At 41.2% G+C, this 208,798-nt stretch overlaps 1 protein-coding gene across 3 annotated transcripts; it reads right to left on the minus strand.

The window, feature by feature from the left end:
- Positions 1–13,138: 13,138 nt before the first annotated feature.
- ANO6 (anoctamin 6) lies at positions 13,139–200,140 on the minus strand. 3 transcript variants are annotated; one of them, XM_045523605.2, is made up of 21 exons: positions 199,502–200,140; positions 154,954–155,016; positions 123,831–123,910; positions 94,019–94,147; positions 78,737–78,802; positions 77,551–77,838; positions 77,221–77,334; positions 74,883–74,998; positions 69,742–69,876; positions 60,917–61,022; positions 57,337–57,397; positions 47,924–48,066; positions 45,580–45,657; positions 41,019–41,244; positions 39,802–39,971; positions 39,499–39,596; positions 33,041–33,171; positions 26,302–26,507; positions 22,314–22,516; positions 20,984–21,089; positions 13,139–16,259 (listed from the first exon to the last, which is right to left on the minus strand). In XM_045523605.2, the coding sequence occupies exons 1-21, from the start codon at positions 199,572–199,574 to the stop codon at positions 16,053–16,055; spliced, it is 2,799 nt and encodes a 932-aa protein (XP_045379561.1). In that variant the 5' UTR covers positions 199,575–200,140; the 3' UTR covers positions 13,139–16,052. The 3 variants fall into 3 exon arrangements, with proteins under 3 accessions (XP_045379561.1, XP_045379562.1, XP_010962470.1); XM_045523606.2 differs by lacking the exon at positions 199,502–200,140 and adding an exon at positions 156,396–156,537; XM_010964168.3 differs by lacking the exon at positions 154,954–155,016 and having other exon boundaries at positions 199,502–200,131.
- Between the last annotated feature and the right edge of the window lie 8,658 nt (positions 200,141–208,798).

The following is a 208,798-nucleotide window of genomic DNA, read 5'->3' on the forward strand; positions in this document are numbered from 1 at the left end:
TTATTTCTCACAAATTAAATCTCTATACAATGTATATATATTTATTTATCTAATGTATAAATATATACTATGTGTATATATTATATGTATATGTACATATAATTTATGTATATTATATGTATAAATATATAAATTTATACTATGTTAAATCTTTATGTAATGTGCCTATTAACATAGATTCATGATAATTTTTGTGCATTTTCTTTTAAATCTGTAGAATAATAAAAAGTAGAATTATGAAACAAAATTTTGATAATACTGATTTTTATACTTGTCCATGTATTTACATTTAGCAGGACACTGTATATTTTTTGTGGCTCTGAGTAACTGTCCTTTTGTTTCAACTTGAACTCCCTTTAGCATTTATTGTAGAGCAGGCCTAGTGGTAATGAACTGCCTCAGTTTTTATTTATCTGGAAGGTCCTAATTTCTATCTCCATTTTTGAAGGATAGTTTTGCCAGATATAGAATTATGTGTTGACTGTTTTTCTCTCATAGCACTTTAAATGTATCATCTTCATGTTTTCTGGCCTGTTTCTGCTGAGAAATCTGCTGATAATCTTGAAGATCCATTGTATATGATACCGTTTTTCTCTTGTTCCTTTTAAGATTCTCTCTGCATTCAACTTTAGACAACTTGATTATACTGTGTCTCAGTGTGAATATCTTATGGTTTTTCCAACTTGGAGTTCATTGAGTTTCTTATATTTGTATATCTATGTTTTTCCTCAAATTTAGGAAATTTTTGGCCGTATTTCTTCAATAAGCTATCTGACTGTCTTTCTTTTCCTTCTGGGGTTTCCATCCTGTATATGTGGTCCGCTTGGTGGTATCCCAGAAGTCCCTTAGGCTCTGTTCATGTTTCTTCATTTGTTTTTCTTTTTGTTCCTCTTGATAATTTTAAATGACCTATTTTCAAGGCTGCTGTTTTCGGTCTATTTGTTTGGGTCCACTATTGACTCTCTAATGATTTTTAAAGTTTCATTTATTGTTTTAAGCTCCAGAATTGGTTTCTTTTACATAATTTTCATATCTTTGTTGATATGCACATTTTATTCCAATATAATTTTCCAGATTTCCTTTAGCTTTTAAGCATACTTAGGACAGTTGTTTTAAAGTATTTGTTTAGCAAATCCAAAGGTGTTTTTCTTTTTTTTCTTTTTTAAACACAAAGCTGTTTTTCTTTAGGGTTGGTTTCTGGATATTTATGTTGTCCCCTTGAATGGCCCATGTTAACCTGTTTCTTTGGGTTTTTTTTTCCTTCTTACAGTTGTGTTTAATAATTTCTCTACATGATTTATAGAATGGTCAGAACATTCAGTGAGAGTAATGTTATGAACTTGGAGAGCCAATAGGACTCCTAGAACATCTTTCTTATTTTTTCAGCTTTATTGAGATATAATTGACATGTAACATTGTGTAAGTTTAAGGTATATAAGATGTTGATTTGATATGCTAATATATTATAAAATGATTACCACCATAATGTTTGCTAAAACCTCCATCAAGTCACATAATTACCATTTTTAGTTGTATTGAGAACATTGAAGATCTATTTTCTAAGCAACTTTCAATTATATAATACAGTATTATGAACTATAATCACCATACTGTACTCTAGATCCCCAGAATTTATTCATCTTATAACAGGAAGTTTGTACTCTTTGACCAACATCTTTTCACTTCTCCCACCTCCAATTCCAGCCACTGCCATTCTGACTCTCCATTTCTATGAGTTTGGCTTTCAAAAAAAAATTCATAGATAAGTGATATCATATAGTATTTAACTTTCTCTGTCTGACTTATTTCACTTCACATAATGCCCTCAAGTTTCATCAAAGTTGCCACAAGTGACAGGATTTCCTTCTTTCTCATGGCTGAGTAATATTCCATAGTAACTTTATACCACATCTTCTTTATCCATTAATTAGTAGAAAGACATCTAGGTTGTTTCCATATCTTAACTATTGTGAATAATGCTGCAATAAACATGGGAGTTCAGATATCTCTTTGAGATCTCACTTTAATTTCTTTTGGATATATACCCAGAAGTTGGGTTGCTAGATCATATGATAGTCCAATTTTAAATTTTTTGTGAATCTCCATACTGTTTCCCATAGTGGCTGCACCAACTTACATTCCAACCAACAGTGTATGAGGGTTCCCTTTTTTCCACATTCATTCCAATACTTGTTCTTTGTGTTTTATTTTTGCTTGTTTTTTGTGTTTGTTTGTGTTTGTGTTTGACAATAGCCATTCTAACATGTGTGAGGTAATATCTCATTTAGTTTTGATTTGGATTTCTACGATGGTTAGTGATGTTGAGTACCTTTTCATGTACCTGTGGGCCATTTGTATGTTTTCTTGGGAAAAATGTTTATTCAAATCCTTTGCCCACTCTTTGATTGGGTTTTTTGTTTTTTTAATATTGAGTTGTATGTGTTCTTTGTATATTTTGGATATTAACCCCTTCTCTGATACATGATTTGTAAAGATTTTCTCCCATCCCATAGGTTGCCTTTTCATTTTGTTGTTGGTTTTCTTTTGCTGAGCAGAAATTTTAGTTTGATGTTGTTCCACTTATTAATTTTTGCTTATGTTGCTTGTGCTTTTGGTTTCATATCCAAAATATTGTTGCCAGGACCAATTTCAAGGAGCATTTCCCTACGTTTTCTTCTAGAAGCTTTCCAGTTTTAGTTTTTAAGTTAGCCTTCAATGCATTTAGAGTTAATTTTGTAAGTGATATAAAATGAGGGTCTTAATTTCATTCTTCTGCCTGTGGTTATCCAGTTTTCCTATTTGTGAAGAGACTATTCTTTCCCCATTGAGTGTCTTGGCCTCTTTGTCAAGTATTAGTTGACCGTCTAAGTTAGAGTTTACTTCTTTTTTTTTTTTTTAAAGAGCTTTATTGGATAAAATTTTTCTATGGTTTAGCCTATATACTGTGCATTTTGAAATATGGTACATACCTGAAAAGGATTCTGAGAAAAATAATCATTGTTTCTCTACATACATTTAAGTGAATGGGATTTAAAATAAATACTGTCATTCTGATTTCAAAAATCAAAGATCAAATGCAAGGAAAAACAGCCAGTAAGTGACTTTCCTACAAGGGAAGAGTTTGATGATGACTCCCATTGACAGGAATGTGCTTGCTGTCCTCTTGCCTCCTTCTCTTCCTTTTTGTCCTCTTTATTCTTAACAGTGGTTCAGGAGTTTATTTCTTCTTATTAGATAATTACAGTTGCCCCTTGGTATTCCCTCAAGTTAGGACTTACTTTCAGGGTCTCAATTCTGTTCCATTGGTTTATGTATTCAGTTTATCCAGGACCATACTATTTTGATTATTGTAGCTTTGTAGTACAGTTTGAGGTCAGGAAGTGTGATGCCCCCAACTTTGTTTTTCTTTTTCAAGACTGCCGTGGCTATTTGGGGTCTTTTGTGCTTCCATACAGATTTGAGTGGGTTTTTTTTTCTATTTCTATGGAAAATGCCATTGAAATTTTGATAGGGATTGCATTCAATCTATAGATGGCTTTGGGTAGTATGGACATTTTAACAAATTCTTCTGACCATGAACACTGGCTGTGTTTTCATTTGTTTGCATCTTCATCAGTTTCTTTCTTTTTCATCAAAGTCTTGTAGTTTTCAGTGTACAAATCCTTTATCTCCTTTGTTAAATTTATTCCTATTAATTTTATTGTTTTTTATGATATTGTGAATGGATTTTTTTTTTTTTTTGCAGTTAGATTGTTTATTAAGGTGATATTTCTCAGGATCAAAGAACCTGTAACAATTCTCAGTGTGTGGTTGTGATCCTGAAATTGTTGGCTATGTTAAACTAAGAAACAAAATCGAAAGGCACAGGTACTTGGCAGTTCTTTTCCCTGACTTCCTGTACTCATTCTGTATCTACTGTTATCTTCTTTAAGTTGGGAATAACTAGGCAAAGTCTGATGGTAAACTAAAACCTGTATGTACTAGCAACCCAAGAGAATCTCTCTGAAAATTTATTATTCATTTCTTTAGTGATGTTCACAAGGTTGAGTTATTGTTTTCTCACTTGTTAAATGTTGTTTAGTCATGTGGCTTATGGAGAATTATGGGAGATCTAAATAGGTTTTTTTGCATGTTTAAGTCTAGTCATATTGAATAATCATTATGTGTTTAGTGTGTGCGATAAAGTTCTAAAGCTGTGAGAGACATGTAAATAATACATTTTTCTGAAAAGGACTCCTTACTTCACCTCCCAGTCCTCCCTTGAATGGAATTGTTTTTTCTTTCTTCAGATAACTTACTCTTTATATATAGAAACATTACTGAGTTTTGTATATTGATTTTGTGTCCTGATATTTTACTTAATTTTTTGACTAGCTCTTAACAGATTTTTTGGTGGAGTCTTTAGGATTTTCTATATTTAAGATTATATCATCTGCAGACAAAGACAGTTTTACTTCTTCTCCAATTTGGCTGCTATTTATTTATTTGCTTATTTTTCCTGATTGCTCCAATTAGGGCTTCCACTACTGTGCTGAATAGGAGTGGTAAACAGGAGGGTAAAAGTGGATATCCTTGTCTTGTTCTTGATCTCAGAGGAGAAACTTTCAACCTTTTACCACGGAGTATGATGTTAGCTGTGGGCTTGTCACATATGATCTTTATCGTGTTGAGATACTTTCCTTGTACTCAATATATTGAGAGTTTTTTTTATGGAAGGATGTTGCATATTGTCAAGTGCTTTTTCTGCATTTATTGAGATGCTCATATAATTTGCATCTTTCATTATATTAATGTGGTGTATCACATTTATTAATTTGTGAACCATCCTTGCATTCTGGGGATAAATTCTTATTGATCAGAATGTATGATTCTTTCAATGTACTGCTGAACTCAGTTTGCTAATATTTTGTTGAGAATTTTTGCATCTATATTTATCAGGGAATTTGGTCTGTAGTTTTCTTGTAATATTCTTAACTGATTGTGGTATCAGGTAATGCTGGCCTTGTAAAACTAATTGGGGACTGTTTGCTCGCCCTCATTTTTTGGAAGAGTTTGAGGGGGATTGGTGTTAATTCTTTCTTAAATGTTTAGTAGAATTCACTAGTGAAACCATCTGATGTTGGACTGTCCTTTGTTGGGAGGCTTTAAATCTCTTATTCAGTTTTATTGTTATTGGGCTGTTTAGATTTTCTGTTTCTTCATGATTCAGATTTGAAGATTATGTTTCTAAAAATGCATCGATTTCTTCTAGGTTATCCAATTTGGTATATAATTGTTCATAGTAGTCTTATTCTTTCTCTTATTCTTTGTATTTCTGTGGCATTAATTGTAATGTCTCTTTCATTTCTAATTTTGTATTTTTGAGAGTTCTTTTTTTCTTAGTCTATCTAAAGGTTTTCAGTTTTGTTTATATTTTCAAAAAAGCTCTTAGTTTTGTTTATCTTTTAAATTGGTCTCTATTTCATTTATTTTTGCTCTGATCTTTATTTCCTTCCTTTGTTAACTTTGGTCTTTGTTCTTTTTGTAGTTTATTTAGGTATAAATTTAGGTTGTTTATTTGAGATCTTCCTTCCTCCCTTCTTCCCTCCTTCTTTCCTTCTTTTTTCTTTCCCCCTTTCTTTTCTTTTTTTCTTTCATGTAGTATTTATCTCTTTAAAGTTTCCTCTTGGGACTGCTTTGCAGCATCCAATAGGTTTTTGTTATGTTGCTTGTCAATTTTCGTTTATTTAAAGATATTTTTGGATTAAAAAATGTTGTCTTTGACCCACTGATTATTCAGAAGTGTGTTGTTTAATTTTCACATCTTTGTGCATTTTTCATTGTTCCTTTTATTGCTGTTTGCTAGCTTCATATCACTGTGGCCAGAAGAGATATTAAGTATGACTTTAGTCTTCTTAAATTTCTTAGGACTTGTTTTGTGACCTGTCATGATGTATCCTAGAGAATGTTCCATGGGAAATTGAGAAGAATGTGGAATGCTGCTGTTGAATGGAATGTTCTGTACATGTCTGTTAGGTTCATCTGATCTAAAGCATGATTCAAGTCCAATGTTTTCTTCTTGATTTTTCTCTCCAGATGATCTATCCATGATTGAAAGTGGGGTATTGAATCCCCTACTATTATTGTATTGTTTTTCTCCTTTTAGATCTGTTAGTATTTACCTAATATATTTAGGTGCTCCAATGTTGTGTGCATATTTATTTACAATCTTATCTTTTTGATGAATTGGCCCCTTTATCATTACATAAATGACCTTCTTTATTTCTTATTACTCTTTTTGGCTTAATGTCTGTTTTGTCTGATATAAGTATAGCTACCTATGCTCTCTTTTGGCTTCCACTTGTATTGAATATCTCTTTCTATCCCTTCACTTTGAGCCTATATGTGTCCTTAAAGCTGAAGTGAGTCTCTTATAGATGGCATATATAGTATACAGAAACTCTTCTTGATATTATGCAATTAAGGTCAGACGATCAAATATTAAATGTCACAACATTTTATCTCTTAGGTAAGAAAGAAATTAAACTTAAACTACCTTTTAAGTATGAGAGTAGCATAAAGGCATTTTAGACTAAAAAGTAAAACAAAACTTAAACAAACTTAGAATGTAATAACCACCACACCAACAAACAAACAAGAACTCTATATGTAAAAAGTATGGGTTGCAGCTCAAATGAGATTTAGAAGGAAACTTAATGGTCCTAAATGCCAGTATTAGAATATTAGTGAGCCAAGCAACACTACTCTATCTCCAGTATGTAAAATAGTGCCTGTCACACAATAGACACACAAATATTTGTTGAGTGAATTGTCTAATGAATCTAACTTAAGAGATTAGATAAAGTAAACCTGAAGAAGATAGCAGAGAATAAAATAGATATATTGAATAGACAATAAAGACATAATAGTATGAGTCAATAAAGTCAAAATTTCCTTCTTTCAAAAGTCTGATTTCATGAACAAACATATGTTAAATATGGCAGTCAAATCATATCTTGCATATCATGGTACATACTGTTTCCAGCTAGGCTGGAAAAATGAGAGCCAACATTCACTTTTTTTAAAAATTGAAGTACAGTCAGTTACAATGTGTCAATTTCTAGTGTACAGCACAATGTCCCAGTCATGCATATACATACACGTATTCATTTTCATTAAAGGTTATGACAAGATATTGAACATAGTTCCCTGTGCTATACAGAAGGAATACTTTTTTTAAAAAACCTATTTATATATATATTGGCTAACATTTGCAAATCTCAAACTCTCAAATTTATCCCTTCCCACGCCTCTTCCCAGTAACCATAAGATTGTTTACTATGTCTTTGAGTCTGTTTCTGTTTTGTAGATGAGCTCATTAGTGTCCTTTTTTCCCCTTTTTTTAGATCCCACATATAAGTGATATCATATGCTATTTTTCTTTCTCTCTCTGGCTTACTTCACTTAAAATGACATTCTCCAGGTCCATCCATGTTGCTGCAAATGGCATTATTTCATTTTTTATGGCTAAGTAGTATTCCATTATATAAATGTACCACAGCTTCTTAATCCAGTCATCTGCCAATGGACATTTAGGTTGTTTCCATGTCTTGGCTATTGTAAGTAGTGTTGCTGTGAACGTGGGGTGCATTTATCTTTTTGAATTAAGGTTCCCTCTGGGTGTATGCCCAGGAGTGGGACTGCTGGATCATGTAAGTCTATTTTTAGTCTCTTGAGGAATCTCCATACTGTTTTCTATAGTGGCTGCGCCAAACTACATTCCCACCAACAGCGTAGGATTCCCTTTTCTCCACACTCTCTCCAGCATTTATTGTTTGTGGACTTTTGAATGATGGCCAGTCTGACTGGTGTGAGGTGATACCTCATTGTGGTTTTGATTTGCATTTCTCTGATAATTAGCAAACAGTTGAGCATTTTTTCATGTGCCTATTGGCCATTTGTATGTCTTCATTGGAGAATTTCTTGTTAGGTCTTCTGCCCATTTTGGGATTGGTTGTTTGTTTTATTTTGTTATTAAGTTGTATGACCTATTTATATATTCTGAAAATTAAGCCTTTGTCAGTTGCATCATTTGCAAATATTTTCTCCCATTCCATAGGTTGTAGTTTTGTTTTGCTAATGATTTCCTTTGCTCTCCAAAAGCTTATAAGTTTAATCAGGTCATATTTATTTTCACTCTAAATTTTATCCCCTGGGTAGATTGCCCTAGAGAACACTGCTGAGATTTATGTCGGATAATGTTTTCCCTATGTTTTCTCCTAGGATATTTATTGCGTCTTATCTTATATTTAAGTCTTTAAGCCATTTTGAGTTTATTTTCATGTATGGTGTGAGGGCCTGTTCTAACTTCATTGATTTACATGCTGCTGTCCAGTTTTCCCAACACCACTTGCTGAAGAGACTCTTTTTTTCATTGCATATTCTTGCTTCCTTTGTCAAAGATTAATTGACCATAGGTCTGTGGGTTTATTTCTGGGCTCTCTATTCTGTTCCATTGATTCCTGTGTCTGTTTTTATGCCAATACCATGCTGTTTTGCTTACTGTAGCTCTGTAGTATTCTCTGAAGTCTGGGAGGGTTATTCTGCCAGCTTCGTTCTTTTTCTTCAATATTTCTTTAGCAATTCTGGGTCTTTTGCGATTCCATATAAATTTTAGGATTATTTGTTCTAATTCTGTGAAAAATGTCTTGGGTAACTTGATAGGGATCACATTAAATCTGTAAATTGTTTTGGGTAGTATGGCCATTTGAAAAATACTGATTCTTCCAATCCAAGAGCATGGGTTATTTTTAAAGTCATCTTTAATTTCCTTAATCAGTGTTTTGTAGTTCTCTGTTTAAGTCTTTCACCTCCTTGGTGAGATTTATTCCTAAGTATTTTATTTGGATGCAATTTTAAAAGGGATTATTTCTTTACTTTATTTTCCTGTTATCTTATTGTTAGTATAAAGAAATGCAACTGATTTCTGTATGTTAATTTTGGATCCTGCTACCTTGCTGAATTCTTTTATCAGCTTTGGTAGTTTTTGCGTGGAGCTTTTAGGCTTTTCTATATATAGTATCATGTCATCTGCGTATAGTGACAATTTTACCTTTTTCAATGTGAATCCCTTTTATTTCTTCTTCTTGCCTGATTGCTGTGGCTAGGACTTTCAAGACTATGTTGAATAGAAGTAGTGAGAGTGAGCGTCCTTGTCTTGTTCCAGATTTTAGTGGGAAGGCCTTCAGTTTTTCCACTGTTGAGTATTATGCTGGCTGCAGGTTTGTCATAAATAGTTTTTATTATGTTAAGATGTGTTCCCTCTATACCCACTTTGGTTAAGTTTTTAGCACAAATGGGTGTTTAATTTCATCAAATGCTTTGTCTGCATCTATTGAGATGATCGTGTGATTTTTGTCCTTTTTTTGTTGATGTGGTGTATCACACTGATTGATTTGCACCAGTATTTACTTCTGAGTGTTTGTTTGAAGGCCCAAATTCAAATGCTCATGTGCTCAGATGGATATAAAAAATACATTTTCCTCCTTGTTTGAAGGAAATATATTTAATGGGCTTGCTCCCTGCATATGGCTTACAGGAGTAATGTACCAGATGTCTTTGCACTGGGCCTCTACACGGCACCAGGACTGGTAGTTCCAACCGCTGTTTTGCACGCCAGTCCTCTAATAGTGCTGGGTTACCCATCCTCCTTGGGGAACCCAGGATTTCCAAGCAAACAGCCTGGAATGTGAAATATATACACAAATGTGTGCTAACTGGGTTAAAATATACAAAAGAAGCTGTAGCAGGCTTCATCAAACTGTGCAGCCTAGGACAGACAGCTGGGGGTAAAAATGACTAATAAGAGCTCAGCAGGCTTCAGGCAGGGATGAGGGGTTTGTTGGAGCAGAAGCACCAATGCAGCCCTTAAGCTGAAGTCAAGCTTCAAGAGAGGTCATTGATATTGGCCAGAAGATGAATTTTACATGCAGCTGAGAGTAGAAGGGGCATATTGGTCTTTCCTGCCACTGTCGCACTTGGAGTTTTATGGCCCAGATCCAACATGAATGCAATGGTAGGCTCTAGTTCAAATTTTTATTATGATAAAATAGAGTTTCTTATACTTTTAGTCAGTAACACCCTTCATACTGTTAAAGTATTGAAAGCCCCCCAAAATGTTCATTTATATGAATATTACTATTCAGTGTATTAGAAACTAAAACTAAGAAAATGGAAACATTTACTTAATTTAACAATAACAGTAAACCCATTGCATGTGAAACATAAAATGCTTTAATGAAAAATAACTGTTTCAAAATGTGAGAATAGTGCATTGTTTTATAGTTATTTTTCATTGTTTTAGTTTTAATATCTGGCTTAATAGAAAGCAGCTGGATGCTCATGACTGTTGCTGTGTTCAGTCTGTGGCCATATCTCACGTTATGCAGCCTCTGGAAACTCTTCTGTACACTCATAAGAAAGTGAGAGTGAAAAGGGGCAAAAAAAAAGTCTTCATATTATTATGAAAATAGTTCTGATTTTGTGGACTTCCTGAAAAGGTCTCAGGCTGCCCCCCCCCCCCCCACCAAAGGAACCTAGACCACACTTTGAGAACCACTATTCTAGAACCTCATGGCTGAAAAAGTGCTTTCAATGCATGTCAATATTTCACAGATGGGGGAGGGTATAGCTCAAGTAGTAGAGTGCTTGCTTGGCATACACAAGGTCCTGGGTTCAACCCCTAGTACCACCTCTAAAAAATGAGTAAGTTAATCTAACCACCTCCCACCAAAAAAAAAAAAAAAAAAAAAAATTGACAGCCTTTTCCATCCAAGTTCCAATGAAGAGAGGAAAGCAAAGGTTATCACCCAGGGGTCTAGATGAGGCAGCTCACCATAAACATACAATTCCTTTGAAGATTGTTATTTTGTACTAAGGATGCGCTCACGTTTGGCATTCAATTATGTATCTGTGTTTGTCTTAATACAGTCATTTCTCCCTTAATCATTGAAACACCTCCAAGAAGATGCCTCATGTTCATCCTGTGGTCTCTCATACTTCCTGGCACACTGAATGCAGTGTGAGACATTAGGGACTTCAGAATGACACTGACTGGTGGGAACTGTGTAGCCCCATTTCACAGATTAAGAAGCTGGAGCTGAGAGAGGTAGAAATGAAGACCAACCAAACGAGAACAAGCAAGGGCTATGTATTCTGAGCTTGCTGTCGTGAGGGAGCCAGACATTTGTACTGTGGCAGACTCCAAGGCAGGCAGAGGAGTGGGAATACTTGCTAGTGGGCAAAAGGGAAGGCTTCAGGTGTGCCCTGCTTGGAGACTGTTGTTGTGGGGAAGCTGGAGGTGGGCGACTAGAAGCAGTGTGTTCAGTGTGATTGGTGAGAGGTGCATATTTGGCTTTCTCCGGTTGGTCCTAAGTTGGAAGTACGGATAAAAATTAGGGATGCTGTCTGTTATTAACCAAGTCCTGGCCATTTGGAGCTGATTGTTTTGGGGGCTATCATTTGGCTTCCTGGACTGAAGATAAAACAGACTAGGCTTCCTACCAGTGTGGCTGGCTTCTTGGTCTGATTATTACAGATAAGGGGCTGGTTTCCTGGGCTGGTCGCTGCAGGTTGTGGGTCAGAGTTCTTTTTTCGTATATAGTCTGGCCACTGTCCACTTGTATATTTAGTGTCCCAGTGATGAAGGGTGACAAGGGAGCACATGGCCTAAATGGCTTTGTCAAAGGTGTCCTCTCAAGAGAAGAGCAGGACAAAGTCTGCATCTCCTCCACTTGATGGCCTCTTGGCCACAGTTGGTTAGAAAACAGGAGTACTTAAAAAGGAACTGGAATGGACAATTTATAACTGTTAGCTCAGATATTTTAAAGCATTTCATTAAGTTTGCAAGTGGTATCAAACATTCAAAGGCTTTTAAAAAGTGGTAAAATTTGCTAAATTTATGAAAATAGGATGTGGGCTCAACTTAAAAAACTTAAGGAAAGAACTAGCTTTTCTGCTCTTAATATACTGAGTATAATTATTTAAAAGCAAAGCAGATCCCTGAAGTTTCTTTTGGGCTGCCCTTGATCCCTTAACTCACACATCCTGGGACCTCTGGGGACTGGGCTGGGCTGGGGTGACAGCAGGACCTAGGTTTCCTGCACAGTCTTCTTACACAGCTGGGGATTTTTAAACAGGTTGCATTTCTTTTTAAATCATATATTTTATCATTTAAAAAAAGTTACTTAAAATTTCCTTGCAATAAAATATGCTGGCAGTGAGATCATGTGTAGGTAGACACCTGGCATGGGACCTGTGGGGTCAGATAAATACCAATTATTTAAGACTTCATCATCCCCCCTAAATGAGAAGGGGGTACTCTGCTCAAGAAACGAACTTCTTGTGGCTCCTTTGCTGGATTTGAAAATGGTTTAAATCCATTTCTTTGTTTCTTATGGAGGGAAGAACAACAGTATTAGTACTCATCCCAAGAGCATCATTTATAGATCAGAAAATGCTTCTTCCTGTTGGTCCAGCTATAGACTATGTTTGACTTAGTTTTACTGGAAGCCTAATGAGGTTTAAGCTGGTCAAAGAAAAAAAAATTCACAGGATGGAATGAGTTAAAATCTGGATTCTATGTTATCCAGGAATTTTAAAAAAGAGGTTGGTTTTTGTAATGAGATTTTCCCCTTTATATTCTTTTCCATTATGTCCCCTTTCTGTACCTAGGGCCACAGCAGGTCCAAACAGAGCCTTCTGAGCCTTCTTAGAGATGTGCCCTCTCTGGGTGACAATGCCCCATGTCAGGTGACATGCCCCAGGTACCACATGCAGAAGCATCTTCATGCAGTTAGAGAAAAGGACCTCTCCCCTTCTGGCTGATGCAGCCTGACCCTGGCACGCCCGGTCTCCAGGCCTGGTGCCCTGTGCAGGCCTCTATCCCAGCAACTGTAGGCAGCAGCCCTGGCTGAAACTCTATCCCCAATTTTCCCCAGAAAATACATGTTTCAGTATAATGCAGGCTATGAAAACTTTCAGATCTAATCCACATAAAAGTGCACATCTGTTATCTGAGTGACACATAATTGGTAAATAGCAGATATACATTTTTTCTTTCCTAAAAAAAACATTAAGACAATTACAAATCCAACCATAGTATTTTTTAAAATGAATTTATTAAAATGCTTATAACTATAAAAGAATATTAAAATGCACAGAAACTTGCAAAATATTACAAACTTTACATCTTATGCCACAGTGTATGAAAAGCATCATAAATATTTCAGTTGTGTTTTCGTTAAGCCGCTCATACATTTTACCTTTTCAAACATCTTATAATACGAATGCGAGAAATAGTATAAGAAGTGTTTCAACAACAGAGCCCATTCGGCTCCCCCAATTGTGAACGAATGTTTTCTGAAATTCAAGATGCACGTGCAATTCGAGGAGAAGGCTTTGGGTGACAAAACAGTTTAAAAGATGGTCTTGTTTAGTTTCCAAACAAAAACAAAATCTTTCCCTTCCTAGTGACATAACTAAAATATCTGTGGGATATTTAAAGGAAGATCCCCTGAGTATTTTGGTCTGATGCTTCAATCCGTTAAAATTCACAGGCATCACAAAAGGATCAAAACTAAAATCTCTCTAGTGGTTAACACCAGGCAGGTCTAGGGCCAGATTATCCTTTCATCGGTCACCCATCTCACCCAGCCAGTTTTCCAGGGTGCAGCCTCTGCTCCCATTTACTGATCCAGCCCACAAGTGCCTGCAGACAGCCCCACTTCCTCACCACCAAGTCAGCAATAGACTTATGTGAACACTGTCAGTGCCACAACCTGGCCATTTGGGGACTATTGGCAGTGTTCTACATCACATTCACTATCTTTAAAAATGTAGAGGTTAATTTTTTTCCCTCCTGTCCACAGAAGCACATTTTAAACTATGAAGGCGGTTTATGAAGGATGATTTATGAAAACGTAAATGCACCATTCTTTTAAAGTTGTATTGTATACACAAGACTTTCCTAGGAGTCCAGAAACAGCAGATCCAACACTAGCAGATAGTCCTACACATCAGAGAAGAGGAGAGGTAACATGAGAAGCAGCAGCCCCAATTCCAGGAGCAGGATCCCAGGTGAGCAGGGGAAGCGACAGTGGTACCCATCTGGGCTGTGGTGGATGAGAACATCTCCCCATCGGGAAGAAATTCATTTGTAGCTCCCTGTGCAGCCCGACCTCACGTGACCTGTTGTGAGCACTCTCTGATCACATCCTTACCATTATCAGGAAAGTTAGTGAAATGCTGTCCCTGATCCATTGGGACAATTCCAAAGTCCAGAATACTGTTTTGATGGATCCTACATAAATACTGGGATTTTCAGGGTTTTTGTTTGTAACATTCTTGGCAGGCATTTAGAATTCTGACCTGGAACTAAGCTACTCTATTACTACAAGCCTGGAAATCTCACTTAAAATTCAGTGCCTCCTTTTTCTCCGCGGCTGGGAATCCGAGTGGCTTGGCTCTTGTGGCACCTGGGCATTTAGCAGCATCCCAGTGGGTGGCAGCCCACCTAGCGAGAGCCCAGCGCCAGACACCCTCTCCTGTACCCAGTCCTGCCCTGTTACCAGTCACACGCAGTAAAGACTGTCCAGCTGAATAAATCGAGGGCAAGGTGTGCATGGTAGGGCAGGCGTTCCGCAGGAAGTTACCTCCAGCTGACGGCAGGGTTGGTCACCAAACCACTTTCTTTTCTCACCCTTAATTGCCTGATTAGCTTGAGGGGAGGCTGGAAATTCAAATCCAATCCAGTCTCTTTTCTTGACTGGGAATAATCTGGGTATATTCCGTCTCTCCCTCTCCCTCCCTGGAATTCTCCTCTGGTGCAAACATGCAATTAGAACAAGTTACTGGGCTTGTAAGAGAAGGGAGTAAGGTGCGCTGAGCAGATGCTCTGCTGTGCTGATCACTCGGACGGACGTGCAGAATCCCCACGGAAAGGCAAGGCGCTCTCCACGGTCACACTGAGTGCTGTTCTCCTGACACGCGCAGCACTGTCCGGTCACAGCGGTGCTCGTGGTTTGTAATGCTCTCCCTTTCTGGATCCGATGGATAAAGGGCAACTGGTGGGAACTTGATGGGCTTATCTTTTCCAAACTGTTGATAAATACGGAATTTTGGGAAAGAAACTACAGATCTTTAGAAGAGGTAATTATCCTGATCGGTATGAGTTACAATCCTATTCCAACCTGTAACCTTCCCTGCTTTTGTTGTCTTATTCCCTGGAGATTGGCAAAGCAGTCAACATTGAGTAGGCGCAGGACATTCTACCAGTGCTCCTGGAAGATGAAAGGTGTCGCTGTGAATTAGCACAAATATGCCTCAGAACCTTGCTATCTTTATCCCAATCCATTATGAGTCTTTCTCTGAGATGGAAAGATAGGCCAAGATGAAGACTGAAACTATTTGCTCTTATTACCTGAGGTTTCCTTTTCTGTAGGGATGTGATAATACACCTAAATATTGTGAAGTCTTGAGTCTATATGCCACTTAATACAGCATTCAAGCTGAATTCTGCGTTAGCTGTTTTTAATCACATGACAGCTAGCATGTCTAGTCTTTAATGATGGTACTGTAAGGGAAAGATAACTTTGGAACAGATCTTGCAAAAGTGAAGAACTGAAACACTGCCTAAAAATAAAAAAGATCATGTGCTTGAGAACAGAAAGGAATGGAAGTCATCAATGGAGGAAAAAAATCCATTCTGCTTTGGTAGGGGCTGCTTTTAAGCAAGCGAAGAAACTTTTTTTCTGTATTGCTAAAATACCAATTTATCAAAAAAAAGTAACATTTCAGGTTTTCCAGGTGATTAGCTTTATGCCCTTCTTGATCTAAATTTTGCATTTTTAGTTCCTGCATCACTCGCTGAAACTGAAAAGTAACCTGCATGAAAATGGCCATTGTTAAGACTCATGTCTGCCAAAGTGATTTAACTTAAAACATTCTCATTAGTGATTCGTAATATATTTGGACAGAGCTACATTCTTTAAAGTGCTTCTCAGAACATAAAGCTCTTAGTCTACTTTTGGTCGTAAATTGTTGTCCACCACTTCTACCATCCGCTCGGCTATGACCCCCATATTTTTCGTCATATCTTTGAGGTGGTTCTCATGAAGGAGCTTTTGGGTTAGGTATTTTTCTCTCTTGATCTTGCTCTTCGTGCTTTTCGAGACGTCGGGAATTGCATACGAAATGAAAAATTTCACAGAGTAGATGATATGCTGAGGGAGGAGAGAAAAAAAGAAAGTCACAAAAAGATGGAGGAGAACGCTGAGTTCCTTCCGTTTATTTTTGTCGGTCACTGCAGCAGTAAATCAGGACAAGGTGGTGGGCATTACACATGGACATCCAGTCTCTCCCACCATGATGTGGCTCTGCCAAGGAGCTGCGTTTTGTTACTTTATAAGTTTCAAGAATACTATTTGATACACAGAAGAGAAGATATCCAATATCTGTAATATACTCACCATGACACTGACAGTGCTTTAATATTTTCGTGTTGCTTTCCTATCTCTTTCCCAGGCCTATTCCCCAAAGATAAGCACTAACCCATGTTAGTATGTATCATCTTCTTTTATTATATGTCCATATCCCCAAACAGTTATCTTGTTCAGTTTTGCTATATTTGAGCTTTATAAAGGTAGTATGAGACTATATAGTACAGTCTTTTGAAGATTACTTTTTTCACTTGAAATTAGTTTCTAAGATTCATCAACGTTATTGTGCATAACCGATGTCCATTTCTTACCACTTCTGTATACTGTTCCACCGTGTTAACACGCTACGGTTTGTTCCCCTATCAGAAGGTACTGGGTTTGTGTCTAGTTTTTATATTAGAAACAGTGATGCTGGGAATGTTTCTTGCACTTCGATTCTGGAGAATTTCTGGGGGAGTTTCTCAAGAGCGTGCACCTGGGAGTGGAATGGCCAAGAGCCTCTGTTACGTGAATGCTCAATTTTACAAGATGGTACCAAGTATTTTCCAAAGCAGTCATGCAGGCTTACACACCCATCAGCAGTGGGTAACAGTTTCAGTTGCTCTACATCCTTGTCTGCACTTATTATCATTTTTTTAAAATCCAAATTGTGATTATGAAATGGACTCTCACTTTGGTCTGACTTTGCATTTTCCTGAAGACTCATAAGGTTGAAAACCTTTTTATTTATTTACTGTTCAAAAATCTCTAACCTAGCAAGATGACAGAGATAATATAGAATTAACATAATGAGAAACAAATTATACATAGTGTTCAGAAGTGATAAGAGCTGTGGGAAAAAAAGTGCTGTGAGCTAAGTAAAGCAGAGTAACAGTTATTCATGAGTGTTATGGTGGGAGGTAAATTTTATATTGATTTCATATGGATTAGTCTGGATATGCCTCACTGAGCAAAGACTTTAAGGAGGTGAGGGAATTAGCTATGCAGACATCAGGAGGAAAGACATTCTGGGCGTAGGGAACAGCCAGTACAGAGTCCACAGGGTGGAAGCCCGCAGGATGTACTCCAGGAAGGCTGAGAGAAATGACATCAGGGAGGTAGCGTGGCTGGATTGTGTTGGGTCGTGTATGTCACTGTAAGGACTTTGGCTTTTCCTCTCAATAGGGGGTCCAGTTAGGAGACTGTTGCCCTAATTCGGGCAAGAAATGATGGTGGCTCCAATCTGGGGGATAGCAGCAGAGTTGGTAAGAAGTGGTAAGATTTGTGATATATTTGCAAAGGAAAAGCCAACAGGACTGCATTTGGAATAAGCTGGGGAGAGAAAACAAGGAGGACTCCAAGAATTCTGGCCTGAGCAACTGCTGAGATGGAGCTGCCATAATTGAGGGGAGGGGAGAGTAACTGTGGAGCTAGGGAGGAGAACATTAGAAGTGGATTTAAGAACATATGGGAATTGAGGGCAGTCAGTCTGAGGTATCTGTTAGATAGCCAAGCAGAAGGGTCAAGTATGCAGTTGGATTGATGGGTTGAGCTCAGAAGAGAGGTGTTCTGGAGATACCCATTAGTGAGTCACTTAAGGTAACACTTAGAGCCTGCGGACTGCATGAGATCACCAAGGCTGGGAGTATAGAGAAAAGAAGACAACCAAGGAATGAACTCTGGGGTCATTAAGGAGAAGAGAAGGAATGGACAAAGAAATGAAGAAGCGGCTGCCTAGTGAGGTGGGAAGAAAGGCAAAAAAAAAAAAAAAAGTGTTTTCTTAGGTGCCAAGTGAGGAAGAGTTTTGATGATCAGCTGTGTCAAGTGTTTTGCATAAGTTAGGTAATGTGAGAGTGGAGAATATTCTGAGATGACAGAGAGATTAGTGAGTATGAATGATGGAAATTACAGAGTAAAGAGGCAAAAGCTGATACAGGAAAGGTCCCCCCCCCCATCTATTTCTGAGGTAGGTGACACTGATAGACATGCAGATTTTCTGTGTTACACCACCCTTGCATTTTTGGGAGAAAGCCAGTGTGGTATGGTGTCATCTTTTGAAAATATATTGCTAGATTCAGTCTGCACATTTTAGAAAGATCTTCGCATCTATGTAATAAGTAAGATTGGTTTATAATTGTCCTTTCTCTTTGTATTCTTGCCTGATTTTAGGATCTGAAGAGTTGGTATTTCCTTTTTCTGATCTCTGGAGGAGTTTGTATAAGATAGAAATGATTTGTCCTAGAAAGTTTGTTATCACTCTTCTAGAAAACCATCTGGCCTGGTGTTTTCATTGTGGAAAGATTTTTTTCAATTGCTCAAAAAGTTTTCCTCTAATTTGAGGTTTCCTGTTACCTTCCTTATCAGTTTAAAGATATTAGACTCCTCTCTTCTGGCTTCCATGTTGCTATTAAATCTACTCTCATTCTAATCTTAATTTCCTTTGTCAGTCATCTGTGTTTTTTCTCTGGTTACTTTTAAGATCTTATCTTCGGTGTGCTGCATTTTCCCTATGGTCCATATAAATGCAGACTTCTTTGCTTAATATTTGTTGTGCTTTCTGCTCTGTGAACAGATGTCTTTCACTGATGCTGGAAAAATTTTAGCCAATAATTCTTCAGATATTGCCTCTCCTCCATTATCCATTTTTTTTGGAAAGTTAGTCCTTCTCATTCTGTCTTCTATGCCACTTTTCTTATCTCCCTGTGATGTGCTAGTGGTAATTTTTTTCAGACCTGTCTTCCAGTGTACTAATTCTTTTTTCAAAAACTATAGCTTTATTTCTAAAAGTTCTATTTAAATATTTTCAAAACTGCCTTGAAATTTTTATAGTTTATTATTTCATTGAGATTTATTACTTTAAATATTTTCATATATGGTTAGTTTATTCCTTACCTGGTAATTCAAAGTTATTGAGGGTCCAAATCAATCTTTTTGGATGAATCTCATTCCTATTTTAAAAAAAAAAAAAACTTCCCCCTTTTCTTTGTTCATCTTTGATTGTAAGCTCATATTTGATCATCTTGATCTGAGAAAAACCTGAGGTCTAAATTGAAGACACTTTCCTCTAGAGAAGATAGGCACTTCCTTCTGCTCTGAGACAAGTCTAGCCCTTTGTGGGGCCCCTGGCAGAACCCAGGAGTCTGAAGCTCAGCCGTCCCACCTCACTGCTGACCCCCGTCTCGGCCTCCCTGAGCTTTGAGGTGGAGGCATCATCTTTTTTTCCTCTTTGCAGTTTTGAGCTTACTGGAAGGGAAGAGAAATCTACAAAGGAACTTATCTTTTCAGCTGATTCTAAATAGTGACATGGCCTCTCACAGTATCTAGTCCACCATGATAGCAAAAGGAGACATCTAAACGTTTTGGCAGCTTGATACTTGAATATGAACAAGTGACTCTTGCTGGTATATTGGATACTGCACTTCAGGAATCCATTTACGGTGGTGAACTAATGATTATTTTCTTCTATAGCTGTTAAAAAAAATACTAGAAAATTTATCAAAGCCTGTCCCACTCCTTTCTCACTAACAGATTTTGATTTTATTCACAGCAAACCAAATACCTCTCATTTCATCCTACTTCGCTGCTGGGAGCAATGAGATGTGGGTGATAGTCTGCTCTGGGGGCTCCTGGCAGAACACTTTCTTTCGTAACAAATAGGAACAGGTAAGGCTAGCATCACCTTCTCCTCCTTCTCCGCCCACCCGGAACTTATAATTGTTACCTGGAGTTGTGGCAGTCACACTGCGGTCATAAAGTGACATGCAGTGAGAGAAAACCGAGAGAGTTGGAGATACGGTCCTCACATCAGGGAGCTGGTACTGATTCAGGAACCACCACCTACCTCTAATGCAATTTGTTATGTGAGAAAAATCAGCCCTTATTTGTTTAAGCCGCTGTAGGTGGGTTTTTTGTTTCCCGCAGCTAAATGTAATCCTAACTGACCACATCCATCAAGTAGCTTTTGAGGTTTCAGAATTTAGTAATAGTTATTCAGTCCGTGGAAGAAGCAAAGTTGGCTAGATCAATTTCAAACATACAGCTGCCTTAGTCACTTTCCAGAGCTAGTAAATGTAGGGGCGTAAAAAACTATTGTAAGAAGGTATACTGTGAATGTGCAATAAAAAATAGTAATAATACAAATAAAACTGATATAGCAGTAACATTTCTTCAGGGTAGACATCACATCTTATTTGTCTTGAATAAGCCCCTTCACAGCCTAGTGTGCAGCCCAGTGCCCTCCATACTCCCCCCCCTCCAAAAGGCCTTCAATTAATACTAAATTGAAAGGAATTGAATCCCCTAGTACACAACATGCTTTTACCTTTTAAAGCAGATAGCCTTCATTTAATTACTGAGAGCATTATGGGTATTCTCAGGTCAAATCTGATTAGTAAGTGCCCTAAAATAATTATTAGCAAGAGATAAGAGCATCCTGTATATTTTAAGTCAGAGTCGGCAATACTTAAAGCTAACAAAAGGTCTGCCCGTATATCTGCCTTGTGAACTATTTCAGAGGATACTTTTCCTACCTCCGTGACAATGATGAAAGCCAGCTTGGCTGCGATCACATGCCAGTAGTAGATGTTGTGTTTATACTCCTGCGGGTGTCCGGGAGGGTGCCGGAAATCACGATACCTGGAAACAAAGTGGAGGCGTATCAGGAGGTGATTCTTTTTGATCAAATGCTGTAAACAAGGACCCATTAAAAAGTGTATATTTAATGCACCTCTTTTAAATAAAACATAATATACATTTCATCCAAGAGTTTAGTTTGATAACGAAGACTCCAGTAACACTTCATTTAACTTACAAGAGGAAGAAGAAGATGATGGATAATGATGGATTTAAGAAGTATCTTAAATTTTTTTTTGGGGGGCTGAGAGTTTTATCCCTGCTTTCTCAAGAGTAAAACTAAAACTGAGCACATTTTCAGAAACATGCTTACCAACGTATTTATATAATGCTGTCATTAGGGCTCACTCAGCTGTGGGGCTATACTTCCCCACAGAGAATCCTACCTACTTTTTATAATTTCCTTACCTAATTTCCTTGTTTCAGATGTCATGTGCTTCAGGTAGCATAGCTCTGATTTTCTACCCGTAACCTATTAGACTTAGAAGTTTAATTAGTCTTTAGAATTATGTAAAGTAAGAGTAAGCAGAGGCAATGTGGGATTCTGACGATGCTCCACTATGTGTAACTTGGAAACATTTATTTGGGGCTTATTTCTGGTTTCTTACTTGTGTTGTTGGAGAGTTTGAATCAGAGAAGACTTTGAGGAGATGAACTCAGTAATTTTAAAGCCTCCATTAGGTTTAAGACTCTGATTGGAAGAAAAAAAAAAAAAACCCTCTAAAACACGTAGTCGACAAACCTCATCAGTTGGTAATTTTGTTGATGTGCACCGTCCACAATGGATCTTACCAGCCATGACAATAAATGCAGAGAGCTTTGGAATACTTGTAGAGAATGCTGCTAGGCTAGGCTGAGGTACTTACCTTGTTTGTCCTGGTATTGCTTTGTTAAGTGACTGCTCGTTTGTCATCATTCAGGATCATCAGGGTGTGCTTAAATAACACATTAGTCATAACAACTGAGTAAGAGTTTTCTCCTGGATCCATCTCCCTGTAGTCGCTTAACTCTCATTTTAAAAGGTTGCTTTATGGTTTGGTTTGAAGGTTCTAACCCTAGTCTGTACTAACTTTTATATCTTACCCTTTTTTTTAAGTTTATTGAAAAGAAAACTAGGGAAAAAAAAAAAAACACCCCTAGCAGTTGTGATACCAAACAGAATTATATTACAACAAAAGTCCTATAAAAGGTGAGGTGCATTTTTAAATACCAGTAAACAGAACTTGCCTGCACGAGGTATGGTCACCAAGTCCAGTGTATGGGTTGTCCTTGTTTTTGTTTTTGAAGTCCACGATGTTGAAGTAGGAGAGGGTGTTGTTGATGTAGCCCTCCATGGTGTAGTTCAGGTGGTCCCCATAGGGCGGGACGGAGAAGGACCAGTAATACACCAGGCGGGGGATCATTTCTGATGTGAAAGCGATGATCATGGCCTATGGCGGGAGGAAAACAGTAAAATGGAGCGTTAATTTAGAGCCTTTATAGTTATGGTTAACAGACATGCCAGAATTACATTTTCAGCAGTAGATTTTTTAAAGATTCAGAAACCTTAATTCTTTCTTGTCAAATGGATATAGATAGTGAATGTCTTAAAATCTTTGAGCAACTGCTTTAAAGTAGAATAGTTACTTTGCTTTTGGTCTTTAACCTAAGGGAATATCCAGAAGTCCAGTGGCAGTTCAAAAGCAAGGGCCTGATCCTTGCCTATTATGTTTGTTAAGTACAGTAAGAATAACTGTCGACTAGGGTACTGTGGATAACTCAAGAGCTGCTTGCATATGTTAACTTCATTTTCAAAATTTAGAATATAATGAAAAGCAATCAACCTTGGAGATCTATTTGATATAACTTAATCTTTAAGAATATAGATTTAGATGGCCCTTATGTATATGTAACACTTATGAAAATAAGTTGGCTTTATAGAATTCCTTTGTCGATAAATAACTGATTAAAAAGCTTTTTATCATTTGCTTCTTAAAAATAGAATATTAATTGCATAAAATATATTTTCCTTCAGATTCATACTTTTTCCCTATAGTATCTTGACTTGTTTAGGTAAGTCAACCCATAGTCTGATTTATTTTAAAGACTCAGTATGTGCTTCTGTATTAGCAAGAATTCTTTATTACTTTTAATAAAATGTAGCAGCAGGAGGCTGTACTGGGATTGATCCATCCACACAGTCAAGCAATGATACCTGTTTTGTGAGGTCTAGGGTCTAAGCCTCTCAACTTCTAGAAGATTACATGGATAAACTTAAAAACATTATAAATTATTAACTAACAAAGTTTAGTGTGTTCCTGGATTCAAAGTATAAATATGGGTCAGTCTTAAATTTGGATGTGAAACTCTTATGAATTACATGAATTTTCTCCAAAATTCTTTAATTTGCACTTTAAACTCTCCAGTAAAAAAAAATTGGGTTGAAGGAAGGAGAAAGTTGAGAACAGACTTCAATCCGAATTCTATGGGAATAAACAAAGCTAAATGTTTCAGTCATTTTTTGAAGCAGAAGAACAGACATGTTCTCTGCACCACATGATTTTAATAGTCTTCATCTGAACATATGGTTTAGACACTGTGAGACCACAAGCCAACAAACAAGATCTCAGGCAAAGCAAGAAAAACAACTAAGGGGCTTTTCTATTGCAAAATTTCCCCCTACTAGAACCAGCTTTGTCATTTCCTCTAATGTGAAATCTCTGGGTGTATGTGTGCTTGCCTGGTGGTGGTGGAAGGCAAAAATATTTCACTTTTCCCAGATTTCAATAGATTAAAATTTCCTGTTATCATTTAATTCAACTCTAGCCTTTTGCAGAATCACCTGCAGATGTGCTTCTGGAAGCAACAAAAATTCCAACAAGGAAGATAATTCTGTTGTCTCCTGACAAGATACTTTCCCTCCCAAATTGAGCAGCTCTGAGACACACTGCAGGAGTACAGATAGATGCAGTGTGCTTCTTTTCCCATGCTGTTCTGACACAATTTTCCATTTATATCAAAATAAATTAAAATCGGTCTTCAATAGCAGATGCTCTGGCATGATACCACAATGTCATTTCCGCTTATTTATCGAGCCAGCGCAGCTTTGGAATGAATGATTTTATACCAAACTCCTGCTTGATGCCCTGTCGTCTCCCTGGTGGCTATTCCCTTCTTCCTAAAAGTTCTCCTGTTATGGGCAGTTAGCCTTTGCTCTGCACATTTGATTGGAAAGGCACAAATTAAGTATGTGAGGGGAATGACACACTTATTTAATTCTTACTTACATTACATATATACAAACACACAGGACCTGCATCTTCTAAGCTGTAACTTCCTAATATGGGCAAAAGGATGGTCTGTAGTTTAATCAGTGATTCTAATAAGCGGTTTTTCTAGGGTGTAATAAACCAATGCCTGAGTTATAAGACAGAACAACTGGATAAGAATCAGTGGCACCCATCAGTGGGTGCACGTGTGCCTGTGTGTGCACACACGTGCCCATGCACATGGAGCAGCCTTGGAGACACAGCCAGCACTCCATCTGTGCTGATGGAGCAAAGCCGTGCTGGGGAGATGAGGAAAAGGTGCCTAACACGATCAAGCCAGGACGCTTGAGTAATGGGGAGTAGGAGTCAATTGAATTTTCTGGTTAGCTGAAGGTCAAACAAAAACCCTTTTAGTTTCAAACCTCATTGCAAAAAATTCTCTGAAAACGCAGGAGCCCGCTTTCCTGCCTTGCTTAGTGTCGTATAGCATATTGAACATGACAGATTCATACTTTACTGACTATGGAACTGGAAAGGCCTCACTGTCATTTCTGAACATCAGTCTATGTTTTGCAGCACAGTGGATACTGAAAGTAGGGTGATTTGAGTCAATGGAAACGGACATAACCTAGCAGTCATTTTCTGTGTGTGATTTGCCAACTTTCTCCAAGAAGTAGGGATAGCAAGCAAATCAGATAAATTGAGGGTTCTTGGGGTGGGGGTTGGGTTGGGGTGACAGCTGGGTGGTCCCAGGTAACTTGTGTTACTGTGTAAAACTGTGACTGTGATCCAGACAGTGACACATTGTCAAGTTCTTGTGCCTCTAGCTTTGATACCTGGCCAAGTCTATGCAGCCAGTGTTAAAGATGGTAACTAACATTCCCTGAGGACGAGGCTCTGTGACTTCCATGCATTAACTCACTGAATTCCTTAAGTACCCTTTGTGGTACATAACAGTCTTAAAATATGGGGCAGGGAATTATTCTGTTTGTAGAGGATGAAGTGAAGCCCTGAAATGTTAAAGCCTGGCCCGAGATCATGCAGCTGGGAAGTGCCCAGCACGTCCCCTCACCCAGGAGCCTGGCCCACAGCCACTGCCGGACTCTGTTCTGTTTGTACGAGTGCTCGTGGGAAAAGGCCGGGGACTCAGGGCCAGTGTGACTTGATTAAGAAATTCAAACTGGGATAGCCTTTTGTTGGGGACTGTGACCCGGGAGTGAAATTGGCAGTGAAGTAAGGGAGGAAAGAGCTCTGGTTGAGCTCCCTGCTGCACTATGAGGGCAGGGAAGGAGGGAAACTGTTCAGACTGGTCCATAATCATTACAGGTTGTAAACAGTGAGTTCTGTTCCCTCACAGCTCAGACACACGCAGGGCATGAGGATGCTTAGCTAATGACCAACAGTGGGGTGGGGAGAAGGGACCACCTCCTGGAAGAGCCTCTGCCCCAGGGGACCAGGAAGGTAACGGACGACTGGGGATGCACAAAGTGTTTCTACCCCATCATCAGGTAGTTCCTACTTTAAACTGATAGTCTGGAATACATAGTAAGAGACGGTGGAATGACTGCTCTTGTTTTAGGTTCTTCAAACTCTAAGTGGATAGATTTCTATCTCCATTATACAAGCGCTACTGGATAACTTTTATAGTCATGTAAGGATTAAAAGAGTTAGTACTTATTAATGCTGTTACCATGTTTCTATTGAATTAACACTTGAGCAATAGTATAATGGTCATGCTTCTTAGCTGCCTCTGTAAGAGGTCTTGTAAGTGACAAATAATAATTATAAAGAAAATACATTCAAAGTAGTAACAATTACCGTTCTAACAACTATGTTGTTTATAAGGATGATGGTATTAGCATCTCCCTCCCACATTAAACAATCCGAACGTTGGATTCCTTAGGAAGCAACGCAAATGCATTTTTGGACTTTTCAAGGTCTCTGCCCCGTGACGCCTTCTTACTCACATTGGTCACCACAGCCAGAATTGCTATTCCTTGCATGATGGGCTGCCAGGCTCCGATGTCCTGCGCTTTTTCTGGCACCATGCGTCTGTACTGGGTAGTCAGTTTCCACGCGTCCACTCTGATTTCCAATATATTGTTCACCAGAGCCAACAGAGGGGCCAGTGGAAAAGAGGCCACAAATAAGGTGACGAACCCAAACTGAATAACTGTCAATGGAATGGACACACATCATGGAGCGGTGGATGGATGGAAGGACAACACACATTCCTTTACTCTTGTAAAGAAAGAGAAAGGCAAATGGCGAACTAAATCCCAAAGAGAAAAGACATTCATGGCAATAATAATGTTCAACAGTGACAGAATCCAAACAAAAGACAAATATAAAATCTCCGGGAAGACAACTAATTACAGTCTGTTTCTTTCACACATATATGCTTAAGGGGAATAACATACTTAAAAATCTTTAACCAACCATAGTTATTTGCTGCTAATAAACTAGGGATGCTCGAAGCATGTTATTCATTCTCAGTGTTGAAATATTACAATCTTGGAAGATGATTTGTAATTGAGGATTAAAAAAAGGAATATTGTGGCAGTATCTAACAATTTAAAAAGAAATAGGAAATGTACCTTTGGGAAAGCTCTGCGTAGAGAATGTTGGAAATACGCTGAAAATAGGCAAGTGAGCAAGCTCCCCTGAGTCTGGGAATGTGAGTGCAGCACATTCAGAGTCTGTGAAGTTATTACAAGTCACAGAAATGTATGCAATTAAAGTGTCTTAATAAGCAAAATATCCTTTTTCAGGAATTTTTATCTTGATACTGTTGGTCTGCGTGGTTACAGGAAGTCAAAGTTGTGGTGGTGGCTTAGAGGTTCTTACCTCTGTCTGTAATTTACACGGCGTTGCTATAGATGGAGCAGCAGAGATTTGGGGTAAGCCGTACCACGGGGTGGAGGAGGGGTTAGAAATGATCAGGCCGGAGACCTAAAAGGCGTTTAAAGTAAACTAGTACAGGGATGTAACTAAGACAGTGGATGAGAGGTAAATTTATAGTTCCTTTAGGGTTGTTGCTCAGCCAAGGGACAGGGACCACTCTGGCCAGGAAGGGCAAGACTGTGGAGGGGGTGGTTGGGTAGGAGAAGCTGACGTTTGCTTCTGACCTGAGAGGCAGGGATGTGCTGCAGAAAAGCAGACAGGCAAGGACCAGAATTGGTGATGCCATAGAGTCAGCAGCATGGCACCAAACAGTGATGTCAATATCTGTGTCCATAACCCACCTAACCCTACATGAACTCATCCACCTACAGGGGCCAGGCAAGTAACAAATGCGTGGAGTGGGTGCAGTAACCGGCAAGTGGATATTCTAATGAAACGCACCACTCCCAGTCACCATATTGGAATTACAGCCCCAAGCTGTCAGATCTCCTCATTCAAGAGAAGCCAGAAATTAGGACTTTCTTAGCCATCAACCCAGTTCAGAACCCAGAAAAGACACCATTTATAATGACAACAAAGGCACACACTATTTAGAAAAAAATTAGTGAAAAATGTTAAGATGGTTGTGATAAATAACTTAAGAAAGAAAAACGATGATGACTGGATGAACGGTAGGATGCACCATACTCTTCACTGAGCAGACTCAAGTTTGGGGACCGTAGCAAATTTATTCTCCAAAATAAAATTTAGAATTCAAATGCAAATTTAGTTAATAATCCCAAATGGATTTAAGAAAAAAAGCTGAAAGGTGATCCTAAAGTTCTTCCAGAAATATACACAAATATACAAGTAAAATAATGAGGAGGGATGTCTGAATTCGTAGTGTTAGGGACATTCTGAAAAAAGATAAAATAGGACCAGCTCTAGGAGGTATTAATCTATGGTCATGGAAACAGCTCAGAAATAGTGCATTGACAGTATGAATGAAATAAAATAGATTTCAAGAATAGATGCAGATATTTATAGGATTTTAGTAATATTATAAAGCTGACACTTCAAATCAGTGGATTCAAGTATTGGAGTAATTAGCTAAATAATTGGAAGACCTGGTACAGAGTCCTCACTTTTGACATTAAAATAAATTCCAGATAGATTTTTTTTAGTTAAAAAAATATCAGGAAAAACCCCAACATGGTTTAATCTGTTCAGATTTTCAAGTGAGAAGAACTTTCTAAAAAACTTTTGGAACCAAGACCAACAACAACAAAGGCCTATCAACTCAGCAAGGCCAGAAACACTCACTGTAAAAACAAAAATAACCCTCGCCTGACCCTCTCTCATGACCCTGTATTGCTCTCTGATACTTTCTACACTTTCTTCTTCCCTTTAAAGTCACGTTTCTTGGAGAAGTTCCTATACCGATGACTGAGCCAAAGCTCAAAGCTGGACATCCTCCGTGGCCCTCACTGCGGCACTCAAACAGGAGTTGCACTGTCGGTGGCTGCGTATTCCAAAGCCAGTGGACATTTTCAGTCCCTGTTTATTTGATCACCAGGTAGCTACTGATATGGCCAAATATTTTCCTCTCTGTGGAATGTTTGCCCCCTTGATTTTTGTTTTATTTAAATAATTTTAAACAGCCAAGGGAGAAAAGTGTGTGTGTACATAGGCATACACACAGATCTGGTTTTTTAAAGGCTACCTAAGTGTAGTCCTCCTTCTCTTTCTCCCTGCAGTCTTGGCAATTAAAGGTGGGCTTTAGCTCTTGCTTTTCTGACCCCTACACCCACCTTTCTCATTATGCTCCTTTTAATCAGTGTTCAAATCCCTCTTAAGCCAGGTTGCAGCCTTCCCTGTGTTGGCACGAGTCTCCACTAGTTTTCTCCCAACTGTTCTGCTATTCCTCTTTCTCTTGGTGGATTTCTCTTCTCCCATTTGCCCTGTACATGTCCCTTTTCCCCAGGTCCTCATCGTCAATTCTCTGCTTAGCATGCCTGAATCACCCCGGGGCCTCACTCGCTGCTCCTCTGAGCTCCTGACTGAGAATCCAGCCTAACAATGGACATCACCCCTCAGATGTCCCACAGACACCTCACACTAAAAATATCCATCATGGAACCATTTCCTCTCTTTATATACCACCCTGCAGATTCGGTCTCCGGAAGGTTAGCTCAGCGACCCTACGCCTCACCTGCCATACCAGTCACCTCTGCAACACTTACCAAGTCTGTCTCCTGAATCTCCATTCCTGTGCCCACAGCCTCTCTGCAGGTGTGCATCGCTTGGTGTCTCCGTTACCTGGGGTGGCCCCCTGAAATATCATCTTCTCCCCAAATATAGGCCTCCTCCCAAAACAGTCCATTCTGCTTCCGGAATAATCGGATCATTTCAACATAAACATCATGCAATTCTCTTGCTCACAAATATTCCAATATATCCCTGTTTCTTTAAGGGCAAGTTCAAGTCCCCCGGCTAAGCACACAAGACCCATCATGCAGAGGCCTTGCGTACCTGATCTTCCCACCTATGGATCCTTTGTTCTAGCCCTACTTGTTCTTCAATATGGCCAAGCTGTTTCATGCCTGTGTACTCTTGAATGTCTCTACCTCTCTGCATGAAGCGTCCATTCCCTCCACCACACGTTAGAGAGCTAACTTCCATTCACCTTACAAAATCCAGTTCAAATATCTCCAGCTCTAGGAAGGCTGATTTGTTTTCACATGCTTAGTGCCACCAACTACTCACCATCCTTCAGTTGGCCTGGCAAGTGCAGACACCAAGTCTTACCTGTCTCGGGTCTCCCCAGCAATTGATACAGTGTTTGGCACAGCAGGTGCTCAGTGTTGGATGGATGGATGGATGGATGGATGAATGAGTACAGAGATGAGAGGAGTACAAACCCTCCCCAGTTACTCAGCTGCCATTTTGGAAGGTTCATCGTGCAAAGACGAGGAAACGTCAGTGCAGGTGGTGGGCAGACGCAGAGCAGAGGTGAGGGTGTGGGGGAGACAGGCCTGGTCCTGGAGAGCGCAGGGGAGGTGTGGGTGGGGCAGCACTGGAGAGACGGAATGAAGGGGGTGGGTGCAAGGAGATGCTGAAGAACAATTGATATTAGCTGGAGAAAATTAAATGGAGAAAATACTACATGAAGGGAAGATCAAGTGAACTCAGCAAGGGTGGAAGAGGCAGTACCAGAGACAAAGGGGGCTCACTTCATCACTCACTGCATTTCACTTAGGGCACCCGCCCGCTGGGAAGGCATCACCAAATTCTCAAGAGACTGGTGTTTGCGCTGTGTAGTGAGTGCTCTAAGTACAAAACGGTATCTTATGGCTTCCAGATTTTAAGGCTGACAGACTATTTCTCTTATGTCCCATGTCTGAGTTCTCAGAAGTCAGGATCATTCGCTGGTGGAGCTGGGGGGAAGCAATTTTGGTTAATACCCCCAGGGTTACTCTAATCTCAAAGGATGGTGAGGAATTCATTAAAAATAAAAAAGGAATTTCACTCAAAAAAAAACATATGCCATATGGAACTTGGTGGGGGCCGTGGGGGCAATGTTACCATAAACTCGGCTCACAGTTGTATGTGTGTGTTAAATCTCCAAGCTCAAGCCGCTTAAACGTGTATGAGGACTAGGGTCCAGGCAGTGGTGCTTTGGACAAGGACTGGAAGATGCCAAGGCCTGACTACTGTCTCCAACAGGATCAGTCTAGCCAGGGAGCACAATGGACACAGGGACAGAATCACACACCATCAAGACAGGAGTCAAGTGCGATTAATGCCTAGAGAGGAGAGCAGAAAATCTGGGTAGAAAGTGGAGGGTTCCTGCTGAGGCTTGGCAGGCATCCCTCCGGGCAGAAAAGAGAAAGGTAATTCAGGCAGAGGAGACCAGGGCTGGTGGCTGGGTGTGAGGCCTAACTCAGCAAGGGTGGAGGGCTCCTGGGTTCATCTGTCTGAAGTGTTCCCCTTCAATAGCTAAGAGGCATAACTAAAAAGGCAGGCAGGGGTGTCATTAATGATTATGGGGAAAATTGGAAGGAGGAAACTGTGGTCAGGAGATCACCACCAAAGGCACTCTATTTTAGAGGAACAAAAATAATTCAAAAAGCACTTGGAAATTCTATCTCCCACGAACCAAAAGAACAAAAAATAAGTTTCACTCTGGTGTTGAATACAGAATAACTCAGAAACTGATTAATTTTTCTAGTTCATTAGCAATTATTTAGATAATAGGAAAACAATTTAATAAACCTGAAAAATCTCTCTATAATAGCTGTTATTCCATCCTTTCTTGCAGGGTAGGGGGAGGCTGACTTACTTAATTGGTAATTATTTTCATGAGACTCTGAAGTTCCAAAAGTCCTATCAGTTTCTCCCCAAAGCACAGAACTTCCTTTCAGTACCCTTTATTTGACTAACTACAGAACAATAACTTTTTTCCAAGGCTCTTTTTTTGTGTGTGTTAAGATAACAAATGATATTCTGTCTCCAGAATGTTGTTATTATTAATGCTGATAATCGGTCCAATAAGAAATATTTACAATTATGACTCATTTTGGAAAAACAGGTCATTGGCTTACAGTCCTTTTGAAAATCAGCAGAATAAACAAATAGCTTCTACACCCTTAATGGAACCTGGTCCCAAAAAATAACAAAAGCAAAAATGAAATTCAAATCAGACTCCAGGCTGCAAGGCATTGTTGACTGAAGACACTGCAAGATGAACCTTTCACTCACTGAAGGAAGCAGATGCGTTTCCATGTATAATGTATATTTTTAAAAGCAATTATTTTATATATAGAATGTGATTTAATAAAAAAACAAACAAAACCTCCCTCTATCTGCAGACTTACAAACAGGAAACACAAAGGGATGTCTTTGCAAACAGGAACCCCTATGCATAAATGCAAAGCCTGTCAACCAAAATCCTTTCCTGTTCTCCCAAGCTCAAAAAAAAAAACTGTAATTCAAGGCAATGGTGAGCTGAAAGGGCACAGATACAAAACACGTACATTGTTAGCCTTCTGGTAGATAAGAGCGCCATGCATAATAGAAAAGATGACGTTTACTATGGAAATCTATTTTGAGATGCATCCATTTAAAGGCAACCGAAAGCTCAAAAACAAGTTCAACCGAAGAGAAAGAGAGACCAAGCGAATAGTACAGAAATGGACAAAGACGTTGGAGAAGGAAGGGATCTGTGCTCAACATTAATTCCAGACCAGCAAATTCGTCCTGAGTTCAAGCCAGTGATGTGCCATGAGGTCACTCAAGGAACCAGGCAGAAACCATCAGCCAGAGGAAATAGGAACAATGTCAAAGGCAGGTGTGAGATGTGGAAGGGTTGACCCTGTGACCCTTGCTGCCACGAGGCAGGCTGCTCCCGTGGGCTTTCTGCACAGGCTGGCGGGCTCACATGACTCTGTTTAGAAGGGTATCAGCCAACAGCTGTGCTGCATGGACTCCAGCCCGAGCTGAGTCACGGCTAATAATAGTTCTGAGTTCATTCTTAGACAACATGGTCAGAACGCTCTGAGAATTAACGGTGGAGACGTACCTCAATGAATATTCCATTTCATTCCTTGGCAATAAATCTTCAGCTTTGTACAAAATAAATATTGACAGAGATACACACAGTCACCTTATTTGAAAGCCTGATTGTATAATTTTATCTAACGGAGAAAAACGGACTCCATTTAGCTATGCTAGATAATTATTTGGCTCAATGACAGATGCTTCTGAGATCCAAAACATATTTTAGTATGATGGATAGCACCAAAAACTTCACTAATGACTTACTCATTTCAAGGTATTCATAAAATAATCCCAGCTTGCCCATGGGCTGCAGATGGTAGTCCTGTTCCCATCGTGGGGTGTTCTTTTCTGCTCCCGAAACTGTGCGATACCGTCCAATGAGATTCATGACCCAGCTGCCAGAAAGATCAAATTATAAAGCAGAGTATTACCAGACCAAGGTCATAAAAGTATTACTGCTATTTCAAGCTGAACACATCATCTTCCCAAGAATTTAATTTCTTGTTTTCAGGCAGAATTTCTTTTTATTGCTGCCTCCCTACCCCCAAATACTCTGAAAAGCAGTACTGACTACGTACCTGGGTTTATCAAAATTGTAACGACTATTATTTTATCTCCTACCTCCTTTTCAGGTGGGCATTTTAGTTTTTAGAAGATACTTTTCCTCATTTGATTGTCTTTTCCCCCCCTGTTTCTCTGCTACTATCCAACATGGTCTTTCCAGTCTGAAAATCATCAGAAAAAAATAAGTAAAAGGAAGAAAGACGGGGTCCGTGAGCTGGTGGTAAGTGCTGTGGGGGAAAATAAACGGGGCGAGGAATGGAGAGTGCATTTGTGGTAGGGAGGAGTGGGGACGGGGCAGTGACCTTTGAATAAGGCAAAAGAGGAGGCAAAGGGGGGTGGGCAGCAGAGGGGGAGAGGGAACAGTGATCACAGGCCTGGCGGCCCCTCACGCTGGACAGACAGCACGTAGGCAGGTGTGGTCCAGAGTGAAGAGGAAATAAGTCTGGTGGTTTTGGGGGGTGAAGCCTAAGAGACTGCAGTGAGGATATGGGCGTTGTTCCCTCGTAAGGAAGTAGGGAGCCATGGAGGGTCACTGAGCAGAAAGGTGATACTCCGATATTGGATCAAACAGGTCCAAGACCCTAAGTTAAGCTGAACAAATCAAGGGCCAAAGAAGTCACGTGCCCCCTCGAAGTCAGCGCAGAGCTTGGAGGAAACACAGCCTCGACTCGCAGCCCCGCGCTCTGCCCCCTCCTGGATACTGTCCCGCACAGCTGTCAGGAGTCTCTTAGGTTATCTTTTTTCCTCTCTCAGAGGCTTGGAGGCCAAGTGAATGCTTCCCCCTTTTTCGAATGGCAATTTGTCCTAAAAAGAAATTGGAGTTGGCAGTGAAACAAGGCGCGCACCTGTAGCCTACACAGCCGTTGTCCCCGAAAGCAACAGCTGGCGCGTGGTTTCCTCGCGGAGTTCAGCAGAAGAGGCAGAGCAACAACAAACAACTTAGCATCGGCTGAGCTTTGGCTGATTGCACCGCACATGTGTGTGGATTTCAAATTTGTACAATGAGGAGGCTTCACACGAAAGGCAAGTGTATACACTGTATGAGCACACACGTGTGTATACAAACACACACAGACACACAGAGTGTAAGCTGTGACTTGTAAACAGCTGACCCTGCTGGTTTCCTGCTGCCTCTGATCTCAGCATTAACTGTTCACTGACTATGCCCCCAGGTTTGCTGTGGGGAGATTTTTCTGCAACGGAACATGCCCTTGGCTTCACAACTTGCCCCACTTCTTTCATTGACATTAGGGGAAGAGCGGGGGGGCTCTGGGAAGTGGCGGGGAAACGGACTCAAGACACCCCTGAATCTGAATCCACACTTCATGGCTTATTCATTATTTGACTTTAGTTATGTTCAAAATGCAATTGTTGCAAATCTCAAAAGATGATTTACACTTACTGCTAAGGCAAAATTTTGGTAGTTAGTAGACCCACCACTGTATCCTCTAATTTAACATGTTCTTCCTGTAATTCAGATATTACTCTATTACAAATTTCCATTTCTATATTTTGATATCTGCTTTTCAGTACAATCACCTTCCTTTTTTACCCGCTAAATTTTATGATTTTAATACACTTTTCTGAGAAGGGGTCTGCAGGCTTTCTACCTACGATAAATTGATAAAGACATCCAGGAGACCAAAACCACATTTAACTTCTGAGATAAACTCAACTCTGTCATACATACGGCTAGATTTAGTTTGCAAATACTTTGTTTAGAAAATTTTTGCATCAAACAGCAAGGTCCTACTGTACAGCACAGGGAACTACATTCAGTACCTTGTAATGGCCTATAATGAAAAAGAATATGAAAAGGAGTATGTATATAGGATAAAGGAATATATAGGAATATATAAAGGAATATACACATATATTCCTGTAACTAGTCAAGTCTGAGGCTTGGCCGGGAACCCGCAGCTTGATACACATTCCAGGGGTCCTGAGGACCACACCTGTCCATCACCCTCATGGCACCCAAACTCTGGAGTCTCCTGGTTGACTTTTTGCTCTGCCTCACATTCCTGCCTCAGTCTCTTGTGGAATCCTCTCCACGCCCCAGAGAAGCAGGTCTTTTACTATCGGGGACCCAAGTCCATCATGGTTTGGATTCAGGATGAAACTTCCATCCTGGCTTACACGGCTAACTCATCTGGCGCTTCCTTCTTGTACTGAACTGCCCTTCCCCGCCAACAGTATTAGGTCGTATTAGAAGTCCTGACTGGCTTGTTTTCCTGAGCTGCAGACTCTGAGCCTCTTGTCCAGTCTTGCTGAGTGGGACCGCTCATCTATGGCAGAAAATCTTGGGTTGTCGTCTACCCATCATTGTCCTCGGTCTTTTGGGTTTTCTGATGGGTTATGGTTCTCATGCAGGGATATTAATTTGCACATGAGACTCATCTATAGACCTTTCAAAAAAAATACAGACACTGGATCCTTCCTCCCCTGGCCAAGACTGGAAGCGTTCTCCCTCTAGCAGGGGTTACAAAATCATTTGCTTGGGAATTGACCACACATATTAGCATAAACACAATAAATTGCCTTTTACTCAGTACTTACCGTGTGCTCCATACCTCATTTTGTCTTTGTACCTTCACTATCACATTTTATCTCTATACTATAGATAATCAGCATTTCTGCTGAGGACATTCCCTTTTGCTAATCTTGAATACAAGTACCCTTGATTCTCTGAATCTATTTCATTCCTGAGTTTCCTGTTCCTGAATTTAAAGAGTGGGCGAGGGACACCTGTGTTTAAGATTTCTCTTATTTTATATGTCTCTGACTCATCCTCTAACCAAATCATATCTGGAGAAGAGAGATTTTCTCTTTTAAGCATTTGCCTCTTCTTATTATGTAAGTAGTGATACCCATTGTGGAAAATGCAGAAAACACAATAAAGGAAGAAAATTACAGCCATACATTATAAACACCAAAGGACAATGCTATGGCATTTTGGACATTTAACTGTTTTTCTTAACATTTTATCATAAAATTTCTCCAGGGCAAGTTGCTTAACCCTGAAATTGTACTAGCCTTTTGTCAAGTACAGAATAAAATTCCCAGAAATGGCCCTAGTATCAAAATAGTATGTGAGGCTGGGAAGGCCAAAGGACTCTGAGCTTATTCTGAGTCCAACAAACAATGCTATTAATTTACTAATGTTACACGTTCGATGCCTGTGAGTCACTCATTCACTCAGCTGGCTTGGACTGAGCACCTACTAAGTACCAGGTGCCGATCCAAGTGCTGGAGAGACCCCAGAGGGAGCCTGGATCACAGCATCACTGTCCTTCATTGCCCCCCGAATCCTAGTCAAGGACCCCATGTGGAATTGAGGGGTGGAGGCAGGTGAGTTTATGGTGAAATTCATTTTATGTTCCTTTGGACATATTTAAATGGCATGAAAATAGTCGCTGACTTTGATAAGTTTTCTTTTCCCTTCCTTTGTATTTTTGAGGACAGGTGTAGTTTTGGGGTAGCAAGTTACTGACAGATCTTTGGTATGTCAGGATTTTATATGAAAAAGTAAGAAGGAAACTGGCACCTTATACAAAGAGAAGAGGCAGTGATGAGAACACAGGCCACCCTCGAACTTGGCTAACATTCAGCATTCCTGGTTTTCAAACAAGGGAAACATAATTCAAAACATACTCCCTAAATATTTTAGGCCCCAGTAGAAACATATGGAGGCAAAGTCCAGCTCACTGGAACCTACAACAATGTGCTTACTTAAGTGAAGGTATAAACAGACCACAGATACTATAATATATCCTTTACTTTAAACTATTTCATGTGAGCAAGTTTCATTTCACATGAATTTCTCAGGGCCAGTTTAGGAAATATATCCTTCTCCTTGATTGGTTAAAATAGCTCACTGACAATCAGAGTCATCAAAATTTAGTGTTAAATAATTAACCTGTTTCCTTCAGGAAATGCTTCTGAGTAATCTGAGTTAAGTATTTCCTCTATCTGATCTATTTCTTTTCACATAGAAACAGAGTATTATTTGCACACAACCTACTTTTAGTCCTCTGGAAAAATCTGACTGTGAGCTCAGGGTAAGGGTTGTCTACTGCACAGTAGGGCAAAAAAAGATTCATTTCACAGCCAAGATCACAATCTTTTTTTTGCAGGGGGTGGTGAGCTGGGGGACAAGGGAGACATCATTGTTTAGAGACAGACCCCAGTAATTCATACTGAAGCTGGAAGATGAAGCCCTTGTGAAGAAATGTGGAGGGACACACTGACACCCAAAGGTGTTTACTCTGCAGAAACAGAAAGAAAGAAAAAGAAAGAAAGAAAGAATTTAACTGCTCTGTAAAGAGAATGGGCAGAAAATTGGTAATGAGGGGGACAGAAGAAAGGTTAGGGAAGGGAGGAGAAACAGTGAAAGGGAAGTTGGATGTGGTGGGCAGAATCGCAGGACTCTGGAGCCTACAATGAAGGGTGATAAGGAAAAAAAAGTTCAAAAAGTTTAAAAAAATAAAAAAGTTAAAAATAGTTTAAAAATATAAAAAAAAGTGGAAAAAAAAAGAAATAAAGAAATTCCCAGGTTTATAGTGGCACGAAAGACTTTAAAATGGAGGGTTTTTTTATTTTACAATTCAAGATGTTTGAGTTTCTCCTCCATGCCCCGAACATCAGTAAGGCCTGCTTGTGTGAGTGGCTTTGGGGGACACCACGGAGAGGGCTGTGCTCTGCGTTCAGGTTGGCCAGGAGCAGAATGCTGGTGTGGAAGGCAAGACAAGAAGAGAGATTAACAGTTTTGTGAGAATAGAAACTCAGAGCCAGAAATTACCTTAAAAAGGTGAGCGTGGTAGGCAGAAAATGGTTCCCCCCAAAGATGTCCATGTCCTAATCCCCAGAACATATGAAGATGTTAGGTTCCCTGGCAAAAGGGGACTGTGGTTGCAGATGTGGTTAAGGTTGCTAACCAGCCGACTCTAAGAGAGACGAGCTGGATTATCCAGGTGGGCCCAATGTAATCACCAGGGTCGTTAGAGGAGGAAGAGGGAGGCAGAAGAGGGGAGAGAGGAGTGAGAGGAGACGTGACCACAGAATAAGAGTCAGAGGCACACAACCTTGCTGACCTTGAGAGGCAGAAAAGAGGTCACAGGCCAAGAGACACAGGTTGCCTCTAGGAGCCAGAAGAGGCAAAGATACAGATTACCCAGGGGCCTTCATAAAGAAACAGCCCTGCCAACACCTTGACTTCAGCAGACTTCTGAGTTCCAGAACCATAAGAGATTAAATTTGTCTTGTTTGGTGGGGACTTTTCCTTTTTTCTTCCCACTACCATAACGTTTCGGGATGTTTGTTACAGCAGCAATAGAAAACGAATACAGTAAGCTGCTTGAAATGCGCAGAAACTGCAGATAACATTGGACTGTCCACTTTGATATGGGATTGGGCTTATGTGGAATTAAAAGGACAGTGTGACCTTAGCAAATATCTGTTTTTCTCATTTTTAGGAAGAGAACAGTAAGTCAAAACCTCGTAGTTATTATTTTAGACAACTATCTCTTAAAATGTTATGTAACCCTGAGCCTTAGGACCCCAAGAGAGCCTCTGTCCTTAGAGGCCACATGGTTTCAGAGAGATGGGGTCTTACATCTGAGTCCCACAGTGGCCTCTTATTGGCAATACGAGCTTGGGCAAATCATTTACCCTCTTTAAGCCACAGAATATTCATCTGCAAAAGGGGGACAAGAATAAGGATTGTTTGGATGCTTAAATTGCACACACACACACACACACACACGTATAGCACTTAATACAGTGACTGGCACATACTAGGCACTCGACAGATTCCTATTACTGATTTTAAATGCGCGTATAAAAGGAGGAGAAAGCTGTGGGAAGTTGTGGAAAAACTTAGTTCATGGCCCCAACAAGGGCCATCTCCCAAAGGGCTCTGATCAGCCACCAATGAGCAATAAGCATTAACTGCAGCAGTTCGGGATTTAAGTCAAATATAAAGAGGGAAGTTTTTAAACATAACTGTGAAACACTGGGTATGTTTACATCTGGAGACCTTTAAGAAGCAGAGAGTGTCCCCTGTTTTAGAGATGGGCACGCAGCTACATGGACACGCAGGGAAATGACTTGGCTGGGTGGGCCGTTCTCACCCCACAATCACATGACTCAGTACTCACGGAAGTAACACCTCTTGTATGTTGTTCCAGATTGCTTTTCCTCCCATGATTATTGTCAGCTGTGTCGTCAGTTCAAGGAGACAGCCACCTGGGTCACACTGGAATATTAAAAAGAAAATCTCATTTAAAGTTTAGATAGGTCTCACATGAAATAAAGTCATTAATTTTATTTTTTCTGATAATCTTGTTTAGGCTAAAAAATAACCCCTAAGGAATAGACAATGAAGACCCTCTTCAATGGACAACTGAGAGAAAATATGAAATAGCTTAGACTGTCAACAGAACACAGTGCTGTATGCACACCTCTTCATTTCTGTATTTTCCCAGCCAGTACACCGGATCTCCCGGATAACCCACAAATTTGCCCTTAAAGAACGCGATGTAGAAACACGAAGAGTAGTAGTTGACAAACTGGAATAGGAACATCTTCATGGTCAGGCTGTTCTCATAGTCAGTCTGGGTCCTTGGGAGCTCTGTAATTAGAATGAAGCAAAGTTAAGACTGTAAAACACTGATCAGCTTTGAGACCCTAATCAAAGCCACCGATACATGGTTAACATGGTAAAAAACAAAAATACAATTCACACTGTTTCCATTTAAGCTGTTTTGAATTCCTTAACATAGCTACTATGTTAATTCCAAGTGTACACACTGTTGTAAGAGTTTCTCCCCACCATGAACACCATATCCCCTGAGGCAAAAAAACAGTCAGCTGTTCCTTAAAATTTATAAGCACAATAGTATCCAATGGGCAAAAACTGTCTTCTCTCAGGTATAAGCTGACAGAAAATTACTTTTGAACATCCTGCTAAATGATATTCTCTTGTCCCCCGAATGGCAATAAGGTAGGACTGTTCAAGAAAACAAAAGCAAAACACGGGGCAACTTGTTAGAAGCATTCGGGGAAGACAAAATGGCTCATCCTCCTGGTTTAGAATTTAAATCGGTCTTAACATTTTCAGAAGATGACCACGGAGCAGACCTTTTGGAGAACGACCCAGCCATATGCAGCATGTGGGAAGCACTTAACTTGGGCCACTAAGCCGCTGCCTGGGATACAAGCCAGAGAGAAGAAACATTTATTATAAAAGCCACAGCTGATGAGAATGGAGCTATATTAATATGAACAGCATGGGGGAAAGACACGTAACAATGTGATTACTTGTCCTCTCCATAAGGCCAGAACACATTTGCCACTGGAACCATGACCCTCTTCCACTTATTTGCAATAAAGAGACTATTTACTTTCAACAATAGGGTACATGATCTAATGTAATTGAAAATATTATTCAGCACTGATCTGTTTACACAGAGCTTGGACATTATAATACTTGCTTTGTCCCTTTTACTAATGCAAAGCTGGAGCTAATTCACTTCTCGTATAGAGAAAATATGTTTACACTTGAAATTTTCTAAAGACTGTAATATACTGGAATGGAAGTGCCTAAAAGATACAGTCTCTGTTTTGACCTGGTTCTAAAACTGGCGTAGAAATGACCTCGGCTACAGTAGGAGCTTACCAAAGTTAGTAATCATGATTGCCACTTTCTCATATATGGTGTTCAGGATCATGATGATGATAAAACTGATGAGGGAAGCAGTGATGGACGTGGCCATCTGCGGAGTCAGGTACTTCTGGATGGGGTCTGTTCCATTCAGGTTCTTGGGAAGTTTGGCAGAAAATACAATGAACACTGAGAGCCTGTAGACAATGATCCCAATAACTGAAGCAATGATCAACAGGATCTGAAAGCACAATAAACACAGCAGCATGAGACTCACCAGTGATCATATTTGTACACAGAAAAATTGCCCCCGCCCCACGCTTAAACGGACAACGTGCGTGTGCTGTAAATCTCACATAAATGTGAGAAGTGATGTAAATCTTACATAAATGCCACAAGAGACGTGAATATCAGGCATGTTAAATTTCAAAGGAGGAGGAATGATGGACGTCAGAAAGAATTAGTGCATCCACGAATGTAACACGCTAACATCAGGAGCAGCTGTGTGCAAGGCATGGGGAGTATGTGGGGACTCTCTTTTCTGTGAATTTTTCTGTAACCTAAAACCACTAAAGAAGAAGTCCTGCTAGAGTATATCTTCCAATGGGGTGAAAAAGGAGTAACGGGTGGCATGCTCTTTTGGAGACAAGTCTGTGATAGCAGAACCGATGAAAAACATCCCTTCTGCATCTATAGAATTACTTAGGTTATGAATGAGTTGTAACCCATGAAGGGGATATGCTTCCTTTCAAGGGAGAACCTATCACTGATTTGGGGGCCAGCAGGTGCTAGCTGTCATCTTCATTCTGAATAGGACCAGTGAAGCTGCAGAGATGCCCTGAGGGAACCCCTGGAAATGGCACTGGGTCTCTGCTGATAAAAGCTTCACGTGCTTTTCATACTCCTTGAGATCTTAAACTGGCAGCTTATTCATAATACCTGCATTTGCACAAGATTCAGTTCCCTAATCCATTGTAGTTCTGACTGCGTAGACCCAAGGGCAGCAGGGGTGTCTGAAGCATAATCTGCATGTGGCTGGCAGGGTTTCACTTCCTCAATAGGCACTTTTTTTTTCTGGCCACTGAAGAATGAACATTAAAGGTTTCGTTTTTAAACTGTTTTCCCTCCATCTACCTTCTTGGTCATAGTCCAGAAGCATGTACTCAGTGTCCCTGGCTGCTCCTGATGGCTGCCCCGAGAGAAAGCTACAAAGAATGTGAATTTCAGGACTAAGGGAACCTCATCGTGTTGTTTACAGTAACAGCGGGAGGCTGGCTTGCACCTGCAGGGAACAGCAGAGGGAGTGTTTACAAGCCCCTCCTGGAGCCACACTCCTGCATCTGGATCCCAGCTCCGCTGCTAGGCTGCTAGTTGTGGGACCTTGTGCAAATTACTTAACCTCTGGGGGCTTCAATCTCCTCACCCATATAATGAGGGGATAACAATAGCAACTTACAGGATTATTGTGACTAGTTGATGAGTTACTACAGGTGAAAACAATTAGAACATTAACCCCAGGCACGTGAAAAATTCCACCTAAGTATTAGCTACGATTATGGTGACCAAAGTGTTAAAAAGGTGTTTTTCTTACATTTTAAGCCATGAGTTCGTAGAGAAAGCATTTTATTTCCTCCTCTACTCTCTCTCGTTATCTCCTTTTCGTCACAGTTAAGGCTTCATGCTTGTGAAAGGAGTAACGTGTTTTTTTGGTGTGTGTGTGTGTGTGTGTGTGTGTGTGTGTGTGTGTGTGTGTGTGTGTGTGTGTGTGTGTGTGTGTGTGTGTGTGTGTGTGTGTGTGTGTGTGTGTGTGATTAAATGTGAAAATTAGTTAAGGCTGAGAAAAATGTATTACAGAAGGTATATCGAGCCTTCCTCTCTTGTACAACACATATGGTCCATTTAAATAGTATGTATTTTTTTAAAAAGTCTGCATAATAATTTTTAAAATTATATATTAAGTCATCATAATAGTTAAGATTCTTTAAACACTTACTATTGCTTCAGCACACATCTATTTTTTTAAATCCTCACAATCACCCCGTGGGGAAGGTAGTAATATATCTTTTACAGATGAGGAAATAGAGCCACACAGAGATGATGCAACTTGCCCCAAATGAAGCAACTATTAACTCAAAGAACTGAAATACAGAGCCCAAAGACACATTAACCTCTGTATAGCACTGCCTCCTGCATGGTCTGTGAAATGAATTCTAATTCATTTCAGAACTTTTACAAACTTAACATGTTTCCATTTTTCTTCCGAGCACTTAATGGGTTCAATATTTCTTAGGAGACACAAAAGCTTTTCATTCTCCTTCCTCAAGTTTCTTCTTACATATCATCTTTTCTGATCATAACTTTAATATCCACTCATTATAGAAAATTTGAAAGTACCCAGTAGTGGACAGATCTGCTGTCCTGGATCTGTCCTCAGTCTCAGAAGAGGACCCAGATTTTTCTTTAGGATAAATAACCTCCCTTCTGTTTTCAGTCCTGTGGTTTGGGCTCAATTGCCCCACCCTTCCCGAGGCGCCAGAGGTAGATCCTAGTTGGTTTCAGACAAATAGGTGTCTCATTCTATTGGCCTTGGCACATGATTTGAGGATTGGCAAATAACCCAGTAAGAGCCCCTGCGATGTGAGGAGATATATGCTGGTGCCCATGTGAACGATAAACTTCCTCTGTCAAGAGAGGAAGCTCCCAAAAGAGACCTTTCTTGGCTTGGATGGATGTGAGATCTGGGATGCTGAGTTCCTAGAAGCAGCACGCTGGGACACCATTGGACAAAGAATGAATACAGGACAAAACCAGCCCTTGACATCATCTGGGCTACAGCATCTCTCCTTGCCTGAAGCCAGACCTCAGACCTGAGGTTTTCAGTTACAGGAAACAATAAATCCCACCCATCCCCATTTTTTGGTGGTTGTTTAAACCCATTAGAGATTGATTTTCTGTCACCTACAGTTGAGACTCCAACTCTGAAAATGAAGAATAAAAAATAAAAATAAGAAAAATGTATCTACCTATAGGCATAATCCCTTCAGAACTACCCATTGTTTGCATATTAAAAATCATTTTACATAATTTTATTCTCAAGCCTATCATAATCATAAAACTTTGACATGTCATAAAATATTTTTGTGGACACACTTTTTCATGGCTGCATAATATTCCACTATAAGAAAGGTTGGAAGGAGAATATTTTGGCTGAGATTTTATATATATAAATATGTCTGTGATTTACATCCATACAGACTTTTCCCTGCCACTTTGAAATACTTCCTGATTAAAAGTTTTTCAAAGCTGAATTAGTAGATTAAAGCATATGAATATTTTTGACTCTTGATATGAACTGTCAGACTGCTTTCTAAGAAGGCTGGAGGAGTACACCAGAAACTAACACAGCATTGTAAACCAACCATACTTCACAAAAGATACCCAGTGGCCCAGGTATGAGAGCTGCTCATCACTGGCACTTCATCGTCATAAACACAGAGCCTTATCACTTGAGAGGTGAAAAACTGTATTTCATTTTGATGTGCACTGATTGAATTACCACTAGGGCTTGACATCTATTTTTCTCTTTGTAAGTGTGTATTCATCTTCTCTGCCTTCTCCGCTCCTGAGATTTTTTTGGTGTTATCTTAGAAGTGATCTGAACTCTCTGTGTTGAAGAAATTAGCCCCTTGTCGGATTTGTTAACAAATACATCCTCTGGTGTTTTGTTTAAACTGAGGATGCTTCTGATGCATGGAAATCTTCATATATTTTTTCCTCCAAAACTTCTCCCACATCTAGAGGTTGTATATTCATCCATATTTATTTCTAGTTGTTTTCTTTTTATCATGTTACTTTTTAAAATGTTTCTGGAATTTATCTCAGTATATGGTTCAGTGTATGATTTCAATCTTTAGTTTTCCTGCCAAATAGCTAACAAGTGTTCCAGTTATTGAATAATCTTTATTTCTCTCCCTTATTTGTAACGCCTTCCATCTCATATATTAAGTTATTATTGCTATCAGAGCCCATATCTGGACTTCCTTTCCTATTCTCTGATCTGGCTATTCTTGAGCTAGTAAAACTCTCATTGTCTTACTAATTATTACATTACTAATATAATTTTAACAGTAAAACCCAAATTAATTTTATAAGTTCTGATTTTTTTGAGATATGGTCTTTTTATCTAGAATCATGTGTTTAAAGCTTTTTTTTAGGTCTTTCAGTGGTTTTTATTTATTTATCTATTTTTTGGATAGTTCCTACTATCCTTTTGTTAGGCTATTCTTAGACATTTTACCTTAGTTGTTACTCTTGGAAAATTTTAGACTTCTCAATGCCTCCCATCTGGTCTCTCCATCAGACACTGGAAAATCCTGAACCACTGATCTGATTTAAACAAATGTGGTGGAAAAAACTGGGAGAAGCACTGTGAGCAGAAGAGACTGTGAAACCTCCAGAGTGGCTCTGATGTTCTCTGGAAACAATTTTCTCTCTGAGACTACATAGTTTCCAGCTTGACTTTTAGTTTTCTCAGCACTTAAAATTAGATATTAAAAAGCTCGTGGCAGGTTCTTACCCAGAAAAAGACAGCACTTGCACAAAGGGTTATACGTATACACTTTCCCCAGGTGGTAAAGGGAACACGCTCTTCTTCCTAATTAAAACAAACAACAAAAAAACTTTAGTCAATCAATGGATTACACCAATGAAATGATTTTTCTCCTAACTGGTCACTAAATCCTAAGCTTAATTTAAAAAAAAAAAATTAGTTTTCAGACAGCCTCCTTATTCATAACTGCGTGGGTTTCTTTTTTTATCTGTTAACGATGTCAAACATACACACAACAAAACACGTACAGTGTTCATTTTAATACTATTTTTTGAAAATGCAAATGTGAACAGTAAACTGTTTACCTGCCATGGTCTGAGCTTAGGGGTCTGGGTACCTGATGATGCCAAGCCATATAGCTCTATTCCTGAGCTTGCCTTAGATTTCAGAAGTGAGTGTAATGACAGCCTAGAGTCCGTGCAGGACGGAAAGTTTCACAGGTGTCTGCAGGTAACACTGTGTGTTTCTTGGTTGAGCTTTATGTATTAAATAGCTACAACTCGCAATTTTTAGCTTCCACTTTAGAGTTTAGATTTTTTGTTTTTAGAGATGAAATCAGTAAGACTCAAGATTTACCTGGATTATAAAAGCAGCTATAGTTTAATAGCTGTAAATAAGTACCTGGCCTTAACTCTGTGCCAGGTAGTCTCCCAAGTAGATTCTGTACATTAACTCGACCCGTCCTTACCACAGTCATAAGGAAGCAACTCTCTTAATCTTATTTTATAGGAAACCATGGCACAGAGAAGTTAAGTTGTCCAACATCACTCAGGCAGCAAGCTGCTGTGTTCACACATTAATTTTGGCAATTTCATTCCCAAGGTCTCACTACCACACTGTTGGCCTCTCTAGACAATGGCGCATGCATTCACAATTAAAGTAAAATACTTAAATTAAAAAACTAAAATATATATATATACAAATAATTTTTTAAATAAGGAAGAACAATAAAGAGAAATGAGCCTTCATCTTCAATTTTTCAACAAGCATGTCCCAATGGAAATTTAAGCTTATTAGTTGGCAATTTTAAATTAAAAATTGGCAGTTTAAATGACCAAAATGGTTTTTCTTCAGTATTTTTTGTATGCTGCCAATGTGATACATTTTTGTTTTTCACTACTCAAAAACATTACGAACATGTAATTTTGTCTAACTTTCAGCTTTCATTTCTGAATGTACAGTCTTTCACCAATACATGATTTGACCCCCATCTTCAGTCATAAACAATGGGCACTATTCATAATGGAGATTGTTAGAAGCTTGTTACCCTGTAAAAGACAAATGTCACCTTCTGTTGGTAACTGAACCTCATTTTTTTCCATTTATAAAAAAGAGGAGGTTGAACTGCTCCCTCCAGACCTTTTCAGTGCCAACATTCTGTAAATCTGTGATTCAGTTTATAAAATCTATAGTTGGAGACATTTTCAGATGCTCCTGGTAAAAGCATTTTCTTTTCAAGAGTTATTCGTACTCACAACATACTGTCCTGCTGCTGCTGACTGCAAGTACCATCAGCTCTGAATTATCTTGGCTGATGGAAAGAAGCAATAATGCAGATGACTCAAAAAATCATCTTTCACGGCTCTGGAATGCTTATACAAAGATATGTAGTTTTATTTTTTTTAATTTTGCAGCAGCAGTAAATTTACCTTTCCAATAATATAAAATGTCTAGCTCAGTGCCCGAACACAGTTGGCCTCTCAACAAAGGTTTCCCTACTTCCTCTACCCGTATCTCCGACTTCAGGATGAGAGCCACGCTGCTCTGTGCACATCCCAACCAGAAGGGGGAGCAGTGACCGAGGCTTAGTTCAAGACAAAGGGGCAGCTAGTCTACGATGAAAAGGGGGCGGCAATAATGAAGGCACATGTGAAAAAGTGAGAATCAACTATAAAAACCGTGTCTTTCCTTCTACATCTATGTCATAGAGTCTAATTTTTTTTTGCGTTTTTTTATTGTTCTTATGAAAGGACACCAATCAATGCCTCTTTTCTTATACATTTATATCAGTCTTTTTTTTTTTCTTTTCGTTTTTACTGTTATTATGAAGGAAGGACCACACTTCTCTTCTGTGTCCGCCATTCTAAGCAGTGCTCCTTCACCTTGGCTGCACATTAGAATCACCAGGGGAGCTTTAAAACATTCCCTGTGCCAGAACACACCCCAGGCCACTAAGTACCGTCTGAGTTTGTAGTGATGGAACCCGGGCACCAACATCTTTTAAGGTCCCCTGGTGATTCCAATGTGCAGCCAAGGCTGAGAAGCCCTGCAGTCAACAGACTAAAGTGTGTCTCAGTAGTGCCCGCTTTACCTGGGTAATCTCATTTATCACCACGTGTGTACACCGCGCCTCGTATTCTGGCCGGGGTTGTTCTTCCTGCTGCAACTCAACTGTGTCCCATTCGTACTCAAGTTCCGCCTGGCGCCGCTTCCAGAACTCCAGAAACAAGGTGACTGACGGAGAGACCAACAGAATGTGGATCTTCAGTGAGGGACCGATGCTTCAGACATCTGTACTTAATTATTACCCTTAACACTTCGGTACATAGTTAATAAAATCACATTTTATTTATAGGCAATACTAAAGAGAAAAGCGAGTTAATGCTTTTTTAAATTTTTTTTAGAAAAAAGAAAATGTAGATAATTTATTGAACTTGTGAAAACAGACTCTACCTCAGGGGAAAGGTAGTAATGTGATGGTCAGAGGCGGGTGACTGTCTAATGCTAAAGCATCTGCTACCAGCACATTATTGCCCACTAACAACACAAGTATCAGGGGAATGGTGGGTATAGCTCAGTGGTAGAGCACGTGCTTAGCATGCACAAAGTCCTGGGTTCAAGCCCCAGTACCTCCATTTAAAAAAAGCACAAGTAACTGTCATAATTTAAAAGCGGTGCACGGTCCACCCTCCAGTCTGCTCCTCCTCACGTCCCTCTCTCTCTTCTGTCCAAAGGACCTGAGGTGGGGGGGGGACAAGAATGCTTTAGTAGCCCCTGCATTTCTGTTTTCCACCACCCCAGTCACCCCAAGTTAAAATAATATTCTTAAATATGGAAAACTGCCATTTTTCTCAATCTTCAGTAAAGTATGAGTAATTTTTAGAAATCGTTTTTCTGTTTTAAGACTTGTAACTTCAAATAGTAGATAAAAACAACATGAAATGTTCGTTGAACACGTGGTTTCAGGGTAAATCCCTTAAGCCCTTCTTCCAACCAGACTGTTACCCCTAGGCCCTTCCTACAGAGAAATTCTGTAATAACCACTGCCCCCTCCATCATTATATGTGAGTCTCTACCATGCTCTGAGAAGAGAGAAAAAAGACACAGTGCCCACTTCCAGGAGCTCCTGGGCGCACAGGAGTCATAGTGAAGTGATGGTTATGGAAGCGTGTTAAGAGGGCTTGGATAAGAGTCAGCACAGGGTGCTCTGGGCACAGAGAGCCAGAACTGTATCCAAGGCCGTCCTGGAGGAGGGACCACTGTGCTGAGTTCTGAGATGCCCTAGAGGTGATCAGGTGAAGGTAGAATGTTAAAGCCATTTCCCCTGGGGAGCTTGCACATGCAAAGGCGAGAGGCCAAAGAGAGCCAGGTCCCTTCCAGGAACCGCAGATAGTCTAGAAGTGATCGCAGGGTGTGGCAGGCGGGTGAGGCAGCCAGGTGGAGAGATCGCAGGCGCACATCACAAAGGACTCTGTGTGCCTTCAAGGTGGAGGAGACATGGAAGGTGGTCTAGAAAGAAACTAGACAGAGGCAGGGAGACCTACTGGCAGGTACATGGCGAGGCCTGCCTCTGCTCGGCCGGGAGGAGAGAGAAGACAGCATTTCAGCAGGCGGACGGATTGGCCGCAGGTGTGATGGAAGGGGGAGGAAGAGGTCAAAGACACCGGCCAGCTTTCTGGCTTTGGCAGTGTCCTAAATTCTGGTGCTGTTCCCTGAAAGAAGGGCAGGAAGAGGGGCAAGTTATGAGAGGAGACAACTGATTCAATTCTGATCAGGTGCCTGTGGGCTCCAGGACAGATGTCCGGTAGGCAAATAAAAGTCTAGAAATCGGGAGAAAGTTCTAGGCTGAGCCACGAATTCTTCCTGTTTCAAGAGATCAACTGAGGCGTGAGTGGACAAGCTGGCGAGATGGGGTGTGGAGGGGGCCTTTGCGTTGTTTTTTGTTTTCTAAATACTTTTCTCTTTTTGTGGGGGGCAGTAATTAGCTTTATTTATTTATTTTAATGGAGGGCCTGGGGATTGAACCCAGGACCTTGTGCATGCTAAGCACATGCTCTACCACTGAGCCATACCCTTCCCCAGCATTTTTTTGTTTTTGGAGATTAGCTCTACTGAGTGGTCTGGGTTGAGAATCAACCTGTAAAGAGCAGAGAGCCTTGGAGCAGAGAGCAAGGAGAAGCCGCCTGGGGTCCTGCAGACCCCGCCAGGGGCGGCCGGAGCCGCAGGGTGCCTTGGACAGGCTGTGAGGAACGTGGACTCAACACTCCCCGGTGGCGAAGACAACAAACATGTTTAAAGTACCCGCTTCCCGGCAGTGTTTGTTCTGACTTTACTAATTTTCCAACGATACTGAGTGAGAGTAGAAATAATCTGGACACTGTAACCAAGTTCAAATGCTGGTTCTGAGCATTTTTAGCTGTGTGATTACTGGTTAAGAGGCTTCAGCTTTCTGAGCCTGTCTGCCATGTGTAAAATGGGGGACTAGGACCTTCCTCATAGGCCGTTGTGAGCTTAATGACATAACATCTACAAAGGCCCTCCCGACCCTCGGAGGTCACTGCTGTTACTGTCCCCATCTGGGACACCAAGAAACAGAGGCACAGAAAGCTTCAAACATTTGCCCAAGATTAAGGTTGGGATCAGGAATCAAACCAATTCATCTTCTTACGAACGACATGGCACTGCCCACGCTCCCTGCTCCAAACACCTCCCCTTGGCTCGGTCCCGTGGCACCTGCCCTGCTTAGATGTCATCACTGCCTGCCCACCCGGTGTCTGACCCTGGCATTCCTCCCTTGGTCCCACACACCGCCTCCATGGGCACACCAGCCCTCCCGAGGCCATTGCTGTGGCTACTCGGATGTTTACAAGGAAACACAGGTGGCAGCCCAGCTTTTTGCTATAGATGCTGCTGCCAGTGGAGGCCAAGAGCTCACAGTTAGTGGGGGAGGCCACTTCTGGTCTCCTCCTTGGCTCGGGAGCTGGACGGAATCTAGTCCCCCTCTGCAACTTTGAAATCCAGTATGAGAGCTATGTAAGTCCATCTGGCCTCTTGACATAGAAATGATGCCCCTGCAGTTGTACTGAACATTGTGATCTCCTGGCTCCACCAGGGAGCAGAGGCCATGGCCTGTTGTCCACCAAGTTCCGTCTCCTTGCACAACAGCTACAGTGGGATGAGTTAACGCTGGACCGGGAAATCTACAAAGCCCTTGGGTATTATTTCCCGACACTCTCAGGTCACCTAAATGCCCCAGATCCTCCAAGTAAACAACTCGTAAGAGAAACTGAGCTGGCTCGCCTGTCAGACCCCTGATGGCAGGACTGATCTGGCTTCTCCTGCTCTCTGGACGGTCCTCTTTCTCCTCCTGTGTGCCCTTTCCTCATTGAAAGAGCCTGTTCTATGTCTATGCGTAAGGGAGTATTTGTGGCTCCCTGACCATAAATAAAACCCTCAAAAATGAGCTCTTGGTGAGAATGGAAGCGTGGCACCCACGTCTCATGAGCTCAGCAACCCCACAGCCTCATCTTGCCAAGACCGCAGCCAATGCCAGGGGCCCATGCTGTTGAGCGCGGGGTCTGGAGAGCAATGCCTCCACCACTGAGAAGCTGCCCGCCACTTGCGCCCTTGGCCCCATCGGGGGGGGGGGTGATGCATCCATGGGCTGAAAGCCTTGAGGGCACTAGGTGACGGTGGACCAAGCTGTGACTGGCCGGTCCTGCTCCCCACATGACCCACGTTAGCCTCACGTGCAGAAAACCCCCAAAGAGGCCCCACCTATAAGCCAAATGTCCTCAGGCCGCCTAGGAAGCAGCACATTATACACAGTGCGCCACCCACTCACTGAAGTCCCCGAGGCTCACAGCTCCTTCCTGTGACACTAGGCACCCCCATCCAACAGAAGACCCTTACTTTTCAATTGACTTGAGAATTCTACTGCTGACACTGCCTTCCATCCTCCACCCATGAAGTTCTTTCCACTCTGTCCCCTGCTCTGCAACTATGAAACCAGTGCAGTGCTCCTTCATGAGACAGGAGGGAAGGGGGCCGGGCACGGCCATTAAAAGGACACAGCAATTAGCACCAAGATGGTGGAAGATCTGACTCCCAGTAGACCTTGAGCTTCAATATACACTCACTGAAACACAACAGGATGCTAAATGGCACTCCCACGGGTGCCAGGACGGTTCCAAGGCTGACCATGCAAGGTCAAAGGGTGAGTGGTGACCCAATTCCTGGGAACCCCAGCGCCTGCCCCAAAGTGGTTGGAATATTCCTCCCACTTGCCAGCATATGAAGTTACCAAGCCCATAAAAACTTATAGCCCCACGCCTCGTGGCTGCTCTCCCTTCTAGGGAGACGCCCGCACTCAGTCTACAGAGTGTGTATCTACTTTTACTTTAAACTGGAGCACCCAACTCCCAAGCTTGTGGCCTTTCTCTTGCCTTCTGAGACAGCCTGCACTCTGTCTATGCAGTGTGTATCTCTCTGAATAAATCTACCTTTTCTGAACTGTGGCTCGCTCTTGAATTTCTTCCTGTGCGAAGCCAAGGACCCACACTTGGTAAGGCACATCCCAGGGGCCCAGCTGAGACCTGGGATACGGCCATCCTCTCCCCCACATTTTCCTGTATCACACGTTCCTCCCCAAAGGGCAGGCTTTATCCTTTATGCTGACCTCACCTTGTGTGCTCCGAAATAGACAGCACTCATGCGTCCTGACCTGGATCTGCTTCTGCGTGTGTCATTTCTCATGTCCACTAGAACGCCACCTTCATGAGGGCAGGGATTTGGTTCTGTTCACAGAGGAAGCACCAGCACAGCACACATGCTGGAGAAGTGTTAGCTGAATGAATGAGCTGTGGGAAGTCCTGGGAATTCCACGTGGGACTCCTAGCCACCCAGGGGGCCCAGCTGACTCCAGCTGCTCTCTGCTCTGCATGACAGACCTCTAGCCACCACTCTCTGCTCTGCCCATCACTTGGGCCGGGATGAGCTGAGATGAGGATATACCCTGGAGAATGTGATGGCTGGTTAGTGAGGTTGTAGCAGCTCTTGCCCCTTGACTGCTGGGGGTTATTCAGGACGGACAGACTGAAGGAAGCGCCGTGTGCACCGCCCCACCCCACGAGTCACTTTAAGCACCAGGACCGCACACCAGGGGAAACACTGGTCCTTTCCAACCTAAGGAGAGGGACGACGGGTGAGAAGACGGTCTCTGTCTATTAACAGTCTCTTGACGAGCCCAGCCTGGAAGAAGCTCTTTAAGCCACTTTGAGTATCTTCCTTGTGTTTCCGTAATCCCTCCAGATTTTGTCATTTTGATCTAGGTATTAGAAATACAGGTGTTCTTGAAATTTGTATTGATTTTCAATGAAGAAAATCCTCAGTTTCCTTCTCTGCTAAGAAAATTACTGCACTTCATGTAAAAAAGCAGCTTCCTTTCATTGTTTTACAAGAATCTGTGATGCGGGACGTGAAAGTTGAGCTGTGCTATAGCACCAACAGGTGGGCAGGGACGAGACGACAGGACTGAGCTCGTGCGGTGGGAAGGCTGGGGCTGTCTTATTCCTGCTACAGAAGGAAGGGTCCGTATCTGTGAGGGGGAGGTAGGACCAAGGATGAGAAACCAGCATTTTCTAACCCGTTTCTATTTTTCAGAGTCCCAGATAAAACACTGCAATTATATCAATAAAAATAAGTACGTCTGCATCCCTCGAAAAGCACGCTGTGACTTTATTACTACACATGGCATTTTCTCACTGACCTAAGGGCTGATGACAGCCAAATCGTTGGCACGGCTCTTATTCTGTGCTCATCCCCTTTTTGTCTTTGGAGCCTCAGGTAATTTGCCTCCTCTCCCTGAGTGTTATTTTCCTCATCTTTCAAATTGGGAGTGTAACTGCCATTCATTGGCTCAGCGTCTATCCAGCAACAGGAGATGGCTTATGAAAACAAAAAAAGCAATATAGCAATTCTAATCTGTGTTCCCTTCCTCCTCCTCCCTGAACTTGGACATACAGGGTAAAAAATGGCATCTTTTACTAAGTCCTGAACTTAAGAAGGAGCAGTTCTGATGAGGAAGTCAGAGGAGTGCCATGTAAGCGAGAAATGACCTGGTGAAAAAGAATGAGCTGCCAGCAGATCCTCAAAACCCATAAGGGTGCAAACCCTGGGAGCTACAGGCATGGGTGGGAGTTTCTTAGTTCCCCATTCTACAAAGCTGAAAACTTTGCAGGGTCCATGAAAGACACTGATAGCCCAGTACAACCGCGCCATGTCTTGGAGTACGCCGGGGCCACATCGCCGCGACTTACAATGCTGTGTGTCCCACAGCGAGAGCCCTGGGGCCGGGGGTGACTGTGTCTGAGGCTGGACAGGAATTTCCTGTTCTGTTTCTTTTGCTCTCTCTCTTCCTGCAGCAAAACAACTGGGAGGACTCCAGTGGGGAGCACTGCACTCACGTTCTCTGGCAAACCACACACCATGCAGCTCTAGCTGATCGGAGAGAGGACTGTTCAATGAGCATATATACACCAAAGGCAGGCAGAAGGCTGCCTGCGACCTTGGGAATCCAAATCAGCTTGTCCTCTTAATCAGGACATTAGACATCTAAAGAAAGTATGCATCAGATGAAGACGATGCCCATAGACGGCGTTGCTGGTTATGTCCAGCATAAGTCCAAGGCACACTCTGGTAGATGGGAGCGTTCTGGTTGCTTTAAGAGTTTGCTGCTGAAGGGCTGGGACATTTCATCGGGCCTTGAGACTCTCCAGACCTCTTTACTCACAAAGGCAGACAAGGTAGATGACCCAGCTCAGCCTTTATTCCAGCTTCCTAACCAAAAGGCTACGAGGTTGAAAACACATTTGTCAGACTCTCCTGCAGCAAGGGTTCCAGATGTGGCTTTAAAAATGCCCATCAGAGTTCAACATTTGCAAATATTAACTACCATATATAAAAATAGATTAAAAAATAAATTTCTTCTGTATAGCACAGGGAACTATATTCAATATCTCGTAATAACCTTTAATGAAAAAGAATGTGAAAATGAAGTCATATATATGTATGTATGACTGGAACACTGTGCTGTACACCAGAAACTGACACATGGTAACTGACAATACTTCAATGAAAAAAAATATATATATCTATTAAAAAAAATGCCCATCAGCGGCATCTGAGCGTCACTGAAATCAGAAACCCAGATGAATGGAGGCAGAGGTGGTTGGAGGAGCTATGTTATTTTGCTAGGGTGGATGCAGCTGGCGCGGGAGAGATCTAGAAGGAATGGCTGGCTGCAACAGCCATTTACTGATCTGCAGGTGACTTAGGGTAATTGCTTCCTGAAATCCTCCCCCCCTCCTGATGAGCCAGGTGTCTGGCGTTTTTCTGGAAATCACTAGGCCCAGCCTAGAACACAAAGGTAAAAATTAAAAACTGCAGTCAGGCAGTGAAGAGGCTGGCAGGAAGCATCGGACAAAAGTAGGTCAGAAACAACAAGGAATGGGGAGGGGAGAGAACGTGTGCTGAGAACCCTGACTTCAGCGGTGGGTTGTCGGTGGTGAGGACTCTGAGTCAGTATGAGAAGATGGATTGGTGTGGGTTAAAAAGGTGGCCATTGTTCAGATAAAGTGTGCGATGTGGACTATATTTATTAGAAGAGGTTTTTTTCCCCCTTCAACTTTGATCATTTCTAGGGAGCAGAAAAACACTCTGCCACAAACGTCTAGGTGCAAAAGAGGTGCTATGGGATGACAGTGGTATGAAAAATTTCAGTTTTGCAATTTCAGGCTTTCCTTAATGAGGTTCACAGCAGTAGCTCTCATAAGGCAGAGGTAACAAGAAAAGCAATATAAGGTACTTAAAATAAAGTCATCATCATACGTACATATCCTTGAAGATACACATATGGTGCTATGAGCGGGGCCGAAATGTTTTCTGCATTCTAAAATCCGATGAAATAAAATCACTAGCTCATTACGCCTGGCAGTTCTATAAACATGATGTAGTTAATGATCACAGAAAGCAAGATCGGCTAGGAAATTTGAGATCTGTCTTTTTCAGTGTCAAAGTTAATGTTTTTTGTTTTATTTAAAAAGTATTTTTTTAAATTAGGGCTGTCAGCATCCATTGGTATATGGGGTTCAACAGATGTGTGCAGGTGTTCTAGACTGAATAAGAGCGAAGACTGAGGTTTAGACAGTAGTTAAACATCTCGCCCGTGTGATCGGCACCCACGCTCTTACTGGAGATTAAAAAAAAAGAATGATGTATTTTACAATGGAGGAGTACAAAGGATATTAGTTTTTAGACTTGATCTTTATTCTTCAGTGTGGCAAATATTAGCTAGTGTTTTGTCCTCAGCCAAAGCATGCTAAATGTCTGAATGACACTGTGACTTGTTAGGTAAGTTTGGCCATCTTACAGTTTACTCCGTGCAGGAGTGGCAACTGATAATCTCTTAAAAGTGTCCAAAATAATTGGCCTGTCTGTTCTGTGATTCATTTGGGGACCCTTCCTGGGCATAACCACTGCAGAAGAGAAATCCCATCAAGGACACCTAGAAAGACCGGTTATCCATACGTGTTGTGAGGGTTGATGTCTTGTCTTCTCCAAAATAAGACACTTGGTTCTGTTTCTTCCCCGACCTAGCCACACCCTGAACTCTATTTTCCCCTTGACTCACACAGTGAAATTGGAAATGCATCTATCTTTGAACCTGGAAATTTTTTCTTCAGTGGTAGGACATTTACATCAGTTAAACATGTAAAAGTCTGCATTTAAAGAAGATGATTATTGCCTTATTACATTAATGATGCTCTTCAAAGTAAATCCTATAAACATAGAATTAAAGCTTCTATATACAAATTACATTCTTTAGGATCCTATCTGTTCTATGTATTAAACAGAATGTTATTATGAGAGTAGCTGCACACACTTATTAACTATTCACTCATATAGACGTGTATAAAGAAGAAAGCTTACCTGGAATCCTCGTGTTGCTGCTTTTCCCGAACCCCAACCCCACGAAAGTTAGGTTGGATCACAGCTATGGGGGCTGTTCCAATCATGGTTCCCAATAAACATGGCCTTCCTGCATCCAAGCCCTTGGGCAGTCCCCCCACCTCCTATTGTTGGGTTGACCATGATTTGTTTTGGTTGATGGGAATTTTGCAAACTTGATGCAGTCGCAGGCTTAAAAGATGCCTGCACACTGGGGCTCCTCCTGTCTTGCTTCTCTTTGGAGCCCTAAAACCCCCCTGTGGAGAATGCTGGGCCAGCCCCCTGGGGGATGAGCGACCGCGTGCAGCAAGATGAGCCAGGCCAGTCAAGCCCCACAGACCAAGCCGGGCAATTCAAAGTACTAAAACTGGGTTACTTTGACAACCTAAATAAAACTATACAATGCTATTGAGTTAGGTGCTTGTATGATCTTAGGGCTTGTTTGCTTATTTTTGGTTAAAAGGTGAAAGAAAACTGAAAAAAATGAACATAACTTACCCCAGACCCCCATAAATACTGCAAAGACTAGGGTTCCAAAACTGTCAAAGATGCACAATTTCTGGAAAACACAATAATGACATATAAATGAATCACGTCCTTCACTTACTAGAGTTCAGCAAATACGCAACGCCTTGTATGTGCTACAGTCTGGGAATTTCTTTTAAAGCTGTTTCCTAGTTTGACAACCAGCATATCTACTACACACTGACAGATGGGATTTCTTATTTTCTTGAAAGCAAGCAGCCTTTGTTGTATTTACCAGAGTACATTTTCCAAAGGAATCTTTCCATATCATGATACAGAAACAGGCACAGCTGCTAAGATTCCACTCGGTTTAAAGCCTCTCACAGGCTTTTGAATAACAGCCTCTTTTTACAGACTATCATGGTGAATCTGAGGAAATAGAATGGCTTGATGAATACAATCAACTCCAAGCAACTTTTCGATTTACGATTTGTACCTTATCATCCCACCCTGGTCAGAGGGTAAGTTCCTGAATTCCTCCTCTTCACGAAGCTGGGGTTTGTTTTGAGATGGCTCTCTCCCAGAAAAGCTCTTTCCCTCAAATCCAGTGATGAGTTTTCTCCCATCACTGACAGACACTTCCATTAGAATAACGGTGCACGGGCGCTTTTCTTGACTTTGCAAAGACGGCAGTGATCATGAATGTGCCAACTACAAACCAGCACTTGCCATCTGCCCCCCTACAAGGACTGGATCATGCTGGCACTTGCCTTCTACCTCTGCTTGGATTAAATCACGAGCCGCTGCAGCCTCTGACCTCCAACACCCTGAAAGGTGTTCAGGGTGGAGGTCAGGAATGAGGCGCTCTGTGCTCTGGGAAAGCTGGCAGAACGTGCCTTCAGTTAGATATTTTCAGGAGAAGATTTTATAAGCCCAAATTCTTCTGTCTCCTCATATCTAGAAAAGCACTAAAATTATTAAAGGTGACATCTGCTCCTGGTGACCAGCAGCAAGCCTCTGTCTAAATGTGTGCTTAACTGTATGCACCCCCCCTTCACTAAAATCATATATTATACTGAGTTCCCCCCACCTCTTCAGGGCAGCTCCTCAGAGCTATCTGAGATGCTGTCTCCCGGGCTAGAGTTCTCATTTTGCCCCAAATAAAACTTAACCCACAACTCTCACGTTGTGTGATTTTATTTGTCAACTGATGAATACATGACATACTCTGTTTACTAGTTCTGCTAAGTTTCATCTTTTTGTTAGTGTACAAATAGTCTATCTCCCTCTACAAATGCCTGGAAAAATCTTTCAATTAGGTACCAATTTTTCATGAGTGAGCATTTTTATATCTCCTAAAATAGTCCATAAAGTTAATGGAAAAAAGTAGCAAACAAAATATCAACTTTATGCTAGATCATATAAAAAGTAAAGATCACATGGTAGAAAAAGAAGCTATAGGCTAAAAAAAAAAAAGCAAACTTTTCAATGTTAAAGAAAATTCAAAGCTGATTCTAAGGAAAACTACTTTTTTAAGGTAAACTTTACACTGATGTAAAATGAGTAAACATTCATCTATGTAAAATATTAGTTAAGTTATTTTTGTAAAATAATATCCACCTACCCATCTTCTCATACATTCTATTTCCAAAGCATACAGATGCCGCTCAAACTTCCACTTATATCCTGGGCAGAAAGCACAGTCCCAGATTGTCTGTCATCCAATTATTCCTCTCAAAACTCCAGCTCAAGGAAGACAAAATTAACACACAAGTGACCTCTCCTGGGAGCAATGCTCCCCACCTATTCCTTCAGCCCTGGGACTGCACGGAACACAGACTTCAAATCTTGCAGCTTGGACTCTCACGGAACCATCTTTCCTAAGTCGTCATTTAATGTCATGCCTCAGCCCTCATTGAAAATTATTATAAGAAAAGTCCTATGAGACACAGTTCTGCATGTCGTAATTTATTGAGGATTCTATCCAGTGTTACTCTTTAAGGCATCAGTGCAAGCCTCTCTCTACTCGATACCTCCCTTCTTGCCCTGATACGTCTACCCACCCACTCCAGAAAGAAACAATCCTACTTGTGATTTCTTCACCCTATTAGGCTGAGAGGAAAAAGAAAAAGTAAAGAAAACCAAAAACTGGAAGCACATCTCTCAGTGCTGCAGAGAAAAACAGGAGCCACAAGAAAAAAGAGGGTTTACTGCCAATGCCAAGTTCCTCCCAGCTGCCAGACTCAAGACGAGAGGTATGCCCTGCACTCTGATGAAAGGGAGTTAGGGGGCCTGGATGGAGTCACCGTGTTTGCCACATGTGTAAGAATCAAGGAACCAAGAGAAAGAATAAGGTGGTCGACCTTTCTGCTCTACGTGCCTCAGAAGCAACATGGAGGCCAGAAGTAGGAGAGAAGATAAGCAGGGAGCTTTCTCGGTAAGAGGCTGAGCTTGCCTCCTCGGCAGGATGGCAGAGAGGGAAAGCCAGCCGTGGTCACGACGGCCCCAGGCAGCACGCTGGTTCAGTCAGCTGGCAAGGAACACGGTAATGGCAAGGAATGCCGATTTGCTGTCAGCCTCTGACTCTGTCAGTTACCAGGTGGGCGACCTTGAGCAGATTATTTCATCTCTCAGATCTCAGTGTTTTAATCTGTAAAATGGAGGTAACACCTCTTCTGCCTGTCTCACAGGATTGTTTTTTGTGTCGAAAGTGATAATACAGTCCAAGAATTTTGCTAAGCATAAACCACGAAGTGGCACCACTGTAATAGCAGTGTATCCAGTTAAAATGTAAGACTTACATGGATTGAGCTTCTGATATGCTGAGGTCATAGAGAGATTCCTCAACTTTCATGGCAGAACTAGGGGACGAAGAAAGATCAGGACAAGGGTGTCTACCACGTATGTCAAAGTTGTCAGGAAAACTCTGAACCAAGCGGGCTACCTTTCTTCCTGTCTGGAGTTTCTGGCGTGCCTTTCAGTAAGCTCCCTCCAGTCTCAGTGCTTTTTCCTAAACCTCCTGGATTCCAAGAAGTCCTCTAGCTCAAGGCCATCTGCATGTTTAAGGGGAACCAGATGTGTTTTGTGGGAACATTTCTGAGACAAAGTGAATAACTGTTATCATTTGTAGACAAAAGCTTTCTTACGCATATTTATAAATTCAGTCTAAATCTGACCAGCAGCATCTTTAAAAATCCATGCAGAGTTTCAGCACGCTTTCAAAGAGGGAAAACACAGTACAAATTTCAGGTTTCCATCCACCCGAATTAAGGAAAATACTTACAATAGTAAACCTATTAAATAGTACTTATGAGATAAGACGGGTTTGAGATTTCTGCTTTGATTATTTGAAATACTCAAATAGTTTCAATTCCACAGTTCCTCACTGACCCTCCAGGCGATTTTAGATAAGCCTTTTAATTTCAATTTGTTGTTTTTAAAAGAGGAATAAACACATGCATTTCATATCTATCTTTTCAAATCTATCTTTCATATCTCAGTTGATAATTACCTTTCTAAATTCCTCAGAGGAAAAAATTTAATCACTATGTTGTGCTAAAGTTATTAGAATAAAAATCTTTCATTACTTGAAAATGTTTGGGGAAAAAAATACCTTTGAGGACTCGCAAGTAGCATTGAGCTTCCAGAATGGACAAAGCCTGTCACACTGAGGACACATTATGATCTTGCCGCCAATATCAGGATCACAGACTTCTTTGCTAAAGAACAGAGAAAAATAAAATTTAATTTAAAAGAACTTTAATGAACAGGACTTTTCACCAGCAGGATAAAAATCCAACATCTCTTCATAAGAAAACTAAATTCTTGTAAAACTAGGAATAGAAATGAACTTCATTAACCTGATAAAATCTTGCTACATAAAACCTATAAAAAATTATACTTAACAGTAAACTGTTGAAAGTACTTCCTTTAGATCAGAAACAAGACGATGGGTCCTGCTATCCCCACTTCTTTGCAGTGGCGGTCCCTGCCAGCGCAGTAAGTCAAGAAAAATAAAGATAGAAGGAATGGCAATGAAGAAGAAAACCTGCTCTCCCTAACAGATTCCATAATTGTCGACACCGGACAACTCAGTAGAGCCTGCAGATAAATTATGAGACTAAGTGAGTTTAGTAAGTTTGCAGGACACAAAGTCAGTATACAACATATATACAGGGTCACAAGAAGAAACTGGGTCTCGAAAGATCTGCAACAATGAGGAATTAATTTTTTAAAATACCATTTTTCAATAGCTTAAAAAATATGAAGAGCCTAGGAATAAATCTAATTCAAAATGTATGAAATTTATATGGAGAAAAATGATAAAACTGTTCTGAAAGAGTGAAGAAGACCTGTATAAATGGGTACATTATCACGCTCATAATTTGGAAGAATCAATATTTGAAGATGTCATTTCTCTCTTATTTGAGCTGTAAATTCAATAGACGAGCAAAGGGCTCAGAAGGGTCAAGACGCTCCTAAAGAACAAGGCGCTCCTAAAGAACAAGGCGCTGTGGGGATGGATTAAGAAAAACCGACCTAGAGGGCAAAATCAAGAGTTCAGAAAAAGACCTCTGCATCCCCCAACACTGACATGAAACAGGCAGAGTTGGCCCAACAAATCAGTAAGGTGAGAACTGACATTTCAACAAACAGGGAATGGAATACCCATACAAAAAAAGGTGAAACTGAACCCCTAAATCCTATCATGTACAAACCAATTCCAGGTAGAAAATAAAAATGCAACAGTACCAACTTATCAAAAAAAGTAGATTATCTAGATAACCTGGGGGTAAGGAGAAATTCTACTAATGGAAAACAAAAAAAGCATAAATCATAAAGGAAAATATCGATACACTGAAAATCCTTAAAAGTGATAACTTCATTAAAACACCACAGAGAGGAAAAAAAAAATAGCCACAGACTAGTAGAAGTTTTGCAACATGTAAAAATGACCAAGGGCTATTCATGAGAGTTGTTCTAAAAAATTGTAGTCTACAAATTAATAAGAAAAAAAACAGCGAACTGACAACAGGTTGCACACTGCTCCCTGTAGGAGAAGCCATGCAGATAGACTCTTACGTGAATGGGGCTGGAGCTGTAGGATTAGTTAGCCTTGCAAATAATTCAGTTAAAAACAAATGCGCATGGGATACACTTCTAGATTTACTGAGTAAAGATCCTGGAAAACTTGCTCCTCTAAAAAGCAATGACACTGGCAAAATTTGTCAAAATTAACCTCTGTAGAGCTCTGGAACTTAAACAAAGGCTTCCAGCAATCCAAGGAGTGTTTATGTAAGGGAAAAAAGCTAAATCTCCATAAAGATACTGAGCTTTGTGGCATTATAACTTGATCTATCGCCATCCCCATATCCTCACCTAAATGGTGGCCTTTAAAAGCAACAGTCTCACAATCAACGCAGCCTAAAGGCCACTAAAGGGGCAGAAGCGGTTTGAAGTAGTACAAAAAAACCCATCCCCAGTGAACTGTTACTATTTGACCTATCTCAAACTCATGCTGTGCAAACAGCCCTGTCCCCAGAGTGTCTGTTAAAAACAATTAGCAGAAATTATTTAACATTACAATTGCCTGAGGCAGTGATACCAGTAGAGACTAACTAGATTCTGACTAGAAAACTTAGAAGGCAAAATTCAGTAATGAGACGTTCTAGGGGTGGAGGTAGAGTTAAAAAGCTCCAAAAAATTCTGGGAATTGTAGAAGGCCATACGCATGTGTGGCACACGCCAAGGAGAGACCTGAGAAAACCTTAAGCCTTCAACTCTGGCTGACCTTGAGGTTCCGCATAAGTAAGAAGTAAAGGCTACGGAAGAGCTGTTACGGAAGAGCTGTAGATGCCTGCTGCTGCTGAGGGCATCCCTCAACATGCAAACACAGAGCCACCTGGCAACAGCTCAAACAATGATTGGCCCCAGGCATTTAAAGAAATCACTGTCCAATCGTTATTACAATGATGACAACCAGGCTTTCTGCACACATACAGATCTCATGGCCATGCATGATAAAGAATACAGACTTTACAGAATTTGTTCAGGAAAGTAACTAAATAAATTGCAGCAGCAGCAATGACAACGGAAGCCACAATAAACCCTGAAGATGAGGAAAATCTGGCTTTCAGATCTGCCACGTTATAATATTTTAAATGCCCAGTTTTCATCAGAAAATGACAAGGTATACAAAGAAACAGAAAAGTTTGGCCAAAACACAGGGGAAAAAGCAATCAATAGAAACTTCCTGAGGATGTCCAGACACTGGATTTACCACACAAAGACATGAATAAGCAATTATACATATGTTCAAAGAACTAACAGAAACCATGCCTAAAGAATTAAAGTATGTGAACATCTCATTGTACAGAGAATATAAATAGATAAAAATTATTTAAAAGAAATTGTAGAGATACAAAGAAAATGACTATAATGAAAAATTCACTGCAGAGTTTTCTCTGTAGATATGTACTGGTTGAAGAAAAAGTCAGCTAACTTAAAACTAGTGAGATTATCCAGTCTGTGGGAACAGAAAGAAAAAGGAATGGCAAAAAATGAGCACAGTGTCAGGGATGGGTGGGACACCATCAACAATATCAATACACACATAATGGGAGTGCAAGAAGGAAGGAGAGAAAAAAAAAGGGGCAGAAAGAATATTTAAAGAAAGAATGGCTGAAAAACTTCCCAAATTTGATGAAAACATTAATTTGTACTTCCCAGTAGCTCAACAAATTCCACGTAGAATGAACTTAGAGACATCCAAACACAGGCGTATCAGACTCAGTGTGTCAAAAGACAAGAGCAAAGAATCTTGGCAGCAGAAAGAGAAAAGTGACTCAGCATACACAAAGGCTCCTCAGTAAGACAAACAGTTGATTTCTCATCAAAAACCATGGAGGCCAGAAGGCAGTGGGATGGTATCATCCAAGTGATAAAAGGAAAAGATGGTCACCGAGTATTCTACATCCAGCAAAGCAATTCTTCAGAAAAATTAAAGGAGAAATTAAGACACTCTGAAAGAATCCATTGCTAGCAGGCAGGCCCTACAAGAAATACTAAGGATAGTCTGGCAGGTGTAAATGAAAGGACACTCACCTGAAAAAATAAAGAGCACTAGTGGAGGTGACTACATGAGTGAAAAAATAAAACAGTATAAATATAGTTTTACAGGTAACTGTTTTCTCCTATTTGATGTAAAAGATAACTGCAGAAAACAATACTTATGAAACTGTGTGGACAGGCTTATAAATGCATGAAGATGTAATCTGTCTGACAATAACAGCACGAGGACGAGGGACAAGACTGACACCAAAGCAAAGGTTTTGTGTACTATTGAAATTAAGCTGGCATTCATGTGAACTAGATTGCTTTAAAACAAGATGTCAGTTATAATCTCCAGGGCAACCACTTAAGAAAATGCCAAAAGAGAAGAAGAAGGAAAAAAGGTAAAATTAACAACAAATTAAAATGGTATATTAGAAAATGCCTATTTTGTACAAAAAAGGTAGTTATAGAGGAATGGGGGCGAAAAAGACACAAGACATATGGAAAACAGATAGCAGATGTAACTTCAACCTGATCAGAAATTACATTAATGTAAATGAATTAAACATTCCAATCAAAATACGAAAGGCAGAAATAAATGGAATAGCGAATAGATGAACAACAGAGAAAAATCAACAAAAAAGAAAAGTTGGTTCTTGGAAAAGATCAACACAATTGACAACTTTTTAGCTAGTATTGGAGAAAAAAAGAGAGAAGATTCAAATTGCTAAAATTAGAAATGAAAGGAGGGACATTACTACTGACTTTACAAAAATAAAAAGGAATATAAGGTAATACCATGGATGATTATATGGTCAACAAATGAGATAATCTAGATGAAATGGATACATTCCAAGAAGGACATAAATGACTGGAGCTAATTCAAGGAGAAATAGAAAACTTGAACAGCCCCACAGTAAGTACAGTGACTGACTCAGTAATCCAAAAACTTCCCCCAGGGAAGTGCAAGGCCCACGTGGCTTTGCTGTGAGTTCTATCAACTACTTAAAGAAAAAAAAAATCAACACTTCACTAACTTGTCTGAAAATAAAGAGGTGGGAACACTTTCCAATTCATTCTATGAGACCAGTGTTACACTGATACCAAAACCAGAAAAGGCATCACAAGAAAACCACAGACTACTATCTCTTATGAATATAAATGCAAAAATCCTCAACAAAATACAAGCAAATCAAATCCAGTAACACACAAAACAGACCACAATCAAGTGGGATGTATCCAGGAATGCAAGGGTAGCTCAACATATAAAAATCAACTCATGTAATATGCCATATTAATAGAATAATGGACAAAAACGAGGAATGGAATAGAACTTCCTCAACTTGGCAAAGAACGTCTATGAAAAACCTAGAGCAAAGATCACACTTAGTGGTGACAGACTGAATACTTTCCTCCCAAGATCAACATTGTACTAGAGGTTCTAGTCAAAGCAACCAGACAAAGAAAATAAATTAAAGCCTCTAGATTAGAAAGAAAGAAAGAAAATTATTTCTATTCCAGATGACATGATATTGTATATTGAAATCATAAGGAATCCACCAAAAAAAAATTAGAATTAATAAGCCAGTCCCCCAAAGTTGTAAGACACAAATCAATATATAAAAAAGTAATTATATATCTATACAACAGCAATGAATAATCTGAAAATAAAATGAAGGAAATAATTTCATTTATAATAGCATCAAAAAGAATAAAATATTTAGAATAAATTTGAGAAAAAAGTGTGAAACTTGTGTATTGAAAACTATAAAATACTACTGAGAGATGTTAAAGATGACCTAAAATAAATGGAAAGCTGTTCTGTGTTCATGGATCAGAAGCCTTACTATTGTTAAGACGGCAGTCGTCCTTAAAATGACCTATAGATTCAATGCAATTCTGGCTTTTTTGCAGAAATGAACAAGCTGATCCCAAAATTAATATGGAAATGCAAGATACCCAGAATAGTCAAAACAATCTTGAAAAAGAACAAAGATATGACGTTTCTAATTTCAAAACTCACTAACAAAACTACAGTAATCAATATAGTGTGGTACTTGCCTAAAGGACAGACAAATAGATCGATAGCAAAGAATTGAGAGTCCATAAACAAACTTTTAGACATAGCCAATTAATTTTTGACAAAGGTGCCAAGACAATCCAATGGGGAAAAAATAATCTTTACAAAAATGGTGCTGGGACACCTGAATATACACTTGGAAAGAAAGTTAAATCTTTACCTTATACTGTTTACAAAAATTAACTCAAATCATAAATCTAAAACTCTAACTTTAAAAAGATGAACACTGAGAAAACCTTCACGACTTTGTATTACAAATGCTTTCTAAGAAATGACACCAAAAGTACAAGCAACAGAAGAAAAAAAATCAGGTAAATGGAACTTCATTAAAATTATAAACTTTTGTGCTTCCAAGGACATCATCAAGAAAGTAAGAAGACAGTCCACAGAATGGGTGAAAATACTTGCAGTATTTTCCCTAATAAGGGACTTTTATCCAGAATAGACAAAGAATACTTAAAACTTGACAACACAAAGACAAATACAATTCTTGTGGTAGCTCACAGCGAAAGGGAATATGACAATGAATATATGTATGTTCATGTGTGGCTGAAAAATTGTGCTCTACAATGCTTTGACACAACATTGTAAAGTGACTATAACTCAATAAAAAAATGTTAAAAAAAAGAATAAATGTAAAAAATAATTTAAAAAAGACAAATACAATTAAAATGGGCAGAGAATTTGAATAGATGTTTCTCCAAAGAAGACATACGAATGGCAAATAAGCCCATGAAAAGATGGTCAGCATCAGTAGGCATCAGGGAAACAGAAATCAAAAGCACATACCACTTCATACCAACTAGGATGACAAATATATATGATATATAAATATGTAAAAAAAAAAAATATATATATATATATATGTAAACCTGGTAATAACAAGTGTTGATGAGGATGTGGAGAGACTGGAATCCTCATATATTACTACTGGGAATGTAAAATGGTGCAGTCACTTTAAAAAATACTTTGACAACTCCTCAAAATGCTAAAAGTAGAATATCTCCCAGCAATTCCATTTTTTGATATATTCTCAAGAGAACTGAAAACATGTGTTCACACAAAAAACTTGTCCATGAGCATTCAGAGCAGAATTATTCATCATAGCTAAAAAGTGGGAACAATCCAGATGTCAACTGATGGATGGAGAGGCAATGTGGTGTATTTATAACAATGGCGTATTATGTGAACACAAAAAGGAATGGTGTACGGATAATACGCTACACCATGGATGAGCCTTGACAACGTCACACTAAATGAAAGAGGACCATCACAAAAGGCTGCACACTGAATGGTTCTACTCATCTGAAATGCCCAGAACAGGCAAATCCCTAGAGACAGAAAGTAGAGGGGCTAAGGGAAAGGAAGGTTAGGGAGTGACTACTAAAGGGTACTGGTTCCTTTCGGGGATGATGAAAATGTTCTAAAATTAGTGGTGATGGTTGCACAACGCTGTGAATGTACTTAAAACCCCTAATGCACACTTTCAAAGGGTGCATTTTATGGCATGTGAATTATATCTCCATAAAGCTGTTATTCTTAAAGGATGCATAAGCTTTAAACGGGCCTTTTATAAAAGAGGAAACACCTCTGTTACCCTCTGCTTATGCAAACGTATTTTCAAAAGCACAGAAAGTCAGTCATATTTTGTAGGGATACAAGTATATGTGAAAAAGAATATACAGTGTATGCTAAGGAATGATAAAAATCAGTATTTAGTGTGGTGGTTACTTCCAGAGTGGAAAGTGAGGGGATGAAATTGAACAAAGCACTTCGCAGGTAACAGGTATGTTCTTTTTCTTAAACTGGGTGATGGATCATTATCCCTTACAGCTTAAATACATATTCTATTCTTGTGAATCTACTCAGTATGGAATATTAACTGAAAATTTTTAGCAGGTAGAGCTCAGCAGTAGCATGCATGCTTAGCACACACAAGGTCCTGGGTTCAATCCCCAGTACCTTCATGAAAAAAAAAAGATTAAAAAATATTTAAAATGCATATATTTTAAATATTTCAACGCTACTTAAAAATTATATAAGCAGAGCCCAAATAGTTTTGAGCACAGGGAGATTATCCCCAAGACACCCCCACCTCTACCCCCTAAATCCTCTGTAAATTAATCTGTGTCAAAGAGTAGGAAATTTGTGGTGTGACTGTCATTTCCTAAAATGAATTATAATGAGAACAACTACCATGCAAGAACCTTATAAAAACACCACCTTTTCACTTTGCCGCTGTATTTCTGAGATGCCTTTTTCTGGTTGGAACAACATACGAGACAATGGAGAAGCCAAAGACAAATTTAGGCAAAAGACATCAACATTCAGCCTTTGGCCCTAAACTCTTTTTTGGTGAAGAGAGGAGAGTACTTCCAACACCATCTGCAGCTTTGTAGCTAAGAAGCCATACTGGGCACACACCCTCAGAAAACCTGTTAAATAGAACAGATAATGATGCCTATACATCAGAGCTGCCGTGCACGCTTCTGCCTCCAGAGCCAGGCTGATCGGCTCAGGGCTAGAAAAATTTGGTAATCAGCTCATCGCTGGTGCCCAGAAATGTGGATCTGGCCGTCACATCTGGACAGAGGCCAAACAAGAGAAAATGCCTGGTTCGGTGCTGCACCCCTCTGGAGGTTGAAACCACCAAAAGCAAAGGACTAATTACACAGTTGAGAACAGCGATGGTGAAATTCAGTGTTCTGGCATCCACGTATTTCCCTTTAGACAGTGCAGCTGGTGTTTTAATTTCGACATTAGGCACAAACTAATTCTTTATCACTTTCTTCCTCTCCTAACACTTAAGGGTTATCATTTTGTTTTTCAAGTAAAACAAAAATATTGTTCATTTGAGTTTTTCAACATGTATTTCTTCGTATATATTAAGAAGTCATTTCTAAACACATAAAAGCACCAGTTTGACCAGTTTTGCCATTGAAACCGTGAGGAAATCAGAGCTGCTCTTGGCCCACATCTGTAAGGGCTGAGTGGAGCATTCCTCTGGGGGCCAGAAGTTCAAGGATGATCCTCCCTCGAGACCTCCTTTCTTTTTCAAACAAAGTCTTATCTTAAGATATTGGAGTGTTTCCTAAGGGTAATATTCCTGTCAGAGGTTGGGCTGCGTTATCTAAGAAAAATTTTTTTCCACTTAGTTATTATGCTCAGGACAAAAGGGATACATCATACAAAGCAGAAAGTGCTCTGCAATGAGTCTTCTTTTACTAAACCAGTCGGAGACCCTGAAAATCAATTTATGTCTGGTCAACTTTTCAGCACAGTAACAAGGAATAAAGAGAAGTTACCTCCAGGTACAGTTATTTTGATTAAAATATCCGTAGAGAAAACAAGCCACGCCCACGACTGCTGCCAGGAGGAGCATCTGAGTGTAATAGCCCAGCCAAGCAAAGTAGATTCCAATCTTCTCTCCATAGTATTTCCTGCAAAGACAGAAGGCAGTTTCAGAAGACACATAATCACTCTGTAGCTTCATCCTCGTATTAATTTCTTTCTTTTGTTTTTTTTTGTTGTTGTTGTTTTTTCTTTGGGTGGGGGGCGTAATGAGGTTTATTTATTTGTTTTTTAAATGGAGGCATTGGGGATTGAACCCAGGACCTCATGCATGCTAGGCATGCACTCTACCACTGAGCTATACCCTCTCTCCATCATATTAATTTCCGATTCTAAATAAAGGGGGCTTTAAGCTTAAACCTCTGACTCAATTCACACTTAAAACGCATGCGTTTTCATAGCAGACCCCGAATTCTACTGTGAAATAAGAAGTATTTTACACATCACGGAAGTACTGATCACTGGTTCGCGTGTGGAAGCAAGATAAATTAGAGCAGAGCGAAGGCGGGGACAAGGCTGACTATGGAGCAGATACAGGGTATCGTCATCACTCGCTGGAAAGACTGGCACATTCAACAAACTCCCCCAAAGACTGTTCTTAACAAGTGAACGTCAACAACTGGCTCAGTTATCTGCTTCTGCTTTATCTTGGGAACTTCCCTGGAGCAAATGCAACGTAAACCACAGATAATAAGAAAAACGGCTGATAATGACAACAACTAGGAGTGCAAGGTCTCTCTGAGCAAAATGTTTATAAGACTCATTGTGAGAATGGGAGAGGGCAGGAGGGATGTGATTGAGGAAGGTACTGCCCTGTATTCTTTTTATCTAGCAAGTCTATTGTTCTAGGTTTTAAAAACTCTTGGATGTTTCTCAGTTAATCTGGAGTAGATGGAAGAGGCCAGGTAGGCAAGATTAGAAGAAAGGAGGCAGGGCATGAAGTGGCGCCAGGCTGGTCCTGAAAGGGAGACAGACACAGACAGGCAGACACAGAGGGTTTAGGGATGAGGGGGAATAATTACACGGCTGTTCAGGTATCTTAACTGGTTCACTTCTGACTCAGCAGTGGTTGGTAAAACCTGTGGATTTCCTCAGCTTTGAGGCCTCTCTGAGGCTTCTGGCTCAGCCTGGAGCTGGGCTGAGCTCGGTGGGCTTAGCCTCGGGGGGACTCAGCTCTGAGAACAGCCTGGAGTCCTGGGACACTTCACGCAGGAACCCCCTTGGGCTGGACCAGCGCTCACAGGGCAGCTGTGAGACCAGCTCCATCTTCAGAGACCTGGGCGTGGACCATTCCATGGGGAAAAGGGCTGAGCCTGATGCGGAATCAGGAGATGGGAGGGACAAAGTGTGTTCATTCTCCTATGACCGGGGCTTTGTGGCCTGGCTCACAGATGGCAGGCTCAGGATGGTGTCTGGGAGAGAAAACCCTGGCAGTGGCTTTGAGATGCCTTGGACTCTTTCCTGATAGGCTTTTTGTAATACATTCTTACCAACTATCCGCCCTGGAAATGCCACATTCAAAACTGAAAGCATGTTAGAAGTTGCCTGCTCCAGCTGCCCAATGGTAAACACATCGTGCTACAGTTAGAGAGCCGGTCAGGCAGCCTCTGCCTGGATACGTACAGTGACAGGGGGTTCATTACTCACGAAGGTTACATCGTCAGTACGAAGGTCAGAAAGAATTTTTGAATCTTAAACAGATGCCTGCCTCCTAAATCCTTGCTGAAAGGCTGGGAATGATGAGGATCCCTGCAAATGTAGTTCTGTCTGATCATTCTCTCTCTCTGCCAAAAAAAACCCCAATTCTTAACACCAATTTTTCAAAATTCAGCTTTGATTTCTTTTTATCAAAGTTATACCGTACATTCATTAAAGAGTCCAACAGTTCTAGAACACCGACTGTAAAAAGGAGCAGTTCCCAACAGCCTCCCCCACTTCCCGGCCAGAAGCAACCACGTTCAGCTCCTACTGCTGACTCTTGGAATACTTACCCCCCTATCTCTAAATAATGTACTTGCAGCGTAGCCTACGGACTTTTTCAGTTCTACGTATGACCTACGTGACTTTCTGTTTTGGAAGATGAGGATCAAGCTCTCTTTCAAACCCCATCTCCCATACACACCCAAACCTCCGTTCTTCCATCCTCTTAACACAATTACATTATGATTTCGATCAGCTCAATATCTTTGCTCTACACTATTAGGACTCGGTGCAGACCGTTCACAGCTGTAGCAAGCTGTCTGCTAGGTTCACTTTTTTTCTTCCCTACTTCGTTTTTCCTGGAGTTAATCATTGTCTTGGTGGTTCACAGCTGAGTTTTCTGTGCCCTTATCAACAATTCAACCCCAGACCTCCCCCTAATGGATAACTTTCTCGCTGCTTTCTAACACATTGTCTACAGATTTCATCTCCTTGAATAAATCTCTTCAGATCTCCTTCAACCTGGAGTAATGACATGCTAGTCTTGTCACAGAGCTCAAGGGTCACTGGTGGGAAGCAACAAAGGGAGCACGTGGACCAGGAGCAGGGAACAGTTCGATGTACTTTCCTTAGCAAAATATACTTAAAATAATGGGAAAATTGTTTTCTTTACTTACAGATACACACACACACACACACACACACACACACCCTGAAAGACCATAAAGAATGATTAAAAAGCCATCAAACTCATCGCCCATCAAATACTATATAACATAAAACAAAAGTAACAGAATGGAGACATCATATAAATATGAACCTCAAGGGGGATGGGGTGTAGCTCAGTGGTAGAGTGTGTGCTCAGCATGCATGAGGTCCTGGCTTCCATCTCCAGTACCTCCATTAGAAAAAAAATAGTTAAAAAAGAACAGAACAAAATATTAACTTCAAATATTTACATACGTACAAACACCCTCTTTTGAAACTGTATTCTACAAGATAACCCGAGTTCATGAGAGAAAGTGCCTCTTCATGACTGTGATCCTGGTGATAGATGAGGGAGGAAATTAGAGTATGACCACACGAAATAAAATCCCTTACGAAATAATGAATCTAGGTGACAATCATTAATGGCTGCTGTCTTCACGAAAAAAGAGAGACAACGGGACATCATGTACCTTGTGACAGAAGTACGAAACGCCACGTAACAAGTATCCTCGCACAAAGTTGAACCTCAGTCAGATCGAGCTTTTAGGGGAGGATGAAATCACTTAGCTAAGCAAATATGCAGGATGGAGAAACCAGTCTAACACCACAAAGGAGAACGAAATCAGCCAAACAGAAAATAGAGAAACCCCTCAACAATCGCAAGGAAAACAAGAGAGAAACAGGAAAATGACAGATTAGAAACCATTTGAGAGATGTTAGTTGCGACATCTGAACCTTGTCTGGGTCCTGATTTCAACCCCAAAACTACTTAAAAATATATTTTTTTTGTGACAATCAGGGAATTATTTCATAACCCTTAAAAAAAGGAATCTTCCAATTGTATTTAAAAGAGATCTTGTCATTTCACGAATCAAAGGTTAAGCTGTGTAGGATTTTCTTCAAAATGATCCAGCAGGTGGGGGAGCGGAGGAGGTGGAGATAAAAGATGCAACAACAGTGACTCTGAGTTTATAATTTCTGGAGCTGAGTGGCTGATACAGGCAGGCTGGCTGTGCTGTTCTCTCTACTTCTGTACATGTTTGAAACTTTCCATAAAATGTGAAACAAACAAAAACACTTCACAGTGTTTTAAAACTCTCACTTTGAAGGTTAAGAGGTTTGCCCAGGGAGGTGGGCACCTGCATGGGGCACTGAGATTAGAACAGGCCCCTGGCTCCAGGCCGACCTGGGGCTGCCTAGACCCTCCTCTTCTCCTCCTCACCGTCCACATCCAACCCATAACCACGTCCTGTCAATTCCACTCCCCAAACGCATTCCACACTGGCTCCCACCATCTCTCATCTGGCCCGCTCCCAGAGCCTCCTACCCGGCCTCCCTGCTTCCTGGGCCCCTGCAATCCATTTCTCCACACTATCTTTGCAAAATGTGAGCGAGAGAAAATGACTGAAGTGCTTACACTATCATGACTGCTTCTCACTGCACTCAGAGTCTACACTCCTTTCCGGGCTCCCGACACCCTTCTAAACCTCACGTCTCATCATTCTCACCAGCGCTGGCTTTCAACATCTCCTCAAACCTGCCGAGTGCATTTGTGCCTCGGGGCCACTGGACAAGCTGCCTGTTTCTGGGGTGACTTTTCTCAGATCCTCAAAGTCTGGCCTCCTTTTCACCATCCACACCTCAGCTCACAATGTCACCTACTCAAAGATAGCTTTCTCGACTCACTTCCCCCAACGTCTCCCCATCTCAACACTGTGTTATTGCCTTCATTTCAATCAGACATTTCATTCCCTTATTTGTTTGCTTATTTTTGTTTGCTCAGTTGTTCTTGGTCTCCCGGTCCCCAGCAGCCTTGTCCAAACAACATAAGCTCCCAGGGAGCAGCCGACACTGGTGCTTTGAGAAGACACATGCTAAGCGCGATGTTACAGTCACTGGCACAGTGAAACGGTATTGAACAGCAGACACAGCAAAGCAGGGAGAATTGCTAGCTCTTACTATATAATTTAAGCAAAATGTAACATTTACTTCTGTTTAATGAAGAATTTGGTGGGTCTTTGGTTCCCAGTTCCTGGAAGGTAACCTCTGAAGCCTTGAACTTTCCCAAGGTAGGAGTGTCTTTGTTATTTGTGGCGGACCCTTGGATGGCCTGTGCTCATGAGGTGACTCAGGTTGGGGACTGGCCAGCCAGAGACACCAACCATGTGATTAGAGGGTTGGGGCTTTGAGCTGTGTGATATCTGAGCGACCACCGGGAGAGGAAGGGGCTGAAGGGTCAGGGTTAAGGAAAGGTTCGAGTTAGGGTTAGGGTTCGGGTTGGCCGTGTAGGTAGTGACTCAATCAATCGTGCTTTTGTAATAAAGCCTCCAGTAAAAACTTAGGGCAACGAAGCTCAGAGCTCCCGTGAGCTTCCTGGTTGGTAACACTCGTGGAGGACTGTCGCGCTCAGACACCACAAGGGCAACCCTGAGCCCTTCCCACTGGAGTGCTCTCCACAACAGCTCACCTGATGAGATCCAACGGCTGCTTCTTATATATGCTTCGAGGGTGAGCCCATTCCCTGTACAGAAGGTACCGTTCATTGGGGCAGCTGAGGTCCTTTGACGGAGTGCTGAAGTTGCACTGGGAAGCAGAAGCAAACAGGTGAGCGTCACAATCACCATGTGTTCACATGTTCCATTGATAAAACGTGGTGCTAACAAATTATAAGGGGCCCTCATTTGCCAGAAGGGATGGAAGTACCATATAATTTTTCATAATTCTCAACCAGGGGTAGTATTAACCCCATGAGGGTCATCTATGAATGTGGGTGGAAAGGAACGCTTGGACGTTACACCACAGGTACCTGGTGAGAGCCGTGCAGACGCTTAATGTCCTACAATCGGGCCGGTCCTAAACAGGAAAAAAATTAGGCCCCCAAGTGCCCAAACTGCCACAGTAGAGGAACACCTGATGGCCAGCCCCCTCCTTGGACACCCAGGGGAACCAGGGACTCTGGCTGGTTAGGGGCAGGGTCAATTCTAAAACCCAGGCTTTTTTGCCCCACAATTCAGTAGTTATTCTGTGACAGCACATGGAATATAAACAACAAAGAAACCTGACATGATGTTATACATTTAGCTTAGTCAAGAAACAAAGCTTAAATCCAGTCATTCTCCTTCCCACCTGACCTACTTTCCTTCCTCCATTACTAGAACCAGATTATCACCCGCCCAGCCTTCACAGGGGTCCTGACCCCCACTTACCTCCCTCCCAAACACCACGAGATTATTCCTTAGCCTAGACGTGGGACCAGCAATTACAAGAGGCATTAGTGGAAAAGAACTGGTTGTGTGCAGACGCCAACTAAATACCATAGAATCCTGGCGTCCCATATGACTAATCATGACAGCTCTCTGCAAGTGTCCCCAAAGTTCATTTCAGGCTCTCATTGCTAATTTTGCTGGGATACAAATATAAAACACGTGGACTGCCAGGCTGGACTGCTATGCTGGGTCTCTGAGCCAGAAAGCTCAGGGTCTGCTTCTCCACCCAGCTCCCTGCTCTCTGTTCATGCATGTGTATCAAGCAGCTGTTTAGTGTCCTTGTTTTAATCGTGTACAGTCCATTTCAGTACTGTTTTCATCCACAAATACATGTACCACACAGTAGTAATGATCAATCTCCGTCTTTGCTTTCTTTGTTCTTAGAGAGTCAGATAAATGGATACCAAATATAACAAAGTCACAGAGCACTATAATATAGTATTTCCTTTATTTCAATGGCAGAATTTATTTAAAGAGCTTAGATATAATATCCTTACACTTACGGCATCATTAAGGGTCTGAAGCAGTCACATTATAAAAATTTCATTTCATGAGATGTTATCAGCTAGAGAAGTGCTCTAGAATTTGAGGGGTTGCTGTCATCTCAGAACGGAGTCCCTAAAAAACGTCAACACTCTGCGGTATTGCCATCATGACAAGAACCCAGACAGATGCCTTTTTGAAAGCCCTGTGATATCTAGCGCACAGCCAGAAAATGGTATTTCAGAGGGGAACGGCCTGAATTACAGAAAATGATAAATGAAATGGTCTGACATGTATCTCTCTTACAAAGAACTAATACTTTTTTGGTCGATAATAACATCTTCTAGTAATTATGAAAAGAGCTGACAGATATATCGTACTTACTACATGCCAGGGCTGTTCTAACATTGACATGGATTCATTAATCCCCACAGCAACTCTATGAGGTAGGTACTATCGTTATACCCATTTTACTGATGAGGAAGTTGATAAACAGAGAGGCTAAATGATTTTTACAAGGTCAATCAGCGAGAAACTGGCAAGCAGGTGTTCCAGCCTGAGTCTATGCTCTTGGCCACTGCTTTCTTTTTTCTTTTCTTTTTTTTTTTGGTGGTGGTGGGGAGATAATTAGGTAATTTTGGTGGGGGGTGGGGGGGTAATTAGGTTTATTCATTTATGTTAGAGGAGGTACTGGGGACTGAACCCAGGACCTTGTGCGTGCTAAGCATGCACTTTATCATTTGAACCACACCCTCCCTTCTTGAGTCTGTGCTCTTAACTGCTAATCCGCACCGCCCCACACATTAACTATGGGAGAGCTACAGTTTGTTCATTCATTCATTCACTCACTCACTCATTTAAACTCAGGGTCTTCCCTGTGCCTGGAATTCAGCAGTGAACAATACAACATGATTCCTGTCCTACATGAGCTTGTACCCTTCTGATATATTGTCTTCATTTTACCCAGGAAAAAACAAAGTCAAGAAGATTAGCCCTTTCCTGTTAACACCGGAGGATACGTGAGGTGCTTTATTTCATTTTTGCCATCTGACTTACATCATGGAGAGGGAAAGCTGCCTTGTAGATCCCGGAGCTCACAAGCTTGTTAATCCCGAATTTTTTAACATTGTCCGTTATTTGATACTTGATCCGAGAAAGGATGAAGTAAACCTAAAAAGATGCCGAAAGAGAGTGTGTGGTTTATACAGGGTAACTAACCAGTCACTGTTTACCGTCTTAACAGGAATCTGTAGGTGTATTTCTTTTCTTTCTCTCTCTCTCTTTTTTTTTTTTTTTTGGCAGCTTTTAAAAATCAAACTAAACCACTAAATAATTCAACAGCAGGTTCTAAATCACCCCCAGCAGCTAAACTTGGTTTAGACTTACAATGCGGCTTCTGGTGGCTGGATTGAAGAATGTATCTCTATCCTGAATATAAAAGTCATTCATGCGGCTCTTCTCAAAAGGGGCAGTGAAAAACTCTTGCTCTGGCTTGATGATACTCTCATCCACCTGGAGGACTTTGGTAAACCAGTTGAAATTACCGAAGGCTGAGGACCGGGTTTTCAGATCATTGGGCTTCAGAGGCAATTTGATGTGCATTATCTCAGCGTATGTACACAGCACCTCCCACGGGGCGTGCACTTTTACAAATACAAGCTTATCATCCAACACCTATATTGGGGAGAATGAACACACAAACCAGGATACCAACTATTTTCACATTTTTAGTGCACAGATTTTTCTTATGTTGCTGGTAGTTAAAACACATGTGCAAACACGCACACACGACACTGGTAAAAGTGAAGATGTAATAAAAATAGATTTGCAAACCATCGTACATTTTTGCCTTAAAGATAATTTCTTTGTTCAAATTATTGAAAAAGTAATTAAAATCCTTATAGTTCTTTCATAAAATTACCAATGTTTTAGATGAAGAAAAGCAAACTTGTTAATTTTTAGTCCGAATTAGTAACTAAAAATAAAAATACTAGAATATTCACTGCAGTGGTGTTGCAATGACAATTTTTTAAATTTCTCATATCTAGAAGAGGACTATTTAATGTATTACGTATCTGTTCAATATAGTGTTATACAGCCATTAAAAAGGATTTAAAAGAATTATATTTATTGATATGGAATACGTAATAAAAGGAAAAAGCAAAAAACTGAAATAATTTTTGTTTTTGGAAGGGAAAAACATCTATATTTGAGCAAAAAAATGTTTAGAAGGATTATAAGATTATTTATGGATAATTAAGGTATAGATGATTTTTAATTACACTATTCTTTCATTTTCTAATTATTTTTGGTAAACTATTATTTGTATAATAAAAAAGTCTTTAAAAAGGTTCTTGAGTAAGTACATTAATACATATATTTATGACTACATTCTTTGGCTATTAAAAAAACTGTGGATCTGAAACATACATTCCAAAAGGCAGATTCTGACTGACTCCCCTCCCAGCCCACAGCGAAGGCATGGCTGGAGTGACATGTTTCAGATGCCATTCCAGCATTCCAAGTAACATGTAGGCTCCCAGCCGAGGGCTGCAAAGGGACTGACACTTACTGATCTGGTTGCTTCCAGCTGCAGGCCATCACAAATGAGGTTAGATTCATAGGCTCGTCTTTTTCTCTGTCAAAAGAAATCAGAAAGTATGTTAGGCTTTTAGTTTTACCAAGGGAATAAGAAGTTGTTTGTTTTTTTATACAAAAAATAAAAAATAAAAACAAACCAATTTGAACGTGAGGAAGAGACAAAACAACACAGGAGCAGTGAAGGCGCTCTGGCTGGCGGGGACCTGTGAGTGGGTTGGATTCCTCACATGGAATTCCCTTGGCACTCCAGAAGGCCCTTGGTTGTCCCTGTGGGTTTGTGACCATTTGCGGTGTGCAGAAGTCTCTGGCTTTGCCACAATTCCAAGGCTTTTTTTGGCTTACGAAAGGTTTTACACTCAAATGGAGTTTTTTTGAGTCCTAGTCACGGATGTCATTTACCAGAGTTATAGTCCAGATCTGACACGCTAGACTTTTAAAATCTTGCAGACTTTCAAATAGTTCAGGTTTGGATGTGTATTCACCTCTGCAGGCCTTGACCAAATTCGATAAAACCAGCTAGGCAAGTTCGGCAAAATGCAAAGAAATTTTTCTCTCTGCAAGACTGAAATGTCTGTGAAGCTATAAAAACTTCTGCATCTACAAAAATAGGGAATTAATTCATCAATAACATATCTGTCCATATTATGCAGACATTTAAAAAGATACTGTATTTACTGCTATCAAATTCTATCTAGCTTTTGCCAAATTGTGTCCTAAACTGTAAGGAAAGTATATAAAGGTAGAGACTTTTTGCCCTTTTAAGAGAAAAAGGAATCTCCTACACTGCTGGTGGGAATGTAAATAGGTGCAGCCACTGAGGACAGTATGGAGATTTCTTAAAAAACTAAAAATAGACTTACTGTGTGACCCAGCAATCCCACTCCTGGGCATATGTCTTGAGAAAAATATAATTCAAAAAGACACATGCACCCCAATGTTCATAGCAGCACTATTTACAATAGTCAAGACATGGAAACAACCTAAACGTCCATTGACAGAAGAATGGATAAAGTTGTGGTATATTTTATATATATATATATATATATATATATATATATATATATACACGCACACACATACACACACACACACATATATACATACATACATATGCGCGCGCACAATGGAATACTACTCAGCCACAAAAAATAAACTAATGCCATTTGCAGCAACAATGGATGGACCTGGAGATTGTCATTCTAAGTGAAGTAAGACAGAAAGAGAAAGAAAAATGCCATATGATATCACTTATATGTGGAATCTAAAGAAAAGGACATAAATGAACTTATTTACAAAACAGAAACAGACTCACAGACATGGAGAACAAACTTATGGTTACCAGGGGGTAAAGAGGGAAGGAAAGGAAAACTTGGGAACTTGAAAATTGTACCTCTTAGGGAGTGATAGAAATGTTAGCTGTCTTGACTGTGGTGGTGGTTTCATGGGTGTGTACATCACTCAAAATTCATCAAATTGTACATCTGAAATGTGTGTAGTTTACTGTACAGGAGCCAAACCACAATAAAGGTGTTTAAAAAAAGACAGAATGCTTTTGATGATGAAGCAGTTAATGCTGCTTCACGAAAAGAAGAAAATGAGTAGACAGAGGGGTTAAGCACACAGGGTCTGAAATAAGACTGCCTGGGTTCAAATCTGGGGCCACTAACTTACTAGCTTTGACCCCTGGCAGGAAACCTAAATTCTCCTGCCTTATTTTCTTCACCTATAAAATGGAGAAAAACCTCACTGGCTTCCTTCTGAGGTTCTCATGAGGTTATGTGATTTAAACCATATAAAGCAGAATTTCTATTTCTAGTAATCACAGGAGGTGAACTGGACCAATTCTCCCACTGAAGACAACTGAGAATGCTGGATTAAAATTAGTTTTTAACTTCAGCGGTTAACAAGATAGAGAGAAATTACTGGATCAAAGCCTAGGGGAGCCAGTGGGCCAGACAGTCAGGCCAGTCTGCTCAGCGGGCACCACTCAGGATCGGCCAGCTGTGAATGGGCAGAGCTGCTGGGCTACAGACGGTGCCTAGAACACAGAAAGCACCTAATAAATGGTAAGTAGGTGCTGTGTGAAAAATGTCAAAGGCGAAAAGGTGAAAAAATACACCTGGCATCTGACTAAATGTGAGTCCAAGTGGAATCCCTAATATATTTTGTGGAATTATCAGAAACAGAATATTGCTTTATTTTTAAATATTTAATAAATGGTGACATAGTCCTTACCATGCTGTTCTAAGAGCTTTACAGATATAATACACTTAACTGCTTGTTATGACTTGAGCATATAATAGTCACTTAGAGGAAAGGCGACAAGTGCTATGGGTTCCCTATAAATGAATAAGCCAAACCTGCTTAGAAATTTCTAGCCCAGTGAGATGAGGGCCATGGTGGGGTGGCTGGAGGTGAGGGTTTCCCACTCCGCTCCCAGCAGGTGGCTGCCCGCTCTAGCTGCCTCCTTCCACCCCCCACATTCCCAATCTCTGCAATTCACCGGCTATGTTTTTCAGCCTTTTCCACCCCAACCCACCCTATCCCCAACCTCAACTTGGGAAGCAGTTTCAGACCCACCCTGCTTCATACCCAAGCTATGTTTCTTCACTCGAGACCCTAATCTTCATATTTTGATTCCTGCATGGCCGCCCAGTCCCTGTTCCTGATGGCTTGTTTCTTTCCTATTCTGTAAAAGCGTTTTTGATCTTTCAAACAACACTTGACAGAGTGCTTGACACAGAGTATATGCCCAGTACATGTGTGTTGAAAGAATATACTCAACAAACACTTACGAATTCACTCCACAAACATTTCCTGAGACCATCCTTCAAAGTGTGGAAGATTCAAAGAATTTAAAATAATCTGCTGTAGAGGAACTACAGAGAAACTCAGCGTCCAGTGACCTAGAACTTTCCCCAAAACAGGACTTCATGTATTTATAGCACTCTAATGGACATCTGACATTCTTTTTTTTTTTAACTTAAAAAAAATCTTTTAATTTTAAAAAAAATTGGGGCAGGTAATTAGGTTTATTTATTTTTGTACTAGGAGGTACTACGGATTGAACCCATATGTCGTGCATGCTAAGCACACACTCTACCACTGAGCTGTACCCTCCCCGCTTCCAGGCTTGTTTGTCCAACCCTTCAAAAGAGCCTGTGAGCTCCCCAACATTCTTCTGATAAATTCCTTGTCTGCTTAAATTAGAGCTCACTTCTGTTACTTGTCAGCAAGAATCCTAATGGAGTAACCACAAACTAGGGAAAACCTGCTAGCCTAAAACCTAAATCGCTGTGCAGTGGAAGGTGGGGTGTTCTCCTAGACCGGACACTCTGACTTCCTCTCCTGCAGGGGAGGTGACTCAGCCTGAGGCTGTACAAGGGGCAACCCAGACTGTCTCACTAGTGGGTCATAAGCAGGCTCCAACTGTCTTCTGTATCCTCCAGAAGTCAATTAGGAATAAGTGCAGGTAGGACGTGAAGGCTCAGACCCAAGGATTCTAGCTCTTAGGAACAAATGTCCTTCTACTTTAAAGAGGAGAATCCGTCAGAACAGGGGCTTCTCTGGTGGCTTAATGGGTATACGAACAATGAAGTGCTGATAAGAAAGACATCACGTGGCTATACTAGCTGGCCTTATTAGAATTTCCCATCACAGGCCCACCATGACGCACAACTGTCCCCCTTCTGGCCGCCACTCTTCCACTGAGGAACTTCCACTGAGGTTTCAAATGTTGAAGGTGCTCCTCACCCTTGACACCTGACTCCCAGGCCAGCAGACTCTGCAGGTGACCTCGCCTCATTCCTCAACCGGCAGCCACGCCTGGTGAATGCCAGCACGTGTCTTTCTTCCTACTCATAATCAGGTGGAAGCCACCTCTCTTCTGGGTGTCAGGAGATTCTATCTTTTTCTTATCTTTCCTCAAGCTTGCTTCAGCTTCTTTTCTCCAGTCTCTTATCTTCATTGCTTTCACTCAGCCAACAAGCACCTTAAATGTTTCCCATCTTTAAGATTATTAAATTCTTCCACAGCCCTGGCTACTGTGGAGTTACCATTCCCACTCCTGGAGATGTCTGTCTTTTAATCTTCATCTCTTTAGCACTAAGAAGTGGTCTATAACAAAATACACATGCAATAAATGTCTGGTGAAAGAATGAGTAAGTGAGTGTGGATGGTGGATTGATAGCTGCCTGTTACACAGGAACTGACTGAGGAATACAGATTAGTGCAGTGGAGGAACTGGGCTCCTCTTCCCTGAGCCCCAACACCTCCAAATTGTCCATGAACTTTTACTTACGAGCGTTACAGGACATGATGGAGAAGGGGAGACATAGCTGAGTTCTGAGGTATGCTAGCACCAAATGGCTCCAGGGCATCCAGAGCAGGAAGTGATTTCCAGACTCCTTGGAGTCTGAATCACAAGATGACAAAAGGGGGATGGTTCAGAGAACCTGGAATGAACCAGCCCCACAAGAGGATAGTTCTGTACTCAGACATACCGAACACAAACTACGCCTGTCTTGGTTGTATCAACTGCATTGACTGTGACCATGATAAGCTATACAGTGCAAGTTAGACGTGGTCCAGGAGGGACCATGGTGGGATTTCGAAACTGAGGGCATAACTCCTCATCACCTCATGGGACTCTCCACTCTTAGATTTCAGTTTAACAGTTGCCCCTCTAGCTCTTGTAGTATTGCTTTTCCTTTTTCTTCTGGCATAATGGTTAGATTCTGAGTCAAAATTCACCTCTTGGTTCTGCCATTTGCTAGCTCTGCAACACTGGGCAAATAAACTTTGCAAGTATCAGTGGCTTCGTCTCAAAGATGGGATGACAAAGAGCTTTACCTTGAGGGTTTTTTTTTTTTAGGATTAAATGCCATGAGGGGTATAAAGCCCTCAGCATGATGCTGACACATAATATGCCCTGTAGACACGTTAGCCATCATTATCTTCCTTCTCTGCCTTCAAGTTTGCTCAGCTTCCCTTATTCCTTAAAAAAAAAAAAAAAACAGCCAAAACAAAGAAAACCCTTCTCTACCCTGTAAGCTTTAGAGGCTCATGACTTCTTTTTTTTTTTTTTAAATGCCAAACATCTGAACAAAAATAGGCAACTTCAACACACTTGGCTTCCACAATGTGCGCCCGGTGACATCTTAATCCCTCCATTGGGATGCCAATGACACCATTTTACCAGGACTCCAGGAAATGGATCTTCATGCTGAGTCTTTTAGCCCTCCCTCTTCTTGACTCCTTATGCCACTAGGTTGTCCTGGTCCTCAGACTACCTTCTTTGATCTAATGGATGTACACCCTTTTCATTCTCTAAAGAAAGAATTAATATTGTTAAAATGGTCATACTACCCAACGCAATCTACAGATTTAATGCAATCCCTATCAAATTACCCCTGACATTTTTCACAGAACTAGAACAAATAATCCTGAAATTTATCTGGAAGCACAAGAGAACCAGAATTGCCAAAGCAATCCTGAGCAAAAATAACAAAGCTGGAGATATAATTCCTCTAGACTTCAGACTATACTTCAAAGCTAAGGTAATCCAAACCACATGATATTGGCACAAAAACAGACACAGATCAATGGAACAGAATAGAGAGCCCAGAAATAAACCCAAGCATTTATGGCCAATTAATCTATGACAAAGGAAGCAAGAATATTCAATGGAGAAGACAGTCTCTTCATCAAGTGGTGCTGGGTAGCTGGACAGCTACATGCAAGACAATGAAATTAGAACATTCCCTTACACCACATACACAAAGAAGCTCAAAATGGTTTAAAGACTTAAATGTAAGACATGTCACCATAAAACTCCTTGAATGGAATAGGGGAAACACTCTGACATAAATCATAGCAATATTTTCTTAGATCAGTCTCCAAGGAGAAAGAAAGAAAAGCAAAAACAAATGAGACCTAATCAAACTTAAAACATTTTGCACAGCAAAGGGAACCATCAACAAAACAAAAAGACAACCTAGAGAATGGCTGAAAATATTTGCAAATGACACGACTGACAAGGGCTAAATTTCCAGAATATACAAACACTTCATATAACTCAATATAAAAAAAAAGAATCCAATTAAAAAATGAGCATAAGACCTCAATGTCATAAGACATTTTTCTAAAGAAGACACACAGATGGCTAATAGGCACATGAGAAGATGTCCAACATCACTAATCGTCAGAGAGATTCAAATCAGAACACAATGAGGTATCACCTCACACCTGTCAGAACAGCCATCATCAAAACAGTCTACAAATAACAAATGCTGGAGAGGATGTGGAGAAAAGAGACCCCTCCTACACGGTTGGTGGGAATGGAATGTAAATTGGTGGAGCCACTGTGAAAACAGTATGGAGATTCCTCAAAAAGCTACAAGTAGAATTACATATTATCCAGCAATTCCACTCTTGGGTATATATCTGGAAAAAAACAAACTCTAATTTGAAAACATACACGCACCCCAATGTTTATAACAGCACTATTTACAACAGCCAAGACATGGAAGCAACCCAAGTGCCCAGCAACAGACAACTGGCTTAAGAAGATGTGGGGTGTGTGTGTGTGTGTGTGTGTGTGTGTGTGTGTGTGTGTGTGCAATGGAATATCACTCAGTCATAAAAAGAAAATATCGCCACCTGCAGCAATGTGGCTGGACCTAGAGAATATTACGCTTGGTGAAATAAGTCAGACGGAAAAAGACAAGTACTATATGATATCACCGATATATAGAGCTTTAAAAAATAATACAAATGAATGTGCATACAAAACAGAATCAGACTATTTAACTAATCTCAAATAGTTGAATATTTAGGTTATTTCTAATTTTTCACAATTATAAAAATCCTTGTAGAACGATCTTTGTGCATCCTCCTCAGGATGAAGTCCTAGAAGCAGAACTGTGAAAGAGTGCATGCAATTTTAAGTTCTTTAATATATATTGCCATCCTGCCTTCCAGAAAGGTTGTACTAATTTACCCTACTTTAGTTCTTATTTGCTTCTTTACAAAGAACCCCTGAGATTTTTGCCCGATTTCTCTCGATAACTGGGAGAGCTTGGAGTTGGTTTATGACGCCCTCTATTTTACTGCTAACTATAAATACTTGAATAGCTGAATCAAGGACAGGACATTTCTATTTGCTTAAATGTGTTCATCAGTCACCTCAGTGTTACTTTAATAAGACAGTTCTCCTTATTTCCCTTTGGCGTGGCAATTCACAAAGAACTAGTGGAATATGTTAAAAATTGATCAAACCAGTTTCCTCGGTTTGTCAGGTAGCTAAAGTAAATTAGCATATGTGCCCTATTTGTCATACAGGCACGTATCAGGAAAAGACTGCTTACTTAAGAAAAGATTGCTTAAATCTATTTAATATGAAATCATCAGCTTTACTTCTTCATAGCATTTACACTTGGATAAGTAACAGTGTTCTTGACATTTAAAAAAGTTAGGGTAGAGCTGTCTTCCATGTTCAAAATGAAAGAAAATTAATATTGCATATTGCCTGACGTAGCCACTGCTCAATAAATATTTGTTTAATAAATGAACATCTGAGGATACCCAATTCTTAACTAAAAATTATCTATGTGCCTTGTTGGAAACCTTACACATAAGAACCTAACCTATGTTTCTAGTCTACGATCTGTATTTGGCAGCGCAAAATGAATGTACCAGACTTATTGGCTCTGAAAAAAAGCTCAGTCATACGTTAGACTATGCTGTAAATGCCTCTATCTCTAGGGGATCAAATTCACTGGCACTGCAACCTGGATTTTTTTTTTTTTTTTTACCTTTTTCTAGGAAAGCCAAAGTGACTATAATCATTAAAGACCTGTGTACATCACAGGAAGATGCATGTGATCTATTACTGTTGGTGGAGAAAGGTACTGGGGGTTCAAAGCAAAGAAGGACAAGATCATTTATCCCACCCCAGAAATGGGAAATTTTATTCCTACTTCTTTTGAGAGATTAATAAAGCTGTCAGAGGAAAAAGAAAAAAGAATAAAGCAATCAAAATCACAAAGGACAGACTGGCATAATTAAGGAAGCTTTCTGTCCCCTAAGCACCTGAGATTACACATCTCATTTGGCTTAATAAAGTCATTGTTGGAAAGGACTCGCTTGTGAATTACACAGTAATAACACTGATTTTAAACACCAATTTCTACGATTTTCTTTACGTCGCTCAGCTTTTATGCATAAAAAGCAGGGGTTGCAGTGTCCAAGAAACAGTTTTACTGAATACACTGTGATGATAATAAATCAGCACAAATCAGTTGGGATTAATGATATACAGGCATCGATTAACTTCAAATATTCTTCCAGCTTTGTTAGGCAAAATACTGATGGTCACATCATCGTCTTTTTCAACTTTGCCAGTCTTTGTTACGCCTACGGATATGGATAAGATGGATAAGAACTAAGCCAAAGGTACTTAATTTGAGCAAAAAAATTACTGTCTAATTACTCTAAATGTTTCTTATTAGTTATATATCACGTGCTCAACAAGGTTTGGTAAGCAGGAATAAATTATTTAATGGGGACTTAATTTAAATTCACATGTGGGTGATAAAACATTTAATGCTAGTGGACCAATCTGATGAGGAATTTAACTCAGATAATGTACGTTCACACGGGGACAGAAAACAGACAAGCATCTACATAGTAGGCAAAGAATGGAAGTGAATATTTAGCTGAAGTTCTTTTCCAACTTTTCTTTTTAAATTAACATTTTTGGTGTAATTACAAAAATAAATAAGCAAATGGTAACTTGGAAATTTTCTGAGAAGGAAAAAAAAAGTCACCTATTATCCTCTGCTGAGATAACTATTGTAAACATCTCAGGGTAGTGTTCTCCAAACTAACCTACCCGCTTATATGAACAACATGGAGCGCTTGCTTAAAATGCAGGTTCGGGGGCCCCTCTCCTGGAGATTCTGGCTCAGCAGGGCCAGGATGGAGCCTGAATTATCTAGTTTTAATAAGCAAAGCAGAGGACTCTTACCATCAGAAGAGTTTGAGAAATACTGGTTTTTAGGACACATCATTTGTGTGCACATAAGCAGCTGTTCTTTGTGATTATTTATCCCCTTCAAGCTTGTTTTTTATGAGAATTCAGTATTGTTGATTGTTCCCAATCCTTCACCCTTTTACAGATGAGCCTTTAAAAAAGTGAGACATAGGTCACTGTTGGGACCAGGGCAAATAACAGCTTCATCATTCAGAACCAACTCACAAGGACCGATCAGGAAAAGGGTTTTCTCTTCTCCACATCTTTGTGAGATGAAATGAAATAATCAGATTTTACTGTTCAGGTTTTCACTAGTCTTCTTTGTTTGTTTGCCTGTTTTTAAGGATTGGGCCCAAGGACACTTCCCATTTTGGAAACAGGAAGCAAGATTTGGATTCACTGCTCTTGTGCTGGGTACTCAAAAATAAAACCGAATATGCTTATACCAGCAACACGTTTCGTAGCTGTAATTTGAAACTGCTGATTCTAATTTAATTTATTCCTTTTAACCTACAATCTTAGTATAAGCAAGTAGGGTGTCAAGGAAAGAGATAAAAATATAGAGAGCTCCTCTCTGCTTTCGTCTAAAACATTAAGAAGGTGCAGCTAAACCTGATTTCATTTCCGAAAACAGAAGATTTAACACCTACTAAAAGTTACCTGAGCAAGTGAAACCGCCCAACACTGGTTGCCATCATATAGCCTAATATTTTTCATGGACTATTTGTGGCAAATGTGTCATTTCCAGGAATTTTAAAATGCTATTCTGATTCTTTATAATCCCCTTCTGCCATCCCTTTATTTCTTCTATTTGGAGAACATATGCCAATGTTAAGTTGACTGAGTCATGCCTTCCCTTTATGAGGCTCCACGGGATAAATTTCCTTCTGGGGGAATTTTTAGACATAAAAACATCATATTTCTTTTGAACAATCAGTTTTGTTTTTATCGTGTTGAAGCTTTAGACTATGTTACTGGTAATATCCCCTTATTTCTTAGGCTACTAGGAAACTCAGAGGCAAATCTGCAGCTGAACTCTTACCTTCTGAAAGGGATCTTATGGTTGATAATAAATCATTTTGTTTATTACTTTGACACAAGGCTTCATTTTATTTTTCTGGCTTTTACATTTCTGTCACTCTGATTTCCTCATCTAATTACTTTTATTCTTGGTATGTTTCTGTAAGTGACCTCAAATACTTTTTAATGAATTATGAATGAATAAATAACCTATGTTAACACAGTATTAGCACAAATAAGTAAAGACTATAAAAATGATACACTGCATGCTGAAGACAATAATGTTGTCTGAGTTATCTACACCATTAATTATCATGTTATTAACCACAAATAATCACAAACTTAATGCATATGGGACTTAATGAGAAATCAAGCCATGTGACCACCTTGATACCCAAAAAAAAAAAAAAAAAAAAAAAAAAAAAAGCATGTGATAAATTTTAAAACCCCATTATAAAAACTCATCTAGCAATCTAGGACTAGAAGGGAACTTCTTTAACTTTTAAAAGAAAGCTACCAAAAATTTATAGATCGTATGATATTTCATGGTGAAATTTCAGAAACATTCCCAGTGAAATCAGGAACAGTGATGAAATACAGTCGTGACTACTGTATGTTACTGGTTTTATTCAAGAGGTCCCAGCCATTGCACTTGGACAAGAAAAAGAATGAAGTATAAAGAAAGGTACAACAAAACTGTCATTTGTAGACAATATGGTCTTCTTTCGAGAAAACTTTAAACAAGCAGCAGAAGCTATTAGAACTAAAAAGTTTACCAAGTTTCCTAGATAGAACTTAGGAAAGTGAACAGACTTCTCTTTTAACAATGTACACAATAATAAATCACAAACTGCACTTTAAAATGTTATCTGACAACAGTAACAAAAACTTAAACAGTTGATAAAAATGTATAAGATCCTCATAGGGAGTACTATAACCTTACTAAAGAATGTAAAACGTCAATAAATGGAGCGACATACTGTGTTCATCATATTAGAACTGTCTGATGAAATTTTAAACATTTCCAAAGAGATCTCATCCAGCTTTTAGGTAAACAGTTCCAGCCTCAGGAAAACTCATCTAAAATAACGGGTAGCAGTTTAAAAAGCTCACAGGATCTGTAACCAATTAGTCAGTTGTCTCACATTTATTGAAAGTTTGGATATAATTTAACGCGATCACTCATTTTTTGGGAAATTCTCTTATTCTATAGTCCCCACTGGCCAGATTGTTCCGCCATAAACTAAGAATTCTTAAGGTCAGATATACCATACAAATTTATACTTCAATGTACAAACTTTTCATCCACTTCGAGGAAATCAATTTTCTATCAGCTTTTAAAAACGGATTCTGCTGATAAAAAAGTAAATAAATTACACACATTTGAGATTGCTTGCACTGTTTTGTGCTATCTAGACCTTTCTTGAGCTACCTAGACCTTTATACCCTCTTTCACCATCATCTGAATTATACCAATACTTGGTCATAAGCACATCTGTTTCAAGGGAGGCTAAGTGACAGACAAAACGAAATTCAGACTAAATCAGCTCTGCCACTTGTTGGCAGTTCTAGAAAAAGGAAATGGAAGAAAGAAGCATTACTAACAAAATGGAGCAGGAGGAGTTGCAGAAGTATTTGGGAATTTGTTTTAATAAAAACACTTTTGTTCTTCCCAATATAGATCAAACATATGTAGATATATTCAATCACGTGCTGTGCCAGACATTGCTGGCTACCTACTGAACAGCCCTTCTCCCCTTCCTCATCACTAAGAAAAGCCTGATGGGTCTTCAGATATTGGGTGACCAGGTGATTCAAGAGAAGAAACACGAGTGTTGATTAGTCTGTGCTCATAATGGTAACTCCATTCATCTTGCCCACATTTGGTTTGGGAATGGAACAGTGATAGACAACGAAATGTGAAAGGAAGTCTGCGTAGGGCCCTTCTAGGGGAGCTTTCTTCCTCCTTCAAAAAAACCATAAGAAGGAGCATTCGCTCTGCCTCTGGATGCCTGGAGATGCGGCAAATATCTTGCAACAAAGTGGAGCCAGTTTAAGAACAGCCAACATTTTGAGGACGGTGGGGCATGGGATGGAGCGAGCCTCGATCCCTGAGGACCTCACTAAGCCAATAAATCCTCTAACTCAGAAATGCTCCTGTCTCTGGGCTATTTCTTAAACGAGAGAATTATTATTTCCTATTAGCATTTAAGCCATTTTGAGTTTGCTTTTCCTGTTACTCGCAGTAAAAAAACAAACAAAAACATTCGAACCGATTCTGTGCCAAGAACAGCAGTCCTGGCAAAATGCGTGCTTTATTACTGGAACAACCGATCACCATCCCCCGAGGCGTAATCTAAATGTAAACAGTTTATGCTTTTTAAAGGGAGGCGTGAGGTTTGAAGTATTTTCACTAATATGAGGGGACAAAGTTGCATGATAGTTGGAGGCTTGGCCAGAAAAATACTTTCTCTTTGGCTCATGTAAAGAGGCAGCCTTTTCTTCATTATGTTTTTGATGTTTAAGGCCCTATCACTTCTATCTTTCCCCATCTCTTAAAAAGAATGCAACAATACTTTTAGATCAGCCTCTGGCAAAGTCAACCTTAGTGTTGTTTTAGAAAGTCAATATGATTTAGACATCATTTTTTCTCCCTCTCAAAGAAAAGAGGATTTTGAAATAGCCTTTCCTTGGTGTTGTCCTAAATTCTGAATAAGGCCTTCCAGGGAGTATGACAGAACTCACAAATGTTTTTCCAGTTAATAAAAATGTGATTCCAAAGCTCAACTTTGAATTCTAGTGGAATCTATATTGAATAATATGTACAAATAGAGACTCAAAACACTTCAAAGCACAGCTTATGAAAACCAACATCACGGTATACCAATCAATAAGTTCAGGAATTGCCAAAATTGTTCATTTTTCCCCCCTCCTGGTTTAGAAGAGTTACCCAGGGACCTACATTTCTGTGTAGAGCAACTGCAGATCTTATTAATCACGTAAGCAGCTCTGGGGCCCCTTCACCATAGCAGAGCACCTTTCATCTAAAACCAGAACTGCTTCCTTTATACTGTAATGGGTTACATTTGTTTACCCTACTTTATGTAGCGCTGGGTCCAGTTCTATCGGCATGTGATGCTTAATGAATATTTGATGATGGTGACTCTGACTGCACAAAAGACGTCTTAGTGTCCACAGGAAAATGATAAAATACTCTAAGCTGTTTCATTCTAATGATGAAATTGTATAATAACAGAGGAGAGTCACGCCATTTCATACCAGTGCATTGTTTTAAGAAAACTCCAGATAAAAGTGAAGAATATCTATTATCTAATATATGCTGAAAATTTATATAACATCTCTCTGTATAATATTTTATTGAATTCTAACCATAATCCTAGGGGCGAGGCATTGGGATTCCCATTTTCCTGAATCTAAGATGCCATCAGTTCTTTCGTGAGCCAATATTTTATGCACCAATAAGAAAAAATTCAGCCAATCAAATTATGATACACTATTTGTAAGATGTACCCTGATTTCAGAGATGTCAAAATGTAAAAATAACAGGCATCCCCAAAGTAATAATAAAATGTGATACTGATAAGGAAACCCACCCCAGTCACACCATCAGTTAGCAGCTATGGCCAAAGTCAAGCCAGCTGTCCGCCAAAAGCTTGTGTTCCCTTTTCATAATGTGGAGTTCCTACTGAGCAATGGCTACCCAGCCAAAGACTACTTTCCACCTTCCTGAGCTCTGACCAGCAGAATGTGAACACGACTGATAGAGTCGCTTCCAGTCCGAAGAGGGGAAGAAGCATGAGAACTTTCTTCACCTGCTCTCATCCTATCTAACACTTATGTTGATACCCAGGGTGACCTCGGAAACTACCTGCTGAATACGGCAAAGCCTCTGTGTCAGCCTGGGTTCCTGAATGACTGCAGGGAACAGAGCCCCACCCATCCCCACGAACCGCTGTGCCAAGCAGGGATGCCACATCTGACTGACATGAGCAATACATAAACCTTTATGCTGTTAAGCCACTGTAATTCAGGGCTAGTTTGTTACCTCAACTAGAATTACTCCAAATAATACATTGGCAGGATTAGAGTTTGAATGTCAGGCTCCAGAGCCTGGGCTCATTCTGTGACACCATGCAAATACAAGCCTTGGAACTTACCCTTCCCAAAATAAACAAAAAAACCCAAATAAAATAGGACTGATTGTTTCATTTTAAGCAGCTTTCATCACTTGGTCTGAAAGAATAGGCAGAAATCGACAGATTTAAGAATGATAGATTTCGGAGAGAAAGTTCAAAGAAAGACAATTAAGGGTGTGTGTGTAACTCCCATATAGCACGGGTGTGAGAAAAAACAAAAACAAAGAATGAGGAGTGATTTTCAAAGTGGGTAAAAGTGACACTGGCAGGTATGCTTTCTTTTTTTGACCTGTTTTAGTTTAATGCCATTTATGTTCTGGTAAAGAAGTTCCAGGTAGTTGTTATAACCCTAGCCTACTAAATGGCTCAGTGTCTTGAGATAAAGATGGCCCTGTTAGCAAAGGGAAGGGGAGGAGGAGCAGCTTGACTGGCCATGAGTGAAAGAGAGGAAGGGAGGTGACAGAAAGTAGGAGAGCTCGAGGGCCCAGGTTGAGATTCAAGACAAGAGTTTGAACCATAGCAACACCAGCTCTTAGACTAGAGTCCATGACCTTGGGCAGTCATTTCATTTAACCTCTCTAAGGCTGACTCTGTCATCCAGAATGGTATAGGCCCCTGATAGGTTGTTCTGAGAATTAAATACGAAAATGCATGCCACATGCACACCCTGAATGCTAGTTGTTTTTACACTGGCTGTCAGCATTAATCATTAGTTCCTTTTCATACCTGGTTGCAAATAGCTGAGTGTGCGTTTAATGTAAATCTCTTCCACAGATAGAAAGTGCAATTCCTGGGAAGAGAGTCTACCTTCAGCTTAAGAGCATAAGAAAGTTTGTTTCAAACTTAAGTTTAAAAAAAAAAAAATTTTGTTACCAGACCTTGAGGGAACGATGAACAGAGAAAGTATGAAGGTGTGTTTGTTCTATGGTATTTCAAACCCCAGTTTCATTTTATCACTTACATAAAAACAGTACTTTATGTTTTTCATTTCACAATATTATAAGGAATAAAAAGAAAGGAAAATAGGATTTAAAAAACTCACCCTTTGTTTTTCATTGTAACCCTTTTTATTAGTCTCTTTTTTACTTTCATCTTCATAGACTAGAACAAAGTCTATTCTTCGCTGGCCATCATTGAAAAACAGGGAGTCAGGTTTTCCATTAAATTCTTCCTGTGTAGAATAGAAAAACAAATTTTAGTACAGTTTCTTGAAAAATGCCAATTTGTAAGTGTTTACTTTCTACCCTTAATAGGTACATCAATGTTTATACAGAAAGACAAATGCATCTATTACTGTTTACTTGACCAAGAGGGCAAGGTCACCGTCTTTGCAAGCACAGTCTGTCCTTGGTGAAAGGAAGTCCTTGAGTTGAACAGGTTAGCATCATTCTACAGACAGATGGGAAAGTACCAGCAGTATGACTGTAACACAATTAGCCCAGAATGATTCCCACTTCATACAGCAAAAAAAAAAAAAAAAAAAAAAAGTATCAAGTTTGGAAATGAACACAGTAACCAGAGGTACCTATCTGAAGGACTGAAGTTCATTTAACAAGAGAAAAAAAATCTAAGCCAAAACACTGTTTATGAAAATCTCATCCTTTCTATGTCATATTTTCTAAATTTTCTCCAGTTTTCATGACTTCTCTCTGGACCTCACCACTCTATAGACAAAGTGTGATTTTAGAACTTCAAACAAATGCCAGAAAATGCATTAATACACACAAAAGATACACTGGTGGCTGATATTTGTCCCTACATCCACAAAAGATAACCCCCTCACTCTTCGCAAAAAATAAACAACGAAGTCCTAGCAAGGAGAACAGATAAATGTGTCTTTAGATCTTAAATGCCCTGTGGCTTAAAAACAAACACGTAATGGCAGAACACAGACCTAATACAGTTTAAAACCATCTTTATTATCATATGAATTTGGATAGAACTGTTTTAATTTGCTCTAAACAAAGACTTCAGTTTGTGTTTCTCACACAGCTGGGTCAGGATACTTGTGTGAATTTTGTTGTTTAAGGATCAGAATACTTTTTAACTGACAAGTAATAGTTTAAAATTTTTCCATTTTTTTCATTAAAAATTCATGGAGAGATTGCACTTTGCAGTCATTTGGTGGGACCACTTAATCATTAAATGTGATTAATTCTCTGCATTCAGCATCAATTAGTACACGAATCACCTTATTTTACCACCATAACTTTCTTTTTTTTCACACTTCTGAGATGCATTAATTTTTTTTAATTAAACAATTTTTTTACACCCGTACATAATACATATTTTCAATTTCTTTTTCATTACAGCTCATTACAAGAAATTGAATATAGTTCCCTGTGCTATACAGAAGAAAGCTGTTGTTTACCTATTTTACATATAGTGGTTAGTATCTGCGATCCAGTAAATTTCTGATGACAGTTTGGAGTCTGTATTTTATCTGCTCATGGCCACCATCCTCTAGAATCCCAAGGATACTAGATTCCACCATGTAGCGTTCACTTACTCATCTGCAGCAACCTGACCTCATGCTGTACCTTCAAGACTGAAGTGGTTAAAAAGACTGTGTTCATTTGTCATTATCTCAAAATAAACAAAAACAACGCTATGACCATTGTGGAAGACTGACCTAACTACCTCTGTCTTTAACTTTTGGCTCTGATATTTTATACTTGGGAAGAAGAGAAGACATGCTTGGTCTGAGAAATAAGAGCTTGGCAGAGTAGTGTTGGAGCGAGGGAAGAAGAAAGGTCAGGTGTGACTCACTCCAGTGATGTGTTCCGGGTCTCCCTCCTCCTCTCAGCTGGCTTCTCTCCTCCTCTTATTTGTAGGGCATCTCCTTCAACAAAAGAGCCCAAAGAGGGGAGGATCCTCCTTAACCAAATTAGGTTAAAAATGCAAGCAGCAAAATTACTCTGCTTGAATCTGTGGATTCAACCAAACTTGGATTAAAACTATTTTTTAAAAAATTCCAGAAAGTTCCAAAAAGCAAAGCTTGAACTTGCCAGGTGCCAGCAACTATTCACATAACATTTACATTGTATTCACAACTATTTACATAGCCCTGACACTGTAGCAGGTATTATATTAATCTAAAGATGAACAAAGGACATGGGAAGATGGGCATTCGTTATATGCAAATACTACGCCGTTTTAAATAGAAGGGACTTGAGCATCCGAAGATTTTGGTATCCGCAAGGGGTCCTAGAACCAATCCCCTGTGAATACCAAGGGATGACTGAAATTACTCAGGAAGAAAACTTCTCAAAAGAAATCTCAGAATGCAGTAAGGCATTAAACTTCTTGAATAGGATGCTTCAGATATATGAAGGGTCACATGATGATTACATGATGGTGAGGTCTGTCTTCTGGGTAGAGAAAGAATGGCTGAGCAGGGAGAGGACGTGGGGAAAGGGCTGCCTGACTGTAACTTCTCGGTGGCATTAGGTCTGCTGCAGGTGAGCAGCACCCTTACTAAGCACCCTCCCAGCACCAGCACTTGGTGAGTCCAGGAAATAGCCTGCTGCTCAACCTCTGTCCAACCTCACGCTTCTCAAGTGTCTACAAAACGTGTCCTCAAATAAACCCTGCAAAACCAAGACTGGAAGTCCCATCTCACAACAGAGACATCTACTCCTAGGGCTTAAAATGCTCAATTTGAATTATTCGTACAAGATCTGGATACAAAGCAATCAGATTGGGATCTTTGCTCCAACGCTTGTTTATGTTAAGGGTGTTGGAAACTTGGCCTTGTATAGCAAGTGATACCATCTGATTGGATCTCTAGAAAATCCAGTCTAGTCCTGCCCTGATATGGTTGTCATTTACTGTGAGACTGGAGAGAATTTTCAGGCGTATTTTGAGTTAATGGTCTCAACCTTCACATGAAGAAGGACATGAGAATGGTTTATTGTCTAGCAATGAAAGTTGAGAGATTACACTATGAAAAATAAACAATGTCAAAACACTCACATAATTAATTTAAAGAGCAATTGATATGTGAATGCGGGAAAAAAAAAAAAAGCTGGCTCTCTACAGTCTCTAAGACTAGAAAAACAGAGTGGTTAATTCCAAGAAGAGCACAACAGAAAGAAAAAAACCCCCGAACTTTAATCATAGGAGAAAACTAAAGTGAAAATATAGGATTTTCCATTTTTCAGTAAACCCTGAACCCCCACACACAGCAAGTTCTAGGGAAACAAAAGCTTAGAAGCAAAAGCCTTTAGGTAAATATTTAGATCTCACAAAATATAGACAATAAATGAAATTTTATCTATATGCCATGCAGTTATAAATGAGATTATCTTCTGAAGTGTTTTCCCTGACTCTAGCAGAGTCCAGGCAGATTCAAGGCACAGATAATAGTGGAACTTTTTTTCCTTTACACAGTTATGCAGCATTACTGCAGAGACAAAATGAGGTCAATTTTTCTTCCTTTGATTTAGACCATCTCCTCAGCCTGGAAGCCTGGAAGCCTGAGATACAGAGTGAGTAAGAAAACTCAAAGTACAAAGAAAAGTGCCAAGACCTGCAGGTATGGGAGGCTGGATGCTGAAGGTGGGAAGGCTGGTATTAAGAGAAGCAGGGATGGGAGAAAAGGAAGTACCATGTGAGAAACAGGGTAAGGAGAAGTGCAGGGACCCAGGAGGGAACGTCCAGGAAGTCAGCTCAGTCAATGGCACGCTGGGGGGGATGAGCAAACATGTTTTTGACCAGACATTCAAGAATGTGTTGATAGGAAAGAGATGCCGTGGAAAAGGAGTTCATTCAAGGAGGGGGTGTATCTAGAAGTGGAGGCTCCAAGTCAGTTACAGAGTCCAGTGTGTCAGGGTGTCCCGAGAACATTCCTTGTTGGTGACTTTATGACAATCAAGACGAACTCAGGAGTGACCCAGAACGACACGTGTGCCAATCACAGAGTCTCCCTCCTCACTCTGTTAACCACACTATTAACTTCTGGAGGCCAGTGGCCAAGCTCTGGTTCCACCCAGAGTTCTGTGCTGAGCCTTAGTATTTAGCAGGAGCTTGGTTTACTTTTATCTTAGGGGAAAAAAATTGTTTCTCTTTTTTTGATGATAAAAAATAATATAAACTCAATACAAAAAATTCTGAAGACACAGAACAGTATAAAGGAATAAACAGAAGTCATATATGTAATCCCACCTCCCAGAGATGAGATGAACCTCTTAATATTTTGTATGTCTCTCTCCCTCTCAGACACACACACACATTCACTAAAATGATACCACACTATACGTACTGTTTTATAAACACCCATCACAGACATTTTTCTAGCTTGATATAAAAGCTCTGTATCATCATGTTTAAAAGCTGCAATGTAATTTAAACAGTTCCTCCACTGATGAACACATAAGTTGTTTCCAATTTGTTGCTTTTATAAACACTGAGGCAGTGAGCATCTTTGTACGTATGTATCTGTGCACATGTGCAATTACTATTTCTGTAGGCTAAAGAGAAGCAGATTTCAAAGGACATGGCCTTTTTAGAGGTTTCTTGATATACAGGTTGCTAAATTGTCATCCAAAATATTTATAAAAATCAACACTTCCACCAGCAGAGCATGAAAGTGCCTTTCCATCACTAGATTCCACTCTTTTTCACTTTTCCCCTGGTAGTCAAGATACACATATTTTTCATTTGCACCTTTTCATTAGAGAGCGCTAACATTTTTATGGGTACCGCCCAATTGAATTACTGCTTTTCTGAAATGCCAATGACCACCGTTGACCTCACTGAACGATCTTATTATTTAATCCCTTTTCAGTAGACTCTCTTGGGTTCTACTGATAAGATGCAGACCACGCAGGCAAACGAGCAAGTGGGTGAACAGTAATACAGAAGCAACCCACAGCATTACTTCCTAAAAGGAAAAGGGGAAGTACTCCAGGGCACTGTCTGCCAGTCCTGGCCTCAACAATGCCGACATGTTTGCTGACATGTAGACATTTAACTGATACCGGCTTTAGAAGGTCACTGCCCTCTGGACACACTTCCCATCAGAGTTTCCATGCCCCCTGTGTAACTGCCAAATATCAGTATACATTTTGACTCACACATTTCTTCAGAATATAGAACTCACTGCTTATTCAGTTTATTAATGATTTCTGTTGCAAGTTAAAAACTGATGTACAAATTTTTCAAAAATCATCCTGCTATTTTATATTCGTAAATGGCTATCACTAGTTCCCAAATAGCGGAACTGGTTATTTTCAGTCATTTCCCATCAGAGAGAGATGGAGCTCGTTTATAAATAATATTGGATTGTGCCTTAAATATTGCTTTTTTTTTTTTTTTTTTTTTACTGTTATACACACGAGGGAATGTTCACATGCCAGCGGCTTCCTGATTTGGTCTGTGTGTTTTGCCTTTGTTTCCCTTTGCCTGCATTAAAGGAAACTCTACGGTTCTATTATTAGAACACCACAGTTCAAATGCAGGGTGAGGGCGAAGGCATAATGCCTCGAACATAATTATTATTAAATATTTCCCTCTAGCCCGTGCCAAGGAGGCAGTCATTTTAGCAAATGGAGTTCTCACGTGTTTTTAAATATTATGGTCTTAAAATTTATGAACTGGGCTAGACGAAATGTGAACATAGAACTTTGAAATGACCTTTCAAATAAAACTTCCTTAAAAGGAGCTAAGGAACCAGAGCAGATGGTAAGTTTCCCATGGCGGGAAGATGCTTATTCAAGAGCTTTCTCAGAGACGAGGGACACGGAGCGAACCTCTCCTTACACCCTCAGTTAAGAGTTGGGTTTGGGATTCGCATCAGCATGACTTCGAACTTTCTGTGTTTCCTGTTTTCCCACAGGCATTCCACCAATTTAAAAGCCCTAGATGGCCTTTTTAAAAGGTGATCTGCCGAAAAGAGGAGGCATGAGTAAAGAAGAGTCAAAAAAAGAAAAAAAAGAAAAGGAAAAAAAAACCCGTGGCAATGTCTGCAGGGGTTGTTTCCATACTTTTCCTTTTCTAGAAGAAGTTATTTTTTTGCACTGTTCTCATCTGGTAGCGGTAAAACTGGCGAAAGAAATTCGAGTGAGATTCAGCTCTAAGAGACTCCCAATAAAGTCAGGAATGAGGAAGTGATGGATGTGATAAGACAAGTCCCGTGGTACAAGAGGGCGTTTGCGAGAGAATGACTACCCTCCCGAAGGCGACCTCCCCGAAGTGCCTTGCTTTGCTTTAATATCCTGCTATGGATTCCACAGCAATCCATTCACTGTGAACGTTCTTGAACCCAGCAGTGCTTTGAACCTAGTAGTAGCATTTTCAGTTTGTACCACCTCCTGAGGAAGAACGTGCAGTAGGATTTCCACGTGGGCAAAACGGTAGTCCTAAATGACATTTTTTGATATTTAAGAAACTGCTCCCAATCTCATGTTCTGGAGTCAGAAACACAATAACATCGCTATAACCAATCCTTCATGACTCACTGGACTTTCCCAGTGTCCTAGCTACAATTTTAAGATCCTTAGACATAAGGAACAACCATTTTAGTTTGACTTCATAACCACTGGTTCCCTTCCACCTACCCTCCTGTTCTTCTTAATTAATCTTATTTCAATAGCGTATCTATTTTCAGTGCTTGGAAGATTAACTGGTTACAACTCAAAAATTGAAACTGGTAGTTCCCATTTACCAAATCCACAGCTGTGAACTGCCCCCTTTTCTCAGTCACCCGAGTTGCCTGGCACCTGGGTCCCCAGGCCCTGAGATGTTACGCCTTTGAACGAAGAGCCAGTCTCACAGAAGGTGCTTATCATCTGAGAATAAACAGAAAAGGGAGTGTCAAGATATTGCTATTCAGAGCTGAAGGCGATACATGAAGTAGAAGTGAGGGCGCAACTAAGGCAACAAGTGTTCAGGTCTCTACTGGGTTCCAGGTAATTCTTCTGCAGACTCCCTCAAAATTACAGTCCATCACTCCCGCAGAGCTCCTCATCTCTCGCAGGAGGTCTCCATTCCCAGCCTAAGAACTGGCCTGAGTTCTTTTCAGCTGCTTAGGGTCTGCAGCACAAGCGTCCTGTCATCAACTGTAACTCCCCTGTCAGACTATGTCCCATGTGTGCCTCGGCCGTAACCTCAGACCACTTCTCTGGGAATCAATGTTTGCAACCACATTCAAAGCAAGTTGAAGGGGGGGAAAAAACCCCCCCAAAACCAAGAGCATCTAGTGCCCAGCAAAGGATTGTGACAACTCCTGTCACTTGGTTAATGCTTTATAAAGACATGACATTTTCTCTTTTAACTCAAGAAGCCATTTACAAGAGTGGCTGTTCTTTGTGGTAACAGAACGAGGATGCACAGGTGTTTCCAAAACAAAATTTAAAAACCCAAATGACCCCTTTAAAACAATGGCACAGAAATGTTTCAAACTGACTATAGATGATAAAGAACACCTTACAAGATCCTCCCTCCCATCAGTTACTGGGAATTCTCAAGAAAGAAAGCGCTCTGAGGAAATGAGGTTTCTGATGAACTTTATACCAATTTAAAAATGGTTACAACAACATTTCGGTGCTCAAAGTTTTCTCAAATATAGTGCACAGTATTTTTTTGATTTCTTAAAGAGAGGATGTTGAACATAACTATTATTATTACTACTACTATTATTATTTAGGAGGTAAAAATGAAGGGAGCCCCCCAAAAGAATAAAGAACATGGGCTTTGCTGTCTGGCAGAGCTGGATCAGAGCTGGGTTCAAATCACAACTCTGCCGCCTACAACCAGCTGTGTGCCTTTGTGTATAGCTTATCTCTTGCAAAATTTATTCCTCTGTAAAAAGGGGGAAATCGTAGAAAGAAATGCAGGGTCATGGTGAGGAGTGAGTGAGACGATGCCTGTAGAACAACAGCACAGAGCCTGGAACACAGCAGAAGCGCGGTAATTGTCAGCTTTTGGTGCTCTCGGAATGGGAACCAGTTCTTTATCGATAACTCGCTGCGTTAAGTGCATTCATACACTTTATTAATCATTAGGAAACGCCCACCTGAGTCTTGCTTTTTCTCTCTGCCATTCCCCAGACTATGAGGAGTCACTTCTTTTGCTATCAATTTACCTGTCTTTAATAGGTATTCCACTTCCCTCTTACTGACTGCTTATATCTGCTTTGAATTGGGCAACCAGATTAACTGAATCCATTGAGTTTCTCTGAAATTAAGCCTTGGTGCTTTGGATTTGGATGTCACAGGCTTTCTCGCTTTCTTCAGGTTCTGAGTAAACTGATTGAAGCAAAACGCCCCACCCCAGAAATGAATAAAATATAGTAAAAGTTAATGTATTACTCCTCTTCCCCCATCACTTTCAAAACAGGTCTTATGACATCTGGCATCAAACAGAATGAAAATAGTAAGATTAATGAATTATAAATAGAGATCGAGATTTAAAAAAAGAATGAAATGTTGCCATTTGCAACAACAACATGGATGGACTTTGAGAGTATTACGCTAAGTAAAATAAGTTACAAAGACAACTATTGTATGGTATCACTTATGTGTGGGATCTAAAAATAAAACAAACTAGTGAAAATAACGAAAAAGAAACAGACCCAGATATAGAAAACAAAATAGGGGTTACCAGTGCAGAGAGGGCAGTGGGAAGGGGCAAGACAGGTAGGAGATTAAGAGGCACAAACTTTATGTATAAAATAAATAAGCTACAGGGATATATTATACAGCACAGGGAACATAACTAATATTTTACAGTAACTATAAATGGAGTATTACCTTTAAAAATTGTGGATCACTATGTTGTACACTCATAACACATAATATTGTACATCTCCTATACCTCAATCTAAATAAATAGAATAGAGGTAGAGCATTAGGGCCAGACAACGTAGGAGGAAGAAATGCACTAACCATTGGGACAATTGTTGTGACTTTAACATGACATTGGCACAAGGCCTCCTTGGCAACAGGGCAAAAAGAAAATGTGTTCAACGATACAGTCCTTGTTATCAGAAAAAAGGAAGCACTCTGACTTTCGGCGAAGGAACAACGTTTCATGTGAGATCTTACACAGAAACTCCCAGTTTTTGTCCATTTCCCTAAGAGGCAAGGTCCCTGGCAAGGAACTGAGGTTATAAAATGTAATTTACTGGTAACCTTTGACTTTTTTTTGTCTTGAGTTCCTGTACGGCTTCTTCTTTTGAAGCAATTTGTCTGCAGCTCCCTCTGTTTCGTCTGTCGCCATCCCTCTCGTCTGGGCTCTTCACCCTAACCGACTAGACGACAATTAATATCCCAGCCCATCTCCTTCCAGCCCTTTGTTCCGTTTGCCAACCGAATTTCTGCACTGCAACTGTATGGATGTTCCTAAACCAACATGCTCAAGCCACAGGATTCAAAAGCCTTCAGTTACTCCCAGTGTCCTCTGGAGATAGTGCACACTTTTCAGATGGGTATTCAGATCCCTCATGATCTGATTCTATCCTGCATTTTACTATCTAACCCTCCCACCCAACCGTGCTTTCTCAGCGGTGGTTTGACTGTATCCTGTTGCTTCCTGCGTCTACTTTGCTCCCGTGACTTCCCTTTCTGAAATCCCTTTCCCTTCTCCTTCCCATCTATCCAAACTTAATTCTCCTCCAAGGTCTAATTCACACAGCCTTCCTAACAACTTGGCTTTAGGTTTCTTTTTCCCGCATCAGACTCCTGTCCATGCTAACGGACGTGTGTTCTGTGGACTTCTGATTCCTGAGACCCTTTCCAGGGGGTCCACGAGGTCACAAGCATCTTTATAATAACACTAAGATGTTATTCACTTCTCTCACTGTGTAAGTACCTGCAATGATGGCACCAAAGCAATGGTGGGTAACACTGCCGGTGTCCCAGCACAACTCAGCAGTGGCACCAATGGGTCATCGTTGTATTCTACACCACCACACACTCATAGCAAAAAAAGAAGAAAAAAAAAAAGTCACTTCACTTAAGATGGTTCTTGATGGAGCCATAACCATTACTAACTTTATTAAATCCTGACCCTTGAGGACACAATGTTTAACATTCTGTGTGAAGAAATGGAATAAAGCACTTCCAGTGCACATCACAGTAGGATGGAGGTCTTAAAAAACAGCGCTGTGCGATTTTTGAGTTGCCAAGTCTTTCTGTAGACACCACTTTTCCTTGACAGATGACAGGCACAAAATTCAGTTACACAGGCTTGGGTATTTGGCAGCTATTTTTTCCGAAAATGAACAAAGTGAAACTGTCGTTTCAAGGAAAACAGCGGACAATATTTATTGCTAATGACAAAAACTCGAGCTTTCAAGCAAGAACATACTAGAATTTAAGATGACATGCATGTGCCACTGGGAACTTGACAGCTTCCCAATATTCAGCGGCTTTTCTGATGAGGCTGGAGGTGTGTTAACAAATGGTATTTTTTTTTTCATATTGTATAATGAAATGGGTCAACATTTGTAAGAGCTACTTAACCCAGTGAACCAATATTTTCCAACTGCCCCATGCATGATGCTAAGAGTCATGCTTGAGTAAAGATTCAGTCGAAATGTGAGATATTTTTTTTCTCCCTATTCCTATGTTGCCCCTCCCTGTTCCCTCTCCCCACTGGTAATGACTAACTAGCTTGTTATCTATATCTGTGAGTCGGCCTCTTTTTTGTTTTAGTCACTAGTTTGTTGTATTTTTTAGATTCTACATTTAAGTGATCTCATACAGTATTTATCTTTCTCTGTCTGACTTCTTTCACTTAGCATAATGCCGTCCAAGTCCACCCATGTTGCTGCAAATGACAAAATTTCATTCTTTCTTATGACTGAGTATCATTCCATTGTGTGCGTGCGTGCGTGCGTGCGTGTATCAATCACAATCTTTATCCATTCACCTGTTGATTGACACTTAGGTTGCTTCCATATCTTGGCAACCGTAAATAATGCTGCTGTGAACACTGGGGTGCATGTATCTTTTTGAATTAGTGTTTTTGTTTCTTTTGGATGTATACCCAGGAGTGGAATTACCAGGTTATATGGTAGTTCTATTTTTAGTTTTTCACAGTGGCTGCACCAATTCACATTCCCACCAACAGAGTAGGAGGGTTCCCTTTTCTCCACATCCTTGCCAACATTTGTTATTTGTGTTCTTTTTGATGATAGCCATTCTGACAGGTGTGAGATGATATCGCATTGTGGTTTTGATTTGCATCACCCTGATTAGCGATGGTGAACATCGTTTCATGTGCCTGGACAGCTACTTGCAAAAGAATGAAATTAGAACATTCTCTAACACCATATACAAAAATAAACCCAAAAATAGACTAAACACCTACTTGTAAGACAAAAGTAAAATCAAAAATAGATTAAACACCTAAATAAAATTAAAAAAATAGATTAAAACTCGTAGAGGAAAACACAGGGAGAATACTTTTTGACATAAATCACAGCAATAATTTTTTGGATCCACCCCCTAACAACCAAAGGAAACAAAAGCAAAAATAAATAAATGAGAGAGACCTAATTAAACTTAAAAGCTTTTGCACAGCAAAGGAAACCACTGACAAAAAGAAAAGACAGCTTAATGAACTGGAGAAGATATTTGCAATTGATATGATGGATAAGGGGTTAATATCCAACATGTATAAACAGCTCACACAACAAAAGACAAACAACCCAATTAAAAAATGGACAGAACTGAATAGATGTGTTTCCAAACAGGAAATGCAGATGGCCAACAGGCACAGGAAAAGATACAAGACAGGTTTTTAATACACAAAAATTCACTGAAATGGTTTTATATTTCACATCACAACCAATCTTTAACACACTACTACTTGTTGAATTTTAATGTGGTATCAGAGAAGAATATCGACAATTCCCTGTAAAGTCTTAAAATACTCCCCTCTTGTCTAACTACCTATCTGTGTAAGGCTGCATCTATTTCATATACGTCAACCAAAACAACATACTGCAACTTTAACTGAAGTCCAAAAAAGCAATGTAAGAATCCAGCTGTCTTCTCTTAAAAAGATCTGTAAAATATATAAAATAATGTCACCCTTCTTACTAATTTTTTTGTTTTAGAAAAGTCATTTTTTAATAAAAATATTTATTTTTAATGAGCATTGAGTTTATTATTGGTTATGTTTAAATAAATTAATAAACATTTAATTTTTTCAGTTTCATGGTCTAAGACTATCAACATCTAATACACAAAAAATTGCTCTTTGGAGTCAATACCTTATTGAGTATAAAATGTAAGAATATAAAAGTTTAGAACTGCTGTTCCATAGCATTCATTTTGCCTCTCATCTTGCATTATATAAATTGTAAGGGTATGATGCAATATATATAGTGTAATGCCATCTAACTATTTTTATGTATACATACTATCATTTTAGTTGGATTGTAATAATAAAAGGGAAAAACTTTTTTTGCTTTTAACCTATAACAGCTAGGAAAGTAAGCCATAGACACTTGCTAAATTGACTTGAGATAACATGTTCAAGCCAAGGTGTTTAATAGAACCACCTTGTTCAAGTTCTACAAAGTTTCAGTCTTGTCAGTTTCCAAAGGCTGTGCCAGATGGCCTGGAAAACTTACAACCACATTCTATCCCAAGGCCATTGTCAGTTTCCACATTCCATTAATGTTATTAATGGTTACATCGTATTCCATCAAAGTAAAATGTTCTCCTCCTGTCTTTGCGCCTGCAGTTCCCACTTCCTAGAATCTCCTTCCTTCCCCTTCCTTGCCTCACTCCTCTTTATGGAGTCCTTTCCTCACCTCCCTGGTTAGCTTTAGGTCTCCTCATACTCTCTCAGAGCACCTTATACCCGTCTTTAAAAGTCATGCCTCACCATCTTAATTGCCTAATTATTTGTGTAATTATTTGATTAATGTCTGTCTCTCTCACTAGAATATATGCTCCAAGGGATATTTCAGTGAAATTTCTCAATTGTGCCTGCTTAACAGGGTTACAGAAATATTCAGTGGATAGATATTATTAAATAAATCAACTGAAATTAATTAACCCTTTATCCTGTGACACTTCGTAAGATGACAGCTAAAGCAACAGAGGGGCAATTCCACTACACAGCACAGAAAACACTTCCCCGGCTTCTGCCCACCCTGCCCTGGGACGACCAGAGTCGTCTACTAACTGGACTGCTGGCTTCCTGTTTCCTCGTCCCGTGCCTCCTGGATACTCCTGCCGGACTGCTCTCTCTATAGCTGCACTGTCCAATATGGTAGCTATTAGCCACACATGGCTATTTAATTTACATGAATTAGAATTAAACAAAATTAAAAATTCAGTCCCCCGTCTCACTAGCCACATTTCAAGTGTCTCCACAACCACAGGTAGCTTAAGTGGCTCTCATGCTGGAGAGCACAGAGACAGAACAGATGGAAACAATCAGAGGCTGTTCTGTTGGACAGCGATGCTACTATAGCATTGCTGTTTCAGCTCAAAAGTCCAAACTCTTAGTCTAATGCCGCTGCATTTGACCCTGAACTATTTTTTAACTTCATCTCTTCCCACTCCCCTAGATCAACTCTCTGCTTGATGCAAACTGGGCACACCTCACACACTTGCACTTTCATTTCCTGGTTTACGGCATGCTATCAGGATACCCTCCACTGTGATCGTTAGGTTCATGCATCAGCCCGCCTGGGCTCTGGTACCCAGTGATGCAATCAAGCATGAATCTAAGTGTGGCTGTGGGAGTATTTTGTAGATCTGGTTAACATCCACAATCAGATGACTTTAAGTACAGGAAATTATCCTCAATGGTCTGAGTGGGATTCATCCAATCAGTTCACAAGCCTTAAGAGAAAAACCTAGGCTTTGCTGAGAAAAAGAAATTCTACCGCTAAACCACAGTGTCAACCTCTCCCCAAGAGTTTCCAGTCTACCCTTCCTGCCACTGTGCCCTACAGATTAGACCCCACAATTGTGGAAGCAGATTCTTTGAGATAAATCTCTTAAATAAATTTTTGTCTTTATGTGTATGTGAATATAGATACACACGTGTACATACGTGTACACACACACACACGTCTGTGTGTGTGTGTATCCTACTGGCTCTGTTTTCTGATAAAAACTTGATTGGTACTGAAAACTTGATTTCAGTACTTACTGAAATATACCCTTCAAGGTTGAGCTATGCACCACATCCTTCAAAAATACAAACATGGTTTGGTACAGCCATTATGAAAAATAGTATGGAGATTCCTTAAAAAGCTAAAAATAGAGTTACCCTATGATCCAGCAATCCCACTTCTGAGCATATATCCGGAGGGAACTCTAATTCAAAAAGACACATGCACCCCAGTGTTCTCAGCAGCACTATATACAACAGCCAAGCTACAGAAGCAACTTAAATGTCCATTGACAACTGACTGGATAAAGATGTGGTGTATATACACAATGGAATACTACTCAGCCATAAAAGAGAGTAAAATAATGCCATTTGCAGCAATGTGGATGGACTTGGAGATATCATAGTAAGTTATATAAGCCAGAAAGAGAAAGAAAAATACCATATGATATCACTTATATGTGGAATCTAAAAAAAATGACACAAATGAGCTTATTTATAAAACAGAAACAGTCTCACAGACATAGAAAACAAACCTAAGGTTACGAGGGGGAGAAGAGGGTGGAGGGATAAAGTGGGAGTTCAAGATTTGCAGATCCTAACCACTATATATATATATATACATAAAATAGATAAACAACAAGATCTCACTGTATAGCACAGGGAACTATATTCAGTATCTTGTAGTAACCTATAGTGAAAAAATATGAAAAGGAATATACGCATGTATATGTATGACTGAAACATGATGCTGTACACCAGAAATTGACACAACAAATAAACTGTGTTTCAATTAAAAAAATTAAAGTAAAAAAACTAAAAATACAAACCTGATTTTCCAAAGACAGTGATTCTTAGATCTGGCCGCACATTTGAGTCTCCTTTGTGAACTTTATGTAAACACATTCAGCTTCTTCATGTAAACACAGGCAAGAGCAAGGTCAGCACATGAAGGCGGAGCCTGAGCTTTCACGTTTCGAGAGTTTCTCCAGTAACTCTGACGCGCAGCTGGGGCGGAGAACTCCTGCCCAGACTGGACTGTCTGGCACCTTTGCTGTAAGCACTACTGAACTCTATGCTCACGACACCCTGTCTTACATCCCTTCAACCAGCCAACCAACCAGCGTCCGCTGCATGACTAACATGTGTCAGATACAATACGACAATGTGCAGGGGACAGAAGTGACAACATACCCACTCCTGGCCTTGAGGGTCAACACTGAGATACCCTGCTTGGTATTCCTTGAAGCACATCGATTAGTAAATATTACATGATGGAATCAGTAAAAAATCTTACTGCAAAATTTAGTGAAGCTGATAGCGGTTTATTCAAAATAGCGCAGAATTTAAATAGCTTATTTCTAGTTCAAATGAAAATTCTATTAGCGAGTGTTAGCAAGTGCCCTGTATATTTATTTATTAATAGACTGCCCTGCTGGTATTTTGTGACGCTGCTGGGTCTGATTAATTCTCACCCCATGGATAATCTGGTAGGCACCGCGGTACCTCCTCTACTCAGTCCTTTCTCAGGGGCGTAAGTTACGAAGGCACCTGTGGGCTCCTCTAAGGAGAGTGGAACCAATTCCTGATGCCAACACAGTCTGACTTCATCTGAAAGGGAAGGAGGAGGGGTTTGGCTGGGCTGAGCCATGCAGGGTTGTGGCCGGTTCAGGGCTGGCTGGCCCCGCATCTGCCATGCTGTGCCAACTATAAGCCAATCCATAAATCTCAGCTAAGACTTCTCACTGTATTCTTCTTTTATGAGCTCGCTTTTAAGACAGCTAAAATGCTTTTCAATCACTGTTCAGTCACTGAACAACACTCCTGTGAGGAAATCTGCTGCTGATTTTTCCGCCTTTTATACATGAGGAGACAAGTCCTAAAAGGAAAATCGACTTGCCCACAAAAGGACTGAGAGCAGAGCCGCGTGGGAGGAGAAGGCTCTCGATTCCCTGGAATTCCTTCCACGCGCCGCTTCCTGGGGGCTACTTTTAGAAGGACTTTCCCTTACAAAACAAGAATTTTTTTTTTTAAAGTAAAAACACTTTTCAAAGTCACAGAAGTGACTCACCTCACTTACCTCTTTCTTCTTCACCTTTCTTCCTTCCTCTTTCAGAAGACAGTATATTTACTTTTTAGAAACACTTAAGGCTAAAGGAAGTACACGAAATGGTGGTGATGCCACTGGCATCGCTAAACGATCCAGCAAAATTTTCAATCGGTGTTTTTATCCTAAGGGGTTCGGGCTTAGCAGGCATTTTACCCCAGCTACAAGCGCAGTCCTGACTTGATATATTCTAATTCATACTAACATCATCAAGATCCATATTATTGGTTTGCCCATTATCATTAATGAAAATGCTCTTTGGTTGTTATTACAGTCTGTCAGGTCACATTAATCTACATTTCAAAAAGTGACTTGGGAGAAGGTACCGTAAATGCATTTTCCTTTTGAAGGAGCCATTAGGGTTTTCAGGGTAAAAGCATATTTATAGTGTTTTTTTTTTTTAAAACCAGAGACAGACTTAAGGAATACATGTCAGATTTACAGTAAAATCCTTTTTTTTTTTTTAATTGAAGTATAGTCAGCTACAATGTGTCAATTTCTGGTGTACAGCACAATGTCCCAGTCATGCATATACATACATGTATTCGTTTCCATATTCTGTTTCATTAAAGGTTATTATAAGATATTGAACATAGTTCCCTGTGCTATACAGAAGAAATTTGTTGTGTTGGTTTTTTTGTTTTACACCTATTTTTATATATAGTGGTTAACATCTGCAAATCTCAAACTCCCAAATTTATCCCTTCCACTCCCAAAACTACACCTTTTTTTATAATTGTTGAAATAAGGAAAACTGAAGTTAACTATTGGGACTTCAGGAATAAAAGAATTTCAAATCATCTTTCCAAAGCCCTTTAAGCCTCCCAAATTAAGAGTTCAAAATATGGGAGGGACTTGGGTGGGTGGGTAGAGCACATGCTTAGCATGTGTGAGGTCCTCGGTTCAATCCCCAGTACCTCCATTAAAAAAAAATTTTTTTTTTAAATATGGGAGGGACAGCTATAGTTGAAATCCTACTAGGCTCCCCTTTCCAATTTTCTAGGAATTCTGTGAATTCATATTGTGTATACATTTCTACCAAGTTCTGTGTTTCTCTTTAAATTTTCATGGCAACTTTTTACATTAATGCCATGTTTTAGGTCATGGCACGGTCAGGTTATTTACCAGCAGACTCTCAGCTTTAACTCCATTCTTTTCCTTCTGTGAGCCTTTTTGGCCATTACTGTGATATGCTTCTAGGTGACTTATAATCAAATGAGTTCCACGGTAAATACTGCTATCACATCTCTGTTCAGAATGCCCAGGGCTCCCTGCTTTCTTCATGCGTGTTTTTGTCAAATTAATTTTGACATTCCCCGGATAACAGATAGCTCGCTGAATTTCAAATGGGATACATCGTCGGGGCAGGAATTCACAAAGCATTTTACAGTCAAGGGTTTCTGAAAACAGGGGAATAAAACCAGGTAGGATGAATAATGTTATATGGCGGAAAGGATTTTAATCAACTACATAATTTGGCTGCTGCAGATAATAGGATAAAAAAATGAAATGAAAGCAACGCAGATTCATCAATGAGCCCCACATGCCTCACTGAGGTGGTATGTTCCCAGGAACATCCTCCTTTCCCCATTTTCCATCAGCTCCCAAGTCCTGCGACACATGAAACATGCATGTCCTGCCTTTCCTGTCCCACTGGCGTGTTCAAACATTCATCATCTCCTGCCTAGACGGTTATCCAGTCTGTCTGTATTTGAACCACTCTGAGGAACTAAGGTATTTTAATTAGGAGAACGTCTTTCTACTGAAATGAAGTCTTGTCTGCCTATATACATCTTCTCTTCACGGATCTTAACAGTGTATTTTGCAACTTCATCCAAAAATGACCACTGTTAGGTGGTCAAACATTTAAACTTGTTGTCACGTTCGTGTCTGTGTCAAGATTCACCGCCTTGCACATCTTTCTCCTCTGAACGTGCTTCTCTTTAAGATGGAGCACTCATGTGGGGGAGGGGACAGCTCAAGTGGCAGAGCGCATGCTTAGCAGGCATGAGGTCCTGGGTTCAATCCCCAGTACCTCCTCTAAAAATAAAAAATGAAATAAACAAATCTAACTACCTCTCCCCACCCTAAAACAACAATAAAATTAAAAACGGAGCACCCAGACTGGGAAGGGGCTTTACCAATACTTGACGGGAGACGGCTAGTACTTTCTTTGTTGTAGACACATAGGGTCGGATGTGACCTGGATTTGCATGAACTTTCTGACACTGTTACTACATGTTCAATTCACACGGAGTTTAATTAACAAAATGCCCGGCTTCTTCAAGGGGTCAGTCATTAGCCTCGGCTCTGATGACCTTTCCTGAGGCAGGTGCTGTTTATGAATTGGGAGCAGGAGCTTGCTTTAATTCCCATTGATTTCTGTCTCCTCTAGAAATTGATTCCCAGCTACCATTCCACAGTCCTGGTAAGATCAATTGCCCAGATTAAGCACACTCTCACTAGACCCACATTTCTTCATTCTATATTTAAATGCGATTTTTTTTTTCCACGCTCCTTGCTAGACTCAAAACACACAAAAATGCTGCGGCTTTCTCCTGTTCTACAAGCCTAATAACGCCCATTTACAAAAATAAAAAACAAAAAAAGGGTACTATGCTCTCAGCTTGACATGACTTATTTTTATTGAACTCATGTTGGGCTCCTGACGACCTTTTCTTTCTTTCTTTCTTTTTTTTTTTTTTTAAACATTCACAATCCACCTGGCTTTAAAACAAAACAAAACAACTCAGATGTAATATTCCTGGAGATTAACGCTCCAGCTTCACTGTCTCCATCTATCAGAATCTATGCCCACCTTCTGCTCTAAGCCCACCCGTTTTTGAAAAGTGTCACGTTTGTCCCTCCCGCTACTGTCCCGGCACCCGCCCCAGTCCCCGTATCACCTCAAGATTACCAACTGGTGTTCATGAGTAAATCTGTTCAGTTCTTTTTTTTTTTTGAAAATACTTTTATTGAAGTGCAGTTGATTTACAATGTTAGTTTCAGGTGCACAGCAAAGTCATTCAGTTATATACATGTATTCTTTTCCATTATAGGTTACTGTAAGAAATTGCATATAGTTCCCTGTGGTATACAGTAGGTCCTTGTTTACCTATTTTATACATTGTGATGCGTGTCTGTTTGGGGATTAACAGACACATAGAAGCTCTTTTAATTAGATTCCTCTCTAAAACAGTCTCGTGCGGCGTGGGCTTTGATAGCCCCTTACCAGGGCTGGAACACTTCAACCCAAAGATCACCTTCATTAGCAGGAAGGACCAAGGCAGTAACATCGGAGCTGGTACGCTCCTTTTCCGTGTCATCTTGTACCATTACCTCGTCTGTCTCGGGCTGGGGACCCATCCCTACTTCTTCAGGGTCTCACAGAACTCAGAATCCACCCTTCTCTCCTCCACCCTCACACTAAGCATTTGTTCACAAGCCTCAACTCACTCACTCTGGACTTCAGCTTTATTTGCACTTAAAATTTCTTTTTAATTTAAATTTATTCATTTTATTTTTTAAATTATTTTGGGGGGGTGAAGGCGGAGATAATAAAATAAACTTAATTAAGTGGAGGTACTGGGGATTGAACCCACGACCTCCTGTATGTTAAGCACACACTCTACCACTAAGCTATACCCTCCCTCCATTCGCACTTTTTTAGTAATAAAAGGAAAAAATAAGATTGGAGTGTTCCAGAGATTTATTAGTGCAGAATAATAATCTGTTAGCCCTCTACGTTAAACTGACTTTAGCTAGTCTGGCCTGGCTGGGCGTGGAAGCCAGCCTACTCACCATTTATGACTGTTTCTCTGGGAAAATGCATTCTGCATTCCAGAGAAGTGACTCAGAGACATTTCTGACTGAGATCGTTGCGTCTTGGCGGGCCTATTTTTGCTCCTACCCCCTCATCCTAACAAATCCACAAACGTAGTGTCTGAATCAGCCACAGAAAACAGATGAGTAGTAGGTCCCCTTCCTCCACATTCAGGCAAAGTACACACTCCGTCACCTTTTTCTCTTAAACGCACAAAAAGCTTCCAACGCTGAAATGCCATGTGAATTCCCACCACAGCAATGGGCCAATCTAAGCAAGTCTTACTAGCCAGGTTATCTTTGATCTCATTTCTCCCTTTTGAGTCCTTCTGCCAAATCAGTGTTCCTTTGTTTGGTTTCCTTTTTCAGTGGAGTTTCTTTTCTTCTAGTTTGGTAAACTTAGTACTAAAAACTACAAGGCAAAGCCACCCTGTTTCCTCTGCCTATAGAAGGCACAAGAGCGTATCCAAGTACAGAAGCACTCGAATGGAAGAGTCTGTTTGATTCCCAGTCTTCTGGATCCTAAAGATCCAGGGGGTTTGCGACAGACATTGGGATTTTAGTTGGGTTTCTGGGATTAGTCAGAAAGACCTTGCACTGGCCATCAAATAAACCTTCATCTCTCTCAACAGCCCAGCACCAATGCAGTTGCCAGAGGACCATTTAGACTAAGAAATAACCAAGACAGAGCCTGGATTTCTGGGGTGAAAAACAGATTAAAATGGATCCTTGAACCCACTTTGGAACAAAACATGCAAACAAAAATCTGCAGGCCCATGGGCAGCTGGCTCTGACTTTTCTTTCACACCATCCACACCTCAGGGCAAACAAGGAAGGCTGACGCTCTCCTGGTTCTGTGTGTGACTTCCAGACCCTTACTCTCCAATGCTCTTGTGGGAAAACAGTTCCCCTCAGGGCCATGCAACTAGACGATACCCCCGGAGACTCCTACAGCCTAGTACCTCCTACTGCCCCGCTGCTGCTCCTGCTTCACTGAAAATCTCTCCCCGGCTCACACCTCCCCCTCCCTTCGGGGTCCTGTCTCAGGCCAGAAGGACATCTGCATCCACGACATGACCCGTGCACCTTGGCCCCTCAGTGACTTGACCCTTTATCTCCAGTGATCTCCTCCCTTTTGTGCATTAACTGCCATGGTCCCACGCTGGGCCCTGTCATCACTTGAAAACCCTCCGTTCCAAAGTCACTTACTCAAGAATCCATCTCTCTTTCTGAACACAGCATTGTCTTCTTATTTCACAATGACCTCAGAGGCTCCATGAGTTTTTCTAATCAACCAGCAAGATCCTCTTTTACTTCCCTTTTTAAGGCTGCATTTCCCAGTTCATCCTTTCAGTAACACACTCTTGCTACCACTCTTTCCATCTTGCCCATCGAGCAAAGCCCCCTGAGGCCGGCTAGCTGCTTCTCCGGTGCCCGAGTGATGCCGGAGAAAGCCCCAGCGGGGCGGCTTGAATCACTGCAAATCCAGGCTCCTCGGCCCCACGCAGGCTGTCACCACTTCCCGGAAAGCCTAGAACTTTTCCTAGGTTTCTTCAGGTCAGTTTGGTCCCCCGCTTGCCACGATTACTTCCAAGTGCCAACTTCCCCACCCCCTCCAGGGTTCTCTTCACTCTCAGCGCTGAGACTTGAAGCTGGCAGGTGGGAACTCCCTCAGCCTCTCTCCATCAAACCCCTAAAGCAACAGCCTCAGCTCTCGGCACCTGCACCTCAGGAGATGCCACTCCTCCTTCGTAAAGCTGACTCCTCCACATCGACAGACCGTTTTCTCTAGAGGCAACTGTCCCTCTCAGGGATAATTCCTACCAACATTTAAACCAGTGCAAGTCTCCCCATTTGACAGAGGAAATCATCCGGGGCGCTCATAGTCTCCCCCTGGTTCTCTCATTCTCCAGCCCTTCAAATTCCTTGAAAGAGAGGTTAGTACTGTCTGCTTCCTTTCTTCCTGCTCATCCCATAATCCAATCTAATCTGGACGAGAGGAGCACCCTAGCCCTGCCTAGGAACAGCTCTATCAAAGGACAGCGGGGACCTCAACGCCTTTTCAGTATTCATCTCACTCTGTGGTTCTCAAGTAGGGATGATTCTGCTCCCCGGGGACACGTGGCAATGTCTGGAGGTATTTGGTTTTTACAACCAGGGAGAGGGTGCTTTGCATCCCAAATGATGTCACCAAGCCAGACTATATCATTAATCCTATGAAATCAGGATGTGGGCTACTACTCTTCCTCAAGGTCAGACCTCTCTGTCACACAGAGGAATCCAAAATGGCTCTACAAATCACACACACACACACACACACACACACAGAGCTGAAGAAAACCCCTGTAGATTGAGTTGGCCCAGTTTTACTCTGAGCTGCAGGATCAGTTCCAGAACTGGCTTATCACACCGTGAGTGTAGTTAAGCCATATTTTTAAAACAAAGGCATTTTAATCTATTTTTTTTAAGTGCTGCTAAACAGCCCACAATACACAGGACAGGCTCTCCACAACAAAGAGAAATCCAGCCCCAGATGTCAGCGGTGCTGAGGTTAAAAAATCCTCACAGGACAGCCCCTTCGCAACACCTCAATCCCCTCCCCGCCTCGCCTGCTTCTGGGCTTCTTTCCTGTCTCGCTGCAGACTGCACTCCTGTCCCTCCATGCTCTCAGCCATCTTCTGACCTTTGAGTCACTGCCCCTTCTTCCCTGGAGATTTATGCCTTGGCACCTGTTACTTCTCCATCACACTCCTCTGATGCAATTCTTGGGAGTTTCCCTATTCACAAATGTCATCCTTCCCGCACCCTGTACTTGTAACCCCTTCCTGCCTATGCCCCGAATTCCAGTGCTCCTATCCCAGACCCTGTGTGTGCCGGTCACTACAACTCCTCCATCAGTGATAAACATTTGACTCTCACACTGCTGCCTCCTGTTTTTCCAGTTCACTCTCTCCAATACCCTAAACTCCCCAAATTACCAAACCCCACCAGGGCCTAAATCTACTGATCCTCTTGGCTCACCTTCCTCGTGTCTGTGGTCCTCTACTCTTGCAAACACCCTGTAACTCTCTTACCTTTGTCTTGCTTTGCTGAACTGACTTGGAAAAACCCCAAGAGCAGTTAAATCAAACACTGCCTTCTCCACACCTGCTCCCCACCCCAAGCTGGGCTTGAACGGGCAAAGCAACTAACCTCAAGTGGGCTCTTAGGGCCGCCAGGCAATCATGTGACGTTACCCTGTGCATTCACTCTCAGATGACCGTCTCGTGCCCTCTTCCCCTCTCTTCTTCCTCAGTCTTAGCATCAGCCTTGTTTCCCATTTCATTGATAAATGAGAAGCAATCAAGAAAACACTTCAACAAGCTCCTACTGGCAAATCGACTGAACCGATCCCACCTGGGTCCCAATATGCTGGCTGCCCTCCTACGTCTAAGAATGAGTCCTCTCTACAGCTACGAGTAGATCCCAACACGTCCTTCCATAAGGAGGAGATTCCATCCCCTTCTTGCCCTCTCAAGGACATCATTCCAGGAATTCTGCCCCCTCACTCCTGCACCGTCAGTTTCTCTCCCTGTTGGATTATTTCCATCACTTTATAAACAGTAATTCCTGCCATCTTAAAACTGGATAAATTAAAAAAACTCTCTTCAACCAAACCCCCTTCCAGATAATACCCCCTTCCTCTGTATTCTTTCTTTAATTATAGTTGATTTACAAAGTTGTGTTAGTTTCAGGCGCACAGCAAAGTGATTCATTATACATATATGTGTATGAATCTGAATTTTCACATTCTTTTCCATTATAGGTTATTATAAAATATTGAATATAGTTCCCTGTGCTATTCTCATAGTTTACCTATTTTGTATACAACAGTGTGTATATGTTAATCCCAAGCTCCGAATTCATTCAATTACTCACTTCTCTGTATTCTTGACCAGCAACCATTTTGGAAAGTTGTTATGTAAATTCCAGCATCCAATGCCTCCTCTCCCATTCTATTTTAAATCCCCTCTGATGAGGTTTTGGATCCCACCACTCAGCTGAGACCTCTCTTGTCAAGGTCTCTTCCCGATGGCGAAATCCAGGTTCTCGTCCCCATCAGCAGTATTTGCTCATCCTTCCTACTTGCTACTTCCTTTGGCTTCCAGGACTCCCCCTTGTTTTTCTCCACCTCCCTGGCTCCTGCTTCTCAGCCTCCTCTGCCGATGCTTCCTCATCTCTCCGAGACCTGTAAACACCTGGAGCCCCCAGGGCTCTGGCCAGGATGGCTTCTTTATTCTATCTCCCTCCCTCCCTTTCCCTCTCCCCTTCAGTCCCATGGCTTTAAATACCAACTATGTGCTGACAGCTCCCATATCCTCTAAGCTAGATGCCTCTCATGAACTTGGACTGTGTATCTACCATCTCGACTCGGGTGTCTCAAACTTTACACAACCAGAACAGAACTTGGTTTTCCTCTGACTCTTCTCCTCTCTAACTACTCCTTCCACAGGCTTCCAGGTCAAACATCCTGGAGCCATCCTTGACTGTTCTCTCTCACACACCTCACGTCTGATGTCTCAGCAAATCCTGTTGGTTCTACTTTCAAAACATACCAAGAAGTTGAGTATGTCTCATGGCTGCCGTAATTCACATTCAGGACCAAGCCCCGCATCACCTCTCCTTTGGATTCCTGAAAAGTCCAACAGACCTCCCTGCTGCTGACTGCATTCCCCATCATCTGTTCTCACAACAGCCAAAGCGATCCTGGAGAAACACAGGTGAGGTCGGGTAAAGCCACTCTTTGGCTCAAAACTCCCCAGTTTATTCTCCCAGGGGTCACCCTCAAATAACTCCCCGACTCACTCAGAGTGAAACCAAAGTGTTTACAATCACCTACAAAGTCCCCATCATTGACTATTCTCACGATCCTTCCTTCCCCTCCAGCCACACTGGCCTCCTTCCGTTTCAAACATACCACAAACTCCCATCTCAAGACCTCTGTTTTATGCTCTTTCCTTCTGCCTGGAATGCTCTTCATCTGGATTTCCAAATAGTCTGCTCCAGCACCCCAGCTTTCAGGTCTTCCCACTGGTCACCTCCTCCGTGACGTATGCCCTGGACACCTCGTCAAACCCGTAACCAACTCCCTCTGCAACGCACACATAGAACCCTTCCTTCATTTCTCTTTGAAGGACCTACCATCATGTAACCTGTCATACATTTTAGTTGTTTTATGTCTCACCTACCAAAATTTAAGCTCCACGAGTGCAGGGGTATTTTGTATTTGTTCACCATACTGCTTAAAATAGTAGACATCAAATCATTTGTTAATTGAGTTTAATATTTTAACTTCCTTAAGGATCACATCTATTTTTTTTTCCCACATCTATTTTCATTCAGTGAAAGACAATCAAATTTGAATTTCAGGAGATCAACTGTATTCTCCCCTCAAAAAGGGAACCACACAAAATTCCAAATGACATAATTACTCTCCAGACGCCTCCTCTCTGCATAACCACGAGTGCTGAACGAAGGGGGCATGTATTTACTCCACTCTAATCCCCATCTTCCTGAGTCTGTCTTCCTTTTCTAAATCCTGTGGTTTCTCATCATTTCCCCTGGTTTATCCTCTTGTAATCCTAATACGCGTTTGCCAGCCTAGACTCTTCCTTATTATTTATGCCAAATTTGGTAGACGCGAAACAAAGAGAAATAGCCTCAAACATGAGACAGGAGGTGGAAGGAATCCTCCTGTCTTTAAAAAGCCAGGAGAGTCAGACATAAACCTCAAGTTCTGGAAAGGCTGGAAAAGAGGGCATTATTAATCGAGACATAGATGGTAAGATTTAACTCCTTAGCCTTCTCTTTCTTCCCATGTGTTTTCATGTTGGCTGCAGCTTGGTTTCTGTAGAGCTGGCTGCAAGCAAATTCACCATTACTAGCTCCCAGGTCCTCCCCAGACCCCATCCCTTGGCCCATGTGTACATAGGCAATCAGGCCCATTTCAGTGCCTGAGTCAGTGCCAACAGAGGCAGGGTTTCTAGAAAGAGCCTTGATCACTGCCCAACCTTCTTCCCTACTAATCCCTCAATCCCCAGGTCTTTTTTCCACTCTTTGGGGCTTGGGATCAACCTGGGGTCTGCTGCGCCAGCTATGATGGCGGAGCCCCTGCACTGACACCTCAGATCACCTCTGCTCTTGACGACATCTGGGACTGGGAGCACGAGTGGGGAGCCCGGGATGCCCCACATCTGCGTGCACCACACTGCAGGACAACCTCTACCTGCTCCGTCACCATGTGGAGGGCTCCCCATCCTTGAGTCTAACCAGTCTGCCTACTTCTGGGGTCTCGACTTCTAAGTCTGAGCTCCACGAGTCTATCTGGGTCTCTGGTACTCAGTCCCCAGCCTCCCTCTGTGCTTCATGTCAATTACATATCAATACTACTGGGGGAAAAAATGGCATGGGAAAAGATTCAGCATAAAATATTAAGTTAGTAATGCAGATTATAAAAGAAATTTTCATTGTGCTTAAACAAAAGACTGAACCACGATTGAGATGGTCTCCCACCGTAGTGAGGTCACCAAGTTACCCTCCATGGGGTCAGCGTCGAGCCAGGTCCCTCTCACTTTAACCCTCACCCACACACCCACGGACTAATAATGACAAGGATTTTGTTCTCCCTCTCGGCCAGACTATATAAATACACCCTGCTGTATAAAAAACACTGGGCTCTTGATCCTTCTGAAATCTGAACTATTTGAGGGTCAAGCCTGAGTAAACATGGGTGACGCCTTGCCTGATTTCAGTTCTGCTTGATTTCAGTTCAACTCAGCCGACTGCAGCTGGACCTTCCAAAATGCCACAGGGAAAATAGTATTCTGATTTTTCTGCTCCTCTTACTCTTCTCTGTCTTCTCTGTTTTCAGTTTTGCTTTGCTTTTGGGTACTTTTTGCTCCTAGGTTTATACTGTTGTCCCTGTTTCTAATTTAAAGTTTTTTGGGGGGAGGGGGAGGTAATTAAGTTTAATTATTTATTTTTTAATGGAGGTAGTGCGGATTGAACCCAGGACACCACACATGCTAAACATGTGCTCTACCACCAAGCTGTCCCCTCCCCCTGACTCCAGTTTAAAATTTTGGTGTGGATCAGCTTACCTGGCTTTGTCCTGGCATGTACCCAATTCGTCTGCCTGCCCAAGCAGAACCATCCATTCTTACTGATGTTGTAACATTCTGCCTACCAGAGAGGCTACCCTTAAATATTACACCTGATTCCCTCGAGGACCCTATTCTCAAGGTGGCTTCCACACCTCCTGTTTGTTTACCATGGAAACAGTAGTTTGGGAAATGTATGTTTACTGGGAGTCCACGGGCTAGAGAGACGCTGAGGAGCAAACATGAGCAGTTATGTACGTGCTACACCAAGATGCGGCGGGCAATGAGCATCAGACGTGTGAAACTCTGTAAGGCACAAGAAAATCACAGTCCTCCCTGAACACAGTATGAACACATAATTAGAGAAAGAGAACAGCCAGATATAGAGATCTGATCTCAACCACACATAGAAGGAAACTGTGATGAACCATTTCGGCTCCACCAAACTGCTCTAAACAAATGACCCTAGGTATTCGTGAGAAATGACAGTGAAAAATAAAAATATGGGGATTTAGCCTAAAAATCTCCTTTTAATGTAGATATTCTCAGACTCACTGTTAAGACAAGTGTCTCACAGAGAAAGACAAATGTCATATGGTATCACTTATATATGGACTCTAAAACATGATACAAATGAACGTATTTACAAACTGGAGATAGACTCACAGGCATAGGGAAAAAAACTATGGGGGGAAGGGAAAAGGGGTGGGGAGATAAATTAGGAGTTTGGGATTAACATACTACTGTATATACTGTATATAAAATAGATAAACAACAAGGACTTACTGTATAGCACAGGGAACTATGTTCACTATCTTTTAATAACCTATAATGGAAAAGAATCTGAAAAATATATATGTATGTATACGTATGACTGAATCACTAGCTGCACACCTGAAACTAACACAACATTGTGAATCAACTACACTTCAATTTAAAAAAAAAAAAAAAGACAGGTGTCTCAAAACAGGAAGCCTATTCTGTGGTCTTTGAGGTGCATTCCTAGTCCTTTTAGCCTAGACTCACCAGTCTTCACACCTTGAAAAGGGTTCAAAGTGGTGGGTCGAGAAATTAACACTGAAAGTAGAAGGTGACCAGTGTAATTCCCAGCGCAGACTGTGGAAGACACCGCTGAGGCATGCCAATCTCAAACATCATTATATACTACAATCTGTTCTTGAGAAAAATACTTATATTTTCATACACGGACTTGGCGTGAAGTACATATGTGTTTACCAAGCACACCGATGCCTTAACTGCCCACAGCTCTTTTTAGACGACATATGTTGCTTAAAGATTATCAGCAAAAGGCGGCTAGAAAATAACAAAACAGCAAAGGGCCAGCTCCATGAGTCTGTACCAGGATCAAACCCACATGTGAAATATCTGTGTCAATTCTGCTTTGGGACTGTAACGGCGGAAGTCAGAAAAAAAAAAAAAACAAACCTCACAAAACTGCTCTGCTCCTTTAAGATGCAGAAATATCAGTGAGCATTCACAATTTTCCTCCACTGAAAAGCGCGTTGAATATAATAGGGAAGTCATTGAATACTATGCCTTTCTATTATATCCAAGTGATTTTCGCAGTAGGCAATCTGCTAGTACACCACAGGAGTCCCACACTTTGAAATAAAATGGCATTGTGGATAGAGTCTCGTGTGTGATCCTTTTTCAGTCCAGAGCACTGCCTAGTTTTCTTACTCTTGGCTGAATTGAGTGGGCAATCCACAGAGAGTGAGGGAGAAGAGGAAAAACACATAATGAGGTTTTTTTGGTCATTATCAATAATATAATTCTGCTCTGTCAATTACTGGAGTGGAGTGGTGACTAGATATCATATTTCGAAAATAAACTTAAAAAAAAAAAAGATTCTTCCATCGCTAAAGTGGTAGACAAACCATTTGCTGCAGCAGGGGGCAAAAATCAGTAAATCTCGGTAGATCCTGGCATGTTTTCCTTACACGTCTGGTGCAATAATGTGGAATATGAGTCAGAGAAACACTTCTTCCCATCCCCCGCCTCACATGAGCCTAATATAAAATCTATTTAGGAAGGACACTCTGCACCAGGCATCCTATATGCCTAATTTTCTTTAAACGAGGCATTAATAAAATCATGCTAGCATCTAATAAGATTTTTAATTCCTTGAGGGTAGGAACCATGGCTAATCGTTAATGAGTCTAATTTAGTGAAGAGCATTTAGTTCCCTTCTTGGCAGAAACCACCAACAGAATATTCCTGGCCCTACAAGATGTATCCGTACGGGTTGTGTTACTGAAGGCTCCAGAACGAAATGGACAGCAGACTGGTCAGTGTTCCTGGATGCGCTCAAGAAAGATGGGTTTCCAGAGTTACTGCAGAAAATGACAGCAGGGGTATCGAAGAATGAAAGGGGAGTTTTGGAAGCACGCTGCCATTTTCCTGTGGAATGTGTTCCCATTTGCCATTACAAATATGTAAAGAACTAGCTTACGGAGCATGATGCTAAGACACTGAGGTTCAGTAACCCGCTCCCCACAGGACCAGAGCTTTGCACACACAGTCACTGCCAGGGAGATCTGTGCCAGATCCAGAGTCACTAAAGGCAGGAATTCATTTTTATTAAAAAAAAGAAAAGAAAGAGAAGAAAACCCCTCTTTGTCCACTTTGTGAGAAATCTCTAGCCAGCTGATACAAATTTAAGACAGAGTAGTAGTACTCACAAACTCTGGGGTTCGGAAATCCTGCTGACTCTCCAGTGTTCCAAAACCGGAGACAATTGTCTGTTCGAGGTTTTCCAAGACTGAAAGCAAACAAACAAATAATTTAATAAATGAGCCTGAATTCTTGTTGGCTCACGTATTTTTTGCTTTTAAATCAGCAGCACTGGCTTAACAACTCTTTTTCATCATCTGTGTCACACTTACGGGTTTATATTATTTTTTTAAATTTTCATTTATTTTTAAATATTTATTTATTTATTTATTTTATTAGCAGTGGTACTGGGGATTGAACCCAGAACCTCATGCACGCTAAGCACACACTTTACCACTAAAGCTATGTTCCCCCCGCCTCCCCCCAGGTTTACAGTATTGAACACTTCCCACTAATCAGGGACACTCAAGATCTTCAGCACCTGTTCATCTACTGGACAATGCCATGCTTGTAGGATATTAGGTCTCTAAATGCACTAGGCTAGATCCTCCATGGGAAATCATTTAGCTCCTACATGGAAGGACACAGCAACTAAATGTTATAAAACCCTAGCCCAGAACACTTTAGCCTATTGGTGCTCTGTTTTCTACTGCATCTCAGGGAACTAATATGGACTCATTTTAGGGTCGTGAGTTTCTGTTTTAAAAATCTGTTGAATAGCGCTGTCTGATAGAAAGATGCTCGGAGCCAAACGAAATATTCTAGTAGATACATTAAGAAAATTAAAAAGAAACAGGTAAGATTAATTTGAGCCGGAAGATTTATCTAGCCTGCCATACTCAGATACTCATTTCAACATGTGCGTTTAATATAAAAAATTACCCGTGAAATATTTTACATATTTTCAGAACCAAGCCTTAGAAACGCAATGTGCATGTTATTCTCACAACACATCTCCGTTTAGACTAGAGATGGGACCAGTGGTTACTGCACTGGACGGCACTGTGTTAGAAGGATAAAGGAACCAAAGCCAGAAGGTGGGTCATCCTGTGAGACACTGGTCTTGTCTTTTTCTTTTGTTTTTTAATTGAAGTATAGTCAGTTTATAATGTTGTGTCAATTTCTGGTGTATAGCATGTTTCAGTCATACACAGACATACACATATTCCTTTTCACACTAGTCTCATCTTGTAAATGAGTTCCTGACATGAATAAGAGGGACTGTTCCAGATTAAAAGATACTGGGCCAAAACAAACATTTGCAGTGTGTGTGGTTCTGGAGTAGATCCCGGTTTAAACAATCCAGATGTAAAAGCCTTAAAAACAAATTGGGAAAATGTGAGTATCAATCAGTGTTGGACTGTATTAGTATCGGTAAGTGTAGCAAGGTAATTTTGGCTGTGTAGAAAAAGTGTTATTAATCACACTTAGCATTCTTAAATATTTAAATAAAAATTAGTAAACCTTTAAATAAATATTCTCACTTCTCAACAGATTTTTGTCTCCAATAAATCAATAACATGAAAAAGGCAGACTGTTAGAGATTTAAAGAGCCCTAAGGAACATAACTCCAATGTGCGTTTTCCCCACATCAACAAACAATCCAGTTCTGACACTGTCCACCTGAAGACAGCATCACATTCCTCAGGTTAAGGGCTGAGTCCCACAAGACTGCCCCCACTTCAGATGCCAACTGGAGTCCAGGTTGTCACCTGTGCTTCTGACCGACTGGCTATAAATCAGAGGTTCCCACCACACTCTCCAGGGGTTCAATTAATTTCCTAGAGTGGCTCACAGAACTCAGAGGAACATTTTCTTACATTTATGAGGTTCCTATAAAGGGTGATTTAAAGGATAGAGATGCAGAGTCGGATGAAGAGGTGTGCGGGACGAGGTGCGGAGCTTCCACGCCCTCTCCAGGCACACTGCTCTCCCCACATCACCACGCTCTCACCAACCTGGAGCTCTCCAGACCCTGTCTTTTTGGGTTTTTATGGAGGCTTCATTACAAAGACATGGCTGATTGATGACCATTGGCCACTGGCAACTGATTCACCTTGCCCCTCTCCCCAGCTGGGGGCAAGGGGGTTGAGAGTGAAAGTTTCTACTCTGGGATCACTGGGTGGGTTCCCCTGGCAGCCAGCCCCCTCCCTTGGTTATCTAGGGGATTTCCCAGTCACCTCATTAACATAACAAAGGCATTTTTTATCCCTCTTATCACTTAGAAAATTCCAAGAGTTTTCAAAAATAGTCCTGTGCCAGGAACCAAGGAAGACCCAAAATATATTTCTTATTATAAATCACAATGTCATTAGAAATATGTGGTACTCAACTATATCCTAACTTAGACAAACCAGCTGTAAAGAGCATTTATCAAAACCAGGAGGGGGCGAGGGGGACAGTATAGCTCAGTGGTAGAGAACCAGCTTAGCAGGCATGAGGTCCTGGATTCAATCTCCAGTACCTCCATTAAAATTAACACATTAAATTTTAAAAAATTAATTACCCCCTTCCCAAAAAAGACTGCTTAAAGAATAAATTAATTAAAAACATAGGAGGATTGAGTATGGAATAAGCATTATGTTAAGAAATTACTTTTCATTTTATGAAGTGTGATGTTATCTTAGTTTTGCAGTGCCTATTTTTCGAATGCATGTTAATTTTTTAAAATCTATTGGAGGCTTTTGTGAAAGAGAAGGCTGGGTCCCTAATGATCCGGAAAAGTTCTCTTCAGTAGCCCAAAAGAAAGCTGGGCATGTATAGGGGAGAGATCGCTAAATGACTGACTGAAAAAACTAAAACATCAGCCAACAACTCAGTCATTTAGGTCTGGCGCATCACTCACTAAGAAACATCCCAGTATCTGGATTCGATTTTAGCTTCACTCAATCTTGCCACTAAACTCATACCATTGTAAGCCTATGAACTGCAAGAAAATGCCAGTAGAAAAGGCCACACAAACGAGTGATCCTAAAGCTTCCGAAAAAACTGAGTTCACCCCAGGACCACTACATGTGAGCAACAAGCACAAACAGGAAACAGATGAGGTGAGCTGCAGGCAGAGACCTGGGGTTAAGGTGCTTGCCCCTGAGAGCTCCAGGAAGGTGACGGCCGTTACTGCACAGTCTGCTACACTCAGGGAATTGTAAGGGAATGGACTGGTTATCCTGACATCAGAACAGTGGTCCAAGATAATTACATTCTTGACAGACCGCCTTTAAAACGTGCTAAAATGTGTTTATGCAATTGGCTATGGGGGTGAGTTTTAAACTGGTGTCTTGCAGCTTGGTTCACAGTAAAAAGACAGGACCTAACATTTTTATAGCATTAAGACAGATATTGAGAAAAGTGTATCTGTGACGCTTTTTTTTTTCTGGCAGAACTAGCAAGTCAATGAAACATAATACTTGCAGGTATTTCTTTTTTTATTATTATTATTTTTTAATGAGTACCACAAATCTGATGGAGTGACTTGACTTCTGCATCTTATCTGGATTCCTTTGTAACCAGCTCCCAGTTTATTTATTATGAATCTGGGGTCAACAGATGGGACAGAGCTTCTAAGGTTGATTTTTTCTTTTTTTTTTTCCCCCTAATGAAAGGAGAGGCTTAAAAAAGTATGAATTTTGCCTAAAGACAGAGGAGACAGAAGATGTATCACCCAGATGTTCTATCAAATTAAGGCATCTAGGCAGCTGGACAGGATTTATGAGAGAAAATATAGAACTACTTACAGTTTTAGTTATTCTGTTGGTAATGGAAACTAATAGATTCACTGGTTAATGTCAAACACAAAGGAGAAACTGTAAATTTGAGTGAATAAAACAGAAATGGTTTTATTGAAACATCATCTAGGTAGAATGAAGCTGCAGCTGTTACTCCCACGATCTAACACAGTACTGAGAAGCAGGTGATTTATGATGCTAATATGATAATGACACCTCCCTACCAAGGGGCTCCAGGTACTGTTTGATAGTCTCATTTCTGGTAACCTAACACAGCTGAAAAAGTTCATTTCTTAGCAAAAATAAAACAGTCGAAATCAAGATGACACTTGAGGGCTTTTGATTAAAATAGGGGCAGAATCAGAGGAAAAAAAAATCCTAAAAAGGCAAAAATGTCTATTTTATTTTCTTCTTAATAAGTCATTTTTAACGTAGTATTTGAAAGGCGTGTTTCGTATCACCATAATGGTTGCCCTACACAACAGAAGTACAACCTTGAGTGACATCATGATTAGCACCTTTCATTTTGGCACTTTGGGACCACTATGTCCTCTGCTTGTCAAAAAGCTGATGAGAGAACTCAGAACTGGCTATTCTAATGTGAAAAAACTCCGGTCTTGACATGTCCATGAAATTTTGCATGGATGCAATACGAACGTGCAATTGAAAGTCAGGTTCAGCAAACCTTCGTCGCCTCGTTTATACATATTTTGCACCCTCATTGTGGTCTTAGGCCCTGGGGATACCAAGAAGAATCAGACAAAGTTCTCTCTTCTGGAGGAAAGGAGTTTGAGACATGATAAATGCTGCTTTTAAAATAATTAGTAAGGGCTAAGCAAGACAAATGGAGTATTGTAAAAATACCGAAGAAAACCTTGTGCACACATATATCAACTGGCTGACTGTGGACAAAACTCAAATAATTAAGACTTTAGGTCAAAAGAAACCCACTAAATAATACTTTTCCTAAATTTAATAGTATTTAATCATATAACAGTTAGTCAAAAATAAAAGAAACTTAAACAAATTTTTTAAAACTTTTATGAATGCAGTCACTGCAGTAAGACTGAAGCAATAAGGCCATCCATCAGTGGTCCTAGTCCTGACACACATGAAGGGCCCAACAGGAATGTCTAGAAGTCCAGTCACACTAACGGATTAGCATCAGAACAGTTAAAACGTCACCAGAAAGTTACAGTTCACATGATTACTTGTCTATCAATTAGAAACGGAAATCATCCAGTTGCAAAAGAGAGAGATAACTTCTACAGTAAAGATGATTGAGATTTACTTACAATGGCCAATAAAAAGAGCCATTATCGACATTTCATAGCTTAGATAATCTATTATCCATCAGAAAACACAAAACGACCTCTTGGGAAACTCATGGGTAAGACTCAAAGTGCCTGATAAGCAGTGCCCCAGCAATGAAAATCATCAGAACTAGGCATCCACACTTTATCCTTTATCTAACTTTATAGCACCAGCATGGCAGGTTGGCAGGTTGTTGGCAGGTTGTTGGGTCCAAGTGACATGTCTATTATGGTGATTGGTTGTGACTGAGATGGTCAGAGACATAGCAAGTATATAAGAGACAGCAGGTAAAGAGGGACCAAGGCCTGGTGCAAGGGGCACTGGGCATGGATTAAGGGGACTGACTGAGTTAATCTTCAACTTAACTGCACAATCTTGGGCAATCACTTATTCTCAGTTTATTTATCTGAAACTAATGATAAAATTACTTGCCCTGGTTATCTCACAGGTTATGCAAAGAATACAAATGACAATTCAAAAGTATATTGTTAAAAAAAAAACACTATCTAAATATAAATTAAGTTCATGTACACAGAACCTAATCAAATCATGTGATATGAAGACATAAATGTAAACGGAAATATCCTGAGTGTGCTATTATGCGCCTGGCACTCCTAAAGGTCTGATTTTACTTAATCTTGTTTTTATCCTCATTTTCACAGATGATGAAAAATGGGAGGTTATTAGCTGCTTGAAGTCACTAGAAGTGATCTGAATCTGTTTGATTCCAAAATTGCACATGTTTTTGAATACACTAATGTCTCCTAAGCTGCTCTGAATAATTCCAGGGGGGCCCCTGATGCTAAATATAAGTTGATAAGAAATTAAAATTGTGAGTATACGTTTAAAAAGTACTAACAACAGACTAACATATCTTGAAAAACAAATAATGAAAAAAGCAATGCAGTGAAATTTATTTATATAGCACCCACAACTAGAAGACTTAATGGAAAAGCTCCACAAAATAAACAAAAATATTTTGGCAAGTGGCAAAAGATATTCATATTCAGGTGATATGAGTGATATGAGTACAAAAAACAAGATGAGGGGGGAGGGTATAGCTCAAGTGGTTAGAGCGTATGCTTAGCATGCATGAGGTCCTGGGTTCAATCCCCAGTACCCCCTCTAAGAATAAATAAGTCAATCTAATTACCTCCCCCCATGAAAAAAAGAAAAAAAAAAATAAAGCAAAAACCAAGATGAATAGAGTATAGAAACTGTTCTCAGAAATTTCATGATTTACTAAATGTACAATTAAAAAATGTTAAAAGAATGGCCCAAATCACCTTAGAAATGAAGATGTGTTCACATAGCCAGACTGGGCAGGATGTCTAGTCATCTGCCAGGTAGTCCTATACCTGACACTCTCTTCTCCCATTTGACCAGACGCCTCTGAAAACTGGCTTTCAGCATACATCTGATGTTTGACCTGAATACCAGCACTCCCCCAAAATACTGATTTTTAAAGCAACCACACACTTGGGCCACCATTCTTGGCACTCTCATAATTTCCAGGCATCATGTGAGCCTGTCCAGTCTCTCTCCTCACATCACTTACAGCTAAGCCTACACCCCAGGTCCTGCATCGCCCTCTGGCAGTCATATTTGGTCTCCAGGTTCACATCTCTTTGGCCTCAGTTTAACAGGATCTACTATATTTTGGTGACAATTAAACAGGGGGAAAAAATCTATTTTCCACATTATCTAGAGGTTGTAAGCTTAGAGATGACAGGCCTTGTAATATTATATGAGAGTCTAAATTGGGATAAAACGTCATTATTAATGAAGAGAAAGTTAATAATGAAACATAAAACGCAAAGACAGGAGAGTTCCCAGGCTAAGATGGCTGTACTTTACTACCCAGGGCAGTGAACTTGAATTGTTAAAGACCTCTACACAGTATAACCCTGTGGCTTCACTTAAACCTAAATCTCAGTTTCCTCCTCAGTAAAATGCAGATTATAATACCTACATCAGAAAGTCATTGTGGAGAGTAAATTAACTGAAACAAAGATAAAAGTGACTTGGAAACTGTTATGTACTATATAAATTTGGGGTACTTTTTTTTAAACTTCAATCTTTAATAAATGTTGGCATCCTTTACCTTGTCAGGAACCAATTTCCCCTTCTAACTTTTTACCCTGACTATCCCTACCATTTTCATTTCCTTTTTTGTAATAAAATAAATTTAAACAACAGAAAAAGATAATATTAATTCAGCAAATATTTTTGAGTTGACCTCAATGTCCTGAGCTCTGTTGGCTATTGCTTTCAACAGAAAGAAATGTGAATCAGGAAATGTCTCCTCACTTTTCTGAATCTGGATGAATCAATCTCTTACCACACCTTGTTACTGTCATATAAACACGATGACTATAATATTTAAATGAAAAACTATGGCATTCTCCTCTAATCACTCCCAGAATGCAAATTCCCAATTCAGTTTGATGGTTTCTGTTAGAGTTCTGTTTTTCCATCTTCAGAAAGACAAAAGTGTACTCTGTCTTTCTCAATTTCTCTCTCTTTCTCTCAGACAATTCTGGAAGTGAAAAAATTTGTTAGGGTAAGAACATTTGGGGGGGGGGCGCTCATGATGGGGACCTAGTACTACCCATCAAGCAACTTATAAAGTTAATAAATATTTCCGCTACATTATGGTAAAAAGAGCCTTGTTTCAAAGTCCCACTGTAGCATCTGCCTTCTTGATTAATGTATTAGCATCAGATTCAACCTAGACTCTGAGGCCGTTCTTGACTTTGCTCTCGCCCCTACTCCCGACATTTGGTCAGTCACCAAGTTTTCTCCTTTTTCAGTTCAACCTTATCCTAAGTACTTTCTATCCGGAATGCACCTCCCCTCACCTCCACTTTACCCTGTCTTTAAATTTTCATTTTAATGTCACCATTTACATACGAGGTTAAGTGAGTTGCCTCCACCTCACGCTCTTACAGCACTTAGCATGTCCGGTAAAACCTGTCATGTCACTGTAGGAGGTGGCCAGAGACTGAATTGTGGCATCATTAGCTTTTAAAAACACAGTATTTTGGGTGGGGAAGGAGGGTATAGCTCAGCGGTAGAGCGCGTACTTAGCATGCACAGGGTCCTGGGTTCGATCCCCAGTACCTCCATTAAAATAAGTAAGTAAATAAATAAACTCTAATAACCGCCCCCAAACAATAATAAATAAATAATTAATTTTAAAATATAGTATTTTTCAGTTGGTCTTCTAGTGAGAGTGTGGAAAATAAATAAAAGTGAGTAGATAATCATAAACAAATTTGCAGCTTATACTGAACAGAGTTCCAAAGAATCACATAGTTGTTTCTCTCTCACAACTGGCCACCTCCACAGAAGGTAACATCTGGGGAAAACATACATGTCTATCCCTCTCCTCACACCGTATGGCCATCGCTTGCTTTCTTCTCCACTGGTCCATAAGCTCCTGGAGGGCAAGCCATTATCTTACTCTACTTTGTTTCCTCAAAACCTGAAACAGTACTTAGCGTATTATAGATGCCCCATAAGTGAGTGAATAAATGATGGAATGAACGATGAACTCTGTCTCTCTAGAAATGTTACTAATGTTCTTCAGTTCCCTCTGAATGCAACTAAATTACCTATGTAATAAGAAGAAAGTTTTTATATTTCCAGAAACATTGCATTGGGCCACACGGAGATACAGTCACACACAAAACAGTAGAGTGTCCCTGCAAGATAATATTCTTCAAATATTTGGGCAGTATTTATGAAAAGGAGGGACTCAGCCTCTCCTGCACCGTGCCCACCGCTCCAGCAATGTCTCAGACAGGAACATGTTCCTACCCGCAGCACAGAAGACTCCACAGCAGAATGGAAGGGGGACAAGTTCAAGGAGTCCTTTGGGCATCTCACCCTCCCAGCCCTAGCCCAAGAGGCAACTCTATCCACAAATAACAACATCCCTGAGAAGAGCGCTGTGAACACGATGTTCTCCATCTGGTTACCCTCCCGGGGTGTGTAGTGTCATTTTTGCTCCTCTTACGCACTGCCTTTCCCTATTTCTGCAATCCTCTCCCAATAATTTAGCTCCAAAAAATGTCCCTGGAAGTTAAACACATCTCCTTTTGAAGAGCTGGAAACAATCCTCACATTATTCATTCTCACATCATCCCAACCTCATTAGCTAATACTTTTATAGAAAAGCCCAATAGTATCACAAACCTAGTGGATTCTAACTGAATTTATTAGTTTCTTTATCATCTAAAAAAGCTGTTTTGTAGTAACATATGTACATCATAACGATTGCCATTTAAATAATTCTTAAATGTACAATTTGCTGGCATTAATTCTGTTCATAATGTTGCACAACTGTAACCACGGTTTCCAAAACATTTTTTAAAATCATTTCTGAGACTGTAACCATTAAGCAATAACTCCCCATTTCCTCCTCCCCTAGTTCATAGTAACTGCTAACATACTTTCAGTCTCTATGAATTTGCCTATTCTAGATATTTCCTGTGAGCAGAATCATAAAATATTTGTCCTTTTGTTTCTGGTGCTTGTTTCACTTAGCACAATGATGTCAAGGTTCATCCATGTATATCAGAACGGCATCCCTTTTTCTGGCTGAATAATATTCCATTGTCTGTATATACCACATTTTGTTTATCCATTCATCTGTTGATGAACACTTGGGTTGTTTCTACCTTTCAGCTACTGTAAATAATACTGCAATGAACAATGGTGTATAAATATCTGTTTGCATCTGTTTTCAACTCTTCTGTGTATATACCTAGTAGTAGAATTGCTGAATCATGTGGTAATTTTATGTTTAGCTTTTTGAGAAACCACCTAATTGTTTTCTGCAGTGACTGCACTATTTTACTTTCCCATCAGCAATGTATGAGGGTGTCAATTTCTCACCAGTACTTGTTACTTTAAAAAAAAAAAAAAAAAAGCTAGCCAACCTAGCAGGTGTGAACTGGTGGTGTGGTTCGGATTTGCATTTCCCTAATGACAGATGCTGCTGAGCATCTTTTCCTGTGCTACTGATCATTTGTAGATCTTCTCGGAAGAAAGGTCTACTCAAGTCCTTTGCTCATTTTTTAACTGGGTGATTTGTCTTTTTGTTGAGACATAGGAGTTCATTGTATACTTTCTGGATAGTCAAGCCTTATCAGATATATTATTTCCAAATGTTTCTCCCACTCTGTTATCTTTCTGCTTTCTTGATAATATCCTTTGATGCACTAAAGTTTTTATTTTGATAAAGTCCAATTTATCTATTTTGTTGTTATTGTTGTCCATGCTTTTGGTGTTATGTCTAAGAATCCACTGCCAAATCCAAAGTCACAAAGGTTTACCTCTGTGTTCTTCTAACAGTTTATGGCTTTGGCTCTTACATTTAGAGTTTTGATCCATTTTAAGTTAACTTTTATAGGGAACGTGAGGTTGGGGTCCAACTACATTTTTTTGGCATGTGGAAATCCAGCTGTCACAACACCGTTTGTTAAAAAGACTCTTTTTTCCTCACTGAGTGTACTTGGCACTCTTCTTAAAAATCAACTGGCCATTTCTGGCCAATTTCTGGACTCTCAATTTTATTCTGTTGGATTTTACATTTTCCCATATGCTAGTATCACACTGTTTTGATTACTGTAGCAGCTTTGCAGTAAGTTTTGAAATCAGTAAGTGTGGATCTTTTGACTTTGTTCTTTTTCGAAATCGTTTTGGCTATTCAGGCCCTCTTGCAATTCCATGTGAATTTGAGTCTTATCCATTTCTGCAACCTTTACCATTTTAACAAACATATTTAAAATTTTTTAGATCTAATAACATTAGCAATAATCAATCATAAAACTGAAGATGAATTCTTATTTAATTTTACCATTTTGGTATTGTTTTTTAAAAGCTTGGCTAAGACAGTTATCTTCTATAAAGGACAAATGGTATTAATTATAGAAGTTTCCAACATCTTGGAAAGCTATCACTATTGCTTCACAGTCCAGTTGGTTCAGGTCTCTTAAGACCCCCAGGGTTCCCACTGGAATACCACCCTGAGTTTGCAGTTGGCTATAGCTCAGCTGAAACTTGGTTCTAGTCACTGACTTGTCAGTTTCCAGATTACAATGACTATACATGTCCAGGGGACGAAAGAAGACACCACACTTAAATTTCCATTGTCTTTAAACTCAAAGCACATTTGAGTCATAACTTCATGCTTCACCTACCAGGGTAGGCCTGATTTTAAAATCAGTTTTTGAAGTGTAGGAGGGATGAGAACATAGAAAGGCAAGGGAAAAAAAAAAAAAAACAAAAACACTATCAATCCACATTCCTTTATTCAAAACCTTTGATGCCAAAACCTTTGTGCTTCAGAATTCTTCCTCCTCAGGGGAGTCTGGGACAGCACCTCTTAGTCAAACATGGTCATGTTTTGCAGCCAAAAATGTGAACAGTCACTATAAGTGGGTGGAATAAAAACTATGTTCTCATGTTGGTTGAGGTCAGATTTTTTTCAGCAGATCTGTTAGGTTTTGTAACATAAATTACCAAAAAAAAATTTTTTCCAGCACTTTTTGGATTTGGAATTGTGAAGGTCTAACTACTAAGGATGTCATTAGCACATAATAACAGAAGAGCTCAAAACTCTATTAAAGCTGCTCATCACATGCACACGGAGCAAAAAGGCTTCCAGTTGCCTTAGCGTGAGAGACTAGGAAGTAAGGACCCCTAGATTTTCATCACCTCCCATCACCTCACAAGCTGAGAGTTTAGCAAATCAGTATTTCTCCCCAGTAATCAGCGACAAATAAACTCTAATCCAGAAAGTAAACCTTAAATCTGCATAAAAGGAGAACCAGAATTGATATAAATGGATCATTTTTAATGACCAAATTGACAGAAAATAGTTATCAATACCTAATATTAGCAAAGGCACAGGGAACAGATACAGATATTGCCAGTGTCAGGTTAAGTTTCTAGGTAGCAATTTGGCAAATGTACCAAAGGCTTTAACATTATTCACACCCTTTGATTTGATACTTCTATTTCTGAGAAAGAATATTTGCTTCCTTAAATCAACTAGGATACAGTTCTATGATATTAATTATATATGATATTATATAAATACAATCATTTAGATTAATTTTGTAAGAGAATATTCATGACACGGAAAATTTTAATAATGTATCTCAATGAGGAAAAGTAAATTATAAAACTGCATATAGTATATACCCAAAAGAATTGAAATCAAGAATTCAAACCAATATTTGAACACCCATAACTAATAGGGAGATGCAATACAAGTGTCCATCTATGGATGAATGGATAAACAAAACATATAATGGAATATTATTTAGCCCTAAAAAGTAAATTCTGACATGGATGTAACAACATGGATGAATCCTAAGGATATTATGCTAAGTGAAATAAGCCAGTCACAAAAAGCCAAATACTATATGATTCCATTTACATGAGGTCCACGGAGTAGTCAAATTCAGAGAGACAGAAAGCAAAATGATGGTTGCCAGAGGCTGGGAGGAGGAAGGAATGGGGAGTTATTATTAGTGGGTGCAGAGTTTCAGTTTTGCAAGATGAAGAAGTTCTGGTGATGGATGGTTGCACAACAATGTGCATGTACTTAATGTCACTGAACCATTCACTTAAAAATGGTTACAATGGTACTCTTTGGGCTATGTGTAGTTTACTACAATGAAAAAAAAGGGTAGTTAAAAAAAAATCTGCCAGCAACTGTAGATGAGACTGTACCAAGCTGCAGGGGCTGGGGTTCTTCGATGAGCAGACAAGATCTGTGTCATGCTCTACCCTCCTTAGTAGAAACCTCTCTAAAGGCTCAAGTCCACAACCGCTATCGGCAGTGTGGGTGTGGGGGGCTCTCATGGTGCTTGGGTTTTCATCACTACATTTTAACTCTCCCCTTTGCCGTGAGCCATTCTCCAATAAACTGAAGAGTATACAACCGACCAAAAGATAATGGGTGGTGGAAGAGCAGATGTTTTTATTTTCTTCTTAGTACTTGTCTATGTTTTGCAAATCTGATACAGTGGACATATACAAAACATGAACATGTCAAGAAGCATCTCAATATTAACATATTCAGACCAAGGTTACTAATTTCCACCTTCCACTGTGTCTTCTACCCGTCCCCGCAAAAGACTTGCTATACCCCAAGTCTTCCCCATCTTGGCAAGTGGCCCCCAAATTCATCAAATTCATCAGACCAAAATTGGTGGAATCCTCCCTTTCCTTCATACCCCCCATATTCAGTTCCTCGATAATCCCGTCAGTTGAATGTCCAAAATCTACCCAGAAACCAGCTACTTCTCCCCATTCCCACAGGCCCAGATAATAATAGCTAACACTTAAAAGAGTGCTTAATATATTCCAGAGCCTGTTTCATAGCTAAGTTCTTCTTTTCTATGAACCCATCTCATCCTCATAACAGCCCTGTAGGGTAAATGTAAGTATTATAGTTACTTTAATATCACTGATGAAGAGGCACAGAGAAGTCAAGTACTTTGCCCAAGATCACACAGCTCAACAGAAGGAAAATCCTAATTTGAACCCAGGAGCCCACAGGCTATGCTTGTAACTACTACAATACACTGCCCTCGGCCTTGGATAGCTTGCTGTTTTCCCTTACTTGGTCTCTGTTCAATATCCCTGCCTCAGAGACACTGTCCCTGAAATTCTAACTTAAACAGCCCCAGAGCAGAGCGACTGTTCTTTGTCACCTTCCCCTGCTGTAGTTTCCTTTAGCATTTAATTAATAGTTGCTGAATTATTATAAATTATGTGAGTCCCACGATGGCCGAAATGTTGCCTTGTCTGTAGCTGAATCCCAAGCACCTAGAATAGTGCCAGGGCCATAGTAGGGACGCCACGATTTTCTGCTGAGTGATGACCAAATGGACGCTTAACTTCTCTAAGGCTAGCTGCTGGAGTCGGAAAGACCTAAACTCAAATCCCAGACCCATCACTTCCTAACTATGCAAACTTGGGCAGCTTATTCAACCTTTCTATGCCTCAGTCTACCCTGAAAATTGGGGCCAATAGTACTTCTGAGACAGGAGGGAAGGGGGCAGGACACAGCTGTTAAAGGAATGACATAGCAATTAAAGATATGACCCCAGTAGACCTTGAGGCCCAAAATGGCAAAAGACCCAACTCCCAGTAGACCTTGAGCCTTGTAATACACTCAGTAATATACTAGCATGGTAAATGGCATACTCACAGGGGCAATGACAGTTTCTATGCTGACCGTAAAATGTCAAAAAGTGGGCAGTGGCCCAGTAACTGGGAATCCCAGCCCCTTCCCCAAAGTAGCTGGAATAATCCTATGAAGTTACTGAGCCCATAAAAACTAACAACATGGCACCCCACGGACTCTCGCTCCGTCTCGCCTTTGGAGACAGACTGCACTCTGTCTATGGAGTACCTCTGAATAAATCTGCCTTCACTCTACCATGACTCCCTCTTGAATTCTTTCCTGTGCGATGCCAAGGACCCTCACTTGGTGGGGTGCATCCCAGGGACGAGCCCAAGACGCGGGACATGACCATCCTCTAGCGCCCCATTTTCCTGTATCACTTCCTCTCGGGGTTGTTTCGCAGAAGAGATCAGCTGTGGCATGTGAAATGTTTAGCACAGCACCAGCGCATGGTAAGCCCAGATAAATATTAGCTATAAGCATTACACAACAAGAGGGGGAAAAATGTTATGTCTGAACCTTCTGGGAGTTCTTTTCAATTTTTAAAAAGGGGCCTAGTCTTCAGGGTATGCCGAGAAATAAAAATGCTATCAATAGTTTATTAAATGTTCCATTGTATCAAAAATTAGGAAAGTGTATGTAAATTCAGTCTAATACTAAAAATGAAGAAGACTCAAGAAAAGTCCCATGTTTAATGCATTCTCTGCTGTTCTATTATTTAGACATTTCTAAATCATGCTCATGCACTTAAATTTTGAATGTGTGGGTACATTTTTTAAGCCATCAGTTAAATAACAGACTAAGACAACAAAAAAGTCCTTCCAAATTAATCAGTTTTTAATAGTTCAGGATATTATTTTAGGCTAAAGAGAACTGAATGCCTCTACAGTGAAGGTGATTAAATTTCCACTGCCCGTTGTGCTCCCACTGTTCTGGGAAACACCATGAAAGAGTTCAGGGGGAGAAAAAAGCTTAAATTGAGCGTTGGAGAAGGGAGGGGAAAGCTTAGATTAAGCTTTAGGGGGAAAAAAAAGAGTCCAGAGCAACTCCAGCAACAAAAGCTCATCCTCTCCCCTGTTCACCCTTCCGTAGCCCAGTGGTCTCGGGGGACAGCTCAGAAGTGGGGCACCCAGCCCCGGCCCTCGTCATTCCCTTCTGCTGAAGGCGTGGCAAGGGCCACGGCCATCCTAACTGCAGAGGACAGTGAATGTGTTATTAATAGGTGGCTGTTTGAGGGAGATGCAGACTTGGGATGGGGAGGGAGAAACTGCGGCAAGAAGCATTTGGCCCTGTGCCCCATGGTACCAATCTCTGTCTATAGGACTGCAGCCTCATGACCAGCACCAGCGCCTCTCTTGATGGTCCCAGGGATGCGGGTGATCCCAAGCCATCACTCTCAGAATCTTCTGAGCACAGCATTGCTTAGCTGTGAATCTCACGCTTTAAAAGGTTTGAACCCATGTTGTTTGCTCCACAAATACTCCTCATGTGTCTTCTTTCATTATGCTTTGATTGTGTAACTTGAAATACTAGTTTGGTTGCCAGCTGGTAAGGACCTCCTGGGAGTCTCCCTGGTAGGCGGGGGTGGGGCATGGTGACAGGGGAGGCAGGCGGACCCAAACAGGAACATTCCATTCCAACTTGGGAGCTCTTTTATGGGTTGGAAAACCATTTCTTTTTAGAATCCCATCAGGGACTTCAATCATGTGATTACCCTACAGCTAGCCAGATGCAGCTACGGTAGTTTGGGCATTTTACTCTAGAAAACACCAGAGTAGTTCTTGAGATTTCAAAAACAAGCAGATCGCTTGAACATAGCTAAATCACCTTAAAGCTGCAAAGTAGTTACATTTCCTCAAAATATGCATTTAACATGCTAATTGCAGAAATAATAATACAAATGCCTGCCTCTTCCTAGGGAGTGAGTAGTAGTCATGAGACCCCTCCCAGGATCAAATGTCTGAAGCTACCCAGTCCTTTGTGAGTTCATCTCATGCCTGTTTTTGTCCTGGTCCTTCCTTTCCACGTCCCAAGTTTATATAAACATCAGACTTTCAGACAAAATATTATCTTACCATTTTTTTCTTAGCATGCAACTTGAGCTAAGCACTAAAGCTGGTCTTAGAGATGTAAAAATGGCCATTAGGACACTGGCATGTAAAGGCTTTAGGGAAATAAACATACAAGTGGCCCAGAGAGAAGAGATGCCTGCACAGGGCTGGGGAGCAGAAGAGATTCCTGAGCCGGTCTGGCTTGGTCTGGGAGAGGCTGCCCCTAAAACCAGTCTGAGTCCGGAGGAAATAGGAGACCATCTAAGGGGCTGCTCTGATAGGAAAATCCAGATTGGAGGAGCTAACATAAGGATGGTAGTCGTGGGAATGAACAGAATTAGATGAAGTCCAGTGATATTAAGGCCTTAGAATCAACAGGCTGATTAGAGAGGAAGGTAGGGGATGCCTCAACTAGCAGACCTGTCTGGTCTGGGCATCTGGGTTCACTAAGCTAGCAGGACCTTTCATATCTCCAACTCCTCCTTCACCAATTTCAGTAGGAAACGTTAATCTTTCATTTTGCAGAGAAAGTAGAAAACTAGATGCTTCCAGGCAGAAACATCGCTAAGTCCCACTGCCGAATCAACCAAGCTACATTCATTCATTCATTCAGCCAGCAAGTACTTGTTGAGCGCCAGCACTGGGGGTGCAGAGAGGCTGAGGACCCTGCCCCCCCATCCCCGCCCCTTCACCCCGTCCATCCTGCTTAGCCTAAAGCCCCTCCCATGCCTTCGGTTCCATTCCCACCGGCCTTTTCATGACAGAATATTCGGCACTTTTTCTTGTGACTTCAATCCACCCTTTATTTGCCCCTTACTGACATTTTTCATGCTCAAAATTCTTCCATTTTAAGGGAAAAAAAAAAGCCTCTCTGCCTGGGCAACGTAGCAGTACCGAAATGTCAAATGCACACGCTCTTTGACTCCACAATTCCGCTTTAGGAACTTGTTTCACAGAAATTCCTGGACACATATGAAAGAAATACACAAGTGATACACAAGCGATACGTTCAGAGTAGCATTATGAAAGAGAGCAAAAATATCTAAATAAAACTTAAATAAATATCAAGAGTATATCCAACACTGTGGCACAACAGAACACTACACATCTGCTTTATACAGTGAGATGTCTAAAATACGGATAAAAACACAAGCTTTAGCAGATCATATAACAATAAACCCAATGTTTGAAAAGTAAGTAATTAAAAGTGTGTATATGGTACATATGCACAGAAAAATCTTAAAAGATACTCCCCAAATTATTAACAGTGGTTACATATGAGGGAATGTGATTATGGAAGTTATTCTCAATCATATTTTTTAATGTTTACAATTTTTAACAATGAGTCCATATGCTTTGGTAATCAGAATAAAACGATAAAGATAAGAGGCTACCATAAAAAGAAAAAGCAACCAGCCTATCAGCCTTTCCCTCTGCAGCTGTTGTATGTAACAGAGTCCAAAATCCCTACCACCACCGCCAGGGCTCTGGGTGAGCTGGCTCCTCGAAGGGGGTCCAGCCGGCTCCCGGCTCCCGCTAAGGTCATGTGTGAGTTGCACGCAGCTAAACCTCATGTCCATTTCACACTTTTGTCTTATCTGAGTCTCCACAATCACTGGCACCGCTGACCACGACTTCCTGTGAAGACTCTCTTCTCTTGCAGGTTCTTCTGCACCCTCTGGTCTCCTCTGTTGGTGCCTCCCCCCTACCTGGGCCTTTACTTCTGAAAATACTCAGGACTCCACCTGAGGCCCACTCTGCTGTCATCTACCGCATGGCATCTGCTAACACCTTTAGGCTAAAGGTTCCAAGTGCAGTGCTCAAATTCGTACGTCTCTTCTGAACTCGAGATTCATACATCCAACTGCCAGTGGGACACCTCCACTTGGAAAATGTGACATCAAGCATCTGAGACACGGAGCGTTTGCACAGGACTTCCATTTACACACACACAGCTATTCCTCCAGTATTTCTGGTTTCAGTAAATGACATCACCATCTATTCAGCTGGTCAAGCCAGAAAGCTGGGTGTCCACCTGGACTCCCCTCTCTCGCTCATCCCCACGGCCAACACTCACCACGCTGTGGTGCTCTGATTGCTGATTCTGTCCACATCCTCTTAGCATCTCACGCTGCCAAGCCCCCAGAAGCCCTTATCATGACTACAACACTCATCTCCTGACCCACCAGCAACTTAAGCCCCCTCCCAATCCCTTCTCCCTTCAGCAGTCACAGTAGCCTTTGAAAATGCAATTCTGACTCAGTACTTTTCTGTTTTAAACCCTTTCATGGCTTCCCATTAAGAAGTGCCTTTCAAATTTATGACAACAAGCATGTGTTATTTCTGTAATAGAGTAAAGAAGAACAGTAATTTTTAAAGAAGTTGGGTAAAAAAGAGACTTGGCAGGTGAGGGAATGTTGCATAGCTCAGGGGTACAATGCGTGCCTAGCAGGCGTGAGGTCCTGGATTTAATCCCCAGTACCTTCGTTAAAAAATAAGTAAGTAAATAAAAACCTAATTACCTCCCCCCACCTTACAGTCTAAAAGTCTAAAAAAAAAAGTCTAAGAAAAATAAAACGAAGTCTAAAAAGAGAGAGAGAGAGAGACTATAAGTATCATGAGAACAGGGGTTATGGCTGTTTAGTCTGAAGGAGACCTTCCGTGCCTAGCCAAGGTCTTTGCACACAGTTGGCCCTCATAAATGTCAACTGTCTAAAAGAATTAGATGCAGTAGAACCTAGGATGGCCAAAGGGTTGAGGAAGGTATATTTTTGCCTGTTGTGCCTTGTTTTGCAAGATGAAATATGCATCCCCGTGATGTATGTTACAGATTCATACACACACGCACATGTTGACGGAAAAGATTGAAAGAAAAATACCCAGGCGGGATCACTGATGGAGAGAGGCAAGGGAGAGGGGTTAACCTTAACCAGAAAAACAAAGATGAGTGTAAACAAAACTTTATATATGCATCACACACACACACACACACACACACACACACACTTTTTTTTTTTAAGGGAAGGAGAGAAAAGAAATTGAGGCAATACCCCCTGAAGGTTTCCATTTCCTCTCTGACTTAAGAAGATGCTCTGCTAAGAATGAGGGGGAAGGGTGTGACATAAAGACAAGAGGAAAGCAGTGAGAGCTGGAAAACGTTTCTTTGACTGGTAAGAGCATCAGCTGGCTTGGTGTGTGGGGTTCAGTTTCTGTTCTGCTGTTTTATCCCTGAGCTCTGCAAATGCTCAGGACTCTGATTTTCCCTCTGGCCCCCTGCTCCTGAGATAACAGCTCCCCAGAGTCAGAACAAGAATCAAGGTATCATCATAACCTGGAGAACAAGATGGTTCCTCCGCCCCGCCCCACGGAGATTCTGTCTCAGTAACCGGGGTTGGGGGGGCTTTGATGGCTCGGAGGAACCGCACCTTGGTCTCTGCACCACAAGGTCACCGGCCTCACAGATTACATTTTCTCCCCAGCCGTTGTACTGGCCACTGCTGAGCACACGGCGTTAGCGATCACACCCGCCAGCCAAAACCACAGTGACACAGGGCATCCACTCTATCTCTCCATCTAATTGAGAAACAGCAACATAAAGGAGAGAGAAAATACAGATGAGCCATTGTCTCCTCACACACAGCTTGGATGGGAAGGACACATTTCCTGGTGGGGCAGTACCAGGATAGCATCCCTGCCAGAGAGTGAAAGGGGAAAAACAGACCTCTTTCTCTTTTACCTCTCTGGTCTTTCTGGCTCAAAACTAACATTTTATCTAGCTTTTGAGAACACGAATCCAAGTATGCTTGGGAGCTGAACTGCTATCCGCTGAAAATAGCCAAAGACTTAAGAATTTTTAACCTTTTAACAGTTTCTTGTTCATGAAATACGGGTTGCTGTGTTACTGGAGACTTTAACGACATCAGAGTTGCAGAGACCAACTGGCAAATACAAGGAGACGCTCACACATTTTGCGTTTCCTCAGTTGGCTGCCGCGACCGTGTTTCCTAGTCGAGTGTTCAGTCACACAGGATTATCTCAACTTCTTAGAAATGAAATCAACCTACAGGTACAAAGAGACCTTAAAATGATTGATTTCAGTTCCCAGGTCTTCTAGATGAGGAAATGATGATGAGAGAGACTGCTCAAGATTAAACAGTTTGTAGGAAATCTGGGACTAGAATCCACGTCTCCCAACTCCCAGTGCAGAGAACTTGCCTCCACACCCCACTCTGACTGTGAGTGAGGGAAGAAGTGACATTGGTGAAAATGGAGATTTCCAGCTTACGTGGAAATCTGTTTCAGAAGTGCGATCATTAACAATCATTTGAAGATGGAGTACCGAACGCACACACTTAGTCCTGCTCCCTCCTCAAATCCAAGAACATAAAGAGAAAAAGACAAAGACCACAGAATTAGAGTAATACAAATTTGGAAGAATGAGAACAGAGAGACAAGTGGCACCTGGCTGAACAGACTGGAGAAAGCTCAGTCCCAAACTGGGACCACCGAGAAGCAATTCCATGGCAGTGACAAACCCCCCAGAGGCTGAGGGACTGGAGGCACCAGGTTCCTCTGGAAGCAGGGGTGAGTGTGGGGCAGAGAAATGGCTAAAAGTTGGTTTAAGAAGTTAAAGACACCTAATTCTCTCCCTCACTCCTTGAAGACAAGTGATTGCCTCTAAACCCCCAGGGCCCATCTGGGAGAAGACAGGAAGTAGATTCTTTGGAAACAGTCAATACAGGATCTTCGGACTGAAGGATTCTAGGCATAGCTGGGGATGGGGACTCCATGCTGAGAGATTACACAAAAACTACTGCTGAATGGTGAGGCCCCCAGTCTTCTACTTAGCTTTCTGACCACTCATATTTTCTCTGGGGAGTCCAATCAGAAAACAAACAAAAACTAAACCTAAAGGTACTACCATCGGGATTTCCCAAGCAAAACAAAAACAAACAGCCCAGCCAGGTTTCCCTAGAATGATGCCGCAAACTGCCAAACCCCAGCCACTAATCTAAACAAGGAGGGAACAGCACGACTTCCCAGAGTCTAAGGTAAGCACCTAACAGAGAAACAGCAAAGCAACTTAGAGGAGAGAGAAAAATCACAGGAAGAAGAAACTAAAAATAAAATAAAATATAAATAAAATAAGATACTCTAGCATCTTCAGAGATCCATGAAATAAAGACAAGATGTTATTAAAGACAGAAATATTAAGAGAACAAAAAACAGCTCATAGAAATTAAAATGATGGCAAATTACAAATTCAACAGGTGGTGGCTTGACAGATACAATTCAGGAATATCCAAGAAACCTGAACAGGATTACGGAGATGGAAACCAGCAATGATGGAGACTTGGGGGCCAACACAGGACCACTAACATCCGAGTTAACAGAGTGTTCAAGGTCAAAGAAATTGGAAGGGAAGTCACTGTAATCTCCAGAATTGAAGGACTTCTTTCCCCCAGAACTAAACGACACTATTTTCTGTTTAAAGAAAGGACAGGAGTGGGGATGTGGGAGAACGGGGTTTCCACAGTGAAAAGGCCAGTTTCCAGTGTATAAAAATGCAGACAGACCTACACCAACACACATCAATATGGAATTTCCAGAGAAGGAGTCCTCATACAAAGGAGTTTAAGCCAGAATGGTAGGAACTTCTCAAAAGCAACTCTGGATGGCAGAGGTTTCAAAACTCTGAGACCACATGATTTCTACCTTAGAATTATAAACTCAGTCAAGCCATCCATCAAAGGTCAGGGAGAACAAAGTTATCGGCAGACCTGCAAGTCTCAGAAAATTACCTCTTAACACCCATTTTCTGTAAGAAACTGGAGAATGTGCTCCACCAAAATGAAGCCATAAACCAACAAAGAGTTCAGTTGTAAGTTCCAGAGACTGATGGCTCCACTGCAAGACAGGCAGAAGGGAGTCCTCAAGAGGGCAGTGAAGGGGGAGTCCGAGCTGTTCTGTGGCCGAGATCGTAACCTGGACAGAGAGGTCAGGAGGCTCTGGGAGGAGGTGCCCCCAAAGATGAATTCGGTAGATTCTCTATGTGGTTGAGTAATTTGGAGAGTTTACCACTGGGGTAGGGCCTGGGGTTGAATATTCCTAAGTACATCAAAAATGAAGAGATTTTTAAAAATCAGTATCCGCTTGTGTAGTCTTGAAAGGAAAAGTAATCAGATGATATTACAGGGCTCCGCTGTAGAAAGTATGACACAGTTATAATAAACACTGCATATTGATCTCACCCCAAATTACTCAACACGATTATGACTGGGATGATGGGGGCTGGAAAGGTTTGTGTGAGAAGGGGAAAGGCTCAGGGGTAAGTGAAAGGGAGCTAAATACTCTCTTTTTCATCGATAGGTAAGTCCTCAAACTGAAAAAAAAAATCAGTAAGTAACAACACAAGTACCTTAATGAAAGATACAGAAGTGATTACTAAAATAATCAGCTGAAGTTGAAATCACGTGCCTCTGGGGAACAGACAATGAAAGGGGAGAGGCTGCTGGATTTCATAACAGATCTTGAAGTATTAATTTTCTAATTATATGAACTTTAGTAACTATACAAAACTTGGACAAAAATTAAAACTTTTTGTTTTAAGGTGGAGAGTCATGTCAAACATCTCATGAGATGACACGTACCAACATCAGAATCCCTGTTCAGGAGTCTATCACGTGTCAGACACTGGACTAGATGCAGAAAATACAGCAGAAAACGTTAACAAGACAGAAAATGTCTCTTTTCAGGGAATTTACATTCTAGAATAACAATTAACAGATAATTTCAAAATAATTGACTCTGCTCAGTGACAAGGAAATAACATTAGGATGGAAAATAAGAGAGGGCAGTATTTTCGGCAGTGGGTCAAAAGAGGTTCCCTGGGAGACGATATTTAGATTGAGACCGGAAGGGTGAGATGGAGTTGACCCCAAAGGACTGAAAAAAGAACTCAAGGGGGCGGGGGCGGAGGGGGGGGGAGTAAGCCAATGATTCTGAAGCAGAAAATATCTTGGTGTGTTGAAGGATATGATGATATCCCTGAAGGATGAAGAAAGTGGTCGGTGTGACTGCAGAGTGAAGAGGTGGGAGGCTGGGGAACACAGCGAGGTTGAAGAGGAGGCGGGGGACATGACACACGCACTGACAGGTGAGCAGTGCGGGGCATCCCAGCATTGGAGCGCACTCTGCTGTGAAATGAGCAGGAACTACAGACCGGTTATTAGACACTGCTGAGCTCCAGGTGACAGAGCTGGCCTAAGACAGTGGTCGTGGAGACAGAGAAGACACATTCAAAACACATTCTACAGGCAGAACTAAAAGTCCTGGGGGAAGGGAGGTCAATGAAGGAGAAACCCAGGATGACCCCCAGGTTTCTGACTCTGGAAATTGGGAAGATGGTGGTGCCATTTACTGAGACAGCAAAGACGGGATGTGGAGAGGCAGGTTCAGCGTGATGGGATATGGATGGGAATCAAGAGTCCCTCCTTGGGCATGAGACATCGAGGAGGCAGTGGCAGGTGGGGTCTGGAGCTCAGAAGCGGTCTGTGTTGGAAATTTACATACACTGAGGAGTCATCAGCTCATTAATGGCATATAAAGCCCTGGAAATAGATGAGTGTGTAGAGTGAGATGTGGGTCTAAGCTGCACCTGGAAGAAATCTCAATAGTCAGAGGTCCCCAAAAAGAGATGCCAGCGAAGGATCAAGGAAGGGCTAGTAGGGAAAACAGAAACCAAGTTAGGAAGAAATTTCAAGCACAGAATGAAAAACTGTGCTTGAAGCTACTCACAGATCTGGTAAGACAGGATAGGAATGTATCTACTGCAAGCAGTAACACAGAGATCTTGAATGAGAAATTTCACAAGAGTGATGGGGAAAGATACCAGGCTGTCAGAGTGAAGAGAAAATGAGTAATGACGAGCTACAGTCCGTCTAGATAACATCTTAGAAATTCTGCCTTTAAACGGAACAGAGAAATGAAGTGAGAGATGGAGAGGAATCTCAGGGTCTAGGAAGGTGCTTAGCTCTCTAATTTTTAATTCTCTTACCCTTTCAGTCATTCAGGAAAATACTTACTGAACACCAGAACAACATCCTTAGGGAGTTTATGATCTACCAGGAGACAGAGGCAATAAACAAATACACATATAGGAATTTCTGGTGGAGAGAAACGCATTAAAAACAGATAAAGCAGGTCAAGGGGAGAGAGAGTAAGAGTGATATCATAGAAGGGTGAGTCAGGGCTGCCAGCTCGGAGCGGGTGGCATTTGAGGGAGAAATGAATAAAGTGTAGGAGCGGGAATCTTGGACAGGAAGCGGGTGGGAGGTGAGAGGAGGTGGACAGTGCTGCAGGTGGAAAGGGGGACGGGGCGGGTGGGGGAGGAGGGGTGCATGGCAAGGGGCAGAGAGGCCGATGTGGCTGGGGCACCTTGAGAGACAGGCAGGGTGGGAAGGGATGGGGACAGACGTGTAGCAGGGGCCTTAAGTGCAACAGGGTTGAGAGTTTGAGCTGTGCACAGCCTGCAGGGAAGCCACTGCGGGTAGCACAGAATCATAACCCAGAAGAATCACTGCGCTGCTGTGTGAACTCAGACCAGGAGATGCGCAAGTGGGGGCTCACTTAGGAAGCAGCTGCAGAAGGCCCGGCAAGACGTGGTGGTGGCCTGGGATCCAATTTAGGAGAAGGGGTGGGAGGTTAGGAGCACATAGATTTGGGATGGATGCTAATGGCTCTAACAGGAGGTGGGAGAGAAAGGCAGGGATCCAGGATGACTTCAGGCTTTTGGCTGAGCAACTGAGTAGATTTGCTGCTGAGATGAGGAACGCTGGAAGATGTGCAGGATTGGAAAACCAATCAAGAATCTGATTTTGGACAGAAAGAGACTCACAGACATAGAAAACAAACTATGGTTCCCAAAGGGGAAAGGGCAGGGGGTAAGGAGAGATAAATTAAAAGTTTGGGATTAACACATACACACTACTATATACAAAACAGATAAACAAGGTCCTACTGTATAGCACAGGGAACTATATTCAATATCTGGTAAATCTATAATGGAAAAGAATCTGAAAAATAATATATATAACATATATATCATATTTACCTATCATATATATATATATATCTGAATCACTCTGCTGTACACCTGAAACTAACACAATATTGTAAATTTATATTTCAATCAAAAAAGAATTTTGGACCTAAATTTGACATGTCTATTAGACAACCAAGTGGAGCAGTAAAACAGGCAGCTGAAAAGCAAGGGAGAGACCGGGACTGGAGACAAGTATGTGACGGCACCAGCACACAGACTTCAGGTATGCAAGGCCCCGGAAATGAAGGCGATCTCCTCAGGAGTGAGTTAAGATGGGGAAGAGGTCAGAGAAAAAAGCCCTCAGCACTCTAAAGTCTAGAGGCCAGAGATGGGTAGAGTGGGTCCAGCAGAGGAGACGGAAAAAACCAGGGAGTTGTGAGCAGAAGCAAGATGGAGAAGCATCACGGAAGGCAAGTAAAGAATTTCAGGAAGGAGGGAGTGGCGGACTGCGCCCAGGGCTGCTGGGACGCGCCTGAGCTCCGGGATAAAGTGCCAGAGGCCTCTGTGACTCATGATGAATGAGCAACGCTCTGAGATAACATTCCTTCCCTAGAAGTGTATTCAGACAACGTAGTTATCTGGAACAGGAAGCCTCCGCTTCTCTGGAACACCAAGGCTCTGTTCTAATGAATGCTTCATCATGGATCCTCCCAGCAAGCAACCCAGGAGACCCCTGCGCCTGTGAAATGGAAACAGCTCTGATGCGTGAGCCTGAAAAGTGGAGAAGCAGACCAGCGTCCAAAGCAAAGAGAATCCGATGTGACAGGGAAGGCTGGGACTCTTCGACAGATTTCTCCATTTTTCTAACTCACAGCCTAGAAGAGGAAAATGAATGAAATCAGCCCTCCCATCTCACATACCCACAGACTCTGCAGAACAACTGAATTATTGTTCCTGAGCCTTGCCTCCCCCTCGCACATGATTCTTTATTCATGTTGCAGCTCCTGACTTTTTAAATCGTGTTTAATGAGGTTTAACTTCCTTACAGCAAAAATGGACCCTTTCTAAGTTGGATGCCTTTTGACAATATACTGTTATAGAGCCTCCACCACAGTAAAGATACAGAGTATTTCCATCACCCCAAAAAGTTTCCTCTCATCCCTCTGCAGTCAATCTCCTCTGCTCTTCTAGTCCTTGGCAAGCAATGATCTGATTTCTGTCTCTAGAGTTTTGCCTTTACAGAACACCGTAGAAATGGAACAAAACATATGCAGGCTTTTGTGTCTGGCTTTTTCACTTAGCAATATGCCTTTGAGACGTGTTCATGTTGTTACTCCCATCAGTAATTTGTTCCTTTTTGCTGCTAAATAGTGTTCCACAGTATAGATGTACCAGGGTTTTTCCGTTCACCAGCTGATGGACATTTGAGTTGTTTCCAGGTTTTAGCTATTACTGTTAAGCAACAGTAATTTTTTGGCAGGAAAGAGCTCTCTGCAGGAGACCCCTTTGGTCTTGTCACTAACCTTAAACCAGGCACGCCCACGCTCTACTCAGCCGCAGCCTTAGCGCACCTTTTAAATCTTTTGATCACACGATACCTTGCCGAACCTGTTGGTTTTCTGGTTTTCTCCATAAATCAAACAAGTAGAAATGGAGAATAATTAACAGATGACCAGATCTCTTCCCTGGCTTCCCCCTCAGTAACCCGGCAAACAATCTGTGTGAACAAGACAGCATCTAAAGAAAAGATCACGAGAAGTTGAGAAGCCCACACACGGTGGGGATGGCCTCACCTCTGACCCCTCATCTCAATGATTAGCTGAGATTACTTTCCTTATTTCCCTTTAAAAACTTTCATGGCTGAGCAGAATCTTCAGAGATGGTCAGCTATTATGAGTAAAACTTTTATGAACGTTTGCTAAAATATCTTATGTGGACACAGGTTTTCATTTCTCTTGGGTCAGTACCTAGAAGAGGGATGGCTGGACCAGGTAGCATCTAGCTTTCGTCCACTAAGAAGAGCTAACACGTCCTGAGCACTAACTTTGCATCACGCAACGTTCTAAGCTCTTTACAGGCCTTACAATATGTAGCTCTTAAAACGGCAATCAAGTGATGACTGGTCCCGTCTTACTGAGGAGGACTGAGGTGCAAGGAGGTCAGGTCCCTTGCTCGCCATCTCACCGCTAGTGGGTAGCGGAACGAGGATCCTCACACTCAGGCACTGCCCGGCAGAGCACAAATCATCAACCATTTCTGCTTTGCTGCCTCCCTCAAGTCAAACATGTCATGCTTGGGAGAAGTATCCCAGAATTCGACCTGACACTATGTCTTTTGACCAAAAATAGCCACTGCTGAGTGCACTCCTCTCCTCCTTTTTAAATCATGACAACGAGTACACGGGAACTCTCGGAGGGTCGCTGCAATAACGTGCCGTTTTGAGGTCAGAACTTGATAGGACATTGTGAGGAAGTGCTTTTAACTGTGTCACAGAACTTTATAAATGTTAACTCAAACAACTCCAGGGGAAGCTACAGTCAGCCCTCCACCACACGGCAGATACTCATGGTTAATGACAAGGCTCCTCCGGAGATGTCTCCACTCGCACGACATAAGAGGCCATGTTTGGGGGAAAAATTCAAGGACTCTGGAATCAGACAGACCTGGATGCAAATTCTGGCTCTCCTCTCTGGTGGAGAGGTGTGTACAGACCTCCTCACATGCAAAACCTGGTGGGGATGGGTCCTAATTCACAGGGCAGTCATGTAAAAATACTGAACACTGTATCTTACATATTTAATAAACACTTCCTTTCCCTCCTTCCCTTCCTCTTCCAGAATATATCACTGAGCCTCTGAAATTAGTGAGAGAGAAGTTGGTTACTTAGCAAAAACCTTCATTGGTTTAATTTTTCATTGGAAGAGCAGCAAAGGAGACTGTTAAGAGGTGGTTCTTTAAAATTTCTTATCTTAAAGAAAAAGTTATGCAAACTTTGCACTTTATTCCACAGTATATTCAAAATCATTTTAATATGACAATGGTATACATTTACCTCCAGCTAAGTGACTTAGCTTTCTCTGGAAATTTCAAAGGATATTTATTTCAGGAAGATTTCCACTGATAAATGGTGTCTTCGCTCACACTTACCTGCGATGTGAAGACTCCGAATTACAAACCATGAACCTACAAAGTCTTACCAAGACTTCAAAATGATTTCACACACTCAGGTCAATATTGGCTACTGTCCGCAACATTTTATCATCTCAACATCTACCTGACAATACAGCCCAGTTTGCAGTCCTGACTCCAAAAACATTGAACTCTGAATTCTCCAAACAAGAAAAATACCTACTTTCTGTTGCCCCTATAAGGAGCCTCCTGGCCACCTATAAATCATAGAGATACTGGCTGTAGTCCACTTTCTGAGACTAAGCTCTGTTACGGCTACTAGAGTAAACATAAACACTGCAAATCTGGAAACATTTTTCAATTAACAAAATTAACAATAAGACATGGTTACAAGCATGACCTTAAGTAAACTGGGATGACAGAAGAGTGCTAAGTTTTTTGTTGTTGTTGTTTTATTTTCAATTTTTTATATATATATTACATATATGTATTTTCAGATTATTTTCCATTGTGGGTTATTACAAGATATTGAATGTAGTTCCCTGTGCTACACAGTAAATCCTTGTTGCTTATCTATTTTATGTATAGTAGTTTGTATCCAATAATCTCATACTCCTAATTTATCCTCTCCCCCATCTCTACTCCCTTTGGTAACCATAAATTTGTTTTGCATGTCTGTGAGTCTGTTTATATTTTGTAAATACCTTCATTTGTAAGTTTTTCAGATTCCACATATAAGCAATATCATATAATACCTTTCTCTGTCTGACTTACTTCACTTAGTACGATAATCTCTAGGTCCAGTCATGTTGCTATAAATGGCAGTATTTCTTTCTTTTTTATGGCTGAGTGGTATTCCATTGTGTGTGTGTGTGTGTGTGTGTGTGTGTATGTATGTATGTATGTATGTGTATATATACATACATATATATATAAATACCACTTCTTCTTAAAATAATCGTCTGTTGATAGGCACTTGGATTGTTTCCATGTCTTGGCTATTGTAAATAGAGCTGCTATGAACACTGGGTGCATGTATGTTTTCGAATTAGAGTTCTTGTCTTTTCAGATATATGCCCAGGAGTGGGATTGCTGGATCATATGGTAGCTCTAACTTTTTTTTTTTTTTTTTAAGGAATCTCCATACTGTTCTCCATTACAGCTGCACCAATTTACATTCCCACCAACAGTGGAATGTTATTTGTTTTATATATTTAGGTGTTCCTGTATTGGGTGCATATATGTTACTAAGTGTAATATCCTCTTCTTGTATTGACCCCTTTATCATTATATAGTATCCTTCTTTGTCTTTCTTTATGAACTTTGTTTTAGTCTATTTTGTCTGATATGAGTATTGCTACCCCCACTTTCTTGTCATTTCCATTTGCAGGAAATATCTTTTTCCATCCCTCCACTTTCAGTCTATGTGTGTCCTTCAGCCCAAAGTGAGTCTCTTATTGGCAGTATATTGTAGGTTCTTGTTTTTTTTTTCTGTTCAATCTACTACTCTATAACTTTTGATGGGAGCATTTAGTCCATTGACATTTAAAGTGATTATTGATAACACCAATGTTCACAGCAGCACTATTTATAATAGCCAATACATGGAAACAACCTAAATGTCCATCAACAGATGACTGGATAAAGAAGCTGTGGGATATTTATACAATGGAATACTATTCAGCCATAAAAATGACAACATAATGCCATTTGCAGCAATATGGATGTCCCTGGAGAATTTCATTCTAAGTGAAGTAAGCCAGAAAGAGAAAGAAAAATACCATATGCTATCACTCATATGTGGAATCTAAAAAAAAAAAAAAAAGACAAATGAACTTAAATATAAAACAGAAACAGACTCACAGACATAGAATACAAACTTGTGGTTGCCAGCAGGGGAGGGGGTGGGAAGGGATAGTCTGGGAGTTCAAAATTTGTAGATACTGATATATATATATAGATACTGTAGATACTGGTATATAAAAAACAGATAAACAAGTTTCTACTGTATAGCACAGGGAAATATATTCAAGATCTTATAGTAGCTCATGGTGAAAAAGAATATGAAAATGAATATATGTATATTTATGCATGACTGAAAAATTGTGCTGTACACCAGAAATTGACAGAACACTGTAAACTGACTATAACTCAAAAAATTTTAAAAATACAGTGATTCTTGATAAATATGTACTTATCACCATTTTAAACCTTGTTTTCCAGTGGGTTTTTTAGTTTTTTGTTCATTTCTTCTTCTTTTTGCTTTCCCATTTGTGGATTGATGGTTTCCTTTTGTATTTTGCTTGCATTGTCTTCTTTCTGGTTTTTGTGAATCTGTTGTCTATTTTTGACTTGTGGTTACCCTGGTTTTCAAGTATGTTAACTCATAACCATATCTATTGGTTTTAAACTAATAGTCATATAAGTCCTGACCCGCAGCACAGTAGGTGGTAGACAGGTAACAATAATCTTCGCTTTCAGAAGCTATTTTCAAAAGCTAGTATACAGAAATGGATTATTTTTAGCAATCCATGTGGGCTAATTGGTGAATAAAACATTAGGGAACTTCAATCCAACAAATATTATCTGGGCCCCTACTATATGCCAGCAAGTTTCCAAAAGGACAAGAAAGACATGAGCCTTGTACTTCTAGAGCTGACAGTCCGAGGAGAAAAGTAAGCAAGGACATTGCTCAAACATCAAGGAAGGACATCTTACCCAGACTGGAAGGGAGGACCGTGTGAGGAGCCATTAAAGGCCTCTTGGAGACAGGAACTTCACCTGAAGGATGAGGAGGCATCAATAAATACAACAAACAAATATAAGGGGGATGGATTAGGCCACGGAAATTCCAGTCGGAGGCATCAGACCGAAGTCCCAGATCTGCTTCTGCAACAGCCAGGATCTGACTTTGAGGAAATCACTTGAACTTGCTAGTTCTCCTTTTCCTTATCTCTGATGTGGTACGGCTAGATTGCGTCAGTGGACCTTAACTCTCCCTGTGCATCAGAATCATCTGGGTGCTTTCTAAGAATCCTGGATACCTCCCCCCCAGAAATGTGGTTTTAGTGGATGGGGCAGCAGGGTTTCTTGCAATAGCTTTCCAGGTGATTCTAGCCCGCAGCCAGGGCTGAGAACCCCTGGCTGAGAGGAGCTCTCAAAAGCCTGTGGTTCCTCAGTCCTGAGTGGCTAATAACATCTTCCCAGTGCAGGCTGCATTCCAGACAATTAAGCAAGAATCTCTGGGGGTGGGACTCAGGCATCAGTATTTTTGAAAGTTCCCAGGCTGACTGCCAGTTGCAGCCCAGGTGGAGAACCACTGTCCGAGGCCCTCTCACGACTTCAGTTTCCTATATGGCCGTTGAAGGATGGGAAAAGGAGGGAAAGGGAAGCGCATAAGTTTCTCCCATGAGGATAAGAATACTTATGTCAAATTAAAAAGAGTGAATCCCAAAGCCACCGATTTTGATTTTTAAATAGAGCTGTACCACACAGTAGGGCTGATTTTGGACATACGCCTAAATCATGCTGATGCATGACAGGTAAAAAAACATCCATTCCAAAATGCTCTCGGTTCCAAACTGAGAACTCCATGGACCGCATCTATAAAATGACTCCATCTGGAGCGTGTTCTCGGCAATACGTAGAATCTGATTTGCATGGCTGACTGTAATACAAACATTACCTTCCCTACCTCCAAGGTTACTTAAATCCATTTATTAGGCAATGGCGAACTAAACAAACAGTAATTAGAAACACTCCAGACTACCTTTTAAATCTGCTGCTAAATTACATTTTTCCTGCATCAGAGCTCACACACCCAGCATGTCTACAAGCGTCATGAAACCAAAGCCTCAGAAATATTTACATGAATAAGGGCATAAGCTACCTCTGGGCCCTGGCATTGGATTCTGCAGGGAAGTAAGGGCTGCTTAAGAAGCGGGCTGTTCACTGCCGTTATTTCTCACATCTGGGTAAATAAAGCACTGCACACAGGTGGTTAGAAATCCCAGGAGAAAATGAACTCTCTGGGGGTCTGGAAATGAAGAGTACCTCTGACAGGCCACCTCATTTCCTGAAATGAGTCAGAAATGAAAGCAATTCTTCAGAAAAGAACATGTGCACCATGGCGGGGCTTATGAAGGAATGCCAGTCGGTACCTGTGGCTGGGCGGCTGACCTGGGGCAGAGGGGAGGGCCTGGAGAACAGGGCTGTGGGACCACCGCACTGCACCTCATCTCGGAGCTGCTGCTGCGAGCTTGGAGGGTCCGCTGATCCCCTGAGCAGCCGGGCAGCCTGGTCTCAGCTGTGCATCGCGATGAGCGGTAAGAATGCTCACATTCCATTAGAAAGCTGGCCCCACTCCAAGGGGCTGAAGCAGCCAGGAAGGACTCGTGTGTCATTGCGGACACGGAAACAGCGATTCCTACATGCAGAACTACTTTACCTAACTAAAAATACTCTGTGCCTGTTGATTCAGAGAGCCTCTCTTCCTGCAGAGGAAAGACTGCTGTAGAGAGATGACCTCAGGCCGCCCAGGGAAGCCCTACCTTTCCCAGTAAGCAGGAAGGGCAGGTCCTGGTGGAGGGGCAGGGGCTGCAGGTTAAAGACAAACACCTCTCACAGCAACAACCCCAGTAGGAACTAACAAACAGGAAGGCGAGAAACAAAGGCTACTTTCACTAAAACCCAACACCAGTTATTTATTTATTTTTGAGAAGGGATGTGGCATGTTTATTGATTTATTTAAAAAAAAATTTTTTTTGGCTAGTTATTTTTATTAGGTGGCCCGTTACTATTCTTTCCATAATGGCTACTTAAAAGAGATCCAACCCCATTGTTTGTAATGGGCGGGGAGGCTGGAAACAACCTCAATGCCCATTAATAGATGACTCGTTGAAATCTGCTACATACGCAATGGAGTATTATGTAGTCATGCAATACAGAGCATGTGCGGATACACAGAGATCTGTACACTGTATACTCTGTATGATACATTAAGACACGAGAGAAAACCGTGACTGGACTCTGTAAACATTTATGTAAATGTATTTAAAGAAGCTGCCTTATGCAGAGGGAGGGGGTGAGTTCAGCATCATTCTTCCTTTGACATCCTCGGCGCAGTCTGAAGTACCTTTCCCTTACCTGCCACCCCACCACTGCTACCTAACAGTAACTAGGAAGGCCATTTTTGGTTTCTTCTTTGTACTAGTCTCTCTCTCTGTAATTTGAAACAAATGAACATTATTTTAAATAGATGCTATGGGCTGAACTGTGTCTCCTCAAAATTCATATGCAGAAGCCCTAACTACGAGCACCTCAGAATGTGACTATATTTGGAGATGAGCCTTTAAGATGATGAAGTTGAAATGAGGCTGTCAGAGTGGCCTAATCCGATCTGATTGGTGTCCTTGTAAGAAGTGGAAGTATGGACACATGGGGAGACCTCAGGGATGTCTGCACACAGAGGAAAGGCCACTGGAGGGCACAGTGAGAAGGGGGAATCCACAAGCCAAGGAGAGAAGCCTCAGGGGACACGAGACTGGCTGTGGACTTCCAGGCTCCAGAACTATGAGAAAATAAACTCTGTTCTTTAAGCCGCTCGGTCTGGCATTTTGCAGGGAAGTCCTAGCAATTAACAGTACATGCAGACCTTGTTTTGTTGCGCCTCACTTTGCTATGCTTTGCAGGTACTGCATTTTTATTTTTTACAAATTGAAGGCTTGTGGCAACCCTGCATCAAGCACGTCTATTGCTGCCACTCTCCTAACAGCACGTGGTCATTTCATGTCTCTGTGTCACATTTTGGTAATCCTCACAGTATTTCGAACTTTTCCATTATTATTATATTTGTTCTGGTGACCTGTGATCAGTGATCTTTGATGTTACTACAGTCATTGTTTTGGTGCACCAAAAATTGCACCCATATAAGACGGCGAACTTTGTGTGCACTGACTGCTCCACTGACCGGCCATTCACTGTCCTCTCTTCCTCTCCCTGGGCCTCCCTGAGACACAACGATATTGAAATTAAGCCAGTGACTAACCTTACGATGGCCTCTGAGCGTTCAAGTGAAAGGAAGAGTCAATCACTGGGGCAAACTTCACTGTTGTGTTATTTTAAGAAAATGCCACAGCCCCCACCCACCAGCCTTCAGGGACCACCACCCTGATCAGTCCACATCCATCCACATCAAGGCAAGACCTTCCACCAGCAAAAAGATAACAACTTGCTGAAGCTCAGATGACGGTCAGCATTGCTTAGCAATAAGGTATTTTCAAATAAAGGGATGCACATTGTTTTTTTTTTAGACATAATGCTACTGCACACTTAACACACACACTATAGCACAGTAGAGTGTAAATGTGACTTTTATATGCACTGGGAAACCCCGAAACGTGCGACTCGCTTTACTGTGATGCCCGCTTCATTGTGGTGGTCTGGAACACGACCCGCAATACCTCCGAGGTGCGCTTGTATGTAAGTAAGGAGATGGATGCAATTCAACTTATGGAGTGTGGAGAGAGGCACTCAAAAACGTCTTCAGCGGGTCAAAACCCCACTCTGTCTGCCGTGATGCAGACAGCCTCATCTGGCACGTGAAGATGTTTGGGCTCACGTGCTTCTGACTCAATCAGGCTGACCCCACTTAGTGGCGTAAGCAGGACTAGAACAGGAGACCTCCCTCAGCCAGGACTCAGTCTGCCCATGACACTTATCTTTGATGGGCTTTCAAACCAATCCTGTGACTCGAAGGGTGAGAGCCCGAGATATTTTATTAGTGTCTTTTAAAGGCTTGGCTTCTTCCATTCAAAGTCTTTCTACGCTGATTACTAATGAATAAGAAGGTGTAACCATAATTTTATTGATTCAATTAAAAAAAAAAGATTTGGAACAAGGGTTTTTTTTTTTTTAAATCCAGAAAAACAAACAGTATGCTATAATTTTGCACCAACCTCATTTTTCATACTTTAATATACGTGGTCTCAGGCCACAGAGTAATATACTAAAAGTATGGTAGTCCAGGGTGAAAATTTCTTTATGAACTTTTATAGGTTTTTACAAATTTATCAATCCTCCCTTTAAAAATTAGAGTGTAGAGATCAATGATATACTAAAAACCACAGACTTCACCTGCAGAATCTATAACCCAGAAGTGAGTGAAGATTCAGGCACATGAAAAGACCAAAACTTGAAGATACGGGCTGGGAGACATAAGCCACTGGGTGTAAGACAGGCTCAAGGATGTATTGTACAGCACGGGGAACATAGCCAATATTTTGTGCTCAATGGAAAGTAGCCTTTACAAATTGTATACAAATTGTTTTATAAATTTACATATATTTGTAGAGTGAATACATTAATAAAAGGAAAAAGTCAAAGACTGGAAAAAAAAATTTGAAGACACATATTGGGTACAGTCAGTTCAGGCTACACTCAGAGGAAGGCAGAGTCATCTTTGCCTTCAATGGCTGGGGAAAGTTTCAGCCTAGGCAAGAGCTCTAAACCACCCTGGGATCAGACACACAAAGGTTAAGGAGAAGTGCCTTCTGTTCAGTTCTGTCTTGCCACTGAGCATAAAGGTCTGAAGGCAAGAACTGTGCACCTAAGATCCTGACAGAGTGCCTGGCAAACAGCAGCGCGTGCCCGAGTGGGGGGTGGGGGAGAAACAAGTGGGAAAGGACACGGTGTGTTCACTGGAGGGTAGGTCTGTAGTGCAGGTTCTTGTAAGGAGGCCGTGGATGGAAAGCCAAAGAAGTTGGGGCCGAATTAATCTGTGACAAAGGAGGCAAGAATATACAATGGAGAAAAGACAGTCTCTTTGATGAGTGGTGATGGCAACATTGGACAGCTACATGTAAAAGAATGAAATTAGAACATTCTCTAACACCGTAAACAAAAATAAACTCAAAATGGATTAAAGACCCAAACGTAAGACTGGAAACCATAAAAGTCCTAGAGGAAAACATAGGCAGAACACACCTCGACATAAATTGTAGCAATATTTTTTTGGATCTGTCTCTAAAAACAAAGGAAATAAAAGCAAAAATTAATAAATGGACCTAATTAAATTTAAACGCTTTTGCACAGCAAAGGGAACCATCGCCAAAATGAAAAGACAACCTACTGAATGGGAGGAAATATTTGCAAATGATATGGCCGATAAGGGATGAATATCCAACACACAAACAGCTCATACAACTCAACATCAAAAAACAAACAATTAAAAATGGGCAGAAGACATTTTTCCAAAAAGGACATGCAGATGGCCAACAGACGCATGAAAAGATGCTCAACATCACTAATCATCAGAGAAATGCAAATCAGAACTACAGTAAGATCTCACCTCACACCTGTCAGAATGGCCATCATCCAAAAAAAAAAAAAAGGCTTCAGCCTCCTAATCCACAAAATGGGCATCATGTAACCCATCTTCATAGGGTGGCGTGAATACTAAACTGGACCTAACACATGGCCTAAAGAACTTAAGAAATATAATTGCTATGATTATCATAGTTGCCATTCCACACTGAAAGACAGAGAAGGCAATGAGCAAGAGACCACATGTGAGGTGCAGATCCAGGGTCCCTGTGGGCTCTCAAGTCCCTTAAACAGGCTGCTGTCTGTTTTGGAAGTGGAGTGCCCTGCATTTATTCCATAGTTCTCCAGCACGTAATACCTCAATACAGTACGCCCAACACAGGAAAATCAGATGTCTAATATGATCTTCAAAATCAAGATACTCCGAAATCAATTTTTATGTTGCTTTTGTATAAAAGTAACTATCCAGGTTAATGTTAATCAGTTTTGAAACACTAAATTAATAGACTCAGCCATAAATCCAGGAAAACCATTTTCATGATGAAAATTACCAAGGCCTTTTTAATTAAGGATGGAATTGCCAACATAAAAGACTTAAGATAAATGAGGAATTGTTCCTTTCTCTCATAAATGAAAAGACCTGATAGCTCTGTGAATTACTTTTGAGATACTGATTACCAGAAATTGTTTTGAATCTAAACTACAGGATTTTCCAACAGCATTATAATCACTTCGTGCTGGGGCTGGCAGCCTCAGACCAAATTCAGTGCTCTGGCTTTTTAAGTTCCTTTTTCTAATTATTATCAGAGGGCTCGTGGTCCTATTTTTAGGGTCATTATGTAGATATAAGCTCTACTGAACACAACAGAACTTTGTCTAACACAAAGCAATGCTAACTTTTTTTGTGGTGGTGGGGGTGGTCAATTTGACCTTGGAAGGAGAATTTATTATACATAAAAAAGTATACGCACATTTACATAAATATATACAGGTGTATTCATGACAAAGCTTGACCGACTAATCGTTATCTGATACGAAATTAACACATCAGAGATCTGTGCTAATATTCCTACTGTCAACCTACATACTCTATTTAAAAACTGTTTACTCTTTGGCCCTGAACCAGGTTTCTACATTCACTATATCACTGGAGGGTATATTACTTCTTAAAATTAATTTAATGACACCTGCACCCCAATGTTCAAAGCAGCATTATTTACAATAGCCAAGACATGGAAACAGCCTAAATGTCCATCAACAGATGACTGGATAAAGATGTGGTATATTTATACAATGGAATACTACTCAGCCATAAAAACCGACAACATAATGCCATTTGCAGCAACATGGATGCTCCTGGAGAATGTCATTCTAAGTGAAGTAAGCTAGAAAGAGAAAGAAAAATACCATATGAGATCGCTCATATGTGGAATCTAAAAAAAAACAAACAAAGCATAAATACAAAACAGAAATAGGCTCACAGACATAGAATATAAACTTGTGGTTCCAAGGGGGCAGGGGGTGGGAAGAGATAGACCAGGATTTCAAAATTGTAGAATAGATAAACAAGATTATACTGTATAGCACAGGGAAATATACACAAGATCTTATGGTAGCTCACAGAGAAAAAAATGTGACAATGAATATACACATGTTCATGTATAACTGAAAAATTGTGCTCTACACTGGAATTTGACACAACATTGTAAAATGATTATAAATCAATAAAAAATGTTAAAAAAGTAAAATAAAAAATAAAAAAAAAATTCAAAAAAAAATTAACTGATTAGGCCAGAGCCAAGAGAAACTTTCCAATAAACAATAAGGCCAAGATGCAGAGTGCAGCCAGCAGTCAGACACATTAGCAGGCGAAATAAAGAATGTGAAAACCAATATATGTATGTACATGCATGACTGGGACACTGTGCTTTACACAAGAAACTGACACATTGTAACTGACTGTACTTCAATTTAAAAAAAAAAAAACTAGCATGCTAAGAACGCAAACACATCAGCGTATGTGGTGCCTGTCGATTGATAGTGGCCAGCACAGATGTGTATTCAACACTGAAAATGAGTAACATCGTAGAAGAAAACAGCAGAGAACAAAACCAGGAATTTACAAGTGGGAAGAAGAAAAGAATTCCTGGAAGGAGAGGAACAGAGGCCAAGCAACACGGGGAGGAAAAGATGCGACCACCAGACAGACCTTGGTTTACTCAACGGTTTCCTTCAGAATGTTTCTTAACTTCTCTAGGCCTCAGAAAATCTTTACCTGTGGTCTGAACAGGGCAGCTGCTATGATATCTAACAGTTTCTTCCAATCTGGATAATAAACCAGAAGTTTGTTTCAATGATAAACAGATACTTTTTAAAAACTTTTAATAGGCTACTTTTATTTCACAGTGGGCTTCATGCTCACAAGTCTGGAGTTTCCCAGAACGGAGCCAAGCTTGTCAGCCTACGTGTGGAGCACAGCCAGAAGCATGAGTCAAACCAAAGCCTCTGAAATCAGTACAAACGGCTAGACAGCTCGAATGTCGCCTGTGCCACAACGTCCACCTGGGCCGCCATCCCTTTGCCTCTGCCCTCCCGAGCTCTTCCCAGGTGGATACACTCATTACTCAACCCCAGTGCCTCCCATAATTCTGCCAAATGCAAGTGAGACACACGTCTATAAAAAAGTTAGGACTCACTGGGTGTAACAGGCAATGAAAGTGTTTGGTGGCGGCTCCTAACCTTGAGAACGGCACAGTGGATAACCACCACCAGTGTTTGGAGAGGATACCTCTTACTGCCCTGTTTACAGTGAGTAATCCAGCAATTCTGCTTTTCAAAAGCTTCATAAAATAACCTGAAATGTGAACAATTAGTTGTACCTACAGTTATAGCTAGTTATCTCACAGTATTATTTATAACAGCAAGATAACCAGCTCCAGGCTAGATCTGCAGTAATCAAGGGATGATTACATAAACGGTACCCAAGTTACGCTCGCTTCCTGTATGCTCCTAGCCCCTGTGCTCACGCTCTGCAGGCCTCACACTGCCTGCTTATGAACAATCCCTTCACCAGATTTAAGGTCCTAGAGGAGGAAATTTAAGGTCGCCACATTTAAGGTCCATAGTGAGCACAAAATTAGTTATCTGTTGTATGTTTGCTAGCAAATGTTTCCGTGTAAATTCTGTATAGTGGAGTATCATGCAGCTATTAGATGTGGTTTGTGAAGTCCCTATTAAGCATAGGGACTGCTGATGATGAAAAAGTCCTGGAGATAGAGAGTGTTAAATGTACATAATGAATCTGTACATTTGAAAATGGGTAAAATGGTTAATTTTATGTTCTGTATTTTTTACCACAATGAAAAATAAACATTAGGGAATTCTTAGGAGGCAAGTTAACTGAAAAGACAGGATACTGTGTATTTTCAGTTTACTATGCAAAATCATGAATTTTTAAAGGCTAGAAAGAAGCACACTAAGATATTCATGTTTGGTTTATCCTTGATTAGTAGCATTAGAGGTGATTTTTGTTTTATTTGCAATTTTCCATATTTTCCAAAATATCTACAATGGCCCACCTTTAGTCATCCTTTAATATCCACCAGGGATCGGTTCCAGGACCCCCCCACCCCAGATACCCAAATCCATGGATGCTCAAGTCCCTTATATAAAAATGACTGCATACAACCTACACACATTCTCCTGATACTTTAAATCATCTCTGGATTACTTATAATACCTAATACAAGGTAGATGATATGTAAATAGTTGCTGGCTCCTGGCCAATTCAAGTTTTGCTTTTTGGAACTTTCTGGAATTTTTTTTTCCTGAATAGTTTTGATCCACGGTTGGCTGAATTTGCAGATGCAGAACCTGTGGATAGAGAGGGCTGACTGACTGTGCAACGCTTACAACCAGAAAAATGGATGGCACAGCAGATGTCTGGGATGGGAAGGTGTGGTTACCAACAGGTTTAATCTGAACAGGAATCATTCCCCTTGCTGTGGCCCCTTCATGTACTTGTGCACTGCACACCATCTGTGCTTGCCTTCACTGCAGAGATAATCCAAAGGCCTGCCCCTGGAGTCAGAATTTTATTATACTGAAATTTTTTTTTTTTTTTTTTGCTATGCCAAAAGCACGCATCACACATTCGCTATCCCAGACATCAGGCTTTGTCCAAGCTGAGAAATGGCGATCGAAGGTTGTTTTGGACATAGAGGTGCCAAACTGGATCAAATGCACAGTTGTTCTCAGAGGCAAAGACTTTCCGGACCTGGGAGGGACCAGTCTGGAACGCCTCATAGAGAACGAGGCATCCAGACGGCCTCAGTAAACACTGGATTCATCACATTTACAGATCTGCTGGAAGCAAGGCCTTTGGAGTCACACGGACTCAGGACTGAAGTTACACATGACACAGACCTAGCACTGCCACCTATGACTGTCATCTAGGGTGCTCCTGGCCTCGGGTTCCCCACAAGTAAGTGGCGATAATAATATCAGCCCCTTGGCTATTAAATGGAATGATGTCTGCAAATCAGAGATGCAGGAAAAGCCAGAGCCTGTTGTCAGTAGGTGTTCAACCAGCATCACTGGCTTCCTTCCCCTCCCTTCTGCAGCTCAAACGTCTGATCCAGGAAAGCAACAGCGTAAGTGACTTAAATGCTGAAAATGACCAACTGTCTGTAACGAATAACGCTAACACGGACAGGAGAACAAGAAGGTATTTCAACAATCTTTTAATTTATGCCCTAAACTTCGAGGCCCTTATGATACAGTTCAAAACAATCTTCCTATCCTTTGTTCCTTGGTAATAGGAAAATACCAATCACTAGTCTCTGTGCATTTCATCCACCTGAGACCCTGAAGCTACCCTTCACTTTGTTCTTCAATGTCCCCATTTTTAAATCTCTCACTCCTTTAACCATGCTTGTGGCTCCTCCGAGCCCTGGGCAAGCTCCCCCCACGCTATTAGCAGGGGGCCCTCCCGACTCCTCTGAGCAGGCCTGAGCTGCGCTTAAGGCCGGCACCTGGTCCACACATCCCAGCACGGAGCTTTGGAAAATACAACTAATCTCTGTGCTTCTGAAGGTTCCTGGACTTCGGGCGTCTGATGGGGGGCGGGTAGGTGCTCCCGAAACAGATCCAAGTGTGACCGGCAGTGCCCTCCACATCTGCTTCCGTAACCTTTGTCTTTTGCTTTCCCTGGTCGTCACCAACCTAGTTTAGCAAGTTGATCGCTTCGGAGATTGCATCAGATTCGAGGCTGCGTCAAATCCCTCCCTTCAAAAGGGCAGCCTCTATCTTTACGGAAGATCTGCAGCCTTCCTTGATTAGCTCTCTCACTTATGTGCCTCTCCGGGTCAAGGAGGAAAGGAACCAAGCAAAGCATGATGGAAATCTGCAGCTGTTTGGGGTTCCCTTTGTGCAGGCTGAACTACAGGCACTACCTTCTGGCTAGAAAGCTCGAGTGCATTCCTTCAATAAACACGTCCTGAGCCCTGCGCTAAGCGCTGGGTATTCAAAAACAAGGTCACCCCAGTGCAATATGTTCTAGAACAAAGGTATGTACAGGGTATTACTATAGCAGGGGACACTGGGTCTCCCTGGACAGGGTTCGAAGAGTCGGGTAGTTCACACATCTCTTGCTGGTCACTGAGGAATGAATGAGCTGACCCACACTGTCCCTGGGGACATTAATGCCATTGCAGTCTTTTGTTGTTGTTGTTTTTGAATTGAAGTATATTTGATTTACAACGTTGTGTTAGTTTTTGGTGTACAGCACTGTGATTCAGTCGCTGCAGGCTCTTAATGCAGTCCCTCTAATCCCATTGCCCTCCACCCCTCATTGCTTCTTCGCTTACTGTACCTGCTTTCTTGTTCTCCTCACATACCCACTTCCTCATCTGCAGAATAAAACATGTGCTTCCATTCTCTTCCCAGTCTTTCAACCCCACAAAGTTTCCTGCCCTGGAGGGTTGCTCTGACTATCAGGGAAAGACCACTGGAATGGCTTAGGTGGAGCCAACAGAGGCAGGAATGAACCTGCTTGATGAAAGGAGCTAGAAAAGCATGTGGAACCATTCTAAGCAGTGCTCACTGTGACCAGGTCTCCAGTGGCCCCAGCACGTGAGTCACCGCCCTGCGGATGCTCAGGGGCACCCCCGTCAGCTCCATCTGGAGACCGTCTATCTTCAAATCACTTTCTGTCCTCCACCCCTCGCCTCACCCATTGCCACTGGTATAATATTTGCCAAGAGAGCAGTTGTTAACCTTTCATAGGCCGTGCAGCTCTTTGGGAAAACGTGGTGAAATTTAAGGACCCTGTCTCTAGAAAAAACCTCAGAAGCACAGAAACAAAACGTATACAGCTTCCGGGGATTCGCCAACTCCTGGAGCCCACACGTGGAACACCAGGAGGGGGCATGCCGTTCAGCTTGAGTATTTTTTGAGCTTCTACCGTGTGCTGAGCACTTTGGAGACCCCGACTCAAACTCAACTCGTCACCGTTCTCAGGGCCGTTCTCCCACGCCCAGCCTGGAACACTGGTCCCTGCTTCTCTGCCCAGGAGACACCTTCGTGTACTTACGTGCCTTTCTCCTCCCACGAGATTATAAGCAACCTGAGGGCACGGACTGTAATGTAACCATCTCTTATTTCCAGCTTCTAGTAAAGTTCTCATTCTGGAGAAACACAGCCCACTGAGGGAAACAGACGCAAAGCCAGGTCATTTTTTTTTAACACCAAGGTCCTAATGCTCAGCCTGATGGGATGAGTGATTTTAAGCGAAATCTTAAAGGAGGAGTGGTGATAAGTGAGAAAAAGTTAGGAGTGGACATGATACATGGAGGGGCAGGCAGGCACGAAACAGCGGGTACCAGGAATAAAGCAATTCAGGACTCATGGTGACTAGAAAGGCAGGCAGGAGCAAGCTCTCAGAGATGACAGAGGAGCAGTAAAGACGGAAGAAGCTACGAAGGGCACTCCAGGAGGTGGAGGATGCTTGAATTTACTTCATAAAGGAATGAAGTCACTGAAAGCCTTTTCTTTCTTCCCTACTTGAAAAGTAACAGATGACAGGTGTAGAAAATGGGAGAAAAGTCATAAACATTTATAACCCCACCACGCTGAGACCACCCCTATCACTAGCCTTTCATCTTTACATATCACATAAACACGTACACATGTGTGTGACACTGGTTTTCACGCACGTTTCTTCCAGCTCACGTTTATTAAGCATTTGCTACGTATCAGACATTGTGCTAAATACGCTACACACATTCTGTCATTATGTCATTTAATACTCACACAAATTCTTAGAGGCAGTTTCTATAGTAATGCCATTTTAAAGAGGAAAACATAGTAAAGATTGGGGGTGGGGGGTAGTATGTTCAAGACCAACCAGCTAATGGATGTAGCAGAGCTGAGAGTCAACACCAAGTTTTCCTACTGCAAAGACCACACTCTTATGCCTCAGTTGCTCTTATTCTCACTCATTTAATGTATAAGATGAGTGTGATCATTTTATCCAGTTTTCTCAAAAAAACTTCCTTGGGGATCTTGATTAGCATTGTAAGAAACCAGAAAAACAAACCTAGGAAGCAAGAGGATGTGACTACTGTCTCCGCAGACAGGGAGGACCCCAATCCCCAGCCACTGACTTCAACCTTCTGCAGTCTCAGTAAAGCCTGCCGTTTTCTTCCTTGAAGGCTTGTAAGCTTATTAGGAGGGTGACACGTTCAGATACACCTGGTGGACAGATGAATCTGGCAACAGTATGAAAAGGTGGGTGTGAGGAGACAAGACTGGAAGGCTGAAACACACACTAAGAGATGTGAACGCAGTCCACGTGAGAGACATGGAAATCTAGGACCGAGGCAGTGATATTTGGGATGGAGGAAGAGGGAATGGACTCAGAAAACACAGGAGACGGAATTTAAAGAACTGGATGTGGAGGAAAAGTAGCAGCAAGGTGACGTGAGGAGACGGAAAAGGACGGGGAAGGTGGGTGGGGGGTGTCATTCACTGGGAGAGGGGCCACCGGAAGAGATGCGTTTTTCAGTGTGTGCATTTTGAGGTGTGGAATAATGAGTCTGACTGTGAACATCAGGCCACTGAACACATTCGGAGTGCCTACTTTACGCCAGGTGACTTGCTGGATGCTGGGGAATCAGCGCGGACCAGGCTGAGGAGGTCACAGGCCAGGTGGAGTCGGGTTAACAGAGCGAATGAGAACTAAGGAAGCACAGAGGGGAATGCGTCCTGGTGGAGATGGCCTGGAGGAGGGTCTGATGGCCACAGGTTGGCCAGACCCCATAAACTACAGGTGGGCACGAGAATGCCCTCAGAAAGCACGTACACGGATGGAGAAGAGGAGTGGACGCAGGTCGGCGCTCTAAATAACATCAGGGCTTTAAGTCAAGCAGAGGAAACAGGAGACTAAAAAGGACCGTCAGACACAGGAGGACGGCCAAGAGAGCCCAGATCCCAGAAGACAAGAGGAGAGCAGAAGGAAGCATGGCCCATCCTGAGACCATCTCACCCTTGGACTTTTCAGGAAGAAGGATTTTTTTTTTTTAAACTCAAAGGTCACTCCGTTGACTTAAAACATTAAACAGAATCAGAGAAAAAGTCCATGATGAGGATAAGAATTTATATCCCCTGGCTGCCTCTCAGAGCTTTACCCACCAGCCATATGGAGTTGATGATTAATATTCAGCAGGAAGTGAATTTATAATCACGAGCCTGCCATTCAAATGTGAAAAGAAATGTTTTCTGCTCAGTACACCCAAAAATACATTAATGTCTCTCCAGTTTAAAATACATTTATGAATAATTTTATACATTTTATAAATTTCCTGGCAGGAATGATAATAGAACAATCTATTTTCACTGCTATGTGAAACAAAAAAGAGGATGGAAAGGTTCAGTTAATCAAGGAAGTTAATATGCTTTATAATAAATATCAAACAGTCATTACTTGGGTGATACAAAGGGTGGCTGAGGTCAAAAGATGATTATAATAACAAGAGTTTGTGCCCATATTTATTCTCTGTCAGTTGCTTACTTTTGCATAAGAAGTTTCCACTACTCATGAATTTTTCACATTAGAATGCTAGAAATCAAATTTGTTTTTTGATTTATATATAGGTAGTAATAAATACGATTTTATAATGATTAACAGTAGTAACAATCCAATAGATGGAAAAACACTAGCCCTTCCACGGCACCAATGCAATGACACACAGACAGATATAAAAATAAATTACCTTCACTGCCTTAGGTAAATGTGGTTCAGAAAGCCAGGAAAGCACCAGGGTGATTGCAGTGGCAGTGTTTGATAAAGCCAGGAAAGGCAAAATACTGTGAATTCTTCATCCTTTGTCATCGTTGTCAATAGTATGAATGCATGTGTATGTGTACACAACATATGCACACTCAAACTGATGGCATCCTGATCATAAGAAAACTAATTTCTTTCTTTTTTTTTTTAATATCCTTGTTTGCTTTTGTGGGGAGGTAATTAGGTTTATTTATTTTTTAATGGAGGTACTTGGGATTGAATCCAGAACCTCATGCATGCTAAGCACAGGCTCTACCACTAAGCTATACGGTCCCACTCTGATCATATGAAGAGATGCAACAACTTCAAGACTGCAGTGGGGAGATGTGGGGCCAGAAGGAGGTGTAAGATCCATCCACCCAGGGACTGATGAACCACCACCCAGAACTGGGAGTCAGAACTAATAAAGACTGTAATTCAACAAAATGAAAATGAATTAGGGATGACTGTCCTAAATTGAGAAGAATCCTTTGACTCCATGATGGCCTTCTGACATCCTATGACTCCTTCAGGAATAATGTCCATTACGACTTCCTCCAGCAACATTTCTATGTTTGCTGGAGGAAAGAATTCCAAGGAAGAGGGAGAATACAACAATGATGGCTAATCTTCTCTCAGTAATCAAAGGTGACCAAGATTAAGGGCTTCCAATACACTGAACACTCAATAAATACCAGAAGAATAAAATCAGAGAAGGAAGGAGAAAGGCAAGAAATAAACGAATAAAGGACAGAAAAAGTGCTATAAAATTAAGAACACTCTAGCAAACAGGAATAAAGTTTTACTGAGTTGGATAATCTGGACACGCAAAAAGTAGGGAAACAATTTTTAGTGTCTACAATGTAAGAGGTGGTCACTCAAAATGCCAAGTTTAACTAAAGAAACTAGCTTATTCTCAACTATAAAATATGTAAAGGAGTTAAAAATTTGATGACTCAAATCTCGATCAGAGCTATTTTAAAATATGATTAATTCATGGCATGACATTCAGATAAAAATTATACTAGAACCAGGAAACTTTGCTTGTATGCATTCAACTATATTGTTTGTTTGTTTCTAGGACAACTTCACCCTAATGCAATTTCTCCTTCATTTTCAACTGATAACAGGTCTCCTCTTTTGTATTTACAATTTTGGGAAACACCTATACTGCATTTAATTGTAAGTATAGCTAGTGAAAAAAGTTAAGTGTCACCATTTTATGTTCACACCCAAGTGTGATAAACACTTGATTAGCCAAATTAAAAAAATTACTGAAACTAAACTGTACTTACATTATTTTCAAAAAAAATCTGACAATAAAGAGTTGGTTCTGTAAGTATAAGCAGTTGCTTTCAACAAACTTGTCTAGTCCTGTGCAGCCCTGTCTTCTGAGAGAGAGCGCTGCATAGTGGTCAAGGGCATGGGCTCAGTTCAATTCCCAGATCAGCCCCTTGCTAATTTTATGACCTTGACAAGTTACCTAGTCTTTCTGGGCCTCGGTTTCTTCACTTGTAAAAATGTCATCATAAGAGTATCTAAGAAACCAAGGTTGTTGTGAGCAATGAATGCATTAGTGTAAAAGAGCTTAGAAGACTGCCTGGCACACAGCACATACGCAGTAAAGACTGGCTTATGATTACATTATCACCATTACCATCACCATCATTACAATTATCATCTATTTTGTGGGCTTTCCATGAAGCAAAAGTCAACTCCGGTCCGAGTGCTCAGGTCTCACCCACAATCAGTTCTCAAAGAATAGCATATTTTCAGCATAACATAGGTAGAATCTAAGACCTGTGTGTGCTTTTGGTGAACTCGAAGAGACAATAATTAGTCAAAGGCTGGTGAGTGGGAGATACAGGCATCCTGACTCTTGTCGATGCTCCTTTAATCTTGGTGGGCTTTCAGTAAACTACACCAACAGTCACAAAAATAAAGCCATAAAAAAATCAATAACTCACCTAGTGGTATATTTCCCCATAGATCACAGTAAAAGCAAAAGTGATATATCGGAAACATCCGGTTGTACAGTTTTGCAGCCTCGATTCTTTGGCCGCACGTGAGAGTGAGAGCCGTGTGAAAACATGACAGGGAAAGTCACCTTCACTGGGTCAAAGCTGCGTGCTAGCAGGTTCTGCCTCCCAGGTAATAGCCACCAACATCCCCATCCTCTCCCTCCCACTACTCCTGGCCCCTCCTCCAGGAGGTGTGGACAACTGTGTTACAAATCTGGGTTTCCAGAATCTTGGTGTAACCTTCCCCAGCTCTCCAGACTCTGACTCGTAAGGTTTTCCCAACTGCCTTCCCCTTTCTGTACCACCCAGCATCCATCAACCTCCTCACTCAGAAGATTGGTAAACTTTCTGGAATAATTACGTGCAGAGTTCTGAAGACCTTTTGCAAATCTGAAGGGTAAACCAAACATTACTAGCCTCATTTTAAGAGTTATTAACATACAATTATGGAATCAGCAAGCTGGGGGGGGGATCAGATATAATCTAGGTTAAATCCCTCATTTTATAGATAAGGGAACTATGACACTGACATCTATAGCCAAAGTAACAACTCACTCAAGGCAACCTAACGCGTCCATATAACTTTTAAGGCACTCATTAAGGAACAACTTAATTACACATTTTCAAGTTTCAGTGTGGTAAGAGGTTAATCATCTAAATCCAGGTTGTTAATGACACTGCATATCTTCCCACCTGTAATCAGGCAGATTTAGAATAACACTTAAGCTTTCTAAATCCCAGGCTTCTTCTGTGGACCCCTCATTTCACATTTCATCGTTACTCACGACATCAACATGCCTCTCAAAGATTATTTTCAAGCAATGAATAATCGTATATGGTTAAGATTTCTATTTTCTATTTTCTCTTCTCTGCAGCTGGACCGGGGCAGGGCTTGGTGGGAGATGAGATGCAAGCTTGGAATCCCCCTGAGTTCAACCGGGACAGCCCAGTGGGAAGCAGTGGGGTGAGGTTAATCCGTAAGGCTTGCTTCTTTTGCTAAGATGTGCTCTGCCTTAAAAAAGACATACGTATCATCTTATATTTACCAAAAGGAAACCTTTACTGTATGTTTAATAGGCTAAGTCAAAAGTAAATTCATAGACAAATAAACAAGAAATCACTGTACTTTTCAATTCTCTGGACTCAACTTCTTTTCCTTATTTAAGGAAATAGATTTAAGTTGGTAGAATCATGCTATAAAACCTTCCAGACACTTCTGAGGGGCCAAGGTAAGAAAGCTCATTGTTTACAACATGTAGCATGTCTATGCCTAGATGGGGAAATACCCAGAGGGATATAACCCAAGACCAGTTTTCACCAGTGTATAATGCTTAAAGTCAGAGTCCATTCTGATTAGCTGGTGCCTACATCATATTGTCTGTTAAATATTTTTTTCTTTCACTCCTGAGAAAAACAAAATGTTAACAGACATTGTTTGAGGTGCCATCACTTTTTCTTCCTCTGATAGTCTCATTTTCTGCCAGTGATAATGCAATACTTACAATTAAACAAATATAATATGAAATAACCTGAATTACAGAATGCTCTCTACTCCCCATAAGGATCTTGATTTGTGTTATCTGGTCTCTGGAATATCTCACTATCAATAAAGCAGAACAAGGAAGGGTGGCCAGTTTAAAAAAGAAACAATACGCCTTTAATAAAAGGCTAATTAATAAAAGACAATAAGCCTTTAATAAAACACTAATTAATCAAAGGCTAATAAAAGTATTAATTATGTCAGCATCTGCAGAGTAAGCAAGAAAAACGCAGCGGTAACTTTTCTCTCTGAGCAATCTCAAGAGAAAGATATTGACAACTGAATGAGTCAGGAATCACTATTCCCTGTTGTGTAAAGGTTTCCACAAATCTCCAAAGCTAGAGAGAAGATTATAAAGATCAAGTCCTCACTGCAATTTGCCCCTTCAGGGACAAAATTTATATTTACATTTAAGTGTGTCAGAGACCAAACCATTATATATAAAATGTAATGAAATAACATAACAACACTTTTTAAAAAATAAAATAAATGCCAATTTCCCCCACCACTTCCTTATCGTTAACCTTGAGCCCAGGTAAAATGGGAGTCTTTTTGGCCAATAGCAGCTAAATGCCCTGCTGTGAAGGCTGTTCCCGACCTGGTGACCTGGCACAAGTGCCCCACTTTCAAGTTTTTGTGTTCCAACAATACTAAGCTTTATGGGCCTGAGTAACAAAACCCCTTCACAGCAGTGAAATGAGTGTTTAATGAGAACACTGACTGTCAGCCAAATTTTAGCATGTGCCCCTGTCTAAGAAGCAATGCAGAGAGGTCATTTCTTATATACTGCAGCTAACAAAAATAGCGGTTAAAAAAAATTACCAAAAATAAAATTAAATAAAAATTAAAATTAAAAAATCACCTAGACTTTAAAAAAAAAATAAGTAAGCATCTTTGGAGAGGCAGATACGTTTGTATTTGACCACTTTCCTGTAATATTTGCTTCGTAATGTCTTTAAACCCTCTGCAATACCACTGTTATGGTCAGAACAAGACAGGTGTCCAGGAGAGATAAGTTCTAAGTGTTTTCACTTAACTTTAAAATTGCAGAAACTCGATGCAGGGAATCAGGCAGTTTAGCTGTTTGATCATGAATTACTCTCGGTTTTCCACCCGCTGAAATGGTTTCTCTGTGACATGACTTCTCTGTGTGCTCAGCCAGCTGGAGCTGGCACTACTGCCCACCCCCCCCACATCAAACAACCACACGGTAGAAATAAGAAGGCTGGGAGGCGGAGGATAGAACTCAAGCAATGGAGCATGTGCTTAGCGTGCACGAGGTCCTGGGTTCAATCTATAATAAATAAATAAACCTAATAACCCGCCCCACCTAAATAAATAAAAATACAATTGAAAAAAAAGTAAGACTGGGAAACATCTGGTCAACTTCACACCAAGTCAAGCCCTTAGAATATGCTCTCCAACTCCACCTTCCAAGATCTCAGAATCTTCACATTACATAACAATAATTTAATGTATCATATAACAGCAACAACAGTTTTTTTTAAAGTTTCAGCAGTGGTTGAGGGGATATAGGCTGAACAAATAAAACACAAGTTTAAAAAATTAAATGAATAAGCAAACACTACTGAAGACTGGGCAAGAAAAAGGAATGGACAAGTAGGATGTTAATTTTGGTCACCAGCATTCTCTCCCAGGGCATAAGGATGACTGTTCCATCTTGCCAAGATTTCAAGAAGGCTATATTTAAAATAGCAAGTTTTACCACAGTTGAACCACAGTCAAATAGCAAGTTTTACCACAGTTAATAGGACTATAGCAAATTGAAAATAAGGCCATTAATTCCTTGAAACCCCTCTCATTAGGTGGTGGACGCTCTTTTCCCTCCCCGTGAATCTGGGCAGGCTGGTGGCTGTTTCCGCCCATAGAGCAGGATGGAAATGGTGCTTGGGACTTCGAAGGCCAAGCCATTAGAGGCCATGCAGCTCCCGTCTTGGCCACTGGAACACTGGTCTCTGAGCCCTGGGTTGCCCTGTCCTAAGTCCCACTGCCCTGAGGCTGCCATGGTGAAAAGCATTCTCATGAACGGCTCTGGCTGAGCCCAGCCTTCCAGACTTCCTGCTAAGGTCAGAGAAACATGAGTGAAGCCGTCTTGGACATGACTGTCTGCCAGCAGAGTACCTACTCACAGAGCTGTGGCTGAATCTCTGTCTAAAATCACAAGATGGAATTAATTGGCTGTTGCTCTAAGTCACTAGACAGTTTGTTATGTAGTAACTAACTATGTAGAGAATCAGAATTTGGAAGGGACTTTAAAGATTTGCTGGTGAAACACTGTTTGCTTTTGCGGAAGCTGAGATCCAGACTAGTTAAGTGTCCAAGATCACTAGTCAGCAACAGGTTTAAAACCAGAAACCAGGTCCAGGCTCCCAGGTCTGTTCTTTCAAGGAGCCCACCTTGGTTTCATCACTTTCTAGCTCCACACTTTCATCTCGTTATTGTGGGAACTCAAAAAGTACCACGGCATGTTCTCAGAAGTTCTATCTTCTATTTTTAAAAGTTAAGGACAATTCTGGCATATTCTCTTTCTCACATCTTTATCTTAAACATTTTCCTTGGGTCAAACTAGGGAAGAATTGCTATTTGGAGAGTATGGAATAAAACTTCCGACTGGAATTTGCTTCAGTAACATGGACAGTAGTGTTAGCATCAAGAAATATGCATAAGATTTCACCTTTTTATTCTTATTTCACATGAAATATCTCCAAGGTAAACCTTGGTGTTAATTTGGATAAAAAGAAGTTTTCACACATTGAGCCATGGGGAAGTCATTCTGGCTTATACATGACTTAACTCGAACCCTGTGCTAATTAGAACAGCCTGTTTGGGGCCCATGAAACATACATGTACATCTGCTTTAATTATTAAAGAAAAGGGCACACTGACCAGAAGTGAAGACTGTCGATGTTAAAAATAAAGATTAATCAAAACTACAATGAGGTATCACCTCACACCAGTCAGAATGGCCGTCATTCAAAAATCCACAAATGACAAATGCTGGAGAGGCTGTGGAGAAAAGGGAACCCTCCTACACTGCTGGTGGGAATGCAGTTTGGTGCAGCCACTGTGGAAAACAGTATGGAGATTCCTCAAAAGACTAGGAATAGACTTACCATATGGCCCAGGAATCCCACTCCTGGGCATATATCCAGAAGGAACCTTACTTAAAAAGGACATCTGCACCCCAATGTTCATAGCAGCACTATTTGCTATAGCCAAGACATGGAAACAGTCTAAATGTCCACCAACGGATGACTGGATAAAGAAGATGTGGTATATTTATACAATGGAATACTATTCAGCCATAAAAACCGACAACATAACACCATTTGCAGCAACATGGATGTTCCTGGAGAATGTCATTCTTAGTGAAGTAAGCCACAAACAGAAAGAAAAATACCATATGAGATCACTCATATGTGGAATCTAAAAAAAAACAAACAAAACATAAATACAAAACAGAAACAGACTCATAGACATAGAATATAAACTTGTGGTTGCCAAGGGGGTGGGGGGTGGGAAGGGATAAACTGGGATTTCAAAATGTAGAATAGATAAACAAGATTATACTGTATAGCACAGGAAAATATATACAAGATCTTGTGGTAGCTCACAGAGAAAAAAATGTGACAACGAATTATATATACGTTCATATATAACTGAAAAATTGTGCTCTACACTGAAATTTGACACAACATTGTAAAATGATTATAAATCAATAAAAATGTTAAAAAAAAAAAAAAAGGTTAAATGCCTGCCTTCTTGGGATGCCAATGCTGGTACCCCTTTGATGATATGGCCATACTGACTCACTACATACACGTAGATCTGGTGGGGTTTTTTTTTTTGAAACCTTGAAGGAGTCCCTAATTTGTTTGATGTTCTTTGTTCTGACAAGACATAAAACTGTGCTTCTTCAGAGCAGATCCTCAGAGCTATCTGAGAGGCTTTAGTCCTCAATCTGGCGCAAATAAAACTCTTTCTAGTCCTATTATAGGTTGTTTGATTATTTTCAGCAACACTTTCTTCTACTACTTACATGGTCAATGTTTTGCTCCAACTTGGTAAGACAATATGACCTTTTCCTAGATGTAGTAACACAGGTCTTGAGCTTTATTTCTTTAGTCAGCTGAAACACATGTTAAAGGCAACGCTAAGGAAGCATCCCAAGGTCAGCCTTTCATGTGCACAGTTCACAGGGAGCATTTGCCGGTGCTTTCAGCTCCGTATGAACCTGAAGTCGAAATTAATGATCTGCTCAGTCAGATGCTTTCTCATTAAGTACTTTAGTCTTTTGGATACTGTGTTCATTAAACTGTTAATTAGTAAAGAAAAGAAGACAATTCCAAAGATAAAGAACAAGTTCTGGCAGCCATTTAAAAGGAACAGTAGATAAGATATTGGTGTGCAGGCAACTGGCACACCGTTAAGTATCTAAAGGTCAGGTGGCCATAAATGACTGGATGATTTGGAGAATCCTCAGTGTCTAACAGTTTCCTCCAGAAGAAGCTCTAAAATTACATGAAGTATTATCCAGATTTTTGAAAGTCAAGTTTATTGCCTGATGGAAGAGGAAGAAGATTCTGCTTCTTCCCTTAACAAACCTACATCCTCCGTATCCTATTCTCAGCGCAAAAATGAGATCCTTAAAATGCCTTACACTGGCAAGGCTTGCCCTGCCAATGAATTTGTTCTGAGTAAAAAAAAAAACAAAAAAAAAAAACCAAAAAAAAAACCCCACAAGTTCTCTGATTTTGCAAGCCTTTATAAACTTGTAGAATATTTATTAAACCAAATCCAAAATGGCAGGCTACGATCCGAAGGAATAAACATCTGAGAAGAATTACTCAAGAGGAAATGCTGATCACAATTTAAACAATATTTGTGAATATCTTATGAACATGATACAAACTAAGCAAATTTCCTGTGTAGTGTACTCTTTCCTATGATCAGATAGTTTCTGAATCATGGATTTTGTGATTCTGCTTCTTTGATCTGGAAATTGCAGCTTCAGTTCAAACTCAGGTATTGTATCCACAAGGTACTCTAGGTCCAGGACATCACAGCATTCAGCAGCTGGGGCGATGCTCCGCGTCAGCTTCCAATTCTAAAGTTTTCAAAGTAGTTTAACATCTACACTTATCACTTCACTCTTGCAAAAATTCCTAGGTGATACTGTTAGAACAGGCAGATAGCTAGATATGAGCAGAGAAAGGGGGACGCAGACCAAATGGCAAGAATTGGGCAGAAAGGAGGGGCACAGGCCAAATGCAGGAAACCATACATCATGTAAGCACCAGGGGTCCCTGGGCAGAAAAAGAAAAGCAGGCACCTTTGGGCTGGTAAGTGGTCACACCTTTTGGGGTGATGAGTGGTCTGGAGATGAACAAAGAAAGGTGAGAAAAGGCAGGAATTTAGTGTCTGAATGTAACCTTCTGCTCATTATGCCCTCATCTCAATATAATTAGCCTTCCAGATTAGAAGTACCCATCATGCACTGACACCATGACACTTCCGATCCTGACTAAAGACAAAAATCCCTCCTCCCTTTGGGAAGGTGGAGTTGGGATGATAATCAGGGAACATGACCCCAAACCCTTCCCTCCCCAGTGAATATTCCACCCATTCATTTTTACACCCTATGTAACTAACTTGCCAAAGAAACTCAGGGCAGCCGCTCACCTGGGCCTGCCCGCTTTCCCCTTGGGAGTGTATTATCCATCCTTTAATAAATTCTCACTTTACTTTTTTAACCACTACATCTTGTCTCTGAATTCTTTCTGGGAGGGGACAAGAACCTGGAACACTGGTTACATCCACAGGCAACAGTACCACCAATAAGTATTATTATAATTTTAAGACAACTTGGAGACCAGTGAGGTTGAGCTATGTCACTGGACTAACAATCCTGACCTCACAGTACCCGCTTCCATTTCCACAGCTTACTCATCCTCAAGAAAGGAAGAATTATAAATGGCAGGTCTTACTTTCAGCCGAGGCTGGCCAAATGAGCCCAGACCAGACACCCCTGAACTGGAGCAGCATTCTAAGACAGACTCAGCAGGGACCCACACATACTGGTTAGCGGCACAACTCTTTGTTTAAATGCCTTTGCCAGTGTCTTCGTCCATATTCCTTCAGGTCAACTGACTCCAAATTCCTGGGTTTGTTTCTTCTAAAACTTTTGGCTATCATGAGACACATTTTCATTACTACCTCATGTGTCTATTCCCTATAAACACAAAGAAAGTTCAGCCATCCTATTTATCTAAACTGAGTATCTAAATTGAGTAACAGAACAGTGTAGTCACCGAAGTTCACGGTCACACAGCACTTTGGTGTCCTGACCCATAAAATGGGTGTCCTGCCAACCTTACATGACTGTCGTAAGAATTAAGCGAGACAAAAATGTGTTGACTCTGAGTGCCACGGCGACACAAAATGAAGCTATTACTATTTATATACGCATAGCGGGGGCAGGGTGGGGGATAGCTTTACAGCAGTGTTTATCAAACTTTTTCCTCATTAACGCCAAGGATTCACTATCATATCCAGATCAGCCTTCCACCTAGGGTGAAATTAGCAGGATTTTCAAGTGGATGAAACAAAATTAATGGCAATGAGATTCTCATGAAATAAGATCCATAATCCCCCAGTCCATTAGCTAATCAAATATTTATACTGTTTTTATTTTATTTTTCATTCTTATATCCACAACTAGACTGTCCAGGAATTGGCATAATGATTGAGCCTAAGTTCCAATCCTACTTTCACCACTGACTTGCCGTGTGACTTTAGTGAACTACTTAACTTTCCAGATCCTCAATTTTATCATACATAGAAAGGGTGCTATAATAGCACCTAACAGCATTATTACAATTATTAAATGTATTAATAAATATAATATTTATTATTATACAGGGTACTGTATGTTACTCTTTTAATGCACCGTCTAGTTTTTAATACTGACAGTCATAGAGCAGACACAATAAATCCTGACTGATGGATTAGGAAGCAGGATGGAGCATGTGAAGTCATCTGGTCTACCCTCATAGGCAGCAAGGCTACATCAAAACAATCAGATCAATCACCGCTTTGTCTATTTTTAAACGTTCTTAAGGAAATGTCTATATTTGACCCTCATTACGTATTTAACAATCTATACCATTAGGTTAATTATAAGAATGAATTCCCTAAATCCACTGGGATTGCCTCTAAATTCATTTCCACAGCTGGCCTCTCTACATTATTACAGACTATTGGTCAGCTTTCTTTTTCAAAACCCAACCACCTCAGCCCCGTTACTCTTTCCTCAGGGTTAGCAATGTTTATTTTCATTTGAATTCCCAAGTGTAGAAATATTTCAGGCACACACTGACCTAGGTTAAAACACTCTTGAAGAACTCAAAGAGGATTGCACTGGAAAGTGGAAGAAAACCAAAAACCACAAAGTAAACTTTCAATAGGTTTCAGTCTTGCATGCACTGGCTCCAAAGAATGTCACTGATTCAACAATTCTGATCGAAACTATTTACTGTAGAAGGTAAACGAATATATTCATTTTTATTCATCCCTATTATAATATTATGAAAATTGAGCCCCAGTAAAAACTGAATAAAGTCACTTGAGGAATAAAATCAATTACAGACACACTGTGTACTTACACTCAGACAGACTTGGAAATTCAGCGCTTTAAGCTAATTTCCCTCTTGGTATTTTCAGATCTAATTCAATAACACAAGTAATTCTTATTAGTAATATTAATGTACCATATGCTAGCTCTGTCAACTTAATAATCTTCTTGGTTTTTTTGACTAAAATGTCAATCTAACTTCTGGAATCCCACCCAAGAGAATCTAAGCAAAATTACAATGAACAAATTCATTCTATAGGCATAATAATTAGCCAGGGGCCCATTCATGAATGTGTATAATTAAGTTCTTATACACATTATAATATTTGAAATCATGAGGTTTGCATAATTTGGCTAATATAAACAGCTATTGGTCCCAGGCACTGTACAAAGTCCTTTAAGTATATTATCTCATTTTATCTTTACAATCAGAAAAAAATGGCTCATTTTTCAACAACTTAAGGTTGCACAACCAGTAAGTATCAGAGTAGATTTAAATTCAGTCATTCTAACATCACAAAGCCCTTCCCAACGAGCCTTGTCTACTGCTTCGTACTAGAGAGACATTCGAGAAACATTTGCGGTAACACAGAGAAAAAACAGATTAACCCAGAAATATCTTTTCTGCAAACAGCTACTAATACCACCAAACCAAGAAGAGGAGGTCTCTAATGAAGGCCCCCCCAAAAATCTATTTTAATTTTTTTGTTTGTTCTTCAAAGAGCAGTAGAAAATATCTTACATCTCCAATTTTTATATTAAGGACAAACTATTTGATTATTATGAATATTAAAAATTACATTTCAGTACATTGAACTGACAGATTATTTCACCAGTTTTAATAGGTAAGAAAAGTTCAAAAGAAATGTACACGTTAGATAAACAGCAAGGTCCTACTGTACAGCACAGGGAACTGCATTCAGTACCTGGTAATAGCCTATAATGAGAAAGAATATGAAAAGGAATATATACATGTATAAATAAATCACTATGCTATACACTGGAAATTAGCGCAGCATTATAAATCAAAAAAGAGCACCAAATTAAAAAAAAAAAAAAAAGAAATGTACCCCTTCCTCATTTTAATGCATAAGGCTTCAGCAGCTCCCCTGTCGTCCAGGGCGCATCAGCACAGCCGGTAGCTCACATCCACAGTGGTGGTCTCAGGGAAGGGCATATAATCCCATCAGAGCTATTTGCTGGGATTTCTAGGGGAGAGAAGTCACCTGAACCCCTTCCTTCCGCGGATGACACAGAGAAAGGCCAGAAACAGGCGGGAAACCACCACTGCCCTCAGCTGTAAGGGGAGAGCTGGAGCTGCCGTGACTGCCCTCCATGAAACCTGACGGCAAGGCTGGTTCCCGAAACTAAAACCACCTCTGAACCGTTCACTCGTTGCCATGATGAATTCCCTTGATTATTCAGGCCATTTGGCTTACTTGTCCCCTACGACCAAAGACTCCTAATTCAAACAGAGAGTCAAAAGTCAAGGTGGGTGGGTATAGCTCAATGGTAGAGTGTGTGCTCAGCATTCACAAGGTCGGGTTCAATCCCCAGTCCCTCCGTTAAAATAAATAAATAAATAAACCTAATTACCTCCCCTCCCTGCCCCCCTCAAAAAAATAGATAAAATAAAATTTAAAAAAATAAATAAAATTTAAAAAAATAACAAAGTGAGTCTTCAGAAAGCATAACCTTAACAACATTCTGTTAAAAAAAAAAAAAAAAAAGATTTGCATCTGATGCCTCCTAGGTTCTGCCACAACAGGGTTAAGAGTGTTCTGCCCGCGCGTTCATCTTAGCCAATTTCCCTCTCCTAAGGCAGATCAGGCCCCTCTTCCCTTCACAGACAGCGGCTGCCATTTCCAAAGACAGTCAGCCTGGCCCCGGGAAGATCCGGGAGGAGACTGTGGAGGCGGCCCGGGAGGAATGAAGCTCCCGGGAGGAATGAAGCTACCAAGTGCCTGGACTAAATGGCCCCCGTGCGGGAGCCAGGAGGAGGGCCACCTGCCAGAGGATGTGGTCACCAACAAACGTGGAGGCAGCCGGGCATGCGGGTTCAGGCACACCGTCAGCGTCAGGGAGGGAAGGGAAAAACCAAGAGTGGTTCTCCAACTTGTTGGGTTCCCGGCCCATATTCAAATATTGGAAACACTGACCAGGACACTTTTCTTAAAGCTGTGCATGCACAAGCTTGAGAAAATAGCCGTTTTTCATATTGAAGAATGGGGAAGGGAGGTTTACAGGCTCAGCCATCAGCACGTCCTGCTGAGTGCCAGCTCTGCTCAGATATCCCACGGCTCCACTAGGTCCCTCCTGGGCACTGGGAGCGGCTTTTGAATAGAACTGTTTACCGCCAGGCCCAGATTTCTACTGAGCCCAGGAGGTGGTTTTCTTACATTCCAGTCAACCCTTGATCTTTCTTAGGTGCAGGGCTGCAGTTAGGTCTCCTATCTCTCTCTGCAGGAAACCGGATCCCACTCAGAGCAGCCAGCAAAGCATGACTAATGAAGTGGGGTGAAAAGAAATATACTTTGACCGCAATTGAGGGCCCAAGATTTAAGGTACCACTGTGAGGGAGGCAGGGAGCAAGGGAACCCAAACCAGGGCCTGTTGCCTAGAGACATCTTTAAAAGCTTAAAATTAACATCTTGTTGGCCTTAGGTGATACTTCTGCTTGAGTACTGGAAAAGGCCACCCTGAAGGAATACAAAGGCCTGACCAGATCTAATCGATGCGACCACATTGTTTACAGGTCTCGTTTTTACATCTGGCTTGACTACATTTTTTTGAGGGTCCCTAGTTACCTAATTTGAGCCAGACTACTGTATTTGAGGGTCCCGAGTTACCTGATTTTGTTTTTGCAGCATGTTTGTTCCACAGAGCAGAACAGAGCTGGAAACCAAGAAGGAAAAGAGCAGCCAGTGGAAAGGGGACAAGAAGCACCAAAGACAACGAAGAAAAGGACCGGAGCGGGGGTTCTTCCGACAAGCCACCTGGGCTGATGGCTCCCTCACTTAGAGTCTTTCCACCTGAGTGTGTTTTCCTCTTTTGAGCAAAAAAGCAGCTTTCACTCTACCCCTTTGTCTCCACTGTGAATTCTTTCATGGTCAGAAGACAAGAACACACTCTTCAGGGTTTTCCCCCTCTTTTAGGGGGCTTCCGCGGCCACTAACACCTGGCAGGACAGCTAAAGAAAGGAAGGGAGGTACAGCTCACATTATTAACTCGAGGGACACGAGCAGACCATGATCAGGGCCAGCTACAGGCAGTGGGCAGGGAGCACCACACAGGGGGAGCAAGTATCCAAACTGAAACACAAACCAAGGTTAGAGCTGCACTGATACTAATGCTGATTTTTCAAATCCTTCTTGCCTGGAGTCAGAATTGGTCCCAGAGACTGCTGAGTGGCTGAGTCAGGAGGTGGAGCTCAAGGGGGTGGGGGGTGGGGGGTGGGGTCTGTGAAGGCTGGAATCCAGGCAGAGTCTGAAAGCCTGCTTTAACCCAAGCAGTGGGGATGACTAACAGTGGAAACCAGACTCGAGAACTCGTGAGTCACCCTTAAGGGAAACCACCGCTCGCGTCAGTAACTTCTCTGGGAACTTGGAACACATGTGTTAGAACAAATATTTTAGAATCTAATATCTTGCACCAACAAGACTGAATCACTCCTACATTTTGGATGGGTCACAGTTACTGTTTCTGTTCTCAGAGCTCTTCAGTTACCAGAGGAGGCTAATAATTCCTGCTTAGAATATTTTTACCAGTAAAAAAAACAGCAGTAGGAATTGACCTTTTGGAAAAGTGAATTATTACACTGGAACTCCTGACACTGAGGGAGAGTGTCCGCAATCATTGCCCCCTGGACCAGCTGTCATACCCATCAGTAAAATCGTCAGGGGACCGATGCTCAGAATGAACGTGCTGCTTGGTTTTGCGATCAGAGCAGAGCAATTAAAATCCGAATTTCTATAAAACGACGTATGAGTTCACTTTCCTCACACATTCCCTTCCAACTTAAAGAAAACATTTGCTAATTTCCTATTAGAGGCAAGGCAGTGTATGAGCTTCTAAAAAGATGGCAAACTTGCACAGATAACAAAGAAACCAAATAAATACCTGGCTGTAGAGTAAAAATAGAATTAAAAGGTTAAGTATTGTTAGCTTGCTCCTTATCAGAGATGTGATCTGTCAAGATTCCATTCAAAATGTTTTTTTCCAGACATCCTTATAGTTGAAATAAGCCAGAAATAAGCCACTGCTACTGACACCCACAACAACACAGATGCAATTTCAAAAATATTATGCTAAGTGGAAGAAGCCAGATACACAAAAGGCTATATTCTACACGGTTCCATTTGTATGAAGTTTAAGAACAGGTGAAAGCAGTCTATGGTAGCAAATGTCATTAAGTGTTTGCCTGGCCTGGGGGGGAATAGCCTGACCTGAAAGGATGATGGAAATGTTTTCTGTCTTGTTTTTGGTAGGTAGTTATAGTACTGCCAGAACTTACCAAACTGAACAGTTAACTGTGCATTTTATGGTATGTGAAATATGCCTTTTAAATGTTAAAAAAAAAAAAAAAAAAGCAAACACCACTGTACTAGGAATAGAGGGTTCAAATAAAAGCATGGCAAAGGGTTAATGATCGTATCTCTTATACTTGATGGCATTTATAAAGAAAATATTCTATCTGAAAGGAATTAGCTGTAACGGATATAACAATATGTTTAACAGTGCAGTCGTATTGCCTGCTAGATTTCAGTCATGTATGAAAGATCCTAACGCAGAAAAATAACAGGATTTTTCAACAGTAAATGAAAACAATTTGCATCTGTTTCTTCTGCTCTATGAACTGAAAACCAAACCAGTTTTAAGTTGCATCTTCCATATTACTCTGTTTCTTAGCAGGGTACTCTGGCTACCCACAGGGAAGGAATTCTGGAGGGTGATTCTCTAGTATTTGGGCTTTTCAAGGGGAAAGGTCTTGAGCGAGCATCTGGGCATCCCTGTGGGGCTCGTCCACCCTCACACAAATTCTGATTCATGCCTCGGGGGCGAGGTTTTGATTACCCAGCCAAAGTCAGTCACTTCCCAACAGGAAGGGGTCACACCCTCCGGGAGCAGGGCGGGACGACTAGAGAACAAGTTTCTGGCTGAGAATCTAGAAAAGGGACTCTTGCTGGCTCCTCGCCCCTTGTAAGTCAAGAGAGGAAAGGGCGGGCGAGTGCAGGGAACAGAGGGACTTGCTCCACCTCTTGCCTCTTCCTTGGTCAACTCGGGCTTGGGGGGGGTGGGGGGGAGGAGGCACAGCATTGCTTGTGCCCAGCCTCTCCTTCTCCTTTAACTGAGGTTAGAAGATTACGCTAAATTGAGCTACAAAGAAAGAATAAAAGGAACTGGGAGTGACCTACCAAGTTTCCCTGCTTTCCAACCCAGGGCTTGTTAGCCAACCTACCAAGGAATAAAGAGGCACAGGACCAAGGGTGCAGCACCGGAGCTCCTTGCTCACCTTTGCAAGGTGCGTTAATATCTGTAGAAATCAGTGCAAACAAAGCTTCCGCCTGGAGGATTTCCCCCGGTACAGCTGGAGTCGTGAGCCCAAAAATATGCGCGGTATTTTACACATTAATCTAATGTGCATCTTGAGCCTTCTCAGAGACCTGCCTCTTCCCCTTCATTCTTTTAATTTTTAATTAAAGAAAAAATTTTGGAGGGGTGGAATTAAGTTCATTACTTTATTTGTAAAGGAGGGACTGGGGATTGAACCCATGACCTCGTGCATGCTAAGCACATGCTCTATCACTGAGCTCCACCCTTCCCACTGGAGACCTGGTTTTTAAAGATTAGAGTCTAAGGCCATGCTGTTTTCAGACTGACGAGCGTAACAGCTGCACTTGTCACCCAGCCCCCTGAACCGGCTTTGGATCCCCCTACCCAGGTCTGTCTTCAGCTGTGCTCTCCTGGTTCCGGCTCTTTCTGAACGATCTTTAAATATAATTTGCTGGTATCTGTGGGCATGTTTGTCACCCCTTGCCAGCAGGCCTACTCGTCCAGGGCAGAGGCCATTTCTTCTGTCTTGTGTATTCAGTTCCTAGCACCTGGCACAGAGAAGGCGCTGGATAGACATTAGGTAAGTCAATGGATTTCCAGGTGTGTTTTCTGGGTTTTACTTGATCACTTATTAGAATATAAACTCCACTGAAGACGGGACCTCCTCTACCTGGTTCTGTACCCTCAGACCTTAAATAGCTCATGACCCAAACAGGGTCTTCAGGGAGTGTGAGATGAGATCAAGCCAGTGCTCTGCGCTAAATGAAATCTCTATGTGCATGGCTTTTTTAAAATGCAGTAGACCTGATTTATGAAGGCCACAGCTAGCAAATCCCATGATCAGCTTTCAAAGGGATTTTTGTGTGTGTGCCAAATAAGCCAGTCAAGATTGTGATTGAGCAAATCAGTATTTTGAAGAGTAAAACAAGCCACTAGCCACAGTTTAGGCAACTGTAACTCAGGAAAACCATGATTACCCCATTGCTCCAAAGCCCTTTGCTGTGTTGCTTTCCCTTCAAGCGGATGACTAGGGCTCTTAGACACGTTCACGTCTCCTCTGTGATTTGCAAGGGGCAAGATGCCTGTTATAGAAGCATGTACCCACTGGGTACTAAATACTATCTAAATTTAAACGCAGGCAGGAAATATGAGCCTGGTCTGGCATCTTCTGGCTGGAGTGCAGGCTGAAACCCAGTGGACAGCAAGAACTGAGACCCTAAGTGCAGAAACTGAAGGATGGAATCTTGGCTTTTATTGAAAACTCAATTCTAGGAAAGGCTTACCGATTAAGCAAATAACCTTAAACTCTACTTTATCTGGGGATAAAAACAGCCTTCTTCCTTTCATTCTGCTCTCACCTACCCAGATGGGATGGAATGCCTAACTTTTCTTAGGTCTGATGCTGCTGGAGGGAGCCTGGCAGCATTGAATTTGTAACAGCTGGGTACTGGCTGAACCATTCCTAAACTTCAGACTTACAAAATGAGAGATGTTGTTTCACATGCCTACTTTGCCAATTAGGTAGAGATTATTTTATTTATTTATATCAGTCAATTCAAAACAATTCAGACCATAAGGGGAGCCATTTCTTTGTGTGTTCTTATCTTCTGTTCTGTCATTTTGATCTGTATCACATCCATCTCTTTTAACAGGCTTCATGTGACTTCAAACTTTTCAATAAACTAACAGACACTTCAGTCTTGCAGGCAAATTAAATATTTTAGAATTCTTCCATTTAAAATAACTGACCATTCACATGATAAGCAGAATTATCTGTTTAAAAACCACATATTCTACTAAGTTTGTTTCATTAAAAGTTCACACAATCAATATCAAGAACATTACCCTTTAGACCTTAATACAAGATACTTTTAAAATCTTAAATTTGCTAGATGAAGAAATGCTCTTATTTCTTACATATTTTCTTTAACGTAAAGGCTATCACATGTACCATTTAAATTTCATTATGAATCTTTGTCCTGTATTCTCTTACCCTTCTCCCTAAAATTCTATATATTCAAAGGGATCCTATTGTAAAATGCATCTGCTGGAAAATCCAATTTAGGTTTTGCCAGTCACTTATATTTCTCCATTTTCAGTTGTTTCATGATGACTGCCACTATTATTTATTGGTCTCTTATGTGCCAGGAACTGTCCTTCATCCTTTTATACATTAATATTAAACCTTAAAACAATCCTATAAAGTATCATTACCTCTTCTGCATTATTACATCTACTGCATCTTTCTGATATGGAAACCAAGGCTCCACAGTTTTATGAACCTGCCCAAGAGTTGATCTATAACCAAAGTCCTACCTTCCCAATCATACCACACACCTCTTCAATAATCGATAACTTTCATTCATATACTCATTCATTCAACAAGAATTATTGATCATCCACTCTGTGCCAGGCATTATTCTGCTCACTGAGGGGACAGTTCTCAAGAACTCAAGCCCACAGTTTAATGAGGGGACAGTTCTCAAGAACTCAAGCCCACAGTTTAATGAAAAAGACAAAAAGTGACAATGAGCTGTATAAATGGAAGAAAGGTAAAATCTCTAAGAAAAATAAGAAGAGATACATTAACATAACGTTAACAACATTAGCTCATAATTATGGAAGGCTTTTAGTGTATCAGGCACCCCAGTCCTGCAAAGTAAGCTTTTTAAAAATTATGCCATTTTTGATACAATCACCCTTGAAGTAGGTTCTATTATCAGCTCCCTTTTACAGAAGAGTAGAAAGCTGTATTAATCACTCAAGGTGACACAGCTAGTGAACGTCTGGGCAAGAGTCTGAACTCATATCTGTCTAAAACTTAAGTTTAAGCAGTGGTGGTCTCCATCTCTGCACACCCAGGCTAAGCGTCTGATGAAAGTCCTGGGACAGAGGCAGGATAACGGACTCTGAGGAGGACGACTGGCAAGCCGAGGAGTAAGAGATGGAGCTGATGTGGGATAAATAAAAAGGACCACAGGCCGGCAGAGGGGCCCCTCTCCCTCATTACAGACATTCGCAGTCCAACAGGACGCCAGCCCACGCCCCTGGCCAAGGGGAGGCTGTCTGTAACAGGTGGCAGAAATGATCTTGCAACCCAGGGAGGAGTCATTCTTTTATCTCCAGCATAAGTACCTCTAATGAAATTCAGGTTTTCACCTGCAAATGCAAACCTTAAAAAAAGATCATTTTCACCTGATCCCTAATACCTACACTTGTCCAGGCTTTTTCTGAGGGGCAGGAGTGGGGGGCTGCCTGGGGCCTCATCTCTCCTCCCCTCCAGATCCAAGTGGATGCAGATTCTCAAGGCATCCCGCAGCCCCCGGGAGTGGGGTTTGGGTATGCGGCGTCACAAGGGGGCTGAGAAGGTCCTCCCTCAGAGATCTGGGATCATCAATCTCCAATTCTTGAAGACATTTAGAGGATGAGGGGCCAGAACTGCCACTGCCTGCATATACAGTGGTCACAGACTGGGAAGGCGGCGGTGGGGAGGACGTCTAAGGCAAATAGGTTTTGCACATCAGGTCTGCAATCATTGCCCTCACACGCCTCGTGACTGCCCTCCCCCACTGACTGAACGCTCTGATCCTCCACGTTTCTCCAATTTTACCAAATTGGAACCACGGAGAACACTGAGCGCCGAGAACCTCATCATTAATCTTTCCTCTGTTCTGCGATATACAGGAGGCTCAATTCTATTCTCTTAGAAGTCTTCTTCCTCACTTCTTGTGCACACAATTACACAATGACACGGGAACATACATCCTCTGGTAAGAACTGCCTGACAGCAGTTGGGAGAACGGGATAAGCCACAGGTACAATCGATGGAAATTGAATCATTACATTTATAAGCCATTTATTAGGCGCCTACTGTCAGCCACTGGAACCTTTTGCTAAAATTCCCTGAGATTCCCCCTGGAATAGGTTTCCGGGAATTTGAAGAACATTGTCATTCTGTCTGAAGATCAGTAAAAGTATAGGAAAACACACACGCCATAATTATCTCTTTGCAGAACCCACACACTATTTTTCAACTCTTTTATCTTTAAACACACGTGTCTGCTGCACAGCCACGGTCACGATCACCCTTAACTTGACACTTAGTGGGCAGTTCCTGCATCCGTAATGTGACACAGAGCAACATAAAACAGACAGCAGAGGGAGGACTTCGAGCTCTCTGATGTTAAGAGCAGCAGTTCCCCTGACTGCTTTTAAATAAAAGAATTCATTACGAAGGTGAGATTGTAACTTGCCACTCCTGGAGTGTGAGTGAAAAGGCCCCACACCCAGCCCAGTACTGGCTACCTAGCATCCTCCTGGCAACCCCACAGGGCTGAAAAGACAAGGCTCAGAGAAACCAAGAAAGTTGCCCCAGGTGACAGATTCTAGGTGACAAAGCCAACCGATAATTCCGGTCTTCCGACTGCAAGCCTGGCCTCTGCCCCCTCACAGCTCTGCAGCAGCACAGCCAGCACGTGCTCTTTCTTCTTCTTTTTTTTTTTAATTCTCTCCTGTCCTCTTTTGGGATTAACTCTCCCCAAATGCTTTAAACTGGCTGCTTCTTGGAATAGATGCTAATTAATTTTAGTTGCATTTTAAAATCTCCTACTTTCCCTAAGTGGCATCTAAGATCAGCGAACTTGTACTTTGTTTCTTTACTATTTGCATTTCTTAGAAACAAAGGTGGGTTTCATTTGTTGGTTTTTCTTTCTGTCTTTTTTTTTTTTTTTTTTGAAAAAAGTATGTTTTACAGAGATTGAGCATTCAGCACGTGTTTAACAAGTAACAGTAGAAGGAAATAAAATGATACAACATATGAATGTCATTGTTTAAAATCATAAATTACAACAAAAACATTTAAAATAATGTTAAGAGTCTGGCTGAGTTTTATATGTGGGGAGAGTGTATTATTTTTGTTTAGAACCTAATGGGGAGAATTTTTTCCTAAAAACTTAGCACAGATCAGGAAAAAAAAATTTTTTTAACACGCTTCAGGTTGTGTATGTGATGCCACAAGAAAACTCTAACCATCATCTTGTCTGTGCAAAGCCAAAGGTTGTTTTTCAAATGTCTAGAGAGAATGTCTGAAGAAATCATTAAAAAAAAAATCAATTATGTAAACACAATGTTAGTTTATAGAAAACAAGCTTTATAAACAAGCCTATAATTTGCATAATTGTACTCTGTGAAAGAACGCCTATTTACATGACTTTGACCTTTGGCTAAAGTTCTGCCAAAGTTAAAAATTACAGAAAAGAGAATTTTAATGACCAATATCCTCTCCCCCCCCTAATTTCAAGTATTTGTATTTTTAAATAATGTGGGAAATAGTAGCATTTCAATGTTCTAGACTGAAAGCTTTAAATATAAAAGCAACATCTGGACTTCACAAAAGAATATTTTTTCTTTCATTTGTATTTTTAGCGGCTGAATGACTTACAGCAGCAAGTTCTTTCAATTAGTATTCAGACACGTAGCCAGGGCAGTAATAAACACCATGGCAGAGTAAGTTGCCTATTAACCCTTCAACTTGTCTTCTGTGCAAACGTTCCATCTGATTTGGGGCTGAATAGTATTTGGATTGCTCTTTGGTATATGTCCAAAATATTCCATCGTTGACATTTTCATCCAGGATTCTTTAAACTGGCTGCTTCTTGGGATGGATGCTAATTAATTTTAGTTGCATTTTTTTAAAGCAAGACAAAAACTAAAGGAAAAGCAATCATGACATAAGACGATCACTTGACTGTATTAAATTCTCCCGATCTCGATATTTACATATGAGGTACCAGTCAATCAAGAAGGACATTTCCTTGGTTGAAAGTAATTGGAAATGATGTTTTTGTGTTCTAAAACTAGTGATTTTTGCACAGACCCAGCCTGGACTGATTTGTATCAAAAGCAGATCAAGCAGTTTAAATCGTATAGCAAACAAAGCTTCCCATTACAATCTAAAAAACAGTCCTTTAACAAATGTTTGAGACTATGTGAAAAGCACCACCATATGCAGGCTGTTGGGCACAAAGGGAAATAAGATAGCCCTTCTCCCTCTGAGATTATAAGCTTTTTGTTAAGATGTACTGAAGCGGCTAGGGTACAAACTGATAAGTACGATGACAAGAAAACCTGAAGTGTTAGCTAGAGTGGAAACTTCCATGAAATAGCATGATTTGAATCTAACTTGCTACAAATAACACTTTGAGAGTTCAAGACCATCCTTTTACTTAAAGCTAAGACTGTGGGGTTAACAACATATTATAATCTCCCCACAAGAATGTCAGAATTTCTCGGAGGGAAAACTTCACAGGAGTTTTTGTCTAAATTTCTTGGTTTCTAAAAGAAAAAAAAAAAATACATGCACGGCAATCAACATGTGACTGCTGCAAACCCCTGAGCAAAAAAAAAAGGGTGTGTGTCTAGAACTCTTCCTCTTTTAGAGCTGTGTTTGTGTCAGACCCAAAGAACAATGACACGTAGAAGAAGAGGGAACCTCTTGGAAAGCAATTATTTGACTCGAGAGTTAGAACATGGATGATAAATAGTGACTCTGGATTTGGAACTGAAAATAACAAAAGGTTTATGAAACAGGATAAGACTGACTATGCTCAGAGAGAAAGACTTAAAGATGAGTTTGCTTTGTTTTGCTTTTTTACCTGTCATGTCCCTGGTAGAGGGGATGGACAGACGGACACACACACACATACACACCCCATATACATATGAGCCCCTGTCATAGCAAATAAGGCAACGGCAGCAAGCATCAAGGTTCATTTTTTGAGAAGTCATGGCACATTCAGGGATGCCCACTGTTGTAGCCCCATCCCCTCACCTATCTTCTCTTTCCTCCAGGGCAGGCACAGGCACCACCTCTGTAGAGCCATCCAGGACTCCCCTAAGCAAGGTTACATGCTTTGTCCTTGGTACCACCATGGACCCAGGTACACATCTTGACTACAGCATTAATCCCAGAGGACAGCAGTTATCTATTCATGTATCTGCCTCCTTCCTAGACAGTGAGGTACTGGGGGTCGGGGACCACAGAACCGAGCAGAGTGTCTGGAGGAATACACACAATCAACATTTTTATAACAGGTGACTGAGGGCATCTCAAAGTGCTAAAGAAGAGAATTCGACGAGGGACAGAAAAACCACTAAGCATCACGTTTATTGTTTAAAAGAGTATTTCATTAATTCCTTCTTCCAACAATGATTTGCTTGGCTTCCACTGAATATCAAGCACCATTCCAGGCACTAGGGACAAAGCTTAGAACACGAAGCACACAAAATACCTGCCTTCGGAAAGCTTACATTTCAGAAGAGGGGGAAGAAGAGAGAATTTTCTCAAATTACAGTAATGGAATGTCTACAGCATTTGAGATGTCTTGTGTCATCTAGAATCAGTCTCCAAGAAACTTACATTCCAATTGGGGGGTAATTAATGCAAAAACAATGAACAACAAATATACAATGTGAATGCCCATGGTGTCAAACAGAAAAATAAAGGGTGTGAGCATTATCAGCAGGTGCTTTGGGCTAGAGGATCATAGCTTTCTGCGTTTGGGATGGGTTTGGAAGGAGGTGGAGCTGCTGAGAAAGGAGAGTCTGGTATTACCTGGAAGGGGTGTGGTCTGAGCCAAAGCAGAGGAGAAAAGTGTAAAGTTTATTGGAACAATACAAAATTCTCCCCTCCTACACCTCCTGCCACTACTTTCCACCTGATCACTCAGCTCAAGTCCAAGAGTCACCCCGGACTCCTCTCTGCTTGCTGGAAGCATTCGGTCCCCAGACCTTACAGATGGTGCCTCTCTCATAAGCTCTCAGACCCACTGTGCTCTGTTTCCAGGGCCACTGCAGGCCATTTCTGAACGTGACAGCCAAAAATGCCTACCCCTCCCATCTCTCCTCTCCAACCACTTTCCAATGCACTGCCAGGGAGAGCTTTCCAAAAGCAAATTTGAGCCTTGCCCTCCTTTCCTGATAATGTTTCAGGAGCTCCAAATCACCTTCAGGGGGAAATCGAGAGCCCTTAAAACGTGCCGAGATTCTTCAGGGTCCCGCCCCTCCCTGCTTTCCCAGCCTAGTGACTGCTCGCTTCCATCACAGGAACTACTTGGAACTCCAGAGTCTCCTCTGCCTGCCCGGTTCTTTAACCCCCAGCCCAGCAATCTCTTCAGTGACGCTCTTCCATCCTCATCCATGGCTGTGCACATACCTCAATAACGTGTACACTGACTGCAAATGGCTGGTTCCATGGAACCCGTATCTCCAAGGCCAAGGCTTACTCATTCTTAGTCTCCCAACACCCATTTCAGCACCTAACCCTACACCGAGCACAGAAGGTTTGCACAATTAACGTTGATAAAGCAAAAATGGTGCCTGGATCAGACGTGCGAGTGATTAAACAAAGTTCATAGTGAGGGGATAGATTCAGCATAGGAAGATCAGTCTGTATAAAAATGTGACAGTGAAAAGGGAGCCAACAAAGACACTTGAGAGGAGCAGACCATCATCTCTCGGGGGTAATGGGCCTCTGCCCACCCATCCCCCACCTCAATGACATGACCGTGAGCTGTGGGGCCCCAAGAGGAAACTCTACCACGGATAGACTGGGATGTCGCCTGCCACTTCAGTAAACAAAGGATGTTGCTGTCATAAAGCCACCAACCACTGCAGCCACCCCAATGATGCACCCCGAAGGAGATTCAGGATGGAGAACAGCAGGACCCTGGCCCTAGACAGCTAACATGCATTTCAAAGCAACGATTTCAATAAACCCAGACTCTTACATTTTCCAATACAAAGAAAAGCACTAAAATCATTAACTGGAGATGTCTGTTTTTTTGTGATTAGTCTTTGGATGTTCAACTACATTTTTTTTTTTTTTTCCAGCAAAAAGCTCCTATACATCCTGGCTCCTCCCTTACCTCTGCAACAGTCCCTCAGAGCTATCTGAGAAGCCATTATCCCAGGCCACAGTTCTTAGTAAGGCCCCTGAACAAAACGGAATTCTCAACTTCTAGGTTGTTTAACTTCCTTCTTTTCTGAGAGCACTTTTCTTCCCTCAGCCAAGTGTGAACCATGGAAATGCAGGAAACAAAATAAAACAGCATACTAAATATCTACATTCTGGCTATAAAAGATACTTCAATCACTTTCTACATCCACAGAAAGATGCTGAATTCAATTCACTGATTAACTGGGGTGGGGCAGGGTGGAGGGGGTGCTGTGCTCCTAAAGGCAAGGGAGCTGAAAACCCTCTTCTGCACATGAGGTGCAGAGAACCTGCCTCAACCTGTGACCTCCCCCAGCACCAGTGCAATAAAGGCCATAAGCCAAGTATTTCCTGCCTCTACTGCCTGGATGTAACACCTGTGGATGGTTGTTGGCGCTGATTTCTTTCCTTCTTTCTCAGCATGTGCATGTGGTTTTGATCACCTTGCTTTGGGGGGGGGGGGGCGGTGGTTAATTAGCTCCATTTATCTTAATGCAGGTACTAGGGACTGAACCCAGGCCCTCGTGCATGCTAAGCATGCACTCTACCACTGAGCTAAATCCCCTTCCCCACAACTGGAGCTGATTTAGATAATAAGCAGCCTTTTGCAAAAATGCTCTCATGCCAGCAGGCTGCCTCTTTTACAAACCTTTGGGCACAATTTCTGGTGGCCACGAGTTAAGTAAATATGGAAAAGACACCCACAGTGAGATGTACCGTTTTTGATTCTCTAGATTGGTTCATGCCAAACAAGAAAGCAATCCTTACACTTAAAGTACTCAATGATGCTTCAAGAGCAAGCAGAAACCTACAAGTAAAAACCAAAATCAAAACAGCCTTGAATCCCCATCTACTAGAGGCCACACTTCCACACATGTCTATGATGTAACCAGGAACCACATCTAGTTTACATAGTTTTTTTGTCTCTTGCAAATTAACTGACTCACATCAAAATAACTCTCTTGCTCTGAATTACAAAGTTACTAATTATAGAGATTTCATAGAAATCTTCAGTACCTGAGTGGGCTTTAAATTATTATACAACTGTAAGTAATGACAATCAAGTACTAGGAGAAATACGATAGATAGTCAACAGCTTTAACGTAGCCCTGCATTACAAAACTACAGACAGAGGTTAAAATTATAATCTTCATTTCACCAGAGTATCCTCTCCCACAGTTGGAAAGTATAATTATTTCATAAAAGGCTGTATGCCATCAGCCTACTTCTGATCATCTCTATAAAGGCTTAATATTTTACAATGACAAACTTTTCACTGGCATATGAAACATTTTCCCTTGATATAAAATCACTGCAACCCACATTAAATTTGCATAGCAACCCCAAATTGCTTGGACCTATTTAAATGATCTTTGTTGACTGACATAAAATATGTCAATTTGATCCCTATACACATTCAAGTATTAATATTAGTAGACTATGGAGGAGGGATGAAGGAGAGGTAGAGAGATTTAACTTTTCCTTAAGTACAGCTATGCTGTTTGACAAGATAGAACCAGCATAAACTGCATCTGTAATTAAAAAGTTAAAAAGCCACACACTTAAGGTGAATTTTATGACGCCTCGTCAGGTAAACATAGACTAGACCAAGTTGGTTTTCTTTCTAAACTGAGATGTACTGATGGGACAGTGGGAAAAAACAAAGCTGAGTCTCTTGCTTCAATTTCCATTTGAGTTTTCACCCTTATTTATTTACAGCTGTCAATGTAAACAGTGACACCTCACCTCATAATAGTCAAGAGTATTTTCCCATGAAACAGACTGGGCTAATTTCATTATAACTTTTTAAAGTTTGTTCCTATGATTTACTATGAAAGCCTGCTAAACAGCATTCTACATTATCGACAGCGGGGGTCACCAGGTGGAAAGCGCATTAATCTGCACAGGTCCTGCAAGTCAGAAAACCTGGGTCTGAATCTTAATTAGCTGTGAGGCAGATCAACCTATGAGCTCTGCTTTCCTCACCTGTAAAAAATAATACTATTTGCTCCCTCTGTAAGGATGGATACCTAACAAATTGTTCTCAAATGAATAAAAGGTGAATCTAAACCATAGCGTGTGATCCTTTCTATTCAATTTGACTTTGCATTTAAATGAGCAGTGCCAATAATAGCCAAGATACAGAAAGAACTTACTTGTTTGTCTGCAGATAAATGGATAAAGATGATGTGGTATAGATATACAATGGAATATTATTCAGATATGAGAAAGAAGGAAATTCTGCCATTTGCAATAACATGGATGGAACTTGAGGGCATCATACTAAGAGAAGTAAATCAGACAGGAATAGAGAAATCACATAAGTGAAATATAAAAAAGGTGAACTCACAGAAATAGAATGGGGGCGGGGGGAAGGGCGGGAAGATGCTGGCCAAAGGGTACACTTCCAGTTATAAGATGATTAAGTTCTGGGGACCTAATGTACAGTATAGTGATGATAGTTAATAATACTGCATCATATGCTCGGAAGTTGCTAAGAGATCTTAAATGTTCTCACCACAAAAAAGAAATGGTAACTAAGTGAAGTGGTGGAGGTGTTAGCAAACTCTGATGGTAATCATTCTGCAACACATAAGCGTATCAAATCAACACGTTGAACACCTTAAACTTACACATTGTTACATGTCAAATTGTATCTCAATAGAGCTGGAAATACCAGAAAAATAAATAAGCAGTAACTAAAATATGAACGAAAAACTAAACCTAACTACTAAATTAAGTTACTTCTAAAGTTATCAGAGAAGACTATATTAGACTATGTTAGAGAATATATTAGATGAGAATATATTAGAGAAGATTAGTACACGAGCAGGAACTGTTACGTTATTTAAACTGATTTGGCGTCCAGGAAACTGACGGCGGAGTCTGCGTGGTAATTTAATTGCCAGTCTTCTGGAGGGACCCAATATGTAATCATTCCCCGACAGTATTCTCTTTAGGGACCTGATTTTTTTTCCCCACTCCTTCAACTGTTTAACCCTTCCACACCCCCTCCCATCCCTTCTGTTAAACTCTTAGCTCTCCCTTCCTTTCGTCCACTATTGCTAAGCGTTTTTAACTAACTGGAAGTGGGGCGCCCCAGGCTTGCCCCCAAGCTCCGGGGGCCCTCTGGACGGGTAGAAATGCCCTGCGGTCCAGCCTGCCAAGGGCTCCCCCCTCCCATCACTCCCCCCACGGGCGCTGCGGATGGAAAAAGGATCCTGGCCCGCGACCCGGGGTCACAAATCAGTTCCCGGGCCGCCCCACCCAGCCCTCGCCATCCGTCCGGGAGCCGCGCTTCTGCTTTCGCCTTAAGGACGATTCAGGCGGGTCACACCCCTGCTCCCCGAACCCCCAGCGCGCTCCCCGAACCCCGCCCACAGGCTCGCCGCCCGCGCCGACTCCCCGGAATCCCCCGCGCCGCTTCGAGCCGGAGGAAATGACCCAAAAGTTGTTGTTCTGAGTCAAGACTTCCGCGCGCGGGGGCGTCCCCGTATCTACCGTGACCATTTGGGAGCCGCGCCCCTTGCCCGTCCCGAAACTGATCTGGGGACCCGCGCGTGCCCCGCTCCTCTCGGCCTTCCCGGGGGCCGCCCGCACGCCCGCCGCGAGCCAAGTCGGGAGGCTGCGGGTCCGCCGCAGAAAGCCGCCGCATTGCGGCCCCGAGCCGGCGGCGCGGGCTTCCTCCTCCCGGTCTCCCGGTGCCCGAGCTCCTCGGAGCGGCCGAGGGTCCCCGCAAATCTCCACCAGGAGGGTGCGGTGCCCAAACGCAGTCCCCGACTGTTCCCCCGTCGCCTCCGGCTTTCGCGTGCAGACGCGGAGCCCCGCGCCGGCCCATCCCGGAGAACCCCTTGCTTACCGATATCCCCATCCTCGTCTTCGTCGTCCTCCAGCTCCATTTCTAGCAGAACGTCCCTGGTCATCATTTGCATGGCTCCCCGCGAAAGCGGCTTGGAAATTGGCGGGAAGTTGGGGGCTCCCGGGGTCCCGAACGACGGCGCTCTGCCGGGGCCAGAGGCCAGCGCCCAGGCGGGGACGGCGGGGCGCGTCTGGCTCCCGGCTCAGGGGCCGCAGCGCTCAGCCCGCGCTCCGGGAAGCCGAGCCCAGGCGGCCGCCGACCCGAGCCCTGCGCCCAAGGCAACCTCTGGCCACCCGAGCCGGGCCCGGCCACTGAGCATGCCCAGTGAGCGCCGAGGCTCGTCGCGGAATGATTGAACTTCCCTGGGTTTACGAGGCTCTCAGAAGGAAGTCGGGAGAAGAGAGGGAGCAGCTGGCGTCCGCGTTGGGCACGCGAGTGAACTCGCGGAAGGGGGAGGCGAGAGCCCGCGAGGGTGGGAGTGGACAGGGTTCCCCAAACTTTGCCCCCAAACGAGGCGGCTTTCTGTTCCAAGGTCATGCATGGGGACGTCCTGGGGCCGGCTTTCTTTGACATCAGTTACGGAGAGGGGAGAAACGCCGCTGCAGCTCACAGGAAGGACCCCGAAGGAGCACGTCTGGGTAGTGTTTAAAGGCGACGTGGAGCCAATGGAGGACCTTAAAGTATCAATTACTCTGACTCCAAAGGCGGGGAACGTGTGTTCTGCAGGGGAATGGGGACGGGGAGAGTACAGAGAAAAGAGCCAAAACTCGTAGATAACAACAGAAGAAAAGAGACCAAGAGAGCGAGATGTAAAGAAACATGTTTACAAAAGGCAGGAGGATTTCCGCATAAAGTGAGGTTAGGAGGCGGGAGAAGCGCCCCCTACCCACGCCCGCAGAAGCGCACACAGGGAGTGGTCGGAAGATGATCACCGAGCGAGCGGAGATTTGGGGCCTCCAGAGCTTAGTGCTCGGTGTCACACAGGCAAAGGAAGTAAAGACCGCCACTGTGGTTAGGTGTAAACTCTAAAGCAGTGTGACACACAGTCATGACGAGAGGAAACAAAGTACCGAATTAAAGCTGAGGCAGAGTGTAAGAATGCATTTCTGGAGACCACAAGCAGCCAGAGCACAAATGCAAAGGGATTTCCGCTTTTAAGACACATGGGGTAACTTGAACGGTGGGTTCCTAGGATTGTGAATCTGCAGATCTTTTTTTAAAGAAGCTGGTGAATTCAGATGGGTCCATTTTCACTTCTCAAAGGGGCTAGAGGTTGCATTTGAAATCCTTATTATAGTCATTGTCCCCCTAACATTTACTGAAATTTTTAATATTTTTCCACTTAAATTCCAGAATTATTATAATAATAAGAATAAATATTAAGATAACACTAAATCTATGCATTGTATTCTCCTATATACTTATTTCCGATATTTTCATATGAAAATAAAACATTAAGACCAACTATAAGTGAGACTGGGAAGACAGCTATGAACATGCATTATAAGACGTGAGAAAATTACTTTTCAGAAAACATCCAGGAAACATTGTACTAATTTTGTAAGAAAACTTTTGAAAAGAAATATTAAAAAAACATTTTAATATAAAGGGAAACCAACACAGTACTCTGAAAATAGGAGGGGGAAACAATAAAAGATGAGAGGATAAAGAAGAAAAAATGAGGAGAAAAAATTGTTTTCTTTTAGCGAACTCTTTCCCCAGTACTTATGGGACCTACTAAAATAGAAACTCCAGAGGTATTTGGTTACATAATTTGTTTTCACGATTTTCATTTAACAAATGCATATGGTACTTTTTGTGTGCTAGACACAGTTCTAAATGTTTTATGTTCAGTCATTTAATCCTCATAACGGCCCCAGAAGTTGTTACCACTCTTTCACTCAGGCACAGGGTGGTTGAGTAACTTGTCCAAAATCACACAGTGGCCGAGCTGGGTTTCAAACCCAAGCAGTTTGTTCCAGAATTTGTGCTTTTAGCTACTTTATAAACCACTTCCAGAGACATTTCTGAATCTGTTTTAAAAATTCACTTTTCCCCCCCACCAATTCTAAGCTCATAAAGCCTAATCAACTCTCTGCCATGGTTCTCTCACTAAATAGTCTGGTTCTTATGTCCGAAGACTGCTCAAAGTTAGCAGTTAGAAAACTCTCGTGGATGATTTTGTGGCAGGTTTCAATGAGCCATTTGAAATTCTTCACAGATTTTAGAGTTTACATTTTTCTTGCTTGATAGATGTTGCAGGCCTTATATGGAAAGGTGACTGTTGCTAGAAGGGAAATGAATTATTTACTTCAGTTAGCTGTAAGTCTATTCTTAGTAAACTCCATTCTTTCATTTAATTCATTTTATTGCTTGCAGCTTCTTTCACGCATTATTTTTTTCAACTGAGTAATATATGCTTCAAAAATAATCAGAGTTAATCGGCCTATGTATGAACCACACCCTTGACTCTCAAACATTGTCATCTACGTCATGAATAACTTATGAAATAAAATGTGCCTAACAGTCTATGGCCAGGTTATAGGATTTGCAAAGCTTTTCCAAGTAGGGGATCATAAACCAAGTACTTTCTTCTTCATTGGTCTTCTGATTAACTGCCACCTTTGTCTGGCCACAGGATGGACCATCTTTCACTGCGCATCCCTTAAATATTGATGTTTCTAGGGATTCCATACTCAGGCCTCTTTTCTTCTCATCTTTCTCTACTGAACTCATTCAGTTTTATAACTTCACTATCTTTCTAAGCAGGGTCAGTTTCTTGCATACTAACAGTTCGTTCACACAGGGTCCTGCATTCAAAAGGGCTTAATGCTTGAGGTCTTAATGCTCTGTGGTTGCCGGTTTGAAATTCTTAATAACATTATCTTTGGGTTTTTTGTTTTGCAAGTTAAGTCCAATGTGAGAGTGGAGCATGCCTTGGTTCACATGCTGTCCTGCCTCCTGTGACCTCTCTGCCTCCTTGGGATAGGTTCTCAGCTCCACTCCCATCCCTCACCCCCACCATTTTCTGGCATCTCAGCCCTGCCCACCCTCCTCCTCACCAGCACCAGGGACCAGGACCACCAGGACCAGGGGAAACTGGGCACAGGCACAGGAAAAGTCAGGGTCATGTGCGTGCACCCATGGTGTCTTAGGGCAGGCATGGCGGCAGCTGTCCTGGACCGGCAGTGCACAGTGCACTCAGTGGGCAACTCGGTAGGGGTGAGCCTCTTACCTGTGCTGGGGCATCCTGGCATGGAAGCTGCAATCTCTTGGAGATTGTCCCTCCAACATGGTTTAGAGAGGCCATGGGAAAGGGAGATATCTGGTTCAACCTCCCCACCCTTAGCCAGAAGGTCCTACAAATTGATGGGATGAGGACAGAACAGCTGATGGGCCCCAAGGGATCTTTGAACAACATGATACAGGAAACATGTGGGGCGGGAGAGGATAGCCGTGTCCCAGGTCTCAGTCGAGTCCCTGAGATGTGCCCAGCTAAGTGAGGGTCCTTGTCTTCAAGCAAGAAAGAATTCAAGAGTGAACCCCAGTAGACTGAAGGTAGATTTATTCAGAGGGATATATATATATATATATATATATATATATATATAGACAGAGTGCAGGCCTCCAAAGAGGCCACGAGGCATGAGGGTGGGTGTTTAAAGTAAAAGCAGATACACACTCCATAGAGTGTGGGCCATCTCAAGAAGGTGAGAGAGAGGCAAGAGAAGAAGCCTCTCTCAGGCTCAGGGTTGATTTTTATGGGCTTGGAGGCTAACAAGTGGGAGGATTATTCCAACTACACTGAGGAAGGGGCTGGGATTCCTGGGAATTAGGCCATCACCCACTTTTTGACCTTTTATGGTCAGCCTTGAAGCTGTCATGGCACCAGTGGGAGTACCATTTAGCATGCTACTGTATTACAGTGAGCGTATATTGATACACAAGGTCTACTGGGAGTTGAATCTTCCACCATCCTGGTGTTAATTGCTGTGTCATTCTTTTAATGGCTGTGCCCTGCCCTCTTCCCTCCTGTCTCAAAGGGACCCTGCATTTTCATTTTTCACTGTGCCCTGCAAATTGTATAGCTGGCCCTGATCCTAAGGTCTTTATTTCCAGCCCAGATCTCTCTTCTGTGTTGCCAGTGGCACATCTGTGCATGCTGGACATCTGCACTTGGATATTTCTTCAGACACTTCACATTCAGCTGATCCAAAACCAAATATATAATCTCTGCCCCAAAACTGTTTTCCAAAATCCAGGAATGGCACCGACTAGTTACACAAACCAATCATTTGAGAATCATTTTAACTCCTTCCTCTCTCTCATCCCCTATATCCACCCAGCGGTTAAATCCTGTGGCATCTACCTGCAGGGTACTACAAACACATTCTGTATTTGTTATCTATTGTTACATTGCCACATAACCGCACAGCGTGACATTTTGGCAGAGACTTGAAGGAAGCAAGAGATTAAGACATACAATTATCTGAGGGAGTGGAGCATTTAGGGAGAAAGAAAAGCAAGTACAAGAGTTCCAAAGAGAATTATCACAACAAGGTAAACACACTCTACTTCAATAAAAAATAATAATAATACATTTTAAAAAGAGCTTAGTAAAGCATCTGGCACATATTAAGTTCTCAATAAATGTTAGCTACTATTGAAAAAAAAAGTTCCAAGGAGAACCAGCAAAGAGGTCATGACAACTGTGGCATAACCGATTACCCCAAATTTCGTGGCTTAGAGCAACAATAAATGCATTATCTCACATAGTTTCTGGGGTCTGGAATTTGGAACAGCATAGTCAAGGGGTTCTGGCCTGCATCCTCTCGAAGTTCTTGTCAAGATGTTAGCGAGGGCTTTCGTCACCTGAAAGCAGGACTAGTGCTGTAGGTCTGCCCCTATGATGGTTCACAGTCAAGACAGTTCACTCGCAACTGGTGCTTCTTGTTAGCAGACACCTCAGTTCCTTCCTACACCGGCTGCCTGCAGGCTTCTTGAGCATCCTCATGATGTCACACGTCTTCCCTGAGCAATTCAAAGGAGCGGGCAAGGTAGAAGCCACAGCATCCGGTATGACCCAGCCTTGGAAATCAGGCATCGTCATTTCTGCCATTGGTTACACAGGTCCATCAGCTCAACTCACTGAGGGAGGGGCTTCTACGGAGCATGAAGACCACAGGCAGGGATCTTTGGGAGCCAGCCTGGAGTCTGGCTGCCAGCCGTCTCCACCATCACTGTTCTGATACAGACCCCCATCATTCTTCATTCTGAGTTACTGAGAACTAACTATATGCTGGCCCGTTGCCTGGGTGTTGGGGCTTCAGTAGTAAAAACAAAAGACAAAGACAGACAACATCCCTGCCCTCACAACCTTCCATTCCAGTGAATAAAGACAAATAAACAAACATGCTTATTTATCTCTACCCCCTGGAATTCCCAGATAAATAAGTACATTCGTCGTACTTGTCTCTAACAGCGATAGAGAATGATGGTTGGGGGACAGATCTGCATGGAGTGGTTAGGGAAAGCCTCCCTGTTAAGGTGACATTTTAGCAAAGACCTGCAGAAAGTGAGGGACCAAGACATGTCAGTCCCTGACAGAACAGAGCTTTAGAAGAGGTAAAGGTGTGCAGCAAGGTGCATGGACCTGGAGATCATCATGCTAAGTGAAGTAAGCCAGACAGAAAAAGGCAAAAACACCATGAGATATCACTTAAATGTGTAATCTGAAAAAAAAAAAAAAAAAAGACACAAATGAACTTATTTACAAAACAGAAACAGACTCACAGACATAGAAAACAAATTCACGGTTACCGAAGAGGAAGGGGCAGGGGAGGGAGGGAAAAATTAGGAGTTTGGGATTTGCAGATACAAACCACTATATATAAAGTAAACAGCAAGATCCTACTGTAGAGCACAGGGAACTATATTCAATATCTTGTAATAGCCTATAATGAAAAAGAATATGAAAAAGAATATATATATAAATGTACAACTGAATCACTATGCTGTACACCAGAAAATAACACAACATTGTAAATCAACTATACTTCAATTTAAAAAAAAAAAAAGAGGTAACTGGAAGTGCAAAAGCCTTGAGGACAAGCATGCTTAGTGTCTTCAAGAGAAGCAGAGAGGCCACAGTGACTGCAGCGTTAGCGATAGAGGAGGAGAGTGGGAGGAGGTCAGGCTTGGTGGGGGAGGGGGGAGCTGAGAGTCATTTTTGCGATCAGCAAGACTTCGGGTTTTACTCTGAATAAGGTGGTGAGACTTTGGAAAGTTTTGAATAAATGAATAGCAGAATTTAACTTACATTTAAAAGAACGTTTCTGACTGCTTTATGGAAAACAGACTATCAAGAGGAGGTATAGAAGAAGGGAGGCAGGTGAGAGATGAGGTCTTTAACTGAGACAAGGGATGATGATCTTGAACCACAGTGGTAGTGGTAGACATGGACTGTAGATATGTTTTGAGGGTAGATCTGAAAAGAGTTTCTGATGTACTATATGGATATGAGGAGAAAAGGGAGTCCAGGCTGTTGCCAAAATTTTGACCTGAGTAACTAGGAGAATGGAGTTGCTGTTTTTGAGATGTGGAAGACCACAGGACCGTAAGGGTGGCGGAGTTTGGATTTAGATCCATACATTTGAGTTCGAGATTAGACATCCACGTGGAGATGTCCAGTAGTCATGAGTCTGGAGTTTGGAGAAATCTGCACTGGAGATAGAAACTTAGGACTGGATAAGATTGCTTGGAAAGTTAATCTATATAAAGAGATAAGTCAGAGAACTAAGCTCTAGGACTCTCCATTCCCACACTTGCACTGGGAAAATGAGGGAAACTAGCAAAGGAGACTGAGATTTCCAGTGAGGAATGAGGAAAAACAAAATAGGACGAGGTTCAGTTAAATTTTTTTCAAAAAAAGGAGGAAATGATCTCTTCTGTCAAATGAATCTGGTACGGTGACTCTGTAAAGACGTCATATTCTCCTGTACCTGGAACAGTTTTCTTCAGGTGTGAAGGGACTTGATCATCGGGTTTAGCAATGGAAAGTCATCAGTGATCTCACAGTTTCAGAGCAGTGTTAGGGGGCAAAAGTCTGGAATGAGTTCTCCAATGTGTTTTTTCCAACATCACCAAACAATTCTCCAGTTGTCAGTGGACACTTGACTGTGTACCCTACAATTAACTCAATTCTGACACTATTTACCTGGAGATAATTTCCGATCACCCAAGGTAAGTGCTTAGTCCCACAAAATTGCACTCCCTCCCCCCACTTCAGATGCCAATTACAGGTCCAGGTGGTCACCTGTGCATCTGACCAACGTGCTGCAGATTAGAGGTTCCCACAACTTGGGTTTGATTAATTTGTTAGAGCTGCTCACGGAACTCAAGAGAAACATTTACTTACATTTACCAGCTTATTAGAAGGGGTTCTGTAAAGAATACAGATGAATAGCCAGATGAAGAAGTGCATAAGGCGAGACCCAGAACAGTCCTGACTGTGGAAGATTTTGTCCCCATGGGACCTGGGTGCACCATCCTCCCAGCCTCTGGATGTGTTTACCAACTGGAAGCTTATCAAATCTTGTTTTCAGGAGTTTTTTATGGAACCTAATCTGCAGCACCTGCCTCCTTTCCCTTCTCAGAGGTCAGTGGGTAGGGATGAGATTTCCAACACTCTATGCGGTCTTTTTAGTGACCCGCCCCAACCTAAGGCTATCTAGGGGCGCCGCCCTAGGGCACCTCATTAGCATGAGCTCAAAAGGGGATCCTCATGAAGGACGAAAGACACTCCTATCACTCAGAGAAGTCCAAGGGTTTGAGGTTTGTGCCAAGAACTGGGGACAAAGACCAAATGTATCCCTTCACATACCACAAGTTCACAGGAGGATGAGGGAAGGGAGGGAGTGGTAACAATGACTACAGACAACTCTTTGGAGGAGACTTGAAACTCTTTAAGACACATGAATTTCTAGACTTCTAGATCCACCTCCAGTTGGATTCTAATAGGCAGCTAAAATTTCAAAACCAAAATGTTAAAAAAAATATATAGAATAGATAAAGATTATACTGTATAGCACAGGGAAATATATACAAGATCTTGTGGTAGCTCACAGAGAAAAAACAAATGTGACAATGAATATATATATGTTCATGTATAACTGAAAAATTGTGCTCTATACTGGAATTTGACACAACAATGTAAAATGATTATAAGTCAATAAAAAATGTTTAAAAAAATTAAATAAATAAATAAATAAATAAATAAATAAATAAATAAATAAAATAAAATAAAATTTCAAATCCAAAATCAAACTCCTGATCTTCCTCCAAAATTCTGGTCCACCCATAATCTTCTCCATCTCAGATAATCAAAACTCCATCCCTCTGATTGCTCAGGCCCCAAACCCTGGAGTCATCTTTGATTCCCCTCTTTCTTGTATACCCTATCTCCAAGCCATCAGCAGATCCTTTTAAGCCCATCACAATATATATCTAGAACCGGACCACTACACACCACCTTCACCACAAACATCTCATCTGTGACATCATCCTCTTTTACCTGGATTATTTTTCTATCTGGTTTCCCTACTTCCATCTTCATCTCCCTAGAGTCCACTCTTAACACAGTAGCCAAAGTGATGCTAAAAGCATCACCAGGAGTCAGATCATATTACTCTCTGCTCCACAACAGCTCCCCATTCTAACTATAGGAAAATCTAAAGTATTTACCAAGCCACATTATTTAAATTGCAAAATCTCCAGAGTCACTCCATATGGTTGTGCAAGATGTTTATTCTACCCAGATGTCTGGTCAAGGGCAATAAAGTGAAGCCTGGAATGTAGCACAGACTCTGCTTGCCAAGCCGCGTCTTGTCTTGGGGCAAGACTCTGTCTGTGCGAGTTCCATATAGGTTGTCAGCCACCCGGTAGTCACCTCGACACGTGTATTCCCCACTCTCTTACTTTGCTTTCTTTTCTCCTTATCTCCTAGCTCCCTTTTACATACCACATCATTTGTTTACTTATTCTGTTTATTATCTGTCCTCACCAACTAAAAGCTGAGTTCATGAGAGCAGTGCTTTTGTCTTTTGTTCACTACCATATTCCCAGCACACAGTAGGCACTCAAAATTGAGTTGCATTTTTCTGTATAAGGTAGTGGAGAAATGCAGTAGTACACAGAAGGGTATGTGGAGCCAAGAGAGGGAAAGGTTTAAGGTGGGAGACAGGAGGGAAATTCACTGTCATACTGTCTTCAGATAAGTGAAATTGATGGGCTCCAGTC

This window comes from Camelus bactrianus, chromosome 12 (assembly GCF_048773025.1).
Source record: "Camelus bactrianus isolate YW-2024 breed Bactrian camel chromosome 12, ASM4877302v1, whole genome shotgun sequence".
NCBI classification, from domain to species: Eukaryota; Metazoa; Chordata; class Mammalia; order Artiodactyla; family Camelidae; genus Camelus; species Camelus bactrianus.

Excerpts from the sequence above, each read along its gene's own strand:
- ANO6 (XM_045523605.2), bottom strand. The coding sequence starts at position 199,574 with ATGCAAATGATGACCAGGGACGTTCTGCTAGAAATGGAGCTGGAGGAC. Across the intron at positions 39,972-41,018 it reads AATCATGATTACTAACTTTG|AGCTCCCAAGGACCCAGACT; the intron begins GTAAGCTCCTAC and ends TTCTAATTACAG. Across the intron at positions 39,597-39,801 it reads GAAAATACAGAAATGAAGAG|TGTGACCCAGGTGGCTGTCT; the intron begins GTGTGCATACAG and ends TTAATATTCCAG.